General features: G+C 35.1%; 24 protein-coding genes, 1 long non-coding RNA gene and 1 pseudogene across 39 annotated transcripts; 11 read left to right on the top strand and 15 right to left on the bottom strand.

Annotated features, from left to right (window-relative positions):
- The first annotated feature begins 9,451 nt into the window (after positions 1 to 9,451).
- LOC107631736 (integrin-linked protein kinase 1) lies at positions 9,452 to 15,004 on the top strand. Its single transcript, XM_016335275.3, has 12 exons — positions 9,452 to 10,483; positions 10,910 to 10,984; positions 11,090 to 11,194; positions 11,809 to 11,894; positions 12,147 to 12,267; positions 12,438 to 12,517; positions 12,656 to 12,718; positions 12,836 to 12,957; positions 13,283 to 13,368; positions 13,888 to 14,012; positions 14,095 to 14,226; positions 14,710 to 15,004. The coding sequence occupies exons 1-12, from the start codon at positions 10,043 to 10,045 to the stop codon at positions 14,714 to 14,716; spliced, it is 1,443 nt and encodes a 480-aa protein (XP_016190761.1). The 5' UTR covers positions 9,452 to 10,042; the 3' UTR covers positions 14,717 to 15,004.
- Positions 15,005 to 25,273: 10,269 nt separating this feature from the next.
- On the top strand, positions 25,274 to 31,952 carry LOC107631737 (uncharacterized). The gene is made up of 15 exons (XM_016335276.3): positions 25,274 to 25,440; positions 25,564 to 26,180; positions 27,005 to 27,317; positions 27,836 to 27,982; positions 28,075 to 28,163; positions 28,331 to 28,423; positions 28,653 to 28,779; positions 28,945 to 29,009; positions 29,096 to 29,270; positions 29,630 to 29,821; positions 29,956 to 30,003; positions 30,540 to 30,686; positions 30,773 to 30,855; positions 31,309 to 31,424; positions 31,529 to 31,952. Exons 2-15 carry the CDS (start codon positions 25,609 to 25,611, stop codon positions 31,615 to 31,617), a joined length of 2,256 nt encoding a protein of 751 aa, XP_016190762.1. The 5' UTR covers positions 25,274 to 25,440; positions 25,564 to 25,608; the 3' UTR covers positions 31,618 to 31,952.
- Positions 31,953 to 32,220: 268 nt separating this feature from the next.
- Positions 32,221 to 34,776, bottom strand: LOC107631738 (flavonol 7-O-beta-glucosyltransferase UGT74F1). Its single transcript, XM_016335277.3, has 2 exons — positions 33,967 to 34,776; positions 32,221 to 33,082 (listed from the first exon to the last, which is right to left on the bottom strand). Exons 1-2 carry the CDS (start codon positions 34,642 to 34,644, stop codon positions 32,351 to 32,353), a joined length of 1,410 nt encoding a protein of 469 aa, XP_016190763.1. The 5' UTR covers positions 34,645 to 34,776; the 3' UTR covers positions 32,221 to 32,350.
- Positions 34,777 to 35,405: 629 nt separating this feature from the next.
- DEK1 (calpain-type cysteine protease family) lies at positions 35,406 to 49,251 on the bottom strand. Of its 3 annotated transcripts, none has more exons than XM_016335278.3 (32): positions 48,948 to 49,251; positions 48,651 to 48,811; positions 46,764 to 47,014; positions 45,912 to 46,094; positions 45,613 to 45,748; positions 45,401 to 45,531; positions 45,173 to 45,287; positions 44,072 to 45,080; positions 43,811 to 43,921; positions 43,580 to 43,638; positions 43,309 to 43,471; positions 42,728 to 43,001; positions 42,466 to 42,616; positions 42,243 to 42,354; positions 41,931 to 42,096; positions 41,764 to 41,834; positions 41,554 to 41,645; positions 41,257 to 41,419; positions 41,069 to 41,140; positions 40,545 to 40,919; positions 40,346 to 40,461; positions 39,970 to 40,267; positions 39,559 to 39,878; positions 38,632 to 38,983; positions 38,054 to 38,374; positions 37,861 to 37,965; positions 37,617 to 37,745; positions 37,065 to 37,445; positions 36,847 to 36,984; positions 36,469 to 36,705; positions 35,965 to 36,377; positions 35,406 to 35,891 (listed from the first exon to the last, which is right to left on the bottom strand). In XM_016335278.3, exons 2-31 carry the CDS (start codon positions 48,773 to 48,775, stop codon positions 36,072 to 36,074), a joined length of 6,462 nt encoding a protein of 2,153 aa, XP_016190764.1. In that variant the 5' UTR covers positions 48,776 to 48,811; positions 48,948 to 49,251; the 3' UTR covers positions 35,406 to 35,891; positions 35,965 to 36,071. The 3 variants fall into 3 exon arrangements, with proteins under 3 accessions (XP_016190764.1, XP_088363999.1, XP_088363998.1); XM_088507873.1 differs by having other exon boundaries at positions 44,072 to 45,072; positions 45,169 to 45,287; positions 48,948 to 49,169; XM_088507872.1 differs by having other exon boundaries at positions 45,401 to 45,748; positions 48,948 to 49,247.
- A 20,234-nt stretch (positions 49,252 to 69,485) lies between these two features.
- On the bottom strand, positions 69,486 to 75,300 carry LOC107633909 (protein DETOXIFICATION 16-like). Its single transcript, XM_016337500.3, has 8 exons — positions 75,049 to 75,300; positions 74,230 to 74,774; positions 74,048 to 74,134; positions 73,891 to 73,947; positions 73,427 to 73,784; positions 73,193 to 73,279; positions 73,030 to 73,100; positions 69,486 to 69,618 (listed from the first exon to the last, which is right to left on the bottom strand). Exons 1-8 carry the CDS (start codon positions 75,298 to 75,300, stop codon positions 69,486 to 69,488), a joined length of 1,590 nt encoding a protein of 529 aa, XP_016192986.3.
- LOC107634755 (uncharacterized) lies at positions 69,662 to 72,067 on the top strand (annotated as a pseudogene). The gene is made up of 3 exons (XR_015907516.1): positions 69,662 to 70,341; positions 71,080 to 71,222; positions 71,433 to 72,067. The product of XR_015907516.1 is annotated as an uncharacterized LOC107634755 (transcript).
- A 7,591-nt stretch (positions 75,301 to 82,891) lies between the features above and the next one.
- LOC107634756 (purple acid phosphatase 17) lies at positions 82,892 to 85,173 on the top strand. Its single transcript, XM_016338181.3, has 6 exons — positions 82,892 to 83,485; positions 83,580 to 83,687; positions 83,765 to 83,892; positions 84,233 to 84,361; positions 84,472 to 84,539; positions 84,625 to 85,173. The coding sequence occupies exons 1-6, from the start codon at positions 83,149 to 83,151 to the stop codon at positions 84,836 to 84,838; spliced, it is 984 nt and encodes a 327-aa protein (XP_016193667.1). The 5' UTR covers positions 82,892 to 83,148; the 3' UTR covers positions 84,839 to 85,173.
- Positions 85,174 to 85,695: 522 nt separating this feature from the next.
- On the bottom strand, positions 85,696 to 88,247 carry LOC107631740 (alanine-tRNA ligase, putative (DUF760)). 2 transcript variants are annotated; one of them, XR_015907277.1, is made up of 4 exons: positions 87,913 to 88,247; positions 87,442 to 87,737; positions 85,856 to 86,751; positions 85,696 to 85,808 (listed from the first exon to the last, which is right to left on the bottom strand). XR_015907277.1 is itself a non-coding variant. In XM_016335279.3 (3 exons), exons 1-3 carry the CDS (start codon positions 88,045 to 88,047, stop codon positions 85,932 to 85,934), a joined length of 1,251 nt encoding a protein of 416 aa, XP_016190765.1. In that variant the 5' UTR covers positions 88,048 to 88,225; the 3' UTR covers positions 85,696 to 85,931. The 2 variants fall into 2 exon arrangements, 1 of the variants encoding a protein (XP_016190765.1); XM_016335279.3 differs by having other exon boundaries at positions 85,696 to 86,751; positions 87,913 to 88,225.
- Positions 88,248 to 93,883: 5,636 nt separating this feature from the next.
- LOC107631741 (potassium channel SKOR-like) lies at positions 93,884 to 103,492 on the bottom strand. The gene is made up of 9 exons (XM_016335280.3): positions 103,169 to 103,492; positions 96,859 to 97,789; positions 96,701 to 96,781; positions 96,327 to 96,425; positions 95,782 to 96,003; positions 95,475 to 95,663; positions 95,030 to 95,105; positions 94,492 to 94,908; positions 93,884 to 94,412 (listed from the first exon to the last, which is right to left on the bottom strand). Exons 1-9 carry the CDS (start codon positions 103,348 to 103,350, stop codon positions 94,138 to 94,140), a joined length of 2,472 nt encoding a protein of 823 aa, XP_016190766.1. The 5' UTR covers positions 103,351 to 103,492; the 3' UTR covers positions 93,884 to 94,137.
- Positions 103,493 to 104,687: 1,195 nt separating this feature from the next.
- On the bottom strand, positions 104,688 to 108,369 carry LOC107631742 (potassium transporter 25-like). 4 transcript variants are annotated; one of them, XM_088507890.1, is made up of 9 exons: positions 108,176 to 108,369; positions 107,830 to 108,058; positions 107,307 to 107,537; positions 107,148 to 107,204; positions 106,992 to 107,051; positions 106,610 to 106,870; positions 106,472 to 106,524; positions 106,266 to 106,383; positions 104,688 to 106,074 (listed from the first exon to the last, which is right to left on the bottom strand). In XM_088507890.1, the coding sequence occupies exons 1-9, from the start codon at positions 108,233 to 108,235 to the stop codon at positions 104,720 to 104,722; spliced, it is 2,424 nt and encodes an 807-aa protein (XP_088364016.1). In that variant the 5' UTR covers positions 108,236 to 108,369; the 3' UTR covers positions 104,688 to 104,719. The 4 variants fall into 4 exon arrangements, with proteins under 4 accessions (XP_088364016.1, XP_088364018.1, XP_088364019.1 ...); XM_088507892.1 differs by having other exon boundaries at positions 106,992 to 107,048; positions 108,176 to 108,368; XM_088507893.1 differs by having other exon boundaries at positions 104,688 to 106,050; positions 108,176 to 108,366.
- A 13,700-nt stretch (positions 108,370 to 122,069) lies between these two features.
- Positions 122,070 to 124,945, top strand: RLK902 (receptor-like kinase 902). Its single transcript, XM_016335283.3, has 2 exons — positions 122,070 to 123,786; positions 124,005 to 124,945. Exons 1-2 carry the CDS (start codon positions 122,391 to 122,393, stop codon positions 124,619 to 124,621), a joined length of 2,013 nt encoding a protein of 670 aa, XP_016190769.1. The 5' UTR covers positions 122,070 to 122,390; the 3' UTR covers positions 124,622 to 124,945.
- Positions 124,946 to 126,782: 1,837 nt separating this feature from the next.
- On the top strand, positions 126,783 to 127,803 carry LOC148572644 (uncharacterized). Its single transcript, XM_088507673.1, has 2 exons — positions 126,783 to 127,714; positions 127,782 to 127,803. Exons 1-2 carry the CDS (start codon positions 126,783 to 126,785, stop codon positions 127,801 to 127,803), a joined length of 954 nt encoding a protein of 317 aa, XP_088363799.1.
- Positions 127,804 to 127,898: 95 nt separating this feature from the next.
- LOC148572643 (uncharacterized) lies at positions 127,899 to 129,410 on the top strand. The gene has a single exon (XM_088507672.1). It carries the CDS (start codon positions 127,899 to 127,901, stop codon positions 129,408 to 129,410), a length of 1,512 nt encoding a protein of 503 aa, XP_088363798.1.
- Positions 129,411 to 133,666: 4,256 nt separating this feature from the next.
- On the top strand, positions 133,667 to 136,838 carry TDX (tetraticopeptide domain-containing thioredoxin). 4 transcript variants are annotated; one of them, XM_088508172.1, is made up of 11 exons: positions 133,667 to 133,945; positions 134,028 to 134,061; positions 134,149 to 134,238; positions 134,326 to 134,413; positions 134,508 to 134,588; positions 134,721 to 134,785; positions 134,933 to 135,073; positions 135,171 to 135,284; positions 135,686 to 135,716; positions 136,270 to 136,604; positions 136,769 to 136,838. In XM_088508172.1, the coding sequence occupies exons 1-10, from the start codon at positions 133,836 to 133,838 to the stop codon at positions 136,602 to 136,604; spliced, it is 1,089 nt and encodes a 362-aa protein (XP_088364298.1). In that variant the 5' UTR covers positions 133,667 to 133,835; the 3' UTR covers positions 136,769 to 136,838. The 4 variants fall into 4 exon arrangements, with proteins under 4 accessions (XP_088364298.1, XP_016190774.1, XP_088364297.1 ...); XM_016335288.3 differs by having other exon boundaries at positions 136,270 to 136,838; XM_088508171.1 differs by having other exon boundaries at positions 134,508 to 134,785.
- Positions 136,839 to 138,985: 2,147 nt separating this feature from the next.
- LOC107631745 (uncharacterized) lies at positions 138,986 to 146,492 on the bottom strand. 3 transcript variants are annotated; one of them, XR_015907295.1, is made up of 10 exons: positions 145,399 to 146,492; positions 144,979 to 145,221; positions 144,592 to 144,738; positions 143,023 to 144,356; positions 141,934 to 142,007; positions 141,554 to 141,632; positions 141,312 to 141,431; positions 140,572 to 140,668; positions 139,679 to 139,836; positions 138,986 to 139,471 (listed from the first exon to the last, which is right to left on the bottom strand). XR_015907295.1 is itself a non-coding variant. In XM_016335284.3 (10 exons), the coding sequence occupies exons 1-10, from the start codon at positions 146,095 to 146,097 to the stop codon at positions 139,235 to 139,237; spliced, it is 3,198 nt and encodes a 1,065-aa protein (XP_016190770.1). In that variant the 5' UTR covers positions 146,098 to 146,492; the 3' UTR covers positions 138,986 to 139,234. The 3 variants fall into 3 exon arrangements, 2 of the variants coding, with proteins under 2 accessions (XP_016190770.1, XP_016190771.1); XM_016335284.3 differs by having other exon boundaries at positions 140,572 to 140,678; XM_016335285.3 differs by lacking the exon at positions 138,986 to 139,471 and having other exon boundaries at positions 139,832 to 140,235; positions 140,572 to 140,678; positions 145,399 to 146,477.
- A 3,323-nt stretch (positions 146,493 to 149,815) lies between these two features.
- Positions 149,816 to 151,457, bottom strand: LOC107631747 (uncharacterized). 2 transcript variants are annotated; one of them, XM_021119799.2, is made up of 6 exons: positions 151,188 to 151,457; positions 150,953 to 151,092; positions 150,753 to 150,842; positions 150,469 to 150,627; positions 150,032 to 150,121; positions 149,816 to 149,878 (listed from the first exon to the last, which is right to left on the bottom strand). In XM_021119799.2, exons 1-5 carry the CDS (start codon positions 151,336 to 151,338, stop codon positions 150,047 to 150,049), a joined length of 615 nt encoding a protein of 204 aa, XP_020975458.1. In that variant the 5' UTR covers positions 151,339 to 151,457; the 3' UTR covers positions 149,816 to 149,878; positions 150,032 to 150,046. The 2 variants fall into 2 exon arrangements, with proteins under 2 accessions (XP_020975458.1, XP_016190776.1); XM_016335290.3 differs by having other exon boundaries at positions 149,816 to 150,121; positions 151,188 to 151,455.
- Positions 151,458 to 153,394: 1,937 nt separating this feature from the next.
- Positions 153,395 to 154,186, top strand: LOC107634758 (uncharacterized). The gene has a single exon (XM_016338182.3). The coding sequence runs from the start codon at positions 153,531 to 153,533 to the stop codon at positions 154,023 to 154,025; it is 495 nt and encodes a 164-aa protein (XP_016193668.1). The 5' UTR covers positions 153,395 to 153,530; the 3' UTR covers positions 154,026 to 154,186.
- A 4,024-nt stretch (positions 154,187 to 158,210) lies between these two features.
- LOC107634759 (uncharacterized protein At3g17950) lies at positions 158,211 to 160,244 on the bottom strand. Its single transcript, XM_016338183.3, has 2 exons — positions 158,913 to 160,244; positions 158,211 to 158,829 (listed from the first exon to the last, which is right to left on the bottom strand). The coding sequence occupies exons 1-2, from the start codon at positions 158,994 to 158,996 to the stop codon at positions 158,374 to 158,376; spliced, it is 540 nt and encodes a 179-aa protein (XP_016193669.1). The 5' UTR covers positions 158,997 to 160,244; the 3' UTR covers positions 158,211 to 158,373.
- On the top strand, positions 159,996 to 165,347 carry EBS5 (HCP-like superfamily protein). Its single transcript, XM_016335291.3, has 6 exons — positions 159,996 to 160,882; positions 161,045 to 161,536; positions 161,964 to 162,179; positions 162,596 to 162,919; positions 163,049 to 163,291; positions 164,812 to 165,347. Exons 1-6 carry the CDS (start codon positions 160,319 to 160,321, stop codon positions 165,031 to 165,033), a joined length of 2,061 nt encoding a protein of 686 aa, XP_016190777.1. The 5' UTR covers positions 159,996 to 160,318; the 3' UTR covers positions 165,034 to 165,347.
- A 1,574-nt stretch (positions 165,348 to 166,921) lies between these two features.
- On the bottom strand, positions 166,922 to 172,794 carry LOC107631749 (phosphoethanolamine N-methyltransferase 2). The gene is made up of 12 exons (XM_016335292.3): positions 172,492 to 172,794; positions 172,279 to 172,397; positions 171,301 to 171,438; positions 171,040 to 171,177; positions 170,568 to 170,711; positions 170,152 to 170,262; positions 169,904 to 170,045; positions 168,557 to 168,837; positions 167,597 to 167,758; positions 167,457 to 167,510; positions 167,285 to 167,359; positions 166,922 to 167,196 (listed from the first exon to the last, which is right to left on the bottom strand). Exons 1-12 carry the CDS (start codon positions 172,499 to 172,501, stop codon positions 167,098 to 167,100), a joined length of 1,473 nt encoding a protein of 490 aa, XP_016190778.1. The 5' UTR covers positions 172,502 to 172,794; the 3' UTR covers positions 166,922 to 167,097.
- A 12,387-nt stretch (positions 172,795 to 185,181) lies between these two features.
- LOC107633912 (protein C2-DOMAIN ABA-RELATED 4) lies at positions 185,182 to 186,119 on the bottom strand. Its single transcript, XM_016337503.3, has 2 exons — positions 185,991 to 186,119; positions 185,182 to 185,904 (listed from the first exon to the last, which is right to left on the bottom strand). Exon 2 carries the CDS (start codon positions 185,800 to 185,802, stop codon positions 185,305 to 185,307), a length of 498 nt encoding a protein of 165 aa, XP_016192989.1. The 5' UTR covers positions 185,803 to 185,904; positions 185,991 to 186,119; the 3' UTR covers positions 185,182 to 185,304.
- A 4,652-nt stretch (positions 186,120 to 190,771) lies between these two features.
- LOC148572642 (uncharacterized) lies at positions 190,772 to 191,510 on the bottom strand. The gene is made up of 2 exons (XR_015907645.1): positions 191,379 to 191,510; positions 190,772 to 191,121 (listed from the first exon to the last, which is right to left on the bottom strand). It is a non-coding gene; the product is annotated as an uncharacterized LOC148572642 (long non-coding RNA).
- A 934-nt stretch (positions 191,511 to 192,444) lies between these two features.
- LOC107633913 (nuclear localized protein) lies at positions 192,445 to 195,108 on the top strand. Its single transcript, XM_088507926.1, has 5 exons — positions 192,445 to 192,973; positions 193,050 to 193,151; positions 193,279 to 193,344; positions 193,886 to 193,964; positions 194,132 to 195,108. The coding sequence occupies exons 1-5, from the start codon at positions 192,476 to 192,478 to the stop codon at positions 194,839 to 194,841; spliced, it is 1,455 nt and encodes a 484-aa protein (XP_088364052.1). The 5' UTR covers positions 192,445 to 192,475; the 3' UTR covers positions 194,842 to 195,108.
- Positions 195,109 to 195,133: 25 nt separating this feature from the next.
- On the bottom strand, positions 195,134 to 202,047 carry TOC64-III (translocon at the outer membrane of chloroplasts 64-III). 2 transcript variants are annotated; one of them, XM_088507924.1, is made up of 13 exons: positions 201,481 to 202,047; positions 201,233 to 201,385; positions 200,868 to 200,992; positions 199,918 to 200,043; positions 199,366 to 199,548; positions 199,116 to 199,260; positions 198,761 to 198,929; positions 198,165 to 198,299; positions 197,647 to 197,847; positions 196,669 to 196,796; positions 196,539 to 196,590; positions 196,089 to 196,158; positions 195,134 to 195,666 (listed from the first exon to the last, which is right to left on the bottom strand). In XM_088507924.1, the coding sequence occupies exons 1-13, from the start codon at positions 201,681 to 201,683 to the stop codon at positions 195,584 to 195,586; spliced, it is 1,773 nt and encodes a 590-aa protein (XP_088364050.1). In that variant the 5' UTR covers positions 201,684 to 202,047; the 3' UTR covers positions 195,134 to 195,583. The 2 variants fall into 2 exon arrangements, with proteins under 2 accessions (XP_088364050.1, XP_088364051.1); XM_088507925.1 differs by lacking the exons at positions 195,134 to 195,666; positions 196,089 to 196,158; positions 196,539 to 196,590; positions 196,669 to 196,796 and adding an exon at positions 197,037 to 197,093 and having other exon boundaries at positions 201,481 to 201,965.
- A 12,700-nt stretch (positions 202,048 to 214,747) lies between these two features.
- On the bottom strand, positions 214,748 to 215,284 carry LOC148572641 (protein FAR1-RELATED SEQUENCE 5-like). The gene has a single exon (XM_088507671.1). It carries the CDS (start codon positions 215,282 to 215,284, stop codon positions 214,748 to 214,750), a length of 537 nt encoding a protein of 178 aa, XP_088363797.1.
- A 713-nt stretch (positions 215,285 to 215,997) lies between these two features.
- Positions 215,998 to 217,137, bottom strand: LOC107633916 (protein FAR1-RELATED SEQUENCE 5-like). Its single transcript, XM_016337507.1, has one exon. It carries the CDS (start codon positions 217,135 to 217,137, stop codon positions 215,998 to 216,000), a length of 1,140 nt encoding a protein of 379 aa, XP_016192993.1.
- Positions 217,138 to 244,606: the final 27,469 nt, after the last annotated feature.

Here is a 244,606-nt window from a genome sequence, read left to right as displayed (position 1 = left end):
GGGAGAGAATCTGGGCACAGTGTTGGAGGTAGGTAAATTTCAGATGCGAGGCAGAGAAACTAGGATTGTGAAAGCCAAAATCAATATTGATGCTGCCAGGCAAGTGAGAGATCAGTTAATAGTGGCAGGACCTAATAAAAAGGAGGTAGAAGTGGCACTGCGCTATGAGAGACTTGGAAAGTTTTGTACCTATTGCGTAAAATTGGGGCACGAGGTGAAAAACTGCCATGATTTGCTGAAGGACACAGAGAGTGATATGGTAAAAGAGGATGATATTGGCGAATGGGTTAAAGCCAGCCAAGTGGGAATGCGAATCTACTCTGAAGGAGAAAGAACATTCAACAACTCAACTCAAAACCAGAATAAGGCCACTCAATGTAAGAAAAAACCGGTCTTAAACTGCTTATTGGAAGAATTTGCAGGGATGTCAATGCAAGAAGGGAAACAAATTTTGAAACTACAAGACACTGGTAACAGGGCAGCACCTGAGTCACCTCAATCAGCCAATTCTAGAACAGAATGCATGGAGGTTATCATAGCTGGTCAGTCCAATACTAAGGAGGATGAAGGGCAGCTTATGCAATTTGCTATTGGGCAGTGTCTCACCACAGAAAAAGGTAGGAAGTGAAAAAGATTAGCAAGACAAGGTGCTGCAGAGTCAGATACTAAAAGTGAACCCAAAAAAAGGTTGATGAGTGGTATAGCTGAAGGATCTACAAAGAAAGCAAGAACAGAGGATGAAAATGCAGTTGAACAGATGGTGGAGGGTGCCAGCCTACAAATGGCACCCAAGGCGCCATGAGAATTATAGTTTGGAATTGTCGGGATTTGGGGAGACCCCTAACAATTCACACCTTAAAAGGGATCTGTAAATTCCACTCCCCCGAGATTGTGTTTATAAGTGAAACAAAGAACCAATCTCGACAGGTGAAAGCAAAACTTCGGGTATGCGGCTACGAAAACTGGCATATTGTTAACCCGGCAGGAGTGGCAAGAGGACTTGTGCTAGCTTGGAAGGACATTATCAATGTTCAAATTATTAGCAGTGGAGAATTCTTTGTGGCAGCCGAAATTAAGAAAGTCGGAAGCAGTGAGGTATGGGCGTTCATTGGTGTCCATTTGAATTGTTCAGAAAAAATTTGATCCTTACAGTTTGAGGAGCTTACAACAATGAGCCAACACCTGGAAGGACAAGTGGTAATAGCAGGCGATTTTAATGCTATAACAAGCCAAGCGAAAAAGGAGGGTGGAGGCCAAAAATCAGCAACCACCATTGCAACATTCACTAATTTTATTGACAGTAACGAATTAGTGGATATTGGAATGGTAGGGCACCCTTTCACGTGGACAAATCGAAGACAAGGAGAGGATTTGGTGAAGGAGAGGCTTGACCGCTATTTAGTTGGGATGGAATGGAAGTTGAAGTTTTCGAATGCAGTGGTGCACAGGCTCACAGAGTCAGGCTCGGATCATGCTCCAATTTTGATGGAAATCGAACCTCAATCCTGGCATAGTAAAAGGCGGTTTAAATACCAGGAACGTTGGTGTGGAGAAGAGGATGTCAAGAGAATTGTCAGTGAAGTGTGGAGAATGGAAGTTGTAGGCTCGACTATGTTCTCCTTGGCCCAAAAGTTGAAAGTTTGTAGACATAGACTAGTTCAATGGCAGAAAACTCACAAAGCAAACTCCTGGAAAGAAATTGAGGACCTTCAAGCTAAACTAGAGGAGTTGCGGGTAGCTGGAATCAATGGGGGAGAGGAGGTTACCAGTTTGGAGGAGAAGTTGGAGCTGACATATTTGAAAGAAGAGAGCTATTGGCGAGAAAAATCTAGAATCAAGTGGCTAAAAGAAGGAGATCAGAACACTAGATTCTTTCACCAGAAATTTCAATCAAGGATGCGAAGGAACAGAATTTGGAGATTAGTGGAGAGGGACAATGAGATTGTATCGAAACCGGAGGATATTGCAAAGGTAGCTGAGAACTACTTTTGCGATATTTTTACTTCTTCTTGTTCCGCTGATCCGAATCCATACTTAGAGGATTTGGAGCCTAAGGTTACAGCTTCCATGAACCGTAGGCTCCAAAGGCCAGTAACTATGGACGAGGTCAAAAGAGCTACATTTAGTGTTCATGCTCAGAGTGCTCCTGGTGATGACGGGTTTACAGCTAAATTTTTTCACTTTTTCTGGGATATAGTTGGAGTTGACATTTTTAAGGCAGTGAGAAGTTTCTTTCACAGAATCACAGTGGCAGAATTTTAAAAAGCTTCAATCATACTCAAATTTGTTTGATTTCAAAGGTGCCAGATGCCAGTGACATGACTCAAGTACGACCGATCAGTTTGTCTTCAGTTATGTATAAAATTATTTCTAAAGTTATGGTGCACCGATTACAAGGTATTATGAATAAAATTATAAGTCCAAATCAGAGTGCGTTTCTCAAAGGAAGACTTATTTCAGATAATATTCTAATTGCCCACGAATGTATGCACTATTTGAAAAATAAGAGAAGTGGGGCAGAGCATGAGATGGCTATTAAACTAGACATGAGCAAGGCTTATGATAGGGTTGAATGGCATTTTTTATGGTATATTATGGATAAGTTGGGGTTTGATGCTAAATGGATTAATTGGACTAAGGAATTGGTAACTACTGTTTCTTACTCTGTTGTTGTGGAAGGTCAACCTTTTGGCTATTTTAGGCCAAATAGGGGCATCCGACAGGGTGACCCCCTATCTCCATATCTCTTTTTTTTTTTGTGCAGAAAGACTTTCCTTCTTGCTATACAAGGCAGAGCAAAACAGATTAATTCAAGGAGTTCAAGTTAATCGGAGATGCCAAACAGTTAATCACCTTTTGTTTGCTGATGATTCAATCCTTTTTTGCAAGAGCGCACCTAATACAAGCCAAAGCATTCTAGAATTGCTAGAGAATTATGAGGGTTTCAGTGGGCAAAAAGTCAATTTGAATAAGTCGGCTATCTTTTTCAGTCACAACACACCTCAAAATACAAGACTAGCAGTTGCTCAGACACTAAATATTGAACATATCGGAGCACAAGACAAATACCTGAGACTGCCCTCTATAGTTCAAAAATCAAAGAAAGCAACCTTTGGAGCTATCAAGGATAAAGTTCAGAAGAGGATTATGGGTTGAAAAAGAAGTCTATTGTCATCAGGTGGCAGGCACACGCTATTGAGAGCGGTGGGGGAGGCGATTCCTATTTATACACTCTCTTATTTCAAGCTCCCAGACACGCTATTGACTGAGATTCATAGCATGCTCTCGCAATTTTGGTGGGGTCAAAAAGGCACAGAACGAAGAATGGTTTGGATTAAATGGGACACAATGACGAGACCGAAGAAAGATGGAGGGCTGTGTATCAAGGATCTAAGGGCGCAAAATTTGGCTTTATTGGGCAAGCAATGTTGGCGTCTAATGAAATACCCTAATTCTACTATATCAAGAATGCTTAAAGCTAAATATTTCAGATATACAGATTTCTTACATGCAGAGATATGAAGCGCACCGTCGTGGGGTTGGAGAAGTGTTCTTGAAGGGCGCAAGGTGATCGAGAAAGGCTTGTTATGGAAAATAGGCTTTGGCACTAATGTTCGCATCTTTCATGACCCCTGGCTCCCACCACCAGTGCCTCTTAATGTCCCTCAAAATGCACTCACAATCCCGCCAAATCTGCAAGTGTATTACGTTAGTGCGTTACTAAATCCTGATAGAAGCTGGAATAGAAATCTGATTGAGTCGATTTTTTCAGTTGATATATGCAATAAAATTTTTTCAATCAAACCAACAGAGGAGGAGGATGAAGTTAATTGGTGCTGGACAAAATCTGGTATATATGAAGTTGGGTCAGGATACAAAATTGCTTATGAATTCTTTCATTCTCTTACTTCATTGAGGCCCCAGAACATACACAACAGAGTCTGGAATAGCATTTGGGAGTTGAAATTACCACATAAAATTAAGATTTTTCTATGGAAAAGTCTTCATGAAAAGCTTCCGGTGTTGCAACAAGTTCACAGCCGGTTCGCATCCACTCCTGCCACTTGTCCAAGATGCATGTTGAAGGCTGAATCAATTTTTCATGCTTTGTTCCAATGCCCCCTGTCTTCAATAATATGGAGTCTAAGCTTAATAACCCCTGACCTATGGATGAAAGAAGAAGAAACTTTTTTCAATTGGTGGCAACGAGTCTTATCCTGGGCAGCGGCTCAATTCGATGGTAGACAAAAGACCCTCCTCATAGCGGCGCTGTGTTGGAGCACTTGGAAAGCGAGGAATCGGTGTGTTTTTGAGAAGGTAATAAGCCCGGCACCAGAGATAGTGAAAAAAGCCAGCAATTTAGTGCGTGAACTCGTGAGCCATACCTGATAGATGTTACTAATTTTCTTTACTCTTACTTTACTCTTCTTTAAGCTCTTAGTCTTTCAGTCACAGTTGGTGATAAATGAGAATACCCAATTCTTTTGTACTTTTTTATGAAAACACTTTTATTTTATATTAATAAAATAATATTTATTTTTGAAAAAAAAAAATAGGTTAAGTATTTAGTTATCCTTTTAATTATGAGGTTTATATTGAATTCCTTGAACTAGTAATAGTTTCTTTTAATAAATATGAAAGATTATAAAAAAAACATCAATATTAATTTCATATGCTCATCTTTGTATTTTAAATATGTAATACTTAAATTGTTAAATACACAAATAAAGATGGTTAATTTTTAGAAAATCGATATTGTTACTCCTATTTTAATAATATCGTTATTTTTTATATAAATGTATACAAGTATATAATGTAGAAAAATTGTGGTTATTATTATTTTTCTAATTTTATTATCATACATATATATATATATTAGTTTAATGTTAATGCATTCGTAAAAAATTTTATACAATTATCCTTTATGGATGTGTTTATATATTTTTTAAGTAAGAATTTAATTTTGATATATTATCAACATAAAACAATTTTGATGTATTAAAATAAAATTATTTTAAATAATAAATTTAAAATAGTTATTTTTTTCATAATACAAAATTGATTATTTGTGTAGAATTATTTTATACGGATTTTGTATGAAAATTAAGTCATAGAATAAAAAATGTTATGTGTACACAAAAAAAAATTATTCATTAAATCAGTAGTATATACTTGTATATAAATATATATTATTCTGAAATATACTTAAAATGGATTAATTGGTAATTGGACTTTGTAAAGAGGTTGAAGGTGATGATGTAGGTGTCTGGAGCGCCTTTACATTAATTCCGAAAGTGTGGTTACATCAATTCTGAGACAACAGTTAAAAATACATGCAAAAGAATTTCGATTTATAAGTTAGTAAGAGTTTTAATAAGTTTATAAAAATTTGAATTGAAAAATACATGAATCGAATGAGTTATTTATAGAGAATAACGAGGAGCTATTATTCTTTCCTAAATGTATGAAAAATGAGGGGGTGTTAGGGGTCAATAGATTTTATGATTTGTAGTCATCAGTTAGTCATTACTAATATTTTTAATAGTGTGAGATTATTTACTTTTCTTTTGATGATTAAATACTTACCAAATTTTAATAAAAATGCTTACTTGATAGACTTTTTCATTTATGAATTCGTCCCTATCCATAGACACAAACATATATAAAAATAATCTGATATATAAACATCATACATTAATGCATAATTTTAAAAAGAGAAAGTATAGGGAGCTATATATGTTGCGTACAATGCATACAACGGGGTTAATTTCAAATTAAAATTAAAGTATCGAATGTTTATTTAAAGCGATTCAATAGGATATCAGATGTTTATTATCCCTGGTATTCGGATGGTTATTTCGGATAGTATGGGTGTATTGTGTTTGATAAGTTAGTAGTATTTTATCTTGGATGTTCGAACCTGTACGATAACGGATGGTTACTTCTTTTTATTGGGCCAAAGAATCAGCCCATTGTACACATTGTATACTTATTCCATTGGCTCCCTAGCGGGATTCTTTAAAAAAAAAAAAAGGAGTGCTAAGGGGCCAACAGATTTTATAATTTGTAGCCATCAGTTAGCCATTACTAATGTTTTTAATAGTGTGAGATTACATCTAATGGTATGAAATTATTCACTTTTCTTTTGATGGTTAAGTACTTACCAAATTTTAATAAAAATACTGATTTCATAGACTTTCTCATTTATAAATTCATCCCTATTCATAGACACAAACATATATAAAAAATCTTATACATAAACATCATGCATTAATGCATAATTTTTAAAAGAGGAAGTATAGGGAGCCATACATGTTCCGTACAATGCATACAACAGGGTTAATTTCAAATTAAAATTAAAATATCGGATGTTTATTTAAAGCGATTCAATAGGATATTAGATGTTTATTATCCCTGGTATCCGGATGATTATTTCGGATAGTATGGGTGTATTGTGTTTGATAGGTTAGTAGTATTTTACTCTGGATGTTCAAACCTGTACGATAACGGATGGTTACTTCTTTTTATTGGGCCAAAGAATCAGCTCATTGTACACATTGTATACTTATTTCATTGGTTCCCTAGCGGGATTCGAGGAGTGATAGGGGGCCAACAGATTTTATGATTTGTAACCATCAGTTAGCCATTACTAATATTTTTAATAGTGTGAGATTATTCACTTTTCTTTTAATGGTTAAGTACTTACCAAATTTTAATAAAAACGTTGACTTCATAGATTTTCTCATTTATAAATTCGTCCCTATCCATAAACACAAACATATATAAAAAAATCTGATACATAAACATCATGCATTAATGCATAATTTAAAAAAAGAGAAGAATAGGGAGCCAATACATGTTCCATACAATGTATACAATGGGGATTAATTTTAAATTAAAATTAAAGTATCAAATTTTTTTCATAAATGAATTTCTGTTGCAGTATCCATTCTTATCTATCATATGCATGTATCTTTCTTTCTAAATTGGGTTTGCGATAAATTGTCTTCTATGATGAGACAGTTCTTTTGGAAGGGTCAAGTTGATGGCAGAGGACTTTCTCTTATTAATTGAAAGACCGTGATCACTCCAAAAAAAATTGGTGGCCTGGGTGTTAGAGATCCTGTGTAATAAATTGGTTTGGCAACTTTTTTCATTGTCAGGACAAGCCTTGGGTTACTCTATTGAGGGCGAAGTATTTGAGAAATGAGGGAGTTTTAGATTACCATGTCCCTTGCAACGCTTCTCATATTTGGAAGATTATCTCAAAGGCTTTTGATGCTCTTAAGGATGCCTTCTCTTGGTGTGTTGGGTCACTTGATCAATCTTTTTGGTTTCACAATTGGAGTAATGAGGGTCCAATTGCTCAAGATCTCCCTTTTATACATATATCTGACTCTTATTTAACTATTAGAGACGTTTGGAAAGATTGTCAATGGAATCTCCATGATGTTTTCTCTAACATTCCAGAAGACGTCAAACAGCGTTTGAATGCTTATAATCCGAATTTGAATGCTGGAGAGAGTTCAGGTTGGTCGTGGGGTATTGCATCTTCTAGACTCTACTCAGTTAGGAGTGAGTACAGTTGGCTAGCCAAAAGAAAATTTGACTGGAATGAGCATGATAATTGGTTGTGGGTATGACGACTGTATATTCCTAAGAAGTACAAGTTCTTGATTTGGATCAGTTTTCATAATACTATTCCTACGACAGAGTTTCGTTTGTGTTGTGGCTTAGCTTTATCTAGCACCTGTCATTAGTGTCAGAATGGTTCTGAATTCATTCTTCATTGTCTTCGGGAGTGCCCTAGTGCCAAGGAGGTCTGGAACCTTTTAGGCATGTATTCAGATAACTCGGATTTACGTGATTGGATCTACAGAGGTGTAAGGAGTGGAGATGTTTTTCTTTTCTTTTCGACCATCTGGTGGATTTGGAGAAGTAGGAATCATGACTTATTTAATATAGATGACTCTTGGAGTGCTAGTAAAGTGGTGAGTTTGATTCGTAGTTCAGTAAGGGAGTTCCACACTATTTTTGCTATGCATCAATCTTTGTCTCCTCCTTCGCTCTGTTTGCATTGGGTTCCACCTCCAGTTCATTCTGTTAAACTGAATTGTGATGCTAGCTGTTTTGCTCCTTTTGACTATGTTAGTTTTGGTTGTATCATTCGCAATTCTGATGGATATTGGTTGAAAGGTTGCACTGGAAAAGTCGAAGTGTGGAGTGTTCTTTTTGCTGAATTGTATGTAATTTGGAGAGGTTTACTTCTTGCTTGGGATAATAAATTTCGTGAGGTTATTTATGAAACAGACTGTTTAGAAGCTCTTTTCTTGGTACACCGAAGAATGCTTGGTAAGGATATTCCGGAATAGGATTTGGCAAAGTATATACAGGAGGTTGTGAATTGGAATTGGAGAGTCTCTATTCTTTTAATTTAAAGAAATGTAAATAGTGTTGCAGATTGTATGACTAAAGCAACTGTTTCTGATGCAAATATTCATTCAAATTAAAGTCAACTATAGAGTAAACTTTAACATCTAATAAATTTAGATATGAACCTAGCCAACTAATTTAATTTTATCTCTATTTCTTTCTTTCTTTTCTGTTTAGTCACAAAAAAAAAAAAAAAAACTAATTCACTGGCTTGATGGGATCCAAAACTGTAATGACAAATAAAATCCATTTGACCGAGTACCTTTGCTATCCTAAATTCCTTATCAAAATATCACCATGTTCTTAATCAACTGTGTTTGTTTTGGTTTTTTTATTGGATGGAAATTATAAAAAGTTGTTAGTACGAACGAATAAAAGTTAAAATAATGAGACCAACTTTTAAATATGCTGATCGATACTTTGATAGAAAATCCACTATTTATTATGATTATTCAATTTACACAACAGTTTATTACTGTGTAGTGATAGTAAGGTGTTAACTAAAATGTCCGACTGATCTAATTAAGGTACAATGATATAATGAATCCATTGCGTGTGGCACCTTTATTTATGGATTTAACACTTATGGATCATAAATAACGTGAGAAATGGTCTAAGATTATATATAATTATATCCATATATTAAAAATTATTATAAAAAATAAATTAAACAAAAATTAAATACAAAAAAAAAAGACCCGTATAATTGTCCTTTTATTCATAGAGAACACTGAAAACGTTATTGCACCTTCCTGTCAGGTGTCAGCTTCTCCAAATAGTTGCAAAAAAAAGGTAAAATTAGGCACTCCGATAGTTAAATAAATGATAAATCATCAGGTGACACCTCAAGACAGCGTTAAAAAAATTGAGAGTCAGAAAAATTGAGACAGTCTCGCCATTTTTCACGGTAACGCCTGGAAATACAGGTCGTTCCATTGTCCTTTCTGTTTCTGGGTGGGTCCCTTTGACAAAGTCAATCGCACAAAATAACAAAAAATCCCTAAAAATGAAAAATCTCATTACTTAGAAAAAATAACAAGAAGAATAATAAAAGTAGTAATTGATACGCAAAAAGAGATGACATGTGTTGTTATACTCGTTTCTCATGATAATGCATATTTTATCTAGTGTGTCTTCTAGTCACCACCATTATTATTAGAACTCATCCTTTCCATTATGCCGAACTAATCATCATTCGCCCCAAAATATAATTTAAAAAAAAAAAAGCAAAAGAATTTCAATTACTTATTTTTTTATTCGTTCTTCTTCTTCTTCATTAACTTCACCCTCCCAAATTAGCAAACTCACGCAAACATTTTCCTTTCTTTTTTAATAAAAAAAAATAAATAAACAACTAAATCAGCTAAAAAAACCTTACTCCATTGAATGTTGAATTGAATAAGATTGGTTTTGTTATGTTGTTATTGTTGTTACATTCATTCGTTCATTCATTTTCTCTTTTAAGTCCAAGCATGTAGAGAGAGAGAGAGTAGAGAATCGGAGATTATTATCTGCGATTGATTTGTTGATTGGCTGAGAGATTCTTCGATCTGAACCGTTCGATCGACCGGAGACAACGAAGGAACGGACAGACGGACGGTCAATCGCGATGGAGAGCATTGCCGCGCAGCTGAAGCGCGGCATATCGCGGCAATTTTCGTCGGGTTCGCTTCGTCGGAACATGAGCCGCCAGTTCACGAGACAGGCGTCGCTGGACCCTCGCCGGAACAATCTCAGGTTCAGCTTCGGGAGGCAGTCGTCGCTCGACCCGATCCGGCGAAGTCCGGTGACGCCGAGGGACGGGGAGGACGACCAAGAGCTCACGGTTCCGGACAACCTCGATTCCACCATGCAGCTTCTGTTCATGGCGTGCAGAGGTGACGTTAAGGGCGTTGAGGACCTCCTCAACGATGGCATCGATGTAAATAGCATCGATCTCGATGGACGCACTGCGCTTCACATCGCCGCTTGTGAGGGCCACGTTGAGGTCTGCGCTCTCCTTCTCAGCCGCAAGGCTAACATCGACGCTCGGGATCGCTGGGGCAGCACGGTAATTTCCTACACTCACTCTCTTCTTTCCATCTTCTTTTTCCGATTATAGAAAGTTGACTAGATAGATTCTCACTCTCTTCTGACTCGCGATCTTATGCAATTATTATTGGTGGCACTTTTTTTTTTCCTCCGAATTTTGTTATTGTTTTTCTCTCTGCTCAATTATTTACATTTACATTTTTCTAATATATAATGTCGGATAATAATTTTATTTATTTATTTATATTTATCTTTAGGTTTTTATATAATTTAAAATAAGTTAATCTGAATATGTCCAGAATTTAATAATATAGTACTATCTGAAATCAATCACGATGTCAGAGCCTCAGAGTCCGTTTATTATGCTGAAAATTAGAAATTAGATTTTCGGCAACATTTTTTTTAGAGGAAAAATTTAAGGTGTAATGTATGAGTTGATTTGCAGGCAGCGGCTGACGCCAAATATTATGGAAATACAGAAGTTTATTATATGCTGAAGGCCCGTGGAGCAAAAGTGCCGGTATTATACCCTTTGTTTTACTGATATCATGTATCTGCAAAATAAGGTCGAAGTGAATTATTGCATCGAATTTGGAGACTTATTGAATAATCTTTGTTGTGTTAGAAAACCAGGAAAACTCCAATGACTGTTACAAATCCTCGTGAGGTTCCAGAATATGAACTCAATCCCTTAGAACTCCAGGTTCGGAAGAGTGATGGAATTTCAAAGGTATGCTCTTTCTTTCTTCAATATTTCTTAGAATAAACTTTGACTTCGAGAAGTTCAATTTTTAATAAAATGGATGTGAAAGAAACAACTGTCTCAATCTGGCAAAATATAGCATTTTTTTTTCATACTATATTCATAAGTAGAAATTTGATTCAATTTTTTTGTAGAAACATCCGTATAATTATTTAGTATAATTAGTTAGAAGGTAAATAAAAAAAACTGAGATAAAATTCGTATTAAAAATGCTGTGTATAAATACATAAATTGTTTTATACATTTTTAATATGTATTTTATACGTGATTGATTTAATGGTTAATTTTTATATACATATAGCATGATTGTTTGATATTTATCGCCTTAATTTTCATTTGACCTGTTAATTTTTGTTGTTTGGATTTGCTTCATACGAATACAGGTGGCGTCTAACGTATAGTGTTATTTTCCCCAATTTAATGCTTTTTCTTATGTATGAAGTTGTCCAATACTTGTTGAAACTGAGTTCACTGGATCTACAAACATCTTGCATGATCAAGCTAAATATCAATATATGACTATATATTAAATTTATAAGCTTGAGTAGTTCATCACTCATCTTTCATCGATCTCTTTGTAGGGGGTATATCAAGTAGCTAAATGGAATGGCACAAAGGTTGCAGTGAAGATACTAGATAAGGACAGTTATTCAGATCCTGATAGCATGTATGTATACACATCTCAGCAATATTCCATATTTGTTTGTCTATGTGTGTGATATGCTTCTTGTGACTCATGATTCAACTGGACCATTCTATGCTTATCCTACTTGGCTATGATTTTGTTTATCTGCATTTTTTACTACTACTTTTCTTTTTGATTTCCAGTCAAGTTGATGACTTAAATTGCTCTTTGTTTCTATAGTTTTAATTGCTTAACCTTGGCACTGAATTTTTATTATTTCTATAATTCACTCAGAAATGCCTTCAAGCACGAGCTCACGTTATTAGAAAGGGTACGGCATCCTAATGTGGTCCAATTTGTTGGAGCTGTCACTCAAAATGTACCAATGATGATTGTGAGAGAGTACCATGCTAAGGTAAGCTTACCCTTCTTTCATCTCTCTCTTTTCCAGAGGTGTTCTTGATGAGAAAGGGGAGAGAGAAGGTGCAGGTATCAAACAAGAAGGAGCATGAGAATTAATACATCTCCATCAGATGACATATATCCAACTTACTATACAGTGCTCGTACCTATGTTAATTTTCAGGGTGACCTTGCAAGCTATATTCAGAAGAAAGGCCGGCTTTCCCTATCAAAAGTTCTACGGTTTTCTCTTGATATTGCTAGGCAAGTACCATTTTAAGGAACTCTATGCTGCATGAAATCTTTCAGAACAAGTCTTTACAATGCATTCAATGATTATAGATTTATGCAACATTCTTCCGGGTTATTTATATAAGATATTTGATAATTTATTGTTAGCAGGGGAATGAACTATCTTCATGAATGCAAACCAGAACCAGTTCTCCACTGTGATTTAAAGCCAAAGTAAGACCATTTAAAACAATTTGGTGTCTATTTACAATTTAGAAGTGCATTTTAATTTAAAATTTTCTCATTGGGATTACTGTTCCTTTAATATATGAAATTTTGGTAAGGTGCCAGAAATATTTTGCTGGATAATGGAGGTCAACTAAAGATAGCTGGGTTTGGAAATGTGAGATTATCGCATATCTCACCTGATAAAGCAAAGCTGGCAGAGCCTGTCTCCAACATTGACCTTTTAAGTAAGTTTTAAGTGCCAAAATCTTTTAACTCTGGTTTCATATCCTTCCAAATTGATCGGAAGTTTTCATTCTTCTGTTGTCCATTCATGCATTAAGAGTGTTTGAATTTGTAACAGCTATTTAAAAGTTGATTAGTATTTGGAGGCATTTGTAACTGACATAGTAGGCGCTTTGTGCAATGTTGTTTGGGAAAATCCAATTGTTTGCAAATTATAGAAAGAAAAAAAAATTAGATATGAAAAATGTATTTGTAATGCTACTACTGCTACTGAACACTGGAGTTGCTAATCTATATATATCTTTTCTTGTGGTTCAACAATTGTAGGCGTGTACTTGGCTCCAGAGATTTACAAAGATGAAGTATTTGACAGAAGCGTGGACGCATATTCTTTTGGTCTCATCTTATATGAGGTACCAACTATTAAAATTTTGATATATTAATTGTTATATTACTAGATTTGCCAATGTTGAAGGTGATTTTCTCGAGATTCTTGTTTTTTGAGCTTTGAGAATTGGGACACCATCCGGCTTTGCGAAAGCCATCTGGATGTGAGTGTAATTGGATCCTGGCACTTAATTGATGCACGTAAGTGGAAAAATTATGGGCTGTTCAGTGGTCATTACTCATTAGCTAGAGATTTTGTCTAGTGACAAGCACACCATCAACAACTGACATGAAAACCAAAGTCATGAGTTCATACTGAGTAGTTATGCATTGGTGGTATATGTTGGGGAAGGGATGAGTTTGACAAAAAAGATTGTCTTCACATCTATTCATAACGTTCATTTGTCTCCCTTATAGTCCTATTTAAGGGGATGTTGTTCCTTAGGATTCCTGAGTTCTTAATTTGGTAGTCCCTTAATATTCCTGATACAGTTCTAATTTAATGAATACCAATTCCTTTTGTATTATTCCTTCTATGGACCCAGATGATTGAGGGTGTACAGCCCTTCCATCACCACTCTGCGGATGAGGCCTTGAGAATGATGTGCCTAGAAGGGAATAGACCACCATTCAAGGTCAAAGCAAAACATTATCCTCCGGATTTGAAAGAGTGAGTGAATTTTCAAGTAAATAAAAGGTAGATCTTCATTTTAATTGTAAAGGTGTCTTGTCTTACTATCATGGTGTTGCAGGTTGATTGAGGAATGTTGGGATCGAGAACCTGTTGTCAGGCCAACATTTTCCCAGGTCATTGTACGGTTGGATAAAATTGTTTCAAATGGTTCGAAACACGGATGGTGGAAAGATACTTTTAAACTTCCTTGGTATGTTTCCTATTATCATTATATAGATTTTAATTTCTTTGGAGTAATTGTAAGCATGATAGTTTTCACGTATACTTTGAACTACTAGAATTAGTCACTCTCACTCCCATGCGTGAAATGAAAAACAAGAAAGTTGGACAGAATATAGCGAATTAGCGATGATGAATTAAATTTTTGAAATTTGTTGGTTGGGGAAAAACTCACTACAAATTTGTGCATTACTTACTTTTTACCTTGAATGAAATAAGACAAAGGGATAACGAAGTGAGGTTGCACAATTTTCTTAGAATCTTCATTTCTTCTAAAGTTAGGTGTATATGATAGGAATATTTGCTTTGGACCATTTTAGTTGGGTTTGAGACTTTGAGCAATGATTTTTGTATAGAGGACATAACGCATAGTATTTACTGTTCCCTTCATTAATGAACTGCTGCTATTGGGTTCTCACCTGGCATTACCATGTGAATATTTCAATATGTGCAGGAAATAAATAACAGAGGAGGAAGTACCACAGAGCACAAGAGGAGAAAGACCGAGGTTCCATCCTCAGATACGATTTGTGAGGCTCATATTGATGTATAGTTAATAGCCATTGCAATTAATAACTTGGGAACTCAAATAAATATGATTGGATTTGAGCATAAAAATGAAACTCCTGCGACTTCACTTCCGTTCTCCGTCCGATAGAGGGAGAGTTTGGAACAGCTCCTCTTTGTAAACTAAAATGTTTCATAATTCATACGGTGTAGAGATCCTTTACTCTCAGAAATTTTCTGATGATCCACTGTATCTTTATGTCCTATACATATTTTAACTACTACTACTACTTGTTACTGTTTGCAGTTTGCACAATATATGCTTAGATATGGACTCTACTACTTTACTCTCTCGATAAGGATCAGGTATCTTTAAGCAAATTAATAAAGATAACATCCCATATATTACATTCTCTCTTTTCAACTTTTCTTTTAAGCATAGTCGTTCTCGTATTCTTTCTACCTTTTTTTCTCTATTAATATAAACAAACAACTCAAAATTAAAAGCTACTTTCATTTAAAATAATTTTGACTAATACAACGGGCAAATGACGGAGATAAATCAAATGCATGGATAAATTACGTATGTCATTCAAAGCAAATATAATGGTACCTGGATCTTCCAAAGAATATTACTATATAAATCGAATCACCATAATTCGAATTATAATTTCTAGTAGTAATTTGAATTAGGCTGCAAGATTTACTAGAAAAAGTTAAAATACACGTAAATCGAATTAGATCATTTCAATTTACATAAGATCTAAGTAAATCGATACAGGTCCCATAGATTTAGTAAGCAACGCAGCAGTTTCACTTATTTATAGTAATTTGAATAAGAGAAGTTCAAATTAACCGAAGGTTTTGTGTCCATAGTAATTCGAATTTAGTGGTTTCGATTTACGTAAATCTACCTCCCCTAATTCAATTTATATAAAAACGAATGCTCAATGTAAATCTACTTGTCCTGTTTCGATTTACATGTACGGTGGCTATATATAATTCAAATTCACTTCATTTGAATTACATTTCACTACCCCATACCCCACTAAATTCAAAGAAAGTGACGCAGTCTATCAAAATGAAAGACGACCCAAATCGAATCTACCGCTTGAATCGAGTCGCACATATCGTTGGTAGCGTGCATGACGAGGTTAGTAAAATAAAATTTAAATTTTATTTTATTTTCTGTAAGAAATAAACTATGTGTTAGTTTTGTTAAAATCAGTTAGAACTTGTTTATTAACATGATTAGAATGTGTAAACTTCAAGTAGTAGTTAGAGGTTTGATTTATGGGTAGCAGTGTGTTAGAAGCTACTTACTGATATTAAATTGTTTAGAACTTGAATATTATAATTGATAGAATTTGTAAATCTCAAATAGGGGTTAGAGTATTGATACAAGGATAGTAGTGTGTTAGAGTATACAAATAAAAATGCATGTTACAAAAGGGATTCTGCGAGTTTAATAGAAATCTGGCTAAAGTAATTTTCGATGTAAATGATCTGTTTTAGGTAATTTATCTTTTGTAAAGTTTTATGATTGTAAGAGTATTTTTTGAATGTCATGCAGCCCCATTGCTGCATCTTGAGCAAGAGGAGACATCATGGTATGTCGTTAGACGATAGGATCATGCCGTACGTCCAGATAGCTGAGCTGGTCTAGTCAATCCGATAGGCAATCCGATTGGCCCAGTCACACATGACCAGGTCTTCAGAGCGGAGGATGTCAAACCAGTAGTCGAACTCGACTTCGGTATTCACATAAGCAGCATTCACTAGAAACCTCCTAGCAGTTCGCCGCCACATGTCGGATGCAAAATGCCCTGTATACATTAGGTGGAAACCAACCCCCATAAGGAGCCTCTAGTGCAGCCTTAATCCCGTTGTGCCTATCTGATATAACTAGAATGCATGGTTGAGGCGTTATGTGCTGTCGAAGGTGGGATAAGAAGAACGACCACGACTCTGCATTCTCACCCTCCACAAGTGCGAAAGCGACAGGAATGATATTGGAATTGCCATCCTGAGCAATCGCAACTAGCAGTGTACCACCGTATTTGCCGTACAAGTGGATCCCGTCGACACTAATCAGAGGCTTGCAATGTCGGAATGCCTCAATACACGGTGAGAAGGTCCAAAAAAGCCGGTGAAAATATGCTTGCTCCTCGTCCACTTGGCCACCCAATCGCACAGGACTCGTCCTCAACACTGCAACACTACCCGGCATCTCATCTGTACATCTAGCACTCATCGCGACAACTCATCATATGACTCTTTCCAGTCTCCGTAAATCTGAGCCACGACCTTCTACTTAGCCATCCAAACCCTCCTGTAAGTCGGTCTGAAACCAAAATGGACTTCTGTCGCATTCTGAAGTACCTTGATCGACACTACAGCATCGGCTCTAATCATAGGCAGTATGAAAGCCGAGATCACATGGTAATCTAGCCTCCTGTGATCACTGGATATCGAGGTAGCCAGACAAGTATGCGGTCCATTGTACCGTTTTACCTCCCAAATATCTCTGTGCTGTCGGAGACTGATACGAATCAACCATGTGCATCCGTTGCCGAAATACTTACACTTGTCATGGTACTTGCGGTAATCGGATTCCAACACTTTATACCCAACCCCACGTTGGATGTTGTAAGTCTCACGCTCAACACGGCCTCCTCTTTATCCTGAAACTGCTGACCAACTTGAAACTCAACTAGTCCTCCTGTATCCTGTATGTCTCTGGTCCCAAATCCGATAGGCAGGGCAGGTTCTCTCTGTTGTCTCATGGCATCCAAGTCCAAAGATAAAAGTGCGGGAGGTACTGCGGAGTTCCTGAACTAGCTGCTCCACCACCCCCAGCTGGAGTTTTCCTCGCATCCTCATCATTGCTATCATTGGCAATCGTGGCGGGCTCCACATCATCATAATCCTCATCCCAAAATACATCTTCCACACCATCCGGTGCTCCACCCTGTCGGGATTCTGGTACCACATCATCAATGCCATCGCTATCGCAACATCAACTACGGGCCCAGTGTCAACCCTTTCTCTGTCACGAGTGCGGTTTAGATCAGCAGTGAAGGATGGGAAGGCCACCAAAACTGCCTCAGGCTCAATCACGGGCAGAAATGAAGAGACACCAACAGGCCTCGAACTAGAGCAGACTGCTGTGGCTGAAGGTAGAGAATTCCAGTTAGAACCTCTTGAACTAGAGACCACATCCACAAGCTTGGCCAACAGCTTAGGGGTCCTCACCTCTGGGAATTACCGACGACAATGGACAGAACTTCCAAATCTTTGTCGCTGTCTATGACGAACGAATCATACTTCACATCATCCCGCAAAACGGATATCGGAATTCTGTAGAATAACCTCTCCACCCGTTTCATGCCTTGCAGCCCCAGTTTTCAGATTATAGTATCCTGAAACTCGTTGAAGGTTTCATGAAAACACTAAGCGGATCCTTATCAGTAAACTTAATTCTAAAACACGTTTTTTTTCTTAATCGACCCTTTATAGTGCACCAAAACTAAGAAACTCTCATCAGTAGCCATTGTGGGGCTCACTATGATGAAGAATTCACATTCCACATCTATTTATATACATTTACACCATACTAAATTGAATTACCCAACATCCATTTATATATATTACTGAAACTACAGCAAATCTACCTCCCCTAATTTGATTTATTTATATTGATCTCGACGGAGGTAAATCGAATTAGACTACTTCAATTTACTTGAAAACGTACAAACCATGCATAAATCGAATGGGGCTAATTCAAATTATATGGAAACCTAACAATACATACATAAATCGATAGAGCCTAATTCGATTTACATACATCTTTACTAAATCGAATTTTCCTCTTTCAATTTATATAAAATTGTGCTAAATCAAATTTGTCTGCTTCGATTTACATAAAAATGTCCTTAAGGATATACAAGTAACGATTTTATATTTGAGTGATTTGCGTAATTTATCTCAGTCCCTAATACAACAATATCTTTTGCAAGTGAGTTTTTTACAAGTTGCGAAATAATATTTCTATTTAATCATTCACTTAAAAGCTAACTAAATTTTAAATTGTTCTCTAGTCATCGATCGGAAAAAAAACATTGAATAGTATATATATATATATATATATATATATATATATATATATATATATTGTTGAGTCTGCAGAATTTTGACTTCTAATAGCTACAAAGTAATATGAAATTGAACACTACTCACAATAATGCACTCACTATATAATTACTAAAGAGAAAAGGAAATAAAATAAAATAATAATAATAATATGAAAAGAAGATGTGAATGTAGTTGTTATTGTTGATGATAATTGAATTGAAATTCTACAAACGTTTATATAGTGGTTATATGCTATAATTTCAACGGATAGAAATAAAACCTTCCTATAATAACTCTTAGCCTTCCTTTTCTTTCTCTCTCCCTCACAATTCTCCACCTCGTTCACAATTTGAAATCTATGTAAATTTTGGACGATCAAAGAATAGTATTTGTATTCGGTTGCATCATTTGACAATGACTGCCTAACATGGAACAATATTAAGCAATTTCAAACAGTGTTGGAACTTGCTTCCTGACACCATTTTAGTCAACATGTCAGCGGAATTTTCATCTGTATGTACTTTTACAAGAGAAATGTCACCTTTCTCCATAACATCACGCACGAAGTGATATCTAACATCAATATGCTTGGTACGAGCATGATGAATCTGATTTTTAGCCAAATAAATTTCACTTTGACTATCACAATTCAGATCCACGCAATCTTGCTTCAACCTCAAATCATCTAGAAGACCTCTTAGCCACAATGCTTCTTTCACCCCTTCTGCTACTGCCATGTACTCAGCCTCTGTAGTAGATAGTGTCACTGTAGCTTGTAACATCGATCGCCAACTAACTGGAGCACCATGTATTTTATATACATAACCAGTCGTAGAACGTCTTCTATCTAGATCACCAGCATAATCAGAATCAACAAAGCCGCTGATTTGACATGATTTTCCACTAAAGCATAAACCTGTGTCAATGGTGCCCTTCAAGTTTCTTAATATCCACTTGATTGCTTCCCAGTGTGCCTTACCCGGGTTTGCCATGAACCTGCTAACAACACTTACTGCCTTTGAAATATCTGGGCGTGTACATACCATAGCATATATTAGGCTACCGACTGCACTAGCATAAGGTACATTTTTCATGTAAGCCTTATCCTCTGATGTTGTGGGAGATTGTTTACCAGAGAGCCTAAAATGTGGAGCCAACGGCGTTACCACTGATTTAGCATTTTTCATTTCAAATCTTTCAATGACGCGCTCAATGTATCCTCTTTGGCTCAAGAACAATTTTTGGCTTGATCTCTCCCTTTTAATTTCCATGCCTAATATTTTTCGTGCAGCACCCAAGTCTTTTGTTTCAAATTCTTTACCAAGTTGAACCTTTAACATATCTATCTCTACCTTGCTCTTAGAGGCAATAAGCATGTCATCCACATACAATAGAAGATAGATATAATCACCTCCAGGAAGCTTACGAATGTATACACAACAATCATAATTACTTTTGGAAAAACCTTGTTTTAACATAAAGAAGTCAAATCGCTTATACCATTGCCGAGGAGATTGTTTCAATCCATATAGCGATTTCCTCAAGCGACATACCTGACTTTCTTTACCCTCAACCTTGAAACCCTCAGGTTGATACATGTAGATTTTTTCCTCTAAGTCACCGTGTAAGAATGCAGTCTTCACGTCTAGTTGTTCCAACTCAAGATCACCATGAGCGACAAGACTTAAAAGCACCCGTATGGAAGTGTGTTTCACCACTGGAGAAAATATCTCATTGTAATCAACACCTTCTTTCTGTGCAAATCCCTTTGCTACTAACCTAGCTTTGAATCTTGTATCATCTGACTTAGTAGGATCTTCTTTTCTTTTATACACCCACTTACAACCAATTGCAGTCTTTCCCACGGATAATGGGACCACATCTCATGTCTTGTTCTTATGAAGAGATTGCATCTCTTCCTCCATAGCGACCAACCAACTCTCTCTATCTTTGTCTTTGATAGCATGTTTGAAGGTGACCGGCTCATCATCCTCCACTGAGAGTGCATAATCTACCAAGTTTAGCTGCCCATAATGTCTCAAAGGCTTGTCTGACCCGAACTTCTGAACAAATTTATAATTTCTCTTTGGCCTAGTAGATGCCAAAGAATCCTGTTGCTGCTGTTGTAATGCATGTGCATTTTCTCGCTGAATTTCCTCATGATCAAGTTCATCCTCTGCGTCATCTCGAGTAGCATTAGGATGCTCCACCTGAATATTATTAGAGTCTATTTATTGGTATTTAGACTCTATCTCCACCACTTGAGTATTTGAAGTTTTTCCAACATCACCATCATCTGGCACCACATCTTTAGACAAAGCTACCATAGATCGTTCATCAAAGGTAACATCCTTGTTAATTACAAATTTAGAATCATTTACACTCCAAAGGCGATAGCCTTGAACCCCTCTTGGATACCCCAAAAAGATTGCCTTCTTAGCTCTATCATCAAGCTTATTATCTTTGACATTATAATAGGCTGTGCATCCAAAGACTCTGAATTTCTCGTAATCTGCATGTTCCCCTGACCATACCTTATAAGGTGTGTTTCCATCTAGAGAAGAATGTGGGGATCGATTCACTATGTAGCAAGCTGTAGCAACCGATTCTGCCCACATTCTCTGCCTAGCCCGGAATTAGAGCGCATACACCTTGCCTTCTCAAGTAGCGTACGATTCAGTCGTTCGGCGACTCCATTCTGTTGTGGTGTTTCTCTAACTGTCCAGTGTCTTGTAATGCCTTCTCGGTCACAGAACTCCTTGAAAGCCCTATCCGTGTACTCTGTGCCATTATCAGATCGTAGAGTTTTCAGCTTCCTACCTGTTCGGTTTTCAACCATTGCTCTCCATCGCTTAAACGTATCGAATACCTCATTTTTATGTTTGAGGAAGTAAATCCAAACATACCTGGAATAATCATCAACAAAAGTAACAAAATACCTGGAACCACCCTTGGAAGTAACTTTAGCCGGGCCCCAAACATCAGTATGCACGTAGTCTAACAACCCTCTGCTTTTATGCTTGCTTGTAGAAAACTTCACCCTATGTGCCTTTCCATACACACAATGCTCACAAAATTCCATTTGTAGTTTCTTCATATTCTTCAGCAAACCTTGTCCACAAAGCAATGATAGACCTTTCTCTGACATATGTCCAAGCCGCATGTGCCATATTCTCGTGCAATCTGTTTGATCTCTACTTCCACCGATTCCAACTGCTAACTCACCTATAACCGTTGTCCCCAAAAGAAAATAAAGATTACCGTGACGAACTCCTTTCATCACTACCAAAGAACCACGAACAACTTTCAGTACCCCATTTTTCGCAACTATTTTGCAACCATTTTTCTCCAACAAACCTATGGAGATCAGATTTTTCTGCAAGTCTGGAATATGTCTCACATCCTTTAAGGTTCTTACGACACCATCATGCATCTTGATTCTTACAGTACCCAACCCCACAGTTTTACAAGCATGATCATTTCCCATTAAAACTGTGCCACCATTTATGCTTTCATAGGTAGTAAACCACTTCCTATTTGGACACATATGGTGAGAGGCTCCTGAATCAAGAATCCACTTATCGAAGATTTCATAAGATTGTTCTGTCACAGAGTAACAATCTTCCTCATCATTTGAGACGTAGCTTGCTTCTTGCTTTTCTTTTGGGTTGTCGTTGTTCTGTTTCTTGAAAGTTATCTTCTTATTTAGACAATTTGCTTTGAAATGTCCACCATCACCACATTTAAAGCATGTTTTCTCTGCGTGAGGTTTAGATTTTGGCCTAGACTTTCCACGCTTATTACCTTTTCCTCTTTCATTAGTCCTTCCTCTAGCCGCGAACAATCCTTGTGCTTGATCATTATACTCTCTTCCATTTGAAGATAACATTACACTTGTAGCAACCTTATGTAGATCATCCGCTAAAAGTGATGCCCTCGTCTCATCCATGGTTAGAGTGTCACCCACCAGCATCAATGTCTGCACCAGATTTTCATAGGACTTCGGTAATGAAAGTAACAATATGAGTGCTTGGTCTTCATCATCAACCTTCACATCTATATCCTTTAAGTTTGATATGATCCTGTCAAACTTATTGATATATTTTCGGATTGAGGTGCCTTCCTCCATCTTGCATGTATACAATTTGGATTTTAAGTAGATCCTGTTAGTTAGAGTCTTCGTCATGAAGTTACTCTCTAACTTTAACCAAATGCCTGCTGCAGTTGCTTCTTCATTTACCAAAAAAGCAACATCCCTCTCAAGGCATAAGATTATTGCAGCCCGCGCCTCAAGATCTAATTCTTCCCAATCCTCATCTTTCATTTCCTCCGGCTTTTTCTCTTTTCCTGCCAATGCCTTGTGTAATTTTTGTGATATAAGCAGATTTTTCATCTGCATCCTCCAATAGGAAAAATCATTTTTCCCATTGAACTTCTCGATTTCATATTTGCCTACTTTGACATTACTACTAGTAGAAGCCATTATATTCAAAATTGAATTTTACCACTCAAATAATGAATAATATAACGTTGGCTCTGATACCAATTGTTGAGTCTGCAGCGGAATTTTGACTTCTAATAACTACAAAGTAATATGAAATTGAACACTACTCACAATAATGCACTCGCTATATAATTACTAAAGAGAAAAGGAAATAAAATAAAATAATAATAATAATATAAAAAGAAGATGTGAATGTAGTTGTTATTGTTGATGATGATTGAATTGAAATTCTACAAACGTTTATATAGTGGTTATATGCTATAATTTCAACGGATAAAAATAAAACTTTCCTATAATAATTCTTAGCCTTCCTTTTCTTTCTCTTTCCGTCACATATATATATATATATATATATATATATATATATATATATATATATATTGGATGCTCTAGCTTCTAATTCTTGCTAATTAATCAATGAAATGTTTAACTTTCCAATTAGCCTTAATAAAGAAAAATTGAATTAGCCAACTAAACGTTTTTGGTATTGGCTCAGAGTCTCATACACACTACATTTAGCAGCGACATGTATCGGATTTAAGATTAATTGGCCTTAAAATTAACCCTGACATCAACCTTTGTATAATGGGCTCCCATTTCAGTCTACAGTCTACACAACAGCATTCCCACTGTTGGGCTTTCGCAGCCATCACGGTATCACAGTTATTTATTATTATTTTTAAGGGGGTTAGAAAAAAAAAATAATCATTTTTTACCGTGAAAAATTTAGACGCCAACATTTCTATCTATGAAAGATAAAAGTTGAAATTATATTCATAAAAAATAAATTTGTACACACAAAATTATTTAAATTCTATAAAATTAAATACAATTCTTAAATTATCTTCTAATATAACTTAACTCTAACCTCTAATTTTACTTCACACTACCATTTCTCCAATTTTAAATTTTACCACTACTTTATGAGTAAAAAATAATAATTATAGAAAGTAAAAAATAAAAAAAATAAATACAAAACAAAAAAATTAAAAATTACAAAATTTATATTAAAATGTATAAAAATTAACAAAGTACTTGAATGAAAATGATAGAATTTAAATAACAAAAATAAAAGTCATAATTAAAATTATTAAAAAGAAAAAAGATATAGAATTAGATAAAATTTTTCAATATTTATATAAACTCATGACTCATATTATTAAAAAGAGAAAAAATAAAATTAGATAAAAATTTTAAATACTTATATAAACTCGTGACCCATCTTTCTGCATGTCAATGTGACTAAAAATCTAAAATCTTAGACGGAGTAAATATATACATACATGAAAATTTTCATAACTTATTAAAACTATTCCTAATTTTTTATTTATAGAAAAAGAATCTGATGCTAATTGATATATAACCTTAGACTAAACTAAACTTGCACTTGAAATAAACTTGGATCTCAAGTAAACTTAAATTTTAAATAATTTTAAACTTTAAATAATTTTAGATGTCAAATAATTTTCAACTCCAAACAAACTTAAACACCAAATAGTCACCAAAAAAAAAAAAACTTAAACACCAAATATGTAACTTGGTCATTAAATCTAATTTTTCTCCAACTATAATGTGCTTTATGCACGTATGATTTTCGACTTTAACGGTTTAAATTTTTTTCGATATCAATTATTTGTGCCAATTTTTTGCATAATAATAAATAAATAAATAAAAATCAAATATTCATTTGAAAAATCTGGCTTGTGTAAGAAGCAGGAACGATCGGAGGGTCGTAATTCCTGAGTAAAAGCTATGCTCGAAATCGCACTGAATGACGTGGATCTTAGGGTCAAACACGAAAAAGTGGTTGAGATAGAAGGGCAAATCGGTAAAAAGATACAAGCATACTAGCCTCTCCCGCTGCAACGGGAGTAACAAGTTAGTGAAGCAAGCAACACAATAAAAAAAAAAAGAAAGAAACAAAAGAAAGAGAAGCAAATGCAGAGAAGCCCCTTAAACCTCTCCTTCGTTACACCCTAGTACTAATATTACTCTCCTCTCTCTCTTTCTGCCTCGTTCAACAAGCCAACGTTCCCCCTTGTAAGCTCATTCACTACCTATTCCCACTCTCACATTTTTCTTTTCCACTCATTTAATTCCGCACCCTAAACTTCCATCAATATTTAATTCCTTAATTATATTTTCTCTTTTTCTTGGTGACAGATTTTCATTTTATATGTTTATTGATTGAAACAAATACACACAAAAATGGCCTCAAGAGCTATTCTCAGAAGGAAGAGGTTCGTCGATCAATACCTTAACGCTTCTTCCACCTTGATTCCGAGCTCAAACTCTCTTCTCCGTCGTGGAACCGCCACACAGGATCTAACCTCTCCTCCTTCTGCTCCTCCCTCTGACAATCCTCATGGCGCTACTTCCCCGTCGTTTCCAAGTGTGGAGCCTCTCTACTTCTCTCGATTGGGATTCCGACCCTACGCGCGGAGCTTCTCCATTTCCAGAGATTTCGCTTCCGAATTCAATGCGCCCATGGGGATGAGGTGGATGACCGCGTCCCAATCGCTGCGCCGCGTTTCCACCGCCACTGCGAAGCAGCCGGACGATGACAACGAACGGAACGAGGAGATGGTTGCCAAGAAGAGGAAGGAGGCTTCCCCCGAGGAGTGCGATCAGGCCGTCGAAGGATTAACCACCGTGAAAGCGAAGGCGAAGGCGAAACGGCAGCAGGAGTCTCAGAAGGATTCGCAGTCCATTTTACAGAGAGTTTGGGCGACATTTCTAGGGATTGGTCCTGCGTTAAGAGCTGTTGCATCCATGAGCAGGTTGGTTGATAAAAAACAAATCTCACTTGCTATTACTATTCCTGCGCATAATAATGGTTTTAAATTTAAGTCACGGTTGTCTTGCGATTGCTATGTTGTGAGTGTGGAAAAATTGTGGCTGATGCTGTTATAATTTTGCTGGCAATGTTGCAATTCTAAATCACACTGATATGAATGGATGATTTTGTGTAGTTTTGTGGTGGTTACTGTGACTGTGAGAAAGAGTTAGCGCGAAAAGCTACAAGCAAAAAATTACTTGCGAAAATGCAGCTGATGCTATATCAATTAATGTTTATGATACTATTGTAGAGACAACCACGGACAATACAATTTTAAAACGATGTTGATATGAATTCATTACTGTGGTTTTTGGTGATGGTGTGATTGCGCAGGAAAATACAGCTTGCTACATTGAAAAGTTGCGTGGGAAAATGCAGCTTATGATGTCATAATGACTGTTGGAATACAGTTATAGAGATAGCCACCACACTGCAATTTTACATCGATGAATTTTGGTTTTCTAGTGGTGGTTTGATTGCTATTACTGTGATTGTGAAAATTTGTCTGGGAAACTGCAGCTGATGCAATTGCGATTGCTGTCGAATACAACTGTAGATACAGCCACATCATGGTTTGAAATATTTTGACAAGAAGTTGATGAATGCATGTTGAAATTTTTTGGAAATGGAAATAGGATAAAATTTTGAGGCATAACAAATCGGTAGAGTGATAAATAAGGAATCAAAGGTCCTTTTTTGTGCATTTATGTGTAAATTCTTATTCAGACTATTAATCCTTTTCCTTGTGTTTTTGTTTTGGTGCAGGGAGGACTGGGCTAAGAAACTGGTTCACTGGAAGACAGAATTCGTCTCAACGTTGCAGCATTATTGGCTGGGTTTTAAGCTGCTCTGGGTGGATGTGAGGATCAGTTCAAGGCTGTTGCTGAAGCTTGCTGGTGGGAAGAGTCTCACTAGGAGGGAAAGGCAGCAGCTCACGCGGACTACTGCCGATATCTTTAGGCTTGTCCCGTTTGCTGTTTTCATTATAGTTCCCTTCATGGAATTCCTCCTGCCTGTGGCTTTGAAACTTTTCCCGAACATGTTGCCATCAACATTTCAAGACAAAATGAAAGAACAGGTACATGGTGATGAAAATTTTTAATTGTTTGTTTGTTCTCCTTGGAGAGCATATATTAGCTAATGAGATAATTATTTCCTCATTTCATCTTGAGAGTGGTCTGCTTTCTAAACCTTCTATTCTATCCATTGCAAAGGAAAAAGAAATACTTAAACTACTGCAAATGTGGGCCTGTCCCAGCCAGGATTGGATGTTATGTTATAGACAGTTCCCAAAGATTGATATGAACATAATGTCTATTTTTTTGCTAATTTGCATCTCCTTGTTACGTATTGTAAATGAGTTGAAAGTTGAAACATGTTCCACTGGTTTATGTGATGACCCAATAGTATTGACATTGTGATCAGTTTATATACAACAACAACAACAAAGCCTTATCTCACTAGGTGGGGTCGGCTACATTGTGATGAATTTATATGATAAAAGATTTTCTTGTCTATTTGTTTCGTATTATGAATGTTTGAGATTTGAATTTTTTGTTGTAAGGTTTTTGCTTGACTCAGTTGCTCACTGTGTAGGAAGCATTGAAAAGGAGACTCAAGGCAAGAATAGAATATGCAAGATTCCTCCAGGATACAGTCAAAGAAATGGCAAAAGAAGTTCAAAACTCTCGTAGTGGAGAGATAAAGAAAACAGCAGAAGATCTTGATGAATTCTTAAACTTGGTTAAAATCTCAGTCTTAAGAGCCTTTTATTTGACTTTCTGCCCAGACTTTTTGTTCACTTGATCATTTGTAACTTCCTATTCTTTATGCAGATTAGAAGAGGTTCGCGTGTCTCCAATGAGGAAATTTTGGGATTTGCTAAGTTGTTTAACGATGAACTAACTCTAGACAATATAAGCAGGTTGGTCTATTAAACCCCCCTCCCCCCGCCCCGAAAGTCTCTCTCTCTCTCTCTCTCTCTCTCTCTCTCTCTCTCTCTCTCTCTCTCTCTCTCTCTCTCAATATTCTGTTATTCTTGTACTTTAAAAAAAATGTTATCATGACTTATAGTGTCCCTATAACTTGTAGGCCACGTTTAGTCAATATGTGCAAATACATGGGGATTAGTCCTTTTGGAACTGATGCATACTTGCGATATATGCTACGAAAACGTTTACAGCGGTAAGATCCATTTTATGATGTCAATGTTGAGCTTTCTCTTTACTAAGTAATTTCAATTGCATGATGAGATTTTGTTGGAAATTTCTTATAAAGAAAAGTTGATGAGTATCGGGGAAGTTTTTTTAAAAAGATCTGTCAGATTGCATGCTGAAAAGGCTCGGTAGGATTGGCATTCACATAATTGTGCCTTACATGCATTACTTCCCCCCCCCCCCCCCCCTCTGTTTAGGATTAAGGAAGACGATAGATTGATTCAAGCAGAAGGCGTGGATTCTCTTTCGGAAGCTGAACTACGGGAAGATTGTAGAGAGAGAGGCATGCTTGGGTTGCTTTCTGTTGAAGAAATGCGCCAACAGGTTAGATGTTGGGAACAATTCATGCTTATTTCCAGTTTTGTACTTTTTCGTTCTCTTCAATCAAATTTCCTTGAAACAATTCATGATCATTTGTGTGCTTTTGAAGTACTAGATCTGAATGTTACCTTGGTATCTTGTTCTAAACCTGTAAACCTTCATGTGCAGCTTCGAGATTGGTTGGACCTATCTCTGAATCACTCTGTACCGTCATCTCTTTTGATACTTTCTAGGTAATTTTGACAATGCTTTTCCCTGGATCCAAATGATAAGCAAAATAAAGATGTATTTTTAACTTTTGCTTTGATAACCATAACAGGGCATTTACCGTGTCTGGGAAGTTGAAGCCAGAAGAAGCTGTGCAGGCTACGCTTTCTTCTCTGCCTGACGAAGTTGTTGATACTGTTGGCATTACTTCTTTACCCTCTGAGGATTCTGTCTCAGAGAGGAGGAGGAAATTGGAGTTCCTTGAAATGCAGGAAGAACTTATTAAGGTAATATGTACAAACATATTGCTCTGTATATATAACCTTCTAGAAAGTCTTCTTTTCTTTTTGATGATAGGATGACAATGGTATTCTTTTTATTAGTTTATGATATATGCTGTGTTTCATCTGTCACAAATCTACCAAAAAAGAACCTAAATGATAAAGGATGGGAAAAAGGATTTCAACTCTTCAATTTGAGTCCCAATGGGGTTAAAGAATTAAGTTTCAGGGTTTTGATATGCACAATTCACCATATAAAGTCATTTTAGTTCTAGTGGCCTGATGTTGATGAATACTAACTAACTTTAGTCAAGACTCTTCGAAAACTGTAACAAATAATACATTGTTATGAATAAAAAATGCAGGAGGAGGAGGAGAGAGAGGAAGTGGAGCAAGCAAGGAAGGATATTAATACTCGCGAGGATGATAAGGCCTTGAAAGAGATGAATATTTCATCTGCCAAGGAAGCACATCAACTTGCCAGAGCTAGAGCATTAGAAAACAAAGAGCAGTTGTGTGAACTTAGTCGTGCATTAGCTGTTTTAGCATCTGCGTCGGTGAGTTGAGTATTTAAAGTTTCAAAGAGTGTGCTTTCCACAATTTCGTGAATTGCTTTTGATTTTGTATGATTCTTTGCTGATAAATGTCTGCGCAGTTTTTTGTATTCTTATGTATTTTATTCTGATGACAGTCTGTAAGTACGGAGCGTGAAGATTTTCTAAGGCTTGTTAACAAAGAGGTACCTTGGTGCTTTCAGTACTTGTGATTGTTTTATATAATTATCATCTATATATTTTGTCTTTAACAAAGTTGCTACAGTGTGCTGAAGTTTCGAGATGATAGCTATCCTTTCAAACAGGGATGATTTCCTGGCTTTGTTACAATTTTTGCGTTTATAATTTCTAATATTAAGAATTGTGTTATTTGGTTTTTAAATTGGCTGGCTGTAAGAAATTTCAATTATTGCTTTGGCACCTAATCTATTGTAACTGGTTGATCATCCATGTGATTAGGACAGAGAGAAAAAGAGAGGGGGTCAAGTCTTGGCATAGTAATGCACACTTTTTAAATTCTAAGTTGTCTTTGTGTAAGATCTGATGATGGTCATGATTTTATCCTCCTATTGAATAACACTTCTTTGATAGGCCAATGAATAGCTTTCTATAAGATGATTTAACAGAACTGACTTTCGTACAGCACTCATAAAAACTACTGTGTTTGTGTGTATGATCCATTTTTGCCACTGACATCTTTGGTTATTTTCTCTCTCTTCAGATAGAACTTTATAACAGTGTGGTGGAGAAGGAGGGTACAGATAGTGAAAAAGAGGCCTTTAAAGCTTATAAAGCCGCCCGAGAGGAAGATGAGCATGATAAAGAATCAGGTGAAGGGGATAGTGTGTCATCAGCACTCATAGAGAGAGTAAGACTCGTCCTTGATCTATTCTTAAAGAATACTTGGAAACCAATTTCATATATCTGAATTGTGTTCATTTGAAACTATGTCAGGTCGATGCTATGCTCCATAATCTTGAGAAGGAAATAGATGATGTGGATGCCAAAATTGGTGACCGGTGGAGGCTTTTGGACAGGTTTGTACCCAGTCTCTCACTGGGCTATCATTTTCTTGTCACAAAGGTGTATGATTTTAGTTGGGAAGGAGCAGATATACTAAATGGTTTGGTTGAGATTTTATGCCAGGACCAAGCAGTACCTAAACAGGCCATGTGCTAGTTTGGGATAAGGTGTACGTTTAGGCAGGGCATGCGCTAGTTTGGATAAGGCGTTTAGGCAGTGTGCTTATTGTAATGATATCATAATCTCTTTACAGTGAAATATGTGGTTTCATAATGTGCTTGGGTAATAAAGTAAAATTGAACTTTGATTCTGACTGGATGCTTGAATATACTTCTTAACGTAAATTACTGAATGGAAGTAATTTCATGCAGTTACTATAGCTCAGAAATTGTCTGCCACTGAGAAGTTAGTCATTCACTTTGACAAGAATTGCTGTTTTAGTGATTTATTTAATTTTTTTATGGCAGGGATTATGACGGGAAAGTAACTCCTGAGGAGGTAGCATCTGCTGCAATGTACTTGAAGGATACATTGGGCAAGGAGGGTATACAAGAACTCATCAGCAGTCTTTCCAAAGATAAAGGTCTGTCATGAATGAAATTCTCATTTTTAATAAATTAAGTTGATCAAAGCCAAGAATTAGTTCATGAATATATTTATCACGAGAGTTCCTATTTGTTGCTACAGAAGGGAAAATACTTGTGGAGGACATTGTTAAATTGGGCGGTTGGAGAGAAGATGGAGATGGTCATGCAGCTGAAGAGGGGAGAATGTAGAGTTTGAGCACCTGATACGCTCTCATTAGTTATTTCATGCTACAGGAAAAGGAGAAAAACTTATCTAGGCACAAATATATTTTAGGCAATTCGAATCTTATAGCCATTAATTTTTGTATTGATGTATTCATAATTAGTTTTATGTGTAGCGGCAGCACTCGGATGGATATATATGAAGTGTGTGCAGGCTCTGTAAATTTTTGACAGCTGATCACACTTACATTCACACATATGATACAATCTCAATATGACCTTTAAGTTTTGGGTTTTTGGCTATTGGGATGAATATTGAAAAATTAATCCGCTAAATAATAGCGAAATTTATTGACACTTCACTTTATATTTTTGTAATAACAATAGCATGATATTCTTGAGCTTTCATAGGCCTTTGTGTCAAGTGTGTATATATAGATAGGTGTGTGAGTTTATGTAGTCTAAAATTAGGAACTGTTAAATTAAAAAAAAAACAGTGGAACATAGGAACCCAAGGTGGTGAGTGTGTGAGTGAAAGTGAACTGTGTAGTGCAAGACCAAAAGAAGGGAAAAGAAAACTTTATTTTAATATTTTTACTGTTTAAGCGTGATTTGCTCATTCGCTGCTGCTATAAGATACTTATGTATCGTTAAATCCAAAACACAACTTATATATACAAAAAGTATTCTCATGGAGTGTTTGAAATGCATAATGCATTGAAAATTCCTGATTATTATATTACACAAACAATGATTTAATTTAGGATCTCATCTTAATAAGATTCACAAACTCATTGATGTTGTTGTCTGAAGTTCCACCCTCACTAACTGCCTCAACGGCCAATTCCCTCCATTTCTCAGCATTTTTTCTAAGTTCTTTTCCAACGTCATTTGCCATCACTTTCCTTATACAACGCTCAATCTCTTCTCTTCTCACCACACCATTATCCTCGTCAACCTTAACTCGAACACCAACCTTCCAAACATCCTCAACAAACTTTGCATTCATAGGTTGGTCTGTCCACTGTGGCATTGCAACCATTGGAACCCCCAAACACAATGCTTCAATTGTTGAGTTCCATCCACAATGTGTTAGAAAACAGCCAATTGCATTGCTTGATAGAACTCCCAATTGGGGTATCCAATTCACAATTAAACCTTTTCCATCTTTGTGGATTTCATCAAAAATCTCTTTCTTGAGTTTCTCTCTCTCCAAATAGGTGATGACCCACAAGAAGTTGAAACCTGTGGCTATTAGGCCGAATGCAAGTTCCTCCATTTGCTTTGAGGTGAAGCTTACCATGCTTCCAAATGAGACATAAATGACTGATCTTGGTGCCTTTTGATTGAGCCAATTGCTATGGGTTAACTCCAATTGGAAGAGGTTCAAATTGTTTTCTGTGTCATTTAGGATTGCCTTGTCTAAATAAGCGTATGGAATTGTTGGACCAATGGTCAACATTGGACATAGCTTTGACATGGAATCCACCACCTACATTAACAAGGAAAATGGATAAGACAAAAAAATGCATAGGATTCTTGTACTTACTTCTCCTCGTACACATGGAATCTATTCATTTTCCTTTCTTAATGATAAGGGTAGAAACATCAATAGACCCCACATTCCATCTAAATATCTAATAATAATGGCGTAGACTAGGAGAGGTAGGATAAACTATTAAAATTGTATTCGAAAATTTATAAAAATAATTTTACAAAATACAGAAGATAAATAAATTCTCAAAAAGATTTATAAAAAAACGTGACAAAAATAATATATTTTAAATATGTATTTAAAAAAACTTTAGAAATGTAATTGTTTTACAAGTATTATTAAAAAATAATACTTTTTCATTATCTTTAAAATTTGATAATTTTATGGCAAGTAAATATTTTTCTAAAAATTTTTTACGTGAAAGTGTGAATGATCAAAATTTTTTTTTGAAAAAAAACATAAGAATAAAAATCAAATCTGGCTCTAATTTTTGGTGTGCACCTTACAAATAGTTATTCAAATGTTGTCACAAAAATTCGAATCAAATGTACAATTTGTTTGTTAAATATATAAATTTATTTTGTCATTTATAAAAATATAATACTTATTGATTATTTTTGTTACATTTTTAAATTATTTAATTAATATGAATGCAGATAACGTAATTGGCCAGAAAATTGTTGATTGAAATTCTCACAAGTGACTAATCAGTAATCACTTTTAGCATGTGATTGGTATATGCAAGTTATCAAACTGCAATACAAAGTTCAAATAAATTCCCGAGTTTGATTACCTTGTTAGTATTTATATTTAAAGCATATATTATAATAAATAATAGTGAAAGAACATATAAAGAGGAGATTAAGGTGACTAAAATATACCTGATGCTCTAGCTTGTAAAAGGAATTGACAAGAAGAAGATCTGCTTTATCAACATTTGAGAATTGATTCATGACCATGTCAAAGTAAGCTGGATAAAAAGCAGGGTTGCAAACAAAAGAAGGTGTGTCTTTGAGTTCAAGCAATGGAAGCCCTTCTATATTTATTGGAACTTCAGACACTGGTACCTTCAAAATTCCATTATGGACACAATAGAATGTGTAATCAACAGCACACATATGAGTGAAAAAAGTAGCACCAATGATCCCAAACTCTTTGGCCACATCCAAAACCCATGCCAACAGGCCATCATACACTATGCAATCTATAGGGTGCTGAGAAGATTCATTATACTTTTTGATGAGTTCTTTCAAACTTTTTGAACCTATGGTTTTCATTGTTGATACATAGGAGCTTATGGATTCAGCATGAGAAAACCCACCTTGGTCATAGCCATCTGAGATGGTATCAAATTGAATTGAACTTGGTAATGATGAGAGTTGGTGAAGATGCATTGATTTTGAGATGAATTTGGTTATGACCAATGTGGATGTCACTCCTTTTGTGCTCAAGCGTTTGCTGAATTGGAGCATAGGGTTAAGGTGACCTTGGCTTGGGTATGGAACCATTAGTATATGCTTCTCACTCATCACTTTGCTATTTCTTCTCTCTTCCTCCATTTCTCACTCTCTTCTTGTTCACACAACTCACTAGTTTTTGTAACAAGCTATGAACAAATATACATATCATTTGATAGAATGGATTGGAAAGAAGTGCTTTCTTGTACACACTAAAATCCAGAACCATCACTCAAAATATCTATAATATTTTTTATATATTATTAAATAAGATTTCAATGAAGTGACAGCACAAGGTCAAACTTCATTTTCATGTCATATCAAGACACCATTAGATGAGTATTGGAAGTTTGGAACCACTTTGGTTACGTGGTGGTCGTTAATTGATTCAAACCAAAAGGCGGCTATGGAAAAAACTATATCGCAATCAAATTCTATATATCTCAACTAAATAATAGATATGAATTTTGACCGTAATGTTGTAACAAGAAAAACTTCTAAAGTACAAAACCATGGATTAAAAAATAGACTTAACTGTAAATAAAAGGAATAAAAACCCAACAAACCAATACAGTCAGTTAATTAACAATCACAACCTGCACAACGTGCGGACTTTACACTAGTAAGTATCTATTATGTCTTGTTCTCAGTGTCTTATCTTGTCCTGTTCTCAAAAACAAATGCAGCCTAACAGATGACACAGGAAGCAAAAAAACAATATTCATAAATATCTACGTTTAACATAGAAATCTCAAGACTCATGATGTTACACATCGGACAATTATTCAAAACCAGATTAATCTCTATCAGACAGTCTTCAGCTTAAAAAAATTAAAATGGGGTAAAGGAATAACTAACATAGCTTTGTGAATAATTGAAAATCAAATTAGATTAAAAAGACATTTTTACAAAACTTTGCCAATATCACGACTAATAGGAACCCGTGATTGTTAATGTTTGTACATTTTTCTTCTGCAGTTGTCAAAATGGCAGCTGAAATTTACAATGAGTTACTCAATGCTTGTTACTATACCTACCCTTCCCAAATCCCCCTTTGACCTCCATTTTCACCAGGTGTTAGTAATTACCTATTTTATTGTCAGCTATTTTCCTTTTCCCACTTTGATTAAATGGTTACAAGTATACCTCTATAGTACCACTTCTATGTACATATCAAATCACCATAAGAGCCTTCTCCAATGCTGGCACAAGCACCCTTCAACAAGATTCACACTGAAAAGATCAAGCTTTTTTACCCTTTTGTCTCTCTTGCACAGATGCCATTTCATTCCTATAAGGAATAGGAATTCAATGCTGAACCTCATCATTAAGAATTGCATCATCACAGCCTGTGAATATATAAAAATCAATGTTAGGAGACAGTCAAAAAATGAAGAAATTAAGTTCAATGAGAGAAATTACCCAATTGGTCTGAGGAGGGTTAGCAATGCATGCGCCGATTTGCCGAGAGCCCAAGCAAAGAATCTTTGCAGCGGAAAAGACACAACATATAAGCCATCCCCTAGGTACTATAAAGCTTCAAGAGTTATTGATGCCTTGGTGAAAACAGAAAGTACAAAGGGGGCTTCTTGCTCAGGATGTATAGTAGTAGGGACTATGGTGTATCCCTTTGGCTCGGGTTCTAAAACCATTTCACAGGATATTTCTCGAGAATTAACATAGTCCGTCCCACCAACTGATTCGTGCAAGTATATATTGAAACCTGCTCGTCGTCCCCGAGTTTTGAGTATCCTCATTCCGATGTAGAACATTAAAGAATCATGGCTGGATTGATAATTTCTGAATCCGGCGGTTGTTCTTGAGAATCCGACACCCTATAAATATGATGACAGAAGATTTCAAAGAAATTAATACACTACTATATGTTCAACACAAGCAATACTGAATATTCAATACCGTTTGTACCTGAGTTAGGGTAATGAATACATGAATTGGTAAAGATGCATCTTGCCCAGTTGCAGTTAGTCTGAACTGTGGATTTTGGTGCCAGGTATCGTAATCCTGGCACCCACCAGCACTTTCACCAAGCCATCGACCATGAACAGAGTAACGCATCTCGGGTGGATAGACACGGCAGATATATATTGATCGGAAATGAATCTGAAAGTCTTGCCATGACATCCAGAATATACCATCTTTTGACTGTAAAAACGAGTAATGGGGAAGTCAACCGGAGTCGGTAAATTATGGTAACACGGTGCAGCCAAATAATCTGCTTGTTCATAAAGAAACACTGACGAGTAGAAGTGTAAGACTGGTCCGTTGGAAAATGTAAAGAATTACCTGTGGAACATGCTTCAGCTTGTGCTTTATTCTATCTGTCCATTCAGGAGATGAATCAGACCACGGGCCATTCCACTCGACTTCATTTGCCCATGGATTTCGGATCTGTACGAGTTTATGGCCATCCACTTCTCTTATCTGAAAGTTCATGACAGAAGTGAAAGTTAAAAGAACATTCCTATTATAAAATACAGTGGATATAAGACTTCCCCCATTACCTGAAGGATTGAGTATGCATGTCCTTGCACGATGCCACTGGAAGAGATGTGCACGTCAGAGCCTGAAGGACTTCCTGCACCAAGGAGAAAACCCTCTTGCTTGAAGCGTAACAATTGAGACCACAATCTACCACTTGCAAGGTCAATCTGTGCTTCACTGCTCCTCATGTCGATTTCCTCCCCTGCACCCCCGGTAAGATCAACAAGAGCATCCTGAACAAGCCCACCCTCAAGTGCTTCATAGGAGCCATGCAACTTGGCATATGCCTTCTCCAATATAGAGACCCAAAGTTCATAACCCTTCTTACTAGTGGCAAATGCAGGTTTACCCGGCAATTCACAAGGAATCCAATCATCAACAACTACAGGGATCCACTCACCCTAAAATGCCGGAAAAAAAAATTAATTATACTAGAAACTATCATATTGATTGCAGTCCTTCAGACAACATTATCAAAAGAGAACTTTATGAAGATGGGGAAAAGAATGATACAGCAGCATGAAAAGTATATCAAATAAGAGATGCAAATTGTACTCATTTTAGCTTATTACCTGCACACAAAAGCGGACAGTATATATCCCTTCCTCGTTATATTCTGGAGTGATGATTACCTCTGATATACGTGAAAACTCTGTTAGAACAGCAACAGCGCTCAAGAACCAGCAGTCACCTAACCGGCCCTATACAATACACAGAACATCTATTGAGAGAAATTGCAAGATAAAATTACTTCTTCAAACATATACATATCGAGAAGCATTTGTTGTAGAGTTCTTGCAAGATGCTAAACAGCACCTGACAAACATCTGAAGGATTAGGAGCTCCTGAAAATAAGCAAGGATGGCAATCAAGATGGTTCTGTCGCACAATTTCACCTGGTCTCAGCCACCTAGAAACAACCTATGTATAAAAGGCCATGATAAGATAGTTGGGGAGGAAAAACGATAAAAATTAATTAAAAATAACCAATCATAATGAAGAGAAGTACCTGTAATTTTGCTGGAGGGTTTTCAGGGTCCACATATAAAGAGTGATCATTTGGAGGAAATTCCTCGTCAGTAAAACGTGACTCTCCTCTAGCAGAGAGAGCTTCTTTGATGGCTGATTCTACTGATCGCATCCGTTGATTAATCTCTTCTTGTGTTTCAATTCTGGGTTTTCTATATTTCCTAGAGAAGGAATCTATATCCACCACCACACCATCACGATCTGACCTCCTTTTCCTCCCACTAGAATATTGTCCATCCCAATCCACATCATCTCTGTCATATAAATCTACATCAGCAGGATCGCTGTCCCAACCATCAACCTAAGCAAAAATGCAACAAAGCAAACTTAGCTGAGTACACTGTTTTGCTTTAATATTTATAGTAAAGCGGACAGCAAATTATGTGGAATAAAGCATGATACCAACATGTGAATCACTAGAAGTCTATAACATCCTGCAGTATTTAAGATATCTTATTTTGTCTATATAATTTATTATTTTCAAATTTCAATTACTAACATGTTTTCTTTGTGCTTTTGTTTGTGTACGTGTGTTTTTGTGGGGGAAGGGAAGCATACCCTCGGGGGTGAATCAGTCCATTGCAAATTATCTTCGGGGTAATCAAGCCCACCAAAGTCTGCCGAAGCAATTGAGGTATAGAGAGCAGAAATCTCATCTTCAGTTAAGCACCTTCCCCAGAGAAAAGCATCCATAATATGCATCTTAGATTCAACCCCTTCACTATCTGATCTACCAAAAGCATCAATATCTGCTGGTGGTCGAATTCCCACCCAAACTTCTGTCCCTTGTTCCCAAATGCTGCTACCCACACACAAAGGTAATCCAGTTTGGTAGCCATCGAATCCACCATCTGTATAACATGTTGCTTCACCTAAATCAGCATCAATTGTCATTGCTATGATATGCCACCTGCAAGATATTTATTAACAAAAATGTAAAAGACAGTGAGACAGTAGTTCTCTGTCATTAAAACAAGTGTCAAGCATAAGTGCAGAGCTATCCAAATTCCATATTAAACACTTCTATTAAGAAAAGAGCAGATTAATCGATACAATCTCATGTATTTAACAATCCTAAAGGACTTCTATATATTATTGTCATACTTGCTGATTTGCAAACTGAAAATAGCAAGCTAGCAATCTTTAAAAGATAAATTCAGTTACGGAAGTATACAAACAGATAAGAAACCATAATGTTTTGGATAACTGACTCATTCCTGAAACCAAAAATCTTAATCAGAGAAAAGAATTGCAAAAGAAGCAATAAGAAAGATAAAAAAAAACATATCACAAAAGCAATAAGAAAAAACTAATAAAAAATCATATCACAAAAGCAATAAGAAAAAACTAATATTAAAAAACAAGGAAGCAAGCAAATCTCCGACACACATCTGAAAACAACTCATGTAAGCTAAAAATGATGAAACCTTGAATTTCTTCAAGCCAGAAATACATGAAACATAAAAATAGAGAGAAAGGCCAAACCTTCCATCTGCAATACATGTTGCACCAATACTCCACTCCTTCGTGACAGTTGTTTGCCTATCACGTTTAGTAATCAATCTGAGTCCAACTTGCCCAGCCTCAATACCTTGTTCAGAACCAGCCACAAGAACTTCCCAGCAAATAATTTTCTGAAAATCCGTGCCCAAAAGACAGACAGGACCAGACTCAGGTTGAATCATCACTGCTATGGAAAAGCTAACTTTCTGACTTTGACATAGACTCAAATCAATTGGACCGTAATGCCGGCCACTTGAAGTTGCTTCATCATCAAGAACACATATGGCACCTGTCACTCCAGTCTGTAAATATAAACAAATGGCCACTAGCATCAGAAATGATCAAACCAATTACAATCAAAATTCTTAAGTAATGGCAAATCGGGTGTGGAACCTGTAGTGCACGATGTGCTAACTGCGAAAGACGTATTCTCTGTGCAATGCTTTTAACCCTCTTTCGAGCTTTGGAATCATCCAAAACAGAATCACTTCCTACTGCACGCACTGCAGCTACCATGGCTGCAGCCTCTCTGCTGCTAGCATTCGGAATGGTGGAGAGCAGAGAAGCTTCTATCTCCTTCCATTTGCGTTCCTCTTTTTCAAGCAGGGCCTTCCTTCTTTCTTTCCCTCTCCCCTCTTCTTCACGTCTCTGCATGAAGATCTCCTCTTCCATCTCCTTTTCTCGTATGTAACTATAAAACACAACAGTATATTTAGACAGGAAAAACTCCGTAAAACTAGAAATGATCATTAGATATTCGGGGCAGTACCTGTCCTGAATAATTTCAAATTGCCTACGATCTTCTGGCATCCACTTTTTTATTTTCTTAGCACTCAAGTCAGAAAATCCAATACTGTCTAGAAAGAGTCTCAAACGAACCTCATCCTACAAGAGAAAAAGGATTGTCGTTGTCACATGAATAAAAGAATGGGTACCATCCATAGCAAGCAGCATTTTATTCTTTTTACCTGTGCTTGTTCTGCCTTGGATGTTAAACCAAGCAACAAAAGCAAATAACCACCGAACTTGTCCCACATGTACACCCATTCAGTGTCAATGGCCTCTTCCAGAGCCAGGATCCTTGCATGAGCACACATCACTCTTCTGTGATCTACACTGGTTGGCTCATGGCGAAATGTCCTTTCATATCTAAATCTACTAAAAAATGAACCTGCAACTAATTCTTCATTTCTCAAACGGTCTCTTAATTTCATGACATCGGCTCTGGGCAGCACAAAATTTCCTCCCTTATCACGCATAATAGTAGGGTCTCCAATCAAAAGTGCTGCAGAACTAGCAGACCTCTGAGGTGCAGAATAAGTTCCAGATATAGCATTCCGGGTCTATGATGCAATTAATTACACACGATCTCAGTTAACTCACCATGGAAAATAAATACGTACAAAAACATAAAATTGTGAAGCAATCCAAACAATGGTGAGTGTAAACAGAAAACATAAATATTATCACAGTAGAGTCCTCACAAACACACCTTTGTTGCTGATCTAGCAATTGCCTGATTAACAGTTTCCTTGCTGAGAAAACGTACAGCATCTTCCATCATCTGTACATAATTAGAAAATGGTTACAATTAGAATAATTTTTTTCTGAATAGAGAAGTTATCACATAATGATTAGCGATTGCTGGCAAGGAGATTTTGTTACAATTAGTTCCCAAACCTTAAGTGTAAGGCACGGACGAGAGACAGCAAACCCAAATGAAACAACAAGTGTAATTGCCGATACAGCAGCACCAGCAAAAGGTGGATAAATCTTTAAACTGGCAACAACACCCCAACCTTCAGTTGCTAGTGCAATCCCATATAGCATGAGAAAGGCCACACTGCAAATAGTGGAAACAGGAAGTGGATACAAGTAATAAACTAGATAACATGAAAAAATAAATAAGTAATAAATTGAACCAACAAACTTAGAAACAATAACTGATCAGAATTAACGAAGAAGTCGTGACTAAACCTGACATTCTTTCCGCAATCCGCATGAGCATCGTACACATAGACTGGCAAAACTCGGGGAGAGTATACCACAATGGGATTTGAAAGCAGTACCTGAACAGAAAAAATGAAGAAAAAATACAATCCGTAAGCAAATAAAAATACGCATAAATATTTTTAAAATAGCTTGCTTCCTATCATATGGGTAGAAAGATTTGAAGGAATAACTTACTGTCAATGCCCGTCCAGCAAGAAGAAAAAGAAATGAAAAATAACCAACCGATGCTCCAGCAAAAGGTTGACCTAAACAAGGAAGAAAATATCATGAGCTGAGCAGCCAAGCAACTAGTTTTAACTTAAGGCATGACTATTGATGCTAATACTATAAACCACACGCACCTTCAAACCATCCAAGAAGAAATGCTGCCAAAGCCAACAGAAAGGCAAAGAAGCACACAAAGACCATCTGTGTCCGACTCAAATAAAAATTATTTGATGCCCAGTGATGGATAGCACCGATTGCTAATACCATGAGGAGAAGTACCAAAAGACAGGCTACCCCGATCTGTAGTAATTGGAAAGAAGTTGCATCCAAAATGAATTAATAAAAAATTATGAAGGGGAGAATAAGAATATGCAAAAGGTATATGTGTCATACTCATTGGGAAGGAAAAAAGAAGAAGATTAAAACAACAAGGGCACAGCACTCACAGTCCAAGGTTTGATGTAAACTATAACAGCTGCTATAGCACCAAGCAGAAGCACCAGACCAATTATAACAAAGATATATACACCTCTAGAAAGTCTCCAACCATCATCCTTCCTATAAATAGCATTTTGAAAGGATCAGCACCAATCATACTAAAAGCAGAGTTTGAGCCATTTCTTTATAAACATAATGATACAATGATAAATATAAGAACGTTTTACTAACCACTTAAGCAATCCACAAGTAAGTGAAAGCAAGGCTGGAATGCAGACTAGAGGAAGTAAAGCAGCTAAAAAATCACCCTTCGTTGGAAGTTGGTCATCTTTAGATTTGATAACTTCCAAGTAAGACACACCACAAAATGCTACGAGAATAACTACAATCAGAAAAGAAAATATAAAAAAAGATATCAGCACTAGGATAATGATAAATATGTGTGGTAATATATCCATTTGTGAGAACATGTATATGCAGAATGAAAAAATACCTGCAAATAATCCAATAAAGATAGCAGAGGAAAGAGAGAAGCGATAGGTTGCAAACCACGAAATTATTGGAAGCAAGCTAGTAACAACTAAACCAATAGCAGATGCCATAGCCCACCCAAGAAAAACAGAAGATGTGTATGGGGAGGTCAAGCTTTTCTGATCATCATTCAACCCCTTGTATCTTAAATCATCTAAAGGCTTTGCAGAAACTATTGCTCCCAGAGCCAGTACAGATCCAACGAATAATGACGTACAAACAATAAGAACTATACCCTGTAAAAGTGAAATAGACAATTATGCATTGGCAAATTAAATTTACTTGAACCCCAAAAAAAACCATCACATCACACCCTTCTCCCAAAGCAATAAATTGCAAGAATTAGAACCTCCCGGTTTACTAATAAGATAGCTTTAAGTATATGCATCACTGATCTGATAAATTCCTTTTTTTTTTTTGGTGGATGTCAAGCCAAAACCATTTTTTATTTTTGTGCGTGTTGGGGAACCGGGGGAGTCATGGTCAACCACCTCAACCAACTAAGTAGCAACCAGAAACACACCCTTGGTATGTAGAACTAACCTCCTTTGTACCAGGAATGCGATCATTTCCAACACTTCCCGTACAATTCACTCGGGGAACCCAGAACTTGTAACCATTACGTATCCATATAGGAATTGCAATAGAAAGGCATGCCACCATTAGAGGCACAGTCAAAGACAATCCAAGGAGAACAGACGATTTGCTGCACAAAAGATACACAGGTAACTATGCCAGGTACTCCAGTACAACTTTGGCAAAATTACATTGAAACTAAAACTTATGAATGACTTTGAAAAACCATAGGGATTACCTCAAGAAAGAGAGCAGCAATCCAACACAAGTGCTGAACAGCCAAGCAATAATACCATACTGGAATAGCAAATTAGAAACATAAACAGAAATCCAAGAGAATATACTTTAATTACGTACTTAAACTTCAAACAAATTCATCATTAACACGTAATCTGAAGATAAGCTGAATGATTCAATATTAATTTTTTTTGTAGATGCATTTGCATGTAATTCAATATAAAGTCCACACCTTCCGCGGTTTTGAAGTCATGGCCATTTCTTCTGCAGTAAGTGATCGTAGGAAAGCCATAATTGAACATATCACCGGAGACAACAGAAGCACAGCCAAGCCAAACTCAAACTGCATGCAATAGTGATTCCAAACACATCAAGATGAGAAAATAAATTCACAGCTATGTTTACACAAGTAGCAACCCAAAATAATTTTAATAAAGAAAACAGAAATTAGGCTTCCAAAATGAAATTATTTTAGGGAGAGCTCAAGACTTACCTGCTGGTGGGTTCCATTAACGAATTTGACTGTTTTTGGACGAAATACACCAATAATGGTTGTTTCGACTATGAAGATAAGACTGAACAGAACCCATGCTCGCTCTGGAGAACCCGTAATGTGATGCAATACAAGTCTGCACAACTGAAGCCACTTTTCAAGCCCATGCAACCTCAGTTCTTCAGAAAATGAAATTTGATTAGGCACGGCATTGCCAACACTGGCATTATCAGTATTGTCACGATGATCTCTATCTGCGTCAAGACTACCCCTCTGTAATAATGCGAGAATAGTTGGATCTAATTCTAAACTTTTCTCTTTCAACATCATAGCAAAATTTGGATCCAAGCCTTTATCTTGTAATAGAGTACTCAACTCCCGATCACCTTGTCTTGTACTTCTTTTAAGCATAGTTGCAAACCTAGGGTCACTCAACCTTTCTTGGAAAGCAAGAGCCAAGTTCAATTCTAATGTTTGTTGATTTGCAGAGTTTGATGTGCTAGATTCATTCCCTTGGCTATCAACACCACTACTTGAACAAACCACCACGGAATTATTGGGATCCAAAGTTCTATCATCACAAGACGTTCCAGCCTCAGCCTCTTGAACAGCTGAGCGACATGAGCTGCTACGTATTGCTAAACTTGACCTGCCACTATCTATGCTCTTGTCACTATTTATTCCATCTGGCAAACTGGCAGTTTGAGATGGGGCATTATTCCAATTGCATGTATCGGCTGCAGCCAAACCTCTGTTAGCTTCAATGACATTACCAAGATTACTAGCTTCAACACTGCTACTCCGTTTCATACTTGACCCACAGCCTTCAGAGAAGCTAGATGAACTATTATGCTCCTTCTTACGAAATCCTTCTCTCAAGCGAACCACAGTGCTTTGTAAGGCATCTCTCCTCGCAGCCAATGGATTTTTCACTGATAAATGACGAGAAACAACAGCCCCTAGAAGTACAGTAGCCATAACGGCATAACTGATACAGTGCCCTATATACCTATGAACAGGGAGAAGCAACATTCAACATTAAGAAACCACACTACATGCAATTTGGATAAAAGGTTATATGTTTCAATTTAAGGCACTAACCAGTATTGCACTCCGAAACAAATAAGAAACACGCGGGATGTTCCAGCAATAAATAGTGCTGCAACACGACTGTCAAGAAGTTGAAAACCATACATGCAAGCTCCCAAATTCCAGTCTACATGGAAACAATAGAAAAGAAAAGGAATGAATCAAATAAATCAATCTAATAACTACAGAAGAAACATCTAAAGAAATAGATAGAACTAATAATAGAACTGATTAAATTACCTAGAATAATAACAGCAACTGATGTAACTGCTCCAAGCCAGTTTGCCTCTTTTGCTGTTAGGCCATATAAAATGGAATATACTAGCAGAACAAAAAGTGAGCCAACATAGAGAAGTACAAGATGGGAAGCCCTGTCAACACAGAGAAAAACATTGAAAATTACTTTGTCTCCACTAGGATAGTCAAAAGTGAGAGCAAGAACTAAAGCATACCTTCTCGATTGTCGAGGATATAACTCATTTGGGTCCGGTGGTTCAGGTAAAGATGTCACAGGACCCAATTCAATTTGATCAGAATAAGCAAATTTGTATGCCCTTCTTACATACTCATCCACATCCAAGCCATTACCTACAAATAATAAACCTGGTAAGATTTCCACTTAATGAAACTTAAAACAAATGGAATCAAATCATTTACAAAATAAATGAACACCAGCATGCAATATCTATACAATCAAGGCATATAATAAGGATAATCACTTCTAAATGAACAAAATGACTCAAAAGCATACCATTAAACACCATTCTGCAAATAAATAGCATGTTGATAGCTAAAGCAATTGCTGAAACTCCAAAAAAGAAGCCAGAAGGAGAATAACGGTCAGATGCTCGTGGACCAGTTGTAACATACACGGCACAAAGTTCATACGCACAGAGCAGAGTAACAGCTAGGAGGAGGAGAATGGCTACAGCTCCTGTCAAAGGAAAATATGGACATGAGCTATGATTATACTTAGATCCAAAATGAAGATGAAACTAACTATAAGAGTAGATTAGAGAAATTAAAGCACAAGTAACATTCCCAAAGAAATTATAAGTGTAGATTAGAGAAAAATTGCAAAACTCCCTATTGTTTGTTCTTTGCATATTTTATGTAGGATTAAATGAAAGACTTGCTCAATCTAACGTTATTGCTATCTATCAACAGATATATGACTTTGACACACTATAACAAAAAGCCATGTTCAGTCACAGAACTAGACCTATCGATACTTGAATGATTTCTGATGTTCTTCATCAATCTAATATTGTATATTCCTTGTTTTCTAATAGAAATCCCATACTTTTCTTTTCATTTAAACCCTAACATTTTAATGTGATACTACCCATTGTGGCATAATCATATTAATATTCCACTGCCAAGGTTATTCGTTTGGTTCCAATTGTTCACCAACAGCTGCCAATATGTCTAGTTGGTGGGAGATCACCCCTGGGAAAGAATCGACCGGAGTAATGCAACAAAAGCCTCTGACTAAATTTCAGAGTGTAGAATGGTACATTAAATAGAACATACAAGCCATAAGTTGGAAACAAAACACAAAGTATAGTTTGGTAATATAACAAATTGGCCAGCAAATACATACTTGAACTTTGCCACTGGGTTCTCCACCAGAGCATAATTGAATAAAATGCCAAGAGAAGAGCTGTGCCAGCCATAATTACGGCCAAACCAATCAGATCTCGACCCAGTATTGCAATTAACCAGGATCCCCAAATGATAAGCACCAGAATTGGAGAAACAACAACCACCCATGCCAAAAGATTCAGGAAGCCACAGAGCAAATGCAGCTGAGGACCGTGCAGGATATTCGGCCATTTCCGAGCAAAGATCCAACTGGAAACAGAAACAAAGAAATAACAGATATAAACAACTTCAGGATACTTAAATAGCATAGGTTAATCCCATACAAAAGGACTTGCATTTCTTCTCAAACAATGTATGATATAAGATGACAAAGAAAGACTCAAAGGTGGATCAAAACTTGAACCTATGTTCAATTGTCCTGTTCTTATCCCATGGTTGCAAACAATATTTCAAAAAGAGATCACATAAATCATCACATCAAAGAAGAATTATAGCTTATCTGGTTTCTGGAACTGGTATTAGATTCCTACCAATCAAAATCTGTATAATGTTTTGGTTCACCACTTGGTCAATCAAGAGAGCCAGAGAAATGACATCTGTCATGTTCAATTACCCAGTTGCCATCTTGTGGTTGCAATAAATATTTAAAAAGAATATCATATAGATCATGTGAAAGAAGAGTTATAATTACTCAGTTTCTCAAAGTGGTAGCAGATACCAATTAAAAGTATTCAAACCTTGGATATCTAGAGAGATACAACTCGGAATAGATACCTCAATCTGTATTTATTCTTATGTTCCACTTACATCAATTACTATCAATGTAAACTACAAATTTCAAATAATATATAACCAAAAAGAGAACAGAAAAGAAGATTAAATTGGAAAAGGGATAAGATATTCAATTTTTTGAGCATTCCTATCTCAGGTACAGAAGTGAATGAAATAGCAGCTCAGTCTACAAGCCTGGATCCTTACAGGGCATACCTTCCATGAAGGAGGAAGTTGATACTATAACTAGATACCTGATCACCATGTTGTACATTGTCATTGTTCTAAGGCTAACACTCCAATAAAGAAGTAAATATGACAACAATAATGTTTAAAATCTCGAATGTATAATATGATATTCCTTAATTGGGGTTACCATGTATGCACAATGTGATTAAATGATAAACCAACACATAGGAGTCTTATACGAAAACTCCACAAGTGTGCAGGATAATCTTTTCCTTATACAAAAAAATGAAAGGAAATTTGGATAAGCATCTGATTTAGTGTAATATGTTATTGAATACAAAAGGTTTTCCTCTAATATAACCACAAATATATGACATTGAAACTTCAGAATTTAAAGCAGCTCATCTTACATTTTGCATCCATTCTGTCCGTAGTACCTCTACTCTCAACACGATCAATAAATGATGTGAAACTTTACAAAAATAGAACCCCACAAAAAGTAACTTAAAAGAAGCATGACTGAAAATACAGCAGAGCATTTTAGAATTGGGAAGCAACAAACTATTAATTCCCCCTCCGGATTACTAAAACCCAGATAAAAACCTTCATGCGATTAGAAGTCTGCGCCAAATGGGCGTAATTTATGTCTGCTTCCTAAATGATCTAATTGTTTAACAAATGTAGCCAAGAATATCATACTTATTGGGTAATTGGAGAAGACAACACTCAGCATCCAATGTCAGTAAACTTTTCAACTGTTTCTAAGCAAGTAACACTAAAATAGCAATCATATGGCATATCACAATTCAACAGCATTTTGGGAGAAAGACTCAATCTTGAGCCATAAATGAATGATCAAGACCACAAATAGGCTAATTAAGCATATAAAAAATCCTTCTTTAACCAACAATTTCAACTGGATTACCTATAAATTCGCCAAGGCCTCCAGTTAACAGCCCATAGTATCAAAAATGAAGCTAACCCCAAAACTGAGAAGAGGGTCCCCGAAATCACGCAAGCTAGGAGAAGCCCACGGTCACCCCCTTCCATGCCTCTCCTCTTCCCTCTCAAATAACGCACATGCACCTAATTCCAACATTATCCAAGAAAATTAAAATAAATAAAAAAAAGCTAGCAAAAAAAAAAAGTACTGAAGAAGATAATGATGATGAAAGAGTAAAGGAATGAACTTTGGTAATGTGGGAAGGGGTGTTGAACTTACTTGACTGTAGTGGACTCAAATGGAAGCAGCATGATGGTGAATTCAGATGAAATGGGTCATGGGTCTGAATAGCTAGGGTTTGAGAGTGGGTAAAAATTGAAGTGCACTAAGCTAGGGTTAGCAAAGAAAGAAGCAGATGATGATGATGATAAATTGGGGCAAACAAAAGGAGTTTTGGAATTTAGCTTGTGTCTTTTGTGGGTATCTTCACAATCTGTGAGACTCGGAAATTGTTTCAGGAATTCAGAAAAGGGGGAAAAGGAGAAAAAAGAGTGAAGATTAAAACCCTACTCACCCTTCTCTCTCCTCTGTGTCAATCAAGTGTGAACTATGATAAAGTAAAAAATAAAAATAAAAATAAAAAAGAAACAAGAAAAGCAGACAGCAAAAGAGTAACCATTAGAGGATAGTAAAAGATTAGACGTTATTTTTACTTCTGGTACGGAGGATTTATAATAATAAAAAAAAATAAAGACATAAACATGTGTTTTTAATATGATTTTTAGTAATTAAAATTTAATATATATAATTGATTAAATTATATTATTTTTGTTAAAATTAGATTAACTAAATAATTTTTAGTAATTTGGCTAAAAAATTAATTAATTAAATTTTAAATTAGTCTAAATTAATATTTTTTATAAAAAATTACTACAATATTTTTATTATAAAAAACTAACTTTTCTTTTTCTATGTGCTGTCACAAAATTAAGATTTAGAGTTTTCAAAATTTATATATATATATATATATATATATATATATAATATGAATATTTTATTCATTTTTTATAATTAGGGTATTATAGTCAATTTTTTATAAAAAAATATATATCAGTTTAGACTGATTTAAATTTTGATTTATCGATTTTTTGTCAAATTGGTTTATCCGATCCAATTATGACATAAATAATACGGTTTACATATGTTAAATTTTAATTATTAGAAAACATCTTTAAAAAAAAAGACGTTTTAGACGTCTTTATTTAAGTAGTTCAAAAAAAAGAATATGACACCCTTAAAGCTATTTAAAAAAAACATGAAATTGCAAGACAACATTAAAAAAGACTTAATTAAATCTTTGTATTATATTTGATTTAAGATACATAAAATTAAGTTATATTTTAATATTTTATTTAATTTAAAATAAATATAAAAAAATATGTCTCAATTTATTTTAAAAAGGAGTAAAATTAAAATTTAAAAAATTAAATAAATATTTTCAAAAAAAATATTATTAAAAAAATTCAATCTTAAGTCTCCAAAATTTTCAAACTCTTGTATTCTTACTTTTTAAAAGTATTAAAATAACAAAAATTTTATATTAATGTTAACTTTAACTTATCACCACCAAACATAATACTAATTTTAGTTTTTCAATTTCCAATTCAGCCCACAATTCGCAAACAAACACAACCTAACATAATGCATTGTGATTTGGGTTAACAAATATATTCTTCTAATATATACATAGTCATCTATAATAATAATAATAATAATAATAATAATAATAATAATAATAAATAATATAATGTTCAAATAAATTAAAAATCAAATACATTAAATACTTACAATAAAATAATAAAACAAAAAATTAATATCTACAAATTCAGGTAGTCGTCGTCGTCAGTCTCGTGGCCCTAAATTGGCGGCGCAGAAGTCGGTGATGTCTATGTGCCACTAGCAGGACTGCTGCCACCAGTAGCGGTGTTGCCGCCAGCAGAGTCGATGCCAGCAGCGCGCATCTGGGCCTGATACACCTCCATCTAAGCCTTCATACGTTGCATCCGCTCCATCGACTCCCTAAACTCTAGTATGAGCTCATCTGTAGATGTCACGTGGGTGAAGGTCTCCTGATACCTCTCTCGATAATCGTTACACTCCTGAGCCTGTTGGTGAAGGCTGCATTGGAGTTCCTGCACCTGCAGCCTCAAATTCACGCCATCCTCGGACTGTACAGCTCGATTGGCGGTGGAGCTTGACGATAGCCTCAACGTCGAGGTGCAGAGGTTGCTGGCGAATAACGACCCCATCCCGTATACGCAGTTCTTGTACGGGGTTGAGGCGGTCTCATGCCAAACCACATCGGGATTGACGACAGAAGCCGCAGAGCCATCAGCGGCGTCCTCCTCACTTTGCTGAGACTGCTGAGTCGCGGCCTCTAGTCTCTGTGTGTATGACTTCTGTGTAATTAACACAAGTTATTGTGATTAGTACAACATATATACAGTTAATCTCTAATAATTTTATAGCAAAAGATAATCAGATGTATGTTTACTCACATAATGGTCCTGAGACGCTGATCAACAAATCTTGCTTTATTCTCCTTCAGCATATGGGTGTACTTGAACGTCTCTGCCAATAAGGCCTCGCGGTCCAACGACTTCAACTACACATGTTGCATTGAAATACAAAATGATTAGAATGTCTTGTAATGATATGCAAAAGGAATATAACGAAGCTATTAACAAAATTAAAAAAACTACATACCAGCCTGACTTTGGCCTTCATGAAGGTCGTCGAGTTGCCGGTATACTTGAACGACCTAGACGATGCCCTGTTAGCTCTGTTGGTGAGATACAGATGCCTGAATCCATCATCGGTCTCCCAATGAGCTGACAGGGCCTTCTTTATATCCGGTTGGAGCTAGCCCGTCCGCTGGTCCCACTCATGACGAACATCATCTAGCATCTACTAGAGCCGCTGACCCATTCTATGGTCGAATATCTTCCATATGGCCAGGTCGTGCTCAGCATCCCATATAAAGTGAAGCTGCAACCAAGAAACTTTAAAATTAGCTAAACAAGATAGATGATATAAACTAGCTAAAAAGGTTTGAAATAGAAACAATGAAAGTAATCACCATCCATTTCTCAAACCAGCGCTTCCTGGTTTCAGCAAGAATCTTCGTGTAGCTGGGTCAGGGCTGGTTTTATATCAGCTTGATGACATTGGTCATCTTCTGAGTACACGCATTATTGTTAAGCAAAAACCTAACAACAACCTACAAACAAGAATAAACCTAAATCTACTAAATAGGAATCAATTTTCAGGAACTTTTAGCAATAAAGTTAATCATAATCAACTAAACTTAAAAACAATAACCAGCATTCCAAATCAACTTAAATCCACTAAACATAAATCATGATTATTGAAACTTAAAAAAAAATAGCCAGCATTCCAAATCAACCTAAATCTAGTAAATAGGAATCAATTTTCAGGAATTTTCAGCAAGAAAGTTAATCATAATCAACTAAAATTAAAAACAATAACCAGCATTCCGAACCAACCTAAATCCACTAAACGGGAATTAATATTCAGAAATTTTCAGCAATAAAGTTAATCATAATCAACTAAACATGAAAACAATAATCAGCATTCCAAATCAACCTAAATCCATTAAATAGGAATCAATTTTCACAAATTTTTAGCAATAAAGTTAATCATAAGTATTGATACTTAAAAACAATAACCAGCATTCAAACCTAAATCAATTAAACTAGAAACAATTCAGGCACTTTCAACGATAACCATAAACAAGAAATACATGAGCATTGAACGTAATACTTATCCCGTGCCACCATCAGGCCAAATGCGCAACCATACGATGGGAGGTGGTGGAGGGGAATTAGCTACTACCTCACTTCAGTTGCTGGAAGCGGCGTCTCCGTGGATGCGAGCTGCTGAGCGGTAGGAGGTAGCGGCGTCAGCATATACGGAGGCACGTAGTTGGGGTTAGGGACCATGATGAAGGGCTGGTCTGCTAAACCCGCAACTTATGGCGTGATTGGGGTGGTTGGGGTAGAGGGAGAGGATCAAGATGTCCTAGGAGTACTAGAAGAAACCCTCCCTCTACATCGACTATTACGACCACGACCAGCAACCTGATCCGCAGCACCTGTTTCTGTCATCATGTCTGCATATATCAAATTATCAAATAATTTCAACAACAATTTCTCAGCAAAATAGTCATCAACGCAGCAATTAACACAATTAGACAGTTTCAAACACTTCAACAATTCAAAATATAATATATTGAATCAAACATAACTTAATCAACCCAAATCCACTAAGATTAGAAAACCAAACTAAACTAACTTTGAAACTGATTCAAAATTAAAATTCTAATTATACTCAAACCTAAACTAAATTAAACAATTATCAAACAATCTCATCAAAATAGTCATCAACGCGCAAATTAACACAATTAGATAATTTCAAACTCTTCAACAATTCAAAACCTAATAATATATTGAATCTGACCTAACTTAATTAACCTAAGTCCACTAAGATTAGAAAACTAAACTGAACTAACTTTGACATTGATTCAAAATTAAAATTGAAATTCTACTCAAACCTAAACTATATTAAACTAAAATTAAACAATTATCAAACAATTTTAGCAACAATTTCACAGCAAAACAATCATCAACGCAGCAACTAATATAATTAGACAATTCCAAACACTTCAACAATTCAAAATCTAATGTATTGAATCAAACATAAATTAATCAATCTAAATTCACTAAGATTAGAAAACTAAACTGAACTAACTTTGAAAGTGATTCAAAATTAAAATTCTAATTCTACTTAAATCTAAACTAAATTGAACCAAAATTAAACAATTATCAAACAATCTCAGCAAAATAGTCATCAACGCAGCAATTAACACAATTAGATAATTCCAAACCCTTCAACAATTCAAAACCTAATGTATTGAATCTAACCTAACTTAATCAACCTAAATCCACTAAGATTAGAAAACTAAACTGAACAAACTTTGAAACTGATTCAAAATTAAAATTGAAATTCTACTAAAACCTAAACTAAATTAAACTAAAATGAAAGGAATTGGAAAAAAGTTGTTCAAGAACCTGTAATGAAAAACAGAGCAAGAAATAAGAGAAGACGTGGATGTTGCAGTGGTGGTCGCCAAAGTTGTTGTGATAGCAGATGGTAGTGACAGTGAAGGAGAGAGACAGAGGGAGGGAAAGAATGAGAAGAAAGAGGGGTCGCCGTAAAGGGTTGACGGGACGGAGAAGGGGTGGCGACGGCGGTGCTCTTGGCAACGACGGGAGGGGCAGAGAACAGAGGTGGAGGCGGTGATGAGAGAGAGAGGGTGGTGATGAAGATAGAGAAGGAGAAATTCGAAATAGGAGAGACGACGTTCTCGCTTTCATTTAGGGCACTATTACCGTCGGATTAATCCGATGGTAACGTTTTTCATATGCCCAAAACGCAGCGTTTTATTAAACAAGGTTACCGTCGGATCTACCCGCTGATACATCTGAGCGGTAGTGGGCGTGCAAAAATTTCTTTTTTCCCTCCAAATATTACGGTTGACGTTACCATTGGAAATGGAGTTCTGATGGTAATACTTTAGGGTTACGAATTTATTGTCTAATCTGACAGTAAATTCGACAGAAATCTCGCTGCTAATGTTCAATGCTAAAATTGACAGTAAATCTAACGGTACTCTACGTTTTCTTGTAGTGAAAGATAATATTTATAACCAATTAATTTTATTTATAATTAAAATTCAGAAAAATAATTTTTGTACCATTTTTTTATATATTTTTTTATGATATCAAAAATTTTTAATGCCGAAAATAAAAAATATACGTATAATATTTTTTAAATAATAAACTAGTTGTTGTTTAATTATACGTACAAATATAGCTAATAGGTTTTATTTCATCTATGGGTATGCTCGCGATCGGTGTAATAAGACATTTATTTAGAATGGAGTTTCTTATGCTATTCGGTTTACATACAAAATTGTTTTAAATGTTACATTCAGTGAAATTGTGTCTTTACTCTTATCTTGCGACAGAATAACTTATTTTAGGTTTTCAATATCCATCGCAATTACTGATGAATTAACTTGCAACATCAAGCATAATAGTTTGAAGGCTAAACTGGTCATCCAAAATACCTTAATAATTTGGGATGAAAATCGCTTAACAAAATGTGCTTTGAAGCACTTGATCCAACGCTCAAAGATCTTATGTTAATTATCGTTCAACATAAGACACATTAGCCATTTGGTGATAAGTAAGACCGTCAAAACAGACCAAATTTGTTGGGCCAACTCGTTTAAATAGGTGGACTTTTACCTCTAAAAATTAGACCCATTTAAATTTATGAGTAAACAGACCCAACCCGAGTAACCAGAAAAAATGGCGAGTTGAATGGGCCAGTTTGCGAACAAAATAGGTGACATGTTTAAAATTCTATTGTATTCTATAAAAAAAAAGTACCTTTTTGCCAATATTTTCAATCCAAAAATCCGACTCATCATTTATTTAAGTGTTTTTAATCCAAAAGTAGGATTCTTTTGACAAAAATATTTTTCAAAAAATCAAAAATAAAAAATAAACAGGTTGGCCCCGTTTAACTCGTCAGGATGACCATAAATAGTTATGGCTAAAAAATTATGGCATGTGAAAAAAATAGGCTTAAATGGGCTAACCATTATAATTCGGGAATTTAGGCAGACCGAACCTAAATGGATCAAAACTGACTTGTTTGACATCCCTAGTGGCATCTTTGTGGTTCTTAAAGGTGATTTCTGATAGATACCGCCAGTGATTCCGAAAGCTGAGTACACATGATATATTATCGTTAGTTATTAACCGATTCCATCTCTGGTCATGCTGTAAGGTTCTGAAGGTGAATATGAACATAAGACTTCTAAATCTTCAAATCAACATGTTGGTAATAAGAAGAAATTTGCTATTGGATACTTGATATTCGAAACGGATATTAGTTTAACTGTTGGTGACGAGTTAAAAGTTAAAATTCTAGATAAACTATTGATTATAATTATTGATGACTCTCTCTTTCTCATTTGGTAGACTTTGTATATCTAAAATAGTTGCAAAACATGTCACTTGTATCCACACTTCAGTGTCAAGAAGTTAAATGATTTTGTATTGACAATCTTTTTAAGTATGGAAGTAGTATCTAAGTTCTGACACATGTCAAATCGATGAGAATGAAGATGTACAATAAGAGTGATTCACATCCGAGTTTCTAAATGACATCAAATATTTGAGATTACCAAATCACAAGTTAGCTTTGAAGTCAAAAGTCACTGTAATGCTATTGTAAAACATAAACCAAACTTGATTTATACAGTGGGACAAGGTTAATAGTCAATAAACTTGACAAAAACATAATTGGAGCAACAATAGTGACTAGTAGAAATATTGGTAACCAAATATACATTCCAAGAATCGACTTGATACCTTCAGATTTAGGATTCTCATTTAAGTTCCAACAGGGACAATTTTCACTAGCAATATGCTTTGCAAATGACCATCAACAAAAGTTAGGGTCAATCACTATCGCATGTAGGACTTTACTTATAAAAATCACTGTTCACCCGTAGACAACTTTACACTGCTTTGTCAAGAATTAAGAATCACAACGGCTTGAAGGTTCTAATTTTAGACAAAGACGACAATCCAAAATCATCAATAATAATGTCATGTTCAAAGAAGATTTTGAAAATAGAATTAATTACCGATTTGGTACTTGAAAGACTCAAACACTAACAAAATAGTGTTTTGAAGATGTTATTAACAAAATAATCCTTAAAAAATTATTAAGTTTGACAAAAGTGACTAAGCGTCAACTAAATTGGATGACATTTACGCTAAACATTGAGATGGTAGTCAACAATTATTATAATTATAAAAATTATTCCTACAATTATTTATTAAAAAGTACAATTAAATATAATTTTTACAAAATAAAAAATATCTTCTTCTTCCTCTTTGCTTAATACATAGTAGCACAACAACAACAAATCCAAATTCAAAGCACAACAACAAATTCAAATAAAAATCATGGCAACAACAAATCTAAATTTAAATCTCAACATTAAATCACTATATCCATTTAAAAAATCAAAGAAAAAAAGAGAGAGGGAAGTAAGATGAACAAGGAGGGCGATAGCAAAAAAGGATCGTGTCGTCACCGCTACTACTAGGTTTTATCCTTTGTCTCAGATCTGCGTCTCAAATGTACTGTTGCTTCTGCTGTCGACTCCTGCCCAATCTATAGATATGCCATTGTCGCCACTTTTGCTGTCAGAGAGAGAGAGAGAGAGAGAGAGAGAGAGAGAGAGAGAGAGAGAGAGAGAGATGACAAGACATAATAGAAAGAGATGACGAGAAAGAGAAATAGAGAACGGAAAAGAAAAGAAAGAAGGTGACAGTGCCACTAACGATGGAAGAAGCAATTGCTAATGTAACCGGGTACAAGATGAATGGAGAAGGATGCCACGTTGAGAGGTTGAGAAAGAATCAGAGAAGAGGAGGTGACGGAGCTGATGAGGAATTGTTGTCCATGCAACCGTTTTTGCCTTTGTCCTGTCTTTTTTCGTTGTAGCTTCTTCGAATGAGTGATTAAGTTGGAAGAAGAGATGAGAGTTATGACTAAGGGGATTGGTAGTGAGGAAATTGAGGAAGAAGAATAAGAGACTAGGGGTGACGAAGAAGAAGTAGAGATGAGAGTTTTGGTAAGGAAAAAAAGAAAGTTGGATGACAAAGAAGAAGGAGATATTGGAATTTTTTTTAAAATTATAAAAATAAAAAAATATGGTTAATTTTTGTAATTATAGTAATTATTGACTATCAATTCAAAATTTTAACGTTACGGTCCCGCTACGTTACCAACAACATATCTGCCAACTTCTGCCAACTCTTATTTATAATTGTGTTTTATGGAAGTGTCTTCGTGGATGTGTCTAATAAAAATATCTTTTTTATGGTTGTGTTTAATAGAAGTGTCTTTATAGATATATTTTCTGGATGTGTCTCTTTATATATGTATTTAAAATATAATAATTAATTATTGTTGGCAATAAGTTGGCAGATAATATGTTGGTACCCTATACTTTTCCTTAACGTTAACGTCATCCAACATAGTTAAAGGTTGCCTAGGTTGGTCACTTTTGTCAAACTTAATAATTTTGTAGAGACCAATTTGTCAATAACATTGGTCAGATACCATTTTATTAATGCCTGCATCTTTTGGGTGCCGAATTGATAATTAACTATGGATAATCTTAACCAAGTTGGGTTGGTCTAGTGGTTAGCTCACTAGTCCGCTTAAGCAAGTGTCGGGGGTTCGAATTCCGCCTTGTGCATGCAGCAACTCATTGGCCAGCGGCAAACCCTTAAATGGAGCTCAGTACCGCGACGGATTAGTCCTTGGCCTGTCGGGCTGTCGGGCTGGAGGATACCGTGGGAAAAAAAAAAAACTATGGATAATCTTTAAGTATGAGAAATAATTTTTTCATTTTAATAACATGTTACCATTATTAATTGTAGATATAATTATTTATTATCTATAACTCTAATTTCATACTTGAAATAAAATGTGTAACAAAAAACACAACAACATATGGTAATTGCTTCTCTATTGAAGTTAGTAAAATACTAAGTGTGTGTTTGGATTACAGTTTGCAAACGTCAGTTTGCATAAAATTGATTTCGCAAAATTGATTTTGATGAAAAGTAAGTTTGAATTAACGTGATTTATGTTTGACAATCTTTATATCAAAATTGATTATAGTAAAATAAATGTTGTTTGGATTGTACTACTTAAAATTACTTTTAGATGAAAAATTATTAAAAGAGACATCAATGATAATAATTTTTTTATATACATGCAAAATCAGAACACTAAAAAACATAATATAAAAAATATTTATCATATAAATAAAAGAAATACAATAAAAAATAAAAATATAGAAAAGATTACTATAAGTTTTATAATGTCAAACAAAAAGAAAATAAAGTACAAAATAAAAAATAAATGTAGTATATAATAATCACAATTACAAATTTTACAAAGTCAAAATAAAAAATAAAAAATAAATAAAAATAAAAATAGAGTACATCAAAGAATAGAACAAAATCATACAGATAAAAAATAATAAAAATTTTATAAAACCAACAACATATATTATATGAACAAAAAAATACAATAAAAAAATAAAAAAACTTCATATACAACATAAATACAATGCAGTAAAGGATAGAAAAAAATTTATATGAACAAAAAATAATAAAAATATCATAAAAATTATTAAAATACATGAAAAATCAGAGCATCATACAAAATAAAAAAATCAACAATATTTGTCATGTAAATAAAAAATACAATAAAATAAATAAAAAATCATATGAACAAAGCCAAACAAAAATAAAAATATTTCATACAAAAATATACATATAAAAAATAGTATAGTAAATGATAAAAAAACTCATTCAAAGACATAACATGAGAATACAATACAAATAATATAAAAATATTTATATTATAAATAAAAAAATACAATAAAAAACATAAAAATTAAAATATGAAAATGAGTACTGAAAATAATAAAAAAATAAAATATTCAATTTGCTGGTGATTGAAACAAATACGGATGATTTTGATGAAAAAAATTGGAACAAAGAACTGTGAAGAGGTAATAAGAACTACAAAGAATTATGAAAGTAATAGTTACTAGTATTCTTTTTATGGGAGAAATAAAGGGTAGAATTGGTAAAAAAGAAATAAAATTTTCATCTAATTTTTCAAAGAAAATCAACCATCATGAACGTGAAACGCAGAAGCTACAAATTTTAGCTTCTCCTAAACGTGCATTTTCAGAAAAATGAAATTTGCCAAATATAAAAGTGAAATTTTCAAGAAGCTCAAACGTGCTTCTCTCTTTCCTAAGGCGTTTGCCAAACACACCTTAAATTGTTAATACACTTTCATTAACTTTTGATATAAAAATTTAGTGTAAAATTAATATGCTAATAATACATTTATATATGTTATTTTTTTTTAGATTTTTTCAATTATGATACAACGATATTATAAATGTCAATCTATTCAATTTATATTTTATATTGAATAAATGTAAAATAACACATTCACTACATTTATTACCGAATGATAATAATAATGTTATTTTAAATTTAGGGATAAGTACGATTTTGGTCCCTCACGTTGAGGGTCAGAATCGAAATCGTCCCTCGTGTATATTTTGATTTAAAATCATCCTTAACGTGTTTTTTTGTATTAAAATCGTCCTTTTTAAAAAAAATTTTAATTTTATTCCTAAAATATCCCTACTTTAATAATAAAAAAATTAAAAATTTTATTAAAAAAAGAGAGAAAAGAACACGTTTTGGGGGAGGGGGAGAGGAAACGCATTTTTGGGGGTAGGGGGCCGAAAGAAAATGCGAAGGGGAAGGGGGGAGGGGACGGCGCCGGCGAAACTTGGAACTGCCGTCACCGTCACCGGAAGAAAGAAGAAAGGAGAGGGCTTGTGATGGGGAGCAGAGAAGAGGGGAAAGAGAGAGGGAGTGCCGGTGGAAGGGAGGACCGTTCATGCATGCTTCTGCCGCCGTGGAGTGCGTCGCCAGGAAGAGGAGCACGACGCGAGGAGGGCGGCGCGCGAAGGAGATAGAGAGGGATCCGAGGCTGAGCTGGTCCGCGCATGCTCCGTCGCAGGTCCGCGGGTGATGGGTGGCCGAGGAGAGAGAGGGATCCGACGGTGGAGTGCGTCACTGGTGGTCGGACGCTCCGTCGCCGCCGCTGGGATGGGTGGCCAAGCGCCGGTGGTTTTGCATCTGCTTTTTCTATTTTTTCTTCTGCTGCTTCTGCTTCTTTTTCTGTTGCATCTGCTTCTGCAACTTTGACTTCTGCATTAACATCTTCTTCTTCTGCATCTGCTTCTGCTTGAGTTTCTGTTTCTGATTCTATGACTGCCTCTACTTCTGCATTTGTGACTGTTTCAGCTTCTGATTTTGATTTGTTGTTTTTTGATTTGGTTGTTGAATTTGTTGAATTTGGGGAATTTGTGTTAATTTGTTGAATTTCTGATTTTTAGATTTTTGGATTTGTTGAATTTGTGTTGATTTTATTGATGTTATTTTTCTTGGTGGTGGAGGTAAAGGTGGTGGTGGGAGTAAAGGTGCTGGTGGTGATGGAGGTAAAGGTGCTGATGGTAGTGGAGGACATTTTTGTCCAAAAAAATTTAAAAGAATGATTTTAATACAAAAAAATACGTTAAGTATGATTTTAAATCAAAATATATACGAGGGACGATTTCGATTCTGACCCTCAACGTGAGGGACCAAAATCGTACTTATCCCTTAAATTTAAAAAAACTTATTTTCACAAAATATTATGCCTAATTTATTATATCAAATTAGTACAAATTGATACATTACGAGTTTAACATAAGTGATTATACATACATGTCTTTCCATAATCGTCCATGAGAACCAACTCCTAAGGATTTAAACATTTTAAAATGTTTTACTAGGTGGACCTTTATTATTTTTATTATTATTATAGAATTAAGTGAAAATAAAAATTAGGTGGTCTTTTATTATTTTTAGAAGTAAATATCAAATCAGTGTTCGAAAAATTGTGGTATTGACAAAATAATATTCGATATTTGTTGTTGACAAAATAACCCAAACATAAAAGCATGACATTACATTAAACAAAAAACGTTGATATGACAATTGGAAGAACTTCAGTAATGACAGCAGAGAGCTCTGATGGCATTTACGACAAGAAAGGGATCTTGCAACTGCCACAATGGCGTTTCCGCATCTTGTTCTCTCTCAATCTCGCATCCCACCTCTCGTTCGTCTTTCTCGCTTCCTCTCTAGCTTAAAGAAGAAAAGAAGACCGAGAGAGAAACAGATGGGAGAAGAAGAGAACATCGAGCTCACTCTCTCTCCTCATGTTCTGTTTGTTGCGTTGAAGGCGGCATCTCCAATTGACTCCAGGGGCGGTGACAGTGCACAACGACAACGACGGGATAGCTCCCTCCTTCCTCTTCTCCGTCGTGCCCGTGCCCTTTCAGCATCTCTCTCTTAAGTTGTGTCTCTCTCTACTCTTTGGGCTTTCTCCCCTTGCAACCGCGACAACGACGGTGACGGTAAGCAGTAGTCCTCCTTCTGCCGGCGCCCTCGTCTTCTGCTTTTCTCTTTTTTCTTCTTTTTTCCTCTGTTTCTCTCTCGATTTTTCTCTTCTTCAAACTAGAGAGAAAGACAAACGAGAGGTGGGCTGCGATACTAAGAGAGAATGAGATGTGAAAATGCCATTGTCGCAGCTGCAAGCTCCCCTTCTTGCTGGAAACACCATTGGAGTTTTCTGTCGCTATCACTAAAGCTCTTCTTATTGTTAGATCAACGTTTTTCATTTAATGTGATGTCATGCTTTTATATTTAGGTAATTTTGTCAACTTTTAAATTTTTTCGAGAGTCATTTTGTTAATAATAAAGGTCAAATACCATTTTGTCAACCAGAATTTTTTGGATATAGATTTAATATTGAGAGCCACTCAGATAAAGAAGTCTAAAATATTTTTTTGTAAAGATGTTTTTTAGTAATTAAAATTTAACACATATAATCGATTAGATAGTGTTTTTTTTTTTTTATCAAAATTAGGCCTGACAAATTAGTTTGATCAAAAGATGTTGAATCAAATCTTGAACTGGTCTAAATCAATATTATTTTTTATGAAAAATGACTACAATACCCTTATTATAGAAAATGACTAAAATACTCCTATTATATATATATATATATATATATATAATTTTGAAAATTCTAAATTATAGTTCTTTACTTCTTTGCTGTCATAGGGTTAAGATTTAGAGTTTTCAAAAAAAGAAAAAATATATATATAATAAGAGTATTTTAGTTATTATAATTTTTATAATTTGAATATTGTAGTCATTTTTATAAAAAAAATTACTTTAGACCGATTCAAAATTTAATTTATTGATTTTTTGGCTAAACTAATTTATCCGGTCTAATTTTAATAAAAATAATACAATTTAATCAATTATATGTATTGAATTTTAATTATTAAAAGATATCTTAAAAAAATATTTTTGACATTTTTATGGGAATAGCTCTCTTTGACGAGGAATGCTAGGGGCCAACAATTTTGGTATTTTGTAACCATCAATTGGCCATCAATAATATTTTTAATAGTGTAAGATTACATCTAATTATGAAAAATTACTCACTTTTATTTTGATGATTAAGGGCTTGTTTGGGTGAGCTTTTAAAAAAAGATCTTTTTTCGAGTTATCTTTTTTTAAAAGATCTTATAGAGAAGTAAAAGTAATTTTATGTTTGGACATCTCATGTAAAAAGGTCTTTTTATCTATCAATTATGTTTGGGTATAACAGTATAAAAGTACTTTTTTGTTCATTTATTACATGAAAAACATCTTTTTTTAAAGAAAAAAAGATCTTTTAAAAAAAGATGTAAATTACAGCTTCTCAAAAAAGATCTTTTTTTTATTTTACTAATATTTTTACTTTTACTACTAGAAATTTGCCAAACACGTTAAAAAATAAAAAAAGATCTTTTTTTAATAAAATAATAACGCCCAAACATGCACTAAGTGCTGACTAAAAAACATGAAAATTTCTGACCCTAAACTTTTCCCTCATTCACATTTACTTCTTATTTATAGTAGGCAGAGCATGTTTGACGGGCTTTAATGATAACATGAAGATTTATTTTGCAGGTTTTAGGAGAGTGATTGAAAATGTAAGGTTCTGGATGTGGGCCTCCGTTTTTTAAAAAGAGAAAGAAGTGCTGTCAACCACTCACATGCGCATCTTTTTTTTAGTGCTTCTTTTCCCAAACCCAAATTAAATTAAGGGCAAAACACTACAATAAGCCAACATCAATCCAAATTTACCTATATGAGCCAAACTGAAAATCGATACAGCAATGAGCCAGATCATATTTTTATGTAATTCGAACCAAGGTAGTTCGAACTTCATCCTCAAATAATTCGAACCAGACCAGTTCGAATTTTGAAAAAAAAATTGAATGTAAATCGAACCAGACTGGTTCGAACTACCTATGCAAGTAATTCGAACCACTCCAGTTCGAATTAGGGGGAAATGTGTTCTTCATGTAATTCGAACCACCCTGGTTCGAATTACGCTTAAGCAACGTTGGTAGTAATTCGAACCACCCTGGTTCGAATTACTAGGGAATTGGCTATATAAGGAGTTCGAATCAGGCTCATTCGAACCATTCTCACCTTCCCCTGCCCCACCAAATCTCAGAGAAAACGACCCAGATTCTGTCCGCGAAAGACCTGAACGCAATATTCTGCTCATGGAAGACGATCCAGCGCGGTTATATCGCTTGGACGGAGTCGCCCATATAGCTGGGGTCATCAACGAAGAGGTTAGTACGAAAATAACTTTGTTTTACCGGTACATGTGAGTTTGTGGTTTGGCATGCGAGTAAGATATTGGTTTAGTTGGTGGTTTATTTTAGTGGTTTATGTTAGTGATTTCTGTAAATGGTTTATGTTAGTGGTTTTTGTAAGTGATTTATGTTGGTGGTTTATCTTAGTGGTTTATGTTAGTGGTTTATCTTAGTGGTTTAGGTATGTGGTTTATGTTAGCGGTTTACGTTAACGGTTTACGTTTGTGGTTTTTGTTAGCGGTTTATGTTGGTGGTTTATGTTAGCGGTTTATCTTAGTGGTTTATGTTAGTGGTTTATGTTAGTGGTTTATGTTAGTGGTTTATGTTAGTGGTTTATGTATGTGGTTTATGTAAGCGGTTTACGTTAACGGTTTACGTTAGTGGTTTTTGTTAGTGGTTTATGTTGGTGGTTTATCTTAGTGGTTTATGTTAGTGGTTTATGTTAGTGGATTATGTTACTGGTTTATGTATGTGGTTTATGTAAGCGGTTTACGTTAACGGTTTACGTTAGTGGTTTCTAGTAGTGGTTTATGTAGGCGGTTTAGTTGTGGTTTTATAATGTTAGATCTTTCATGTCAGTAGCCTATGGGGGTTTCTAATTTAAGTTTCTTATGCAAATTGTTCTCGTTCTTGGTATTTTTAAGCGTCTATACATAGTAAGATTTTTTGGTTTATCAATTATCGTGTTGGTTATGTTTGTCACCGGTAATTAAGCTGGTTCTAAGAATGCGGCTCATTTCTTCTGCAGCCTCAGCGATGCATCAGGAGCATGCGGCGGCAGCAGGGCATGGTCCTGGATGACAGATACGTTCCGTACCTGCAGATGGCTGGTCTTTACCATCTTGCAAGGTTGAACGATAGATGGTTCCGGTTGGACGAGGCCCTTGTGAGTGCGTTTGTTGAGCGATGGCGTCCGGAGACTCACACGTTTCACATGCCGTTTGGAGAGTGCACTATCACACTGCAGGACGTGGCATACCAGCTGGGTTTGCCAGTGGACGGGCATTACGTCAGCGGCTGCCTATCAGAGTTCCATATATACATCGAGGGTGGCCGTCCAGCCTGGGTTTGGTTCGAGGAGTTGTTTGGAGTGGTACATCCTCCTAGCCAGGTTCAGAAGTACGCGGTCAACTGCAGCTGGTTTCAGGAGACGTTTGGTGAGTGCCCGGAGGGAGCTGATGAGGATACTGTGCGTCGTTTTGCCCGTGCGTACATCATGATGTTGTTGGGCACGCAGCTTTTTGCGGACAAGTCGGGTAACCGCGTTCACATCAGATGGCTTCCGTTTGTAGCTAGGCTGGAGGAGATGGGGACCTACAGCTGGGGTTCTGCAGCACTGGCATGGTTGTACCGGTGCATGTGCCGTGTGGCGAACAGAAATGTTATCAAGCTAGCGGGCCCACTTCAGCTACTTCAGTCATGGATTTTCTGGCGATTTCCTCGGTTTAGGCCTGCAGGATTTGAGACGTTTAGCTGGCCACTGGCCTCGAGGTACTTCCCTAATCTTTGTCTATTTCAATTTACTATTGGATACCCTAAGCACACATATAAGTAGCGGTAACACATGTGCATGTTGCAGGTGGTCAGGTTACATCCCTTCCAGTAGCGAGAAGGGCCCTAGAGTTCAGACTTGGAGGCTATGGATAGACCGGTTACAGGATAGAGAGGTCAGTATGTAACTTAATAAGTTTTTTTATTTAACCACAATTTACGAGTTGGCATCACGAGTTGCCCTGACATTGTATCGTTCTGCGTGCAGTTTATCTGGATGCCGTATAGTAGCCCTGACGTACTTCAGGTCGTGCATCCCGAGGTTTTGGAGCCTCGACATATGGTGCTGTGGCGGTCTGTTACATCGCTTATCTACTTTGCCGTCATAGAGTGGCATCAGGTAGACAGAGTTCTTCCGCAGTTTGGAGGGGTGCAGCCCCGTCCACAGGCCGCCCTGAACATCGACTTTCTGATGTCGAAGGACGGCAGAGGCGGCGATCGATGGTTCCCGTCCCATTTGCAGAAGTGGCATCAGTATTGGGAGGACCGTACGGAGAGCGTGCTGAGATTCGATGTTGTCGCTGACCCTGGTCCGTCGCATCTGTTCTTGGATTGGTGGAGGCAGCACGGGAAGAGGTTTTTGTCTCCGGATCCGCAGTTGGGCGATCCGAGAGCCGCTGCTATTCCTGTTGAGGCCTCACAGCGGGGAGCTGGGCAAGTACCTGAGATGGATCGGCCTGACGACGTGCCGGATAGGAGGCGGGTTGATAGGAGAGCTCGCGTGGGCACACGTCGTAGCCAGCGTGACTGGGGTTGGCTTGAGCGTGCTATGGAGGCTGGCGAGGAGGCCGGCCCCGCTAGGGGTCGACGACGACATCATCCTGGCAGAGGTAGAGGGCGTGCTGCGGTTCATGCCGCTGCACCTGACCCTCAGGACGATGACGATGATCAGCATGGGCCTGAGGGCCGGGATGGTGCAGGGGCGGCCTCAGTTGCTGGTGGTAGTACCCAGGATGGGGTTCACGGAGGTGAGTGGTATGGCTCCGGGATGGGTGACGGGGCTGAGCCTAGTGACGCTGGACTTGGGTCCGGTCCTTTTGGACATTACTTTGTTGGAGTACCCACCGACGACCAGCCTCAGCAGGACGGTACTCCATGGGTTATTCCCGGATCACAGTGGCAGGACTTCCTTGGGGCAGATACGCTCGATCCGGACTTCGGTAGTCCACGGTTTCTGGCGGAGATTTCGGCTATCATGCAGGAGGACGAGCCGGGCAGGAGGCGTCCTCAGACCCCTGCCACGCAGGCACCCTTAGATGTTGATCTGAACGAGCCTGCTACGACTCCTGTTGGTGACCAGTTTGCTTTGGGAGGTACCCCACATTCCGCTTACACCGCTGCATCACAGTCTGTCGCCGGGCCGTCTGTCGCACCACTCCATTTTACGCCACCTGCACAGCCTACCCCTCATGAGGATGCAGATGAGATAGAGGATGAGGAGCCGTTCATCCGCAGAGGTCAGAGGCCACGGGTTCCCCGTCGTTGTGGGACAGGCTCCCACTTGTTTAGATGATTTACATTTCATGTATTTTGGACGTTAGGATTCACTCATGTATTTTAGATGATTTACTTTAGTTATATTTTTCCTTGTTGTATGCTCATTTTATTGTACTTAAAAATCTGTTATTTACCTAGTGGATTAGTGACTATGTATTATCATTGAATCATATGACACTGTAGTTATCAACTTTTGCAATCATGGGATTTCTAACCAAATTCAAATTCAGATGCAACTTTTTCATTACTAGAAGGTAAAAGGATAAACAGATAACACAAATCATCTTAAATAACAAGTAACATGAAAAATAAAATCAATAAACACTAACAATAACAAGATCGCTGCTTCAGTGGTGGCATTCCGGTTCGAACCCCCTGAGCTGGATACCACATTAACCAACTTTGCCAACAACTCTGGTGTCCTAACCTCGGGAAACTGCCTCCGACATAGAAACATGACTTGCAGGTCCTCATCACTACCAATCGTGAAGCAATCATACTTCACCGTATCCTGCAAGACAGTGATTGGAATGCGATAGAAAAACTTCTTCACTCGCTTCGCACCTTCCAGACCGAGTTTCATCAGCACGGATCTAACAAGATCATCATAGCTCGTCGTTGGTTTCACCACGATACAGAGAGGATCCTTATCTGTGAACTTCACACCGGAGCGAGTTTTTCTCTTAATGGATCCTCTATGGTGAACCAAAACCCCAAAACTCTCCTCACTAGCCATATTACACCCTCTATGAGAGCAACTCACGTTTAGAACCATATATATACTGCACTGTCTACCACTAATTCGAACCGGACTGGTTCGAATTCAAATTGTGTAATTCGAACCAGCCTGGTTCGAATTACTTGATGCAGCTTCTCCCTATATAATTCGAACCAGTGTGGTTCGAATTATGTGATATGTTTTCTTCCCAAGTAATTCGAACCACCCTGGTTCGATTTACTTGAACAAATTTCCCTCTTCATAATTCGAACCACTCTGGTTCGAATTACTAATGAATTGAGTTCGAATCACACTGGTTCGAATTATATAAATATAGGGTTTGGCTCATTGCAGAAACGAATTTCAGTTTGGCTTATTTAAATAATTTTCAACTTCCCATGGTTTATTCTGGTTTTTTGCCCTTAAATTAATGAACATTTTATTTTTCTTCATTGTTCATTTGCATTTGGTCAGCCCCAACTCAGCTTTAACTTGATCAATAATAATTGAAATTCCGCCAAATAAATTAATTGAATCTTAATATCATGGCTTTGGTTTCATTTCATACTATCACCAAAAAAAAAAAAATCAAGGAACAAGATTAGTAACTAATTGTTGGAGTAAATCAGAGAAATGACATCAGGCAAAATGAAGGCAATTCATCACTTTTGTTTTTGGTATTAGGGCAATTGATCATTATGTTATTGTCATTGTCATTGACAAACACACACTTGTAGAGATAGGAGTGTGGGCAAACAAATAAAAGAAGGCCTTTGTTTCTTTAGGGCTTTAAGAAACTTTTGTCACACCCTTCCAAGGATAGTTTTTCAATAATACTTAAAAAAAATACAGTAAACTTTCCAGTAGAGAGGAGGGAGGGAGGGGGGAAGAAAGAAAGAAAGAAAGAAAGAAAGAAAGAAAGAAAGAAAGAAAGAAGGCTTCAACCTTAAATCAGCCTACAACTCGCTTCGGGAGGATCAAAGCACGCCGGATCGAGTCTTCAAACTGATTTGGAAGTGGAGAAGTCCGGAGCGAATTCGCTCCTTCCTTTGGTTAGTTGCCAATGATGCTATTTTAACAAATGTCAATCAGTATGTAGAACAGTAGAAGAAGACATTTATGATTTATCTGCCTCTGCTAGCTGCCCACGCTGCAACTACCTCATAGAGGACGTCCTTCATGTGTTACGTGATTGTCCTTATGCCAAAATAGTATGGAATCTACTTCATCCGCATCAGTTTGTTCAAAACTTTTACAACCTCAATGCTAGAGATTGGCTCATTAGTAATCTCTCAGCGAAGAGTGATTGGAATTGCCGGTTTGGTGTTGCAGCTTTTTCTTTGTGGTACTATAGAAATCTCCTCATCTTTGAAGAAAAGAGTTTTCTCCCTGCTGCAACTGTTAGTACTATTCAAGCTCGGTTTGAAGACATTCAAACTGCATTGAAGAATAACTTCAAACAAAATTTTGCTACAAGAAGCTCCGGGAAGCTCATATGTTAGGTCTCTCCACCAGGATTTTGTGTGAAGCTTAATGTGGATGGTTCTTTCCTCTCCTCCAATAATAGTGCGGCCTGTGGGGGGTGTTCTGAAATCACTCGGGCAGATATATTATTGGATTTTTGTGTAATTTGGGAAGTTGTTCCATCACTCATGCCGAGCTTTGGGAGATTGTTAAAGGCCTTCAGATTGCTAATACACATAATTTCCAACACCTTATTGTTGAATCTGATTCTTGGTCTTCTATTAAGTTCCAGCCTCTCATCCGTGCAAACCGCTGTTGGAAGAGATAGCAATCTTGGAGAGACGTCTTCAGAAGGTGGAGTGGATCCATATTCTTAGAGAAGCTAATGTTGTAGCCGACACCTTGGCTAAAAAAGGTCAGGAGCTCCCCATAGGTCTTCATTTGTTTGAGAGGCCACCTTCTGATGTTACACAATTACACATGCTCTACTTTCTGATTCTCGTGGAACGGCTTTTTTATTGAAATAAATAAACAAAAAACATTATTTCCCTAAATATGCACTCCTGAAAATGGTTACTTAAATACGCAGCACCATATCTTGGCCACCACCCACGAAATGGATCTAAAGCTGACAGTAGAAGCGTTGACTACCATTTCAATCTTGCCACCCGCGAAATGGCCACATCAAGGACGGCGCATGCGAATTGGAAGTGAGATCTTATTCCTTTGGTGTGAGATCGTAGATCTTTGGTGTCGGCGACCAATCGGCGAAGATGTCGCCATCGAACAGGTTGCAGAACGGCGGCGGTGGAAGTGGGTTGAATTATATTGAGCACCAAGTCTCTAAGCTCCACACACTCGCTGGTGTGGCTATTAAGTATGGCGTTGAGGTATATAGCTACTTCAATTTTTCTTTTTTCATGTTCTTATTGTGTATTATTTTCTTATGATTCTTAACTTGGGGTGCCTTAAATGTGGTAAAGACGTAAAGTTTTACCCTTTTCTTCTGGGTTTTATTCTGAGGTCTTATTTTCATTTTGTTTACACCCTTTTCTTCAATATTTTTTGGTGTCCTGTGTTGTGCTTTTTTAAACTTATTTAACTATTTAAGTCTCTTTTATTTTGGGAATGATGGAAGGTTGTGTATGTTTGATTTGTTTTTGTTTTGTTATTCCAACAAACCGATCTGAAGAAACCATTTCCATTTGAGTTAAGTGGCTCGATTTCTGATTACTTATTTAATCAAAGTTTTCTCCTATAAGTTAATATTCTCCACTTTTGGGATTTGGGATTAGTGGAATGGCTATGCAGATGAGAATAACGATAGGTAGAAATTGTTTTGAAGTTGGGGCAGAACTTGAATTCATTTGATTTTCAACTGATTTGACTTTTCATTTTCCAAATATTATTTATTTTTATTCATTTCCAGTAACATACAAATTACTATTAGAGATACTGCACTATCATGAAGATATGGTAATATACAAAGTAGATGATTGTATAATGTGCAGACATGCCTATAAGGCTATAACAATGAAAGCGTCAGAAATTTTTTACTTCTGGCCAGCAATGCATGGATGATTGCTTTTTGGGCTGTGATATCATGATACTGAACTCTCCTTATTCAGGTAGCTGATATCAAAAGGATGAACGGGTTAGCCACGGATCTTCAAATCTTTGCACTGAAGACATTGAAGATTCCGTTACCGGGACGACATCCGCCATCCCCCTCTCCGACTACGAGTGTACCTAATGGACATGCAAAGTTGGGGTACTACCATATACTCATGTATTGTGTTTTCTAATTCTTCCCATGTATCCGCCATTTACAGTTTGATGAAAATTCTTGCTGCTACTCTACTTGGTTTTGCTTGTATCTTTTTTCTTTGGGGATGAGTTTTGTTTGATGTTCTAGGCTGTTGCTTCAATTCAAAATCTGTTGGTTTCACAAACTAATCTTTTTAGGATAAAATCATTGCAGGGATAATAGCTCGGAAAGAAGACCCCCACGTGCAGGTCAATACGGCATGAAGGAACCTCTGCAATCCTTAAACCACCCAAGAGAAGGTTTCTCCAGCCATGACCATTTTGCAGAAATACTATGGATTGAGTTCTTCTATAGCTAGAGATACATCTGAGACAGAATTGGCACTTTATGCATCTGATAATTCAGATCATTCTGGAGATGATTGGTTTCCCAAAACTTCACCAATTTCTGACCTTCGATCAAACCATTACCCCAAGTCAACAAAGTATGATTTATTGACTGGGAATGATGAAATGCACGAGTATGTGCCTCTTGCGGACATTGGAGATGTGGCCCAACTCGTGGATGCCAGAAGCGGGATGTTCCATTTGGCATGCGCTATTCTTGATGTGGCCATTTCGCTGCTGGCTCCAATGATGTGCAGTCCTCCATTTCGCAGGTGGCAGGATTGAAATGGTAGTCAACGCTTCTGCTGTCAGCTTTGGATCTATTTAGTGGGGGGCATCTATGACATGGTTTGTAAACCCATTTCGTGGGTGATGGCCAAGAAATGGTACTGCATATTTAAGTAACCATTTTTAGGGATGCGTATTTAGGTAAATAATGTTTGTTTATTTATTTCAATAAAAAGGCCCTTGTGGAACTCTTAGAATAAGGTTTGGTAGAGTTTTTATTTTTTAAGAGTAGCTTATAAAAGTTAATTTTTAAAAAATAATTTTTTAAAAAATATAGTATTTATATTTAGTAAATTAAATTAAAAATAATTTTTAATAAATATAAATAAAATAATAATTATATTTGATAAAATAATTTTTAAAATTTAAAAATATTATAATAAACATAAATATAAGTATTAAATTTGAAAATTAGTTAACATATGAAGTTATATTAAATTTTTAAATTTTAAAAAGTACAAATCAATTTTAAAAAGTTCTATATTAGGTGCTTTCAAAATACCCTAATCTTTTAAAAGTTGCAAGTACAAACACATATTTTTTTTTTATTTATCAAATACAAAATAAAAAATTTAAATTTTTAAAAAGCATAAACATCTCTTCGAAAAACTTTATCAAACCAAATTTAAGAGGAGCTGTTTAGCCTTGTTTTGTTTGTTCTCTTTGGGGTATTTGTATTAACCCCCTTTTCTAAAAAAAACAAATAATATGATTAAGTAGGTCAAATAATATATATTTTGAGTATTTGTAACTAAAAAATTGTTATTATTATAGTTTTATGTAAAAGTTAATTATATATAATCGTTATTTTTTAATTCAATTGAGTAATAATAGATATTAAATTTAATTGATTGACATGATTAAAATTTTTGTTTAATTTTATGTGAATTTCATTATTTTTATACTGCATTCAAGTTGTATTGATCTAGTAGTTAGATCACTAATTTACTTAAACAAATATCCAGAGTTTGAATTTTGCCTTGTATAAATTTAAAAAAATAATAATATGCTATAAAATCAATTTTTATATAAATAGATAAATAAATGTATGTTCAAAATGATCACTTACACAAAATTACTTACATGAAAAAAAGTTAAAAAAAAAAAAGTAACATGCTATAAAATCAAATTTTTAGATAAATGAATTATTAACTCTTTCAATACTTGCCTGTCCTGAATTATTAACTCTTTCCATAGTTACCATTGCCTACAAAAAGAAACAAATTTAACTATTTCAGTAATTAACAGGCAAAACTAAAATTTCAAAGAAAAACCAAAAAGAAAAAAAAAAGTAGACACCTCTTTCTTCCAATCAATCCGAACAGTTATGATCATCAGACCAAGTACTTGAACAACAAGGGCACATATAATTCCAAGCCAAAGTCCCTGCAGAGTATCCATTTTTATTATATAAAAATTGATATTTAAATTTTTTATATTATATTTAAATTATATTTTTTTAATGATTTTATATTAGTAATTAAGACTCTCCACAAATAAAAACAATAGATTTCAGTTTGGTATTTTACATACCTTTACTTCAAGATGCAAGACGAAAGCTAACACAATAGCTGAGGGAACTCCAACTACATAATATGACCCTAAGTTAATAAAAGCACCCATTTTTTGCCAACCGCATCCTCTAACAATTCCTGAGACAACACCCTGCAGCCCATCCAAGAAATTGGATGCTGCAAGAATTGGCAGCATAAATCCCACTTGTCGAACCACTTGTATGTTGTTACTATAAACATGGCCCCAAACGTTGCGTATCATTATCATCAGTGCTGCAACCAGGGTACCCTCAATAATGGCTGCTACTACCACTACACGCACTGCTAAACGTGCAGACCAAGGATTGCCAGCTCCAAGTTCGTTAGATACACGAGTACTGCAACACAAACAAACAATTATGCAGTTACAATCGTTTACTTATCTCGACATTTGTTGTCACAGAATTCTAAATGTTCGTAAGCACGTAGCAGTAATTAAGTTACCTTATAGCTCCACTTAATCCAAACGGAATCATCCAAATAGTTGATGCTGTATTCACACTGTAATTTCCAACATTAATTAATATCGGTGCGAATAATAATATCCACAATAACATGTGGAACTAAGAATTGTGAGAACTAAATCAAATGTGGAACTAACCAAATAGAAAGCACAGATGTTTGCAACTTTGGATTTGGAAGACGACCAGATAGGAGAACCATCAATTCAAACGACCACAGTTCCAAGCTGTTCAGCACAATGGGAACCAAACAAAAACTCATTATAGTAGAGGATCTTGAACAGTATAACGGTGAGAAAAGTAACAATTAGTAGAAACTTACCAAACCATAACAGCAGAAGGAATAGCAAGTTTCAAAAAAGAAGGAATGTCATGGAATGCCTCCACTGAAAACCCCGTCCAAGTTTGTGAACATTTTGGAGAAAACTTAATGTATAACGCAAGTATCAACACATTCACCCAATACGATATACAATTTGATATGGCAGCTCCTCTACTCCCTAAGTCATATTTTAACACTAACGCCCAACACAAAGCAGCATGCAGTGCAGTAGCTACTCCAGAGCTGAGCATCATTGGAACTCCAATGTTCTGTGTCTGTAGAAATCTAGTCTGACACTGAAGAATACTAGAGGCAAAAAGGTATGGAATGATTAACTGAGCATATTTTCCTGCTTCTGTGGAGATTTCGTGATCTTGGCCAAATAAAATCAATATGAATTTTGTGTTTGCCCAAATAATAGAGATGGGTACGCATAAGATGATAAGAACAAGCATGGCTTTCTGAACGTGTACACCTAACATGCCATGCAGTCCTGCTCCATATGATTGGCCACAAAAGGTATCCAAGGCACTTGCCATTCCCATCTGTCATTATGTGAAACCAACAAGGAGTTGAACACAAGGTTAGTCGATTCAATAGAAACAGTTGGCAATGAATTAGTAATCGCTTCTAGTTTCCATGCCATGGAGGGGAGTAATCGGGTTTGGTGTTGAAATATTTTCAAAATATTGGGATGGTTCAGTTCGGATTATATTTATTTAATATTTTTTAATAAATTCAAATTATACAGGAAAAGAAGAGGAGAAAAATCCGATTACTGAAACCGTAAAAAGTGTTAAGAGATATAAAGGAACTTACCACTAAACCAATGCCAGTGACAGAAGAAAAGGAGGTGGCCATGGAAACACTGGAGAGAGCCAACTCGCTCACATGACCCACAAACATTATGGAAATAAGCTCAATGGCGAAATTAAGAAGATTCACCATAATTAAAGGTCCTGCCAGACATGTTTGCTTTCTCACTTCCTTAAACACTGATCTTAACTTATTTTGCTTGGATACATTAGGCTCAACAGAAACATTGGTATTATTCTTGTATTCTACCTCCATGGACTAATTTATATATTCTTACATAAGTTGTGGAGTTAAGAAGTTTATAAGGAAGAACAAGTCAGTCTCACAGATGATAGAACTTATGAAGAGGGTGTTGTAACATAATAGATTAGGTTTATATTTAGGTGAGTTTTATGGAGGCATAAAAAATGGTGGCTAAGGATGACATTAGGTTAATCCTCTGTTTGAAATAATTTTTTTTAAAATTTTTTTTTAATCAAAGATAGGATTGAGATTTAAACCTATGACTTCTAAATGAGTATGGAGAGACTGTGCGGTTTAAGTTATAGCTCATTGACTTTAAAATCTACTCATTGACATAATTAAAAATAATCATTAAAATTTAATAAAATTTTCAAATATTATCAAATTAAATCAAAATTATATATACATATTGTGTTTTAAAATTTGAATTTCACTTGGATATTTTTTTATTATTGTTAACTAAGAAATTTTCTGTAATTATTGAATTTTATAATATTTAAAATTTTTTATTCTTTTGACCCAATTATATTTGTAGATATATTTTTATTTAGTATTTTTTTGAATTTTTTGTGCGGAATTTAAAGTTCGAGAGTTTTATGTGTTTTAGTGCTTATAAAAGTATAAATATCAATAATAGTCTATTTTAAATATAATATTGAATTGAAATCACAATATTTAGATTGAAATTGCATAATAAAAAAGAAAATTAGTTTTTAAGAATACTAATAAAGTGAAAGAGTTGTGACAAATGAAATAAAAAAATAGAAAAAATAAAAGGCAATTTACGAAAATAAAATATTTAGCTTCCAAAATTACGAAAATACAACTTTTGTAATTTGGATACGAAAATACAAATTTTTTCTAAATTTATGTAAATCGTGGAAGGGTTCCACATATTTGAAATACGCGTAAACTGTTGGAGGGGTTCCACGGTTTACGTTGATGAAGCATTTGGGAAGAAACTATGGTAGGGTTCCACAGTTTTTGTGAGGATGCAAAACATGCATAAACCGTAAAAAGGGTCCAATGGTTTATACACGAGTTTTACTGTATATACCAATCTAGAGTGAGTGGAATATATTTACATCTATCATTTGTATTGTCAACGAAATAACACTGTATTTTATAGTACATTTTGAATTTATTCAAATTATAAAAATGATATAATTTTAAATGATTTGGATAATATTGATTTAATTTATATTTTTCAATCTAATTTAATTTTATGCAAATGATTGATTTGTAATTGTACAGTGCTAATTTAAATTTATTTTTCAAACTATTTTGATTTGATCTAATATAATTTGAATTAAATAGAAATATATTCTATTTAAATTTTAAATTTTTAATTTAAGTAACTCATTCAAATTTAATTTATCATTGGGTCAAAAGAATAAAACTTTAAATTTGATAAAATTTATTAATTAAAGAAAATTTATTTTTTTTGGTGACTAAAGAAAATTTATTTTAACCACCATAAAAAGAATTATACAAGTAAAATTAATTCTATATTATCATTAGTAAAAAAAAATTAAATAAATAAAAAATAACACTAACAATACAAAATCCTAATTACATCTCATTGTCTGATTTGTCTCATATATTAGTGTCAAATTTATTTATTTATTTAATTAGCAAAAGTTTAGCAACCGGTTTTGATGAGTTACGTACTCACAAAAGTTAAGCACATTTCGCATCTTCTCACAGTGCGAAATATTTTTACAATTTGCACCTATAAAGTCAAAATAATTTGTATTTTTATGTGCATGTTTTAGTGTTTGTAAGATCATATCATGCAATATTTTTTAACACATTCTCATTTCTCAACTACCCATATCATGCAACATGAGGAAATAAATGAAAAAAAAAATCCAATACCCTGTCACCCTCCCTCATGCGAAATTACTCATAGTTGATAATAAAAAGGGTCTAGGACATAATAGTTTGAATGCTAGATATATTATATTTTAGTTAGAGTTTATTTAATATGTATTCTTAGAACATATTAAAGTTATTAACTAATAAAATTTTAGATAAACTACTAAAATTATTTTTAATTTTTAAACATACTCTTTTAATAATATTAAATATATATTATAAAAAATACTTAATTTTAATATATTTTTTATAAATATGATTCAAAAAATCACATCTTATCCTTAAAATTGAGTGATTACACCAAATAATTTTTTTTACAATTTTTGTGTTAATAAAAAAATACTTTAAAGAGATGAAAAATTATTGAGATCGAATTTTGGTTTAAATTTTTAATGTATTTTTTAAATAATTATCTCATTATTTTTGTTGAGCTCTTTACAAATTAAGGACAATTTTAATAGTTTATTTTAATATTTTTAATTAGAAAAAAAAAAAAGCTATGTACCCAATAAAAATCATCTACCAAATTAATTATTATATGTTTGCGAAACTCATTTTCAATTTATATACTGTATGTCAAGAGGATGGGATTGCGCATCCATGAAGTGAAAGGGTGAAATTTGCATATCCGATTTCTAATTCAATTTCAACTGAAGGCGTAGAAGAGGCCATCATAGAATATAAATAAGAGTTTGAAACAGCGAGGCAGCGGGGAAGGGATAAATTAGTGAGTGTAGTCATAGGGTTAAATGTGATTAGATTAGATATTTAGATGAGATGGCATTTGAGAAAAGAGGCTAGGTAGCCCTGTTTTGTCTAGTGTATTTATTTTTCAAAAAAAAAATGTGAATGAATGGAAAAAAAAGATGACGGTAAAATTTTTGTTATACTAAAATTGTCGCTAGAAGCACAATCAGCGATCCTAAGTAATAAATTGGGCAGTTGATAAGCAAAAAATAAAACAATTTCAAATTTTTAATACAATCTATAACATTATATAAACTGGCATCTTAAATCATCTGAAGACATGTTTTATAGCCATACAAAAAAAAGTGAATCCAAGCACTTAATTAACATTTGTTTGATCTCAGCCAAATAAATACTTAGTTGGGAAGATGATAAACCAAGTACAGAAGATTGTCAACAACGCAAAAAGATCATTTATAAATAAAAAAATTACACAATACTACATACAAGTGATACAACAACAAAAAAAGTAAAAGGAGGTGAAGAGTTAATCGATTGAAGGCAATGGGCTTGACGGTTCGAGTGAGAGAGCGAAAAATTCCAATGGGCAAATAATGGTTGCTTTCTTTTACTCTTCAAAGAAAAAAAAAAAGGGAACTTTTTCTAAATGTTTTCTCTTTCCGCTTTATGAAAAACCTATATAATAATAATTATATTATTTCTATTAAGTAATTGTTCTTGAAAAAAAAAAAAAAAGAAAGTGCCATGAAATGGATATAATGTAAGTACTAAAATCATATTGCAAAGTATTTTTTTAGTAAAAAATAAAGATTATTGTTTATAATGGGTTTAGGCGTTTAGCTAATGATAAAGACTTATATGTAATTATCCTGACATAAAATGGATAGTTTAATTAACTATTTATATTCTGGTCCAATAAATAAAAGTCAAGTTTAACAAGACAAAAAATTCATTATATCTGAAAGAAAAATCTTAATAGATTTTTAAGATAAAAAAAAAATAGAACTACTCCAACAAATGTAGTTAGTAGCTCTATTATAAATACATTGGAATCAAGTATAACTCACGTTCTACTCTACTAAAATTCTACTTAAAATTCTTACTAACTTAAGCATCTGAATATCGTCAACGTTTCAGGTCTAAGTTAAGGGATCTGAACCTCACGTTCAAACCCAAATTAAGGATTCAGATAACCCTCGAAACACTAACATATATCTTAAATATTTTAATTTAATTTAATAATTATTAGTAAAAGAATTTAAATACGTTAATTTAATGATTATAAAATAAATACATTAAAAATTTAAATTTTGTATATTTTTAATAAAAAATTTTAATTTATAAATTGAACATGTATTTTAAAAATATATGTTAATTAAACTCTATAATAAAAAATAAATAAAAACATGATATGTAATAGAAAAAAATAAAAAATTGTTATTTTTGTCATTTTTTTATCATTATCTTTTTTTAAATTACATCATTAATTCTTATCTCATATCTTTAATAGTATAAAAAAATAATCTATAAAAAAATATAGATAAATAATTTCTAATCAATTAAGTCAATTATAAATAATTGTAATTAATAATTAATAATTTATATTTTTAAAAAATAAAATATAAATAATTATTATTTAATAATAATGTAAAAAATTAAAATTACTAATTAATAATAAATTGAATAATTAAATGTTGGTTACCCAAAAGAGTTCTCCACGAAAATCGTATTTTACATGTATTATGGGGAACCTTTGCGAAGTCTAACTATTATGATTGCCACGTGTTCATTACGAGAACACTCTACATACCTTCCCCAGGTGACAGGTGTAGAGAAAACTGATTATCTACATCATAGCATTGCTCTTTATTTTTTTCCGTCAGAGCGACAGATTCGGGATTCTGACATCATAGATGGATAGCAATTTCAGTATCAAGAGTGGGATTCAAGAACCTTAACTCTCAAAGCATTGCCCTTTAATAATATAGTACCTGTACTAATTATTTTAACTTTGATTTTAATTAATATATATTATATATTTTTTATAATTTAAATTAACAGTTAAAATAAAAAAAATAGACAAAAGTACATTTGGATTTTTACACGGTAGACAGATGTATTTATGAATTTTTTAATGAATCATTTATACACATGAATATAAAATTTCGTTATCAATTCTATCTTTTCATGCCCTGAGTAAATTTTCTGGCGGTGATGAAGGCCAGATGGCACGATGGCCAATTTGAGGTGACAATATAAAAAATAGAAATATTCATTATGAAATTTGTTGAAATAAATACAAGAAAAGGGAATAATAAAATCATTGTTCATCTTCTTCCTTCTCTAATTTCTTTGAACCATATGAACCCTAACACAAGGTGTAGACCTTTCATTGGCCTTGATGGCAGATTCTTAAAGGGCTTCTATAGAAGACTTCTACTAACTGCAATAGGTCAAGATGCCAACAACCAAATTTTTCCAATTGCTTATGCCATGGTAGATTCAGAAACTAAACTAGAGATAACTGGAAATGGTTCTTGGAGCATTTATACAATGACTTGGACAACTACAAGTTTCATGGTTGAAACTTTATTAGTGACCAACAAAAGGTATGCATTTACACATATTAATTGAACAGCGTCTAACTCCGGCTATGCAACAAGTAGTTATGCCTGGAGTTCATCATCGCTTCTGTGATATGCATATTTGGAATAATTTCACAAAGAGATGGAAGGATAAACAACTCAAAAGGGCAGTGTGGGAGTGTTGTCGAGCCACCACAACTCAAAAATTTGATGCTGCAATGTTGAGGCTGCAACGGATCAATACTGGAAACAAGCTTGATTGGAAGTGGAAGAAAATCAAGTAGAACTAGAACAATGGCTGCAACTCAAAATTAGTTGCTTTGGACAAAAGAGTTTTTTGGTTTTGGTGTTCCCATTTGGACCAGATTTTTTATTGAAGTTTAAAAAATTGTTGCTATCATTTCTTGTGTTAAGGTTCATATGTTAGAGAAGGAAGAGGATGAACAGTGATTTTATTATTCATTTTTCTTATATTTATTTCAACAAATTTCATAATGAATATTTCTATTTTTCACAGTGTCACCTCAAATTGGCCACATCATACAATACCGTGCCACCTGGCTTCTACCACTGCCGGAAAATTTATTCAGGTCACGGAAGGGTAGAATTGACAACGAAAAATATTTATGTGTGCAAATGACTCGTTAAAAAATTTAGGAGTACATCTATCCACCGTGTGAAAATCTAGGTGTATTTTTGTCTATTTTTCCGTTAAAATAACTGGAGCACCGATACTCTCAGTGTACTTGCAATGTTTCCAATAATATAAAAATATTCTTTGTGGTTTACTATTAAAAAAAAAAGGGAAAAAGACAGATAGGTCCCTGACTTTTTAAGTTTTTGACAAATACATCCCTAACAAAATTTAAATACAAAAAAGTCCCTGACTTTAACAAACGGAGGACAATTTAGTCTTTCCGTCTATTTGTCTCTCATACACCAAACGGAACTGGCTGACGTGGCTGAAACGCTGTCCAGGTGTCCGTTACGGTGCCACACTGGAAGGAGAATAAAGTTTGAAGGACAAATAGGTCCTTGAAAATTTAGTTCATTATGCTTCTATATGTATCATATATTACTATCTAATTAAAATATACCTAGATTATGTATCATATATTACTATCTAATTTAATAATCAAATGTGTGACATGACACTCTTATTAAAATTGAGAGAAAATATTTTTTTTTTCAAAATTAATAAACTCTTTTCCTAAATTCTCTCATCTACCTCTCTCCATTTTTCTATTTCTCTCTACTATTTTTACCCTATATATAATTATATTTTATATTAGTAATTTGACAAATCAAAATATATCATTCGATATTTTTTTACAATTAAAATATTTTAAATGTAAAAGTATACACATTAAATTATTTTAAATTTTAGATAACGAATGTTAAAATTAATTATTAATAAAAAATTAGACTTTTTCATATAAAAATAATAACTAAAAATCTTATTATTTAATTTTTTATCTGCAGATATCTTGGTCTTCTTAGCCAGAGACTTTTGTCAACTTACGACATTTTTGTAAAAATAATTTGATTTTGTAAATCTTTTGTGCCATGCATAGTTCATACTGTTAGAACAAAGTGAACTATAATTTAAAAAAAAAAAACAATTATTCTCGTAATGTTATTATGGATAAAAATACTAGTTCTAATATAATACACAAATGCACTAATGCTAACTTAATACATGAATGATGCACAAATGAACTAATGCTAACATGATGCATAAATGAACTCATGCTAACTAATGCCACTAGTATGATGAAAACTGAACTAATGCAATTTAACAAATTCTAATATAATACACAAATGCACTAAAACTGAACTAATGCAATTTAAGAAAAAAAGTAGAAACATAACAAGCCCAATTTCTGCAATTTTAATACAAATAATTTAAATTGCAGAATACAACAAGTTAACTAGATTTCAAAATACAAGCATAATTTTATAAACTAAATTCTTATAATAGAAGTATAATAGAAGTATAATGAACTAAATTCTCAAGGACCTATTTGTCCTTCGAACTTTATTTGTAAAATGACGTCAATGACTTATTTGTCCTTCGAACTTTATTCCCCTTCCAGCGTGGGGCGTGGCACCGTAACGGACACCTGGACACCGTTTCAGCCACGTCAGCCAGTTCCGTTTAGTGTATGAGAGGCAAATAGACGAAAGGACTAAATTGTCCTCCGTTTATTAAAGTCAGAGACTTTTTTGTATTTAAATTTTGTCAGTGATGTATTTGTCAAAAATTTAAAAAGTTAGGGACCTATCTGTTTTTTTCCCAAAAAAATAAGAATGAGAGAGAAAAATATTCATGCACTGGGCCTGCCGCAGGGTCTTGCTTTCGGCCTGTGGGCCTGCAACTTTTGCATCCGAACCGTTTAAAAGGTATGTTTGTTTAGAAGTTAAGATAAAAAAGGTTTGGTTAGAACTTAAGAGTTCAAAAAAATAAAAATAAAAATAAAAGAAACGAAACTTTGTTTAGCATTGATTGAGAGATTGTTACGGGTTCTGAAAGAAGAAAGAAAACTAAATGTGGATTAGCTAAATTTCTGATGAATGCAAGGCAACTATATTGTTGTTCGAAGGTTAGAGTTACTTAAAATATAAAAATATTTAACGCAGAGATAGTAGATAGCATAAGAAATTTGTCCCCTTTGGATATCGTGCGAGCATGTTGAGTATTGGAACAATAATAGCAATAAGCTTAGGCTTTGGGGTATGTTGGTGTTGTGATAATGATGTGCAGAGGTTTGCACATCCTTCGAAACATGAAGATGGGTCTGTAAGGTTCTTGGTGGTGGGTGACTGGGGAAGAGGAGGTGCTTACAACCAATCTCAAGTTGCTTTCCAGATGGGAAAGGCCGCAGACAAGCTTGAGATTGACTTTGTTGTGTCCACCGGCGACAATTTCTACGACGATGGACTCACCAGCCACCACGACCCTGCCTTCCAACAATCTTTCACTAATATCTACACAGCAAAGAGTCTCCAAACGCAATGGTATACCGGTAAAAACCTCTTCTTCGTTCTTGCACCTCCTCCTCCCATCTCTTCTTCTTCTTCTTCTTCTTCACCTTTATTAATAATACCCATGCATCGTAGTGCTGGGAAACCATGACTATAGGGGCGATGCAATGGCCCAGTTGAGCCCATTCCTGAGGGAGGTCGATAGTAGATGGCTTTGTTTAAGGTCTTTTATCGTACATTCAGGTACTCTTCTTTCTCTTCCGTCTTCTTTTACTTCTAGGCATTCAAATTCATAAACGTTACTACATCTTCTCCTGCAGAGTTAGTTGAGATTTTCTTTGTAGACACCACTCCATTCGTTCAAGAGTACTTCACTGAACCCGAGGGACACACCTATGATTGGCGGGGCATTAATCCACCAAAATCTTATATTTCCAACTTGCTCAAGGTATGAATTATGATTAGATTATAATTACAGGGGGCTTCTAGGGTAGCCAAGCAATTTAATGAATTGATGCCTAAATTATCTATGTGGTGGTGCACTGGTGAGTGGATGAATATTTGACTTGGTATAATCAAAGGTTAATTTTAGTTTAATAATTATTAATGCAGTAATAACCTTTCCTCCACGGTAAATCTACTCTAGAATTTAATATTTTAATGTTTTGTTATTATGATATCTAGATAATCACTTGCTAAGAATAACGCCAACCATTTGCACGAATTAGAGTAGGTGAACATTGTGAGAGTGAGAGTAATATACTGAAATTCAGTTTACCATGTTCCAGGATCTGGAACAGGCATTAAGCATATCAACAGCAAAATGGAAAATTGTTGTTGGTCATCACGCAATCAGTAGTGTTGGACATCACGGTGATACTCCAGAACTTAGAAAGCAGCTTCTCCCACTTCTTCAGGTAAGCATAAAGCTGAAAATGCATATCATCCTCACTTCTCCCTGCCTCCATGAAGAATAATTCCTAGTTACTCTGTCTAAAACTCTGTTGATTTTAACATCAATTTTCAGGCAAATGACGTTGACTTTTACATGAATGGACATGATCATTGTCTAGAACACATAAGTGATACAGAAAGGTAAAACTATGATATGCAACTAGTTATACAGAAAACAACCATTTAAAACGGCGCTTATTTGTCTAATGAATGAACTTCTTTGCAGCCCTATCCAATTCCTAACTAGCGGGGCAGGATCAAAGGCTTGGAGAGGAGACGTCAAAGAAACACACAAAAGAGGCGTAAATTTCTTCTATGACGGACAAGGCTTCATGTCTGTCAAATTGACTCAGACAGATGCTGACATTGAGTTCTATGATGTTTATGGCAAGATTTTGCACAGATTTACTTCGTCAAAGGATTTATATTCTTCCATGTAACGTTTAGATCTCCATGATAGCCATTTAGAATTTTAGATGGGCAAACACCCCGGCAAATTAGTAGGTGATATTTTAGAATTCAGTTCTTCATGTCATATCTGATAAACGTTTAGTGTGTTTAATCTTGGGATTGAAAAGATTTGCTACTGTAAAGGCTTTGAAGCTAGCGTCTTTTATACGTCTAAATTTTTGTTTCTTTTCACTGATAGTCAAGAATGCAAGATATTTCATCACGGAACAACCAACGTTATATGTTGCTTCAAAGTCTTGGAAATCGAGTTGCTCTTTCCAACATCCAAGAGTAAGAGAATTTTTTTTTGTACAAGAGAATAAAACATTTATTTTATCGTATTAGGATTGGAGAGTCAATTATTCAATATTTTCTGGATATGTGATGTATACAAGCTATTGGGTTTTTACATTTTTAAAAAATAGATAAAAATTAGTTATCCCAAAGCTGGCTTAATGAGTTTTGAGCAAACCACAAACACACTTGCGATTTGTATTTAATTTAAATCAAAAGTAAAACACGTGTCTCTGCTTTGATTTATGTTTTAAAAACCAAAACATACTGCTGCAACAGGGCAGATGTAAATATTTTTGAATTGGAACTCTCAGATAATTTTTATCTTAGAAAGGTGAAAAACCCTAAGCTTTACTACTACTAATTAAGAATCCGTTGACGGTGTCCAATATTTCTAACACAACTACTACCTTAGTATAAGGGATTCTATGCCCAAGTTTTGAGAGCAATCGATTTGTAGGCAAAAAGCCATATCCAAATCAAGGGGTTCCAATATCCAACTAATATCCAAACAAGTTCGGGAAAACAGCAATCCAAATTAGTGAAATTACCATTTTGTGAAAGGATTTGCTATAGGAAACAAATGACGACAACATTTCCTTAGTTAGGGAAGGGAAATGTAGAGCAAAAATCACTGTATAGTATGTACAGATTAATTAGTAAACACTAAACAACAATATTTCGACTTCATGTACAGATTAATTAGTAAACACTAAACAACAATATTTGGACTTCTTGTCACTAAGGTTATACATACTTTGCCTATGGAAATATAGAAGCAAGCAGAACTTAATTTAAGACAAAATGGTACCTCGAGTCCACATAGCTTTCAACATCCCAGAGAAAAGAACCAAAAGTCACAGCCTCTAGAACAAGTCTCTTTAAACCACCGAAGCTAATTTTGATGTTTTCATCCTTTGAAGAATCAATTGCCCCATCGGGTGTTATAACAATTTCAGGTCTTCCAAACAATGCCTCTGTATGTTTCTCGATGATGCTCACAACCTCTTTTGATCTTATTGCCGCATATCTCTGTAGTGTATCATTGTCAAAGGACATCACATAGCTACGCAACCTGGTTGGCTTTATCCCATATCCAAATCCACCAGGACTGACATCACCACCAGGCCAAGCAGAGACTTCAGGATGAGACATAACTTGAGGAGTGTCCTCACCACCAGCATGTCTTGTATCGCCCATGACAATTTGATCAACATTATTATCCTCTGCGGCACTTGGAAGAAATTTCACTGTCTTCTCCAGCTGGAACCTTTGGTCAACTCGCCTAAGAAAGTAACCATACATCACTGATGCAGCATAGAGCTGCCCTACCCTTAGTTTACTGATCTCAGCCACAGTCATTGAATCTCCTACTCTGTTACCCAGAATGAGACTCAAGTGGTTTTGGATCATCTCATATGCTTCAACAGAGTGAAGCTGCTCAAGTCTTCCATTTTCACTTGGCCATGAATCAACTCTTCCAGATGGATCAGGGGTGATGGAGGGAATCAGAGAAATATTGGCATCCATGAATTTCTGCACCACCAACGCATACAAGATCTCTTCCAGAACCTTCCTCCTTTCATTAGCCTTTACCTCCGCTATTCTCCTGGAAAATTTTTGAAGCCACCACATTGGTCATTGGTCAACAACTCCAAGGCTTAAAATTACAAAAAGCTTTCAAATTTAGAGAACAGCAAGGGAAAGTAGACAACTCCATGTTTCCATCCTATCCATGGAATCCCTATCTCCTTTAAAGGTGATATTCATGAATACATAAATTGCTTTTACAAATGTAGTCCATGATATTGAGTTTCCTTTTTTAAAAACTAATCTTTTTAGGGATCATAACTAAACACACACACACACACACACACACACACACAAATTCAACAACTAAATATTTTAATGAGGCAATATTTTACTGCTTTAATTTTTATTCCATAATTTTTGTCCAATGAAATTTTCTTCCCCTAAAATCTTTAAGTGTCTGCCAAACATAGCCTTATGAGGAACATAGTAAAAGCTTCTCTCTACCTACAATAAACAAATAAGGGCGGTATAAAAATTGAATATGTGCTGTAAAAAGGTTTTATAATACTTTATAATTATACTACATAATATAAAGCATATACAGTGCATAAGAGTTTTTTCCTTTCATCTAAATTACGCCCATAAGCAAGAATTCAACTAGCGATAATTATTAGCAACAAAGCAATAACGATAAAACAACATTTGTGCATAAGAACCTAAAATAAGATAGCATAACATCACATCAGCCATCAAGTATGCAACAAACCTGTACAAAACTAGATCAGTGCCTGAAGCAGCAGGAGCTTCCTTCTGATCATCAGCATCGCGGTCGGTCTGGAGCTGCTCAAGCTGCTTGTCTACTGCAGCAGGGACAAGATGCGGGTGATTAATCAAAATCTCAGAGAGAAACTGGCCAACCGGGGACTCCAGCTTAAGAGGAGCAATCTTGGTACCGGACTCTGATGATTCCGGAGACGATGCAGCTCTAACTACTAAGCCTCTTCTATTTCCAACACACACTCTCCGTTGCCCTTGCTTGGGAATAGCAACAGAAGTGCATAGCTGCAAAATATCGACACAACAATCAAATAATGGAATGCTAATTTGGACTGACAACTATTTAACAATGCAATTCATTTACGGAGCATTAATTAATCGTGTGTCATAAGATATGATATGATTTGAGATGAAGTGGTTTCATTTCCATGGCTACTTCAGCTAGGATTTGACTTGATACCTTAGCGGAAGAAGAGAAGCGAAAATTGGAATCAAAGCGGGCGAAGCTGCAGCCGTTGGGCGCCAATATGCTGGGTCTTCCGATGAGGATCGACGCTTTGCAGGGCGATCGCACCACGGTGGTCGTCGCGTCCATTTGCAAGAACCCTAGTTGATGATAACAGAGGTATACAATTCTGACTATTAATCCTTTCGTGTTTTAGTTGTATTGTGATTCTTATGATGGCTGTTTACTGTTTGTTAATCGGAACATTTAGGGAGGCGTCTCTAGTCTTTATATGGCGTCTCCTCCACTTGTGTACCCATTAACACGCAAAATGACTGTCATGCCCCTATTCTTTTAAAATTTTGATTTTGCTTGGTCGAAGTATTATAAATTCCTAAAAAATTATTGTTGTTTAACACATTGAGTCGTTGACCGAGTTAACAACTAAAGGTTGGTCAAAACTCCAATTAATCATTAAAAAATCTAATGAAATCCATGAAATAACTATTAGATCACATTTCCATAGTAAATTTTCTTAATTTTTTTGGTGACTAGTAAATTTTCTTAATTGAAAAATTTACCTCTATTCCCTCAATTTTTGTGTTATATTAAGCTATTATATTTAATAGTTGACAGTTTTTTTCTTCCAATATTAAAGGATAACTTTTTTCATTTTTTATTATATACTTTTTTCTTCTCATTAATTTTTTATGTATTAAAATTTAATTTATTTTTGTTAAATATATAAAATTTTTAAAATTTAAATTTAAAAAAGTGAAAGAGATAATTAATTTAAAAAAATATCATATACATTTTTTTCGCTTATTATGAAATTTTAAAAGGATGGTGCAGAGTGGTACACGAGGAGAAAAGACTAGAGGTGCAAAACGTGCAAAAAAATAAATAACGAAGGTGGAAACACGTAAAACAGAGATGAGGAGAAAGATCTTTTGGGTTTAAAATTGAGAAAACGATAGAACGGAGAAGAGAGTTCGCGAAACGGATTTGATGGGGATCCTTTACCTCGAGTGACCCAGTGGCCCTCACTCGTGAATCATGAGGCTGAGAAAAGAAGTAAGAACAGGCAACCGGAGATGTTACTTGTTCAGTTGTTGCAAACAATTTATTTGTGGTGCACAAATGGCCATTCATGCTGCCATAATTTATTATTGCCTTCATGTAACCTCAGGGATTTTAACATGAAATTAAAATATGAAAAAAGATCTCTCAAATAAAAGAATTATAAAATGATAAAATAAAAAATTAATTATTACTAAATTTATAATTTTTTATTATGTCTAAATTTTACTATTTTGACCAAAGGGTGATTATTTTTTTATTTTTTTATTTTACTAATTTTTTTATTTTAAAATAGTTTATTTCTGAAATAATATGTCTAATACTTTTTTTTCTAAGGGTAATGATATCTGTACGGAGAATTTTTTTTTTAAATAAACAAAAATCATCAACTACCAATTACCAGTCACCATGTTATAATAATAATAATAATAAAAGACGTATATTCGTTTTCACACAAATTATTTTAGATATGAAAACAAAAATAATGTTTTGCTTAAATATTAGTTGTTTTATAGAGTTGTGGAGGTGTCAGAAATACAGTTCAACACGCAGGTTATGTGTTACTCAACACGCAGGTAATGTGTTGTCTACTGTCTCCATGCAAGAGGCAACCTTACTCCGAAAACAAGTAACATTTATGGCTTTAGATCCACTCCTGGGATATAAAAATAGAGAAACAGTGGGACTGGGCTGCATATTATTTTCGTTCTCCTTCACTATTACCATAAACCATACATTCTCAACTTATCAAGCCAAGGTGCATTGATCAGTAGCTCTAAATACGTAAACGCCACGTGTTTTCATCCAAGCAGCACGTTATCTGCGTGTTAACGCCGCTGCGCCACATGTCCTGCATGCAGCAGCACGTAACATGCGTCTTGCCCCGTGTCTCCATGCAACCGGCAGGTCTGGCTCCGGAAAAAACAGTCATTTATGGTGAGAGTTGAGGATTGGTGCCGCGGGTGTATAAAATAGTGGTGGGGCTGGGTTTCGTTTCATTCTATTATTGAGAGTGGTGGGGTAATGGAGTGTTAGGGGTTTGGGGTTTCTTTCATTGGGTTGTATGTTTTGGATTAGTTTTAAGATTGAGAGTGAGATTAGAACATTTAAAATGGTATGTAATTATACGTCTCGTGAAAATCATGTTATCAATTATTTGGGACATCCTAATTATGTAAGTTTATTATTTTTTATTAATTTATTAGTTGTTACTTAACATAAGTTTAATAGTTTGTTATTATTTATTTGGATAATATTATTCTAAATGTACTGTTAAAAGCTCTTATGTATGGATTGAAATTGCAGAATACCCAATGAAATATCCTAACACCATCCACCTCTTGACTCCCGTTATACAGGGGTCGTGTTTCTATTTGGACTTGTGAATCAGACATCTTCTGAACCATTGCCAAGAACCACAATGACAAAGATTGGTAAGATTCTTCCCATCCACCGAAAACTTTGGCTATCGACTTCTGCTTTGCCAGCCAAGCCTTCCGGTAATTAATAGTGTAGTTGAATCTTGCCTAAACTTTCGCAATTATAGATTTGACCTTTTATGGATGGGTTGGATTCAATCAATGGCTTCATAGCCTCAGCAATCGTGTCCGAGTCTAACTTGGAGTGATCTTGTGAGATCGTTCCCATGGAACACGTGTGCCTCCCGTTGTATCTCCGAATCTCCCAACAAGCTTTCTTTTATATCAAGCTGGCTCGGATAAGCCAGTTGCACCCACGCCCATAATTCTTACACTTTGCATAGAACGTCTGTAGCTCGAATTCATAAACAATGTAATTGACTCCTCTGGAGATAGTGTAACTCCGAATTGCCGCAATGACTGATTTGCTTGAACTGTATTCCATTCCGATTCTAAACTCCCCATCCTCAGGATCAGCAACACCTATAAGAAAACAAATTTGTCATTCATCGATCCGCTAAAACAAAATCAAGTAAATATACTACCCACTGCTCACGTACATATGTTTGCATATTCGGAAAACTCTGGTGCTTGCATGACGTCAAGATCCAAGATATGCATAAAAGGTGAAACATCCATCGGTTGACTAACTGCGGCTAGAACTACTAAAGTTTCTGCCACTACCTCACCTCCCCCATTGCCGTCCTCGTCCTCATCACCGGCTTCGTACGTAGCTTCGAACTCCTCATTGCTATCATCGTTCATTCCCAAGTACGCCTCAACTCTGTCATCTTGCACATCTGTATCATCGTTCAATCCTTGGGTGTTGCACCTGAGTTTGTTGGTGAATATAAAACATCCGCTGAATACTAGTTTCGTCGGCGATTGGCATAACCTCAAACTGTATCAGGCCGTCAAATACGACAATCGGACTCCTGTAGAGAATGTTGGTCACCCTCTTTAAAATATCAATCTCTATGCTTTGAAAGAGCCCGTACTGTAGTTCCGCAAACGTTATAGTGCACAAAACCACAAACGACAACATATTCTCACACACTCATACGTATTTCGTACGACTTCATCGTTGTGGTAAACCACTATATTTGCAGTGCCCTCCATCGTACCGACCCTGGAGAAAAATACTTCTCTCACAATGAAGCAAAATGGTTACGAGCTTTAATTTTTATAGACAGAAGACTCACCTTGCAGGCTACGTGTTGCAACGCCATCCAACCAACGTCTGTCACGTGTGCAACACACAGGATGCATGTTGTCTGCCATGTGTGAATCACATTACCTGTGTGTTGAAGGGATGAGCACCACGTGGCAACACGGTACCTGCGTGTTGCGTGCGATTGTGCCACGTGTCTAACACGTGAGTTGCGTGTTGAGTCAGCACGTTACTTGTGTGTTGTGCCTGCATGTCTGTAACGTCCACCCACTTGTATATACACTAAAAACCTCCATTTCCAAGTAAAGCACACCTAAAATCCATATTAAAATTCTTTAGCCTCGTTTTAATAACTAGATAGATAGAAAGATGCAAGGGATTTTTTTCTAATATAAATTATAAAAAATATTTATTTTCCCAAAATCCATTTCTGAGCTTTATTTATCGAAATGCACTTTTTTTTTTAAATATTTGGGCAAGTTCGCCGTACCCTACGGCGAACTCTGTAAAAATAGCAAGTTTGCCGTATATGGCTTCGTTTGGTTACTGTCTTCAAAACATATAGACACAGACACAACTATACCAAAAGACATAAGCACAGATAGACACAAATTTTTTAACGTGTTTGGCATTAGTGTACAAGACACAACAATTTAATTCAAATGTCCATTTTATCCTTATTAACTCTCTACCATCATCTTCCATCAGCATTAACGTTGCCGCCACCATAGCTTTCTACCACCACCACTGCCACCTGCAATTTTTTAACTTCATCGCAAAATATTATCTTTAACTTTTATTTATTCATCAGCTCAACAATTCAATTTTCTCATTAAAAAAAAAAACTGAAACATGTTGAAATAAAAAAAAAAAAAGAAAATGAGAAGACAGATCTGAAGAATGGTCGACTACTATTTTGGGCTTTCCTGATTTTTTTCACCTTTCTTAATGAAATTGATTCGAGTAATAGTGGAGACGAATAAATCTGACCGAAGAAGATCACCCATGGTAATGATACGTTCGACTGTGTGAAGAGAGAAAGAGAGAAGAGGAGGAAGAAGAAAGAAGGGACGTCAATGGTGGCGGCCCGTGGTAGCAGTATGGAGGGACAAAACAATGGAAGGAGAAGCAGAGTGATGGGAAGAGAGAAAGAGAGAAGGAAATGAGAAAGAGAGGAGAGGCAATGACTATGGGGTGGTGTGGAGGAGGGACACAGCCATGGAAGAGAGAGGGTGGAGGGACTTGGAGGTTGGAAGGATTTTGGGGTTAGAAACACAGAATAAAGAAGATAATAAGAGAGAAAAAAAAGGGAATTAGGGTTAGATTAATTAGGGTCATAGTTGGAATTTAAAAAGAAAAAGGGATAAAAATATAAAATTTTGTGTCTTATAAATTGTGTCTCAATGTCTCAGCTTAATGAGGAGACACTAAAAACATGTATTTTGTGTATACTTGTGTACCACCGTATCCATCATAAATTTGTGTCTCAACAAACAAACGGTCCATGTTTTTAGTGTCCAAAGAGGCAAAGACACCAACCAAACGCACGCTAAACACACAAAAATACACAAACAATAAACATGTCTTCTTCAAGAATTTTTTTTAATTATAAATTAAGAAAACAAGCCATATTTAACAATGGCAACCATTATTATCGTCTCAAAAAATACACGGTACACCAGAATAAGTCATATTTAATAATAATTTTTTTAATTATAAATTAAAAAAACTAATTATTTCCCAAAATAAAATACGACTTATTCCCATATTTATTGTTTGTATATTTTTGTGTGCTTTTATGATCTATATACTCTTTTGGAGACGATGACATAGATAAAAAACATGTATTTTAAAAATTTTAAATTTTTTTTATAGAGTTCACCTGAGATACGGCGAACTTGCTAGTTTTTATAAAGTTCGCTATAGAGTGCATGAACTTGTCTAAATACCCAAAAAAACGTGCATTTCAATAAATAAAGTTCAGAAATGAGTTTTGAAAAAATAAATATTTTTTATAATTTATATTAGAAAAAAAACCTAGATGCAAGATAACAATCAAATTACTTCAATTTAGTTTTTAAGTCGAATAAATTTTCCCTTAATATTTTTTGAGAAATTATAAGAGTTAATGAAGAGAAGTTTTTACATTTTACTGCAAAAGATAAATCCTAATGTCGGATTGTGCAAATTTTAAAATTCCAAATAAATAAATGGAAAAAAATTGAGTCCACTCTTCTCTTCTCTCTCTTTTTCTTTTTCATTTTTTTGAAATGAAAATTCTTAGAAAAATTTAGATATAAAAAAAAATTACTTAAAATTTCAAAAACAGGTGCACCTATGATATCACTACAAAACATAAATCCAATACATAATGCATTCACTTGAATTTATACATTATTTTTTAATTTAGGTCGTTGAAGGAAGCTCGACTTGCTCCAGAGTCCAGAGAAGGCACAAGAAGGAGAAACTTGAAATATACCTGAGCATCATTGCAAATTTGCAATGCAATGTGAAAAGACAAGAAATATAACGAACTGATCCCTAATTTTGTGCCTGATCCTTTTATGTACCTCACTCTGCACTCTGCACTTGGCTCGCCAGAAATAGCTTCTCATCATTGCTAATTATGTCTACATTTAGAACTCTGCCTCCTTGTTCTGTTAAAATACAATTTCCATTTGAAATGTTCAAATGTTTCATTGCCGTTATTATAAGCTCGTCAATGCTTTCCGGGACCCATAGAACAACTCCATCTGTTCTCCTTTCTTTATGATCATATTCCCATGGGTGGAAAGGAAATACTATACATCTCTTCTTCGGAATTTCATTTCTTGATGGCAATATTTCTGCTTGCAAACTCAATCAAAGCATACGTCAGAAAAACAAATTAAACCAACTGAGTTTAATTTAAAATGACAATCATACCTTTAGTTTCTTGAATACCACAGGATAACTCAGCCAACTGAGAAATTTTGGCAACTTGAAGCATTTTGAGAGCATTTATATCTCCGCTAATACGAGCTTCATCAAGTGGTGTATTCCCCCATCTGTCCTTACATAATACACTTGCTCCTGCTCCCAGAAGTAGTTCAGCTACTGCACACAAACCTTCAGAAGCAGCAATGTGAAGAGGTGTGCGCTGGTCATAATTTTTGGCATTTGGATTAATTCCACAAGCCAGAACCTTTTTTAAGAGGTCAAATTCCTTCTTTGCAACCATCACACACAGAAAATTGCCGGCATCATCAATAGTGAGAGTAGCCCCTGCATTAACTAGTAAAGCAGCTACGTCTTCATGTCCATTCTTGATGGCTTCTAGCAAGGGAGTAGTCCCAAATTTATCTGATGCAGATGGTTGTTTAAGGTTTAAACCAAACTCAATATTTTGACTTCAATACAGCACATTCAAAATAAAAGGATTGTCCGCAATCACCTTAAAACGGAAAAAAGTTCAAAAACTAACCTGGTAAATTGATATTTACTCCTTGCTCAACTAGAAAGGAAGAAATATCTACATATCCTTTTGAGGCAGAGATATGCTGTGATAGTAAACATAAAACACGTAATTAAAAATGTTAGCTTGTCACCACTGTATTATGTCTCAAAAATCTTCTTTCTCAACAAATTAATCAAGACTCACTCACTCACATGCGAAGAACAAGATTCAACCAATCCTACTCATAGAGTGCGAGTCAGATTAGATTTGAGGGAATGCTACAAAGATTAATATATAGTATAGACAAGACTTGAACAAAAAAATATCTTAGTTAAGAGCAACTTGTCATCTCAACTAATTTCACTTTTTTTTACTGTTACACACATTTAACAAAAAAATGAATCAATAGATAGGTTAGTGCCTATTCAAATAAAAATAATAATAATATAGGCTGGATGAAGAGAGTTGATACCAAGGGCGATCTACCATCATAATCAGTGTTATTGGGATCTGCCCCGGATGTGATCAAACGTTTCAACAGGTATAAGTCAGCCTCATATGCAGCACAATTCATCCTCACAGTCAACTCTGTTTCCTGGTTTCCAATAGTCAAGCTCAAGTCTGATTCCAACAACTTGCGTTTTAGACCGGAGTCTTTTCCCTGTCAGCCACGCATAACCATGAGTCCGAAACCAGCATGGATGATCTAAAATTCTAAATCCATATGTTTCCATCAGTAAAATGATTATTTATTTTTTATATCCAAGGCAAACATATACCTCAAGGAGATTGTTTAAGGTAACACGGCCATCTACATAGTATATCTTCACTATGTCCTTCAAGGATTGCTTATCAAGTCGCAAAACCTTGGAAAGCTCATGAGCTATGACTGTGGAATGATGAGGCATATTGCAAAGGAAAGAAACCTCACCGAAGGAATCGTAGGTTTTTAATTGGACTACTTCGTCTGTACCACTGTCATTTTCACTGCTTATCTCACGCTGTAGACAAAAGGATGAACAGTCAGGTATGGTTTAAAAATACTATTTCACTTGTGAAAACATTTCACATTTATGGAACGACAGCAATTTGAAATAGAAGAATCCATCACTAACAAATACCATTCCCTGGTTCATGTTTCATTATCCACTCTAAAGTAAACATCATCTTTTATGATAATTTGTTTAGAGTCTGGAGCAGTTAGTTTAGAAAATAGTGAAAGTTAACTGATGAGGAATTGAAGTGAGAGGGAAAGTAATGCTGAAAGACATAGGAAGTTAAATAAATAAATAAAATAAAAAATCAATGCTACCATAACCCGTACCAGCTCTCCATGACATACAAAGTAAATTTGATCAGCTACATCTCCTTGCTCCAAAACCAGTTCTCCAGGAAGGAAAAACTCTTCATGAACTTTGGTTGTCTGTCAAACAAGAATCTGAATCAGGTGTTTTTTATTGAAGAAAAAAGGACAAGTTTCAGATACTGGTGGCGCTTTCAAGAAAGTGCATGAAGTACAAGGATAACGCATGCATCAAGTTTTTCCGGTCGTCACAGACAATGATTAGGACAAATATTTGGCAATTGAAGCAGTGTATCTTCAAATATACTAGAATGATAATGAAGCATGAAGCTAGCATGTACAATTAAGAACAATACCAAGAGAAAGAATAAGTGAAGTGTTACAGTAAGTCTTACAATCTGCTTAACAAACTCTGAGGAGCAACCCTTGAAAAGAGGAACGTTCTCAATGAACTCCTCATACAAATTAATTGAAATCTGCAAAAACCAATAAAAAAATATGTCGGTGTCACAAGTGAAGTTGGACCAGGAATGAAAAGATGATGAATATATACCTTGGATCGAATAGAGGGTGGGATGTCCTGAAGTACAGCAGGTTGTGTGTAGCTGCGATGATACTGCAAGCGTAAATGGCCCTTGATGGCCTTACTTGTGCCCTTGTCAAGATTGTTTTTGTTCATGTATTTGATAACTTCAGTCATGGTGTCCCTAAACCTCTCGGTTTTGGATCCCTTGACAATCAAGGCGGTCATGTTGCCAAGAAGGTAAGCGCCAAGAATCATGTCAAAGGAGACATAAACCATGATGAATATCATCTCTCTGACATTGACGGCATGAATATCGCCGTAGCCAACAGTAGCCATGGTGACAATAGCAAAATAGAGGGAGGTGATGTAGCGCTTCCAGAGGTCGATGTGGCGGAAGTCCGAGTAGGCAAAGTCGCCCATCTTGAGGGAGCCAATCCAAGTGTAGGACTCGCGGGAGGGGGGGATGGTGGTGGCCAGATAGTAGAAGATGCAGGCGGCTGTGTGGGTGCAGTAGAGCTCCACCACGAGAAGCTTCACGATTCTCGTGAAGAGGTAGTTGATCCGGATGTCCTTCTCCAGAGTCTCGAAGAACTCCGTGACGCGGGCGGCCCGGGTCAGCCTGATCCAGAGGAGATAGCGGAGCGGCTCCTTCCTGCCGGCTGCCTTGTAGATGTAGTCCCAGGGGAGACAGCCGAGGAGGTCGAGGGTGAATTGCGGAGACTTGAGGCAGCGCATGGCGATGCGGGAGGGGCTGGAGACCACGCAGTAGGAGTGGGTGTCGCGGTAGGCCACGAAGAAGCGGAGCACGATGTCTAGGAGGAAGGCCAACTGGCCCGCGATGTCTAGCAGGAATATTTTCTCCGGGAGGCCTCTGAAGAATCCGAACTCCATTGGGGTGAAGAAGGAGGAGTAGACCGCCCATATCAGTATGAAATGCTTCCACCCAATGTTGTACAACCTGCATCCATGTAATGTACATTCTTTCTTTAGTTTTCTATCTCATTTCCCCATCTCTCTCTTACAATTATATATACTGCACTGCGCCCACGCTACTTTAGTTTCTGTATCCTTCTGCTCCTCAATTTCTCTCGCGCTAGAATCCCGTTTCTTTAGCTATTTCTAGTTTCAACCATGGCTTAAATTATACCATGTACGTGCTACTAATATCCACTTAGGCAACGTTTGGTTTCAAACAACACGTTAATACATATTTGTTGTTTGTTTGTTGGGTCACAAATCTTTGATGGATACGTCATGTATTTAATAGAGGAAATATAGAGAGTTAATAGAGTATCGATACAATGTGTACAATGGAGGTATAGGGATGTTCGATTCAGTAGGATATTAGATGCTTATTATCTTGGTATTCGGATGGTTATTATGAATAATATGAATGTATTGTGTTTGAGAAATTAGTAATATTTTACCCTAGATGTTCATTTTTAAACTCATATTAGACCAAATAAATAGCCCATTATACACATTGTACAAATACTCTATTCGCTCCCTAGCGAGATTCATATTTAATATTCTTCTAAAATATTGAAATAGAGAGATACAATCAATTAAACACAATTTTTTATATTTTTATTTCTTATTAATTTTTACACTTTTATTCTTTATCAATTTTTTAAATTTTTATACCTTATTAATTTTTTTATATTTTTATCTTTTATTAATTTTTACAAAATATAAACTTTTTTAATTATATTGTGTCTTATTCAATATTTTACCAAATAAAATATATATACATTAATAATTTGTATCCATATCTTTAATGTTTATGTTCCTGTGTCTGTCTTTCAAAAAAGACATACGTGTTACTAAGATGAAGAAACAGTTATTCATCATCAGAAACAGAATTACTCTATCGGATACCACCCTCCACTCCTTCAAGTACGCAACTCGAATGGCGGCTCCCAAAACGTAGTACCAGTCAGTGACCACCTTCTATTTAAATTTGTATATCATCTTAAACTCATTAACTTTTAATAAAAATTTAAAATATTTAGATTAGGTAACTTAAAAGTAACAATAACATAATATGTGACTACTTAAATTGTTTTAAGAAATTCTATATTTTTTCTAAACGTTTGTTATAAGAAATTGTTCCTAAAATTTAAAAAATATAAAATAAAAGTATTTTAATAAAAAAATAAAAAACACAAAAATTATAAAATAGTTACATAAATAAAATAAAAAACATAAATGTGTATATATATAACTTTTTTTTTGTCTAAATATATGTATTGTAGGGGTGTACATGGGCTGGGTCACACCGGGTTTGGCTTGATCCAGACCCGACCCGAAATATAGACCAGGTCTAATTTTTAGACCATAACCCGATTCTAGACCCGATGAAACCTATGCACCTTCGAACCGGATAAAAATCAGGTGAAAACCGGGTCTTTAGCATGTAAAAACCACCTAATCTCCAACCATTATTTCACAATTCACATAGTAAAATTCACTTAAAAAAAATATAACAAGAACCAACTCTTCTCTAAAATTAAAGCATAACCATAATCAATACTAATATTGTCTAATAACACCAAATATTTAAATCAATACAAATAATACAATATTATGCATTAGTCTAAAGTCTTATGCATTTTAAACATAAAACACTAACTTATAATCTTATAATGACTAATAACACAAAATATTAAGGTTTACAATATTTAAATTCCACATAAGAATAGCCATCATCCATCACTAATAACACAAAATATTAATTGTGTATGATGACCGGGCCACCGGGCCGAGTTCGGGTGACCCTAGTTATGACCCGGACCCGACCCGAAATACTGACCGAGTCTATTTTTGAGACCCTAAACCCGATGAAATCACACTAAATTAGCTCCTAACGTGTTCGGGACCGGGCCGGGTCTTCAGACCGGGCCGGACCATGTACACCCCTAATGTATTGGATTCTCTAAATTTTTTTTTTAATTATTTGGTAAAATGTGATTATTTATTATTCAATATTTTTTAAATTTTTTTAATTCTATTTAAAAAATGTAAAACGAGATATTACACTTTATCAAATAATTAAAAAAAAAAATTAAGAACATCTATTGTCGTTCTAGAAGACTAGAACTGCTACTCATCACGAGAGGCTGGGCCGATTTGCCTTCAAATCGGGTCTGGCCCATTCAATCTATGTACAACTTGCAAACAAAAAAATGGATTTGAGTAATTGAAGGTTTTTTTTCTTTGTTTTTGAGAAATAAAAAGTGATTTTAATTCGTTTTGGAAAATCTTCCTTCTATGAACACTAAATAAAAAATCTAATGTTTCATGGAGAGTCTTCTATATTTTGGAATGTAAAAAATTGTGAAGCAACCTTAAATAAATGTTAAGACTTACAAATTTTAAATCCTCGTTCATACAAAATTTATAAATCATTACAGAGAACGTGCATCATTTATAGTGTGGTTATGCCTGTAGCAAATTTGTGTATTTGAATGTTTGAGTATATCTTATATTGGCGAAACCTATTTATTTTATCTTTTTTGTTAATTTTTTTATTTATCACGATATTTTATATAATTTTTTAATTTTACATATAAAATTTTTCAAGCTTTGATTATATAAAAATATTTTTAACTAATTATTAATTGATTTTCTTATTTTTCTGACATAACAGACACTGAAAAATGCTATATAGTCTTTAATTAGTCTTTAAATATAAAAGTTTAATTATATTAGTTTTTTATACATTCACTTTCTAATATTTTTAGAGAACTAATCTCTAATTCAAATTAAATTTGCTTTTCATCTTTTAACATTTCTCTCAATTATCAAACCTCGTAAAATTAATGATAAGTTTAGAGATTAATAAACTCGTGTACAGATCAAATGACTAATTATAGTCATAATTTATTTTTTGATTGTCATATATTTTTTAATTTATTTTTTTATATTTTTCTTCATCTTTATATTAATTCTATCGGCATTTTATTTTTAAGAATGGTTGTCTTTTAATTTATTTTTCTTTGTGTTTTAAGCCCATTATTAATAAAAAATTAGAGGTTATATTTTAACGTTTAAAATTTAAGATTTAAGTTTTGAATTTTGAATTTAAATTTATGATTTAAGGTCTTGGATTTAGAATTTATTATTTTATTTAGGTTGTATTTTATTTTAAATCTAGATATATTAATTTTTAAGGAGATTAATTTTATATTTTAAATATAAGAAAAAAATATAAAAGATTAAATCTAATAATATTATTTTTTGTATTTATTTAGATTAATTTTAATAGTCATTAATAGAATATAGACTGAGTTTTATTGATTATTTAATCATATTAATAGTATATGCAATGTATGTCGCTAAATTTAATCGAGTGATATATATATGCAATGTATTCACAAGAAATTAATCGCTAAATTTAATTATATGTATAGATATATGTCGAAAAAAATATATATTAAAAATAAATTAGATATTATATATATTCATTTATAAATATATGATGGTTGATTTAGCTATTAATTTTTTATTAATTCTTTACGTTTAAACAATTTTACATCTAAATTTATCTAAGTGATTTGAGTTCCACATTTTTTTTTTCGTTTTTTCTTCTTGTACTTCTAGGGATGTCAATGGGGCTCCACGGGGTGGCGGGGGATGCCTCCCTACTTCCCGTCCTCGTCCCCAGAATTAATCTCCGTCTCCGTCCTGTTCTCTGCCATGGGAGAATAATTGTCCCCATCCCCATTCCCCGCGTTCTCCGCATTTTTCGCGGGGCCCTATTCCCCAACTCCCTATGTTTAACATTCATATGGAAATTATAATAAAAAATATCAAAAAAACCAAAAAATAAACTACAAAATATTATTACAAACACACAAACATATCTTATCCAACATTATAAGTCTAGAAATATAACATAGCAAATCATAGTCTATAAAATAAATTCTTGAATAACAGGGTTATGATTTTTCAATGAGTGAAATTATTAAAAAAACCTCTATATTAGAAATAAAATAAGAGTTATTAAGTAAGTTAAAAAATTTGGAAAATTATTGGAGATGGGGCGGGGATCTCCGCTCGGATCCCCGCGCTTGTCTCAGTGGAATTTCGCTCCCCATCCCCACGGGAAAAATTCCCCACCACTGGGGCCTATTCAAGGCGGTCCTTGCGGGGATCCCCACCTCTTGGGGATTTTTGACACCCATAAGCACTTCTTCTTCTTATTCTTTTTCTTTACTTTGGATGTTACGTGTTCTTTTTTTTTTCCTCTTCTTTTTTATTATTTTTCAATTCCATTACCGTCATTACCAACATCTCTTCCTCTTCCTCCTCCTCCTAATCTTATTGAAATTTTGTCTCCTTCTCCTTTTTTATCCTTCTCCTCCGTCATCATCATCATCGTCGTCGTTATCGTCATTGTCTTCTTCTAATATGTATTGTCGTTATCGTTATCATCGAATTCGAATTTGTATAATTTGTATAATAGACAATTTTCGGTTCATTTGATATTATACAATGGTTTCGTTTTGAGATCATTTTTTGTTCACTCGAGACGCAAGTGTTTCTAAATTCGAATTTATATAATGGACAATTTTTGGTTCATTTGGTATTACACAATATTTTCGTTTTGATAATATTTTTTGTTCATTTGAGATGGAGGTGTTTCTGAATTCGAATTTATATAATGAACAATTTTCGGTTCATTTAGTATTATACAATCGTTTTGTTTTGATAATATTTTCGGTTTATTTGATCATCACAAAGAATCATAATCAATAAAGATGTTAGCAAAATGTTGATGTTGTTGGTGATGAAAATAATGATAATAGAAGAGAAAGAAGAAAAAGAAGGAGGAGATCAAAGAAATTCAAATAAAAAAAAACATGAGGAGGAGGAGATGGATGTAGTGGTAAGAACGTATGGACAGGTAGTGGTGACGATGACAATAATGAAAAAATGATGAAGAGAAGGAAGAAGGAGAAGGGGAAAAAGAAGAAGTAGGAGGAGGAGGAAAAAGAAGACAAAATTTTCACAATGTAAAATAAAAGACTTGGATGAACTTAAATATAAAATTGCTTGAATGTATAGTGGAACTTTTAATCTTTTAGGTATAAATAATATTCTTATGACATATAAAATCAAGTGAGTTAAGAAAAAAAAAACTCAAAAATGGTGAGTCAAACAAGATTCAGTGAACATTGGGAAGCCGAAGTTCATGCGGAGGATAGGTGTGGTGTGTCCTACCCGTGTTGTGTTGTGTCAATTCATGTAAATATGCAATAATGTAATACCATATCTTGAATAATTCCTAATTAATCTGTGTGTGTGTGTGACGGTGTGAAAGAGAGAGATGTACCGATTGTCAGGGTGAATAATATATTGCCGCCGTACATCTCCGCCGCGAGCGGTGGAATTATCTTCAGCCTCACCGCAAAACATCGCCAGCCGATTCCCCAACCTTTTCCACCGCTCCTTCTGTTTGCTCAGTCCTCTCTTCTTCCTTGTCCAGTTTCCTCCCTCACCCTCCTCGCCATGCATAGTGGTGCTTTTCTCCCAGTTCCCACCACTACCACTACTTCAAACACCCGATATGATCAGCGGACCAACCAACAGGCTTTCTTCTATCTTACTAACTAATTAGGAGAATAACAAAAAGACAATGCTATTACTATATCACCAATTCGAACAACTCACTTATATATATATTGGAACCCTTCAACAGTGTGAAGTTAGTGGTGACATACAGAATCTCTTTTACAAGAATCTGGAATAATAGATTAGATTAGTAACACGTTAATATCGATCAACTTTATGTGACGGCTTTAAGTTTTTCGGTTCCTTGGCAAAAGGGGTATCTTATTCTTAAACAGTTAAACTAATAACTGTGAGTGTTTATGGAAAGTTTTTTAATGTCGGAAAATAATTTTATTTTATTCAAAAAGAATTTATTTTTATTTAAAATTTAATTTTATAATTGAAATATAATCATAAATTAAATTAGTCTTTTTATCGATTAAATATTAATATATCACTTTAAATGTCATGTAGTATAAAAACATGATAAATTAATTATACGTGTCAATTGAGAAAAAAAATCAAAATAATCTTGTAATATTAAGTCATAATGGTAGTGATAAAGGTGTGAAGCGACTGTTTCGTCATGTAACGCACTGAAAAATTATAAAAGGAGGATAATATGAATTAGGATAGGAAAAGTATAGGTAACAGACAGATACACTTAAAATCAAAAGATATTTATTGGTGTAAGTATTAAATGTCTTTGCAAATTATCTTCTCGACCTAATTTTTTATGTTTTTTATTGTTGATAGTATTCTCTAATTTGATCGATTAAAGATTAATTCGTTGCGAATCTGAATTTTATTTAAAGATATATTGTTAGTCAATAAATTATCTCTTATTGGTCTGAACAAACTCTCCATATAGGACAGAATTCTTGATGTTATTTAAAAGAAAACTCTCCATCAGTCAAATATATACGTGCATAACCTTTAGCCGGGTCGTGACATTAACAAAAAGTTATGTATAAAAACGACTGTTTCTATAAAGATATCTTGGCGGAAGCAAGTAACCATCCCTTTCATGCATATTACAGTTGCAGAGGAGAAGAGTGTTAGGGAGCTAATAGATTTTGTGATTTGCAACCATTAATTAATTATTAATAATATTTTTAATAGTGTAAGATTTTATCTAATAGTAGAAAATTACTCATTTTTTTTTGTTGGTCCTTAGACTTTCTCGTTGCAGGGATAAGAGGTCCTTGTTTGCTGCGTATATATAACATATATCTATCCTCTCCTCCGTAAAGGCAGCTGCTCGCGCGCTCCTCCTAGCTAGAATAACTAATAAATTAAAATAGCGAAAACCAGTGTAAGGTTGATCTGTGTGCTATATCGTACATACCATACCAACTTCTACAAGAGCAGCATGAGGGATTTTGAGAGCTACGGGAGGCTCTCGACAGTTTTTCTCACTAAAACGATAGACCATGATTAAGAATCTCTTGAGAAAGTTTGAGCCGTCACGCACCACTAGGTGCGATTGGCCCAAGAAATAGGCACTACCGCTCTCCCTGGCATCAATTAGGTCCAAAAGTTCCTTCCTCACACATGGCTGCATTATTTTAGGACTATTAACAGGCAGCATGAACCGAACCTTCTTTCGCTTCTTCTTGCTTGTACCCTCCGTGTCAGGAACTGGACTGATCTGAGATTCATTGTTCACCGCTGGACCCTCATATGCATCCAGAGGAACTAGAGCATTGTTATGTCCATGCGTTGTTGAAGAATTCCCTACAACAATCATTCTTTCATTTGTGGCGGTGGCAGCATCCACGGATTCAATATCTCTCTCCTCAATGGAAATGAATTCCCCTATGGAACGAATGATGTGCTCCTCAAAGTCGCCAGTATCCCTGATGTGATCGCAGTATCCATATCTGACGATGCAGCGGTAAATCTTGTAATCTTTTGGGCCAATCCGACCTATGAGATACCTTTCGCCTTCGGAGACATAAGGCACCGGCATAGACTTGAAGGATACCATGATCAGGACTTGATGGAAGGCGGGAAGATTAGTAATGAAGTGTGAGAAGAAAGCCGGGATTCCTGCTACAATGTCGGTGTAGATAAAGCCAATCCCAGGCACCCTGGCGATCCCGAGGCCCGGACTCACATCTACGAGCCATTCTGTTGAGACCTTGTTTTGCATATCAAACTCATACTTCTTGACAGTTCCATAGTGCCACGAGAGCATGATTGTCATTGTCATTGTCAAAAGAACAAGCAGATACCAGGCTCCCTTGTGAATCTGTAGCAGACAAGCAGAGAGATACACCGCCTCAACAAAACCAAAGCATAGCAGAAAGCACGCGGATACGCTCAAGTTCTTCTCCCAACACAATGAGATGATAAGTGACATGAGACTAGTTGTTACAAGCATTCCGCAAATTATAGCCAAACCTGCTGCATAGCCAATCTTCACCATGTCTCTGAAACTAATTGTGACCGTGAGACTGAGAATCATCAGTAGCCAGTTGACATCAGGAATGTAAATCTGGCCGTGTATTGTTTTTGATGTGTGAATCACTTTCACTCTGGGAAAGCAGTTTAATGCCAAGCACTGTTTGATGATGGAGAAACTCGCTGTTATGGTTGCCTGGCTTCCTACTGCTGAAGCAAGTGGGGATAATATTATGAACACATGTTTGCAATAATGACCTGCCAAGGGATCACCACACCAAACTATATATATCACTTCACCCAAGTACTGAAGTTTCAAAAACAGATCAAAATACATATAGTGAAAAGTCAGGTGCAATTAACACAAGTTGATAGTTTGTTAGATGACAATAAATCATTTAACCACTTTTACTATCAACTTCGTATAAAGTTAACTGCACCTGAATTTCTACCATACATTCCATCCAACTTACGTGGTATTGATTGACTAAAATGGTTGAAATCTCTAGCACCTAAATTCCGGGAGATATATGCAGCCTGACCGGCATAGCATAAAACAAGAATCGGGTAGATCAAGCATATAAATGTAATCTACAACAGAGTAGACGCATAATTAATGCACAATTTGATAAGAATTAACTTTAAATTACAATGCACAAATTAGAATTATGTAGTATACTTTAATTGATTTCTTGGAGAAATGGCCTAGGTCTGCAAACATTGCCTCTGATCCTGCAAAACAGTAAAACATCGTGCGTATCATATTAAACGATATCCGAAACAAACCCTAATTGATGAGAATAAACAAATAACATACCTCCCACGCATAAAATGATGCTTCCTAACAATTTCCATCTGTGATAATTGAAATTTCTGATAAATTTGAAGACGTATACCGGGGATATTTTATAAATGATTTTGACATCCCAATGGAAAATATCATAAATTCCCACCACTCCAATAAACAAGAGCCAAGCAGAAATAATTGGAGCAAACATGAAGCCAATTTTACGCGTCCCACAGTTCTGCAACATGAACAAGCCAACCAATATAACACACGCAGCGGGAACAGTTACATCTGCAATATGTAATGTTCATTAGATAAACAACACATTAATTGACATTCATTGATCAAGTTAGTTGTAAACTCAAACTGGTGCTGTAACTTCTTTCTCAAGCAAGGTACAAACTGTACTTACATCTGCGTAAGGCATTAGACACTGTGTCTGACTCGCGAGCACGGCGTGACGATGGATCTGCTTATTATTTATTTACAATTAACTGATAAGCCAATCAAAAAGCACAGAGAAAATTAAAATTCTGCTAGCATCATTGAGTAAATTAAATGGCCTTACACATGTCTGCTATTATATCAGATAAGGATCTCTGAACGCCAGTTGAAGCTGAAAACACTGGTGGTAAACAGCCAGAAAAATACATAATAATGTAAGTTGAAGAAGAAGAACGTAACTAATCACACAAGAAAGAAATAAATGTTAGAAGATTGTATATACCTGAAAGAGCTGGAGTGAGCACTGCATCCCCAATGGCCATACAGGAACCAAAGAGGGCTAAGAACAACAGTAAATAGTGACAGATCTTGCTTTTCTCAATGACCCTTCTTGCTCTGATCTTTGAAGGAGTTCTCCCCTCACAATTCATAATCTGATTGGCACTTCTATCACTAGGGAGCAGGCAAACTTTTGCATTTCTACACAACAGCGAGTACAACGCAAACGTACCACCTTGGCATAATCACATAACATCCAAGTCAGTCCTTCAAAATCTGATGAATTGAATTGAGGGAAGAGGAATGCTAGGGGGCCAGCAATTTTGGTATTTTGTAACCATCAATTGGCCATCAATAATGTTTTTAATAGTGTGAGATTACATCTAAATATCTAATGATGGAAAATCACTCACTTTTGATTTGATGGTTAAGTGCTGGCCAGAAAATACAAAAGTTGCTGCCCCTAGACTTTTCCTTGAAGGGATTAATTAATGGCGGTTATAAATTTAAAGATACTTATTACTTACCCTCTCCTTTATCATCAGCCTTGAGCACTATAGAGGCATACTTAAGCAAAGAAATGATTGTCAAAGTCCAGAAAATGAAGGAGAAGAGTTCATAAACGACCTCCTCCGATGCAAGAGCTCCCGCATCCATTGTACCGAACACATATAACGGTGCAGTGCTAAGTTGACCATAAACTACTCCAACAATTTGAAACGACAGGAGGATCTCTTGCTTCCATGTTTTCTTCTTCTGAAAAATCAATTGAAAACTGTGAAAGGACTCAATAGACACAGCAATACATGATGAAGATCAGATCTTAGCCAGGTTTAATTTCATATAAACTCAATCATGAATCAAGAAATATACCTGAACCTTCTCACGGAAGATTTCATCATCAGGACACAGTGGAGGAGGAAGATCCATCATAAGTGCAGGATAAGCAGAAGATAAGCTTGGAAGGAAATTGGAAGTGGGTGTTTGTGTGGAAGTAAAGGTGAGTAATGAGAAGAAAGTTAATATGAATTGGCAACTAATAATAATAATAATGATAATAATGGCGATAAAGACAATGGCTCATTCATAGTATCAGACGGAACACACTAAGAGGATCCCCTCTCTAGAGTCTAGACCTTGTCACCCGGAGAAAACAACATATAGTGATTGATTGCAAATTGAAAGGTTCATTGATAGTGATACAAATGGTGAGATTGACTTCCAGAGCGTTTGTCACTGTGTCAGTCCTATTTTCATTCTTTCTGTCTGTCCATCATTCATTCATGAAATTGGAAAATGACACTTTGTTGACATTCTATAAACTGACTTGGTTTTCATTTTTCAGTCACGGATATATAGATATGGCGAACAAAATCAATAACAAGTGCACATGCATGTTGAAGGGCTGCACAGCGTGATCTATGAACCATGCATCTGGATTCTCAGACAATCACAGCACCTTGTAACAGCTCCTTCAATTTATTCTAGTTTGATTCGATCTTTTCAAGTGAGAGAAAAGTATTTTAAAATATTAAAATGGCCAGTAATAGATTTGAGAATAAAAATAAGTTTAAATAAACTATGTGTAAATAAAACCAGGTATTTTATTCTATACAAAGTTATTAGAAGTAGCAGATTGGGTGATTTTCTGCTGCTCTATATATATAGTTCAACCATGTGGAGGCGACAGAAAATATAGATAGACAATTAATGGGAACATGCAATGTGCTGGTTTCTGCCTAAAAGGATATCGAACGGCACAAGCCAATAGATACTAAAAATAAAGTCACATGATCTGATATTTGTAAGGAGAATAAATTGGTCTTGTATATATGTGGTCATGCATGTTCAAATCGGATTTGAAAAGATTAACTACTATAAATCTATAATCATACAAGACGAAAATTGATAATTGATAATTGATAATAGGACAGTAGGTGTTGTGGATGAATGATAATTGATATCATGACAGTGCAGAGAAGATAAATAACGAAGGTTCTCCTATGGGGGAAAGTGCAACTTATATCCAATAATCGCTCTGTATTTGTCTGAAGTCTGAACTCTGAAGTGTATGTATGTGCCTATAGATCAATGAAATTGAAAAGCAAGCTTTCCAAATTCCAACCAGGTACACCATTGCATTCAGTAAGAACAGCTAATAAGTATTTGCCGAAACCGTGAGCTTCTGTCTATTGTGGTTGAGCAAGAAGAAACCTCTCTTGCTGTAACTTTTTTTTTTTCCATGGTTCCTGTTGGATAAAGATTCGAATTTAAATTTTATTTAAAAATGTGTTATTGATCAATCAATTATTAAATACATAAAATGAGATTTAAATTCTGAATAATTACTTAATAGACTAGTTATTTTATTATTAAACCAATTCAAATTAGTTCCTTTTTATTTAGTACAAAATATAATTACTGGAATTTTTTTTAATAATTTCACTTTGTTACTACTAAAAGATTTTGTGCCTTTAATGGGCTGAAAATTTATATATGAAAAGTTTTAGGTGTAATAACCAAAAATAGAATTTTTGGATAAAACACAAAAATATAGAGAGAAATTTTTCGTATTTTGTGAAAGCTTTTTTTTAATCTTTTTCAATCTATGAGAAAAGATTTTTTTTTTTTTTATCGCAGTCAGTCAGCAAGAAGTTTTTTATATTACTGTTTTAGCTTTTTACATTCTACAAGAAATATTGAAATAGTTTCAATTTTTCAGTATTGAAATGTCAAATACGTGGCTACCATTTAACCTTTCTGCAATCCGCGAAAAACAGGATTTTTAGGTTGCAGCAAGTTTTACCAGACCCGTATCTTTCGTGCAACCTTTTTGCAATTCGCAACGAGTAAAGATTCAATGTTGTCATTGTTCATTTTCATAAAGTACAAGGTGTTTTTTGTTTTAAAAAATTACACTTCCATCGTCAATTTTTTTATTTTAAAATAATACAATTTTTTTATTAAAAAATTTATTAAATAATAACCAAAATTAATTTAGTAAAATTTTATTTGTAATTTATAAAAATTTTAAATTTTTATAAAATTTTTTTTATAATATAATATAATTACCAATTATAATTATTATTGTCATTCTCTTTTTTATTCTCATTATTATCACTTTTATCTCTATTATTTTTATTGTGTAATTATATTTTATTATTATCGTTATCTCATCTACTGATCTACTTTCATCATCACCAATACAAATATCATCAGTAATAATATTATATATTTTTATTTTTAATATTGGATTAACAATAGTGTTTGTCTGAATTGTGAATTGCTGTAGTATTTTTTTAAAATGTGGGATGATTTAATTTAGGGAATAGAAATCGGACCGTTCAATTTTTAAAAGGTTCAAAAATTGGACCGTCCGATTTTTGTCTAAAAATCGGATCCTTCGATTTGTGTTTAAAAATTAAAAAAATTTGAAGTACACAAATCGGACGAGTACACAAATCGGATGTACCTCCCATAATTTTAAAAAATACCATTTAAATTGGTGATCTAACATTTAAGTAGGGGTAAAAATAGATTGAGCAGAGTTGACATTCAATTTAGATAAATTTAGCTCAGGTTGTAAATATATGCTCAAAGCCTAAGTATTTTGTTTTTTATAGGTATTTTTTTAGGTTCAAATTTGGCCTATTTATAAGTCCAACAAACTCATGAACTTATCTGAAAAGCTTGTTTTATGAAGTTGAAAATTAGGAAAGGGCTTAACTAACATGTGCCTTAATAGTTACTAATTCCGAAAGTTATTATATAAAAATAGGGAATGGATCCTCTCAAGTGGAGAAAAAATTGGACGGTGTCAATTGTTTAATCTCATCCTTTATTGATCTCTCTCTTTTATTTATTTTTTGTCTCATTTATAAAATTAATAGTGAGAGATCACACTTAATTCCCTCGAGTGTTAAAAAAATTGAGAGGATCCATTTCCTATAAAAATGTGTAAATTTTAATATCAATGTGCATTTATTAAAATAAAACATTTAAAATTTTCTACTGGTAGTAAACCTTGTGCCCTTAGACTGTATTTAGAAGAGAGAATGAGACTGAAAAAAAATTGAGACTAAATTAAGTCTTTATATTATATTTAGTATAAAGCATATATGTCTGAGTTATGTCTCAATATTTTATTTGATTCAAAATAAATATAAAGACTAAAATAAAAATAATTACGAAAATTTCCTTAATTACTAAAAAAAAAACCTCTTCAAACTCTAAATTTTCAAAATCTCTCTTCGTCTTCTTCCACGCAAGCTCAACTGCCATTTTCCATCACAACCCATCATCACCTTACAGTCACTCTCATTTCTGTCGTTCAGCTATCTCCGGTGCAACCAATCTCTCCTTTTTTTTCTTCTCTTTCTCTTTTTTTCACCCTTTCGTACCCTTCTATCTCCCTTTCTTTTAGCCACTCCATTTTCACCGAACTCACCACCCTATATTACTGTAAATGTCACCATTTTCACCATGAATGTTGCCATGGTCATGGTTGCCACCACTCTAACCATTAGTGCTATCAGAAGCACCCTTGAATCACTCTGCCGCTCTCGCCATTCTCCTTACAATTTTAAACTTAATAATGAGCTTAAAAGCTCGCGCTACAGAGGAGTTGGTCGAAAAAAAAATTTCGTCTTCGGGCCTTCAAAAACAAAAGCTGAGCCAACCACTGATACGGAAAAAAGTTTTAATTCCGCATAACTATCAGTAAGTATATCGGGTCGTATCAAGTAATAAAACTCACAAGAGTGAGGTCGATCCTACGAGGATTAAAGGATTAAGCAATCAATAGTTAGTTGATTATTCTAGTTAGACGGTTCATATTGTGATGATGAGCAAACAGGAAATGTAAATGGTATAAAAGTAAAAGAAAGCAATAAAGTGCAAGGAAAGTAATTGGCATGAATGTAAAGTACAATAAAGTAAAGTGCTGGAAAGTAAATTGCAAGGAATGGAAAGTACAAGAAAGTAAAGTGCAAGAAAGTAAATGACGGAAAGGTAAAATACTAGAAGAAAAAACAAAAAGAAAGCATTGGGATCAACAGATATTGCATTCTCAGGATCAACAATTCTCATCTCCTCTTCAATCATGTAATAATTGATCTCTTGGCAAATCATAAGTAATCAAACCCCAATCTCTTGGTGATTTGATTTTTCTTAACTTGATCAATTGCCAATCTATTGATCTAATTGGTCATGAGAAGAGATGAAGCTCAATTTCTGATTTAAACACCACACAACCCTCAAGACCTCAATTCAAAGTGGTTACATGTCACATACCGGACTAAGAATGTATTTATCAAGAGGATTATGAGAGAAGAGCCACAAACTGAATTCCATGACTCATTTCTCAAGTTCATCATGGAATTCTAATAGATCTAATCCCCCTCTCGATAGTAATTAGATCTTTGAAGCACAAAAACTCTCTCTAAAGAAGTAATGAAAGAAGAATTGAAAATGAAGAATGAAAAGAAATCAATCCATTAAATTGCAATATATCTCTCTTTTTCAATAGAAAGAGTTAGTGACTCATAACTAAATACTTACAAAGTGATAAGAAGGAAAATGGAGGAGAAGAAGAGTGTGTGGGTGAGAGTCCGAAGACCCCTCCCAGTAGTCGGCCTCCTATGTGAAAACTAAAGCCTGTTTATAAGCTATCCTAGATTACAAATTCAAATGAAATTAAAAATAAATTACAATAAAATGAAAGTTAACTATTCTAGATGATTCTTGTGGCCTTGATTCAGTAGTATTTGTGGGCTTTGCATGCTTGAAGTTTGAGTGGACCTTGAGTAACTTTAATTGAATTAACACCAAGCTCCAGGCTGGCGCTCTTGATGGTGAGCATGAGTAAGAGCGTTGAGGGAGAGCGCCGAGCCTAGCTCCAGGGGTCCTTGGCATGTATTGGGCGCTCTTCTGGGCGCTGGTTTGGCGCTTGCTAAATGAGCGCCCAAGTAAGCGCTGATGGTTGCTCTCCAGGTGCTTTTTTGCAAGGAATGCTCTGTCTTGTGCTTTTTACTTCCTTTTCTTCCACAATTTTCTACAACATAAATCAAATCAAAGAGATGAAAGTAATCTATGACTTAAGCACAAAAATACTCAATAATTAAGCATTATGAATTAGTTTTTGTCATGAAAAAGTATAGATCAACATAACATGATGCCCATGCATCACAACACCAAACTTAAACTTTGCTTGTCCTCAAGCAAATAAAGAATCCTGCAATAAATTTTGGCAATCCAAGGTGAGAAGAATAGCAATTTAATATTCATAATTGGCTAATTTCTTATACATGCAACAATCACAAAAGAAATTCAAATGATTGATGTTTCTATCTAGCTCACTTTATGAAATCTTTTCTTTATATCCCTTCCTTGAAACAAGCTTTTTCATTTTCTTCTTAGCTTAGCTTCTCGGGTGCTTTGCACCATTAGTTAAAAGCTTCGACTCTAAATGCTTTGTTTTCAAGTATTACCACTTGATACATAAGCACCACAAGCATTTAATTAGAGGACTCTTTAAGCTCATTTGTTTCTTTTCTTTACTTTCTAATCATTGATGCTCAGAGCCTTGAGCTTTGAGGGAGTGCTTTGCACTTGAGCCTAGCCTTGACTCTAAGTGTTTTGTTTTCAAGCTTTTTGCTCGATACATAAACACCACAAGTACTTGACAAATGAATTGTCATTGGTACTCAGAGCTTTCAGCTTTCTCATTTTTTCCTTTTGCTTTTACTTGATTTAATTGATTTGCTTTTCCAAAGTTTTCAAGATTTTCAAAAATTTCATAAAATATCCTAGATGAAAACTTCAATTAAACAAATTCAAATACAATTAAGCAACAAATTAATCATGCTAGCCTCCAAATACTTATAAGCTCATGCTAGCTTCTTCTTTAATTGTCTTGTTTGTTTATGGTCATGATACTTAATTACTTTGACTCACAAAATCCAAGTTGGTATTTATGATATCACAGCAATATGTTACAATTCAAAAATCAAACTATACTTATTCAAGAGGAATAACACACATGCATATAAAAAATGGAAGACAATCAAGCAATTGAATGTACAGGAAACAAATAAGAGAAAAATGAACTTTACCACCTTGTAGTTCATCTTCATTGTTGTTGTCACTTTTCTCATATTCTTCCCTTTTCCACATCAAACTTAGAATGATTGCTTGTTCTCAAGCAACAAATAAAACAGTGGTGATGAGATTTATGATGGGTCATGAATGTCTTAAGCAATGAAATGTGAGTAATGCATGTGCTTAAGCAAGCAAAATTAAGGATACAATAAAAGCACAATAAAGAAAACTGAGACAATGTGATTGCATTAATAAGTGGTGTATGCATGGTACTTTGCATGAAAGGTAAGTGGCAACACCAAACTTAGTGTGAACACTTTCATTTTAGAATGATGCAAGTGCCAAGTGAAGATTGAAAATCAAATTGTTGCATGGTAACACCAAACTTAGAATGCAATCATATGCCAAATTATTGAAAGTAAACTAAAAGAAAGAAAATGATACTAACAGTTGGGTTGCCTCCCAACAAGTGCTCTTTTAATGTCATTAGCTTGACATTTTTTTTCATGAATTTTCTTTCTCTTCTTCCAGTTGGTTAAGAGAAATGACCTCAAGGGGAAAGAGGAGCAAGTTGATGTCCCCTGTTTTGGCCTCTTCTCAGCAAGCTCTCTTTCATTGTTGGCTTGATTTGCTTTGCTTGTTGCGGTAGGGGTGGGATTGCTTTTGGTTGACCTTTTCTTCTTCATGGGTATCATCCTTCGTATCTTGGTCACAATCCTCTTTTTAGCGCTTTTGTTTATTGCCTTCACTTCTTTAATATCAAGACTTGGGTGTTGTGTGATGGTTGGAGTGTCCTCTTCATCAAGAGCTTCTTGAATTGGTGGTTCAATGAACTCACCCTCTATGCAACTTTCTGCTTCATTACAACTCCCTTGGTTGATTTTCTCCTGGAGTTGTTTTACAATTTGTCCCAATTGTACCTCAAACTTTCTCATGGATGCTTCATGGCTCATGGCAAATGCTTATTGTCTTTCTTGATTTTTGGCAAGAATTTGTGTGGTTTGAGCAAAAGTTTGTGTGAGCTGAGAAAGAGATTGTAATGCTGCCTCAATGGTGGTAAGCCTAGCTTCTTGGTGGGATCATGTGATGTATGGTTGTGCTTGCTAAGGATTATGAAATGAGTTTTGTGGGTAATGACATGAAGGATATGAATTTTGTGGTGAGGTAAAGTCAAGTGCTGAAGACTTTTGATATGGAGAACCATGAGGTGAGGTTGGGCAATCTTGCATGAATGTGCTCAAGGCACGATCAAGTGATGATGGTTTTTGATGGATAGAATGTGGAGCATTAAAATCTCTTTGGTTTTGATCTTCCCAAACACAATTTGAGTAGTTATTAAATTCATCAAAATATGGATCATTTTGTGGCTCTGGGAGATATCCCATTTGGTTTGATTGCTCATACTCTATCATTCCTTGTTGATATTTCCAGCCACCATTAGGATAATGACTTAGATCATTTTGTGGTGGTGGGCAATATCCCATGAAATTTACTTGATAAAAAGATGAAGTAAATCCCATTCTTACTTGAAAATGCTTTTTATTAAACACAATCACCGAGAAAAATTGAAATTCCTTATGTCATAAATAAGGAATTCTTAGTGAGGCAATAACACAAACACTTAAGTCGCAAGATAAAATAAAGAACGAAAGCAATTAAATGAACAAAACAAAAAGAAAAAAATGTCTAATCTAGGTAATCAACCAACCGGTAGTTTGTTAATCATAATTAATCCCCAGCAACAGCGCCAAAAACTTGATACGGAAAAAAAAAATTAAATTTCGCATAACTACCGACAAGTATATTGGGTCGTATCAAGTAATAAAACTCATAAGAGTGAGGTCGATCCCACGAGGATTAAAGGATTAAGCAATCAATAGTTAGTTGATTATTCTAGTTAGACGGTTTATATTGTGATGATGAGCAAACAGGAAATGTAAATGGCATAAAAGTAAAAGAAAGCAATAAAGTGCAAGGAAAGTAAATGACATGAATGTAAACTGCAATAAAGTAAAGTGCTTGAAAGAAAATTGCAAGGAATGGAAAGTACAAGAAAGTAAAGTGCAAGAAAGTAAATAACAAAAAGGTAAAATACTAGAAGAAAAAAAAAGAAAGCATTGGGATCAAGAGATATTGCATTCTCAGGATCAACAATTCTCATCTCCTTTTCAATCATGCAATCATTGATATTGGCAAATCATAAGTAATCAAACCCCAACTTCTTGATGATTTGATTTCTCTTAACTTGATCAATTGCCAATCTCTTGATCTAATTGGTCATGAGAAGAGATGAAGCTTAATTTATGATTTAAACACCACACAACTCTTAAGACCTCAATTCAAAGTGGTTACATGTCACATACCGGACTAAGAATGTATTGATCAAGAGAAGTATGAGAGAAGAGCCTCAAATTGAATTCCATGACTCCTTTCTCAAGTTCATCATGGAATTCTAATAGATCTAATCCCTCTCTCGATAGTAATTAGATCTTTGAAGTACAAAGACTCTCTCTAAAGAAGCAATGAAAGAAGAATGAAGATGAAGAATGAAAAGAAATCAATCCATTAAATTGCAATAGAGCTATCTTTTTCAATAGAAAGAGTTAGTGACTCATAACTAAATATTTACAAGGTGAGAAGGAAAATGAAGGAGAAGAAGAGTGTGTGGGTGAGAGTCCAAAGACCCCTCCCAGTAGTCGTCCTCCTATGTGAAAACTAGAGCCTATTTATAAGCTATCCTATATTACAAATTCAAATGAAATTCAAAACAAATTACAGTCAAATGAAAATTAACTATTCTAGATGATTCTTGTAGCCTTGATTGAGTGGTATTTGTGGGCTTTGCATACTTGAAGTTTGAGTGGACCTTGAGTAACTTTAATTGAATTAAAACCAAGCTCCAGGCTGGCGCTCTTGATGATGAGCGTGAGTAAGAGTGTTGAGGGAGAGCGCCGGGCCTAGCTCCAGGGTCCTTGGCATGTATTGGACGCTCTTCTGGTAGCTGGTTTGGCACTTGCTAAATGAGCGCCTAAGAAAGCGCTGAAGGTTGCTCTCCAAGTGCTCCTTTGCAAGGAATGCTTTGTCTTGTGCTTTTTACTTCCTTTTCTTCCACCATTTTCTACAACATAAATCAAATCAAAGAGATGAAAGTAATCTATGAATTAAGCACAAAATACTCAATAATTAAGCATTATGAATTAGTTTTGTCATGAAAAAGTATAGAACAATATAACATGATGCCCATGCATCAACCACCTAGATGCCCGATCTTGATAGAAGTCACAAAGGAAAAACCCTGTTGTTCTGTCGTGGCCACAGTTTGTTTCACTGGACTTCGTTGAGATGGATTTGGATCCAAAAGTTGGAAGCTTCGCCAAAGCCGAAGCTGTGGTGATGTTGTTTAGATACAGTGAAAGTCTGAAAGATAGAATATATGAAGCAACCGTGTAGAAAAAGAGAAGATGGCAGCTCTGCCGTGATGTAGGAGACAGTGCTACGAGAAGATGGCAGCTCCGCCATGATGTAGGAAACGGTGCTACTGGGGTCTATTTTAGCCCTCTCTCTCTCTCTCTCTCTCTCTCTCTCTCTCTCTCTCTCTCTCTCTCTCTCTCTCTCTCTCTCTCTCTCTCTCTCTCACTCACTCAATTTTTGTATCTGAAATTTTAGTATCAGTTCTCTTGCAAACAAATGTAATCTTAGAAGACATATTAGCTAAAGAGTCCAGCTACACATCGAAGTATTTTTGACAACCAAATCCAACCAAGTTGGTCCAAACTCAACAAAAATCACTTTCTCACACCAGCGTGTATACACGTGCGTTTCAATAACACAAAACATATCCTTCTTCGGCTTCATCTTCTCCTTCTCCTTCTCCATTTTCTCCTCCTCCTCCTCCTCCTTCTTTCAAATTCGCGCACGTAGGTTCTTCTTCTTTTTTGTTATCGTCATCACCATGCTAACATCTTTATTGGTTCTGTTTTTCTCTGTTGCTATCATTAAATAATTTCAGTTTATTTTGGTTCATTTGTGAATTAATTGAGGTTCACTTGATGCTGCTGATAAGTATTGACCAAATTTTTTATTTCTTAAGTAATTTCGGTTTATTTCTTAGTTCAATTGAGGTTCATTTGAATTCAAAAATAAATTGTATCTGTTGTTGTTGATGATTGAGTTTTTTTAACTGCTTGTTCAAAACTAAACTAATTTCGATTTATTTGTGTGTTAATTGAGGTTCACTTGATGCTGCTGATAAGTATTGACCAAATTTTTTATTCCTTAAGTAGTTTCAGTTCATTTCTTAGTTTATTTGAGGTTCATTTGGATCCAGAAATGAATTCGATGTGTTTGTATTAATTGAGGTTCACTTGATGCTGCTGATAAGTATTGACCAAATTTTTTAGCAAAGAAGAATGAAATTATTCATGATTACTTTATTCAATTGCATTAGATTCCACTCTATTCCATTCAATTAGTTCATATTTGAACAAACAGTAAAAAAAACTCAATCATCAACAAAAACATATCAAATTTATTTCTGGATCAAAATAATCCTCAATTAAACTAAGAAATGAACCAAAATTACTTATGGAATAAAAAATTTGGTAAATACTTATCAGCAACATCAAGTGAACCTCAATTAGCACACAAATGAATCGAAATTAGTTCAAATTTGAACAAATAGTAAAAAAGACTCAATCATTAATAAAAACACATTGAATTCATTTTTGGATCCAAATGAACCTCAACTAAATTAAGAAATGAATCGAAATTACTTAAAAAAAATTTGGTCAATACTTATCAGCAACATCAAGTAAACCTCAGTTAACACACAAATAAACTAAAATAAATTAAGAAATGACTCGAAATTATATAATGATGGTATTAGAGAAAATCAGAACTAATATAGATGTTTGCAAAATATTGATGTTATTGGTGACGACAATAACGAAAAAGAAAAAGAAAAAGAAGAAGATGCAACATTGGAGAAGGAGGAAATATCAAAGAAAGAATCTCTTCTTCCTCTGTAAAAAATTATTTTAATAATTCTTTTGAATCTAATATTTTTGGAAAAGTGCGTAAAGTCTTCTTGTGTTTACGAGCCAACGTTTTAATACAAGAAAGTCGAATTATATATTTTATTCGATACAAACTTTTTTTTGAGGACCTATTATATTAATGAGAAAGATTTTGCGAATTTAAAAGGAAAAGGAGGAGTAGAAGGAGAAGGAAATAGAGAAGGAGAAGAAGAAAGGGAAGAAAACAGAGAAAGAGAAGGAGAAGGAGAAGCATGATTTGAAAGTTGTTATAACAACTTGGTTAGACTTGGTTAAGTATTTTTTTTGGATGTAGAACTTTATTGTTAGCTAAATTTAATCTTAAAAACTTTTAATTGACATTAAATACATTATAGAATTTATAATTCATAATTTATATATTATAATTCATTTATGTAACAATCGTTGATCACAGATCATAATCACACTTGCAAATTACAATTTATAAACATAAACATTTTCTTTTTAAAATAAATTACAATCTTGATTATTTTGATCATTAATTATTTTAGTTTTGTCATTGTAATCCATCAAGAGTTCTCCGTACTCATCGCGGTACCTGAAAAGGTGAGTCCTTCTTTTTTTCGCTCTCGATTGGACCGGAGAGGAAGAAAGCTTTTTCAGAAGGCTCACCCATGGGCCTTTGGGCGCTGATTGAAGCGGGAATGCACTAAATAATGACGTGACTTTGAATTCATTTACGATACTTTCTCTAAGAGAAAAACCAACTGCGTCATCAGCATCATATTAGAGAATAATTTTAGGAGTGGAACTGTTGGCGCTAACAGAGGCACTGGAAATGGACTTGAAAACGGGTTCGGTGTAGGTTGAGAAAAAGTAGAAGGCGACAGAAAAGGAAGAGAAGAAGCAATCGCAATGGGAGAGTGAGACATTGAGAGAAGAGACAAATGATAAAAATGAGGAGAAGGACATCATAAAATAAGAGAAAAAATAAATGATGAAGATGAAGATTTAAAAGTTAGGATTTTATAATTGTATATAGACCAATTTAAATATTTTAAACAAATTTGAGATACTAATTTAAATTGAATTTATTATTTGTCTATGTCAACTTGCAGTAAACTGGCAAATTGACATTTAATTACATATATTAACAACGTAAAAATGGTGAATGACATTTAGACTAATTAAGACTTATGTTTTTAAAAGTAAAAAATATATTTAATTATTTTAAAAAATAGAAAATTTAATTGAAACGACTTGAGAATTTCAAAAATATTTGAAACATAACTTTCATATATATATATATATATATATATATATATATATATTCTTTAGAATTTCCCTGAATTTTTTCAATAACTACGAGAAACCTAATTGAAATTCTTGTTGTAACTAGTATATGGCCCTTTTTAAGTAAAGCGAGTACTGATGTTATCGCGAATCGTACTAGTATCTGTTATATTATCTGTATATAACAGTTGGCAACGTGACTGTTGCCTGTTGGTATGACATCATTCCCATTCTTTAATATAAAAATATTAGTATACATATTAAATACTCTTAAAAAACATAAATTAATAAATATGTTAATAACTATTAATGTACACTAATCTGTTTATTTTTTATTTTTTATTTTTTTTGGTGTCCATCCACTAATCTATATAAATGGACTAGGTGACTGTCTTGACACAACTTTAGTTTTCAATGATCAAAATACATTAATCCGCGAATAATATTATTCTTCTTTCAATTCATGCTACTTCAATAATAAACTTCGTTTCTATGATGGATTTTCTTAGTGGTAATAAAAACATAGCTTTAGCACATTAATATTAAATTATTTACGTATATATTAATAAACAATAATATTTAAAACATAATAAAATTAGTTTAAATAATCCAAAATTAACGTAATTAATATTATATTATATAAAATAACTTTAAATATTATTTGTCTAATATTATTATTATTAAATATCTTTTATTTAAACACCAATTTTGGGTGCTTTCAATTTAATATCTCACAATACCGAAAATTTTTATTTATTTCTTTCCTTCTTTCTATATATACGTGGATTCTTCTAATATCTCCATATTATAATATTTTAAAAAGTGTTGTTAAAATTAAAATAAATTTTTATATTTTAATAATATTTTTAAAAAATTATTAAAATATAAAAAATATAACTTTAATTTTATAATACTTAATCATTACTGAATTCATATATATATATATATATATATATATATATATATATATATATAACTTAATTTTTTTTATAAAATTACTTTTAAAATCATTTTTAATTATCTTATTTATTTACATTCTTTTACATTATTTGTTTAAGGTTAATAAAGAACGAGACTTAAAAATAGTAATATTACAACAATTGAATACTTAGTCATAAAATAAAATTAAAATAAATATTTACTTAAATTTTTTATTAATGTGTATTTTAAGAATATTATAAAAAATATTTTATTAAAATGATTAAAATTAATTTTTAGTATTTTTAATATATTAAATACATAAAAATTAAAATATTTGTATTATTATATTATTAAAAGAAGTTTTAAGGTACAAAATAATTAAATCTTTATTTAAAAACGAAAAAAAGTAGTAAAAGACTAAAAGTAAAGAGAGATAAAGGAACTTTAGTTATGTGGAGAGATAGAGCTACAGCTAGCTAGGGTTTCTTTTTGTTGGTAATGTGTCTTGATTAACACACAGCCTGGACCTCCAACTCCAACTCACACACTATCTCTTAATGTGACAGACAAAATTAATTAAAATAAAAATTGCAGCTTGGCCTTCTCTACTCTTGTCTTCGGTTACTCTCTCTCTCTCTCTCACTCTCGCAATGTCCATCAGAATCAAAATATACCCACACCCATAACCCACCAAACCACCTCAGCAACCTCTGCTGTTTGTTTCTCTGCGTTCTGTGTGTGTTGTGAGCAAAAGCAGAGCAATGGTGGCACTGGCCAATGCCATTGTGGCCACAGTGCTGGTGCTGGTGCTTGTGGCGGTGTTTCCACTGGGAAAGGCAGATCTGGCATCGGAGCGGGCGGCATTGCTGGCTCTACGGTCCTCCGTCGGCGGCAGAACCCTCTTCTGGAACGCGACCAACCAGAGCCCCTGCAACTGGGCTGGCGTGCAATGCGAGCAGGGTCAGGTGGTGGAGCTCCACCTGCCCGCCGTGGCACTCTCCGGGCGCATTCCGGTGGGAATATTCGGGAACCTGACACACCTCCGCACCCTGAGCCTGCGGTTCAACGCGCTGACGGGACCCCTCCCCGCAGATCTGGCATCGTGCATCAACCTCCGGAACCTGTACCTGCAGCGCAATCTGCTTTCCGGCGAAATCCCAGAGTTGCTGTTCCGGCTGCCGGACCTGGTCCGCCTGAACCTTGGCTTCAACAATTTCTCGGGTGGGGTCCCAGCAGAGTTCAACAAGTTGAGCAGACTTAGAACTCTTTACCTCCAAAACAATCAGCTCTCCGGTCCCATCCCGCAGCTCAGCCTGCCGGACCTCGAGCAGTTCAACGTCTCCAACAACTTCCTCAATGGCTCTGTCCCCGACAAGCTCCAGAAATTCCCCCAAGATTCCTTTCTTGGCAATTCCCTCTGCGGCCGCCCGCTCAAGCTCTGCCCCGGCGACGATGCATCTGCATCTTCTCCTTCCGGCGACATTCCCAATAACAAGACCAAGAAGAAGAACAAGTTATCTGGCGGTGCCATTGCTGGAATTGTCATCGGATCCGTCGTGTGTCTTCTGCTGCTCGTATTCGCACTGATTCTTTTGTGTAGGAAGAAGAGTTCCAAGAAGACCAGTGCCGTTGAAGTTGCAACCGTCAAGCATCCGGAGCCCGAACTTCCAGGCGACAAACCAGTGGACGAGTTGGAGAACGGGCCGGGGCCCCACAGTAATGGCGCTCACGAAAATGGGTATACGGTGGCTGCAGCAGCTGCAGCGGCTATGGCGGCAGGGAATGGAAACAAGGCCGAGGCCAACGGCGGCGGTGGTAGTGGAGCCAAGAAGTTGGTGTTTTTTGGTAATTCTGCAACAGCGGGGGCGGCGAGGCCATTTGATCTGGAGGATTTGCTTCGGGCTTCGGCGGAGGTATTGGGGAAAGGTACGTTTGGTACGGCGTACAAGGCGGTTTTGGAGTCAGGGCCGGTGGTGGCTGTGAAGAGGTTGAAGGATGTGACGATTTCCGAGAAGGAGTTCAAGGAGAAGATCGAGTCTGTGGGAGCAATGGATCATGAGAACTTGGTTCCTCTGAGGGCTTATTATTTCAGCAGAGATGAGAAGCTTCTTGTGTATGATTACATGCCCATCGGAAGCTTATCTGCTCTTTTGCATGGTCAGCACTCATTTCATTTCATTTGTCTTCTTTTATTTGTTTTTGTTTACTTCTAAGTTCTACCTGCTTTGTCAGTACTTGAGTAGTGTAGTGGCTCTCCTTACATGTTTAGTAACAAAAAGATGCACTTCACTTGCTTCGGATTTGGATTTGTTACTTAGGAATTAGGATTAGATTTGGTATCATCAATGCGATGATGTATGTGATTGTTGTTACAGGAAACAAAGGAGCGGGGAGGACACCGTTAAACTGGGAAATCAGGTCAGGCATTGCACTTGGAGCTGCACGCGGGATTGAATACCTTCACTCACAGGGAACAAATGTTTCTCATGGAAACATTAAGTCCTCTAATATCCTCTTAACCAAGTCCTACGATGCTAGAGTATCTGACTTCGGCCTCGCCCACCTTGTTGGCCCCTCCTCCACCCCTAACCGAGTGGCCGGCTATCGCGCCCCTGAGGTCACCGATCCTCGCAAAGTATCCCAGAAGGCAGATGTGTACAGCTTTGGCGTGCTGCTCTTGGAGCTACTGACCGGGAAGGCACCCACCCATGCTATCCTAAACGAGGAAGGAGTGGACCTCCCTAGATGGGTCCAATCCGTTGTCCGAGAAGAGTGGACTTCGGAGGTGTTTGATCTTGAGCTGCTGAGGTACCAGAATGTTGAAGAGGAGATGGTTCAGCTGTTGCAGCTTGCAGTTGATTGCGCAGCACCCTACCCTGATAAGCGCCCTTCCATGTCTCAAGTGGTACAGAGCATTGAAGAATTGCGTCGCTCCAGCTTGAAAGAGGATCAGGACCAAATCCAAACCCAACATGATCTTGTAGAGTTATAGATGATGTATCTATCTTTCTTCTCCGTGAGTTTCCTCTGGATTTGCCTACATTTACATTGTTTGATCCCACTAAATCATGTGCTTATGTTGTATTCAGTAGCTTTGGTTCCAACCCAAAATTTCTTTCGAGTTTCCTCTTTTTTCATTATTTTAATCCTCAAATTAAATCTCTACTGTGTCATCCCCCCTCCCAAATTTTTTCCCTTCCCAATTGATTTCCTGTGGGGGAGTTGATGTATCTGTTTCATTAATTTTTTTGCTTGTGGATTCTGGTTGATGTAATTATCACTTGTGCTTTAACATGGGTTTTTACTTTTGTCCAAAGCTTAATCGAAATGTTTTAGTCACTGTCGTTGGTTGGTTGTAATTGAAATGTCTCGTCGGTAGCGTGTGTCTCCTCTTTAATTGTGACCGTGATACCAACTTCGGTAAATATGAACCATAACCAACTTTGGTTAATTCATTCGACAGGTATGAGTACTACGTAGTACGTACAGTATTTAGTATTTACTACTATCTTGCTTCTCTACTACATCAGATTATCAGTAGCATTGCTTAAATAAGTCAACAATGAATTTAGTTTGATGCATTAACCAATATTAAACTAATTCAATAAGATTCATTAACATTCACAACTTCAAAGGTCCAGATAACAATGGCCCCAGTTCCGAAAATAAAAAGGTTTGGAAACTGATGAATCATGAAAGCGATGTGAGAAACAGTGACATTCCATTTGCAGCCCTTTTTCAGTTTTTCTATTTTTTTTTCTTCTTTTTTCACGTTATGGGAATGTGATGTGTTTGTTTCATGGCTATTGCTGTCCCATCTAACATTTTCCAAATTGATGAACGATCACCAGTTCACCACTCACCCTCACTGGGTTGGGTTAATTAAGCTGGTTTTCCACTTTCCGAGTAGTAACACGGTCGGTTGTCATTTAGTCTCCAATCAATGTTGGATCAATTTAATTCATCAGATAAATTTGCTATTAATTCAGTAGTTTTACCAACAACACACATTTATAATTTTTTTAATTATCACTTGTTTTATTTTATTTTTTTAATTACTGCTGAAGTAATTGAATAATACTTAAATGTCATATTGTTGGATAACTGTTGAAATTATAGATTTTAAATTAAATAAATTAATTTTCAATTATTATTTTCTTAACATATTGCATTTGTCGAAGTGTAAATGTTTAGTATAAAAAGATTTTATTAAGGTTTAAAAATTCAAAACTGTAATATTCATATTTTTATATGATATATAATAGAAGGATTTGAATTTTTTAAATTTTGAATTTCACTTTAGTGGTAGGATTAAAAAAAAATGAGAGATAGAGAGAAACCATTTAAAGGTGAGAGATCATACTTTACCTTCTAAAATAAAAATTCAAAATTTAGAAGATTCAAATTTAGAATGGAGATATGAAAAAGATTGTTGTACAATTTTTTTCTTTAAAATATTTTTTATTATATATATTTATAAAAACAGTTTTACTAGGTAGAAAATGACTTTCGTAAATAATGTGAATAGTGGACTATAAAATTTGTCAAATAAAGTAAAAGACACACTATACCCCCTACGACAAAAATCATAAATGGAGTGTATAAGTAACTGTATTCTTCACTAAACTCATTGTCTACTTATATTTTTCCTCCTAAAAAGTAGGGCAAAAAACCCAAATAAACCAAGGAGACTTCGAAATTACCTAAATCCGCCAAATCAAAAATCTTCACCTGTATCCACCAGGACCAATTATTATGTAATTCGAATCAATAAGATTCGAATTATGCTCTCAAGTAATTCGAATTGATTTCATTCGAATTATGTGCATGCAACGAGTTAAAGTAATTCGAATCAATATGATTCGAATTACTATGAAGGTAACAACATAAGGTAATTCGAAACAATTTGTCTCGAAATATACATAAAGAATTCGAGTCTAATTAATTCGAATTACTAGGTTAGCTTGTGTTTCAACATAATTCGAAACAAATTGTTTCGAATTATAAGTAAGGAATTCGAGTTTAGTTAGTTCGAATTACTAGGTTAGGTTGTGATAATTCGAAACAAATTGTTTCGAATTATATATATATAGCACGAACCAGGGCTATATATATATGCTGTGAACTCATGATGCTGTGAACAAAGTGGGGAGATGGCTAGTGAGGAGAGTTTCCTAGTGTTGGTACATTATAGAGGGTCGATTAAGAGAAAAACTCGATCCGGCGTGAAGTTCACTGATAAGGATCCACTATGTATTATCGTGACGCCAACAACCACCTACGATGCTCTTGTTAGCTGTGTGCTGGATAAGCTTGGTCTCGAAGGAGTTAAAAGGGTCAAGAAGTTTTTCTACCGCATTCCAACAGCGGTGCTCCATGACACCGTGAAGTTTGATTGTTCCACAATCGGCAGTAACGAGGACTTGCAGGTTATGTTTCTTTGTCGTAGGCAGTTTCCCGAGGTAAGGACACCAGAGTTGTTGGCTAAGTTGGTTGATGTGGTATCTAGCTCGGGTGGTTCAAACCGGAATGCGAATACTATAGCCGCGGTTGCCGGGTCGAGCTCGAGACCTGCTGTTGCTTCGTCCTCTGCTCCTGTGTATGAGCCACCGATGCAGCCTGTTGCGTCCCCTTCGTTTGCCGTCGATCTGGGCGGGAATGTTGGAGATGAGGTTCGGCATGGGGAACATATTCCCACCGAGGTACATTGTCCCACACCGATTGGTGTTGGTGATGGTTTGTTTGATGATCCAGATGACGATGACGTGGAGCCGGATTTGATCGCTGATGAAAGCGGCGATGATGTTGGAACTACTGTTCCGAGAAGAGCTACAGGTGGATCTAGTTCTGGCACACAGCAGTATCCACCCCATTTTTCCCCGTTGGACCTGGATGCCATGCGGCAGGACGAAAATGCTCTGCTGCCCTCAGGATTTGGCGCTAGAGATACCGAGGGGTCTGCCGGTGTGAACGAGTTTCAGGTTGGCCAACAATTTCAGGATAAAGATGAGGCGCTGTTCAATGTGAAGACGTACAGTATCCGCCGAGGGGTCCAGTACAAGGTCGTTGAGTCTGACTATCGCAGGTATGTGGGAAAGTGTTCTGAGTTTGGGAATGGGTGCACATGGCTCATTCGGATGAGTCTCCGACAGCGGAAGGGTATCTGGGAAGTGAAGCGATACAACGGTCCGCATACATGTCTCGCCAGCTCCATCTCCAGCGACCATAGGAGTCTGGACTACCATGTGATATCCACCTTCATTATGCCGATGGTTAGGGCTGATGCAGCTGTGAACATCAAGGTGCTTCAAAATGCCACGGCCGCACAATTTGGGTTCAGGCCAACGTACAGGAGGGTATGGATGGCGAAGCAGAAGGCCGTTGCCGTCATATATGGGGACTGGGACGAGTCGTACAACGAGCTCCCTAGGTGGGTTTTAGGAGTTCAGCTGACGATGCCTGGCACTGTAGCCGTCCTCAGGACTTGCCCTGTTCGAGTTGGGGGACAGGTTGACGAGTCTCAGGTTTATTTTCATAGGCTGTTCTGGACTTTCCCCCCTTGTATCCAGGCATTCCGTCATTGCAAGCCTTTGGTGAGTATTGATGGGACCCATCTATATGGGAAGTATGGGGGAACACTGCTAGTCGCCATTGCACAGGACGGAAACTCGAACATCCTCCCCGTGGCATTTGCACTAGTCGAGGGTGAGAATGCTGAGTCATGGTCTTTCTTTCTTTCCCACCTCCGTGAGCACGTGACACCTCAGCCGGGTCTATTAGTTATTTCAGATAGGCATAATGGCATCAAGGCAGCACTCGAGGCTCCGGATGGGGGATGGCTACCCCCAGCTGCGTACCGGGCATTCTGCATTCGACACGTTGCATCGAATTTTGCATTGACGTTCAAGGGAAAAGATGCCCGGAGGCTTCTTGTTAACGCCGCATATGCGAAGACTGAAGTGGAGTTCGACTACTGGTTTGACATTCTGCGCTCTGAGAATCCGGCAATGTGTGACTGGGCGAACCGAATCGAGTATTCGTTGTGGACACAGTACTGTGATGAGGGTCGGAGATTCGGGCACATGACGACCAATATTTCTGAATGTGTCAACTCAATCCTGAAGGGGGTAAGAAACCTCCCTGTTTGCTCGCTGGTGAAGGCCACATACGGAAGGCTAGCTGAGCTATTTGTCCGTAAGGGAAGGGAGGCCGAGGCTCAGATGGGTACTGGACAACAATTCAGTCAATACCTAGTAAAGTGTATCGAGGCCAACCTGAAGACAGCCAGGTGCTTCACGGTGACTGTTTACGACAGGGATAACTCGGAATACACCGTTGCTGAGACAACTCCGACAGGTTCATTCTCCCTTGGTACGTACAGGGTCTCATTAGGGTCTAAGACTTGTGATTGTGGATACTTCCAAGCACTTCACTTTCCCTGTCCGCACGCACTGGCATGCTGTGCTTATTCACGACTTACATGGCAGCCCTACGTCCACGAGGTCTATCGCCTGAGTTCCGTTTTCGGTGTCTATCAGATGGGATTTACACCACCCATTACAGAGGGTTTCTGGCCACCTTATGCAGGGCCAACCGTTATATCGGATCCGAATATGAGGCGTGCGCGGGAGGGTCGTCCTAGATCCACAAGAATCCGCACCAACATGGATGAAGCAGATCCGAACCAGCCAAAGAGATGTGGCCTCTGCAGGCAGCCAGGTCACACCAGGCGTAGTTGTCCACAAGGCGCAGGCCCCAGCGGGACTGCTGGAAATCAATAGGAGATTTCTTAATCTATTAGCACTTGTCTTCTACTTCAGTTAGCAACCATTGTGGTCCTTTGTACTAAGTTGTGTCCTATTAGTAATGAAACTTGTTATTCGTACCAAATATTTCTGCTGAATATGTTTTAAATGATTGAAATTAGTATCTAAAACAAACAACATTACCGCGAGGGATGACTCATAATGAATAACATAACATCAAACTATATATCATAACAGAAAAGTAGAAGACATCATAGTAAATGACATAACAAAACAACAAAGTACATACCATAACATCAAATAACATAACTACAACGTACATACCATAACAATGATAACAAACCAATAAGGTACACAATATAAATATAACAACATGACATACACCACTATCCATAAATCATCTAAATAGGTGCGATCCAGTGCCGCAACGGCGTGGCACTCGTGTCCGAAAACTCCTCCGTATAAGTGGCTCCTCATCCTCAATAGACTCGTCGCTGTCATCCGGAACTGGCTGTCTCGGGGTCACAGGCGCAGCATGCACGGGTCTGGATGATGACGGGCCGGCAACTGAATGTGACCCAATAGTCTGGGCCGATGCTGGGGTCCCACCCATGGCAAAAGGATGCGGGGGAGCTACCGTGGCAGGCTCGTTCAGATCTACATCCAGGGGTGCCTGTGTCCCTGTCGTCTGAACCCGTCCGGCTGCAGCCTCATCCTCCTGCATGATGGTCCGAATATCATCAAGGAAATGCGGTCCACCAAACTCGGCCACAATGCCATCACTAGCAAGCAAGTCTCCAAACATCGAGCCCGGACTAACCCATGGAGTACTCTCCTGAAGGGTATGATCATCACCGGGAACACCTACGAAGTAATCTCCAAGACCTCCACCACCAAGCCCAGCATCAGTGTGAGTCGTCCGATCTCCCATACCAGATCCACGCGACCCACCCTCATGCCCGCCCTGATGGGCCCTATCAACCCCCGCAACATCACCTCCCATAGGCATCTGGGCACCCTCTCTAGCAGCACCCACTCTCCTCCTGCCTCCACGACCACGAACTCTCCCCCCACCCCTAACTGGGGGGTCGACGTCATCCATAGCAAGATCCACCCCGATCCACTCCCGCTGGCTACGACGTGTCCCAACTCGTGCTCTCCGCTCAATACGACGTCTGTCGGGAACGTCCTCGACCCGGTCCATATCTGGAAGTCGACCTGCACCCCTCTGCGTAGCCTCATCTGGAATAGGAATACCTCTCGGATCCCCCAATAACATCTCCGGCGACAAAAACCTCTTTCCGTGCTGATACCACCATGTCAAGAAATCGTGTGACGGACCGGGGTCGGGGACGATGTCAAACTGTAGAATGTGCTCCGCACGCTCCTGCCAGTGAACATGCCAGTCAGCGTACTGTGCCGGGAACCAACGGTCACCTCCTCTCCCATCCTTCGACATCAAGAAGTCGATGTTCAAGGCGGGAGACGGTATGGGCTGAACGCCGCCAAACTGAGGTAAAACTCTATCAACCTGATGCCACTCCACAACCGCAAAGTAAATCAGGGACGTCCTGCACCGCCATAACATCATATGCCGAGGCTCCAAGACCTCTGGATGTACAACCTGGATGACGTCTAGTGCGCTATAGGGCATCCATATGAACTGGAAAAATAAAAATTAAAAGGGTTGGACAATATAAACTGAAACAATGACTTGAAATACACATATGTTCTGCGTACTTACCTGCCGAGGCTGTAACAAGTCGATCTTCAGGCGAGCCATCTGTACCCGAGGTCCCTTGTTGCTAATCCCAGGATTGTAACCAGACCATCTGCGTACGAGAAACATTAAAATTGGTTTCATAATCGAAAATAAATACGAGAAGAATATATAATACAAAACAATAACGGTACCTCGAGGCAAGGGGCCAGCTAATCTCATCATACCCAGATGGTCTAAGAGTGGGAAACCTCCAGAATATCCAAGACTGTAGTAACTGTAAAGGGCCAGCTAACTTCACCACATGTCTGTTGGCGACTCGGCACATGCACCTGTACAACCATGCAAGTGCCGCCGACCCCCAATTTTAGCGACCCATCTCCTCAAGCCGAGCAACATAAGGTAGCCATCTGATGTGTATACGATTGCCGGACTTGTCGGCAAAGAGCTGCGTGCCCAATAACATCGTGATATAGGCCCGGACAAAGCGCCTAACTGTCTCCTCATCAGCCCCGTCTGGACACTCTGCAAATGTCTCCTGAAACCAGGTGCAGTTGACTGCGAATTTCTGCACCTGGTTCTCGGGAGGTAAAACACCGAGCAACTCATGGAACCACTGCCAAGCAGGTCTCCCACCCTCAATGTAAAGGTGGAAGTCTGTCAGGCAACCACTAACGTAATCTCCGTCCACTGGCAACCCCAGCTGGTATGCGACGTCCTGAAGCGTGATGGTACACTCTCCGAACGGCATGTGGAAGGTGTGCGTCTCAGGCCGCCACCTCTCGACGAATGCGCTGACTAGGGGCTCGTCTAGTCGGAACCATCTGTCATTCAGTCTCGCAAGATGGTACAATCCGGCCATCTGCAGGTACGGAACGTACCTCTCATCAAGACGCATCCCCTGCTGCCGCCTAACGTTGGATATGCAATGACGAGGCTGGCCAGTACATAAACCGCATAATTAGAACAGATGCACAACCCACTAACATATACAATATGTTTCATAAGGAACCAGAAAATAAATCGTGATGTGTAAAAGATATATGAAACAAACGACCAACATTTTATACACAAACCGCTCACTCAAACCTAGTGCAAATACCATTAACAAAAACAGATGCATGATCACATTTATCATAAACCACTACCGTTAACCGCTAAACCGCTTAGTTAAACCGCTAACACTAAAATAAACCGCTATAAAAAACCATTAACAAAACCCACTACCATACACCACCAACTCAAACCACCCCCCTAAACCGCTAACCATCACTAAAACCACTATCCAAAACAATTAGCACAAACCGCTTACAAAAACCAATTTCAAATACCACTAACAAAAACCACTGGCCTAAACCGCTTGCTTAAACCGCTAACACTAAAATAAACCGCTATAAAAAACCATTAACAATAAACCACTAGCCTGCACCACTATCCTAAACCACTATCCTAAACCACTAACAGTAACATAAACCATTATCAAAAACCATTAACAAATACCGTTATCATAAAACGCTTTCATAAACCACTAACCTCGTCGTTGATCACACCGGCGATATGAGCAACTCCATCCAAACGATAAAGCCTTCCCGGATCGTCCCCCATCGACAAAAAAAGGCGCTCTGCTCTTACTCGTACGAAAGGTTGGTCGTTTTCTCTGGGATTTGGTGGGGTTAGAGAAAGAGAAACTGATTCGAATGAACTTGGTTCGAACTCCTTTTATAGCCGAAACAGTTGTAATTCGAATCAACTTGATTCGAATTACTATGGAAATCCGTTTTAACCCTAATTCGAATCAACTAGATTCGAACCTCTCTAAAGTGAACTTCTCCTAGTAATTCGAATTAACTAAATTCGAAATAGGTTATTTTAATTCGAAACGTATTGCTTCGAATTACATGCTTTTTTGGATATCTATAATTCGAATCATATTGATTCGAATTACGTTCATTTGTTGCATGGAGATAATTCGAATTATATAAATTCGAATTACTTGAGAGTATAATTCGAATCTTACTGATTCGAATTATATAATAATTCGTCCTGGTTGATTCAGGTATGGATTTCTGGTTTGGCTGATTTTGGTAATTTGGACCTCTCCTTGGTATATTTGAGTTTTTTGCCCTAAAAAGTATTTATGTTCTCAAAACTGATTTCAGTATCTTAATCAAGTTATTACTTATTAAACAATTTGTCATGACAATTAATTTTATTTTTATTATTTTACACACATTTAATAAATAAAAACGAAGTTTTTTATAATGCATTTATTTTTTATTTTTACTTATAAATAAGTTTAATAAGTGCCCTAAGTATACTGACGAGAAAAATGTGATAATTAATTTTGCAACGAATGCTCTAAATAGTTAAATACCATATTAATAAATAATAACTTTTTACAGATTGCAAAACAGTAATATTTATTAATACACACCAATGAATTATAATACAAATAATACCTCATACTCGTCTAAGAGATTCCGAGTTTGAATTTTTCTATCTTTAGTAAAAGAAAAAAAAAATATTAATACACATTGCTGACTTTCCTTTTAGAATGTGGAGTGGTGTCTAGTGCTGTTGGATTAGCCAATGAGGGAAGTCATGTGTATATTTTTTGGACAGGGCACAGGAGGCAGTGTAGTTGAAAAATTGAACCCTAATTTCGTTGATTGAGTGATTGACTGATCATTGATTTTGGAGTTTGTGTATCGAGAGAGATTATGGAAAGCGGGAAGATACTAGAGCTGAGGCAATTGATAGAGGCATGCAAGTCCAATCCTTCATTCATCCACGACCCTTCTCTTTCCTTCTTCAAGTCTTATCTTCTCAGGTATGCGTATGTATGTATGTATGTATGTATGCTTCACTCTCTCTATCTCTAAGAATGAATGTATGAACTCTGCACTACGCAGCCTGGGTGCTCGCATCCCCCCGAATCCCAAAACGGTGAGCCTCTCCCTCTTCTTCTTCTTCTGAATCTCTCTGCTCTGCTATGCTTCTGTTGTGTTCTACCTCTACCAACCATGTATGCAGGAACCAGTTGATGTTGATGACATAGTCGAATCTGACATAGACCTCGATGATTCTGATCTTGTTGAACCCGATAATGATCCTCCTCTAAAGGTGCTCTGTGCTCATCTCATCTATGTCTCCCTTTATCTCCTCTGCAACTCAACTAATATTTATACTTCCTATCATTAAATGAGGCAGATGGGCGACCCTTCCGCTCAAGTAACACCAGACATGATCGATGCTGCACAACTAGCAAAATCAAGGGCCATTGATTATATATCACAAAGCATGCTCTCTCTCTCTCTCTCTCTCTGGTCTTCTTTTGTTTTATTTCTTCTACTTACTTTAAATCCTGTTCATTTTCAATGGCGCTTTTCCAGATAAGTTGGATCAAGCAGTTGAGCAACTAACAGAAGCTATATTGCTAAACCCACATTCAGCCATACTCTATGCTACTAGAGGTACATACTCTTACTCTCCCATACACACAGCTTCCAGAACGAGATACCTTTTCACAAATTCATTCCATTATCTTTCCACAGCTTTATTTGTTCACTCTTTGCATCACTTATTATTGGATTTCTTGTTTTCAGCTAGTGTCTTATTGAAATTGAAGAAACCAAATGCTGCTGTCTGTGATGCTGACACTGCACTGAAGGTTATTATTAATTTTGTCGTTTAGTAATTGGCCTAGTATATAAGTTCATTTGATTTAGTCATAGCTTGTTGCTCATAGAGCACGGTCTTAAAAGAATTTCTGCACAAATATGTATGTGTGTTCTCAGAGGTATCTCGTCTGTTCCAGATTAATCAAGACTCAGCCAAAGGATATAAAGTTCGAGGCATGGCAAGGGCCATGCTGGGACTCTGGGAAGAAGCAGCAAGTGATCTTCATGTTGCTTCAAAGTTAGATTATGATGAAGACATTGGTATGGCACTTAAAAAGGTAATTTGAGCACCATGTTCGGTAGACCAACCTTCAAAATGATTTTCTTTCTTTTTTTTTTTTTGAATTTTTAAAATTATATCTCTTGGTTAGACAGGTTGAACCTAATGTTCGCAAAATTGAGGACCATAGGAGAAAATATGAACGGTTACGAAAGCATAAGGAGGAGAAAAGAGCAGAACTCAAAAAACAAGAAGCAGCTGAAGCTCAAGTGAGTGTATTGTGTAGCATAACGCTTCCATTATTGGATAGTCTCTTGATAGTTAGGCATTGCTGGGCGACACATCTTTTGTACCAAAACTTTTAAGCAGCACACTATCATCAATCTTCTTAATTATGTCTTGGGAATTTTTCCTTTTCTAGAAATGACATTTCAGCTGATAATTTTTTTGTTGGGTAGTCCAGCTCTGTTTTAATCTCTCAACAATTTGCCTTTGTCTTGCAGCATTATCTACAAGGTTAAAAAAGTAGATTTACTTTGGCTAGGTTACTCTAAAGTTGAGATGTAACATAATATTCAATCAACTCGTAATTTCCAGATTTATAATTTTATTGTAATTGTTATGTCGTTTGGTCTTTCTGCTGAAATTCCCCGTTGGACGTTTTCTACAGGTTCAGGAAGCATTGTCTGCTCTGAAAGATGGTATGTCTCTATACTTCCATCTACTTGATGTTATTAAAATTCCCAAAATTTTTTATTTACTTGTCTGATCGCTTTCCCGCATACTTTACCTGCGGTTGTGATAAGAAAACTTGACAGTTTTAATCTGCATATTGCATCAGTATGTCCACACACCTACATTACAGCCTTGGAATCCTTCTCAGATAGTATTTGCCAAAATGGTACTTTCATGATGATGGGAATGGCTCCATGACAGATTTTGTATAACTAATTTTTTATTTTGACGATTTACTTAGAACTAAAATGTAAATTGTCTATAAGTCTGTTTGGTTAACCGCGAGCATGCTGTTCAAGGTGTTTCCAGTATATTTTCACCAAAAGCTGAGGAGGTTCTTGGTCAAAAGTACATTGGACCGACCAACAGGCTATTTATTTTCTTCTTTTACCTCTGATATATTTAAGTTAAATTTTGATCTTTGAGGTCAAGGTATGCCTCCGGCCATTGGAATTTAAACGGAGAAGAGGGTGAACTTTATTAATTAAATGACACATTATGTTTTGCGGCTTTTGACAGGGCAAGTCATTGGTATTCACTCAGCATTTGAATTGGAAAAGAAGTTGAATGCTGCATCAAAGACATCTCGCCTGGCAATACTGTATTTTACTGCAGCATGGTGTGGCCCCTGTCGATTTATTTCCCCTGTTTATACAAACTTGGCAGGAAAGTACCCAAAAGTTGTTTTTCTAAAAGTTGACATAGATGAGGCAGCAGATGTTGCTGGACGTTGGAATGTCGCCAGTGTTCCTACATTTTTCTTTATAAAAAACGGCAGAGAGGTTGATAGTGTGGTGGGGGCTGACAACAATGCACTTGAAAGGAAGATTGCACAACATGCCAGCCCTCTTTAAGTGAGTAGCTAATAAGGACCTTGTTAGAACTTGCAATTTCATTGCTGTTGCTTTTGCGTATATGTTCATAGTGCTAACAAAGCCAAAGATTAATGGAGTTTGTCATGGCTTGAGTTTCCGGTCTTATTGACTATTGAGTGTAAAAATATTACTGTTGATTTTAGATTCGTGATGACTGGTGGAGAAACAAAAGATGATGACTGATCTGGAACATTGAGGATCAGTTTCACCTGATTTTATTCCTTCGTTTGGAACTCTAGCTAGCTGAAGCTTCAGTACTTCATTAGGACTTCGGAGGCAACTTGTGTTTTGTCTCTCTTCCCTGCTGATAAGTAGGCTGGGATTCCATCCAGCTATTATTACGTCTTTTTTTTTTTGGGGACGGGGCTATTATTACATCTAATAAGTAGAAAGTAAAAGTAAAAGATTATACTGAAACAGGTTTCTTGTTATTTTGATCTTTTAAGTTTTTGGGCTGAAGACGGCTTAAAAGAGAGAAGAAAGAAACCGAGAAAGAGAATGACAAAGTCCACTACAGCTTGGTTTGATAAAGTAAACTTATAAAACCTCATTTTTAAGAGTTTTTTAGAAGTCGTAGTAGTATTTATGTTTGATAAATTAAATTAAAAATAATTTTTAATAAATATAAGTAATAATAATTGTGTTTGGTATAAGAATTTTTAAAATTTAAAAATGTTATAATAGATATAAATGTAAGAATTAAATTTAAAAATTAATTAATATATAAAGATATATTAAATTTTTTAATTTTGATAATATAAGTCAATTTTAAAAAGTTGTATTTTAGGTGCTTTCAAAATTCAAAAGTATCTCCATTTTTTTAAAACTGCAAGTACAAACATATAGTTATTTTGATTTACTAAACATACCAGGAGTTTGTGTTTTTGAAAAGTATAAGTATTTTTTTAAAAAGCTTTACCAAACCAAACTTAAATGATGTTTCAAAAATAAAATTGAGGTAATATGCAAAACAGTTTTTAAAATTTTGAACATGAATTAAAATAGTCCTTTACTTTCATAGATGACTAAATAAGTCCCTTAAATTTACTTTCGTGAATCTCTGATAGTTTCTAACCCAAATTTTCATTAGTACAGTAGAATTGATAAGTGCCAACATAATATCCCAACGGTAAATTGATATGAACACTATATTAGTATGATCAAAACGATGTCTTAAATTAGTTGACTAGACTCAATTTAATTCTTTTTCTAATATAAAATCCTAATCCTAAAAAATTACAGTAACATCATCATCTTTGACTAGGTTTGTGTTTTTATCTTGTGATATATGAATTCATATAAGGCCCATAAGGCTACATTTGTTTATAGCAACCGGACACTAAGACATAAACATAGAGATTAAAATTGTGTTTAGCAAGTAGAATATAGATAAATATATTATGTTCTGAAATACTGAATTAGTATATTTTGTTTTTTAATTTTTTTATTATTACTATCAAATTTTTATAATTATATTTTTTTATTCTAAATTGTGTGAAGAAAAAAAAAATAAAGATCAATTAGACTTTTTGTTATTTGTTCTATCTTATTTTTACTTCACTACCAAACAAAATAAAAAAATATTAATTTTTATTTCTGTCATATGTCATGTTCTCATTGTCTTGTCTTATTCTATTCTTAAAATCAAAAGCAACTTAAGAGAACACCAATGAATGTGTCGCTCACTAAACTCGTAACAAGATAAATAATCTATCCATTATTAGACTCTCTTCTGGCAACAAGGTATTCACACTTTCACTTCAATGATCATGTAAGATACTACGCGGACCAAAATTCACCAAAACAAACAAACAAACTCGCAGTGAGAAAAGAAGAAAAGTTGAAGATGATGCTATAATTTAGAGAAAGGACTAAATTAAATCCAATTAACTAATTTGAAATACCATTTTAAATTTGATCATGTTAAAATGTCGTATTTGGTATTGGCATTTAAAAGTCTAAGATAGCATTGTACTAACAAAGTGTGATTAGAAACCAACAGAAATTCACCAAAGTAAATTTAAAGACTTACTTGGTCATTTATTTATAAAAGTGAAAAACTATTTTGACTTCATTCAAAAATTCAGGAACCATTTTAGACATTAACTAAACTTTATAAAGATTTAATGTTTAGTAAGGCTGCAAGTGTAAAGTTTCACATAAAATGCCGCTTGTCTAACAAATGTTTAAAAGCTATCATTAAGGATCTGCCGCATTCAATCGATTATTTCATTGATGATCCATTTCTTGGTAAGCCTAGCAGCCAGCAGGGTCTCCATTTCCTGGCAGAATACCCCATGCTGGCAGGCTCAAAAGCAGAGGGGAAAATGTAACCATGGGGATTGGCCATTTGCCCATTATGTCTAGTAATATTCTACTGAATCAACAAAATTCTCTTTAAGACAATCTACATAGAAAGAAACTACTACATCATTTCTGGGAAGACTACTGTACAATTCTATACATTGGAAAAGAACCACCACTACGTGGATATCAATCAAAGAATAAAAGAAAGCATAAACTCATCACACCGATCAAGCCAAAAAGGAATATGAAAACCCAAATCGAATGAATGAAATGAATGTAAACTAACAAAGAGCAAAATAGATTTATGATGAACATCTTACTACCAACGGACAGACCATTTTTTCTGCATGGATTGCCTTCAACAATGACACAAACTTCAGAAGGTTATCTTTGCAGAACCACTTAAGCTTCAATTTAAGCGGTCCTAGAGCAGAGTTTCCCTGGTTGACAGCTTCAAGGTTCATTTGGGTAGACGGTCGGAATTCTGCCGCTGGATACGTCAGAACCAAAGTCACACAGCTCTCGCCAACCTCAATGACCTGTTAAGTGTTACAGAATAAGCTAAGCAATGAATGTTTAGGTACACAAGAAAAGGGAAGGCTTAGACTTATTTAATGGGAAACTTTGTGTTGTCCACAGTAGTTTCTCTCTCTAGGAAGATGGCTAAGTATTATGTATTGTGATGACTGGTGAGGTATTGCAAATTTGCAATGATGTAAGATGTTCAAAACTCTCAGGAAGCTTACCACTTTTGTAATGTCAGGAATGGAGCAACAAGATTCAACTCTGAAATAGGGAGACACGGAAGAATCTGATGACAATGAGAACAGCTGCTTAACATCTTCAATGCATAAAAGCACATAACCTTTAATCACAAAGAGCGATCTCGAGACCCATGATTTTTCTGTAAGTTGAAAACGAAAACTTTATTTCTGTAAATTAATATTTAATTTAAAAAATATATAAATCATTGCAATTATTAATTCCATGTTTTCAACCCTACTACAGTTAAATAGTACAAGATAGTCTCTGAAACAATTATGACTAAGTGGATATAGAGCTAATAATAAGGGTTTTGCTGCATAGTGTAGAAAGGACATTTGCTAAAGATACAGCACTGGAAGTTTTTAAAATCCTTTTATACATTTAGTATCACTGAAAACATGATGGAAAGCTTTGGAGCAACGGATGAGTTGTCTCCATGTGACCTCAAGTTCAAGGGCTCAAGCTGTGTTCCCCACTGATACAATTATCAGGTTTGGCTGCCTACATTACACCCTTTGTGTGCAGTCCTTTCCGGACCCTGCATTAACATGGGATGATTGGCCATCGGTTCATCTAATGGAAAAAATCTTCTCCAAGAATATCATTTTATAACTAGTTCTGATATGCTTCTATAAATGTTATCTTTCAGGAGTCAGAGCTACAAAGTATCTAGAAATCTGGTGACAAAAAAAATATACAGGAAATGACCATTGCAGCCAACTGAGGTTAACTCGGTAGTTCAGTCTTCCCCCTCCCCATAGGTACTGGGCTTCTACGGGTCACCAAAAACAGATATGACCACTGTCTGCCATTCTCATTCCAAATTGAGTATAAAGAATTAAGTGCAACATAAAATGATTGGAAAGAAGTGTACCGTTGCTATTGTTACAACTGACAAGCACCATGGAATACTGATATATGCTCACATTTGAACCACCACACACTAGGTTGTCAAACAACTGAACCTGAACCTGCTCCAAACTGCCATTTAAATTTCCAAAACCAGTCTATTATAACAGGACGAATTAGAAAGAACAAAAAATGGAAGAAGAAAATAAACATGGTCCTAACAAAATAGAGTAATAAATTATTTGAACTTTGAAAACCAATAGGAGAAAAAGCACCATACCCTATAAAACTTTTAGCTACATGCACTTTACCCCAAGAGTTTTGAACTTGTGCAAATCGACCATCTGACCATTTCCTAACCACAAAAATTGACTCATCTTTCCTCTATTTGTTAACAGAAATAGAACAAGTTGAAAAACCATTCAAATTGACTCTTCTGTCATCTATCGTTAACAGACCCAAGTTAAAAAATGTATTGCATATTAAGTTGCACATCGTTCTTTAGCTAAGAGGCACTGAAGTGCACATGAAATGATGCACTTATTTTTGGGGTATAGTGCACTTATTTTCCATTATTAATGAACAAAAAGTTGGGTTGATTTGCACGCTGTTAACGTTCTAGGGGTAAAGTACACATGACCTATAGTTCACGGGGTAAAGTTCTTTTTTTTTCTATAAAAAATAAACTTTCATAGAGACATGCATTTAAAGAAAATGAAATTATCTATATAAACTATCACTCAAATTAATATTTTATAGGTATACCTTTTTATTGAGCATCTACCATTTCCAACACATGAATCAAGCATGTTACATAATAGCTCTCGTGATTTCTCAATGTTTCTTGTTACGAAAAGGTATGTTTCACCACCCTCAAAGTTCACCCTGAGAAGCCAAAAGATTACATATACAAAGCTGCTGTTTTTAGGCTCAAAAGTCGAAACATATCCAGGTGATTCAGAAGTTGCTACTTTTTTTTAGCTCAAAAAACATGCAAGTGCACTGACCTTAACAGCTGAAGCCCCATCCCAACAAGCACTTCGAAAACTTCTTCTACCTTGTGGCAACTCAACACACTCAAAGTTCCTGGATGGCATTTTAAGAAGGCTTTTTTAGTACATATATGTATATATGTGTATATATAAGCAGCAATCAGGAGAGAAAGTTATCAAGATATGGATAAAATGTTCAACTTTTATAAGGTGTGAATATGGTTGTGAAAATGCCATTGTTTGCAGTAGGTGGTTGTGAAAATATGATAAGTGGCAAGCATTAAGAGAAATTCCACATTTTACATAAATTAATATGATAATCATGGGAAATTGGGCAAAGAGAATCCACTATAGATACGGGGAAGTTCAAGTGCCAACAGAAGGTCATAGCCTACCTGACCCTTCAGAAGCTACATTGATTAGTAGCACATAGAGCTTCTTAAGACTGCTCAGCAGTACTGCAACCTCTCTACATGGGGAAAACAATAAATAACAAAAGTCATGTCTGGAATGTGCAACTTTTAGAGTACAAATAATAATAATCAGTTCAGAACAACATAAACAGATAATTATTTTGGAAAGATTCATGCTTCCTATGGCGATTACCAATGGATCTAGAACTGAACTTGACAGAGAAAAAAGAAAAAGAAATAAAATCAAGTAATGCAGCTCAAACATTTTACATTACTATTTTGTGAAATGAAATTCATCATCTATAAAATATGTTTCAGAATTCTTCACAACAGTTTTGAACTTTTTATCTACTTGATCCTTTATATATATTTAGAGATTAATAAAAGCTTTTTGCAAATATTTGACAACAATACAACACACAATTTTCCACTTTATTTAAAAAGGTATATATGAAATTTTTATTTGATTATTCCAATGCAAATATTATGATTTGCTTCACATGATTATGATTATTAAAATGTGATACTCATTTACAAGAATTCTCTAGTACTCCTTTCAAATTAAAATAGAAGCTCAAGGCAAATATCATTTCTTTGTTACACCAAAGGGTAAGTATTCAGACTCTCAAAAAGATGGCTAGTTTGGTACTATCCTTGCTTCTTCTTATTATTATTATTATAAAAAAAGAAGGAAAAAGAAACTGTGTCATTTATATAAATCTCCATGGAGAACTATTGAATGCAAATCAATAGGAAACAGTGTTACTTTGACAGTTAGAACAATGGAAAAAATTGATTGATATATATAAGAAAGACTATGAGAGAAAACAGTTGTCATTACAAATATGCGCAACGATAAACATTTGCAGAGCTAATGCTCACCATGGGTAAAAAGCATAAGAAATTTTAAACACAAAAGAAGTGATTATAAACAATAATTGACTCAGCCTCAGAAACAATTTACTGTATATACCCAGTATTATGCTAAGTAAACAAAATTGTCAGATAAAGTTATTAACCATTTGACTCTTCTTATCAAATTTACTTAAATTCTTGTGAACTGATAATTACCTTTCTATATAAATCGCCTCCCTCTGAATGACACAGCTACAACGCATGCAATGACTACAGATCTCACTAGCTTCAGAATCAGCAACACTCGAATTGAAATATGTAACTATAAAATCATCATTCTCTTGGGCACGGGAATTATGCACGGAAAATTCAGAAGAATCATCAGTGTGCAGTTCATTCTTCAAATTTCCCGATATAGGTCCTTGACTAATCTGCTCTTGTTCTTGGGACGCACTGCCATCTGTATTCTCTTCTAAAATTGACACAAATCGCTTCTTGACCTTTTTCTTGACTTTTCTTGTCAATGAATCGGCATCTTCGCTCACAAAAGAAGTATTTGCATCATTGTGACTACTAGCAGCAAAATTAATTGAACATTGCTTAGAATTTTCATCACTTAGAGAACCAAATAAAGAAATGCCATTTTCTATTGCATGAGGAATTCCCTGGCTTGGGTTGTAAAACATGTCCTTGGGTTGATTTTGGGGAACATGACCATTGACATTCCCATTCACATAATTTTTGCTTAACAAATTATCATCCCCAGGAACTGGTGGCTCAAATTCACTGTGATCAACTTCACTACCGCTCGTGTTACTGTCAGAAGATGCCACTGAAAAGGAATCTGCGGAAAGCTGCAAAATTTCCTCCTCCATGTGTTGCCGACGATGAAAAAGGTCTTCTTGAAAATGGGGAGGAGATGAGGGGCATACAGATGATGACTGAGACCCATATACGCCATTAATAGTGGTCAATGGTGATATGTTGACATTTTCGGCCATTCTATAGGCTCTTTGATCAGCAACAGTGTCAGCAAGTGAATAAGATTTAAGTTGATCCACATCCACTCCTCCCAAATCAGAAAGACTAGCAGTAAAGTGTGAACCTCTATAATCAAAGTATTGCTGCCTACACATATCTACAAAAGAATTATCTGATTCCAAAATATTCATGCTACTTTCATCTCCTGATGCTAGGGCAGAGTCTGATGCATATCTCGAGACTTCCCCAGATTTCTCCTGATTCGTCTTGTCTCTGAAGTAATGTTTTTTCTGATGATGCAAAGCAGTTCTGGCTTCTTTGCTAGTTCCCACCGATTTATCACAAGCAATATCCATCCATTCTTTGAATTCTCGCAACCAAAGAATAGAACGCTCTTTCTTCATATGCTCAACTTTGTTTATCAAATCCACCACTTCAGCTTCATCATTAGATAAATCAGGCTCCTCTCTATTTAGAATTTCATTCACACATGATGCAGATTCCTCATCCGAACATGAGCTAGTCATCACTTCTTCATTCTTAATACTGGCTAGACGAATGACCTTCCTCTGCTTGGGGGGAAAACAATAAAACATAATAACACAATGTTTATCTCCAAATAGATAAAAAATGAAATTGGCAGATTTTTCAACAATGCAATAGAAAATAATCCAGATAAAATTAGCATCTATTCTGAAGTTCAATTTTCAGAATAATAGGTTCAATTTCAGAAGTTAGCAAAAAACCCAACGTGCAACAGGTATCATTTATACAAATACACATCCAATTTCACCTATTACATACCCTTCTATTATTGCCCGCTTCCACTGTAGACTCATCCTTTGCAGGCACATAAATCCCAAAGCTGGCAGGTTGCTTATGCATACTGGCAATAATTATTTGTCTCTTCCAAAAATCTTCAGTGCTCATTTCCTTGTCATCTAATTTTAACTGATTGGCACAGGAAGAAAAATATAAGTTTAGAAAGGTGGGGGGAAACAACTGAAAGCAAGAACGAATTAAATGATGTCTGAAAATGACCTCAGGGAAAAGAAAAACAAAAATACAATTAAACAACAAGAATAAGCCAACAGGACAATCAACATCTCAAGTAAGAGTATACTCTACAAAGCCACAAGTAGATACACCGCATGTGTGAGTGTGTAAAAGCAAATAACATTTAACTTAAACCTTTTCTGCGCAGACGAAGATGCTAAAAACTTGTGCTCTATACCATCGAGCACAGCATAAAGGATTTCCTTCCAACCACAAGCTTTGGAGATTTGGAAGGCCAGCAAGGAACTCAAGCTCTGAAAACTTCGAAATAATATTGTAGGAAACATCAAGTGCTTCAAGTGACCTCAACTTCTCAATCCCAGACAAAGTAGTGAGAGCATTGTTCCTCAAAACTAGTTTAACAATATGACAGGATACCTGCATGATCCAACACAATTGGCATATGGGTCCAAGAGCTAGCTCGTAAAAGACGAACACACAATTAAAACAAAGGACATTAAAATTGTTCCGGCAAATAGTTTCCTTTTATAGCATTTAAGTGTTTCTAAGTGACTGGTTACCACAACCAGCTGGCATAATCAACCATATAGGTACCTGGGTGAAGGGAGCAAATGATCTGAGATGATTGAAGCCAAGGTCCAAATGTTTCAATTTGGCACACTTATGAAGATTGTCTACCTTGGCAAACTTGTTCCTGCTAAGGTCAAGCGTTTCAACAGCAGGAAGAAGCTGCAGAGACTCGTCCATGAGAACCAAGGCATTGCAAGCGCAGGAGACAAAGGAGAGGCGGTTCCACTGGGGAGAGTCCTTGATTTCAGTGATCCTGCTAGCAAAGACATGGCGGAGAGCATCGGTGGAATTGTGACAAATGATCTTCTCGAGAGTGTGGCGGAGGTCGAGCAAGGCTCTGGCGGCGGAGGTGGAGAGGTCGCAGCCCCTGAGCTCAAGAACCTTCAAGCGGCCAAAGGGGAGGAAGGACAAGGGAGTGGGGTCCCTGATGGGGGGAGGGAGCACAGAGACCACCTTGAGGGAGGTCAGCAGGCGGAGGATCCGTCGCAGCTGCTCGAGGGCGCGGTGATCCCCCAGGTCCGAGACGTATGCCCTAAGGTAGTCCACCGGTGCCCCCGCCAGCATGCTCTCCAGCTCATGCAGTGCCTCCAGCCTCGACTGCACGTAGTGCAACCCCGCCGGGTTCAGCTTCAGTACCACCGTCCCCTCGATCAGCGGCCCCGCGTGCTCCTCCACGAACTTCACCAACTTCTCCAGGTACCGATCTCCCGTCACAATCGCCATCTGATTCCCCCCTTTCGCGCTCTAATTAGGGTTTCTACCGACAAAAGCAAGCTGCCGTCTTCATGAAAAGAACCGCCGCGTCAACTCAACACAGACACGAGAGAAAGGCGTATCATGTATGATTTATGTACCTACAACTGCTGCAGCAGCAGCAGCAGCAGAAGAAGAACAGCTTCTACTTGAGAATAACCAGAGGATGAAGAAAGAAAATGAAGGAGAGAATATCGAGGAAGCGAACGAATTCAGAGTAGAAAGCCAGAGAAAGGTGGTTTGGGAGGGATGGGCGAAACAGAAACGGCCATGGGTACGGATGAAGAGAAGCGTTTGAGAATTGAGATGGTGACTCTTTTTTTTTTTTCTATTTTTGTTGTAATAAAATCGGTTCAAAAAATTATAATTCTAATTAACTAATGATTGAGGGTTTAACAAATTGCTAAACAACACAACATATTATATTAAAAATAAATTAAATTATATATATTTATACATAAATATATTAAATATTAATTTTAATAATTAATTTTAATGTATAAATAATATTTTTAAAAAATTAAATTAAAAAAATTATAATTCTAATGAACTAATGATTGAGGGTTTAGCAAATTGCTAAACAACAGAACAGGCGTAAGTCTAATTTTCAAAAGAGGGAAAGAGGTCTCCTGCGGGATTACTAGGACACGTGGCGCACATCTTGATGCCTTTGTTTCGCTAGTCTGTCTTAAGCTGTTTAATTTAATCAAAGCGAAGTTATATCGTATACGGAAATCTATCAGGAAAGGATCTGTAATACCATCCTTTTTATCATTTTAAGTTAAAACAAATTTCTTGAAATGATTGTCATTTTAATATATCTCTTTTCTACTATCTTCTCTTATCCGTAACTATGATCATTCCATAATCCAGCTCTCTAATATCTATGTACTGCCTCTCTTTTAAGAATGTTGCTTCAACGTGTTAAACCAATTCCTTTTTTATTTGTATATTTATTTTAGAGAAATGTTAGGGCCAGCAACTTTTGTGATTTATAGCTATCAAATAACTATCAATAATAATTTTAATGGTGTGAGATTTCATCCAATGATACTTTTTTTTGCTAGTTACATGCTGACCAAAATTTAACAAAGTTACTGGTCCTAGACTTTTCATTTTTTTTATACTTAATAGAGGAAATGAATGAATCTCATATAGGGCTGTGTTAAAGTGTAGAATTTCGATGTTCAAATATAATTAAGATTTATTATTTATCAATTCTATTAGAACATTTATTTTCCACTAATAAAATTTGCCATCTTACTCAGGTATTGTGACTCTCTTCTATATTCTAACAACAAATTGGAATATAATGACAAAACAAAAAATTGGTAATTCTTTTATAATTACTTATATTCTTGATCAATTTTATTGAATCACTATTCTTTTTTTTTCCCCCTTGGAATCTTCGTTGTGTATACTGATACGAATCGGATAATACGATATTGGCATTCATAAATGTGTTAACTGAGAAAAGAGAAAGAAGGCTAAAGAAAGATAGACTAAATTCATAAATGTATTTAGTTTTTATAATTAACATAACTTTTTATTTATTAAATATGTATCAATTTCTATTTTAATAGTAAATCAGATGATACTTAAAAAGAATGGAGTCTCTTTTCCCACAACGAATCCTTCCCCAACTCTATCTCTCACGAGGTTCATAGTAATACCACTGCTAACATTTTTAACATTTTTTATAAGAATTTAATTTTAATATAATGATAGTGTAAAATATTTAATTCTATTTTTTTTTAAAATAACAATGCTTTAAACATATATATATATATATGTATATATATATATATATATATATATGAGAAATATTAAGAGGCTGATATTTTTTTATCAATATTAATAAATATTTTAGGACAATATTCTATTTTTATATTATTAAAAATTAAAATTTAAAATTTAGAATAAAAATATTTTTATTGGTCAAATATTAGACAAAAATGATAAATCTGTTGATTATGTACCATTGATAAATTTTGTTAATCTTGTTATAGAACGGCTAAATCTGTTATGCAACGTTCTCTGCTAATTTTGTTTCTTCCTTTGTTTAAAGTTCACCCTACGCTCAGACCTGCGCGTGAATGGTTCTGCTGTATACATGCAAATGCAATGAAAAAAATGGACAAGAGATTCATGAATCTAGTGCAAGCTGCACCAGCACGTGAATGGGCAGAATGGCTCTTGTACATACATGCATGCTGCATGCCTAACCAATCATTTTGGTTTCCAGTCAAATAACAATTGGGTATTTCAATTTAGTAGCGCTTGTGATGAGGAATAAAAGTGCACTCAACGATAGAGAGAAATATACAAATACTGAGACGATGGGAGGCACAGCTTCACTTTGAACGAGGTAGTTAAGAAATAGGATAAAGTACTAAATTGGTCTCCTATGTTTGGACGTAATTCTGTTTTGATCCTTAAGGTTTAAAGTGTCATATTTGAATCCAAAAATGTTTCATTTAGCATCAATTTAGTCCCACAATAAGGTCAAAGTTAAATAATTAACGAAATGTCCTACATAACAACAGTACAAGAACAAAATTGATAATCTAGAGAACATGTACAAGCTTCAGAGGCACAAAATCAACCGTTAATGCATTAATACATTTATTTATTATTTTTCTTATAATATAAATAAAATAAATGTATTGATGCATCAACGGTTGATTTTGTGCCTCTGGAACTTGTACATATTTTCTAGATTATCGATTTTGTTCTTGTACTGTTGTCATGTAGGACATTTCATTAATTATTTAAGTTTGGCCTCAATGTGAGACTAAATTGATGTTAAATGAAACTCTTTTGGATTCAAATAGGACACTTTAAACCTTAAAGACTAAAACAGAATTACGCCCAAACATAGGGACCAATTTAGTACTTTACCCTAAGAAATATTTAAGGTAGTAGTTGTTTTCAAAGACCAACTAAAACTTAGTGTTATATTTGATAGCTAAAAGTTAAAACTAAAATTTCAGTCTCAAAAAACACACAATTTTAATTTTTTTAGTATTTTTAAATGAGGAGTACTAGATTTTTTTAGTATTTTTAAATGAGAAGTACTAAGAGGCTAGCAACTTTTGTGATTTGTAGCTATCAAGTAACTATCAATAATATTTTTAATGGTGAAAAATTTTATCCAGTAGTGTACGATTACTCACTTTTCTTTTGCTGGTTACATACTAGCCATAATTTAATAAAGTTGCTAGTCCCTAGACTTTTCCTTTTTAAAAAATAAAAACACAAAAAACTAAAATTTTTAGACACGGACTGAAATTTTATCAACATTTTTTTATACTTAAATATTTTAGTAAATATTCTTATTTTCATATTCATATTTATTTTGAACCCAATAACATTCTTAGTCATATACCTTTTATACCAAACATAATACAAAGACTTAATTTAATTTCAGCTTTTATCTTCCATTCCATGTTTCTCAATCTCAGCCTTTCCACCAAAAGCATCCTAAATGTCAATGACCTTACTACAACCAATGCTTGGGATAAGATTAGCACGTCAGTCAAGTTAGATATCAGTTGAGAATTGAGATATTCGCGGATGGTTAATATATATATATATATAGATATATATATATATATATATATATAGATATAGAGAGAGAGGGGTGAGTTTGTGCATGAAAGGAGTTAGAAAGTAAGAGAAGTCCTCGTTGTAACAATCCATTTTTTTTATAGACTCTATCTCGAGCTCTGCTCTGCTTCATCTGTTTTTCCTTCAATGGCAAGGAACATTGATTTTAACAAGTTGTCTAATCTTTTTTTCTGAACTGAACTTAGTCAACTAGGACCATATAGACTGGAATATTCTGTTTCATTTACAGTTACAGTGGTAAGATCTTAGATTATTATATATACAAACAAGTTACCTGCTTCCCACAAACTTAGCGTCTCTTCTCTTCCTCAATTTCCTCAAGCAGAGCCTCTAGCTCTGCTTCTGTTAGGGACTCTAACCGTTTCTGCACATTCAAAATTAATTTGTAAAAAATTCCATATACTAATCTCCTAAAGTAAGGTAGTAATTAAGTGATACTAATAAATCTGTTCACAACACAATAACCAATATACAATAACTCAATAAAATTCGGGAAACAGTATTCCCAGGCATGTTATGTTGAGGACCAATGTGATCACCGACTATTTTATCCTAAGTTTACAAATTAAGACGTTTGTATGGAAAAATATTTCTGACTAAAATAAAAGTAATATTTAGTGTGCAATGCCACATGACCAACAAAATTGATCACACTTGGCTAAGGCTAAATTCTATACAATAGAAGCAACCTTGTTAATATTATTATGTTACCTCCATCACTTTGCTTTCATAGTCACGCAGTTGTTGAGCATATGTCATTTCCTTGTTTGAAACTCTGAAGATATATGTTGAGATCCATCCAACTGTGAGGCCCAGAACCAGCACCAGTTGAACTACGTTTCCTGCTTGTAGTGGATCAACTCCAACAAACTGCCAAAAAAATTGCAACTGCAAGGTTAATCCCAATGCGTAAATGAATGCCTATAGAAAATCCATATCTCATGGTATGTTAAAACAAGAGTGGAAGGATAATCCAATAACTGAAACCAAGGTACCTCTAATCCAGCTTTTAAGGCAATGCCAAGGAAAGTAACTCCGAGTCCAATTAAGAGAACATCTTTCCTTGTATATCCAAATGGTGTCTTCTGTAACATCCAAAAATATAGTTAAAGCGAGCACACATCATTACTTACTTCCTTGATTCCTTCAAATAGTACATATTTGACAAAAATGATGGAGTGATAGTGATACATGCCTGTGCTTGAGGAGAGGGAGAGGGAGTGCTAGCAGGGTCTGAAGATGAACTATTTTTAATTGTACGGATAGAGAATCTGTTACGTTTTGCTTCGAATGATGCAAGCGTCTTTGCATTTAGGGTTGTGGAACGGGGAACCACTGTTCCGGAAGAAAAAGAACCCAAGGGTCAGATCTGAAATAGAAGGAATAATAAATAGTTGAGTACTGAATAGGAGTTAATTGAGGTGGCTGACCTGTCCCTGTGTTGAAGCTTGAAGGGGTTGGCAAAGAAGAAGCACGCAGACTCAGAAAGGAGGGGATTGCGCAACCTTGGAGTGGAAGGGTGAAATTTGCATATCCTATTCCGTATCCAATTCCAATTGGAGGAGAAGAAGGGGCCATCATAGAACAAAAGCAAGAATTTGAAACAGCGAGCGGGCGAAGGAGGATAAGTTAGTGAGTGGAGTCATAGTGCAAAATGAGATTAGAATTGATATTTAGATGAGATGGCACTTGAGATATGAGGCTAGATAGCCCTGTTTTGTGTGGTGTAATGTGTTGCTTGTCCAACCGCGTTGCAAATTCCTCTACCTCCTTCCCTTGTACACGTGTGGCTAGTAGCTACACCTTGCCTTTCATGGGAGAATTCAGCGAGGGTTTATTTGGTCTCTTTTTTTTTATTTTTAGTACTTTTTATTTTTAAATTTTTGTTAAAAAATAAGAAATATAAATGTTAATTTTTTTATTTTTTTTTTAACTTTAAAAACAAAAACAAAAAATATCTAAAAAGATAAAAACACAAACTAAATGTACCTCTTATTCTCAAAAAATTAATATTTATTAATTAATTATTTTATATTAGTATTATAAATTTATAATTATTTTTAATTTAATTTTAATATATTAATAAAATAAAATTTTAAATTCTAAATCATAAAATTTAAAATACTAAATCTTAAATCATAAAATAAAAACTAGCATCAAACTCACTAAATAAATAAGACAAAGCAAGAGTGTTTATTTGTTTTCCGAACATACAATAAATTTTCTATTATATGGTTCCATTTCCATCGGCTATTTGTTTTTATATTTAATTTAAGAGTTTAATTTTAATACACCGAAAATATAAAATATTTTATATAATTATTTAATGGTATTTATTTTTGTAACGACCAATTAAGTGATGTAAAAAGTAGTTATTTATATTAATATAATATTATATAATTAAATATTTATGTAAAATTATTTAACATTGATAATGTATTAAATCAAATCCCTAAATTAATATTAATTTATATTTTATTTTTTCAATAAAATTATTCACCTCGTAACATTTTCTTTATTTTTGACCGAAACACACCACTCAAGTTAAGATCTATTTCCTATCCTATTTATGTCTGATCTACACTTTATTGTATAAGTAATTTTCATCAGAGAGAAAAAGAGGCAGTATCAAGGCAGACATCTCGTTGTGTATTAGAAATCAAAACCCACAATCTTTTGATAAGGACAATATCTTGGTTGGTGCTAAAAGAAAAACTGGTTTATGTTTTTGGAAATATCATATGATTTTGCTTAAAAACAATAATTAAGGGGATAATAGATTAGGTTGATAATCAATTATTGATGTATACTTTATCCAAATGTAGTAATAATTTGCTATTATTTTGTGAAAGATGAAAAGAAACCTATACATATATGAGATGCCAAAGTATGATTATCTGGAAATACTAACAGCAGAGCACATGATGACAAATTGACAACTAACAGGTCGACCCTAGGGCCTAAGTAGGTGCAAGTGCATGAAGAAAGACTGTCTATTCAATATTCATGCATCAATGGGAATATATATATATTACAAGCTAGCATATGATAGCGACACGATATCAAACAAAGATTTGACCTGCAATCAAATGTAGATTGTAGATGTTCATGGTCCATTTTGTTAATGCTACAAAATCAAAGGCATTGCTAATTAATGCTAGATACCATAACTAATCATTAGCTTGGTGGTGTCCTAAGTGAGGTCGCGAGATTATCTATACTCCAGTCCTCTCCATGTGCACTCCAATCAGAAGGGTGGTACCCGCAAATAGCAGATGTATGTGCATTCATATTCCCAAATATTATTAAAGTCATATAGGCCAAATTAGTGACAGGTTGGACATATATATTTCCTTCATTTGTGGCATTTTCAAACTAACCTTGAAATTAGAAAAGAAGATGATCCTTAAATTGCACAGGTGGGCAGAGGCACAGTCACAAAAAGATTATATTAAAAAAAGCTTATTAAAAGTCCTAAAGCCGCATACCAACTTTCTGTCCTCATATCTGCTGTCAGATGGAAAAATTTTTAGTTTTGAATATATTTATATATCAATCTGCTCCAATGCGACAAACATGAGTATTATTAAAGATAGAGAAAAGTAACATAAAAATATGGCAATAAATTAAAGATACCCAATAAACTAAGGAGGCCGAGGAAGAAAAAGAGAATGAAGTAGCTAGTCTTATGTGTGTGCGACAGGCAGGCAGGTAGGCAGCTTGCAAGAATATAAATAGAGGAGACTATTGTAAGAAGGTGTATCTATGTATGTATGGAAATGGGAAATAGGGGTAGTTCATGCAATCGGAAGAAGAAAGAGGTGTTTAAGGTGCTATTGGTGGATGATGGGAGGGTGGAGGCGTACAGAAAAGCAATGAGAGCAGGAGAGCTGATGGTTGAATACCCAGGGCACTTTGTGTGTGATTCCGGTTACCTGAAAGTAGGGCACCGCATCCAAGGCCTGCTAGCCCACCAAGAGCTTCAGGGCCGAAAATTCTACTTCCTTCTGCCAATGGACCTCCTATACTCCGTCCTCACCCACGACGAGTTGAGCTCCTTCAATTACAAGGCATCCCGATCCAGGCCAACCCTCAACAATTTTGCTAATACGATATTTAGCCACTTTTTTGTATGCATGTGTCCTCCACAGCCCGAGAAATTGCGATCACTTGCTGATGCTGGTGCTGAGACTGATGAAACGTACTCGAAGCTGAGATCTTGGAGGCCCGCACTGGAGACCATTAACGAAAGTCCATCAAGAGCTTAGATACATACATGTTTTAATTTTGTCTCCGTTTTTCTTGGATTCTTTTATTCTTCTCCTGCCCTCCTCATTCTATTTGTATTTTGTAGTTTCACACACCTTAGATTTAGCCCTCTTCTATATGCTCCCTGACACAAATTTACACTCTGTTTTTAGTTTGTACTCGCGATCAAAGACTGCTAATGTAATTAGAAAGACGAGAATTAATTCATTTCATTATTGGAATGGTCTCCAGCCTCCGACGCTCTTTGGATTCAAGTGCCATTATTATTAATATTTGCTTGTGCTTGTGTAGTATTAGGGGTGAGCATGAGTTGGTTTGGTTCGAATTTATAGTAAAATTAGAATCTAACTTATCAAAATGTAATTGGTTTGGTTTGGTTTGGGTTTATATTTTTTTGTATATGTACTTGAACCAAACTAAACCGATTAAGAACGGATTGGTTCGATTTGGATAATTCGATATCCGATGACTTTGAAATTCATAAAAAAAATCAAATTTTTATCTTAAAAATTTAATAAGTATAATAAACATGTAACATCAATAGAAATAATTCAAACATGTTAAATATTAAATACATTAAAAAATAAACTCATTAAAATCCAAACATATTAATAGTGAATATTTTTTGTCTAATAAAAAAGTCATATATATATTTTATTTTTTTTATTTAATTAATATATGATCGAGTTTGCGGGTTGGTTCGGGTTCTGCATCCCAAAATCAATACCTGAACCAATCACTAAAAAAAATTATCGATTTAGTTCGGGTTAGACCCGATTACCCATTAATTCTATAACTAATTTAATTAATTCGGTTCGGGTTCAACGGATAATCAGGTACCCGCTATCCGTGCTCACCCTTATGCATAATGGCTTGCATCAGATAAACAATGGAACCTACTAGCAAATAGCAGGCAATTACTCTACAGGTTAACCTTGAGTCAGGCAATTATTAATTTTATGTAAATATTACTTGCATATAAATTTTTATATATTTTTTTTCAAAGTAACCAATCCTATTTTTAGTCTAAATTCGTTACGTGCTAATTTAATCACATTTTTTAATAATTTAATTATCAATTTAATGTGAAAATACTTTGTGATACGGACATCATCTTTCGACAATAAAAATGATCAGTTCAGACACATAAATTCCAAATCAAATAACAACTATCATTCAATAAAAGTAACTTACATAATGATATGCACAGAGTTCATTAAGGATCTCGGCGTAATTCAAAAATATCACAATAGATTCTCACTTTATACGAAGAACCAAAATAACATACAAAAAGATTATCTATTCTTTACTTATTTTTTCTACCTCTTATCATATTATTAACTATTAAAACCCGCTTATAATTTGAGTGTTGGAATATTTTTTGCAAATATTTTTATACGTGGTGTTCAACTTAAGTCGACGTATAACTCCTCCAATCAAGCAACTCATCGATATTAGGAGTCGATATGAGCTCGGCTGATCATCAACAACCGAAATATTTGGTACTCACCATGGAGTCGAGTTATACTAACCCCATATTAAATTTCTTTTTCTGAAGCAAAAACTCCAAAAATTGTTGACAATAGAATTCTATAACCGACGCAGTTCGAACTGCTGACACAAAATGCAGAACTCCAAACGGAGCTTCAAAAAGTAACTGACTTACTAACCCAGCAACAAAATGGGAAGAAGGACAAGGGCGACCCCAAGAGCACAAACCCAAACGATGAACCCATGGTGGAAGTTCGTCCGGATGAGATAGTCCCTAAAAAAAAGACAATATCCAATCATTTTTCAGAACATATTATGCAATTTTAAATGTCGAAAAACTTTACACTGCCGACCGCTCTCAAGTCATACGAAGGACTCAGAGACCCTCACATCCACATTACTAATTTTTCAGGCGATGATGTTTTTTAATAGTGCTTATAACCCTATTTTTTGTCGTTCTTTTCCAATTTTTTTAGATGATATTGCTTTATATTGGTTTTCTAAGTTACCTGCAGGGTCTATTTCAAACTTTGAGGACTTGGCGGAGGCCTTTACTAGTCATTTCGTCGCGTCCAAAATATACGTACATAGATCAGACTATCTTAGCACCATCAAGCAAGGACAGCACGAAAGTCTCAAAGATCATATGACACGCTTTGCTAAGGCAACCATAGAGATCCCAGACCTTAACCCGGATGTACACTTGCACGCAATCAAAAACGGCCTTCGTCATGGTAAATTTCGAGAGACCATAGCAGTAACAAAGCTAAAGACGCTAGCCGAGTTCCGGGAGAAAGCTGCTGGACAAATGGAAATTGAAGAGTTTCGCGAGGCTCAGATAATAGACAAACAACAACCTCGGCACGATGAGGAGAAAACCACCAAAGCCTAAAACAACAAGGATGTTAAAAAATCAAGTTGAGTTGGTCTAATGGTTAGCTCACTAGTCCACTTAAGTAAGTGTTGGAGGCTTCAACATCTCATCATAAAGACATTGCCGAGTATATACAAGCGACAAAAACTCGACGTGCTTCCTTAAAGAACGATCAAGCTTGGGGCTATGATACGCTCATCATACCTCGACAACAGAAATGATAAGTTCGGGCATGTAAGCCCCAAGTCAAATAACAACCATGATTCAGTAAAAATAACTTACATAGCGCTATGTAGAAATTCGTCAAAGATCTCAACATAATTCAAAAATATCACAACAGACTTTCACTCTATATAAAGAACTAAAATAACATAGAGAAAGATTATTACGTCAAAATATTTTTTATAAATGTTTCTATACGTAGTGTTTGACTTAAACGGACGTATAATTCCTCATTTTCTCCAATCAAGCAACAAATCGATATTAGAAGTCGCTATAAACTCGGCTGATTACCAACAACCGGAACACCTTGTAAATTTTTTTCATTGTTATCTAACCAAAATTCAACTAGTGATTCTTTTACATGTTTAGTGGAGTATATTATCTAATTTGCAAAGGAAGAATGCCCACTATGAAAAAAGGTAGTATGTTCTTGTCATAATCTGAATCCCAATGAGCCACTGTCGACTCAAGAACTGCCTACTAGAGGGGGACCATAGAAGGATATCTGCCAGTTACAAATCATGAATCAACATTTAAGGGATAAGATGGTCGTCGCAAACTTGTCCATGGAGGTTGGTGATGGGTGCCGGACTCGATTTTGGGAGGATGTATGGTTACTTGGTGGATCTCTGAAGGATCGTTTTCCGAGGCTTTTCTCTGTTTCAAACCAATGTGGATCCGTTATAGGGGAGTGTGGGTTTTGGGATGGGTTTGAGTGGATTTGGAACTTCCAATGGAGGAGAGAGCTCTTCCAATGAGAGTTGGAACTCCTGAGTGCACTGCATGAGGTTTTGAGACCTGTGACATTAGTTCCAAACAGAGAGGACAGAGTGGTGTGGAAATATAATAGGCGAGGTATTTTTACAACTAACTCATTTGTGCATATGATGCATGAGGAACTGATCCCAGAGGAGGTAACTAGCTACAGCTTCACCAGGACTGTTTGGAAGGGGTTGGTTCCGCCTAGAGTAGAGCTGTTTGTATGGTTTGCTCTTATAGGAATAGTAAATACAAAGGACAGGTTGAGTCGGTTTGGAATCATCAGTCAAGAAAATGTTACTTGTGTTATTTGTAACAACGATGTGGAAGATGTATATCACTTGTGTCCTAGGATGTGTATTTGCTTGGCAGGTGTGGAGTGCTTGGATTTCAGCCTTTGGCCGACGATGGTCTTATCCGGGATCGATGAAAGAGCACTTTCTTAGTTGACAGAAGAACCGAGGAGAATGGATGAGCGTAACCACCGGTTGAGGTGCTTCTGCGCAATCGTTTGGAACCTATGGTTGGAAAGGAATAGGCGGATTTTTCAACACACAAGCAAAGGAGTCGAAGAAATTGTCAACATGTCCTCGAATAGTGCTAACGAGTGGAGCGGTGGAAATCCCTTTAGTTATTGATAGCTATGCCGGAGATGACATGGGGACGAATTTGGTTTGTTATATTTTTTGTTAAGTTTGTTTGTTTTTAGTGTGGATAACTTTGATTGCTCCACTGTTATTGTGTTGAGCTGTTTGCTTTCAAAAAAAAATTATTATTATTTGAACAAAAGTGAAAAGTAAAAGTTCTAAAAGGAAAAGCCGAACATTATTGCTTTATGCAGGTAAAGCACAGCCACATATACACAAATCGTAACATAGTAATGTACTAGTACAGTAGCTCATTGATTAAACAAACTACAAAACAATCCTAAGAAAAATGATCCATCCAAACCCCATCCTTTCGCTTGCGGAAAAAAAAAAAAGCTGTGGGGCTTGGTTGGTTTATCCCGCACCTCCGCTACAGATCCCGGTGAGCAAGACGGGGAATCTGCTACAAAGAGTCCCAGCCGTGGATGCTGCGTCGTCCACGACCGGCGGCGGAAGGACCCTGCCGTCGGCAAATAACCGTCGCCCATGGCTGGTATGCGAATTAATGACCATGCTCTCCAACTCGGCCGTTGTGCCGTAGAAGGCGCCGTCCCCGATGCGGCGTTCGACCTCGAGGAAGTCAGCGAGCGATGCCGGCTTGGCGAAACCGTCTCTGCAGAAGCGCCACCACCGTGCTTGTGGTTTCTTGGTCTTCTTTGAGGTGGGATCCGGATCCCTGATGGGGATAGTGGCAAAAGAAGCGGCGGCGGAATTAGGCTGAGAGGGGGCTCTGAAGGCAATTGTTGGGAAGCTGACCCCCATGAGAGTGCCCAGTGAGGTGCTTCTGTCGTGGAAGAATGATCCAGTTGACTGTCACACTCACAGCCCACAAATTATTATTAAATGACAAATGAAATTGATCTCTGAAGAAGTGAAAGTGATAAGAAGAATACCTCGGTGTCAAGATCAGAGGAGGAAACGGAAGAGTTGGTTGGTGAAGATGGTGCTGGCACCAAATCACCACCGGGGTTAAGCATCACTACTCTACTTCACTTGCTTGCTATTTCGAGCTTGTGGCTACCTGCTACCAAGAAAATGGAAAGGGGGAAAGAGAAAGAGATCAAATTAAAGAGGATTTCTCTCTCGCGCGCGCGTGTCGTTGCTAATTGCTACCCATCACATTCATGGATTCAAGGCCATGGGTTCGGTCATGGGTGTTCCGTCTTCCCATGAATATGATCATAATAATGTTCAACTTCCTGCCCCACCAACACCAAGACCACACCCTTTACAATCTCCTCCACTCTTGTTTATTAACTAACTCCCCTTTTAATTTGAATTTAAATCCTCTGAAACAAAAAAATTGGTAAAATAATAAAATAATTAACTTAAGAATGATTAACCCACCATCATATTATAATATTATATATCTGAAGTTGTGAACTCTATTCTTTTAATTTAAAAATGATTAATCATTCACTTTATATTTTGCCAATTCCTTGGTTTTTTTTTGTGACCGAAATAAATTAAACAAAGTCACCAAAAAAAAAGAAATAAATTAAACAAAGAAAAACAAAACAAATAAAATAAGGAACTTTATCGCCATCCTTACCATAGTATCTGCCACTGTTTGCATCTCTCATAATCAAACGAAAGTCAACCCACCAATTCCAATACATGATATATCTTATTTTGAGCACCAATGAATCAATAAACCCAAAACCATCTTGAGTAACAAGATATCCCCATCTTGGCTTTGAAAGAATTGGAAAGCTTTTCTATCAATTAATCAATTTCAAGTAGCACTAATATGCTTATAAGGGGATTTATGGCTCTACTACTTAGCAAAATCGAAATAATTAATAAGTAATTGCAAGAACAAAAAGAGTTGGTTCTACTTGTTTTTGGTCGTGAGCAGGTTCTAATTCAAGACCCAATAATAAAATTAACAAAGCCCAATACTAGCTCAAAACATAATAAAGGCCCATGTAGTGGGCTTAGGCCCCGTTTACTCACAAGCTAGGACGGTGGTTGACCCAAAACAAGAAGGGGATGACTCAAGACCAAAAAAAAAAAAAAAAAAGAAGGGGATGACTCATAAGAGGGAAGGGTGCTGAGTTGGCAGGATATTAGTGGTCGGAATAGCAGAGAATGCAAGAAGATTCCAGTAATGCCCCTGCCGCGGTGGCAACAGCATCTTGCCATGCCGCAACATTTATCTGAACAATTCATTCATAATCGATAGTAACAGTAGATGATATGACTGTGGGTGTTACAGCAGCGGCAGCGGGCACTTTCACATTCCATCAATAACTGTTTTGTGTGTTGTGTTGGTTGGTAGCTTGGAAGAAAAGAAGAAATGATGCGTGGGCGATCAAGGAGCGTGTTATTGTGCGTGTGTGTGGTGATAGGGATCTTGTGTGTGTTCCCAATCACTCTGAGGGCGCGCCCCTTCGTCCTCGTCCTATCTCAGGAGGACTTCAAGGATGCCCCTGCCGACGACTCATCCGCCGCCGCGGATCCCGAATCCTCCGCCGACTGGGATGACTTCGGCGACTCCGACCCCCACAAGTCCGAGCACGAGCTTGACCCCGATTCATGGCGCCCCATCTTCGAGCCTGATTTTCCCCTCTCTCCCAACCCTCCCTCCGACTCCGAGGCCCTCTACTACTCCGGCATCTCCAAGATCATGTCCGCCGCCACCTCTGCCGACGTCAGGCTCAGCGAGGAGGGCGCCGCTGAGATCGAGGCTGCAGCGGAGTCCGGGTACCCGGGGGCGCAGTCGGTGCTAGGGTTTTTGTCCGGAATGGGTCTCCTTCGAGAGAGGAGCAAATCAAAGGCGTTCCTGTACCATCACTTTGCCTCCGATGGTGGCAACATGCAGTCCAAGATGGCCTTGGCCTATATCTACACTCGCCAAGATGTGAGGCCCTTTCCTTTTCAATTCGTTGCTTATTTTGATTACTTCTTTTCCGATCGTTATGTTGTCATGTGCAAATGCAATAGAATAGATTTAGATCTCTTCATCCTGCAGTTGAATTGAATTGAATTTAGCGTGTTGATTGATTGACTAATTTGGGTGCAGATGTTTGAGAAAGCTGTGAAGATTTATGCTGAGCTAGCTGAAGTAGCTGTGAATAGTTTCTTGATTTCAAAAGACTCCCCGGTAATTGAACCTATTAGGCTTCACAACGGGGCCGAGGAGAATAAGGAAGCTCTCAGAAAATCAAAAGGGGAGGAGGATGAGGACTTCCAGATTCTGGAGTACCAGGCCCAGAAGGGGAATGCAGGAGCCATGTACAAAGTTGGCCTCTTTTACTACTTTGGCCTCCGGGGATTGCGCCGCGACCATTCCAAGGCACTCTCCTGGTTCTTGAAGGCCGTTGAGAAGGGAGAACCCAGGTCCATGGAACTTCTTGGGGAGATATATGCTAGGGGCGCTGGTGTGGAGAGGAACTACACAAAGGCCCTTGAATGGCTTACCCTTGCATCCAAACAACAGCTATATTCTGCTTATAACGGGATGGGTTATTTGTATGTCAAGGGGTATGGAGTCGACAAGAAGAATTACACTAAAGTAAGATGTCTGTCTTCATCTTCCTCTACTTTGCTTGTCTGATTGTTTCACTGACAGTCCTTCCTCCTCTTTCTCTCCCTCCTCCATAGCAGCTACTTGCATATTTAGCAATCAGCATTTTTTTATACAGTAATTCACAGAAATGTGTGCCCGTAACTGCACTTTTCCTTGGCTTTGATTGATTGTGAACAACTTATTAATCCACTTTGTTCACCTAATATAGTATCATCTTGAACTAATAAGTAATAACAGATAGATTCAGAATGATAAAGGCATGCCGTTGGATAGTGTTGCAAATCAAAATCGTTTTGGGAGGGGTAAGGTGGCAGATTGAGGGCTAACACTTGCAATAACACAGTGCATGTTTGTGTACTCAATATCATTATCATTGGAATTCACCTGTATATTCTCTCCTGTGCAATTATAGGCAAAAGAGTACTTTGAAAAGGCTGCTGATAATGACGAGGTTGGAGGGCACTATAACTTGGGTGTCATGTATCTCAAAGGAATTGGAGTGAAAAGAGACGTGAAACTAGCATGTAAGTTCTTTATAGTGGCTGCTAACCATGGTCAACCAAAGGCATTCTACCAGCTGGCGAAGATTTTCCATATTGGTGTTGGATTCAAGAAGAACATACCCTTGGTAAGGTTTTCTCTCTTCTTTTTATCATGCAAGTGCCACTTGGTATTTGCTGTGTACTTCCTGAAATCAGCTCTTTTCAACATACTATATTTTGGAGGATGTAAGAGAGAGATACATATATTTAGTGGAAAAGTAACGACTGTCAGTATAATTATATATTGATCATGTATGTAAGAACACTATACTATGAAAACCTAATGGTTTTGCATGTATGAAGTTTTTACTGATCACATGAGATTATATGTATAATTCATAAGAACACTGCCTCCATAGTTATTAGGGGCTAGAGGAAGTAGAATTCCTGGATACGAGCCAAGATTAAATTTATGAGTTGATATATTTTCATTCCTTAACAGTTGCCATAAAAGATCTCTTCCAATAAGTTTCCTGCTAAATCTTTTTTTTTTGGGTCTTAGGCTACTGCTCTGTACAAACTGGTTGCAGAGCGGGGTCCATGGAGTTCTTTGTCTAGATGGGCACTGGAATCATACTTAAAAGGTGATGTTGGCAAGGCATTCTTGTTGTATTCAAGAATGGCTGAGTTGGGCTATGAGGTGGCACAAAGTAATGCTGCATGGATTCTTGACAAATATGGTGAGCGTAGCATGTGCTTGGGGGAATCTGGATTTTGCACTGATGCAGAAAGGCATCAGCGTGCACATTCTCTGTGGTGGCAAGCTTCTGAGCAGGGTAATGAACATGCTGCTTTACTCATTGGAGATGCATATTACTATGGTCGGGTATGTGTTTTTGTATGAATTCGACATCTGCATGCAGTGTTTTGAATATTCAACTTATGATATGGTGCTCTTTCGCTACAACTTCTCTCCACTTTATCTTATGTTTTGTTTGTTCCTTCTGTTACTCAGGGTACTGCCAGGGATTATGAGCGAGCTGCTGAGGCTTACATGCATGCCAAGTCACAATCAAATGCACAAGCCATGTTCAATCTTGGATACATGTATGAGCATGGGCAAGGACTTCCATTTGACCTTCATCTAGCCAAGCGATACTATGATGAAGCTCTAGAGCATGATCCTGCAGCAAAGTTGCCGGTCACACTAGCTCTTACAAGTTTGTGGGTTCGTAAGAACTATGCTGACGGTTTCTTGGTGAGTTTATTTGGTTTATCTTCTGAAATACAGCATGGTTCATTGCCAATCAATATATTCTGTCAAAAGCGTAGATATATATGGACGGTTTTCTTTTCATTTTGGGTGGTTAAAAAGTCAACAGGGAATAAGCTAAATGTTGTGGAGAGGACAATGTTGTGTTCATTATGTAGACTGTGGACTCATGAGAAGGGATAAGATTAGTTGCAGATGCATTAGAGAGAGTTCAAATAGTGCCTATCATAAAGAGGGTAAAATACTAAATGGTTTGGACATGTGTGGAAAGTGATATAGAGGTTCTCATGTGGAGAGAGGTGAGTAGATTAGATGGAGAGTAGCCTTAGAGCAACGTGAAGATTACGGCCCCATTTGAATAACAATCCTTATGACTTATTTCAACTTTTAGAAGACAAAAGTTATGCTTTAAAGTTACGTCTCCGTTTGGTTGATGTATAGGATGAGACATAGACACAAAGACACAAACATTAAAGACATAGACATAAAATATTTGTGTCTATGTATTATGTTTTGGCAAAAATAATGAACAAGACACACAAATATTTGGAAAAGACTGAATTACCCTTCATTCAAAAAGGGTTTGGGGAGATAGGAGGCCAAATTTTGAAAATTTAAAAATTGAATAAGGGTAAAAGAGTAAAAAATTAGCGTCTCACAAATTGTGTCTCAGTGTCTCACCAAATTGGAGGTACACAAATTTGGTGTCTCCGTGTCCTCCCATGTCCTTGAAAATCTGTGTCTCACCAAACCAAACAGCAGACATGTGTCACTGAGACATGGACATCAACCAAACGCTACCTTAAAGCTTTATGTCTTGTTTGGCTAGACATCTTATAACTTCTCAAAAAGTCATTTGTAGTGGTTTTTGAGAAATTAAATATCTAGCTTCTCAAGAAAAACTTCCATGAATACACATCAAATACAAAATAACTCATTCATAAGTTACTTTTCAATGTTACTTTTACATGAATTTCTAAGCTATTTACCCAAACAGACCCTAGGACCTAAAAGATGGTTAAATTATTAAAAGAGATTTTATCCTAATGGTTTAAATATGAATATGATCTTGTGATAGAATACTGTGGCATCAACTGATCCACGTACTCGACACCACCTTGTCAATCAAGATTTATTTTTTGTTGTCGTTTTATGAGCTACTACATTATATTGGTGCTATATATGCGCATGTCACTATATTTTCCTTCATATGATGGACAATAACTTTGTATTCTTGGGGTAAATATATTTTTAAATTGTTGCTGCCAATAATAAGATTCTTAAAACTTTATTGTGTTGAGGTGCAGCAACAACAATCTTTTGCCCTAAAGGAAATACACAACAGTGGGCACTTGTTACTTCGTACTTTGTCTGTCCTTGATATCTTGCTCTATTGTCTGTCATTTTGTAGCCTTGCTCTTACTTTCAATTTGCTTCCCCGAATAACATTTTGGATTTGTCACTTTTCTAGATCCTAATTGCTGTGTTCTTATTGTTTTTATTAGGTCCATCTGATAGATTCTTTGCCAGAAGTCTATCCCAAATTAGAGGCATGGGTGGAGAATGTACTTTTGGAGGAGGGAAATGCTACAATTCTTACCCTTTTTGCATGCCTCTTAACTGTGCTATATCTCCGGGAGAGGCAACGACGGCAGGGTGCTGTTTTGGCTGGAGAGGTGGCACAGCAAAATCACCCTAATGACATCAGAGTGCCAGCACCAAATTAGTTCATGGCGCTACTAGCCTGAATCAGGTATAAGAGTGATTTTGTTGGCCTTGATTTCATGTTCAATATATCTCTTAGAGGGTGCCAGGTTCTCCTTCCTCTTAGGTGGGAGGAACTAACTAGCTTTAGGGAAATTTGTACCATAGGGAACTTATATTGCGGAAATAAGAAGTGAATTTGTAGATATTCATCATTGCTTTTGTGAGGGAATTGTCAGAGCTCCCGTATAGAATTACTTTGATGATTTTCCTTTACACTGTAATTTCACAAATCAGGATATAACCTATTCAGACTTCATTTTTTCTTGGTCTAAAAGTTGCAACTTGCAAGTGACACCTGTGACTTCCGGCCCCCCAAAGATAAGTAAAATGGATAAACAAAGGTTGAAAGATGTTTGTGTTCATGAGGTTATTTCTGTATGTGATTTGAGCCAGAAGTTTACACTTCAGAGCGTGGATCCCGTTTGGTAATTGATGTTCCGCGGTATCAGTAGTTCTCCACAATAGTAATCAAATAAATCCATTGCATATTTAACGTTCAAAACATAGTACGCTTATGGCTGTAACCATTCGTTGTCTCTATTCTGTTGGGTTCGTATGATTCTTATTTAGGTAGTGTTTAAACTTTAAAGTTGGAAACTAATGATTCAATATTTCTTTTTCCCTTCTAAGAACATCTGTTAGGTTTGAAGCACTTTTATTTAAGGTTTAATTATTTTGTCAGTCTTTATAGTTTCACCAAATTTTTAATTAGATTTTTTATATTATATCTGATTTTGTAACTAAGTTTTTATCATGACAGAAATATTAAAATTAACGAAATATTCTTTTAAATTATATAGAATATTTAGTTAAGTATTAGACATATTTGTTTTGTTTAATGAAATATTCCATTAATTATAATATTTTTGTTACAACAATAATTTAATTACAAAATTTGACATGGTATAGGAATTCAATAAAAAAAATATAGAAAATTAAAAATTTAGTGAAGTTATAAGAGCAACTCCAATGGACAAGAAGTTGAGACTTATTGTTGGAGAGATGAGGAAATGAATTCTTACACAACTTTTGAGGAAAGTGAGTCTTTCTAAATGGGGACTCATATTGTCCAATAATAATGTCATTTAGCAAGTTATTATAAAAATAAATAATTATATAAAATTTTAATTAATTAATAATTTATATTAATAATTTAAATAATAATTAATTAGATTAAATAATTAAATTTTTATTTAATTAATAATTTATTTTAATTATTTTTTTTATATTAAGTAATTTTAAAAATTTGTAATTTCGAATTATATATTGTATATTTATTATTATATATGATTTTTTTAATATCAATATTTTTTAATAGTGAATTATTTTTAAATTTATAAATTTAAATAATATTATTAAAAAAATAATTACATTAATTTTAAGTATTTTAATTAATTAATTAAATAAGATCACAATAGAGACTAAAGTTAGTTCCTCCTAATGGAGAAGAGAGAGATGCTTTGTTTTACTATTTATAAAGCTGATATAAATTTATTTTTTATGACAAGTAGGCCATAAATAGAAATTGGAATGAGTTTCTTAGAAATGGTCTAAGGACTAACAAAGTAATTAAATATTTATTTAAATACGAGTCAGACATGAATGGTTTCAAAGAGTTGCATCGAAGAGAATGGTACAAGTGGCATGGTTAGATTTAAATAATGTTTGGGAAGTATTTAAATGTCTCTCGTCACTCATTATAAGGGACAAGGAAAGAGTAATTTAAAATCATCCCTCTCCTTCATAACACAAATGTATTAAAATTTGTCAAACATGACCAAAACTTCTTAATAAAACGCACAACTAGAAAGTTGCATACTACTTTGCCATGGAAGCCGTAAGTAAACGTAATATTCAACTCCATGAGCAGACTCTCTATGTTTGTTCTTAAGTCTTAACAGCATAATACATAATTTTTGTCCAGTTATACAAATAACTAATAATTATTCAAACTATTATCCGGAAAACCGTGTTGATACGGTACGCAATATAGAAGGCATTAGGAAAAATAAAAATGCATCACATCACTCTTTCTTCGCCATGAAGAAGCCCCACTTCTGCTCTCCAGATTCACCCCTGTTCAGTTTTCCCTTCCACCTTTTAACAGTTTCATTGTAGTCTTCCTGAAAAAAGTCAAAATCCTGATAATATCTGATGCTTCACAAACTACCTCAAAACTCAAATCATTAATAAAAAGAATGAGAAACCCACCTCGCTTAAGTCATCAATGAATTCATTCTTCTTTTTCTCAAGGGCGTTTAACTCCTTCTGCAGTGTTTCCACAAACTGAACCAGACAATTATTAAAATTAATAGTCATACAACTCGAGGACTACGGCAACCAGAAAATCACGATGCCAAGTAAATTATGGGGTCAAACAAACCAGATTAGTTCGATCCTCAGCAATGACATTAACGAATCCAGCATTCTCGAGCATCTGACGATTTTAAATACATAACGTTTTGTCAAACAAATAGACAAAAACAAGACTGATGATGTTGGCAATAGCGCTCGCAACCATACCTGCTCATACGTTTTAATGTCATGGAGATGATATCCGCCTCTTTTAATGTAATCAGCGAATTCTACTGATGGATTTTCAGCATTTTTGCAGTAATCAGTAATTAGAAGTATACCACCCGGCTTCAGCCACTTGTGAAATGATTTAAATAGTGTTGGTTTATCCTGTATTAATCCACAGTAAATTGCAGAAAACAGATATCAGAGGCATTAAAAATAAAAATTAAATGAACTGTAGGGGGAAAAAAGGCATAGCATATATTCTCAAAATCAAGAGGTCTATTTTTGAAAAAAAGTACTTGTTCTTTTATCTTTAAAAAAATCTTTTTTAATTAGCAAAAGAAGTTATATTTGGATGGAAAATATAAGTAATTTTTCTAATATGCAATCCATGAATTTTTTTTAAAAAAATTATATTTTAAAAAAGCAACATATTGCTAAAATAAAAGATCTTTTTTTGCTTTTTTTTTTTTGAAAAAAAAAGTACTTTTTAAAAATTGTGTCCCAACACCCTTAAAATTATGAGTAATGACTAGGAAATCTACTTTATCCTCCTAATACATAAATAAGTGAACATTCAATATGTTATGTTTTTAAATATCAAAAAGATAAAACTATTCAAAACTTTTTTTTATTTAGAAATTAGAAAGATGAGTTAAGACTCTTAATCAATTTTCTATACATATAAAAGTACTTTCTTTAATTTTTGTTTCTTTTTAAAAAAAAAAAATACAAACGAACATATTTAGTAATTTAGAAGGCAAACGAATGAGTTAAGGTAGAGGACTCACATATAAAGCTAATATTTAAAAATCGTTAGATAATTTGACATGTTTAATTAAATTATTATTTAACAATTTTCAACTATCATGTGAGTTTACAAGAAGCTTAATTTAAAAAATAATAATAATAAAAATAAAAATAAATCAAATTGAAAAGGAAAAATAAGGTTTGGTTCCTTACTTTAATGTGCAACAGAGCATCACGACTGTAGATTATATCAAATGTGTTCACTGGATATGTTTTTCTAGTGCAATCGGCACATTCGAATTCAACGGGGTATTTGAGTCCAATAGCACGTTCAATAGCAAGAGAAATCATATTTATGGAGAAGTCAATTCCAACAACCTCAACATCAAAATTTTTAGCCATATAAAAGTCACTTCCACCAACACCACAACCAACATCCAGAACTTTCTGTCCAGGCTTTAGTCCCAACTTTGCCACAAGTTCCTTTGTAGTTTCTGGCCAAGCAAGAAACACAAACACATGGAGAAATAAAATAAACGATGTGAAAGTAAAGAACCGTCAAACAAAAAATCATAATCCAAACAATAGGTTCTTCATAGAAAAAATAATATTAACGATAATGCTTTTTGGTGCAAAGAAATTCAGTAAGGAACAAGTTAAGAATGGCTAGTAGCCGAGTACTTTCTCTCTTCACCACCACAAGTTGATTTCGTCAAATTTTGGTTATTCATGTTTATAAGACTTCCAAGTTGTTACATTTTGTAAAATGATAATTTTCTTAGCATCACTAACCAAATGTCCCCAAGTCGAATATACTACTCCCATCCACTAGTAAGTTTCTGTTAAGGTTTTCACAATAGGGTTAAGAAATCATTAGATTGACTCAAATGTAGAAAAAGATCAGCTAATTTTGACTAAATTACCCTTTACATTTTTTCATTAATGTATGAATACTATATTAAATTGAGTTAATAAATACAAGGGTAAAGCTAGAAAAATATCAATTGATGCTTCATAGATATTCACAAATTCTAAATAATTTAGGACAAAAAGTTTTGCTAAGGACAGTTAATATTGGACAAAGGCAGTAATATATTAAGAAGCTAAGTCAATTATAATGATATTAAGTGACAAGTCAAAGAAGATCCAATATTCAAAATAAAAAGATTAGAAATACTAGATTTCACTTTTATTTATTGTCACTGGTAAATCTCTTTCTTGTGCACACAATCATTCTCCTATAAATCCAAAATCAATCTACATTGTGTTCCTAAAGGCAAAAGAGGTGACAAAACAGATTAGAACTTGTAGTCATGGAACAATAACTTAAATGACAAGTCAACCAGTAATGTATTTCAGCTTTTGCATGAGCAATATAATGATTTGATGCTAGTTTAGTAAGTGCACATGAAACCTTTCAACAACCACAGCCAAGTAACGGTAAGGGAAGCTTATTCTTGCAAAGAATAAGATGTTTTTTGACACCAAGGAAGATCATTCTTCAATTTTAACGAAAACTAAATATATCTGAGATAGCAAGGTAAAAATGTAAAAGCATACCAAGTCCTCCGACACTCACAAAGCCTTTGCCATACACATGCTCATATCGCAAAATACTTTCATTGCTATACTCAACTCTATCCAAGAATCGCTGGAACCCCTTATCATCATGTGACCTAACTTTCTGCCATATCCAGCAAATCTGTGCAACAGAGATATTATTTATGCATATATATTGTCAATCATTTTGATAAGCTGAATTTATGATGACTAAATCATAAAAACAAATAGAAAATGAATCTTGTTACCTGGTTTTGATTCTTCTTATTCCGAACATAAGCTCCGATGCATTTACATCCCACAAGAGAAAGTTCAAAGGAATTCCCAGTATTATCACTCATGCAGCATTCTTTAAATACCTGCATGTAAAACAGATATAGACAGATAAAAAGAATGTGTGATCAGTTTCCCAGTATTCTAAACAGAACATCAAGAAGATGCGGTATAACAAGTTGAAGACATTTTTGCTTGCAATAAGGATTAGGGAATTGCATCTATGAAGACAATTTCTTCATCCGACTGATTTCGAAGTCAACTAATTAAGCAGATATGGGACAACGCGCATTTACTCTGCCCTTCTTCATCAATGCATACTCAACATATCATCTCAATTTGCAGAAAGAAAAAAATTAGGGAGTTGGGTTGTGCACTTCAAACAACAAACCTTTGTGTAATATCTGGGCTCCCTGTAGTGAGTAGGGTTGTATTTTCTCTTTGAATCTCCAGATTGGTGGAAACAAGATTCTCTGAAAAATATACATCCATCATCTTTTAACCATTTTATCATCCTCGCTGCTAAGCACTCAACCTAAAATGAAATTGAAGGAAAAATAAGCATCAGGTAATGGTATGAAGCCAGGTGCACCTATAGGAGACAGATAAAGGAAAAAATTCATTTGTAAAAAATAGCAAAATGAGGAGGCCAGAAATAGAACAGATGAATTAATAAAAGCCATTAACATTGACGTTCAGTTTAATTTCACAACTGAAATTGATATTGGAAATTTACAAACTCCTTGTAATTAATTTGGAACCATGTACCACTACTTCAAGCTGGTACATCCTGTTTATTTTGACGAGCCTAACTGGAAAACAAAATCACAAAACTCATGTACTTCAATAATAAGAAAGCTGACCTCATTGTCTGAAAGGTACATAAGCAACCAATTTGAGAATATCACATCAACTGATCCTTCAGAGAAATGCAAGTCTGGAGATGTGACATCAGCACACATGAACTTGACATTCTTGTGGTGTCCATTAATGCTTTCATTCTACAAAAATTATGGGAGATAACTAATTCAGGTTACCTGACAATGGGTAGAATTAACAAAATTTGTTGCCCTGATCTAAGTATAAACCATCAATTTCCAGAGTATCAAAAAGACCACGCTTACCTTCTTTATTGCACTCTCAATAAAGTCCAGAGCAAGCAACTGGCCAGCTTTCTCAGCCAATTCACCAGTAAATCTTCCAATACCTGCTCCAAGCTCTATAACTGACTTTCCTTCATAAGCTGGTAGCAGGGACAGTACCTATGTTAACAAAAATAGATGAGTTGAAAGGCACAGACGTTGACTACCAAAAGAAAACAGAAAAAATGAAAATGATAAAAGGTGGGGGAGAAAGATATGTGATAGTGGGATACTGGAAAATATTTAAATAGAAATTAGCGATTTGCTTTTGCTAACTGTTATGAATATCCAACAAAGTTTTAAGCTAAATGCAGTAGCATGCATGTGTCGGTGGGTGTTGACTTGATTCTGTATAAAATTAAATTCTATCAGAATTGATTTCAAAATAAAGTGATTTATGTTTTCTTAAAAGGATCTTGATTCTTGGCATAATGTGTCACCTTCTCTGGTTTGTTTCAATTACAGCTCAAAGCTAAAACCTAATTGTGCTTACTAGTTTAACTTCTAAAACAAAAGTTGATACACAACTGAAATCAGATTTACAGTATTTTAAATATTATTTTTACAAATTTATTTAAATATAGGAAAACTGATTCTTTTTTTTTTCCCCAGTATAAAAAGAGTGATATTCTACAATTTCTAATGATAAATAAAAAACCCTAATTCTAGAGGTAAGCATTGTTTTTTTTTTTTTTTTTTTGATAACTTGGTAAGAATTGATTTTGATCTTAAGAAACCAAACAACTTATAAATATAATAATAACAGTCAATTCTGGTTTAAAAGTAGCAAGAGAGAGTAGTCATACAATAATGTGATATTAGGAAATGAAGTTGAGGAGAGAACATATCTGAAATGTTTTAATATTTATATTATTAGGAAATTCAATCAAAGATTCAATTAAGTGAGCGCAAGAAACCATTGATAGAACGAGCCAGTGAATCCAATGGAGGTTAATGTACCTCAGGTCTCTCCTCCTTGTCGAGATCGGAAGCATTGGAATCGAGCATCATGGCCTCCACCGATAGATCAGCCGAATGCTCGATCCAGTAGGTTTTCTGAACTTCACGCTCGTCCATACCTGCAATGGCAGATGCAAATGAAACGCAATTGATTCATGTTCATGGAATATTATTAAGTAGAAGGAGAGTGAATGAGAAGAAATGCGGTTGGACCTGAAGCCATGGCCGGCAGACACAGAATGGAAATGGAATTGAAGGGGAGAAGAAGAATGAAATAGGTTGGGTGAATTGTGTATGTGTGCGAAGATCTAATAACTTAAGAACCCTCTATGGCAAGACGAGACCTTGTGAAGCTCCTTGATCTTCGGTTATTAGTTCTCCCTCTTTGCTGCATATGATATGATATCTCTCACAACCTCACAATACACATTTACAAACGGGCCTCCTCTCTTCTCTCCTCTCTACTCTCCTCTCCCTTACCCGTTTTATACACTGCACGCTGCACAAGCCTTTCTCCTAGCTTTTCCCTTCTTTAATCTTTATTTATTTATTGATTTTTGTTAAATGTTATTGTTCAAGAGGAATGCTAGAGGGTCATTAACTTTTGTGATGTGTAGATATCAAATAGTCATCACTGATGATTTTAACAGTGTGAGATTGACGTGAAATTTTATTTAATGGCTCACTCTTCTTTATTGATTACATGCTGGTCAGAATTTAACAAAGTTGCTGACCCCTAAATTTTTTCATTGTTCAAAATGGTTTATAAAATAAAAAATATTGATTTTTTTAAAAATAAAAATATCCCGAATGAATTTTTAATTAGACAATTTAAATTTCAACAAATTTTAATATTAAATAAGTTTCTGCATCAAAAAATATTAACTCAATGTCTAATTCTTTATTTTATCAGATATATCAGGTTTTACGTTGAATTTTAGTAAAAATAAAACAAATAAATTTTTGTTATTGTTTAATAAAAATATAATAATATTTACAATTTTTTAGATTTGTTTTTATGTGGATAAATAATTTGATATGAAAAAATTGATTTATCTAATAAAATAAAAATTTTAAAATTAACTTAATAATTAAAATTTGTTAACAAAATTAAAATACTCAGACTAAATTTTTTTAACAAACTGATTTCGAATATTATTTTTTAATAATTTAATTTAAAAATTAATTTGAGATATTATTCAATAAATTAAAGAGAGAGATGGAAAAAAAGGAACAAAAAAAAAATCAGAAATGATTCTTTGAGAGGGAATCTGATTTGGGATCCAACAATGCCAGTGGACTGTCGCCACGTGCATCCGCATGCAAAGCAGGAAGGCCCGTCTGACTCGTGTTCCTTAGCAATCAATAATTAATAATTTAATATTATAACCGATTCGATCAGTTTATTTGTCCAGTGTAAAAATTTAAATATTATTTGTGTGTATATAGTAATTTATTAATTAATAATAAATTTTTAAACAAAAATTAAATGTATAATTTATTAATTTTTAATCTGTCAAAATTAAAATATATTATGAAAAAATAATATTATTATCATCGCACGACAATATAAGGCAATGTTTTTAGGTATTTACTAAATTTTAGTGTAAATTTAATTATTAAATTTTATAATATTTTTTAAAATTTTAAAAGTGAGACAATTCGCAAAAATTGTATTATATTTTTAAAAATATAATACACACACTACATTTTGTCAATAAGTATTTTATACTAAAATTTGGCCAATACCTAAAAAAATATAAAGAGTGTTAGAGGATCAGTACTTTTTTTAAATTTTGGTTAATATTTAATTATTAAAAAAAATAAATAATTTTACATCATTAAATATAATTTTATATTATTAAAAATATTATTAATAATTAATTGATGGCTAAAAACTACAAAATCTGCTAACCTTCAAATTTTCTCAAAAAATATATGACAATACAACGTGTCAGTTCATCCCGCATTTAGTTGTTTCCGTCTTATTTTGTTAGGGTATATCTATGGACCACAAATCCACTATTCACTCCTTTTCTTTCTTTTTCTTTTTTTTCTCTTTATTACACAACTTACACGAAAATAAAACTTTAAAGTAATTCATGCGATTAATTAACTTTCATGCATCAGAGTCGTTTAAGATTTAAATGGTATAAAAAAATATAATTGAAATTGACTATATACACGTTGATTCTTTATTCGTTTTTCTGTTATAAATTATTAGTAATGTGTCCCATTATAATTTGATAACGTATAATAATATGATAATAGATTGATTAGTGAGACGTGAACGATTATATCATGTCTGGCAATATTATTTATTATGTGTTAGTTTGATATTACTTATCGCGATATTATTTGTTTGTTTATAATAATCTATCATATTATTATTACAAATGTATCAAATTAGACCTTAAATATTTTTAATTTTGTTCTCGATATTTTAGATAGAATTAACATTTAAAGATAATTTTGATATAAACTAAAAATATTAGGGACAAAATTTAATACAATTAAACATTAGATGTATTTTTGAAAAATACCATAAACATTAATACTACAACAGAAATAGAAAATGACGATAAAAAATTGGAGACCTTTCACCTTGTCGTCGCAAAACAAAACGGTAGAAAAATGATCTCTTTGTGTGCCGTAACATCAATGGCGATTGCATCAAAAAAACATCGCTAGGTAAGAATCTAATCATAATTCAATTTTTATTTTGTCCCTTTTTATTTTATAACTTTTAATTGATTCTTCCCTAAATTTACAGAAATCCACGAAAATCTTTGGTAGTTTTATCCTTTTTATTATTATTATTATTGTTATGTTAATATGCTTGTCTTATTTTAACTTAATTAATAAAAATTAAAGTTTTATTACTATTATTATTAATGTAAAATAGGTTAGAGATAATTATCAAATTTATTAAAATAATATTTAATTTTGGTTGTTATTATTAACATATTTTAGATATTATTATTAGTAATTATTATACAACATCATATATTTTATTTTAGAATAATATGATATCTTTCTCCTATTATACTAATATATTTTACTATTATTAATGTAATGGTGTGTGTGGTTCGAGAATAATTCTTAAAAATTTTAAGATGAAAATATCATATGTCTATATTTAGTTCAAAGTTTGAAAAACTATTTTCAAGCAAGTTTTATTTTAGGGAATTAAAAATTTCATCATTTCAATTCCCACTTTGGTATATTTGATTCCCATGAAAATAGAATCTTTATAACAAAGTAATACTTGAACCACACACACCCTTAGGCAATAGCACCGTGAAAAAGTTCTATTATTATTATTATCATCATTATTATTATTATCATTATTATTATTGTTGCCACTAATAAATCGTGACCGAGATTTTTATAATATTCAAAATTTTTTGTTTACAAATTGTTGGTAATAATTTATTTATTTGGTTTTCATCAAAATTAGAAAAAAAATCGTTATTTACAATTTTTAAACAATGTTTTGTTTTATTTGAATTTGTTATTCATGATTTTTTTACTCTAAAATCTAAATATTTAGTATCAATGTATTACATAAAAATATCATAATATTAACGTAAATTACTCTTAACAATACAATATAAAAAAAATTAGCCTCTGAATATACTAATTTCTCTTTTTTTCATATATTTAATACAAATAATTATAAATAGTTTCTAAAATTTTAAATTTTAATCATACAATTTTTTTCAAAAAAAATTAATATTGATTAAATTTTATAATACATAAGTATGTTATTTTAATAAAAGAATTATTTGCACGATCAAGCAAAAAAATTGCAGTCTCCTACAAGTTATAGCTCAAATGGCGTAGTCTTCTCATACTCAAAGTCTCCCTATCTTCGATAAAAAAAAAAAAGAAAAGGAATCGCAGTCTATCAAAGAAAGTAGATCACATGCATGCTTGATGTTCATGACCTAACCGAATGCAAGGCTAGCTCAGCTCCAATGGAGTATACCTCGAAGCTCTGAAAAGAAATGGAGATCCTTTTGAAGACTATTATGAATACAGAAAGCTCATAGAAAGATTGCTGTATTTGACCAACACAAGAAGAGATATTTGTTTCACAATGGACAAACTAAGCCGATATCTTAATCATCGGCAGCAGCTTTGAAAATTTCTAAAGTACCTAAAAAGTTGTCCAACTACAGGACTATTTTTCTCTTTCACCTCAGATCAAAATGTTGTAGGTTTTTCAAACTCCGATTGAGCTTCATGTCATGACTCAAGAAGATTAGTTTTAGGCTACTACATTGATATCATGGAAAAGCAAAAACAAATGACTGTGGTGAAGTCTTTCACAGAGACTGAGCACATGGCATCGACACTTGCAACATGTGAGGCACAGTAGCCATATAATCTATTCAAGGAATTAAATTTAAGACCAATTAAACAGCAAATTTCATAAGAACAACCCTCAAGCAAATCAAGCATAATTTTCATGCATTATTATTAGATTGATCTTAAATTTTTTAAAAATTTAGCTGTCGATTGTATATTTGATGCAAATCGAAAATTTTTGATACAAAATTGAAACAAAATAAAATTTATGGGTATTTTTAAAATTTTTATCAAACTTTAGGGACAAAAAATATATTTTACCCTTAGTTAAATTAAAGTTTACCAAAGTGTGAGTCTTAACTTTATTAGTTAGGTGATTATTAGTTAGTTGCAATTCTCTTAGAGATAGTTAATGTTAGTTAGCTGCATTCTATTAGACTGGTTACAAGTGGTTAGCTTGTTTGAAATATTCACCATTTTACTGAAATCATTTTCTCTTCACAAGCTTCTCTCGTTTAATTCTCTCTCACTTCTATGAGAGCACACATAAATTCTCATCTCTAACCTCTTTTTCATCATCATGCATATGGGAATGAAATTTGTAATTTTCCTATTGAATCTTGTTTTTTAATTATTTTCTCTAAAAGTTTCTAAATTCGTGTTTTATTACCATTCAATTTCGAATCTTACAGGACGACAAACGTTAAAATTTCCAATAAAAGCTCACATGAGAAAATTATGTGCCTAGCCTTTTGATTATTTGTTATTATCTTTATTTGGTATTATAATATCGATTTAATTTTTTTGGGGTTACCAGTATATATATATATATGAGAGAGTTCTATTCAGAGGACGGATTCAAAAATTTTTTGAAGAAGGGTCAAAAATTAAATATTTATATAATTAATGTTATTATTTTTTATTATTATTTTTAATAAAAAATTATTAATAATAAGTGTTATATTAAAATAAGAAATTCTACTAAAAAATAATAATTTTATATTTAATATCATTCATAATAATTAACATTTTAATTTTTATTTTTTATTATTATAAAAAAATATAACATGAATAATATAGATCAGTTAGTTTGATATTTTTGATACATGCGTTTAAAATAAATTAGTAAATAAAATATGTAAAATATTCATATTAATATATAATTTATTTAATATGTTATTATTTTAATATCATAAAAAAATAAATAAATATTGAAATAATTTAATTTTTATGTATATACTTAGATAAAATGTATATTTAAATTAGATGAAGGCAAATATTACCCAATTTAACTAAAAGAAAAAACATTATATGGATCTCCTAAAAGGATATTTTTATGTAAATCGAATGAGATCTATTCGAATTATAAAATCCAACACTAATTTAAATTAGTGCAATTCGAATTACTAGAAAAACTGCAAATCGAAAGGGTCCAATTCAAATTATGCATGGACGAAATCTTGCATTAAATCGAATGTGATTGAATCGAACTATGCGCAAATACCTCACTAATTCGAATTACACCCAATTTTGAGCACATGGTAATTCGAAACAAGCTGTTTCGATTTGCCCATAGTTACTAATTCGAAGTGGGTTCATTTGAATTACCACCAAGGAGCAGCCTAAGGTAATTCAAATTGAACTCATTCGAATTACCCAATCCTTACCCTATAAATATAGTTCGAGTTGAACTCATTCGAACTCAATTTCAAACTCCTACCTCACCAAATCCTAGAGAAAACACCATCCTAAAACTGCAAGAAAGTGTTCAACATTCGAATATTCCATTGATGGGGGATAACTAGGACCGACTTTATCGTCTGGATGGAGTGACTCATATAGCTGATGTCATCAATGAAGAGGTTAGTGCGCACATTTTTTTCGAAAATATTTCATGTGTTACTTTTTTTTTGTTTCTTATAACGCTAGTCATTATTTAGAATGGTCAAGTTAGATAGAGTTGAGACACCAAAAAAAAAGTTATATAGAGTTGTTCTATTAGTGATTTATTAGTTTTTAGAAATTCGACGGAGCAATTTTTAATTTGAATTGTGATTACAAATAAGTAGACGAATATGAGTAGTAAAGATAGTGGGGGTGCAATTTATTTAGAGTCGGTTTTTTGTGTTAACATTAAACTTAGTCGTTAAAGTAAATTTTTTTGTTAATGTTATACTATTTTTTATTACACTCAGCTTGATGTTTATATGATGTATTTGAATGCGTAACATTATTTTGTTGCGTACAAGTTGTATTCTTGAATTAAAACATGCATTAGTTGATAATGTTGTATAAATATGTTCCGAGATGAGCGACAATCTAATACATTTTTTATGCAGCCCCATCGATGTATCCTGAGCATGCGACGGCAGTGGAGTATGCGCCTGGATGAGAGGATCGTTTCGTATTTGCACATGGTCGGTTTATACCATCTTGCGAAACTAAACGAGACCTGGTTTAGGTTGGATAAGCTGCTAGTTAGTGCATTCGTGGAGCGATGGTGTCCAAAGACGCACACGTTTCATATGACGTTCGAAGAGTTCACGATTACACTGCAAGACGTGGTGTACCAGTTAGGGCTGTCGATCGATGGACATTATATCAGTGGTTGCCTGACAGATTTTCAGATGTACATCGAGGGTGGTCGCCCAGCTTGGATGTGGTTCGAGGAGCCGTTGGGTGTATTACCTCCTGCGAACTGCATCGACAAGTTCGCAGTGAAATGCAGTTGGTTCCAGGAGACATTCGGAGAGCTTCCTGATGGTGCCGATGAGGCCACTGTTATGAGGTATGTCCGGCCTATATCATGATGCTGTTGGAGACTCAGCTATTTGGCGACAAGTCCGATACTCGCATTCACATTAGGTGACTGCCATACGTAGCCAGGCTTGAGGACATGGGTGGGCATAGCTGGAGATCAGTTGCTCTCTCATGGTTATACCAGTGCATGTACTGCGTGGCGAATAGACACGTGGTGAAGTTAGTCAGACTGTTACAACTGCTTCAGTCATGGATCTTCTGGGGATTCCTTGCATTCAGACCCGATGGACATGATATGTTCGGCTGGCCTTTGGCCACGAGGTACTATTCTATTCAAATGCTTTATTTGTCATAATTATTTGGTGTTAGCTTCATTTAGTGATAATCTGGGTTTGGGTTACAGGTGGTCAGGTCACAACCCTACAGCGAGCGAGAAGGGACCTCGAGTTGCGAGTTAGAGGCTTAGGATAGATCTCTTACAGGCTGGGGATGTGAGTATTTCAACCACTCTATATAGTTAAAATCTTTTTTAGATTAGCAACATTGTATATTTAACGATGATGTTTCATATCTATTTCTATTCACAGTTCATTTGGATGCCGTATAGCTCTCATGACATAGTTCAGGTAGTGCATCCGGAGATATTGGAGCCTCGGCATGCGGCGTTATGGAGGTTCGTGACAACGTTGATATATTTTGCTGTCATAGAGTGGCAACGGGTAGATCGGGTGCTACCGCAGTTTGGTGGAGCATAGCCTCGACCCCGAGCCATACTAGACATCGACTTCTTTATGTCGAAGGATGGCAGAGGCGGTGATCGGTGGTTCCCATACAGCTTGTAGTTTTAGCCATAGTTATCAAAATCGAACCGGTAATCGACCCGGTGAAGCTACTGGGTCACTGGGTTAGTGGTTCAACCAATTGGTCAGTGGTTGAACCGTTTGACCCGATAATAATTAAATAAATATATAAAACTATAATACAATGTTTATTAAAAAATAAAAATTAGTGTTTAATATTTCATATTATTTAAATTTAAATAAATTATATATAAATTTCGTTAGCTCGTTGCTTTAATGTGATATATATAATTTATATAAATTATTAGCCTTTAATTTAATAAGTCTAATTTGAAAAAAATAATAAAAAAAAGTTACATGTAGATAAAATTAAAAGTAAAAATAATTTGTTGATAAAAAATAAGAAACAATCAAAATTTTAAAAGAGAAATAAACATATATAAGTTGAATTACATAAATAAACATGTGAGGTTAAAATTATTCTAATAAAATATGAACTAATGTAAGGTTGCAAGTTTGGAGCATTGCTCATGAGAACTTGGTTATTATATATTCTATTATTAGCATATAATAGAATAAGAGCATGCCTGGCTTAGTGGTACAAGAGCTGCAGCTTTACACAATCCTTCTAGGTTCGAATCAGGCAGACCACCGATTCACCGGTTTTCTGGTTGAACTGGCCGGTCTAGTCTAGTTCTGATAACTATGGTTTTAGCACCTCCATTGGGACAACCGGGAAGATCATGTGATTCGGTTTGATGTTGTGCCAGGCCCAGGTCCGTCGCATGAGTTTCTGGATTGGTGGAGCCAGCATGGCAGGAGATTCCTGTCACCTGAGCTCTTCCTTGGTGACCCCAAGACTGTTCCTATTCCGGTCGAGGCAACTCAGCGAGATCCAGGTCGATTTCTGACATAGATCGGGTGGATGATGCTCTAGATAGGCGTCGAGTTGAGCAAAGGTGGGATCATGATGGGCTGACAGTGGGATGGGGAGTGGACTTGGAGGAGGTGCGCATGGCGGAGGTGGTAGAGGATCCCATGGTGGAGACTGATATGGTTCTGGTGCGGGTGATGATTTGGGCAAAGGCAGCAGGGGAGATTGAGGAGGACCGTTCGGTGATTACTTTGTCGGTGTCCCCAGTGATTACCAGGCGGTTCATGAGAGCCAGACATGGGTTAGTCCAGGTCAGCTTCTATCAGACCTGCTAATCAGTGAGGGTCTTGATGTGGACTTTGGAGGATCACACATCCTGGAGGAGATTAGCGTCATTATGCAGGAGGATGGGGGCATCACGTCAGAGATCATATGCTACCGGTCCCCAATCACACCTAGATGTGGACCTGAACGAGCCTTCATCAGTCCCGCTGCAGAAGCATTTTGCTTTAGGTGGAACTCCTCCGTCCGCATACACAATTCCCCCACAGGCTGTCGCAGGACCGTCTAGACCACCCCCACATTCTGAGGCAAGACTGTCGGTACCACCCCCACATGCTGCACAGGAGGATGATGCAGATGGAGACAGAGAGGATGACGAGGTGCTGCTTGCCCAGAGACGCCAGAGGATCCAATTCCAAGTTGGGCATATGCCTTTCTCCCCTTGCGAACAAATAGCTCGGCCAATCTCTCGTATGTGGACTTCACCAGTGAACAAACTAGAAGGTTCCTCACACCCTTTAGTATTAAATTCATACTCTTGGAGATATTCATCACCATATGTTCGAATCTCCTACCCTCATCCCGATGCTGAGTCCACATCGCATACTCAATCCTGTTAGCCCAGTCACACATGACAGGGTCTTTAGTTCGTAGAATAGCAAACCAGTAATCAAATTTCACCTCATTCTTGACATATGCCGCATTCACCAGAAGCCTCCGTGCATCATTGCCCTTAAAATTCAGGACAAAATTTGCAGCCACATGTCGAATACACAGAATGCATGGTATGCAGCAAGTGGTAGCCAACCTCCGTCGGGAGCCTCAAGTGCCGCCTTGATCCCGTTGTGCCGATCTAATATCACCAGAATACCCGGCTGCGAAGTCATGTGCTAGCGGAGGTGGGATAGAAAAAACGACCACGACTCAGCATTCTCACCCCCACCATAATACCCGGCTGCGAAGTCATGTGCTAGCGGAGGTGGGATAGAAAAAACGACCACGACTCAGTATTCTCACCCCCACAAGTGCAAATGCAATAGGCAGGATGTTGGAGTTCGCGTCTTGGGCAATCGCAACAAGCAACGTACCCCGTATTTGCCGTACAACTGTGTCCCGTCAATACTGACCAACGGCTTGCAATGCCGGAATGCCTCAATACACGGTAGGAATGTCCAAAAAAGCCGGTGAAAATAGGCTTGTGACTGGTCCACTTGCCCACCCACTCGCACAGGACTCGTCCTCAATACTGCAACACTACCAGGCATCGTCATCTGCACACCTAAGACCCATCACGGCAACTCATTGTATGACTCATCCCAATCTCCATAAATCCGTGCTACGGCCTTCTGCTTAACTAACCAAACCCTCCTATAAGTTAGTCTAAACCCGAAATGTGCCTCTGTTGCATTCAGCAGTACTTTGATACACACGACTGCATCAGCTCTACCATTGGCAGTATGAAGGCTGAGATCATATGATAATCAAGACTCCTGTGATCACTCGAGATCAACGTGGCCAGACAAGTATGAGGTCTATTATGCCGTTTTACCTGCCAAACACCTCTACGATGGCGGAGACTGATCCTAATCAACCATGTGCACCCGTTACCAAATTCCTTAGACTTTCTAAAGTACTTGCGATAATCGGATTCCACCACTTTGTACTGTACCCCGCGTTAGATGCTATAGGTCTTCACGCTTAACACGACCTGCTCTTTGTCTTGAAACTGCTGACCAACCTGAAACTCCGCTAGACCTCCGATACCCTGTGTATTTCTGGCACCAAATCCAACAGGTTTTCCGGGAACCCCTGCTATCTCATGGCATCCAAGTCTAAAGTTGAAAAGTGGGGGAGGGGTACTGTTGAGTCCCTGAGCTGGACGTTCCACCAGCCCCAACTGGATTACTCGCTGCTATGTCATCACCACTATCATCGGCAATGATATCTGGCTTCACATCATAATCGTCATTACCATCCCGCAATACATCGTCTATACCATCCGGTATCCCACCCTGTAATGAAGCCAACGCCGTGTTAATAATACCAACTTCTCTGTCACCACTGCGGTTGAGATCAGCTGCGAAGGATGGGGAGGCAACCACCATTGCCTGAGGTGCAATCATAGGCACGGATGAAGAGGCACCAACAGGCCTCGAACTAGAACAGGCTATCGTTGCTGGAGTTTGGGGGTTTCGGTTCAAACCACCTGAGCTATAGACTACATCTACAAGCTTGGCCAACAGTTTAGGTGTCCTGACCTCGAAAAATTGCTAACGACAATGGAATAGAACATCCAAATCCTCGTCACTCCCTATGACAAACGAATCGTATTTCACATTATCTCACAAAACTGAAATCGGAATGTGATAGAATAACTTCTCAACCCATTTCACGCTTTGTAACCCCAATTTTTGGATTATAGAATTCAGGAACTCAGCAAAGCTCGTTGTAGATTTCAGAAAAACACTGAGGAGATCTTTACCAGTAAACCTAATACCAGAGCGTGTTTTTTTCTTAATCGACCCTCTATAGTGAACCAACGCTAAAAAACTCTCCTCACTAGCCATTGTGTTTCACTCTCATGGGAAGAATTCACGTTCACATCATATTTATATACGTTGGGGCCTACGTAAATCAAATTTACCTAGTTCGATTTACATGTTTATGGTAATTCGAATCTGTCAAATTCGAATTATATAAGGACAACTATATTTGTAAATCGAAACAGATTGTTTCGAATTACTAAGGAAGTCCTTCCATGCATTCATAATTCAAATTGGACCCCTTCGATTTACAATTTTTCTAGTAATTCGAATTGCACTAATTCAAATTAGTGTTGGAATTTTTAATTTGAATGGGTCTCATTCAATTTACATAAAAGTGTCTTTTGGGATCGGAGATCCATGTAACGTTTTTTCTTTTAATAGAATTGAGTAATATTTGCCTCCATTTGATTTAAATATGCATTTTACCCTACTTTTTTACTATTCAATTATAATTTGTTATAAAAGTTAAAGTATTTTTTATACCATAATAAAGTTAAAAAAGATTTATTGATCTGATCAAAATGGTTGGCCTAAAAAAATAATGCATTATTAATGTTTAAAATATAAAAATTGGAATTTGAACTCAATGTCATGAAAAAAAAAATCTTTTAATTAACTACTAGACTAACAACTCAATTTTAAAGTTAAATGTATCATCATATAATATATAAAAATTTTAAAATTTTCCACAGAGATCATGGCCTCCACTGATCCTCCTCTAAATCCCCCCAGATCCTATTTGCCATCATTTTAGTAATAATATATACAACACATAAAGATAATAAAAATTATTATTTTAATTTTATTTTAATATATATTTTATAATAATAACTGATTTTAGTGTAAATTTAGTCTAGTTTAAAGATAATATATATATAACTAATAACATTAGTCATTTCATACATTATGCATGCTTTTCTTCGTGGCGGATAGGTTTGATCTTTACGCACTAATATGTTAACGTTGTCACATCAAATATATGAACCGAGGGATCGGAGTAGTTTATTATCTTGAATGGGGTGTAAATAATATGATTTATCTGGGCAATAATAAATCTGACCAAATAATTCCAAAGAGATGTAAGAATAATGTAAAGTAGATGTTATATACTTATATATATTTATTAGTAAAGTTGATACAAATTGATATATTTTCACGCTGATGATTGATGACAAGCTCATCAACAACCGAGCCCTTGTATACAACAAAAAAAAAAAAAAAAAAGGAAATAAGGACGTTCGGGCGTTCAGCAAGAGGGGCATAAATTTTAGAAAAAGGAAACGAAAAATGCAAAACACGCAATATATATAGGGAATAAAGCTATATATTGAGATCAGAGATGGCAATGCAAGTTTAGTTGTATGTATATATATGCATGGAGTAATTAATAAAGCATGCTGCATGCATGAGATGAGAAAAAAAAAAAGAAAAAAGAAAAAGAAAAAAGGCGTCACATGACAGATCCAGGAATATTTATCCATTGCAACTGGATTTCAACCTCACCACATTCGACGTGTCGCAATCTAAGGACCATGTCTTGGACAATTTTGCCGTCGACGAGAGTAATACGGCTCTCCTCAGCAAGGCAGTTTTGCCTGCTAGGCTGTATTCGGGTGATTATGGTGCCCGTTGGGAGGCCTTCAGTGTTCATCTTCAATGCTTCTATGAAGGGGTGTATGTCACACTCTGCATCCCCCATGGGGTCGTCTTTCGTGAACGTGTCATGGTCATACACAGTCAGCGTGAACGGAACGCTGGGATCTTGTACGGAAAGGGTAAGCTCTTCATCCCACTCCGGGTTAACATCCTTTTTTATGATACGTGTCTTGAGTTTCTGCTTCCCCATCCTAACCACGCAGTATGGGTCACTGGTATTCACATCACGAACCGCCAGATTCACACCACGCTTGATGTGAATCCTAAGAAGCCCCATCAGGTCATTCATCATGATTATTCACTTTTCTCTCCCTGCAGGACTCTCTAATTTGGTTGTGATGTTGATCACAATAATAATAATCTCCTAGCTGCTCCCTCTCCGTCCTTTTTTAATCTATTTTGTGCAACGAACAGCATAAATAAATATAAGCAAACAGAGTTGAAAATCATAATAATACTAATTAATAATATAGGGCCTACCAGAATTCTGTTAGGATGTTGCCAAGGAATAGCGGTAGTTGTGTGAAAGTGAAACCCTGTCCTGAGGGAGGGAGAGAGAGAGTTCGTTACGAGGGATATATGCAATAATAATTTAATAATTAATAATATTAATAATGAGGAGGAAACATAGGAGGAGGGGAGGGGGTGGATATGTGGGTATGTGTGTTTTGGAGAGGAAGGAGCGGAACATCCGATTCCCTCATTCACGCTCTTCGCCTCGCTCTCAACCCCTAATCCAGTACTCCCCAATTTGTACGGATAAGCGTTTACCTATTTACTCTGTTGAAGAAAAGAAATTGAAAATCAACCTAAGTGATAAATATTTTTTATTTTATATTTAAATCAACACTAGTTAATTTTTTTATTTATATTGAAAGTATTACTTTCTTAACATTCATCGTGTACTTTTTTCGTTCCCAAGATCTGGGTCAAAATCAAAATCGTTCCCAACCTTTTTTTTTTATTAAAACCATCCTCAACGTTACAAAACGTTATAAAATCGTCATCTTCTACTTTAAATTTTTTTTACTAAATTATCCTTATTAAATAATAAAAATAATAAAAAAATTTATAAAATAAAATTAAAAAAAAAAAACAAAGGGGAAGGGGAAGGAGGAATCACTCAGAGGGTGGGGGCAGGGAAAAAGAAGGAAGAAGGGGAAGGGGGGAGGTCGTGCACCCGCCGCAGCCCCTGCGTCCAACTCGCAGCCACCGACCGTCGTAAGCTTGCATGGAGGCACCGTCGCTGCTGTCCAGCTCTCGACCCTCCGCTATTCGTTGTTCGAGTTCTCCCTGCCTCTCCCCGAAGCCGCCACTTGTCCCTGTCTCAGCCCACCGCTGCAACCCTTTCTCTTTTCTTCTTCCTCTACTCTTTTGCCTTCTCCTCTATCTACTGACCCATGGTCGAACCACCACCAACAACTACCTCAGCTACCTCTAGCAGCTGCTGTCCTCACCACCACCGCTAGTCACCGCCGCTGCAACATCCACCTCTCCCCTGACTTCTTTTTGCTTTATTCTTCATTACACGTTCATGAACCAACCCACTTTCAGTTCCTCTAAATTTTTGTTTAATTTAACTTAGGTTTAATTAGAATTTTAGTTTAATTTTTAATCAGTTCTAGTTGCTCGGTTAGTTTAGTTAGATTAGATTTTTCTGTTAATGGATACTAGGTTATTAGGATAGGTTAGTTTAGGCTTGTTAGTGGTGATAGGATTGTATGTGTTTGGATTTCTGAATTGTTGCTGGTATTGCCGTTGAATTGTATGTGTTTGTCTTATGAAGATTTTGTTATTCGAATTGCTGAGGATTGTGTTAAATATGTGGGTACGTACTTGAATATATGGTTGTTGTGGATTAAAATTGGTTCCATTGACAGATTGCTGCTAGAATTGTTGAAACCTGTAGTTTGGTTTGCTTTGATTGGATTTGGTTACCGGCGGAAAGGGAAAAAGCGAGCTAGATTGATGATGATGGTGAAAAAGATGAAGCTGCGTTGAATTTGAGAAGAAGAGAAGAAAAAAGAAGAGTGAGAAGAGGAAGGGAAAGAGGGGTGGGTGTCTTCCGATACTGGTAATTGTCGCGACGAAGGTGAGAAGAGGGTGATGGTGAAGAGTAGAAGGAAGGGGATTGGGGGAGGGGTGGGGGGAGAGACTGACGAGATGCAGGGGAGTGGGTTACGGTGAGGGAGTGGGGGGTTACGGTGAGGGGGTGAGGGGGTGATGGAGTGGGGTGAAGGGGTGGGAGTTACGGTGAGGGGGTGAGGGGTGAGGAAGTGAGGTGAGGGGGTGAAGGAGTGGGAATTGATGAAGGAGGAAGGGAAATTGGAGGTGGGTTTAGGGTGAGGGGGAGAGACGAAGAGATGCTGGGTGTGGGTGGGGCGGGGTTTTATTTTTTTAATATTATTTTTATTAATAGTTAAGGGTAATTTGGTCCAAAAAAATAAAAAGGACGATTTTATAACGTTTTGTAATGTTGAGGATGATTTTAATAATAAAAAAGATTAAGGACGAAATTGATTTTGACCACAGATTTTAGGGACGAAAAAAGTACTTATCCCTTTACGTATAAAATTACACAAGGGATTTATTCATAAAAATTACATCTGTAGATTGTAGTCAAACAACAAAAATATTATGTCTACACTAAAAATTAATTACAAATTCTTTTTTGTGTGAGAGACAGAGACGTGTATCACAGGATGGTGTGAGAAGAGAAGTATTTTACATTGTTATGGGTTACATAAATCGGTGCCTCTGATTTCTTTGTATTATTTTATTTTTTTAAATAAACAATCACAAATCGAACGGTCTGATTTGTGGTGTAGAAAATAAAAAAAATTTTAATGTTAAATTCAGACTCTTCGATTTTTATTTTCAAAAATAAAAAAAATTTCAAAATACAAATCGGACCTTCCGATTTGATCATCACCTTTTCCATACAAAAAACTTGCATAGTCTGAGTTCTTTACACTGAAACTGAACAAAAGTTACCCCACACATTAGTGTAGCACCCAGGAACCCATAATCATGTACAACACAAACTAAGTTTTCATAACAAAAAAATGAGCCTAATAATGTGTGGTCTAACAACGAAAAATGATGATTAATTTTTAATATACACCTACTGGTTATCAGAATTGATTTAACAATATTAGTTTAAATAAGTATAAAAAAAAACTGAAATTTAATATTTTTCTCAATCATGAGTCATCATATATGTTCATATCCTATTCCAACACTATGACCTAAGTTTAAATAAATCAAAAGGTCTAATCCAAAGATTGGCCTTCGTTACCCACCGACCTCCTCAGAAAAGGTCGGATTCGACACAGACTCCTTCCCAAAGAAGTCGGGTTCGATGGATAGCTGACAGATAACACTTATTTAAATAAGTAACTATCCCTAAAATATCTCAACCCACTTCCAAGAGTCATATCTCAACTACCCTAAGATAAAGAGACGGTTACCCACCTTAAAAGGTGGAATTACTCCAACGATGGTTATTGGATCACCACTATAAATATACTGACACCCCTCAGGTATCTCTAAGTTCTAATACTCTCTAAATTTACTTACCCCTTTGCTAATTTAGGCATCAAAGTGTCTTTGCAGGTATTACTCCCTATTCTCTCACTTATGCTAATAGGACGGTAGCTTCTAGACGCAAACCAAGTCAGAGACCACCTTTCCTAAACATTTGGACCTACCCTACGAGCCCAATCCACCTATGTCAGGTCACCTACGTAACAACATCAATAATGAATTTCAAAACATTAAAAAAAAAAAAACCCAACAATGCAAAGTCAAGTCTTGACCGAGTGTTAGAAAAAGAACGTGTCTTTTGTTGTTTGAAACTTTGAATACAAAAGAATAAGAGCAGAGGTCTCTACTCTCTAGTGTTATATTGTTTGAAACGTTTTAGTTATTTTTGTTGGTGCTGATTGTGCAGTTTAAGTTGCCAAATGCTAAAATAGAATGGGAGAAAAATATGTACAGAATATATTATGTGATCGATATTTAAAAAAAATATAGTTAATAGTCAAAATTGTTTCTGAAATATATTTTGATCTCCATTTTGGTTCTCAAAAGACAAAATTAATCAAAATCGTCCCTGAAAGATACATGACTTGGTCACGTTAGTCCTTCCGTCAGTTAGATGATGACGTGTCATGTTAAGCGCCACGTGGCATGATGACGTGGTGGGTTAATGCCATGTGTCACAAGATGATGAGTTGACGTGTTACTTGACATGTAAAAAAGTTATTTAAAATCAAAATAGTTCTTGAAAGTTTAGACGCAAGTTATTTTCATCCCTAAAATTTTAAAAATTAATCAAATTAGTCTTTATATATTTTTTTTTTATTTTTTCTTGATACTATTAAATTTGAACTTTTTTTGATATTACTAATTTTAATAGAAATGTAATTGACAAACATGTTTTATAATAGAAAAGAATAAGAGAGATTTTGAAAAGAATTAAAGGAGAGAGATAATTTTATTAAAAAAAATTTAAGAAAAAAAGATACAATTACTAATTTTTTGTTTGTCAATTACATTTCTATTAAAATTAGCAGTATAAAAAAATATTTCAAATTTAAGATTATCAAGAAAAAATTAAAAAAATATATATAAAGACTAATTTGATTAATTTTTAAAATTTCAGGGATGAAAATGACTTACGTCTGAACTTTCGAAGGCTATTTTGATTATAAATAACTTTTTTACATGTCAAATGACACGTAGCGTGCCAGGTATTACTGATCTGACACGTCAACTAATCATCTTGTGATACATGGCATTAACCCACTACGTCATCATGTCACGTGGCACTTAACGTGACATGTCATCATCCAATTGACAGAACGACTAACATGACCAAATCGTGTATCTTTTGGGGACGATTTCGATTAATTTTGTCTTTTGAGGATCAAAATGGAGATTGAAATATCTTTCAGAGACGATTTTGACTATTAACTCAAAAAAAAAATACTATACTCATACACTAAATACTTTTAATATTTGTATAAAAATACAATTTTTACTAATTAATTATGTATTTAAAAGTTTTTTTAATTAATAAAATAAAAAAACATTTAATTATTAAAAAAACACCGTTGTCAAGATGATATTTATTATAAAAATATAAACATAGCGAGATGTCTTTTTGAGAAATCTAACAGATCTTAAACCTACTTACTTATGATTAGTAACTTAAACAAATACGGTCAAAGAAATTTTAATAATATATAATTTATATAAAAAGTAAACTATCATTTTTATTCACGAAAATAAAAAAAGTTCACATATTTACTTATAGAAAAAGAAAATTACCATTAGTACCTATAAAACATGGATTTTATATAATAAAATTATCCAAATACTAAAAAATTACATAAAAATTATAAATTACCCTTATCACATCATCCGTATCATCTTACCACCTTACCACCGTCGCCGCCACTAACCTCATCTTCTTTCTCTCCTTCCATTTATGAGTTCGTCGCCGCCGCCAAAGTACGTCAACTCCAAAATGAATCTTCTGTGTAACACCGCTGACAATCATCTCTTACCGTATCTCATGTTTCAAAGCTCACTTAAAATAGAAACCCTAAAAAAAAGGATTCCTTTAGAATCAACATGCAACTTAAAACGAGAAGATAAGCACAAACACATAAAAGGAGGCGTCATTGAATGAAGAAAATAAGAAAATAGGAAATTACAGTTATGAGATTACAGATTCTGTATTGATTGAGTTATGGGAAGGAGAAGAAAATAAAAACAGAAAATTCACGGCGGTGAAGAACATGGATGAATTGGGCCACGAAAGTGACAGAGAAAAAGTTGAAAGAGGTGACAGTGACTTACGGGAGTGCTATTTTTGAAACTGTGGTGTCTCCTCTGCTGTTTGAAATTACACTACAACTACAAATTTCTCCCTTCTCAACTCCATAGCATTTCCTTCTTATGTGGATCTGTTACTGTCTTTTTCGTTTTTTCTCTTTGTTTTTATCGCTGTTGTTGTTGTTGTTGTGAAAAAGATGATGATAGAGGTATAATGGCGGTGATAGTGATGAAGGAAATGAGGTGGTGGTCCCTTGAACTCAATGTTTGGCTCACGTGAGGATTGCTCAATTCATTTAATTCCCCACATAGCTTGTTTGAGTTTGGCAATTGATTTATTGCAGGAGTATTAGGTGGTAGCACTCTATTTTGAGTTCAATGAAAAGTTGAAAACGATAATGATAAGGATAATTTAGAGTTTTTAGATAATTTTTTAGTGTTTAGATAATTTTGTTGTGCAGAATTCATATTTCATAGATACAAATAATAATTTTCTTCTTCTATAAATAGATGTGTCAGCGTTTTTAACTTTCGTAGGTAAAAATAATAGTTTACTCTTATATAAATTTAACAAATTATTAATAATGTATATTTTAAAATAAGAGCATAGTACAAATATTTTTTCCTATATGTATTCTCTCCCCTTTCTCTTCCCCCACCTCATATATATTTTTAAATAGTATTTCTAGAACTATTCACAGCAAGCCTTTAATCAAATATGTGAATAACAATTTTTTAAGGTAGAGACTCACGTACAGTTATTTTCATGTGAAGTTGTTAGTTGAAAAGTATTAAATGATTTGACATATTTAACTAAATTGTTATCTAAAGATTCTTAATTAGCAACTTCACATAAAAATAACTGTGCGTGAATTTTCATTATTTTTTAAAATATAATTCATGTTAAAAAAAGGATTAAAAAAGGGCCAGAAATAACAATTTAAGGGTATGCTGAAAGTCTAAAGGTAAAAAAGGCAGACAATGGCGAAGATCTTAGCCCTTCAAGCCCAAAAATATTTGAATCCAAGCCCAAGAGCCCATTGGCAGGCACCACAGCCACAAGACTGGAGCTTCCCGCGTTAACCAATTTTCTGTTTGGCGCTGTACATAGTCAGTGCAGAATGGAGTTGGAACCATGGGCAGAGCTTGACGTCGACGACTCTGATCTCTCTTCCTTTCTCCGACCTTGCAAGCGATTCCACTCCCATTCCAATTCCGATTCCAATTCCATCCAACACCAATCCCAATCCCAAACCCTAATCGACGCCGACTCTGCATCGCCACCGCCACCGCCACCGCTCATTCCGGGTCCTGCCGGTGCCGTTCAGGCCGCCATGATGCACCGGAGATCCCGAGGTCCCCTGGAAGAGCCCCTTCTTCCCACACAAGAATTCATTCGCCGCGTCGTCCAAAACGGCCACGAAAGCGATCACGATTTCACCACGAATGCGTGGCTTTCCGCCTTCCATTTCCTTCGTTCCCTGGACAGAGAGAGTGATTCTGTGACGCCTTTGAACTCAATCAAGAAGCATCTAAATGTCGTGAGAGTGCCTCTGGTCGTAGCTGTTATCAAATCGTGCACTCCCAATGGTTTTGGAGACATGATGGTCACCCTCAAGGTTTTGCGCCTACTCTCTTGTAAACTAAACTCATGCTTTACCTACACATATCTGAGTCTCTAAATTTTGATTTCAGGACCCTACGGGAATAATTAATGCCAGTGTTCACCATAAAGCCTTCTCCGACGGTGAATATGGGAAGGATATAACTGTTGGTTCAGTTGTAGTCCTCCAAAAGGTCAGTTTCTTTGCTTGGCGCTCTGCATCCTACACATGTTGAGTTCGTTTCTGGTTCATGATTTGTATTGATCTTTTTTACATTTTTTTTTGCTTCCTTGCTTGCGTGAAAACCTTCCCCAATTCAGGTGGCTGTATTTGCTCCCACTCGCTCGACTTGTTATCTCAACATAACATTACGTAACATACTCAAGGTATGGGATCATCTATGTTTTGGCCTCAACTTTTTATCCCTTCTTCTCTGTAAGTAGAAACATGGGTTTTCCATTTCTCAGCACATATCAACCGTTGAGTTGAGCCAAATTGCTCTCATATATGTGTCATACAAGGGTAGAAAATTTCATGGATTGGGTTTAGGGTATTGGGACTTGGGATTTGGACTTGTAAGTATAGTTATATAGCAAAGCTAATCTACAAAAGTTTAACCTCCATATTTACACTCGTACCTTAACTAAGAGTGAGTTAGTTTGGAAACTTAAAAAATGAGGTTGAAATTTTCATGGGTGAGTTTGATTTCTAAATTTATCTATCGATCTCCTCCATTAAACTTTTACCTCCCAACCTATCATTCCGTTAGTGCGGAATGTTAATGGATTGGCTTCATGAGTAAAGAAACTAATCAGTTATGTCACTACTCACTAGATTGTGATAATTGGATCCAGACTCATTCCTTTTTCCTTGAAGAATGAGGTCATTTATGACTACATGTTGCTTCTGATTGTTTATGCTATACAGATTTTCTGCAAGGACAGCGGACTTCCATCAGGGCAAATTCATCCTTCTATCTCAGCGAGGCAGACTACACCAGATATGGGTATTTACTTAATGTTTATATATGTCAGCGATATAGCTCAAGTTCCTTAATTTGATCCTTCTTTGCCTTCGGAAGTGGTGATTCCCCCTCACTTCAATGGCTAACTGACAAGATTGAGGTCTTAGAAAATCCATATCTGCTCATTTGTTGTCTGCCTGGTGCCACAGAAAGGCATGAAGAACCAAGGACGCTGGGCAATACATTCTCTCTGTCAGAGAAGGAAAGAACTGAAGATCACAGAATAGAGTCAAGGCTCGTTGCAAGAGAAGGGCATGAAAAGTCAAGGATGCCTACTGAGACATTCTCTCTGCCACCAGAAAGAACTGAAGGAATCGTGATTGGTAATAGGTTAGATTCAAGGTTTCTTACAGAAGAAAGACATGAAGAGTCACGGATGATGGACAATACATTTGCTCTGCCACAGGAAAGAACTGAAGGAATCATGACTAACCTCAGCTTAGGCTCAAAGTTTATAGAAGAAGTAGATATTCACAAACAAATGGGAGAAGATTTAGTTGTACTAAGCTGTCACTCTGATGATGGAAACAACAGAAACCAAAAATCTGTTTTCGAAAGAGAGAACTTATCATTGAAACAGGATAATGTTCGACCTGAAGAAGTAACCTGTGGTGATGAGATCCAAACTGAGTTGAACGGCCAGCACAATCCACCTAAATCAGCTGAAGGAGACAATCTAAACCTAGCATGCAGTGCTCGAGGCGGTGGTTCTTTAACAAAAAATTCGATTCATATATCTGCTGGTGTAGACACCGAGGTAAAAAAGCACTTAGAAGGACAAAGAGTGATCTCAAATCCACAAAATACAATTCCGCATTGGACAGACGAACAGCTGGATGAGCTTCTAGCATTTGATTGAGACGATGATTTTGTTTGTCGATCGTCCAAGCAAACGTTAGCTTAAGACGAGATGACGATCTCCAAGTTCTTTCTCTTGTGTAAATGTTTCCATACGAATATATTCTGGAACACGGGCATGTTTCTAATCCCAGTGAGGTTACCGTCTTACTGACCTTGTTGAAATCTGCCATTGATGTTCCAGATTTCTATTACGTAACAATACACTTAAAATTCATTCATTAAAATTTTCACCCATTAACTTCCCAAGTCCCAAGTTCCAACTACATGCAACCCAAGGAAAAAAGCGCAGATGCACAATAAGCAACATAGAATTATTGATTGGGAAAAAGCATCCAACTTACTTGACTAATATCTGATACTATATTACAATACAAATAAATTAACCGTGGTCAAAATTGGGGCTCCTTCTAGCAAATAGAAATAACACGTCACTCTGTCAATAACACCTAAGAATACACGTTTTCAAGTTTCAACGTCTATAATTAGCCTTTGCCGTGAACAACAAAAGAATCATCATCATTTTTCCGCAAGAAACTACATATCAAATTACTCCTGTGTGATTATCGCACTGCAATTAGGACCGCATACCAATCAATCATTTCAAGGCCTAAATGGTTCTGGGGTATTACTGTCCATCCCTACAAAGACCATTAAGATCACTTACTCCCTACCCCCCAAGTCCCCAACCCCTTCTCTTTTGTCCTTCTTCGACCTTGTGTTCAAATTTCACAGCCATAAGCCTACTGGAATAGCTTCCTCAGCCTTTCAGCAGCTGCAGCTGCCCTTTTGTTCGTTGGCTCAAGCACAAGGGCATATTTAAAATCTGCAGAATAAATTTAATGTTATTGACATGTGATTAGGATTAACACAAGAAACTTATTTAGACATACACACATGTAATTGTCTAATACTACAACAAATTTGACAATTCAAATGCAATTTCACCACAAACAAATTGAATTTCAAGCGTAGGAACGGTTCAATCTTCAGCAAAACATAATGTTTTAAAACCCATCTCAAAAAATTAAAAGAAATACTTGAAGTACAGTCGAAGCACATAAATAAAGAAATAAAAACAAATTAAATCCATTTACTACCTAGTGGTTGGGGATCGATCTTATGTATGATGTACATGTATGTGTAAAATAATACTCCAGAATGGACATCTACCACGAATGTCAGAAGGGATGAAAGAAATGATAGTGACAAGGTTCTCATAAATGTTAGAAGGAGGAAATATCTTACCATCAATTGCATCCTTGTAGTAGCCTAGCATCTCTCGAGCTGTGCCTCTACGGAAATAGGCCTTTACATTCTGTGTAAAATGAAGGTATTGAAGGGATGTTACCAACAAATTGCTTGGTTATCATGCTCAATGCTCAATGCTCAATTATTCATTGCAAGTATCAACTGATGAAAGAAGCAGAGCTACTAGATCTCTCTTTCTCGAAGCTTTAATTATTCTTGTCATAGCAAAGTAAATAAATTTTGTAAACCATGGCATGCACCCAATATACAATGTAAATATCTTCAGAATTACAAAGAATCTTATTCTATTTTGCCACAAAATGTCATCCATGCATATGCCAAGAAGTCTACGAGTTCTTGCATAATCTATGACGACAAATCATCAGTCACAAATCACAATGACATCATACACTTCCAAGTTCAACATTATCTGAAAACAACACTCACCTTTTTGTCAAGGTTAATTGCTTTTGTACAGTCTGCCTCAGCTTGGAGATAACTGGATAAGCCAAGAAAAGAACATCAACATGTTTGTAATACAATTTTGAGAAGAAAATTAGCAAGAGTGAGAAGCTACCTCCCACGTTCTAGATAAGCCTGAGCCCTATTACTGTAGTATGTTGCATTATTGCCACTAAGTTTGATAGCTTCTGAATAAAACTCAATGGCTTTCTGCCACTGCTTATCTTTGTAGGCCTGGTTTCCCTGAATCATTAAGTGATGAGGAGGGATTAAGGAGAAGAACATGAACAAAGTGAGAAATAATGATAAAAAGAATCAGGAGACTAATACAAATTCCAGGAGCTGCTTATGAAAAACCAACCAGTTCAATGATCAAATATACTTATCCAAGTACAGAAATAATAGCAGATACACCTTATTGGCTTAAGGCTTACAAAGAATCTTTTGAAAAATGTAAGTGCAGAAGTTATTGCAGATATTTCTTTAAGGACTGAAGGCTTACAAAGAATATTTTGAGGTTACCCATGGTGATGAGAGGACCTACACAGATAATATAAAATAATTTTATGATAGTTCAGCTTTTCTGACTATTTATGGTTTGACATGTTTGAATAGACAAGGTTAACACCTAAATTCCCATCAAAGTTTGAGTTCAACATTTATGGAGAACCAAAAGTTCACTTTTCAGTTTGAATAGTTCTGTCATACAGCATCATCATGAAGATTCCGCGGATTGATAACCAAGTTTGTGCTACAGGAAAAATGCTAAGAGCACGGAAATCAGAAATTCATCAACTAATTGCAGTAGAATTGTCTCCATGGCTCCATACAAGATACAGGCAGAAGAGAAGGAAGGTATACACTTAAAGATGTTAACCATAGCTGAGAATCTTATATGTACTAGATGAATGTTGTAAATATTCATACGAATGCATCAACATCACATAAAAAATACACCGCAATATAGGAACCACACCACAAACTTAAAAAAAAGACATGCTAAACTACATTAATTTATAAATAAAAGATCACATCACACAACCATAATTGAAACAAATACTGAATATATCCCCTGTCCACATAACAGCAATACCTTCTCTTTTGCTATTTCAGCAGACTCTTCCTTACTGACAACATTTCTTGATGATTTAGCCTTGGAAGCAACATCTGCCTGCTCTTGAAGAGTTGTATACATGGTTTCTAGAGTCTCCAGTAGAAAGAGATCATTACCATGACGAGCTATTAAGGACACTGAAACAGGACACTTATCATAAAATCCTAGTGGAATAGTGACCTGAAAGGATAAAACAGCAGAATATAGAGAAAAGTTGAATAGCATGGTCAGAAAAGCGACTAAAAAGAGCACCAGAAGATGACTTGAATTTTTTTTTTCCCTTGGCATGGTAAAAATTTGGGTTTTTGCTGGCAAGTGCGGAAGTGCCAACACATCTTAAGGTTACTCATGATAGAAACTTCTAAAATATTTTATATATATAAATTCTTTGAAAACTTGGAACATTCTAATTTTCAACTATAGATTTCTACATTAGAAACCTTAACATGTACACTAGTCACCAAGGGCACTTATTAACCAAACCTGAAGAATTTTACCTGACAGCAACCTGACAAGCTAGCAATACTAAGCAGTCTAAATGCACGGCTTTGATAATCCTCTGACTGGATCTCCTTCCCACCCAATTTTGGAGGAGGATCAGCTACAGTTGGGATCACCAAAATTCCATCATCCTTAAAAGCATCAAAACAAATTATACTCGGCACAATCATGTTTAATATATCAAGACTGCTTTTTTATAGAAAAATGAATTTGATTTTGGTATGACTGGACTATAAATTCAGTAACTTGTTTAGAATGGTATCTGTTCTCAATCTGTGTTTTTTTTTAGTGACCTTTTTCCCTAAGTTTGCGGAAATTCAGCAAAATTTAATTTTGAACAATCACACACTATTATGCACTCCCTTTGGGAGAGGCATTCCCTGGAACCCTGAGTAGCGAAAGCGGGATGCTTGTGCATCAGGTAACCTTTTTTTTCACACTATAAGAATTTGTAAGATAGCAACAGAATTTGAAGATAAATTTGACTGTGGACTTGAAGATGCAGCCAAATTAAAGATCAAATCCACTTCAAAAACTTATGTTAAATTAGGACTTGACAAAAGTTGCATACAGAGAGGGATACAATCATTACCTTCAAAAGCATATTTAGAGCAGCACGCATGTCACTTCTAACAGATTTGGACTTTCCTATCTCTGCATCGGATACCTCAAACTTTCCATGTAATTGTGCTGAGACAGCTGGATGAAGATCGGGGTTTACTGTGTTCATCCATTCATCATGCTTAAGTTTGAATTCATGCCTGTACAATAGGTTGATAATAATCACACTATATAACTGACGACTTCAACAGATGTGATTAATACACACCAAATGAGAATGAAGAGTTCAAACGACATTGAAAAGCAACTTATTCTTGTTAATGAAGTGCTTACCGTAAAAGTTACAAATTATACCAGTATTTTCACATCACAAAAAAACAACTAACCTTTGTAGGAATTGAGCAATGTTGGCAAGTAATTTAAATGAAGAAGATTTCAGTTCACCATTTGTATTCTGGTTAGAGTGCTCCTTCAAGCTAGGAATTTTAGCACTTATATAGTCCTCAAGATTTATGTGCTTCAATACTTGCCCTAAGACAACCGATGTTTATAAGTTATTGTTCTGTTAGTTAATAAGCAACAAAATTTAGCTTAAAAACAACACACACACAAGAGCAAACATCCTGCAGGACATACTTCCAAAAAGCTTCTCAGTGGCTTTGATCACCACCTGCAAACTCCTTTCAAGAGGAACATTTAGATGCTGAAAACAATCATCAGCTACAACTATCTGCCGGGGATTCCGGTGAGTTACAAATGGTGCTTGTAAGAGTACGTGGCCAACACGACACAAAATATGAGGATCCTTAGCAAACCAACCTGTAAAGGGCATTTCAGAATTAAAAAGAAATAGAGAAATGCAGAAATGACATAATAAAAGGATCCATATTGATAAACCAAAACAATGACAGTAGCTATACAAGAAAGTTAAACAAAAAGTAACCTTAATAGAACATTTATTTTCTCCACTGCTTGATCTTTCAACCAAGTGAATTTACTAATCTTTAAAAACAAATAAATGAACATGAGGTTTAAATGAAAAGTGATTATAAGATATATTTTCTCGTCTGGTTGATCTTTCAGCCAAGAAAGTATACTAATCATTCAGAATAAATAAATAGATGTAACAGCCACCGATGTACACATGCTCAAAGATCAGATCATAATATATAATTGGATCATTCATACCAATAGTGTCTAGACTTGTTGAAATAGGTATAATTCCCACATGAGGAACAGCACCATATGAAGGTCGAAATCCTAGAATGCCACAAAACCCAGCAGGCACTCTCACCCCACCAACAGTATCAATACCTGTTAGATATGGTGCAATAAATCAGCATTGGTCAATATTATACAAAACTTATATTGTAATACTAAACAAAAATAACAAATATAGAAGGAATACACTTTCACTTTTGAATTGAAAATATCCTGAGTGGCTGTAAGGCGGTAACAACAACACCTCCTTTTAGGGCTAGATAGGATCAATTATCTGAAACTAAATGACAACACCATTCCTATCATAGCCACGTATATAGGCAATCCACTTACTTCTTAATGGTTTTATCAATATTTTCTTGGACACCCTCTACCTCTCTCTACTGGGCTACCCATTCTACTCATGCTGGAGCTTTTATAGATTGTCAAGTTACCTGAACAAACAACTAGTCAAGATTCTATCATCTTTTTCACAACTAACTGCTATCAAAATAAACGGAGTAGAATAATAACTCCACTCCTTTAAGGTGTTTAGAGTGGATGCCCAAATTCGTCCTAACAATGGAGTAGAATAATAACTCCACTCCTTTAAAATCCATTGCACTCCACACCTTAACTCCCATCAATCCAAAATAGCCCAAACATGAACCATGTCTGAACCTTTAATGTCTTAAACATCTTTGTGAAGTACTTTCTGCATGAATCTAGACTGCAACTAAGAAAACCCTATTCTTGATTCTAAGAACAAATACAAAAGCAAGGTATGCACCAAGCCTTCATAAAAATAATATTATAGAAGGAACAAAGGCACAGGCACACAAAAATCACAAAGTGCCGAGAAAAGTTGCTTGACGTCATCGAAGTTGATACTATGTATGCTAAAACTATTGGAGTGAAAAAGACATTAAGATGCTCACCCAATGAAAAATCCACAAAATTGGCGGCAACAGCCACAGCAGCCCCACTAGAGGATCCACCCGGTACACGAGCAGGCACAGAAGGATTGGTTGGCGTTCCATAATGCTTATTTTCACCACTGATACTGCAAATAAGGATGCCCAAAACAACTTGTTTTCACTCAAATGCGTAATGTTAGGAAGAAATTATAATCACACAATACCGTGCAGCAGTGCATGTCATGTTGTTTACTATTTCATAACCCCAGGAAGGCCAAGAGTGGTATGCTAGGTCATCGACAAGAGTGGTACCAAGCATAGACTTAGAGTTATGAATCGCATAGACTTAGAGTACAAGCAACATAATAATAGAAAACGTTACGAACCCGTATGCTAGGTCATCGACAAGAGTGGTACCAAGGCAGGTCGCACCGCCTTCAACGAGAGCGGAGACTACGGGAGAAGTGGAAGAAGCAGCTTCATGGGTGCGTGCCCAATCAGGATGCCCGAAAGTGGAGACGTGTCCCTCTATGTCAAATCTGGTAAGTAGTCAAGTATGTAAGTCAAGTCGAGAGAGAGAGAGAGAGAGAGAGAGAGAGAGAGAGAGAGAGAGAGAGAGGGAATGAAAACATACAGGTCGGAAAGGGCGAAAGTGAGGGCGGTGAGAGGATGAGGAGCCTTGGGAGGAGCGGGCTGGGGCGGAGGGAGCAGCTGAAGCTTCTGAATGAAAGCGCCCAAATCCTGTCTGACAGTGTGCTTGAGCTTCCTGGTAAGGAGCAAGATGCCGGCGATACCCAGCCCCAGCAGCACCCAAACATTCGCCGATTGAGAAGCCATCAATCCTAATGTAAACAAAGATAGGATTGGCAATCCAGCCTAGCTTAACCTAACAGTAATAGCTATTCAGCTGCGTATTATGCTAACAGTGACCAAACTGATCATCCAAGCCTAACTAATTTGTGAATTGTGGATATGAGAATGGGGACTACTTCCTCTTGTTTAATGTTTATTCTTCTTCTATCTCTTCCCCTCGCCTCGCATCCGCCGCCTTTCTTATTCTTCTCTTCTTCCTATCCAGTATATAAGTAAAAACCTCTTTTCAAATATCAATTATCATACAAATTACTAATTAGTATTTCTCAATATTTTATACTAATTCTTAACATTTTACAATGACTTTGTCTTCTCGGGAAATAAAGTTATGAAACAATTATCACTACTTCTGACTTCGATGATTTGTATCTGTACCAAATAAGAAGATTATTAAAATTTATTTTTTTTATTAATTAATTATTAATATTAAAAATATGAATTAAAATATATTATTTAATTATTAAATTAAAAATTAAATTAATAAATAAAAATAATAACAAAAAATAATAAATTCTAATAATTTTTTAATATTTTTATATATTATCTATTATTAGATCTAACAACAATGAATATATAATATGGTAAATTTTACACTGTCTTTTGTTTTGATGTTTAAATTATTTAAATTATTTTTATCTTAAAAAATTAAATATTTAAAATTTATTAAAATATTAACTAGTTATCTATTTTAAAAAATTAGGCAATATTTATAGGATACCATAATAATTATCATATAATATTTTTTTGGAATATTTTTCTTCAAATATTAAGTGTTATAAAATATAATAAAATTATTTTTCATTATTAAATTTAAATTCAGTATCAATTTCTTAAAAAAAATACCTGTTAAATGTGATACTTATTTATCCCACTTATTAGAATTATATATATATATATATATATATATATATTAGTTAAATTGCTTTAGAACAAATTTTATTATAACTTCGTTGAGTATTCGGTATTTAAATCCTTTTATTGTTAGTACTTAGTAGACTTGAAAAAATATTTTGGTGAGTAGAGTCAATAGGCAACAAAAAATACTTACAAAATGCCAATTCACTATAGATATACATATATAAGATTAAAGGATTTTTACATATATAATTATTTGAAAAAAAAAATAGATTGTCCTCAAAATATCACGGGACATGAGGAAAAAGAGAGAGAGGATGGAAAACATAAGATGGCATAGAACTAGTGCAAATGAGATGGGTTCGAGGGTTTTTGAAAAGAGTACCAGCGATTGAAAAACAAATATTTTTTTTTGTTAACAATTTTTTAGAAGACTTATCGAAGAAGGAATTGTTCTATCGGTTTAATTGGATTGGACACATAAATGATATATATTTATCACGAAAACAAAAAAATGATAATTTATACATTTTTGCATTCATACGATATATAACAAAGGGATGAGTGTTGAAGGCTACAGTGAAAATGAATCGAATGAGATTGAGAAGGAATATTATTTCCGTGGGGGAACCTAAGTATGGGAGAACAAGAGATACGAAAGGAAGGACGAGGGTTCAGGAAGTAGAGGCGAATCGAAAAGCTATAAACGACTAGTCGAAACGGGGAGTGGACCAAAGAAACTCAGGGATGGATGTCAAAGAACCAATGAAGGAAACAAACGAAGAAGACCCTCATGGAAATGGATGGACGAAAAAAGTGAAAGTATCAACGGCCAAAAAGAATCTGGAATTGCTACGGAGGAGTTTAGTGGGCGGAACAACGAAGGTCATTGATTATAACTCTTTGAAGGATATGATTGGGAAGAATCTACCTCAAGTTGTTTAGGTTAAGGAGCTCGAAGTATATAATCCCCTTCTGAATTTTGATAATATGTTGCATGCAGAAGAGGCTTACCCTTTTAGAGTGAATAGTCTGTTACAATTCTTCCATAGTGTATAGAGATAGGATGAGGCAGAGCAAAGCAAAACTAGGAGAGTGCAGTTAGAATGCTTTAGGGTTCTGCTGAATGCTTGGTCAGTGGATACTTTCAGAACGATAGGAAGTCAATGGGAGAAAGTAGTTGGATGCGATAAAGTGATGGAATCGTGCTATCCTTCAGTGTTGGACGTGTGCAAATTGATACTTGTGTCATGGATGTGATTAATGAATGGGTCCATATTACATTAGGCACGAGTGTCTTCGATGTCCTGGTGAAAGAGGTTGGTCGTGATACATATGGATTGAGTTGTAACTTAAAAACAGATGTTGAAGTCAGGCCTAGCCATAAAAAACTAGGGAAAGAGGTAGCAAGAGAGTACGCGGTTATGGATATAAGGAATGCACAGACAATCACACTGGAAGACTATAGAGATCAGGTGGCAGAAGTGGTGGTACAAATGCCAAGGGAGGTGGGAGAGGAGAAAGGTAGAGTCGTAATACCATAATCAATTTTGAATGAGTGGATTAATGAGCATTCAAAACAGAATAATAAGAATTATGTAACGTATCATTCAGGTTCTGTAGGTATTGAAGATAAAGCTGATTCTGCGGGATATGATTTTACGAGTAATGAGGCAAACTCTGAAAAAATGGTGACTAAGGATTATATATAGTGGCATGATAGGCTGAAAGTTGGGGGCATAAGGAATAATAATATGAAATTAAAGGGTGTTTGTGCAAAGCCTACTAAGATAAATGGACCAAAAAAGGGGAGGGGCTATTCGATTGGCCCAAGCTCATCAACAACTTGGACTGGGGATGATGGGTCACGCCAAGGAGACGGGTTGGGGGATTTTGAGTCGGGTCGGACGAGTAACACTTGGAAGAAAGGGTTTCGGTTGAGCCACAACTTGGGAGCTCCAATTACACTTGAAGGAGGTGACGTTGAATACGTCCAGGGAGTGTTTCACCACAACGCCAGTGAAGGCCGACAGGGTAGTAGTGACAGCGACGGGTCTGCGCGCCTTACACCTTGCATTGAGCTGGCTCCACGAGTAGAAGATGGCTCTAGACACAGTGGCATGGAGATACAACCATTAATGATGTTGGAGTTAATGAACACTTTCCACAATGATAATGGGGACGAGGATGTAGCTGATGTTGGGGATGATGCTGATGATTACGATAGTGGAGCAAATTCAGGAAAAAGGGGTAAGGTCAGTGAAGAAAGAAGTTGGGATGATATAAACGTAGCTCAGGGGGATAGGGTGGTTTCGGAGTATGATTGAAAATAGAAAAAATATGGAACTTAGCAGTGGAGTCAGGTGCAATGCTATACAATGAGAAATATGATATTATGGCAACTCTACAAGCACAGAATGAGAAAATTGCTAGAAAAAATGAGAGGCAAAGTAAAAGGAGAAAGCAAGAAGATGCAGGTCCAAAAACCATAAGGTGTGTAATAAAATTTTTAAAATGAGTTTTAGCTCTTGAAATATTAGGAGGTTGATGGATAATGGTAAATTGAGTATGGTGAGGACCTTAAAAAAATATAGAGTGAATATGTTAGGGTTGATTGAGACTAAAAAGCAAGAAATAACAAAGTTTAACCTAACAAAAAATTGAGGAGTTGATCATGCGGGTTGAGAATATGTTGGGTTTGAGGGTGCATCTGGTGGTTTATTATTAATATGGGATGAATTGATGTTTAAAATGAGTAATTTTTACAAAAGAGAGAGGTGATTGTGTGTTGAAGGTATATTGTTAAAAAGTAATTTCAATTGTGCTTTTCGTTTGGTATATGATGCTCATACAAGATATGAGAAGCTTGTTGTGTGTGAGTTGAGTTATATAGCAGGTTTATGTCAGGTTTCTTTGTGCTACATAGGAGATTTTAATGAGATTGTGTTGGTTGAGGAGAGAAAATGGACAATAAGTTTAACTGCGTCTGCGGAAGACTTCAAGAATTGGGTGCAAGATATGCAACTAGTAGATTTACCATTCAATGATCACAAGTTTACTTGGTTCAGAGGTCGATCTTGTAGCCATATTGATAGAGTTCTAGTTAGTGTGGAATGATTTGAGAAGTTTCCAGAGATTAAACTGAAAGGTGGACCTCGTGAATTGTCAGATCATTGTCCGATAATAGTGGAGGATACTAAGTGGGTTGGCGGCCCAAAACCTTCTCAGAGTCTAGAATCTTGGTTTATCCATGAGGGTTTTCTTAGCATAGTAAAGAAGAATGGATATGTTTAGGGAATGTGCAATTTACTGATAAATTGAAGGCTCTTACGGTTCCTTTGGGAAGATGGCATAAGGACAAATTTGGTGACATGAATAAAAAAATAAGAATGTTTGAAGAAGAGATTAAGAAGATAGATGATATGATGAGCAATGGGGTTTATGATGGAATGGTAGAGGCAAAAAGAAAGGCATTGGTGAGGTGTTGTGAGAGATAGTATGTGTGAAAAGAAATACATTGGAAGCAGATGTCGATGTCTCGGCATGCGAATGACATGGACAAAAATACTAGATACTTCCATATCATAGCCTCGGCAAGAAGGAGGAACAACAGAATTGATGCGCTAGTAATTAATGGAAGGTTGGTCAGAAACCAAGCTAAAATAAATATTGCTATCAGGGAGTTTTATAAGGAATTGTATCGATAGAAAAGATCTCATATGGTGGAATTCAGAGATGAATTGGTGAATCAAATTGATTAAGATGAGTCTGCAGCTTTGGAGGTGATGCCATCAGCAGAAGAGATTAGAGAGACGGTGTGGGACTGGAAATCTTCTAAGGCGCCAAAAAGTGATGGGTACAACATTAACTTCATTAAAAAAGTGTTGGGATGAAATTGACTCATATTTTACGATAGCAGTGATGGATTTCTTTCAGACATCTAGATTACCTTCTTATGCAAATACCACATGGATGGCATCGACACCTAAGTTTGTTGGAGCTAAGGAGATCAAAGACATTCGACCAATAAGTATGGTTGGTTGCGTTTATAAGGTAATTTTGAAGGTTTTGATTAGAAGAATAAGGTCAGTGATGCCAGGCCTAATAGGTGAGACTCAAAGTGCATTTGTTAAGGGTCAAAAGATAGATGATTGGGCACTTATTGCGTGTGAAACAGTGTAGTGGTTTAAGATGAGAAAGAAGGAAGTTGTAATTGTTAAACTTGATTTCCAAAAAGCTTATGATAAAGTCAAATGGAGGTTTGTGGATATTGTGTTACAGAAAATGGGCTTTGGATTGAGATGGAGGCAGTGGGTTAAAGAGTATATTAGTTCAGCTTCTATATCTATTTTAATAAATAGTTCACCATCTAAGCCTTTTAAGATGGAAAAGGAGTTTGAGACAAGGGGATCCACTATCTCATTTTTTTGTTTGTTCTTGTTGCTGATGTGCTGCATAGAATTGTGGGAGAGGCAACTAGAAACGAACATATATCATCTCTATTCAATGGAATGGATAATATAGAGTTTTCAGAAGACACTATATTATTCTACCCACCTGAGAAGGAGATCATCAAGAATTACAAGAGGCTCCTACGGTGTTTTGAGTTGATGTCGGGATTGAGTATTAACTTTGATAAATCTAGCTTAATCTCAATTAATTGTGATCAACAGTGGATACAGAGTATGTACAGCTTGTTGGGATGCAAGGAGGCTAATCTTCTAATTAAATATCTTAGAATCTCTCTATAAGCTAACCCAAAGTTAATAAAGACTTGGAAGCCAATAATAGACAAAATGAAGGAGAAGCTCAGTTTGTGAAAATCTAAGGTTCTTAATAAAACTGCCATGTTGGTTCTTATTAAATAAGTGCTAAATAGCTTGGCGGTGTACTACTTAAGTTTAGGGATAAGTATTGTTTTGGTCCCTCACGTTGAGGGTCGGAATCGAACCTGTCCCTGGTGTATATTTTGATTTAAAATCATCCTTAATGTTATATAAGATGCCGAAAGCTGTCGCAGAGAAATTGATTTCGTTACAGATAAGATTCTTGTGGAGTAAAGAGGATGGTAGGAATGGCATGGTGATGATTAGGTGAAAAGTAGTGCAAGCTCTAAAAAAGTTAAGTGGATTGGAGGTGGGGGATGTATTGATCCATAGCTCTTATGTTTAAGTGGTGGTAGCATTTTTCTAGAGAGGAGTGTCCATTATGGAAGAAGATAGTGTGCTCATGCAATAATATGAATCCAAATATGATGTTATCCAATCAGACTTTACCTACTAAAGGAGGTTTATGGAAGGATATTTTCCAGTTACAGATTAAGAAACAATATGTGAGAGATAAGATGGTCATTGGATTGGCTATGCAGGTATGTGATAGAAGGAGGACCCGATTCTGGAAGGATGTTTGGCTACATGGTGGTTCGTTGAAAGATCGATTTTCAAGACTCTTTTCAGTTTCAAATCAAAGAGGATCTATTATAGGGAATTTTGGGTTTTGGGATGGATTAGATTGGATATAAAACTTTCAATAGAAGCAAGAGTTATACCAATGGGAGCTAGAATTAGTAAATTAGTTACATTAAGACCTATTAAGATATCAAATGTTCGAGAGGATAAGGTCGTCTGAAAATTTGATACATAAGGGATATTTTCTACTAACTCATTTGTGCAGGTGTTGCAGGCAGAAACGCTTTTAGAGGACGTCACAAGTTATACCTTCACCAAAACAATTTGGAGAGGCTTGGTTCCGCCAAGAGTATAGTTGTTTGCTGATTGTCTTGGTTGGCAGAGTAAATACAAAGGAAAGATTGAATAGACTTGAAATTATTACCCAGGGGAATAATGTCTGTGTTCTATGTAAAAAAGGATTTTGAATATATTCACCATTTATTTCTTGGTTGTGAATTTACTTGATAGGTGTGGTGCGTATGACTATTTGAATTTGGACAGTTGTGGTCTTTTCCAGTTATATTAAAGGATCATTTTGAAAGTTGGACAGGAGTTTTTACCAGAAAAGAAGAGTGTAAGAAGTGGTTGACGGGGTTCTTTGCGATTATTTGAAATGTATGGCTAAAAAGAAATGAGAGGATATTTAGGAATAAGGAGGCATGTGTGGGGGTAATTATCAACAAATCGTTTTTAAGCTACAAGGATTGGAGCATTGATAATCCCTTTTGTTGTTAATGGTAATGTCAGAGATGACAAAATAATTAGTTTTTATGTTTTATGTTTAGTTATTTGTTTTGTTGTTATTTTTTACTTTACTCTATTGTGTTGAGCTTTCTTATTTAAAAAAAAAACTTTTAATACGAATTTATTCTAATTTTATTTATATAAAATTACTACATTTAGATTTGAACATAATATTCATGTATCTGCTAGGATTTAGTACATCAAATTTTAAAACATTACTATTTTAAATTGCTATACACTAAGATATTAGGTTTTTTTATTAAAGCAAGTTCTATGGTATAGATAGTAACTTAGCATCCACATGTGTAGATATGCAGTGGCAAGCTGTGGTTATAACAGGTGGTATAGAAAGGAGATATATTGTTCAGTGTGTCAGAGACGTTGTAGGTAAAGTTTAATGGAACCACGTGAAGAGACTCCTAATTAGGTTGGATAATGAAATGTTATGATGAGTAATTAATTTTGGCTGATTAGGGGCCCAATCCTTAGCCCTTTTTTCGTTCTTGGACAAAAACTTTTTTTGTGTGTCATAGTCCAAAAAATATAGCTATGTTAACATTATTTTTACTCAATATCCAAGAAACCCAAAAATCACTCCAACTATGATTACTCACAGAAAAAATAAAAAAGGACCTCACTGCCTCTACTACCCCCTCCAAGTTTGGGCTTTCATCCAATTAGTATAATCCATGTGCAAAAATTTGATATTGAAATAAATAATTATGCCACGTCCAAAAAAAAATAATAATAATAATACAAATACAGTTAGTTAGAAATAATTTTAAGCAATATTTAATTGAATCTACATGTGTTATATAAAATAGTTTATAGTTAATGAATGAATAAATACTAAATGTGTACGCTTAAACATTATCTTGATGAATTTGCTTACATGATTTAAATTATGAATATTAATTAACTTTTTATAAAATTTTAATTTATAAAAAAATTATTTAAAAATATCTATACACTATACCTAACCAAAAATTTAAAGACGAAGAAGTTATTAAAAATTTGTTATAAAAAAATATTTATTGCTACCAAGTGTCAACGTAGACAAAAAATTGTAATGATAGACTAATAATTATAGTATCTATGTTTATAGCCTCAAATTGTTATTATAGCACATGCTCGAATGGAGAAGTTTGGATATAGAATAATAAAGAATCCTTTTAGGCATACCTGAAATTAAAAGGCATATTTATACAAAATTTTGATGATATATTTAATAGAAGCTAATTTTGATGTGCGTATAGTTGTTTTGCACGTGCGTTTAATTACGTAATGCTACAGGAGAAAAAAAACTAATTTTTAAAGTGACCACGTGAATGTCATCTAAAAGAACAGATGTGATTGCACGACTGTATAAAATATTTTGCACTGTCGATGCATGAAAATTAAACTGATGTTTAATAACAGAAATATATGAAAAATTAGAGATTACGGGCATTCCATTTTGGAAAACCACTTTAAAGAAAAGAAAAACCAATAGGTTCATCATTAACTGGCCTGAGTGGCTGAGACTAAGAGCATGCTGATAAATCCGTAATTCTATGATGAATTTTTATCCGAAAAGAGGAAATTTTAACAACTTATGTTGCACTTATTCATTGAGATTGCATGCTTTTGTGAATTTCCTTCTAATTGTGGCTAATTTTTTAAAAAGAAAATATGTTTCATACTTAAAATTGCTAAATTTAATTCACTTTTATTCCATTCGATACCTTGATATGTTTGTTTAAGTGATATAAGTTTTAGAAGGTTATGATGGCTTAGGGTTTTAGAGAAAAGACATGCAAATGCGGATGATTCATGACGAAATGAATACTGTAAATTCTCCAAGTCGTGCGTACGCTTCATCCTCAATCCGTGCGTATGCATCATAGGCGCATATGCATGACCTCTGGCACGTGACTCGCTTGAACGAACACGTTGTTGGCGATTTCAATCTCATTCTAGGTGCGATCGAAATCATTTCTGAAGCATTCGAAGCACGGATCAAGTGGGTTTTGATCCTGTTTTAGGGTTTTCGGGTGTGTTAATTTAACTTCCCTCTAATTTTAGTTTTTGATCCCGTTTTAGTTGAGTATTGGTTATATTATCTTCTCCTATCATCTGAGGTTACCCAGTTTTTATTGTTAGTCTATTGGTTTTTTTTTTTTTTACTATTTTTAGTTTAGGAACATGAGTTGAATTTCCATTTTTCTTTAATACAATTTGAGGTTTTTTATGTTTATTATTGTTCATTTGAGTTATTATTGCTTTCTTATCTTAATTGCAAATTTTATTTTTTCATTTTAGAGACTTGTGTTGTTTATTTGTTGTTAGGTTTAGGGTCCACTGTCGACAAGTTGCAATGTTTATATATTGATTCAACTGGGTCAAGGCAATTCTGACAACAGTCTGCATTCTATTGTTGTAGAAGGTCAGCGAATAGGTTTCGTTAAAGTCGGTAGCAGGCTCCGATAAGGAAATTCTCTCTTTCCATACCTTTTTCCTACTTGCCCAAAGGAGAGAACACAATGACATGTTCTAAGGCCTGAGACCGTACGCAAGATGTTGCTGCAGCAGCCAGCTGTTGTTCGCTAATGTCGATTATAGATCCTATTAAAAAAGGAATTACAGATGAAACACCGATGAAAATGATAAGCGGTCTGTTGGACAAACATGTTTGAGAAGATTAAAGTGCAAAACAGTGTCTGAAACGTTGTTTTATCTGTGGTTATTTTTAATTTATTGACAAAATATTAACTTGATGTTATAATCGTGAATAATAATTCTACTTAAATAGAGTACTAAACAAAATACTATATAAAAATTGTAATAATAAGGTATTAAAAAAATAAATATATTTTTGATAACCTCACATTATTATTTAATAACATATTTTTGAAAGATTTATCTATGAAGACGTGAAGATATTAAACATTTGGTATTTTTATTACAAATTTTTAAAATATAAAATTTAAATGAATTATATGAAACGATTTTACATCTAAAAATGATATAAAATAAACAATAATTTATAAATATAAATTAATTAAAATAATAAATGGTATATTTTATGGTAAAATTGTTAGAACGTCAATAATTTATTATTTTAATTATGTTGTTGTTATTATTATTATTATTATTATTATTATTATTATTATTATTATTATTATTAGTGGGAGGTTTGGTGTTGTCGATAATGATGCATGTAGTATATATTGTGGGTTCCAGTATAGGGGATTTGGGTGGGTTACCGAGGAGTCATTGAGGAGCTTTCCAATTGCACGAATCACGATAAAAGATAAAATAGACGGGTTAGCAGTGATGATGTGTGTTTACAGTGAACAGTATATATATTTATTTTGAGATTGAAATGTGTTGGGAATGTAATCTACTCCAGATAATGATTACCTAGCTAATGGAGGTTTCTTAATTTTTTTTGTTACCGTGTCAAAAAAGTAACATCTTATTATCATGTCCTTTGAATCAGTTTTTGATTCATTTATATTGATTTTTTATTAAGAAAAAAAAAGAATTTAGGAGAAATGAAAGTAAATATCCTATTTTTCTCTTCAATTGAGTAGTAGTTGCATCATGTACCCAAAAGACATTAGAAATTATATGAGGTGTTTAGTGTCTGGCATTTTTTGTATGACTTTCATCATAAAATAATAGCCAAACGTTTACGCTGTGCTTGGTTGAGAATACTAGAGACAAGTCATATTTATTGAAAAAAAGAAAAGGCTAACAAATCAATGCAAACAGTTATATATTACTCCAAAAAAATGAGCCGCGTTTTGAATGAAATGTAAGGAAAAATAAAGACTTTGACATATTTGTAATGAATCCTGCTAGGGAGCCAATGGAATATTTGTACAATGTGTACAATAGGCTATGAGTTAAAAAATGAACATCACTCATACTATTCAGAATAATCATCCGGGTACCAGGGATAATAAACATCTCATGTCATGAAACCACTCATCCCATAAGCTTAAGCTGATTTTGGGGTTTACCAAGAATTGAACTCTTGACTTTTCGAATTTAGAGCTCTGATACCATATCATGAAACCACTCATCCCAAAAGTTTAAGCTGATAGGAAAAGGTAAAACTGATGGTTATATCTCTAATACTGAATCGGACATCCCTAAACCTTCATTGTACACATTGTACAGATATTCCATTGGCTCCCTATACTTCCTCATTTGTAATCTGTGATACGATAACAATGTATTATACTGTCGTTGTTATTATTTGGAATGAGTTTTGTTTTGTTATGATTTTGATCTCTATAGGCGGATCAACTTTTACTTTTTTTTTAAGTTCTGATTACCTTTTCGTTATTTACTATAATTAAAGTATACAAATATAAAAACACTTCTCTATCTGTTTTTGTTTCTATTATCCCAATATTATTTATTTATTTTATAAAATAGTGGACATTTAGGTAAAGACGCTCAATACGTCTTTACATACAGATATTTGATCTCATCTATTGAATAGATTATCATATATTAAATTTTTGAGACATGACCTAGATTAAAGCTTAAAAGTGATATCTTTATTAAAAAATGTTGTTATATTATTAAAGTTATTATTTTGATTCTTATCTCGATATTTTAAATTGCTTAAAATTTAAATTTTTAACAAAAAATTTATTAGAGAATTATTTTATTTTTATTATTTTTTATGAATTGTATAATATTATGTTTTTGTTTTTATTTCGTTATCATTTTAATACTTTTTTATTTCGAGAATTTAATAAATTTTTACGAGTTGAGTTTTTATTTAAAAATTTAAAAAAATTTTAAAAATTTTTTTCTTTTTTTTTATTTAAAAATTTATATTTTAATTTACTTGTTGATTCAATCTTATTTATAATTTATATTTTTATTACTAATTTATATTTCATAAAACATATTTTTAAATGTGGCTAAACAAACAACTTAAAAAAAATTGTTTCTAGGCTTTCCTACATCTCGTGCACTTCCTTTTTCAACCTTTGTGTCCCCGTGTGCTGGGTGCCCCTTTTGAGCGCACAACGGTTGGATCTCGAACATCACAGGCCGCATTCAGACTCATATCCATCGTATCATTGTCGCTGCATGCTTGTAGATCACAGCATATCTGCCTGATTCCGCTCATGCATTTCTTGTACAGATCGTCGTTTTTAGATCCGACGAACAACATCCACTGCGAAGTAGCATCTAGGGCTCCATGTCTCAACAAGAAACCCCGCTCATCAGCTAGTGCCGTCTTCTCAGTGTATTCGTTGACTGTCTTTACATCCTTCCTCCATCGTCTCAAAATCAATCGCTCGGGAATTATTTTTACGTGCTCGTACTTCATGACAAGAAATATATTCCTGCAAGGAAAACTTTTTTTCTCCCAAAATCCACATCGACAGACCAACCTCCCTCTTTTTAGATCGTACAATGCCACCACATTCTGACCGGGGAATCCATACTCCTCGACCGTGTACACCATGGTTGTTGAGACCCGTCGTTTGCTTATGAAGTTAACGATCGAGATAGAATCAATCTCCTTCTTCACTTGTGTGAATATGACCTTCGTGTACACCGATGCAGCAAACTGTTCCATGGGATCAAGACATGTCATCATAACGGGAACACCGTACATTGAACTGAACTGTGCAACCAGCTCATTGTTCCGTTACTCCTGTACTAGTAGCTCCAGATTCTACACAAGCTCTAGAAAAGTGTGCCTAGACAAGAGAAATTTTTTTAGATGGGAATTGATGCCTTCACAACGAGACGTTGTGCGAAACCCAGCGCAAAACTTACGACGCAAGTACGCATTTGCCCACATCTTCCTCTTTTCATACAGTTGTAATGCCCAATACTTATTGAGTAACCCATACTGTTCAGCAACTTGTGCCCATTCCCCCTCAAACTCTTCAACCTCCATGTCGGCATACAACCACTTGGCAAAGACATCATGGAACATCTACTCATTGCTGTTCGAGGTCACATTCTTCTGCAGATGTCATGCACACAACCTATGGGTTGCCGGGGCAACACTTCCCTAACTGCAGCGATCATTGATTCATCCCCGTCGGTCACGACAACAGAGGGCATCTTCCCACATATGACTTCTAACAAGTTCTCCAGCATCCACTTGTATGAACTGATTGTCTCATCTAAAACCAAACCAAAACCAAAAATCGTTGTTTGCTTGTGGTTGTTTGAACCTGAGAATATGACAAGGGGTCTGTTGTACTTGTTCTTCTTATACGTTGAATCGAATACAACCACGTCTCCAAAATGTTGAAAATCAACCCCGCTAGGACCATCTACCCAAAACATGTTTGCCAACATACCTTCTTCAGTCAAATTGTACCGGGCCATAGACATGGGATCAGCAGCTGCCTTGCCTTCCAGGTAGACTATAGCAACGTTCATGTCTCCATCAACCACCTTTGTACGTTTTGACCCATCAATATAGTTGTATGCGTCTTTCTTGGTAAAACCCAAACAAGAATAACCACCCGCAATCCCAGCCATGTACCCCACTCAAACTCTTCAACCTCCATGTCGGCATACAACCACTTGGCAAAGACATCACGGAACATCTACTCGTTGCTGTTCGAGGTCACATTCTTCTGCAGATGTCATGCACACAACCTATGGGTTGTCGGGGCAACACTTCCCTAACTGCAGCGATCATTGATTCATCCCCGTCGGTCACGACAACAGAGGGCATCTTCCCACATATGACTTCTAACAAGTTCTCCAGCATCCACTTGTATGAACTGATTGTCTCATCTAAAACCAAACCAAAACCAAAAATCGTTGTTTGCTTGTGGTTGTTTGAACCTGAGAATATGACAAGGGGTCTGTTGTACTTGTTCTTCTTATACGTTGAATCGAATACAACCACGTCTCCAAAATGTTGAAAATCAACCCCGCTAGGACCATCTACCCAAAACATGTTTGCCAACATACCTTCTTCAGTCAAATTGTACCGGGCCATAGACATGGGATCAGCAGCTGCCTTGCCTTCCAGGTAGACTATAGCAACGTTCATGTCTCCATCAACCACCTTTGTACGTTTTGACCGATCAATATAGTTGTATGCGTCTTTCTTGGTAAAACCCAAACAAGAATAACCACCCGCAATCCCAGCCATGTACCCCACTCAAACTCTTCAACCTCCATGTCGGCATACAACCACTTGGCAAAGACATCACAAAACATCTACTCGTTGCTGTTCGAGGTCACATTCTTCTGCAGATGTCATGCACACAACCTATGGGTTGCCGGGGCAACACTTCCCTAACTGCAGCTATCATTGATTCATCCCCGTCGGTCACGACAACAGAGGGCATCTTCCCACATATGACTTCTAACAAGTTCTCCAGCATCCACTTGTATGAACTGATTGTCTCATCTAAAACCAAACCAAAACCAAAAATCGTTGTTTGCTTGTGGTTGTTTGAACCTGAGAATATGTCAAGGGGTCTGTTGTACTTGTTCTTCTTATACGTTGAATCGAATACAACCACGTCTCCAAAATGTTGAAAATCAACCCCGCTAGGACCATCTACCCAAAACATGTTTGCCAACATACCTTCTTCAGTCAAATTGTACCAGGCCATAGACATGGGATCAGCAGCTGCCTTGCCTTCTAGGTAGACTATAGCAACGTTCATGTCTCCATCAACCACCTTTGTACGTTTTGACCGATCAATATAGTTGTATGCGTCTTTCTTGGTAAAACCCAAACAAGAATAACCACCTGCAATCCCAGCCATGTACCCCAGTATCTTAGACGTCGGCAACCCATACGCATGCATTTCATCCATGTGGGCCTTTGCGGAACCCGATATCGCCCGGAAACTTCGGAGCATGTGAACCATTCCCCTTGGTATCAATTCATGGTTATGCTCGAAGATTACTTTCCGAACCTTCCAAACCGAGCTTCCCTTATCAAGGTATACAGACATCAGGGCCTGGCAATTCGTGCGTGTCTCAGGCCTATGGCATCTCTTCCTGTCTACTCTGTTGTAGTGTTTTCCATCCCTTAGCCCAGCCCTATTACAGAAGAACCTCCTTCTCACTACAGTCCCATCTTCATCCTTTTCATAGTCTCCCTTACAGACCCCAAATCCATTGCATTTCCCTACCCTATAATAAAACTCATATGCACGCTCTTCACTTTGAAACACCTTTTTCATTATATCCTCTGCACTCAACCCACTCACGTCTTCATATTCACGACCATCTTCATCCGACAACAACTCAACCTTTCTTAAGTCATCCTCGTCAACAACGTCGTTGTTTGAAAGGCCTAACTCATTTTCACTTTCATCTGGAGACAAACCGTTTGCCTTGCCCATCCCACCATAGCACTCCATCTATTAAGTTGTAGAAGTTGGTTTTCAAAATAATAACTAATTGTGCAATAAAATTACACGCCTTTACCTCTAGCAGGTTCCATGCCACCAACCAACTTAACAAACTATCAATTTAACAAATTCAAGACCAGGAAATCAATAACCAAATCATCATTCATTCAAAAATTTAAAACACAACATTCGAATAATCATTAATCGAATAATTATTGAACAGGTATAATAGAAAGTAAGTGTATAATTTTTCCTCCAAACATAGAAACTGAGAATGTATAGTCAAAGATAGCATTCAAAGATCAACCGAAAATAAGAAAATAAGGCCATAATACAGATACATTCAAATTTCAATCTGAGTAAGGTTAGCAGAATCTGACTAGTAATAGCAGGTTTTAAGCCATCAACCATATATAAACCAAATCAAAGGCTGCTCTGGGCCAGATCTTATCAGAAGACATCATAATTACCAAAATACATCAAAGCTATCTCAAACCTAAACCTAATGAAACTGTAGACCACAAGGACAAGTTATACATGGAAACAAGAACAATTTAACAAGAATAAGATCTTCATAGAAAAACTCAGCAACCCAGTAATAGCCAACCACAATCTCAAATATCACGACAACAACAATTTACCAAATTAGCAAATTAGTAATTTGAGAAGAAAATGGCAACTCAATGATTTCAAACACAACAATAGGTACACACAACAACAATTTAACAAATAAACAACCACAAGACCTGAATAGATAATCCGGCAATTGAAATTGCAAAATCCTAAAAAATTTTGCAACTTAAAACGGCAGCAACAAACCAATTTAACACACTATCAACTTAACAAATTCAAGCAATGGAAATCAGTAACCAAATCATCATTCAATCAAAAATTTTAACCACAACATTCGAATAATCATTAATCAAATACTTATTGAACAGGTATAATTGAAAGTATGTGTATTTTTTTCCTCCAAAGATACAAACTGAGAATGCTTAGTCAAAGATAGCATTCAAAGATCAACCGAAAACAAGAAAACAAGACCATAATATAGCTATATTCAAATTTCAATCTCAGTAAGGTTAGCTGAATCTAAAACCAAGATGTTTTGAGTGAAGAATGAAAAACACATAGCGATAATTACAAAAAAAAAAAAGCCCATTACCTACTCTCTGAGCAGTTTCAGCAAAGGGGCAGAAGCATGATCGAGAGGGAGACCACGCGACGAGCACAACAACGGACCGCAGAAGTGTGGCTGGGTAAGATTAATTCATCCACTAGCAGTGAGTACTGACCTCCGAAGGAATACTGCAACCAGATGACGTCGCAGGTATAGGGCCAGGACTGAGACCCAACCGGGAGTGGTTCTTCCGGGAACGCTGACTGGATAGAGAGGCAAGTCCCTGACTGCAACGAACGGCTGTGTCAGCTCACTACTTGCAGCAGTACGTCTAAGGTTTCCATTTTATTTTGGGGGGAGGGAAGGAGATAACAAACAATGGAGAAGGGGCCTAGGGTTAGGAAGGGAGGCTTCTGTGTTTCACGCCTGCCCGTGACTGCGATGGGCGGGTGCGGTGGGTTGCGCTGGTGTGTCTACAGTTACCGTTTATTTTGATAGAAGGATATGGGAGAATTGGAGGAAGGGTTGGGACTTGGGAGGAGATGCATTCTGGGTATGCTTCGTGCTTTCTTTCTTTTTCTTTTAGCAGCAAAGCGTTGTCATTTCATGAGAACCATGCTTCCTGGGGTAAACAACAGATGGGAATTGGGAATGGGTTTGACTCACTAAAATGGCGGATCAACTATTTTTCTATGGGTCGGGTTTATTTTTCTTTGCCATAGTGGTTTCAATGATGTTATTCCCTTTGTTGTATTTTGGTTACCATAGTTGCAGTAATTTCTGGATTTTTGGATATTTATTGTAAAGGTCTGTGACATAAAAAAAAGTTTTTGTCCAACAACGAAAAAAGGGCCAAGGATTGGGCCTCTAATCAGCCAAAATTAATTACTCATCATAACATTTCATTATCCAACCTAATTAAGAGTCCCCTCCGTGGTTCTATTGAACTTTTCCTGCAACGTCTCTAACACACTGAATAATATGTCTCCTTTCTATACCATCTGTTATAATCACAGCTTGCCACTGCATATCTATATACTAGGATGCTAAGTTACTATCTATATGATAGAACTTACCTTTTATTAAAACTAATTCTTACATTTCAAAAAAATCCAACCCACTAATATCCAAAAACCTAATAATTATTCAATTTCTACGGTATTAGATATTTTTCTAAGTAATTTACTACAATCAGAAAATGTACGAGACATAAAAAATGTGTATTTAGTATACAAACGTCTTAAAATGTTGATCTTAGTTATTTATCTTAAAAACCCTCAAAACATTTCTTGAATCCTATAAATAAAATACAAGACATAACTAAATCTCATTAAAGAATTCAAAATTAATGAATTTTTTTTACTCCAAAGTCATGAGCGTGCTCAGTAACTTAAAATATTTGAAAATAATATTTTTTTAGAGTGAATATTCAATTCGATCATAATAATTTTTTCAAATGACTATGAGATTTTCGAAAAAAAATATTTTTTTATATTTTGATATTTAACTTTGTGAGATTAGTTAGTCTCTTTATTAATGATCTCTCTAAAATATATTTATGTGACATGTTAATCACTAATATATCTTCTATTTAATTGTTATAAGTAAAAGCAATTTAAAAATCATTAATATTTTTTAGTTTTACACAGTTGATTTAGCTAATATATTTAAAAGGTAATAAAAAAATAAAAAATAAACGGCCTTGACATTTATTATTAAAAGACAACGAGATACTCAACAACAAAAAAATTGTTAATCCTAGTAAGTTTTTAATGTATAAATCAATAGTTTAACATGTCATATAGGTTTATTCTGTTAATATAGAGAAAAAATATTAATAAAAAAACTAATCAATCTTATAAAAACAGAAAACTAATAGTCAAAAAAATTTTTTTTTGTTAAAAATCTCATTATTTTTTAAAATAATCGTCATGAATCGTTTATATTTTTTTCTCTTTTTTTTACTCATTTACTATAAAATACTGAATCCGACAAATGTATTGTACGAGGCAAAAGATACTTGCACTTCTTACACATGAATAAAGTTTACTATGAAAAAAAAAATTTAACATCTATTATATATATTACTAATTTTATAACAAAAATATGTCACACGTCACTTTTTTATTGTAATTGAAATCAAATTTTTTTCCTCTAACATTAAAAAGTTTTCCTCTTCTCTCTTTTGCTTTCTCTATCTCTTTCATTTTTCACTCACTCTATCTCTCTTATATATCATTATCGATGATTAATTATAAATTTGGCAATCAAAATATACAACATAACATTCTCTAATTGTATTTAAATTAAATTAAAATTAAAATATAACTATATTATATATTATATTAATATATTACTAACTACTTTAATAACTAAAATGTGTCATATGATACCTTCTTATTAAAATTTAGAAAAAATATTTTTCTCCAAAATTAGTAATTTCCTTCTTATACTCTCTTATCTACTTCTCTCTTTTTTTTCTATTTCTCACTATCATTTTTACTCTATATATAATTTATATTTTATATTAGTAATTTGACAAATCAAAATATGTCACCAAATATTTTTTATTATAATTAAAATAAATTTTTTTCTTAACTTCTAAAATTAACAAACTTTCTCTCTCATTCGTCTTCTTTATCTTTCTCTTTCTTTTCTCTTATTATCTATTTTTCTCTATTTTTCTATTCTATAAAAAATAAAACTAATAACATAATTATAATTTAAATAAAAATATTATTATATGCATATTTTTTACTTAGTTTTAAATTTTTACTGCTTATCTTTCTAATCTATATTTCACTCCTTTTATTTTAAATATTTATTACATATAATTTAGAAAAAATATTAATGTTGTGATTAAAGGTTAGAATCAAGATTCAATTATTTAAAAAAAAAATAAATTTGAGTTAATTTTATAACTATCAATATAAAATTTTTTATACTAATATCTAATTATATATATATATATAATATTATTTTTAAATAGCAAGCACAAAAATTAATCATTTCATTTGTACAATAGATTTAACACCTAACCAAGTATAAAATATACACTTTAAATTATATTCTTTCAAATTTTAGATAATAAATGTTAAAATTAAATATTAGTAAAAAAATTAAACTTTTTCATAAAAAAAACTAAAAAATTTATTATTTAATTTTTTTATCTATAAAAATCCTGATTTTCTTAGTCAACGAAGATTTTTGTTCTTTACTACCTTTTTATCAAAATAGTTTAATGCTATAAATTTTATGCGACATAAATTATAATGTCAAGACCGACATTATTTTAAAAAATTTATATTCTCATAATATTATTACGAGTAAAAATAGTAATTTCTTTTTTAAATGATACTATAAATACAAGTTAAAGGATCAAAAATAAAAAAGCTTGAACCAAATCGAAATGCTTTCATTTATTTTCTATCGTTTCTTATTCCCACTTCATTATCCATCCATTTTGTCTTAGAAAAGTTAACGTAAGACTTTTGTAATTTAGGTATTAGTAACTAGAGCGTCGCAAATACAGTCGAAGATAGTCGCTACAATTCAGATAAGAATATTTAAGGGTTTTAGATTTTTTTTTTCATAGTCATTATGATACCATAAATGAAAAGTATCATAATCATACTAAATATAAAATATATATTAAAATATAAAATATATATTAAATTTAAATTAAATTATACATATATTTATACTCAAATGCATAATAATTGATTATGATATATAAATAACATTTTTATCAGAATATATAACTATTCTTAAATAAATTAAGATTTGAGTCATTTCGTCAGGCTTTTTTATACAAATAAATAAAGAAAAAATTTTATTTCCCTAAATACGCAGGATTAAAAACGTTAACGAAAATGCACAGCATCATGTTTGATGAAGCGCACACAAAATGAAAAAAGACACGAAATCAATGCTGGCGTCCACGAAATAGTGCCATGCATGGCAGAGAAAGCGTTGACCACCAACCCAAGCATGGCAAACGCGAAGTGGAGCATGTTGTTGATGGCAGCCACGAAATGGATCAACTCTACACCGGCACACACGAGATGGACCAACCCAGTTCTGGCACATACAAATTGGACCAATTTGTTTATGGCGCCAATGAAATAGCCACTCCAAAGGCGGCACACACGAAATGGCAATGGTCAAGGCTGCAAGTTTCAGGTGCTCCAGTCCCGTATAAGCATGCATTGGGTGCATCAGGTGGCATGGTAGAGGTGAAGGAAAATTGTGTATATAAAAGGGGAGAAGGGGGAGAGGACCAAGTGCACCATCAGTAGAAGTGAAATAGGGGAAAAAAAGTTAACAATCGGTGCAAGAGAGAAAAAAATGTGTGCGGTTAATAATCTTCTATTGTGATTTGATAAGAAAAAATATAAAATGAGTGGTGGTGGAGGAATTAATGTGAAAGAAAATCTTAATCGGTTAGACGAAAATCATATTGCCGTGCATTTGACTCACAAGGTTGGTTTTAGTGAATGTGTTGTAATTTATTTTATTAGTTTTCTCGTTATAAATAATTTTATTATTATTTAATGTTGGTTAGTGTAAATTTAATTATGTTCTTCATAAGACTATGTTGCAGCTCACACGTGTTATGACGCCGCATGGCCCACTTGTTGATGTTTTCACCTCGGATCCGTCGGATCTAAGCATAGAAATCAGGCGGCAGAGACTTGAACTTTATTTATGACATGTAGTATTTCATTATGCTTCATTAATAATGCGTTTTGAGTATGACAATCCACTCATAAGCACTTTTTGTTGAAAGATGGCGTCCCGAGATGCACACATTTCACCTCTCCTGGGGTGAGTGTACCATAACACTGGAGGATGTGGTAATGCAGTTAGGGTTACCTATTGATGGTGAGCCTGTCAGTGGAACTCTAAGGTCATGGAGCAAGTTTCACCAGAGAGATATATGGCAATGGTGCCAAGAACTTATTGGTGATGTTCCAGTCGGGCATATAGGGACAACAAAGTTCAACATAAAGTTGAAGTGGCTCAGAACTCGTCTTCAACAGATGCCGCTTGACTTACCAGATAATTCTCTAATTCAATATACCCATTGTTACATTCTGTATTTGTTGGGTGGCATACTACTGCCGGACAAGACCAACAACACCGTCCACATTCGTTATCTTCCTCTTTTGGCCGATTTTGATGCCATCAGTACCTATAGTTAGGGAAGTGCATGTCTTTGTTGGTTATATCGAGCCATGTGCTTGGCAACTGATTACAACGTCGAAGGTATGGCTGGCTGTCATACATTTTTAATGTCATGGATATATTATAGGCTATCGTTCTGGGAACCCGATGTGGTGGCGCTGTATAGTTTTCCATTAGCTACAAGGTGTGGTATCGTAAGGCATATCATGTTTAATGTTGTTACATCCTAAATTTTGCTTTATTGTTGTATATACACCTTATTTGTGCCTTATGATTTTTCATCAGGTGGGCAGGTAAGAAGGGACATAATGACTACGCTGAACAAAGCGGTTGGGTTTCGGGTACCACTTATGCTTCTCCACTGTCATCTTCAATCTCATCGTCATCAAAAGTGTCTACCATCCCATCAACATTACCTTGTGGGGATCCAACACGGTTGGAAGGGGAGGTCCGTGCATGATGATTTCCTATATTTTATCCTCGAGTCACAAAGGTGTTAAAGGTGGGACTATGAGTTCTAACAATTTCCTGAACGGGTATGACATCTGCCAACCCGAAATTTCTAGCCTGCTCCACATTATTAGAACTAGAGGAGCTTCCACCAACATCTTGGAGATTCACATACAGTTCCAACGAGTAGATACTTCCAATGCTGCGATGATAAGAAAATATCATCAAAACATGTTGGTCAGATTTTATCTGTATTTTCTGATATGTAAACGAGTTGGTAACTGCTACTAGCATCCTGTAAGTCAGCTTCGTGATTTCCTTCTTTCCAACCATACCAGTATTCATCAAAATCAAAACTTTCAGTTCCTGCAATGGTGTTTGGGACGGGATCATTATCCAGAGTGGATCGCCACAAACAAATGTAATGCCTTCATATGTATGAGAAATTTCTCTATTTGGATATATCATGACATAGATATTTTTCGAAGCCATAGACACAACAAACTACAAACTACCGTATTTTTTGAATGAAAGTGAAGAGATGGGAGAGAGATTTTAGAGGTAGAATACACCTAAGCATAACAATGAATTCCAAGTATGGTTGTACTCTGGCTACCACGGCCATTTATATAGCGAAATCCAGACACCATTTCACGAGTAGTACAACTGAGTTAATCCATTTCGTGTGGAGTACAACTGATTTGGGTCCAATTCGTGTTTGACCCCTAGGTTTACCATGTTGCTCAATTTCATGTGTACTGCAGGGGTAATGGTCCAACTCGTGTCCGCTGTCCATGAGAAGCCCATTTCGTGGGCGCCATACACTTATTGGGTTACCTACACTATTTCGTGGGCACCAACAATGATTTGGTGACTTTTTCCATTTCGTGTGCGCTTCATTAGATATGGTGCTGCACATTTTCGTTAACATTTTCAACCATACGTATTTAGAAAAATAATATTTTTTCTTTATTTATTTATATAAAAAAGCCCATTTCATCATAAGAAGACTCAAATAAAAAATTATAAATATTTATTCAAATTGTAGAACTCTCAACTTTACTGAGGATTAGATGTAAACATTATTAACTGAACAAATGTATTTCTTCTTAACATTATCTTTTTATATTTATCTTATTTATATTGTCTATATATCTTAAAAATTATTTTAAAAAATTAATCTAAAATACTTTTATACCTCAAAAGTCACTCTCTCAATATATTTTAACCTTTTTTTTCTTCTGAAAATACATTTATCTTACACTGCTTTCAAGTTAAAAAAACTTAATAAGCTTCTTTATATTTGTTTTTTTTTATAATAATTATAAATATGATTCAGCCTCATTTTTTGTGTATAGTCATCTCACATAACAAAAAATGAGAATCTAAAAAATTTGTTTGGGTTAATTTTTTTTAAAATATATTTTAAGTGATCTTTTTTACTATGAAATTTGTGACCATTGTTAAATTAAGGCTCCTTTAACAAAAATGCAAACTAAAATTCAAAGAATAATATAATAGATTGGAGGCTTTCATGAATTAATGCATTAAAAATCTCATTTATATCTAAATTCATTTTTAAGTGAAACAAAGATATTGTTACTCTAATCACCAAAAAAAGATAGTGTTAATCTCTTTTTTCAAAAAAGAAATTAAAATTAAAATTTTTGCTCTCTTATTAAGGATAAGTATTGTTTTGGTCTCTAATATTGAGGGTCAGAATCGAAACCGCCCTTAATATAATTTTTTTATCTATCCTTAAAGTTGCATTTCATTTTAAAATCGTCATTTCTAATAATTTTTTTTATAAAAGACGAAACTACCATTTTTTATAAATCGTTATTTTAAATTAAAAAATATATAATTAAAAAAAAAAGACATGAGGGGAGGGGAGAAAGGGAAAAAGACCGGGGGGAGGAAAAGGGGAAGGGGCGGGGAGGAGGGGGACGGCGCCGGTGAAGTTTGGAGCTGCCGTCACCGTCGCCGTTGCCATCGCGAGCCAGGGAGAGAGCTTCTGTTTCTGCACCACTACTCCTCACCGTCGCGTTCTCGCCGCTGCATCTTGCCGCCGCTCCTCGCCACCTCACCGCTTCTGCTTCTTGCTTCGGCCTTTGTTTCTGCTTCATCTTCTGGTTTGTCTTCTACTTTTTCTGGGTCTGCTTGAGTGCTTCTGCTTCGTTTTCTGCTTTTTTGCTTCTGCTTCTGTATCTTCTGCTTCGTCTTCTGCTTTCTGCTTCTGCTTCTGCATCTTCTGGGTCTGCTTTGGCTAATTTTGATTTGTTATTTTCTGATTTTATCGTTGTTGTGTGTTGATTTGTTGAATCTGAAATTAAATAATGGATTTGTTCATTATAACCCCTAATTCCCTAATTTTTATTGTTGGTTTTATTTTTGTTCTGATTTTTGGATTACTGTTACTTTTTTTGTTTTTGGATTTTTTGTTTCTTCCTAATTTTTTGTCTTGTTCTTGTATTTGATTTCTTAGTAATTAAATTTTTGGTCTTGTTCTTATATTTGGTTTCTGCACAAATCTCACATACGATAAGCATTTCGTCATCATCCAGAAGCTCTATGTACTCGGTTTTGGGGACAACAAAGACTGGTCCTTATGACGAAGGTGTTAATGAAGATGGAAGGCAAAGAACGGTTTTTGATGATGATGAGCCTTCGATGGTGCTTTGAGAAGTGATGAAGGAGGACATGATGGCCTCTTGTAACTGCAATCTATGAGCATACTTGTCATCGGATATAGGAACGAGGTTACCTTCTTCCTTCTGTAATTAAATTTATAAATTTTTTATTTTTATAATTGAAGATGGATTTGAGTATTTTTAATTATTGTAATCGGATGTTGTTAACTATATTTAAAAATTTAAAATTTTGAGTTTTGTTAATAGAAGAAGAATGTTCTTCTGGAAGAAGAAGAACAAAGAGAATTTGTTCTCCTGGAAGAAGAAGAAGAACAAGAAGAATGAAATGGTGGAAAAAATAGTATTTTTGTCATTTAGAAAAAAATTTTATTAGAAAGGACGATTTTAAAATGAAATGTAACATTAAGGACAATTCTAAATAAAAAATACTATTAGGGACGGTTTCGATTCTGACCCTCAACGTTAGGGATCAAAACAATACTTATCCCTATTATTGACGGTGTTATTTGTTCAATATGACTGAACGACTTTTTTTATTTAGTATTTATGACTAAACAACTTTGATCTATATTTTTTTTTAAAATTAAAAGTCAGACTCAAATTTGAGATTTTTAGATAAAAATAAAAAAATTATATCATTTGAACTATAACTTTTTAGAAAATTTGATCTATATGTTACTAAAGGCTGCACTTTAATTTATAATGAGCACTACTCGATTTAGCAGTGTTAAGATTTGGGGAAAAAAAATAAAAAAGAAAGAAGAAGAAAGAAAGAACATTGGGCTGCGAAAACATTGATTGGCAAATTGGCATGAACATGAGCTCGGTTAACAGCAATTGGGCCCATGGGACGTGGGAGTGCACTTCTTGCAGGCTTTATGCACCATTTTTTTTTTGGTGACGCTTTATGCACCATTTAGTTGCCCTCTAACTTAACCTTATATATTTTTTTTTTACAAAAAATATGAGACTCGAACCCGCAACCTTTTAATTGAGTATGGGAAGACTATGCTATTTAAACTATTACTCATTGACAACTTAACTTTATATTTGATTCTTCTAAATTTTAAATTTTTATTTTAGAGAATAAAATATAATTTTTCACTTTTGAATAATTTTTTTTTATATTTTTTGTCTAATCTATAAAATAAATAGTGAAAGATAACACTTTTCTCTTTAAAATAAAATTCAAATTTTAAAAGATTCAAATTCTATTTAATTAATTAAGAATCATGTCAATCATGATTATGTTAAGGTGTGTGCTATGGTACTTATATATATTTACCTAATTTACTAAAAAAAAGAAAAATTAATATTTAAATTAAAAAATATAAAAATAAATAATTTTTTAATATTTAAAACTTATCATAAAAAACAATTTTAATCATTTCAACACCAAAATTAGAAGCACCACAGAATTTGCCTTATGTTAAACACCCCATGTTTTAATTTCAATACGACAAAAATTCCAGTAGAATCTAATCTTCTGTTGAGTCTCTGCGTCGCAACTCAATATTCCTCCCACAAGTGGATCCTGATAACTGGAATATCCAACGAAAATCCAGTTGTGTGAAAAAAAAAAAAAAACCGCTCAATTCAATCATGCATCATCCCAGTTATATTTATTTTTCACTTAGATATGAACGAAATATAAGCGATTAAACCTCTACCACAAACTCAACCCAATTTAATAAAAGACAAGGTAGGTGTTACAAGATTTTTTTTTAAGTATGTGTTATTTGTTATAAACTGATACTTTAATCCAATTAGTGAAAAATTTACAATGACTCATGACACCACAAATCACACAAAATAGGTTTTCTTAATTTTTTTTAATTTTCTTATAAAATGTATTTTTTATTATTTAATATTTTTTATTATATATTTTTTAATTATACTTAAAAATATATATATATATATATATATATATATATATATATATATATATATATATAAATTTATATTTTATAAGAAAATAAAAAAATTAAAAAGATCTATTTTTTATAAAATTTTACTATACATTCAAGTTTTTTTTAATAACTAAGTCCAACTAATGCTACATATTCAAGTCTTTTTGACAACTAAGTCTAAAAAACCAGTTTCGTGAGAGCGTTTCTTCTTCTTGGCGTTTTTTCTTCTTCTTTATGCTCCTCCTCCTTCCTCTTCATGTAGTTGTTGTAATATGTATTTTTTTTTCTTTTCTTATTGGATTTTTTTTCTTCTTATGATGATGAGGAGGAAGAAGAGAAGGAGGAAGAGGACGATGATGCTATATAAAGACACCAAACTCTAGCCTACGATAAGAATCACACTGAATTTAAATCAAAATAACACTGAAATTTTAAATAGTGACACTAGAAAAAAACTGAACTCCAACACAAGTAAAGAAACATGAATCATATTGAATCTAACTCATGATAATATCGAAATTTAGAAAGGATGACACCAGAAAACTCATCAATATGGTTTAAATCGCATAAAAAACACTACAACTACATATAGATTTCAAATCCAAGCCTATAACAAGAATTATACTAAATTTAAAACAAAATAATACCTACTGTGGAATAAATAAATAAGAAAGAAGTAACAAATATAAAATAAAAATATAATTATATAACTCTAATAGTAATATTCACCACAATTATTATCACAATATAATTAATATATTTACTAATATTGAGAGAATAGTATAAGAGAGTGAAGAATGTTTTATTACTATCAGTTATGTGTATGTTACGTGAGGATTTGTCCTCTATTTATAGATACAGAAATTTAAACATTCAACCTTCATTAATTCTCAATTTGTATTGAGAAGTTAAGCTTTGAAAAGCTCAGCCGCCTACATTAATAGACATCCATTGTTATCATAACACTCCCCCTTGGATGTCTATTTAAAAATATGCCTCATTAAAACCTTACTAGAGGAAAACCCTGTAGAAAAAAACCTTAGTGAAGGAACAAGAGTACAATATCCTTTGTGATGGGGACTGCCTCATTAAAAATCTTGTTAAGAAAAACCCAATAGAAAAAAACCTGACTAAGGATAAAAGAGTACAGTCTCCCCCTCTTGTCGACATCATTTAATATCTCGAAATCGGCGCATCCCAATCTCATGCACCAATCTTTTAAAGGAGGATTTTGGGAGTGACTTTGTGAATAAATCTGCCAGATTGTCACTTAAGCGGATCTGTTGGATATCAATTGTCCCTTGATTTTGAAGATCATGAGGGAAGAAGAATTTGAGAGAAATATGCTTTGTTCTATCGCCTTTGATATATCCACCCTTAAATTGAGCAATGCATGCTGTATTATCTTCAAACAGGACAGTTGGAGCTATCTTATGATCCGTCAGTCCACATGATGATAGAATATATTGGATCAAACTCCTGAGCCAAAAACACTCGCGACTAGCTTCATGTATCGCTAGTATTTCAGCATGATTAGAGGATGTTGCTGCAATTGTCTATTTTGTGGACCTCCATGAGATCGCTGTACCACCATATGTGAATAGGTATCCTGTTTAAGATCTCCTTTTATGTGGATCAGACAAGTATCCAGCATCTGCATAGCCAACTAATAGTGACTTGGATACATAGGGATAAAACAATCCCATATCAACTGTTCCATAAAAATATCGAAAGATTTGTTTGATTCCACTCCAATGTCTTCTGGTTGGAGAGGAACTATACCTTGCTAGTAAGTTCACAGCAAATGATATATTGGGTCTTGTATTATTAGCAAGATACATTAGTGCTCCAATTGCACTGAGATATGGTACTTCAAGACCAAGGATATATTCATTTTCATCTTTAGGACAGAATTGATCATTTTCCACATTCAAAGATCTTACGATCATTGGGGTACTTAATGGATGTGACTTATCCATATAAAATCTCTTCAAGATCTTCTCTGTGTATGTTGTTTGATGAATAAATATCCCATTTTTTATATGCTCGATCTGCAGGCTGAGACAAAATTTAGTCCTTCCAAGATATTTCATCTCAAACTCTTCTTTTAGAGTTTTTATAATTGTTGGGATCTCTTCAGAAGTCCCAATGATATTTAAATCATCAACGTACACAGCAATATCCAGATGCAGATTTTTTTATGAAAACACATGGACAGATATCATTATTCTTGAATCTATTTTTGGCCAGATACTCAGTAAGACAATTATACCACATTTGTCCAGATTGCTTTAGACCATATAAAGATATTTACAATTTGACTGAGTATAACACTTTGGAATATTCATTGGATGGTTTAGATATCTTTAGTCCTTCAGGAACTTTATAGATATCCCAATCTAATGAGCCGTATAAATAGGCTGTTACCACATCCATTAAATGCATATGCAGTCTATGATATGCGGATAAACTGACCAAATAACGCAATGTTATTGCATCCACTACAGGGGAATATGTTTCCTCATAATCTATACCGGGCCTTTGTGAAAAACCTTGTGCCACAAGTCGGACTTTGTAGCGCACAACTTCATTTTTCTCATTTCGTTTTTTCACAAATACCCATCGGTATGCAACATATTTTACATCTTCAGGTGTACGGACTACAGGTCCAAAGACTTCACGTTTTGCAAGTGAGTCTAATTCAGCCTTCATGACTTCTTCCCATTTTGGCCAATCATTTCTTTATCGATATTCTTCGACTGATCTTGACTCAAGATCCTTACTTTCATGCATGATATTTAATGCCACATTATATGCAAATATTTCATTGATATTTGTCTTATTTCGATCCCATTTCTCTCTTGTAAAGACATAATTTATCAAGATCTCGTCATTTTCACAATTTTCATGTACCTGAACGTTTTCTATCGTTAAAATTATATCAGAATTTTGGACAACTGCAGGTGTCTTTACTGTGTCTTTTTCAACAGGAATAGTATTTGCCTCTTTTCTTTTACGATGATTTTTGTCTTTGGAACCGACAGGCCTATCACGCTTCTAGCGTGTATTTACTTCGGTGGTAATTTATCCAACTGGGACATCAATTTGAATTGGGACATTTTTCGCTGGTCTATAAGATTTGGTTATCCTCTTTGTATCGAAAAATGCATCAGGCAATTCATTTGCTATTCTTTGAAAATGTATAATCTTTTGAACTTCTAGTTCACATTGCCCTGATCGAGGATCTAAATGCATCAACGATAATGCATTCCAATTAAGTTCCTTTTCAGGAAGCTTATTCTCTCTCCCTAATGTTAGAAATTTTGATTCATCAAAATGACAATCCGCAAACCGGGTTTTAAATACATCTCCAGTTTGTATCTCAAGATACCTCACTATAGAGGGAGAATCATATCCAACATATATCCCCAATTTTCTTTGCGGTCCCATTTTGGTGCGATTAGGTGGTGCAATGGGAACATATATCGCACATCCGAATATTCTTAAATGGGAAACATTTGGCTGTTGGCCAAAAGCTAATTGCATAGGAGAGAACTAATGGTAACTCGTTGGCCTCAAACGAATAAGTGCTGCGACATGTAAAATAGCATGCCCCAAACCGAGGTCGGAAGATTTGTTCTCATAAGTAAGGGTCTAGCAATTAATTGGAGACGTTTAATAAGTGATTCTGCTAACCCATTTTGTGTGTGAACATGAGTTACTGGATGTTCAACACTTATTCCATTAACCATACAATAAGTATTAAAAGCTTGAGAAGTAAATTCACTAGCATTATCAAGACGAATTGCTTTGATTGGATTTTTTAAAAATTGTGCTTTTAATGGAATAATTTGAGCCAGTAATCTCGCAAACACCAGGTTGCGAGAAGACAATAAGCACACATGTGACCATCTCGAAGATGCGTCTATCAGGACCATAAAATATCTAAAAGATCCACATGGTGGATGAATAAGTCCACATATATCAGCTTGAATCCTTTCTAGGAATTCAGGGGACTCAAATCCAATCTTTACTGGTGATGGCCTTAAAATTAACTTCCCTTGAGAACATGCAACACAACAAAATTCACTAGATTTAAGAATCTTCTGGTTCTTTAGTGAATGTCCATGAGAGTTTTCAATAATTTTCCGCATCATGGTTGTTCCCGAATGACCTAATCGATCATGCCAAATTATGAATTCATTTGGGCTAGTAAACTTCTGGTTTACAATGGTTTACAATGGCATGTGATTCAATTGCACTAATTTTGGTATAATATAACCCAGATGAAAGTGAGGGCAACTTTTCTAATATAACCTTTTTATTTAAATCATGAGTTGTGATATATAAGTACTCATGATTTCCTTCATTTATAGTCTCAATATGATATCCATTTCGGCGAATATCTTTAAAGCTCAACAAGTTTCTTAGAGACTTGGTAGACAATAGTGCATTATTTATTATGAATTTTGTTCCTCTGGAAAACAAAATTATAATTTTTTCGGAGTCTTCAATCACATTGCCTGAGCCAATAATAGTATTAACGTATTCTTCTTTTGGTACAAGATGGGTAAAATATATATTGCTTTTGAGAATGATGTGCGAACTTGCACTATCCGCAAGGCAAACATCTTCACTATATGTCCTTGCCATTCTCTTCAAAGACAAATAATAATAAAATGAGTAGTATACACAGTTAAATTGAATACTTGATCGAAATTATTTTTCTAAGAAACACTGCACATAATGTCATATACTAAAATTTTATTTTAAAACTTGACACATTTAATGATTTCAAAATTCATAAATATTAATATTTCATTATTTATATACATCATATTTAAAACTTAAATACATAGAAAATAAAACTTAACAATAAGTTCTTTACATTATCTATTTACATGGATACTTAACAATTTCACATATTAAACTATTCCATCATTGATCAAATGACCAATATTTTTTTCAGGATCCTCAAAAAAATCAGATACATCACAATGAGTGGTGAAATTTTCAACAACATCATTTGAAACGAAATTTGATTCTTTTCCTTTGTCGTCCTTTTTCAAAGATGCTTGATAAAGATCGACTAGGTGCCTTGGGGTACGACAGGTACGTGACCAATGACCTTTTCCACCACAACGAAAACACTTATCCTCTGTTGATTTATTTTACCCAATATTTCTTTCTTTATCCCACTTCTGGTGAGATCCTCTCTTTTGAACATATTCATTTTCCTTCCATAATTTTTTTTGTTGCCAAAACCTTGCCATTTACCTATTCTAGGGTAATGATTTGCCGCATTTACTTCAGAAAATAGGGCGGCGCCAGCTGGGCGCGCTCCGTGATTCTTTAAGAGCAACTCATTGTTGCGTTCAGCAACAAGAAGGCAAAAAATTAATTCAGAATATTTTTTAAATCCTTTTTCTCGATACTGCTACTGTAGGAGCACATTCGAGGCATGAAAGGTCGAGAAAGTTTTCTCTAACATATCATTATCAGTTATCTTTTTCTCACATAATTTCATTCGTGAGGTGATTCGAATCATTGCTGAATTATATTCATTTATGGATTTAAAATCCTGTAGACGCAAGTGCGCCCATTCATATCGGGTTTGAGGAAGTATCACCGTCTTTTGATGATTGTACCTTTTTTCAAGGTCTTTCCAAAGATCTACAGGATCTTTTAATGTGAGATATTCATTTTTCAATCCTTCGTCAATATGACGACGAAGTAAAATCATGGCTTTGCTTTATCCTTTTGGGATGCATTATTTTCAGCCTTAATGGTATCTCCAAGATCCATTGAATCAAGATGGATTTCAGCATCTAATATCTATGATAAATAATTATTTCCAGATATATCAAGAGCATTAAATTCAAGATGAGAGAATTTCGACATAATAAAAATTTGTTACCTTGAGTCTTCCTAAATTTTGATCATAATTTCGTGCTGATAACGTGTTATGGAATAAATAAATAAGGAAGAGGTAATAAATATAAAATAAAAGTATAATTATATAACTCTAATAGTAATATTCATCACAATTATTATCACAATATAATTAATATATTTACTAATATTGTAGTAAAGAATATACGAGAGAGAGAATAGTATAAGAGAGTGAAGAATGTTTTATTACTAGCAGTTATGTGTATGTTACGTGAGGATTTGTCCTCTATAAAATAGATACAAAAATTCAAATATTCAACCTTCATTAATTCTCAATTTGTATTGAGAAGTTAAACTTTGAAAAGCTCAGCCGCCCACATTAATAGACATCCATTGTTATCATAACAATACCGACATTTTAAAATAATGACAAAAAAAAAGAAGAAAACTAAACTCAAAACAAACATAGAAACATGAATCACAATTAATCTAAATAATAATAATAATATCAAAACATGAAAATGATGATACAAAAAAATTTATAATATCGCTTAAATCACATAAAAAATACTATAATTATATAGAGATTCTAAATTCAGGTATATGACAAGAATCATAATGATGATAGAAAAGAAAAAAAAAACGAAAAAAAAAAAATAAATGAAAAATAAGAGAGAAGAAGAGGAGTAGATGGCTTTGGTAGTAGTAACAACAATAATCAACGACGACAATAACAAAAACAAAAAAGATGAATAAAAAGGAGGAGAAGAAGAAGAAACAGCAGCTGATAGCAACATGCGGAAGAAGAAGACAAGAAAAAAAAGAAGAATACAATTTAGTTGGACTTAATTGGATAAACAATTTCATTATAGTTTTTTTTTTCTTTTTCATATAACATGCGATTGGAAGGTAGGCATTACGGTAGTATTTGGTGGAGAAATAGAGACGGAAAGACTAAGACGGAGAGACAGAGACTAAGGCTGCATTTGTTTACAGAGACAGGATATTGAGCCAAGGACACAGATATAAAATCGTGTTTGACATAAGAGACATGGACAGAGACAATGTGTCCAGGGATACTGAATTAATGTATTTTGTCCATCCTGACAGGAAGGACACAGAAACACTAACAAATGACACAACTTATTTTTCATTTTTTCTTTTATTATTCTTGTTAAATTTTTATAATTATATTTTTTATTATTATATTTTTTGTCTCAAAATTTTTGAATGAAAAAAAGAGAGAATAAATTAGATTTTTATAATTTGTTTTAGTTTATCACCAAACAGGATATAAGAACACAAAATTTTGTGTTTCTGTCCTTTATGTCTTGTTCTCAGTGTCTTATCTTGTCGTATTCTCAAAAATAAATGCAGCCTAGTATTAATGAGAGACAAAAATTGAAATAAGAATGAAATTCTAATTTAATTTGCACAAAAAATAAAATTAGAATTAATTAATTAAAATAAAGATATTTTAAGTATAAAATATTATTAAAATTTTGGTCTCCATTTCTAAAAATTATAGTCTCCTATATCCTTATTTTTTTAAAAATACTAAAATACTAAAATTTTAGAGACTCAATTTCTCAATCTCTATCTAAATATTTCAAAACTAACACTGCCTATAAGATGTTACAATAATAGTAAATGTATGGTTTGTTGTGATAAGGATTCTATCACACCTTACGTGGATGCCCATTTTCCATGAGGTGTAGTTTCTCAAGGATGACTTAGAAGACCACATTTAATATGAACTTGAAAAGCTTTCTCTTGTACGTGTATAAATAGAGGCTTAAGCCTCTGAATGGAAATACACTACAGCAATAACAAATATTCTCACCTTTCTCTTCTTTCATATATTATAAAGTCTATTTTCATTTCCATTTCTCTCTCTCTCTTTACAGTAATAAAACAAATGCAATTCTCTCTCCCTTTACTTTTAATACTTCTTTCTATCTTTACATATATATGCATATTACAACATATAATATTAATGTATATATACAAATTATTATTGAGCTAATTATATTAATGCTAGAGTCTTCTATTTACATATTTTATTTTATATTTACATCTTCCTTATTTATTTAGTTGTTTTACAACACGTTATCAGTACGAGACTCTGATCAAATTTTTAGGAAGACTCCAGGTAACAAATTTTTATTATGTCGAAACTCTTTAATCTTGAATATAATGCTCTTGATATATTTGGAAATAATCATTTATCATGAATATAGATGTTGAAATCCATCTTGATTCAATGGATCTTGAAGATACCATTGAGGCTGAAAATAATACATCCCAGAAGGATAAAAGTCAAGGCCATGATTTTCCTTCGTCGTCATCTTGACGTATGATTGAAAAATGAATATCCCACATTAAAAGATCCTGCAGATCTGTAAAAAGACCTTGAAGAAAGGTACAATCATGTGATACTTCCTCAAGCCCGATATGTTAGAGAAAATTTTCTCAACTTCCATGCCTCGAATGTGCTCCTGCAGCAGCAGTATCGAGAGAAAGGGTTTAAAAAATATTCTGAGTTAATTTCTTGCCTTCTTGTTGCTGAACACAACAATGAGTTGTTATTGAAAAATCATGAAGCGCGCCCAGCTGGCGCTGCCCCATTTCCTGAAGTAAATGTGGCAAATTACCCCAGAAGAAGTAAATGGCAAGATTTTAATAATAAGAAAAATTATGGAAGGAAAAAGAATTATGTTCAAAAGAGAGGATCTCACCAGAAGTGGGATAGAGAAAAGAATATCGGGTAGAATAAATCAACCGAGGAGAAGTGTTTCCGCTGTGGTGGAAAGGGCCATTGGTCTCGTACCTGTCGTACCCCAAGGCACCTAGTCGATCTTTACCAGGCATCTTTGAAAAAGAACGACAAAGAAAAGGAAACAAATTTTGTTTCAAATGATGCTGAGAACTCCACCACTCATTATGATGTATCTGATTTTTTTGAGGATCTTGAAGGAAATATTGGTCATTTGATCAATGATGGAATAGTTTGATATATGTATGTATTTGTTAAGTATTCAGGTGAATAATTTTACTGTGCATGTACTTCTACTCATTTTATTATTATCATTTGTTTTTTAAGAAAAATGGCAAGAACATATTCTGAAGATATTTGCCTTGCGGATAGTGCAAGTTCGCACACTATTCTCAAAAGTGATATATATTTTACCCATCTTGTGCCAAAAGAGGAATATGTTAATACTATTATTGGCTCAGACAATGTGATAGAAGGCTCCGGAAGAGCTATAATTTTGTTTCCTGGAGGAACAAAATTTATAATAAATAATGCACTATTATCTACCAAGTCTCTGAGAAACTTGTTGAGTTTCAAAGATATTCGCCGAAATGGATATCATGTTGAGACGATGAATGAGGGAAATCATGAGTATTTATGTATAACAACTCATGATTTAAATAAGAAAGTTATATTAGAAAAATTACCCTCACTTTCATCTGGGTTGTATTATACCAAGATTAGTGCAATTGAATCACATGCCACTGTAAACCAGAAGTTTACTAGCTCAAATGAGTTCATAACTTGGCACGACCGATTGGGTCATCCGGGAACAACCATGATGAGGAGAATTATTGAAAACTCTCATGGACATTCACTAAAGAACCAGAAGATTCTTAAATATAGTGAATTTTGTTGTGCTGCATGTTCTCAAGGGAAGTTAATTTTAAGGCCATCACCAGTAAAGATTGGATTTGAGTCCCCTGAATTCCTAGAAAGGATTCAAGGTGATATATATAAGACCTATTCATCCACCATGTGGATCTTTTAGATATTTTATGGTCCTAATAGACGCATCTTCGAGATGGTCACATGTGTGCTTATTATCTTCTCGCAACCTGGCGTTTGCGAGATTACTGGCTCAAATTATTCGATTAAAAGCACAATTTTCAGAAATCCAATCAAAGCAATTCGTCTTGATAATGCTGGTGAATTTACTTCCCAAGCTTTTGATGCTTATTGCATGGCTAATGGAATAAGTGTTGAGCATCCAGTAGCTTATGTTCACACACAAAATGGGTTAGCAGAATCACTTATTAAGCGCCTCCAATTAATTGCTAGACCCTTGCTTATGAGAACAAATCTCCCAACCTCGGTTTGGAGGCATGCAGTTTTACATGCCGCAGCACTTATTCGTTTGAGGCCAACGAGTTATCATCAATTCTCTCCTATGCAATTAACTTTTGGCCAGCAGCCAAATGTTTCCCATTTAAGAATATTTGGGTGTGCGATATATGTTCCCATTGCGCCACCTAATCGCACCAAAATGGGACCCCAAAGAAAATTGGGGATATATGTTGGATATGATTCTCCCTCTATAGTGAGGTATCTTGAGATACAAACTGGTGATGTGTTTAAAGCCCGGTTTGCAGATTGTCATTTTGATGAATCAAAATTTCCAACATTAGGGGGAGAGAATAAGTTTCCTGAAAAGGAACTTAATTGGAATGCATCATCGTTGATGCATTTAGATCCTCGATCAGCGCAATGTGAACTAGAAGTTCAAAAGATTATACATTTGCAAAGAATAGCAAATGAATTGCCTGATGCATTTTCCGATACAAAGAGGATAACCAAATCTTATATACCAGCGGAAAATGCCCCAATTCGAATTGATGTCCCAGTAGGACAAGTAGCCACTGAAGCAAATTCACGCCAGAAGCGTGGCAGGGCGGAAAATGCCCCAATTCGAATTGATGTCCCAGTTGGACAAACTGCCACTGAAGCAAATACACGCCAGAAGCGTGGCAGGCCTGTCGGTTCCAAAGATAAAAATCCTCGAAAGAGAAAAGAGGTAAATACGATTCCTGTTGAAAAAGACATAGTAAAGACACCTGCAGTTGTCCAAAATTCTGATATAACGCCAGAAGACGTTCAGGTACCTGAAAATTGTGAAAATGACGAGATCTCGATAAATTATGTCTTTACAGGAGAGAAATTGGACCGAAATAAGACAATTGTCAATGAAATATTTGCATACAATGTGGCATTAGATATCATGCATGAAAGTAAGGATCTTGAGCCAAGATCAGTCGAAGAATGTCGACAAAGAAATGATTGGCCAAAATGGGAAGCAGCCATGAAGGCTGAATTAGACTCACTTGCAAAACGTGAAGTCTTTGGACCTGTAGTCCGTACACCAGAAGATGTAAAACCTGTTGGATACAAATGGGTATTTGTGAGAAAACGAAATGAGAAAAATGAAGTTGTGCGCTACAAAGCCCGACTTGTGGCACAAGGTTTTTCACAAAGGCCCGGTATAGATTATGAAGAAACGTATTCCCCCGTAGTGGATGCGATAACATTGCGTTATTTGGTCAGCCTATCTGCATATCATAAACTGCATATGCATTTAATGGATGTGGTAACAGCCTATTTATACGGCTCATTAGATCGTGATATCTATATGAAAGTCCCTGAAGGACTAAAGATATCTAAACCATCCAATGAATATTCGCAAGGGTTATACTCAGTCAAATTGCAAAGATCTTTATATGGTCTAAAGCAATCTGGACGAATGTGGTATAATCGTCTTACTGAGTATCTGGCCATAAACGGATTCAAGAATGATGATATCTGCCCGTGTGTTTTCATAAAGAAATCTGCATCCGGATTCATTATAATTGCTGTGTACGTTGATGATTTAAATATCATTGGGACTCCTGAAAAGATTCCAACAATTATAAAAACTCTAAAAGAAGAGTTTGAGATGAAAGATCTTGGAAAGACTAAGTTTTGTCTCGGCCTACAGATCGAGCATATAAAAAGTGGGATCTTTATTCATCAAACAACATACACAGAAAAGATCTTGAAAAGATTTTACATGGATAAGTCACATCCATTAAGTACCCCAATGATTGTAAGATCTTTAGATGTGAAAAAGGATCAATTCCGTCCTAAAGAAGAAAATGAAGATATCCTTGGTCCTGAAGTACCATATCTTAGTGCCATTGGAGCGCTAATGTATCTTGCTAATAATACGCGACCTGACATATCATTCGCGGTGAATTTACTAGCAAGGTATAGTTCCTCTCCAACCAGAAGACATTGGAGTGGAATCAAACAAATTTTTCGATATCTTCATGGAACGGTTGATATGGGATTGTTTTATCCCTATGGATCCAAGTCACAACTAGTTGGCTATGCAGATGCCGGATACCTGTCTGATCCACATAAAGGGAGGTCTCAAACAGGATACCTATTCACATATGGTGGTACAGCTATATCATGGAGGTCCACGAAACAGACGATAGCAGCAACCTCCTCTAATCATACTGAAATACTGGCGATTCATGAAGCTAGTCGCGAGTGTTTTTGGCTGAGGAGTCTGATTCAATATATTCTGTCATCATGTGGACTAATTGATCATAAGATAGCTCCAACTGTCCTGTTTGAAGATAATACAGCATGCATTGCTCAACTTAAGGGTGGATACATCAAAGGTGATAGAACAAAGCATATTTCTCCCAAATTCTTCTTCACTCATGATCTTCAAAATCAAGGGACAATTGATGTCCAACAGATCCGTTCAAGTGACAATCTGGCAGATTTATTTACAAAGTCACTCCCAAAATCCTCCTTTGAAAGATTGGTACATAAGATTGGGATGCGCCGATTTCGAGACATTAAATGATGTCGGCAAGAGGGGGAGATTGTACTCTTTTTTCCTTGGTCAAGTTTTTTTTTCCCATTGGGTTTTTCTTGACAAGGTTTTTAATGAGGCAGCCCCATCATTAAAGGATATTGTACTCTTTTTCCTTCACTAAGGTTTTTTTCCCACTGGATTTTTCTTTAGTAAGGTTTTAACGAGGCAATAATCCTAAATGGTCATCCAAGGGGAGTGTTGTGATAAGGATTCTATCACACCTTACGTGGATGCCCATTTTCCATGAGGTGTAGTTTCTCAAGGATGACTTAGAAGACCACATTTAATATGAACTTGAAAAGCTTTCTCATGTACGTGTATAAATAGAGGCTTAAGCCTCTGAATGGAAATACACTACAGCAATAACAAATATTCTCACCTTTCTCTTCTTTCATATATTATAAAGTCTATTTTCATTTCCATTTCTCTCTCTCTTTACAGTAATAAAACAAATGCAATTCTCTCTCCCTTTACTTTTAATACTTCTTTCTATCTTTACATATATATACATATTACAACATATAATATTAATGTATATATACAAATTATTATTGAACTAATTATATTAATGCTAGAGTCTTCTATTTACATATTTTATTTTATATTTACATCTTCCTTATTTATTTAGTTGTTTTACAACATGGTTCTCAATTCTCATTGCCGTTGTGCTCTTTCTTCACGAACAATGCTCATCCTAGCCGTAAATAGTGCCACCTTTCTACCAATCCATCATTTCAGTTTGATAATGTTATGTGTACGCGCTCACCAGCGAGTGAGCTTCCTGATTTTACAACGCGAGACACGAGACTGTTCTTGGTTGGCATTTTATGCACTCTCAAAAAACTGATTCCAATTTCCATGTGAAGCATTCTGTTGCGCGTTTATACAAGAAGGAAAGCAAGCAAATAATTAGCTCATTGGTTAGCTTAGGTTAAATATTCAAATTCAGTAAAATTTTAAATAAAGTTGAAATTCGTGAATATAAAAAAATTTGAGAAGAACAATTTTTCATTTTTCTTTCTTAAAGTAAAAATTTTCAAACAAATAAAAATATCGACATTATTCTCTTTATTTCACCGTATGTGTTTTATTTTTGTTTCTAAACTTGTAAATATTTATTCTATGTATACTATTTAAGGTTTTGTATATTATATCCGTGATTTAATCTATAACCCTTTATGTGATTTTAAAATACTCAATAAGTAGTGTGGTATTAATTACCCTTTTTCATACAATATTAAGATATTTGTAATGTAGAAAACGGAAATGGAAATTGGCACCTTGTGTAAGAGTGGAGGGATGCAAAACCTATTCTCATCAGGTGCAGGTACAGGGAAATTTGAGGGGGCAGAAAAGATTCCATGGAATTATTGAGTGGTGACTCGTTATTGTTAATTTGTTATGATGTTTAAAAAATAGTATTTAATTTAATAAAAAATTAAAAATTAATATTTTATTTAAAAAAGATAAGAATAAATAATTTTTAAATATCTAAAATTTATTATAACACATAAGTTAGCAAAAATTAAATACCATAGAATTCACCCTCTTGAGATTTATGCGGAAATTGATATGCGTTGTTGGTGGAAGGGGGGAGTGTTTCCCAGTTTGCATTTTGGTTGGTGTGATAGTGGAGTGCGGCAGAGTGATTCTCTCGTGAATTGACCGTGAACAATGAAAGAGAACTGTGGGAAAAAAAAAAGAAACGAAGAGAAAAGATGATAAATAAATAGATAAAGATTTGGTTATTTGATATCTTAAAAATATATTTTAAGAATATAATAAAAAGAATATATCTAATATTTTTAAAATATTTTCTTAAAATATATATTAACAATGTACAATAAATACTTATAATCAATTATAATCGTACAATAATAAGGATTTGGCCAGATTTTTTTAAATAAATAAAATAAATATTTTAATTATGTATATACATATTTTTTTAAAGCATTTATGTATTTGCACAATATGTCTTATCTTGTTTATACTTTAAATGAGATAAATCACGCACACACATCAATGTATCACATTTATAAACACGTTATGACACGTGTACATTCAGATAAGGTACATTGACGTTTATAAATAGAATTCGTTATATTTTATTGATATTTTTGAATTTTCGGGACGTTATGACACGTAACCCGAACATCAATCGCTTGAATGCTAGTTGACACATTACGGGAGTTATCGACTTTGAGATTGGTGTTATCTTTTATTGTTCAAATTAATAATTATTTGCGATTTACTTAACTAATGAATAGACCGAATGATATTTAGGTAATATAGAGTAGGTTAGTTGACAAATAGAAATTAAGACATTTATAAGTATTTAAGTTTGTTCATAGTGAAGGCTAAACAACTAATAAGTTTGAGTTGATTTGTTAATTTAAAGTTTTTAGTAGTTACTTTTATTGTTTTGAATTTGGGAAGGATTTTTAAGTACTTTTTTTTTATGCTTTTTATTATGTTGTGATGTTTATCTGAGTTGCACTTTATATTTTTTAAAATAGTTTTGAATATGCTAGAGAAGTTAGTTTAAAGTTTTGTACTTATAATTTTTTTTTTAAACAAAGGCCTCGCCTTTTATTGCTTAGGCGGATTAGTCACACACTTGCACCTCCGAACTCCATCGTCGTTTATCTGAGGGAAGTTGGGTTTGGCGACACGGTGCAGCTCAGGGACTCTGTGTTTGACAACTTTCTGATCACTGCATTTGTGGAGCGGTGGCGTCCGGAGACCCACACTTTTCACCTGTCATGGGGTGAGTGCACCATCACCCTACAAGATGTTGTATACCACCTTGGGAGAGTCAGTCGGTGGGTGCCTGCGTGACTTCCAGACTTGGCACTAACGACCAACATGGAAGTACGTGGAGGAGCTCTTAGGTGCCAAACCGCCCCTTCCAGTGCAGCAGGGTGTGCAGAGGAAGTAGTCGTTTAGCATCAAGATGACCTGGCTCAGGAACCAAGTTCGGCACATGCTAGCGACTCCTATTGTACGATTCCTCCCAATCACCATATATATATATACACACACACACACGACAACTTAAATTGATAGCTCAGGGACCAAGGGTTTGCTGATATTTTTATAGATATTTAATTTTTGTCCTATTATATCTTGTTTATTGTGTAAACGAGTTGAATTGTCACTTATCTCGTTTACATATGCATTACCCGTCTTTTCGCATGTGTCACGTTTACAAATGTGATATATTGAGGGGTGTGTCTTATCTTGTTTACACGGTAAACAAGAGACTGTAAATGAGATAAGACACATTGTGTAAATACACAAATACTCTAAAAAATATGTATATGCGTAATTAAAATATTTATTTTATTTATTTAAAAAAAATTCGAATTTAGTCTCTAGGACTGTGTTTGTTTATGAGAACAGAACAAGATAAAACACTAAAAATAAAACATAAAAGTCAGAAACATAAAATTTAATGTTCTTATATTCTATTTGATGATAAAATAGAACAAATTATAAAAGTCTAATTTATTTTTATGTTTTTTCATTTAAAAAATTTTAAAAAAATAATAAAAAATATAATTATAAAAAATTAATAAAAAATAAAAA

The sequence above is a fragment of the Arachis ipaensis genome, chromosome B3, assembly GCF_059453495.1.
Source record: "Arachis ipaensis isolate K30076 ecotype BB chromosome B3, ASM5945349v1, whole genome shotgun sequence".
Taxonomy (NCBI): Eukaryota; Viridiplantae; Streptophyta; class Magnoliopsida; order Fabales; family Fabaceae; genus Arachis; species Arachis ipaensis.
This window is presented reverse-complemented; position numbering and strand designations above follow the sequence as displayed.

Coding starts and splice junctions, on each gene's coding strand:
- LOC107631736 (XM_016335275.3), top strand. CDS start 10,043: ATGGAGAGCATTGCCGCGCAGCTGAAGCGCGGCATATCGCGGCAATTT. Junction 11,195..11,808: donor AGAGTGATGGAATTTCAAAG/GTATGCTCTTTC, acceptor ATCTCTTTGTAG/GGGGTATATCAAGTAGCTAA. Junction 13,369..13,887: donor TTGGTCTCATCTTATATGAG/GTACCAACTATT, acceptor CTATGGACCCAG/ATGATTGAGGGTGTACAGCC.
- LOC107631737 (XM_016335276.3), top strand. CDS start 25,609: ATGGCCTCAAGAGCTATTCTCAGAAGGAAGAGGTTCGTCGATCAATAC. Junction 29,271..29,629: donor TGCAGGAAGAACTTATTAAG/GTAATATGTACA, acceptor TAAAAAATGCAG/GAGGAGGAGGAGAGAGAGGA. Junction 29,822..29,955: donor CTGTTTTAGCATCTGCGTCG/GTGAGTTGAGTA, acceptor TTCTGATGACAG/TCTGTAAGTACGGAGCGTGA.
- LOC107631738 (XM_016335277.3), bottom strand. CDS start 34,644: ATGGAGGAAGAGAGAAGAAATAGCAAAGTGATGAGTGAGAAGCATATA. Junction 33,083..33,966: donor TTTACAAGCTAGAGCATCAG/GTATATTTTAGT, acceptor TTGTTAATGTAG/GTGGTGGATTCCATGTCAAA.
- DEK1 (XM_088507872.1), bottom strand. CDS start 48,775: ATGGAAGGGGGTGACCGTGGGCTTCTCCTAGCTTGCGTGATTTCGGGG. Junction 45,081..45,172: donor TGTTTCGGAGTGCAATACTG/GTTAGTGCCTTA, acceptor CCCTGTTCATAG/GTATATAGGGCACTGTATCA. Junction 42,097..42,242: donor TTTACATCAAACCTTGGACT/GTGAGTGCTGTG, acceptor CAATTACTACAG/ATCGGGGTAGCCTGTCTTTT.
- LOC107633909 (XM_016337500.3), bottom strand. CDS start 75,300: ATGGAGGTAGAATACAAGAATAATACCAATGTTTCTGTTGAGCCTAAT. Junction 74,775..75,048: donor TCACTGGCATTGGTTTAGTG/GTAAGTTCCTTT, acceptor ACATAATGACAG/ATGGGAATGGCAAGTGCCTT. Junction 73,948..74,047: donor ACATCTGTGCTTTCTATTTG/GTTAGTTCCACA, acceptor TGGAAATTACAG/TGTGAATACAGCATCAACTA.
- LOC107634756 (XM_016338181.3), top strand. CDS start 83,149: ATGTTGAGTATTGGAACAATAATAGCAATAAGCTTAGGCTTTGGGGTA. Junction 83,688..83,764: donor GTCTTTTATCGTACATTCAG/GTACTCTTCTTT, acceptor CTTCTCCTGCAG/AGTTAGTTGAGATTTTCTTT. Junction 84,362..84,471: donor AGCTTCTCCCACTTCTTCAG/GTAAGCATAAAG, acceptor ATCAATTTTCAG/GCAAATGACGTTGACTTTTA.
- LOC107631740 (XM_016335279.3), bottom strand. CDS start 88,047: ATGGACGCGACGACCACCGTGGTGCGATCGCCCTGCAAAGCGTCGATC. Junction 87,738..87,912: donor GCTTCTCTTCTTCCGCTAAG/GTATCAAGTCAA, acceptor GATATTTTGCAG/CTATGCACTTCTGTTGCTAT. Junction 86,752..87,441: donor ACTGATCTAGTTTTGTACAG/GTTTGTTGCATA, acceptor AAAATTTTCCAG/GAGAATAGCGGAGGTAAAGG.
- LOC107631741 (XM_016335280.3), bottom strand. CDS start 103,350: ATGCATGGCGAGGAGGGTGAGGGAGGAAACTGGACAAGGAAGAAGAGA. Junction 95,106..95,474: donor ATGATGGTAGATCGCCCTTG/GTATCAACTCTC, acceptor TTACTATCACAG/CATATCTCTGCCTCAAAAGG. Junction 94,413..94,491: donor TGGTATTCAAGAAACTAAAG/GTATGATTGTCA, acceptor GTTTGCAAGCAG/AAATATTGCCATCAAGAAAT.
- LOC107631742 (XM_088507890.1), bottom strand. CDS start 108,235: ATGATGGATCTTCCTCCTCCACTGTGTCCTGATGATGAAATCTTCCGT. Junction 107,538..107,829: donor GGCTGATGATAAAGGAGAGG/GTAAGTAATAAG, acceptor GATTATGCCAAG/GTGGTACGTTTGCGTTGTAC. Junction 107,205..107,306: donor GCTCACTCCAGCTCTTTCAG/GTATATACAATC, acceptor GTTTACCACCAG/TGTTTTCAGCTTCAACTGGC.
- RLK902 (XM_016335283.3), top strand. CDS start 122,391: ATGGTGGCACTGGCCAATGCCATTGTGGCCACAGTGCTGGTGCTGGTG. Junction 123,787..124,004: donor CTTATCTGCTCTTTTGCATG/GTCAGCACTCAT, acceptor TTGTTGTTACAG/GAAACAAAGGAGCGGGGAGG.
- LOC148572644 (XM_088507673.1), top strand. CDS start 126,783: ATGGCTAGTGAGGAGAGTTTCCTAGTGTTGGTACATTATAGAGGGTCG. Junction 127,715..127,781: donor GTTGAGTCTGACTATCGCAG/GTATGTGGGAAA, acceptor AGTCTCCGACAG/CGGAAGGGTATCTGGGAAGT.
- LOC148572643 (XM_088507672.1), top strand. CDS start 127,899: ATGGTTAGGGCTGATGCAGCTGTGAACATCAAGGTGCTTCAAAATGCC.
- TDX (XM_088508171.1), top strand. CDS start 133,836: ATGGAAAGCGGGAAGATACTAGAGCTGAGGCAATTGATAGAGGCATGC. Junction 135,285..135,685: donor AAGAAGCAGCTGAAGCTCAA/GTGAGTGTATTG, acceptor CGTTTTCTACAG/GTTCAGGAAGCATTGTCTGC. Junction 135,717..136,269: donor ATTGTCTGCTCTGAAAGATG/GTATGTCTCTAT, acceptor GGCTTTTGACAG/GGCAAGTCATTGGTATTCAC.
- LOC107631745 (XM_016335284.3), bottom strand. CDS start 146,097: ATGGCGATTGTGACGGGAGATCGGTACCTGGAGAAGTTGGTGAAGTTC. Junction 144,739..144,978: donor TCTTCGTCTGCGCAGAAAAG/GTTTAAGTTAAA, acceptor TGTGCCAATCAG/TTAAAATTAGATGACAAGGA. Junction 142,008..143,022: donor GAGGCGATTTATATAGAAAG/GTAATTATCAGT, acceptor TTCCCCATGTAG/AGAGGTTGCAGTACTGCTGA.
- LOC107631747 (XM_021119799.2), bottom strand. CDS start 151,338: ATGATGGCCCCTTCTTCTCCTCCAATTGGAATTGGATACGGAATAGGA. Junction 151,093..151,187: donor AAGCTTCAACACAGGGACAG/GTCAGCCACCTC, acceptor CTTCCGGAACAG/TGGTTCCCCGTTCCACAACC. Junction 150,122..150,468: donor ATGAAAGCAAAGTGATGGAG/GTAACATAATAA, acceptor TTGAATGTGCAG/AAACGGTTAGAGTCCCTAAC.
- LOC107634758 (XM_016338182.3), top strand. CDS start 153,531: ATGGAAATGGGAAATAGGGGTAGTTCATGCAATCGGAAGAAGAAAGAG.
- LOC107634759 (XM_016338183.3), bottom strand. CDS start 158,996: ATGCTTAACCCCGGTGGTGATTTGGTGCCAGCACCATCTTCACCAACC. Junction 158,830..158,912: donor CCTCTGATCTTGACACCGAG/GTATTCTTCTTA, acceptor TGAGTGTGACAG/TCAACTGGATCATTCTTCCA.
- EBS5 (XM_016335291.3), top strand. CDS start 160,319: ATGATGCGTGGGCGATCAAGGAGCGTGTTATTGTGCGTGTGTGTGGTG. Junction 160,883..161,044: donor ATATCTACACTCGCCAAGAT/GTGAGGCCCTTT, acceptor ATTTGGGTGCAG/ATGTTTGAGAAAGCTGTGAA. Junction 163,292..164,811: donor ACTATGCTGACGGTTTCTTG/GTGAGTTTATTT, acceptor TGTTTTTATTAG/GTCCATCTGATAGATTCTTT.
- LOC107631749 (XM_016335292.3), bottom strand. Junction 170,046..170,151: donor ATAAGAAGAATCAAAACCAG/GTAACAAGATTC, acceptor TCTGTTGCACAG/ATTTGCTGGATATGGCAGAA. Junction 168,838..169,903: donor TGTGAGTGTCGGAGGACTTG/GTATGCTTTTAC, acceptor TTGCTTGGCCAG/AAACTACAAAGGAACTTGTG.
- LOC107633912 (XM_016337503.3), bottom strand. CDS start 185,802: ATGATGAATGACCTGATGGGGCTTCTTAGGATTCACATCAAGCGTGGT.
- LOC107633913 (XM_088507926.1), top strand. CDS start 192,476: ATGGAGTTGGAACCATGGGCAGAGCTTGACGTCGACGACTCTGATCTC. Junction 192,974..193,049: donor ACATGATGGTCACCCTCAAG/GTTTTGCGCCTA, acceptor TTTTGATTTCAG/GACCCTACGGGAATAATTAA. Junction 193,152..193,278: donor CAGTTGTAGTCCTCCAAAAG/GTCAGTTTCTTT, acceptor TCCCCAATTCAG/GTGGCTGTATTTGCTCCCAC.
- TOC64-III (XM_088507924.1), bottom strand. CDS start 201,683: ATGGCTTCTCAATCGGCGAATGTTTGGGTGCTGCTGGGGCTGGGTATC. Junction 200,044..200,867: donor TTTTGTGGATTTTTCATTGG/GTGAGCATCTTA, acceptor CATATCTAACAG/GTATTGATACTGTTGGTGGG. Junction 196,797..197,646: donor CTGAAATAGCAAAAGAGAAG/GTATTGCTGTTA, acceptor TTAATGATTCAG/GGAAACCAGGCCTACAAAGA.
- LOC148572641 (XM_088507671.1), bottom strand. CDS start 215,284: ATGGCTGGGATTGCGGGTGGTTATTCTTGTTTGGGTTTTACCAAGAAA.
- LOC107633916 (XM_016337507.1), bottom strand. CDS start 217,137: ATGGAGTGCTATGGTGGGATGGGCAAGGCAAACGGTTTGTCTCCAGAT.